Source organism: Nuphar pumila, chromosome 9 (assembly GCF_984573655.1).
Source record: "Nuphar pumila chromosome 9, dmNupPumi1.hap1.1, whole genome shotgun sequence".
Lineage (NCBI taxonomy): Eukaryota > Viridiplantae > Streptophyta > Magnoliopsida > Nymphaeales > Nymphaeaceae > Nuphar > Nuphar pumila.
In genome coordinates, this window is record NC_143257.1 from 53,966,033 (window position 1) to 54,254,390 (window position 288,358).

General features: G+C 39.2%; 1 protein-coding gene and 2 pseudogenes across 4 annotated transcripts; 1 reads left to right on the forward strand and 2 right to left on the reverse strand.

Moving 5' to 3' along the window:
- Nucleotides 1-50,490: 50,490 nt before the first annotated feature.
- LOC149828593 (myosin-17-like) lies at nt 50,491-171,134 on the reverse strand. Of its 3 annotated transcripts, none has more exons than XM_090017648.1 (39): nt 170,819-171,134; nt 158,161-158,289; nt 155,816-155,959; nt 155,530-155,675; nt 105,850-106,006; nt 105,703-105,761; nt 105,394-105,553; nt 105,155-105,304; nt 104,901-105,037; nt 104,668-104,814; nt 104,441-104,542; nt 104,287-104,344; nt 104,091-104,192; nt 101,842-101,879; nt 101,483-101,609; nt 101,226-101,396; nt 100,391-100,522; nt 100,176-100,285; nt 100,010-100,070; nt 99,593-99,770; nt 99,241-99,446; nt 98,991-99,110; nt 98,693-98,791; nt 98,296-98,517; nt 57,839-57,978; nt 57,406-57,523; nt 57,274-57,309; nt 56,312-56,392; nt 55,956-56,126; nt 55,701-55,853; nt 55,406-55,612; nt 55,142-55,282; nt 54,999-55,069; nt 54,341-54,440; nt 54,218-54,274; nt 54,082-54,138; nt 53,881-53,961; nt 53,282-53,364; nt 50,491-50,739 (listed from the first exon to the last, which is right to left on the reverse strand). In XM_090017648.1, exons 1-39 carry the CDS (start codon nt 170,819-170,821, stop codon nt 50,655-50,657), a joined length of 4,539 nt encoding a protein of 1,512 aa, XP_089873774.1. In that variant the 5' UTR covers nt 170,822-171,134; the 3' UTR covers nt 50,491-50,654. The 3 variants fall into 3 exon arrangements, 2 of the variants coding, with proteins under 2 accessions (XP_089873774.1, XP_089873773.1); XM_090017647.1 differs by lacking the exon at nt 50,491-50,739 and adding an exon at nt 52,479-53,209; XR_016434309.1 differs by lacking the exons at nt 50,491-50,739; nt 53,282-53,364; nt 53,881-53,961; nt 54,082-54,138 and having other exon boundaries at nt 54,216-54,274; nt 55,142-55,293.
- LOC149828594 (putative metal-nicotianamine transporter YSL14 pseudogene) lies at nt 133,151-135,041 on the forward strand (annotated as a pseudogene).
- A 17,186-nt stretch (nt 171,135-188,320) lies between the features above and the next one.
- On the reverse strand, nt 188,321-209,142 carry LOC149828595 (myosin-9-like; annotated as a pseudogene). The gene is made up of 22 exons (XR_016434128.1): nt 208,932-209,142; nt 208,174-208,213; nt 195,895-196,051; nt 195,748-195,806; nt 195,439-195,598; nt 195,200-195,349; nt 194,946-195,082; nt 194,714-194,860; nt 194,486-194,587; nt 194,332-194,389; nt 194,136-194,237; nt 191,932-191,969; nt 191,573-191,699; nt 191,317-191,486; nt 190,482-190,613; nt 190,267-190,376; nt 190,101-190,161; nt 189,684-189,861; nt 189,332-189,537; nt 189,082-189,201; nt 188,784-188,882; nt 188,321-188,608 (listed from the first exon to the last, which is right to left on the reverse strand). The product of XR_016434128.1 is annotated as a myosin-9-like (transcript).
- Nucleotides 209,143-288,358: the final 79,216 nt, after the last annotated feature.

Genomic DNA, 288,358 nt, shown 5'->3' on the forward strand with positions numbered 1-288,358 from the left:
TTTCTATTTTCTCAAGATTCTCATTCCTTCATGATTTTACCAAATCTTTATAAACTTTCTTGTGATTTCAAATCCTTTTATCAGAGTTTTCCTGAGAGATTGATTTTCATTTTTTTGCCTTAAAAACATTTTTCAACTCCAAAGCATTTTCTAAGCATACATCATGTTTTCCAACTTGCATTTTACAAAATTTCATAGCACATGCCTGAATTCTCTGTGCATTTAGGATAGAACATGATTTTGATAATTTAACTAAGTCAAGCACACATTTGATCATTGGTTTGATTACCCCTGTTAAAAGGCGGCAGGAACGGTCGAACCTCATACCGACAGGTCGAGTTCCATTCTACGGATTTTCCCGCTATTTTCAAAAATGAAGGCGAGTATTTCAAAACAATTTTCAAACTCTGGTCAAGATTGACTCGCAGGAAGGTTTCCCCTCTCTTCTGCAAGGAAGAGAAAAAATTTTGCGACGATAACAACTGCTGGTTATTTTGAGTTGTATTCTGCCTTGGTGGCGGCCTCACGACATGCTGAGTGGAGCTCTTGTTTCGAAACTCTCTCTTGTGAAATGGTGGTCATGATCCTTGCCCACTCGAGAACATTCTCTTATGGTTCCCATTATCTCCTATCGGCCTCTTTGCTATGATCACCTTGGATCAGTCTTAGTCAACTTGAATTTTCAAAACTACCGCCACAGGAACTTGAAAAGTCTGGGGCATGCTTGTTATTATCCGAGACCGCAACCCTTCCCGTAGCCCATTGATGTACTTGTCGGTCCTTTCCTGATCTGTCTCAAACAATCTGGAGCAATACCGTTCAAGATTTTAAAATTTGGTGGTATAGTCGATCAAACTCATTACACCTTGCTCCAATTCCAGAAACTCCATCTTTTTCTTGCTTCTGGAATACAATGGGAAGTAGTTATCCATAAAAGTTCTCTGAAAGTCATCCCACGGGATGACCTCAAGTTGTGAGAACTTGATGAACTTAATGGTATCCCACCACTTTCGTCCACTATCCTTCAGCCTATATATACCGAAGTTAATCTTTTTCTCTTATGGTACTCTTAATACCAAGAATGCACGCTCTGTTTCCTCGATTCAGATTTCTGCAAGCTCTGGATTGGCTCTACCGATGAAGACCGATGGATCAAGTTTGAGGAACTTCTCTTAAGTTATTCTCATAAGGTTCTCATTGCGAGGTGTGACTGGTTCTATCCTCGTTTCATGGATGGCTATTACCAGGTTATTGAGTGTCTCTAGCAGGAACTCCTACATATGGGACTTCTCGCTCGGCATGGTTCTCCTTGTCGTGGGAACCATTTATCTATTTACACATAAGCATGTGTTTTAGTTTTTCGATGTATATAGAGAAGTAAATCTTTATTTACTTATATACATTTCATTCACATACATCGTCATTATATGCAAACGTCACACTACACTGGCGGACATTGGCGGCGAGAAACCATACATATGAGTCCACTGACTCCAAACATAACAAGTTTCCTAAGAACTGGATTTCTTTTTTGACGTAAACAACCCAAAATAGATCCGTCAACATCGCCTTGGCTTAGGCATAGTTGAAGTTGGTTTGGGCGGCACTTCTGCACTCTTGAGCAAATCCTATGGATAGATTAGTGATGTCGGTCCACTTTCCCATACAGTAACATCATGATTCGGGGAGTCCAAGATCATAATGGGATAATAGGAGTTATATTTTTCACCCTGGCCATTCAGGCTCGACGTTTGTGATGTTGATTCATTCTCCCATAAAATAGCACTATGACTCGGGAAATCTGAAATCATAATAGGATTATAGGAGTTCTTGTATCCTTCATCCAGGTTGTGCAAGCTAGGCGTATGTGATGTCTGTTAATAGCCTTGCAAGCGATTGAATTCCGCAAGGAAGTTCAAGTCAAAATCCACCAGATGTGACAGTTCATCTGAAGTCGATGGGGTATGACTACTCCCAACACTTGAATGATGTGGCTCACTGATGTGCAAGGTCTCATCCTTAAGACCAAGCGATTCTCGTTGACCCATATCGGCAGTGTACCTTCTTTGGCATTCGTTGGCAGAATGCCCATCTTCACCACAATACTAGCAGTCTTGGACTTCCAATGGGCATACCCACTTATCAAGCATGATCTTGCAATGATAGCAGTATCCACGTGAGTCATGAGTTGCCATCTATACAAAGATGCACCCAAATCAGTAAGTTCAAAGAAAATATACTTACAGTGCGATACCGCAAACATGACAGATCTTGAACTAGGTTTCTCAGACACATGCTCTGATACCAACTCTATAACGCCCCAGATTTTCAAAACAAAGCTAAATTAAAATTTTCATGAATTTCATTTTTTTTTCTTTGCAGCGAAACTTAAAAAAGTTTTTAGCAGCAAAATCAGACGATAATGAGTCATCGGTTTTAGAAAACTTTGGGCACATCAAAAGTATGTGGCCAAGCACCCCTTGACCACCAAGGTATTCCATTTATCAAAACCACTTGTTTATTACAAACATCACTGCTTGAAAAAGCACTATTGGTTCAATAACATGAAGCAGTATAACTTTGTCTAGAGAAACCCTGGAACTCGATGCCGCCTTGTTCGCATATCGCAACGTAGGTTCAACACCTGAAATCCCTATAAAATGGGGTCAGACCACTTATGGTCTGGTAAGCAAGCAATCATGCATCTATTCAACTCAAGTAAATGCATTGACCACTCAAGGTCACAATTCGCAATAACGACGTTTAAGTCTTCACGACTTAGCGTATATCGCAAGAGTCTCCTCAATGCTATAAGTTTAACATTCGCTCAAGTATTCATGACTTAGCGCAAGCCTTTCTTAGGTTGTTATTTGATCATCCCGCTCAAGTCTGCATGACTTGGCACAAGCCTTTTTAGGGCTATGATTGAATAACCACTCAAGTCTTCACGACTTAGCATTGACCTCTTTCGGGTCTCAATTGGGATGTCAAAGCTCAAGTCTTCATACTTGGCACATTTATATCTTACGAGCCTAAGGCGCAAGCGCCTCGAACTTCGCTTAGTCATGTAGATACAACATGGGTCTTTGCCCAATCGGTCCAGTAGTATACTGACCATGACACCCTACTTAAGGTTATGCAGGATTTGACACAACAACGTTCATCCAATCATATATTTAATACATCGCTGAACTTAGATCTAATGCATTGTTTCGATATTTAACCTCTGTCACCCTTGGTACGCGGGTGAAGCATTGTCCGGGCATCAACGCGACATTCTGGGGGTTGATTATTCCATGTATTTTAGATACCCCAGAGGCTTGTTGACCTTATCCATAGTAGGGTGGTAGACTCGTACCGGGAGAACCCTTACTAGGCTTAATTCAGATGCATCCTCTATTTGTAGTAGTTGGGTTCAATCCTTAGATCTTAAGGATAACCACGACCTCAAACCATTTGAGTAACTGAGCTCCCATGAACTCTGTCGGGTTCATAATCAAATATATGTCACTCGGGTTGTACCATCATCGTCATGCCACGATGAGCATTATTTTGAAGGGGTCTGACGATCTTACCGTTACTTATCGGATATGCCCATGTCGCTCGGGCAGCCAGTGCCTCCCGCACTGAGGACATATGTACTTGACTCCATTCAGTAATCCCCCCTAAGATGGTTCTTTGACCACAAGGTTCATTCAAACCTTTAAGTCTTATTCATATACATGCTTAACTAAGCTCTTGGCACTACGATCATCACAAGCACCTCACCTCTTTTCGGTGGACAACGTACTCTGGCACAACGGCCCTTACGAGTCTAGTTGTATAACAGTATCCATGAGCATGCATATGACTCAATCTCAACGGATCAGCTACTTAGCGTGAATCACCTCAACGAGCAATTGTCCTATTCAAGGTGCAATAACTACTCTGGTGTTGCGGCCCTTACGAGCAGTGGCCTAGTTAAGGTGCAACAACCACTCTAGCTCAACGACCCTTACGAGTGAAGTGCCCTTACAAGAAAACATGGAAATGGGCCATTCTAGCAGCGTTCCAACAACAAGGCTTCATCGTGCCATTCAACTGGTTCTGGCAGCTCTTCTGCCAACCATTTCGACAGCACTTCCTCCGCTTTGACAGCAAGAGTGAGTCTAACTTTTCTACGTTGTAAAAATTACTGAGGGTATATGAGCAACACCTCATCTGCATGATAGAGTAACATGCTTCGCTCTTTCTGAGCTTGGTTGAGTTTCTTTAGAAAATTTTGCAGTACTCCCTCTCTTTAACTGAGGAAGCGTGAGTTTCTTTTAAGCTCGGTGAGCATCTTTTCAGAATTTTCAACAGCACTTTCCCTCTTTGACGGGGAAATCGCTACGCTTTAACTTAAGAATGGATGTGCATCGTTGTACGTACCTTGCATCCATCAAGGTTTATTGGAACCTTGGACCATAGTCAGGCCATACGCAAATGACTTAGTCTTTATGAAAAAATGGTTTTGCGCAAAAGCAAAGCCTTTCCAATAGGAGCTTCATTCGTCAAGCAAAATCTTGATTGAGGTGCGACAAGGGAGTCACATTGGCGATTTGGAGTTGATCTCTATTTGAACGCTCACTTACGCCTTATATGTAATATAAGCAGAAGCATATGCTTTATATGGCAGTGGCATAAAGGAATATATATATATATATATATATATTGTTCTGGGGTGAAACCGAACGAAATATTCTACATATATAATTACAGAAAGTAGGGAAGTCTTGGCATTATACGATGTACCGACAAGATAAAATATGTAATTTAAATGCATAATCAGAAATTGCAGAAAGTAGGGAGCCTTGGCATCATACAACACGACGATAAATTATAAATTACATTTAAGTAGGAGCCTTGGCAATATATAACGTGATGACAATCTTAAGACAATATATACGAGAATCAGCATCCAACGATAGTTACAAGGCAAGTACATGAACACCGAAGTATCCTAGAGGGCTTAACCAAGAACTAAGGCAATATACTATTTTTAAGAACGCATATACTGCACATTCAAACATATATATCTGTTGATAGTTACGAGGTGAGCATGTGAACATCAAAGTGTCCTAGAGGGCTCAACCAAAAACTAGGGTCAGATACTACTTCAAAAAGTATACGCCATATACAAACAAGCAAATACTTGAGAGAGATGGATCAACGAAACAAACTTACTTCAAATCGCGAAAGAAACGACTTCGACTGCTTCAAACAAGGTTTGATCCTTCCTTCGAGAGGTTAGACTAGGTCAGATGAGGTTGACCTAGTTGAGAAAGAGGAAGAGCTTGTTAAGCTGCTAAGCCTAGGTGGTTTGAACCAAACTGGGTTCGGTCCAAGTCAATTGGGTTAAGTAAGTTCAGACATAGCCCAAGTAGGTTGGGTCTGGGTCAAGCAAACTAAAGCAGGTTTCAGGACCAAAAGGGACTTTGACTTTGACTTTAAACCCAACTTGGTTCAAGTCAAGTCAACCAGGTTTGGACCAGGTCAAGTGGGTTCAGACCAGGTCAGGTGAGCTAGGACCAGGTCAGGCAGGCTAGGACCAGATCAGGCAGGCTCAGACTAGGTCAGGTGAGCTCAAACCTACTGGGTGAGGTTCTAGAGAGAAGGGAGGACGATTTTTCTAAAGAGGGAGGGCTCCTTTATTTATAACCAAGCTTGTTTAGCCCCTAAGCAACCTCTTTTTTCTAGATTTTTCTAGAAAAAGCTAGAAAAATCTAATGCTTTTTTCCCCTTCTTGCCCTTTCTTTCTGAAAATTTTCAAAAGGTTCCTTTTGGTGTGGGGCCTACATAAAATTTTCATTGGATATTTTGTGGGTCCCACCAGATATTTTCTGAGGAATATTTTCATGGGTCCCACCAACATTTCTGTGGGTCCCACAAAAATTTCGAGTTTTCAGTAACTTTTTTCTGAAAAATTTTGAGCACGTCATTCTATTTATATTGACGTAACTAAGAAAGTTAGATCATACAAATCTCTTGATTTTACTCAGGGAGGAAGTTATGACTCCCTAACGGTTTGAGCATATATTTGCGAAGATATGAATATCCTAAGTATAACTGGTTCGTAGAAATCAATGTGTTTTGTATTTCAAGTATAAATATTATTTTCACCTGGAAATGCCTCTTGAATTTTATTCGGAAGTTGTCTGAAAAATTGCGGGTCTTAGAGTGTCCGACTAGGTCTGGTACGACCTGCATGCCCAGACCTGGTCTAGTTTTGCAACAGCATGCAACCATAAAACTCGACTGCAACATGCTGCAGTCCAGCCTAGAAAGGCGCCTGCAGGGCATGCTTGGGTCGGGGCCACCTAGGTTGCGAACTGGGTTCAACCAGTCCAGGCGTGCCTGGGTTACTGCCATTGCAAGGCAGAACCCACACATGGCTGGCATAGGTCCTACTGGCTCTGGTTTGCCATAACCGCGGCTCATGAGAGAGAAGAAAAGGAGGATAAGAGGGCGGTTGCACTGCAACAGACCGACCCACGGTCAGGGCAGTTTCTACTGCAGGGCCTGGCAAGCAACAACGACGATGAGGGCATCCAAACCATGGTGGTTTAGTCCCCCACCAGCAGAAATGGAAGAAGGAAGGTAAAAAGAGGAGTGCAAACAGGAAAAAGATAGGGAAGATATTATGTGAGTTGGGGGTGCTAGAATCGGCGTCCCTTGCACTGATCATGCATATATTTCAGGGTTAATTAAACATTAAAATATGCATGATTTTATGAAAAAATGTTTTAAAAACCCAATTTTATGCTGGTTTCGAGTAAAAGTGCTAAAATGATTGAAAATTAGAAAATGCTTGAAAAAGTAGCTTTATTTTACATTTTAGTACATATTTTAATGTTTGTTATTTACGTAGTAGTTTTAGTTTTTAATAAAAATAAAAATATATAAAATAATAATAAGTAGAATTAGATTAGAGTAAACTAGTTTAGTTTAGTTCTGAGTTTTTTAGCAAATAAAATTTCATTAAAACAGTTTTTGTAATTTTTGAAAAAAAAATAGCAAACCGGTTTTTCAGTTTAGAATTAGGAATTTAATTCTGAGTTTGTAAATATCGCATTTTACGCCCTTTGCAAAGGGTATTCATTTGTTGTAATAGTTAGTTGTTTTTACTTTTCTCATACATTTTACATATTATACTTCGGCAATAAAGAAATAGTTAAGATTTGTGTGCTTGAATACGAAATATTCTCGTTCCCTGAGTTCGACCCGGTCTCATCCACTAGTGAGAATCAGTTTTTATTATTTGATGTCTGGTTTCACATGTTTTACATATAAAAATCTTTTCAAAATTACAATGATTTCAAAGTAGGCATCAAATTTTTGGCGCCGTTGCCGGGGAACGGCGTAATACTAGTATTCACTTTATTGCTTAGTGTTTGTTTTGCATTTAGGTTTAGAACCACGTGTGTGCATATCGTAGAGACGGGCTTACTTTTCTGCACAACCCACCTACTAGGATTCCCTTAGAGGTGATTGTGTACGATTGGTACCGTACACATAGATTTCATACTTTCTTTGCATAGTCTTTGATGTGTGCAAGTGCGTGGTATTTGTTTAGTTTTTGTTGTTTTTAGTTTACTCGCTTTGTGGTCTGTGTGGTTTGACCGCTTAGTGCGTTAGTTAGGTAGAAAACCCAAAGTTAGGACGTGTGCTACACCGGTCTACTCCAAGGTGTATGCAATGGCTGACGATCATCATTTGATCCATCCTTTGAGGGAGTATTTCATGCCAAATACGTATACTCCCGCCTCCTGCATCACGAGACCTGATGTAGGAGCGAGCCATTTTGATATTAAGGCCAGTGTGATTCAAATGCTACCCTCTTTTTATGGCTTTAGCAATGAAGACCCATATTGTCATCTCGACGAATTCCTTGAGATTTGCTCGACAGTGCGAATCAATAACTTTGGAGATGATGCTATGAGGTTAACTTTGTTTCCATTCTCTCTCAACAATAAAGCCAAGCACTGGCTAAAAGCCCGTGAGACTGTTCAGATTACCACTTGGGAAGGAATGCAGCGCGAATTTCTTAAAAAGTACTTCCCAATTGGTAAAACGAATCAGTTTCATAAATCTATAACCAGTTTTTCTCAAATTGAGGGAGAACAGTTTCACGAGTCTTGGGAGAGATTGAAAAATCTTCTCCACAAGTGTCCCCATCACCAGGTGCCTCGTTGGCAGTTGGTGCAGTATTTCTATGACAGACTTACTGAGAAGCACTGTCAAATAGTTGATTTGTCTTGTAGGGGCACTTTTATGCTCAAGAGTGAGGATGAGGCGTGGTCTCTATTTGAGACCTTGAGTGAAAACACGTTGCATCATGCTTTGTCTTCACGACTCGATAGGACTACATCTGTGTCTAGTGGTCCTAGGAAAGTTGGGATTTCCGAAGTAGGGTCTGAGTTAGAATTGCGTACCAAGGTTGACTAGTTGACTAGGAAGTTAGATCAACTCCTAGCCAATTCTTTGCGAAGTCCAGTAGGAAGAGTGTGTGAGCTTTGTGCTATCCCTGCACACTGTGTTTTAGAGTGTCCGACAACACTGCTATATCCTGAATTCGTTCAGGAGCAGGTGAATGCTGTCGAAGGTTTTGCTAGGACCGAGTATGATTCATTTTCACCTTCATATAACTCAAGATGGCAAAACCACCTCATCAGTCCAGCCCCTAACCCTTCCCAGAGCCAACCCAGGCACGGTTATGCGCCTAGATTTCAGCAATCAAGTTATCCCCCAACCCAACCTGCTTATTCTCAACCCCATTCTCAGGAGCCTTTGCCTAGTCAATCCTTTCAGGACAAGATATTACAAGTTTTGAGCTCCCATACGCAGTCAATAGCTAAGCTAGAGACTCAAATGGGACAGTTGGTTGAGACCTTCAGTAGGCAAAGCGAGGGAAACCATCTAGTAGGCCTGTTGTCATCTCAAGGGGAGACGATTCTGTGTCATTTAACCTGCATCCCAACGATTCACATCATGTGCAGGTTAAATCTGTTACATCCCTTCAGAGTGGGAAGGCGTATCATCCCATTCAGGAATCGACTCATGAGCCCCATATCATTTCCACTAACGAGTCGATCTCCATGATACCTCAGCAGAAGGGGCCAGGCCCACAGCATGCATTATCATCATATATTCATAAAGCCCCATTTTCTCAGCCTTTAGGATCATCGATTCCTTTCAGTAAGCAAGAGGTACAGATGCAGAAGACTAAGCAAGAGGTACAGATGCAGAAGGTGCTTGACCAAGACAAGCCAGATCATATTCACCATTTGTCTGAAGTTGCATTCAATGATAGTCGGTCGGTCCTAGACTCTCATTTCTTGACCAGACTCTCAGATGAGACTAATCTTCGTTCTTGTCGAGGGAGTCATGATATCACATTTAGAGGTAGATGGGATGGAAACACGGTGCGTAGTGTCACATATGACACTCTTTTCTTCATAGAGCCCAATTGAGCTTTATTTCATGTCTATTGATCTCATGGACGATGAAGGGTTTTCCAGAGATCCATCTGGCTGGGGACGTGAAACTTAATGCTTTATGGGAGGCAACCCATATTTTGTACAGTATTACATTCGTTGTTAGGATTTGTAGATTTTCTTTGGTTTTATTTTTCGTTTTCTATCTCTTTCTATGAGTTTCATGTTTTGTCATGTATACATTGCATTCATTACATTCATAGAATGTGCATGTTTTTTAATTCATGTCAGGTCATTCTACTCTTTTCCCTCATTTATTTTCTCTCATGTGCAGTCACTTAGTTTCATATAAGTATGGGGGAGTGCCACTGGGACAGTGTCATTCAAGCATGGGGGAGGGTGTAGTTTGCACACCTTGATATTTCTGTTCACGTTCTTGCACATGTTTATACATCTCTCATGAAAAGTAGGTTTTTAAAGAAAGAGTTTGAACTTATATGAATGTTATTTCAAATCTGATGTGTTTAGAGGATTTTTAAGCCCTACGAAAAAAAAAATCTTACATGGATCTAGAAATTATGGTTGTTTATGCGGATTTCGAAGAAATGATGATAGATACATGTTAGAATTTATTTTGAATCACAAATATGAATATGCATAGTTCTTGTTTTTGAAAAACTAAGCAAATGAACAAAAGTGTAAAAAAAAATGATGAGCTCAAAAAGTGAAAAAAGAGCATGCGTTAGGTTGTTTAGATAATTCCATAATCCTTAGTAGATGGGACTTAGATGTAAGTTGAAACTTTTGGATTCCATTTCGAAAAGGAAAGTGAAAAACTTCGTGATCCTTAGTAGCTGAGAACAGATATAAGTTGAAGTGTTTGAATCTCACGTTGCAAAGGTGAATGAAGGAAGTCACTTTTATGTCTTAGTTGATATCTTTTGGTATGCATTGAAAAAGTATAGAAGATATTGACATTGCACAAGGCATAAAAGCAGACCATACACAAGCTATAAGAGAAGAATGAATACGTAAAAAGAAAAAGAAAAAAAAAAAGAAAAAAGAGAAAAGAGCTTAAAAAGAAAAAAAAAGTTCAATGCTTAGAAGTGTAATTGAGAAAACCTGTGCAGAAAACATATGAGTGAGAATAAATAAATAATAACTTGTTTTTATTGGATTTTCTAAGAATAAAACATAAGTAATTGTGATATTTAGAAAAGTGAAAGATTTTTTTTTTGTGGTGGTATATAAAAGACTCTAATTATATTATGATTTTGAAATAACAGGAAATATTGGTGAAAACAAAGTCTTTGATTACCTACTACTTATGAAGATGTGTAATATTATGCATACATGACAGAGATGTTTGTGGGTAGCATCACTGCAAACCCTCACGAGACCTTACTCGTCCACTGGGGTGACTCAAGGGTTGAAAGGGCTTGTTGCATGAGCTAAATGCAACCGTGATTCCTACAAAAGTGAGTTAGGTGATAGTTTGATTTCTTGTATTTTTCTAGTTTGCCCGAGGACTAGCAAAACATAAGCATGGGGGTATTTGATCATGCATATATTTCAGGGTTAATTAAACATTAAAATATGCATGATTTTATGAAAAAATGTTTTAAAAACCCAAATTTATGCTGGTTTCGAGTAAAAGTACTAAAATGGTTGAAAAATAGAAAATGCTTGAAAAGTAGCTTTGTTTTGCATTTTAGTACATATTTTAATGTTTGTTATTTACGTAGTAGTTTTAGTTTTTAATAAAAATAAAAATATATAAAATAATAATAAGTAGAATTAGATTAGAGTAAACTAGTTTAGTTTAGTTCTGAGTTTTTTAGCAAATAAAATTTCATTAAAACAGTTTTTGTAATTTTTGAAAAAAAATAACAAACCGGTTCAAACCGGTTTGTTGCTTTTAAAAACCGAAAAGGAAAAAAATCAAAATTGTCTCCCCATTTTTGCCAGAGCCTTTCCCCTTTCCCCTCTTTTCCCTCTCTTCCCTCTCTTCCCCTTCTCCACCACCGGTTGTTCCTTACCTCTTTCTTCCCCTTCACCCTATTTCTATGTTTCTTCACGCTGGTGGTGCCTCTTCAGTCTGGCGATGGCGTGAGCGGTGGAGACCGCCCTCTCTTCTAATCCCTCTGGTTCACAGTGAGTCTTCTTCATCCTCTTCATCTTCTCCCTCTTCTTCTTTCTCCCCTCCTTCCTGCTGTAGGATTGGTTTAATTGAAAGAAAAGAAAAGAAACAACGAAAAAAAATATGCATCTGATTTTTTTTTTCATCGATTTCCTGTGTTTGTTGTTTTGTTTCATTATTTGTTTTTCTGTTTTTTTTTTCTCTATTACTTATTTTTCATTCATTGATTCGATCTTCTTTCTGATTTGTTTTGTTTATCCCTTGATTTTCCTGTTATGCATCTATGTTCTTGTTTTGTTGTTTTTGCATTTTTTGTTCACCGTTTGATTTTAATTCATTACAGCATCGCATTTCATTCATTCATTGTTTTACATTATGTTTTCATTCATTGCATTAAATTCATTTCTTGCTTTAGTTCAGTTCTGCAATTTCCTGTTTGTTAAGTGATTTCCTGTTTTTTCAGTAAATTCTTGTTTTGTTCTTTCATTTTCATGTTTCTGCCTATAACATTCGATCGGTTGATTTCCTGTTTTTTTAAGTTTTCCTGTTTTTATTTCAGCAATATCTTGTTTGTTTTCATTTCAAGCATCAATTCATGTTTGTTAATTCATGGTTTGTTTTTCATTCATTGATTTCCCTCTTTTGCATTAGTTGATGTCGTGTTTACTTTTATTGAATCTTTGAATTTTTTTTTCAGCTTCGCACATTCTGTTCTGCATTTTCTTGTGTGTTGTATGCTTGCTTTTCGTGTTTCTGCATTCCGATTGATTCATCACATTGAATTAGCATTTCCTGTTTTAATTTTATCACATTTATTGTTTCATTTCCTTATTTTCTGTTTTTCTTTCAGTCATTTTCCAGTTTTTTTTTTTTAGTTCAATTCCTGTTTTCGTTTTAGTTCAGTAATTTCGGTTTTGATTATGCAGTAAATTTCATTTTTTTAAAAAACTCTGAATTCCTGTTTTGCTGAATCGTTTCTAATTTTTTGTTTGCTTTCTTTTTCCGCATTGCATTCCCTATTTTTTTATTTCTTGCGATTTCATGTTTTCTTCATTTTGCATTTTCTGTTTTTTTTTTTTCTGAATTCCTGTTTTTCATATCATTTTCTATTTTTTATGCATTTCCTGTGTTTCTTTACATTCTGATTTCTAGTTTTATTATACATTCATTTCCTATATTTTTTTAATTCACTTCCTGTTATTCATTTAGCTTAGTTGTTATATTCATTTTCCAGTTTATACAATTCATTTCTTATTTGTCTTCTGAATTGTTTTTAGTTTTAAAATCATTCAATTTCATGTGTTTTTTTTTATAGCTCATTTTCTGTTTCGTTAATTAGGTTAGTTGTTAATTGAATTTACTTAGTTGATCAGTTAAATAACTAGTTAATTGATTAGTTAGTCATTGGTAGTGATTAGTTAAGTAAGTCATTAATCATTTGTTAAGTGATTAGCTAGCATATTTCTTTCAAGTTTTCTAGCACTTAATTAGTATTTTTTTTAGTATAGTTTTACTTCTATCTCGTGTACTGCTTGTGTTTATTTGATTTGTGCAGGATAGCACAGAATTGGAGCGGAAGCGATTGAGTGACACGAAAGAGCAAGAGTAGAAGATTTTTGACTTTTCAGTTTAGAATTAGGAATTTAATTCTGGGTTTGTAAATATTGCATTTTACGCCCTCTGCGAAGGGTATTCATTTGTTGTAATAGTTAATTGTTTTTACTTTTCTCATACATTTTACATTTTATACTTCGGCAATAAAGAAATAGTTTAGATTTGTGTGCTTGAATACGAAATATTCATGTTCCCTGGGTTCGACCCGGTCTCATCCACTAGTGAAAACCGGTTTTTATTATTTGATGTCTGGTTTTCACATGTTTTACATACAAAAATCTTTTCAAAATTACAATGATTTCAAAATAGACATTATGCACCCAAATGCGACAAGAGGCCAAAAACATCCAACCAATACCCCCACACTGCTGGTCCTCCATAGGCAAGGCTATTATGCCAAAATGCCATGCTTGAATAAGAATGAAAAACAACAAGATTTATAAAAAAACTAAAATATTGTGCATGTATGAGCATGTATTGTGGACAAGAGAAAACCCAAAGAACGAAAAAAAAGAAAAACCAAAACCCATTAGGGGTTCTAATCCGCCAGCCCCCATGCATGCATAAAACGCAATGGGGAGCATGGCTTCATTCTAGAAACTCGAATTTTTGCAAAAATGGAAGCTACGAAAAAGAAAACCTCACCTTGACTGTGCATTTTTCGGAATGGTGGAGAAGATGAGCTCCCTTGCTTGGTCGTGTAGAAGGGAGTCCCAATGGTACCCAACCCTACACGTTAGCAAATGGAGAGGAGGTCGGCGCCAAGGGGAGAGAGGGAGAGAGAGAGAGAAGGATACAGAACCCCAATCCCAAAAGTGAGCTTGGTAGACCTGTCAGTCAACTGCAAGACAGTAGTCGCGGGCTTCAAATCCCTAATCCCAAAAGTGTCATACCCGGCAATATGTTCATATTTGCCCCAAGATCGAGCAATGCATGCTCGATAGTCATGTTCCTTATAACACACGAGATGATCGGTGCCCCAAGATCCTTGAGCTTGGGTGGGTCTTCGTGCTGAAACATGGAGCTCATCTGCTTAGTCAAGAAGATCATCTTGGGCAACGACCTCAATTTTCTTTTTTGCGTGCAAAGTTCTTTAAGGAACTTTGCATAAATAGGCACTTGCTGGATGGCGTCGAGCAAGGGGATGTTTATATGAACCTGCTTGAACATGTCAAGTATCTCGTGCATGCGTGCCCTCTGCTTGCCGAAATCTATCAGTTTGGCCAAGGCCTGAGGAAAAGAGGCTCTGGGAATATACGAAGAAGGCATAGGTTGTGGGCTCTGCCCGTTCTCCTTGGGCTTGGTGGAGGAGATCGACTGGTCAGTAGGTGTGGCAGTGAGCTCATCAGTCGACTCCTGAGTAAGGTGGAATGTCTTTCCACTCTGAAGGGTCATAACAGAGTTGGCCTACTCTTGGTGGGACTCTGTGAGATGCAGGTCATGATACATGGGTTCCTTACCCTTCGGGTTGATGACAGACTGACTCCGAAGGCTTCCCTCACTTCGCCTACTCAAGGCCTCAGCCAACTGTCTCATCTGAGTCTTTAGCTTCGCATCAACTGCGTGTGGGAACTGAGGTTGACCTTAATGTAAGAAAAGGCCTTGAGCAGCTTCTCCTGAAAAGATGGGCTCGATGTGGGCTCCTTAGGAGAAGGCAAGCTAAGCTGGGGATGGGCCTGTGGAAATGTGGGATGTAGGTAACCTTGTGGAAGGTTACCCTGTCTATGCTATGTCTAGGGAGGCATGTGGGGTGGCTCTTATGGATTTCTCCACACAAAGTTGGGATGATTTCATCATCCCGAGTTATAGGTAAGTGCATAAGGGTCGTGCACCGGTCTGGCGAAACCTTGGGCAGCATTCACTTGCTCTTGAACGAATTCAAGATAGAGCGGTGCTGCCGGACACTCAGAAACAAAGTATGCAGGGCTAGCGCATAGCTCACACACTTTTTCTACTAGATTTAGCGAAGTTGGGTTCGCCAATAATTGATCTACTTTCCTAGTCAACTGGTCCACTTTGATTTGCAAATCATGTCTGGAGCCAACTTCGAAAATCCCTCCCTTCTTAAGACCACTAGGAACAGGTGTGGTCCTATCAAGTTGTGAGGACAGGGCATGGTACATGGCATTTTCGCTCAATGTATCAAATAATGTTCATGCCTCATCCTCGCTCTTGAGCATGAATGTGCTCCCACACAAAGAGTCAACAATTTGCATGTCCTTCTCGGTCAGGCCATCGTAAAAGTATTACACCAGTTGCCAACGGAGCACCTGGTGGTAAGGGTACTTCCGGAGAAGATCTTTCATCCTCTCCCAAGTTTCATGGAATTGTTCTCCCTCAATCTGAGAGAAACCGGTAATGGCTTTACGAAACTGGTTTGTCTTACCAATTGGAAAATACTTCTTGAAAAACTCACGCTGCATGCATTCCCAAGTAGTAATTTGATTTGTATCTAAGGCCTTCAGCCAGTGCTTGGCTTTATCCTTAAGGGAGAACAGAAACATCAACCTCAACACGTCATCTTCAAAATTGTTGATCCACAAAGTGGAGTAGATCTTGAAGAACTCATCGAGATGATGGTAGGGGTCTTCGTTGCTCAGACCATAAAAAGATGAAAGCATTTGAATTATGCTGGCCTTTATCTCAAATTGATTGACACCTATATTAGGTCTCATGATGTAGGAGGTGGAAGTGTAAGCATTGGGAGTGAAGTACTCCATCAGAGGACGGGTCAACTATTGATCCTCAGCCATGGGGTCGGATCTGCGGGCTCTCCTAATAAAGGACTCAGGGTCCTCAACTATCTCAGCAAGCTTGGGGTCAAGCGAGTGTCACATTTGCATGCACCTGAGGGTAGACCGGTGCAACAACCGTCCTAAGTAAAAGGCTTTCTACCTACCTAACGTGCAATGCGGCCAAACCACAACAAATCACAAAGCAGGTAAAAGTAAAATAACTAGAAAGCAGGAAATAAACAAGCACCACACACTTGCACACACATATATTTTACGAAAAGTAAGCTATGAGCACAGTATCAATCGTGCGTAGTCACCTCTAAGAATACCTTAATAGGTGGGCCGTGCAAGAAAGGTAAGCTGGTATCTAGGGTGTGCAAACATGTGGTTCTAAACCTAAATATTGAAAAGAAACTAAACAATCTTAAATAATGAGCAAAGAAAGAAAATTAAATAGTCCCTAAGTAAAGAACAGAAAAAAAATAGCAACCTAACAAAACGCAAACAAACAATGGCAATAAAGTGAATACTCATATTAATCGATGTTCTCCGACAACGGTCCCAAAAATTTGATGCAACTTTTTCAATAGAGTATTTTAAAAAGATATGTTCAATAAAAATGTTTGTGTAAACCGTGCATCAAATAATAAAAATTGATTCACACTAGCGGTGAAGTTTGGGTCGATCTTAGGGAATGAGAAATACTTTGTATTCAAGCACACAATTAACTACTCTTTATTGCTAAAAATAAAAATCAATTAATTGAGTAAATAAGGGAGAGAGTGCAGCCATCTGCGAAGGAATTTAAACAATAAAATAGCGGCCTTATTACAAACCTAATTAAATAAAATAAAATAAAACCTAAGCTAGAATAAAAGAAAAAGTCTTCAGTGCTTTGAGATTTCTGGTCCTCTTGATAGCTAATGCATGTTTTCTTGAACTTTTGCTTTTTCCAAAGGGTTCTTGAGGGGGGCTCTGAAGGGCTTAAAGGGCCGTTTGAGGGGACCTTTTAGGGACCTCATAGGGCTCTTCAAGGGTATGAAAATGGGCTCACCGCACATCTGATCGCTTCTTTGCAAGAATAAAAAAAAATACAAACGCAGCAAAAATGAAGCAAACTAAACAAGATCTAATACTAAAAAAATCAGTAAAACAAAGATTTAAACCAACTAACTAACTACCTGCACTAGAAGACAAAATAGCATAACAAACTACTAACCTAAATCATGGAAGAAACTAACTAATCATGAAATCACTAAAAACACTAACTTCAAACAAGAACAACGTGACGCAATAGTGAGAAGAATACTAAACTGAAAATTAATCAGACTACTATTTTAGATTATACGAATTAAAAATAACAGAAAATAACATACTTTATTGCTGGAACACTAACATATATTAACCATGATTAATCTAAATCACATACCATGACTACTGAAATAAATTACTAAAACAATTAACTAATGCAATCAAACTATTCAAAGCTGATACACTAGTTAAAACATAACAAAGAAAATACGTTAGCCACATTAACGTCAATCACGCTGGCTGCGTGTTTGACGTTAATTGCACAAACCGTGAACGCATGTAAACAAATCAACTAATGAATCAGAACCATGTATGTACTATTAATGAAGTAAAATAATTATTGAAATAACCTAGTCTATTGGAAATAAACAACTAATAAAATAAAGTTAACAATACAACATGGACTCTACGATCTAAGCAATGAAATAAATACTGTGAACTGCAGCAAAACATAGACTCAATGATTAATTGGTATAAGCTTAAGGGCTCACTACAAAACAAATAAACAACGTATCCTAACCTAGCTAAGTCAACATAACACCAAGCATATATTTCATACTTACTAAAAAATTTGCAAATAACTTATATGCACTCTTTTCAATCACGCACTATGTGGTTAACTCACCAGCATTTTCAATCTGGTTCTTTGATAGCGTTGTGTGTTTGACGTTGTGTATTCAAGAGAAGCTCTTCACAGCGTGAAATGCTGTGTTGGGTGTTAAAAAAAAATCAAAACCAACTATACCAATATGCAATATGCATGCTGCACGTAAACTAAAAAATATAATATCTAATGTACTATATGCTATGACGATGCGGATTTTTACGTATGCAATGAAACACAATGAACCTAAACTATGGGGATTGGGGAGAAGAAGCAAACCTGACGGCTTACTGATCATGCATATAATTCAGGGTTAATTAACATTTAAATATGCATGATTTTATGAAATAATGTTTCAAAAACCCAATTTTATGTTAGTTTTCGAGTAAATGTGCTAAAATGATTTAAAAATAGAAAATGCATGAAAATAGTTTTATTTTACATTTTTATACATATTTTAGTTTTTGTTATATTCATAGTAGTTTAGTTTTAGTTTTCAATTAAAAATAAAATAAAAAAATAAAAAATAGAGAAAATAGTTTTTAAAATCATTTTAAATGTTTGTTTTTTAGAAAAGAAAAAAATTAAATATAAATATAAATAGTTAGAATAGTTTTTTAGTTTCTTTATAAATAAGTTTTGATTTTAATTTTTGAAAACTTTCTAATAAACTAGTTTACATAGTTTTTGTTTTTTTAAAAAACTGAAAAAAAAATATAATAAACCAAACCGGTTCAAACCGGTTTGCATTTTTTTTAAAAACTGAAAAAAAATAATAAACAAAACCGGCTTGAACCAGTTTGCATTTTTTTCAAACTGAAAAAGTCTGTTTCAAACCGGTTCCATCCGGTTTTGTGTTTTTAAAAACCCCAAAAAACGTAAAGTTCAGGCGCCTCCCCCATTCACGCCTGAACTTTCCCTATTTCCCCTCTTTCCCTCTCTTCTCACCTTCCTCCATTATAGCCGGTGGCTATTCCCTTTCCTACCTTCCCCTTCTTCCTCTTTCTCTGTCAATATCTGGCAACCGGTGGTGGTGGAGCTTCAGTCCGGCGACGGCAATGGTGGTGGAGGTCGCCACTTCTTCCCCTAATCCTTCTGGCTACGGTAAGTTCTTCAGCTTCTTCTTCTTCTTCTTCTTCTTCTTCTTCTTCTTCCTCTGATTCCTCATTTGCATCATCTTCTTCTTCCATTAATTCTATGTAAAACAGAATAAATAAATAAAAAAAAAACAAGAGAAATAAAAAGAAAAAGAAAAATATAAATCAAATTAGGTATTAAGCATTTGTTTTCCTGTTTATTGTATTAAGCATCTGCAAATCTGTTCAACCGATTTTGTCCTTCTGCATTTGTTTCAAAAATAAAAACTCTCGATCATTGTTGTTTCTAAAATTTTTTTAGTTGTTTATTCGATTGATTCCTTCATAATTCTGTTTACTTTAATCTTTTTTGTTTGATAGTTCGTTATTTCCCTGTTTTGATTTTCTGATTTATTGATTTTTCTTTAGTTTTTTGTGTGTGTCTGAATTCCCGATTCATTAGTTTTCTTTCATCTTGTAATTTTGATTTTCTGTGTGTAGTTAGTAATTCTGAATGTTTTGATCTTTGATTTTCTGATTTTTATGTTTACTTTGATTCATTAGTTGTTTTGATTTGATTTCTTGTTTTTTTTAAATCTTGTTCTCATCTTTAGCATAAATCTGTTTTTCATTTTATTTCTTGTTTGCTGTCATTTTTTTAATTTCTGTTTTCAATTATGAGTGTTCATGTTTTCAGTTCAGCAATGTCCTGTTGCTTTCATTCCACGCATGAATTCTTATTTTGTTTCCATTTCTTTTACTTACTTGTTCATTTATTTTGTGTTTGCTTAATTTCGTAGTTTTTTTTAATTTCTGGTTTGTTCAGTTAAATTTTTCTTGTGTTAACATTCATGTCATGTTTTTCATTTCCTGTTTTTAAACAATTCAATTCTTGTTTTTCTGTTTTGTTATCTTCCTGTTTTTCAATACATTCATATAGCTTAGTTTTCATATTCAAGTTCTTGTTCTTTTTACATTCTGATGTTTTGATTTTTCTTCATTTCCTGTTTACAACTCAAATCCTGTTTTCATCATTTCAATTCTAGATAATATTTTTTTTCTCATTTTCCAGCTATCAACATTCATTTTAACTCCTTGATTTCTTGTAATCCTGTGTTGCTTTACATTACAATTTCAAATTTTCTTTATTTTACAAGTCCATTTCCTGCTTTTAATTTTTCCTTCATTTTCCTATTTTTGTTAAGTAAACTGTTAGTTAAGTGCTTGTAATCAGTTAGTTAGATTTCTTTCATATTTCTAGCATGTAATTAGTATTTTTTAGTATAGTTTTACTTCTATCTCTGGTACTGCTCGTGTTCATTTGATTTGTGCAGGATAGCACAGGACTGGAGCGGAAGCGATTATGTGACACGAAGTACGAAGAATAAAGCTTCTTTTTGCTTTTATTTTTAGAATTAGGAATTTGATTGGGTTTATAAATATTGCACTTTACACCCTCTGCGAAGGGTATACATTTGTTGTAATAGTTAGTTGTTTTTACCTTTCTTGAACATTTTACATTTCAATAATTTGGCAATAAAGAATAGTTTAGATTTGTGTACTTGAATACGAAATATTCCCGTTCTCTGAGTTCGACCCGGTATCATCCACTAGTGAGAACCGGTTTTTATTATTTGATGTCTGGTTTTCACATGTTTTTCATATAAAAATCTTTTCAAAATTACAACGATTTAAAAGAAGACATCAATTTTTTGGCGACGTTGCTGGGGAACGGCGTAATATTAGTATTCACTTTATTGCCTACTGTTTGTGTGCATTTAGGTTTAGAACCACGTATGTGCATATCTTAGAGACGAGCTTACTTTTCTGCACAGCCCACCTACTAGGACCCCCTTAGAGGTGACTGTGTACGATTGGTACCGTACACATAGATTTCATATTTCTTTGCATAATCTCTGTTATGTGTAACTGCATGGTGTTTGTTTAGTTTTTGTTGTTTTTAGTTCACTCGCTTTGTGGTTTGCGTGGTTTGGCCGCTTAGTGTGTTAGTTAGGTAGAAAACCCAAAGTTAGGACGTGTGCTACACCGGTCTACTCAAAGGTGTACGCAATGGCTGACGATCATCAATTGATCCGTCCTTTGAGGGAGTACTTCATGCCAAATACGTATACTCCCACCTCCTGCATCACGAGACCTGATGTAAGAGCGAGCCATTTTGAGATTAAGGCCAGTGTGATTCAAATGTTACCTTCGTTTTATGGCCTTAGCAATGAGGACCCATATCGTCATCTCGACGAATTCCTTGAGATTTGCTCGACTGTGCGAATCAATAACTTTGGAGATGATGCTATGCGGTTGACTTTGTTTTCGTTCTCTCTCAAAGATAAAGCAAAGCACTGGCTAAAATCTCTTGAGACGGTTCGTATTACTACTTGGGAAGGAATGCAAAGAGAATTTTTAAAAAAATATTTCCCAATTGGTAAGGCGAACCAGTTTCGTAAAGCTATAACCAGTTTTTCTCAAATTGAGGGAGAACAATTTCACGAGTCTTGGGAGAGATTGAAAGATCTTCTCCGCAAGTGTCCCCATCACCAGGTGCCTCGTTGGCAGTTGGTGCAGTATTTTTATGACGGGCTTACTGAGAAGCATCGTCAAATGGTTGATTCGTCTTGTGGGGGCACTTTTATGCTCAAGAGTGAGGACGAGGCATGGTCTCTATTCGAGACCTTGAGTGAAAACACGATGCATCATGCTTTGTCTTCACGGCTCGATAGGACTACATCTTTGTCTAGTGGTCCTAGGAAAATAGGGATTTCTGAAGTAGGGTCTGAATTAGAATTGCGTACCAAGGTTGACCAGTTGACTAGGAAGTTAGATCAATTCCTAGCCAATTCTTCGAGAAGTCCAGTAGAAAGAGTGTGTGAGCTATGTGCTAGCCCTGCACATTGTGTTTCAGATTGTCCGGCAGCACCATTATATCCTGAATTCGTTCAGGAGCAGGTGAATGCTGCCCAAGGTTTCGCTAGACCCATGCCTGATTCATTTACACCATCATATACCCCAGGTTGGCGAAACCAATCCATTCCCCTATCCCATCAGCCCTCCCAGACACAGTATAGACCCAGTAACCCTTCACAAGGTTACTCGCATCCTATATTTCCACAGATTCATCCCCAGTATTGTCTACCTTCTCCTCAGGAGCCCATTCCAAGTTCATCATTTCAAGAGAAGATGTTAGAAGCCTTTTCTGATATCAAGGCCACTCTTTGTTCCCATACGCAGTCAATAGCCAAGCTAGAGACTCAAATGGGACAGTTAGCTCAGACATTGAGTAGACAAAGTCAGGGGAACCTTCATAGTCAGTCTGTTGTCTCAAAGGGAGAGAATTCCATGTCATTTGACTTGCAACACACCGATTCACATCATGAGCAAGTCAAATCTGTTACATCCCTTCAGTATGGGAAGGCGTGTCACTCCACTCGAGAATCGACTCATGAGCCCCATATCATTTCTACTGACGAGTCGATCTCCATGATACCTCAGAAAAAGGGGCCTGACATACAGCATGCATTATCATCATATAGAGCCCCATTTTCTCAACCTTTAGGATCACCAATTTTTACTAAGCAAGAGGTGCAGATGCAGAAGGTGCTTGACCAAGTCAAGCTTGATCATATTCACCACTTGTCTGAAGTTGCATTCATTGATAGTCGGTCGGTCCTAGACTCTCGATTCTTGACCAGTCTCTCAGATGAGACTAATCTCTGCTCTTCATGTCGAGAGAGATTTGATACTTCATTTAGAGGTAGACGGGATGGAAACACAATGCGTAGTGTCACAGATGACACTCTTTTCTTTATAGAGCCTCATTGAGCGATACTTCATGTCCATTGATCTCATGGGCGATGAAGGGTTTTTCCAGGGATCCGTCTGGCTGGGGACGTGAAACTTAGCGCTTTATGGGAGGCAACCCATATTCTGTACAGTATTACATTTGTTGTTAGGATTTGTAGATTTTATTTGGTTTTATTTTTCGTTTTCTATCTTTTTCTATGAGTTTCATGTTTTATCATGTATACAGTGCATTCATTATATTCATAGAACATGTATTTTTAATTCATGTCAGGTCATTCTACTCTTTTCCCTCATTTATTTCCTCTCATGTGCATTCACGTAGTTTCATAAGCATGGGGGAGTGCCACTGGGACAGTGTCATTCAAGCATGGGGGAGGGTGTAGTTTGCACACCTTGATATTTCTGTTTACGTTCTTGCACATGTTTACACATCTCTCATGAAAAGTAGATTTTTAAAGAAATAGTTTGAATTTATATGAATGTTATTTCAAATATGATGTTTTTAGAGGATTTTTAAGCCCCACGAAAAATTTTTCTGACATAGATCTAAAAATTATGGTTGTTTATGTGGATTTCAAAGAAATGATGATAGATACATGTTAGAATTTATTTTGAATCATAAATATGAATATGCACAGTTCTATTTTTTTTGAAAAACTAAGCAAATGAACAAAAGCGTAAAAATGAGCTCAAAAGAAAAAAAAATATGGCATGTGTTAGGTTGTTTGAATAATTCCACAATCCTTAGTAGATGGAACTTAGATGTAAGTTGAAACTTTTAATTCCATTTTCGAAAAGGAGAGTGGAAAACTTCGTGATCCTAAGTAACTAAGAACAGATACAAGTTGAAATGTTTGACTCTCACGTTATAAAGGTGAATGAATGAAGTCACTTTTATATCTTAGTTGATATCTTTTGGTACGCATTGAAAAAGTATAGAAGATATTGACATTGCACAAGGCATAAAAGCAGACCACACGCAAGCTATAAGAAAAGAATAAGTGCGCAAAAAGAAAAAGCGTGAAAAAAATGAAAAAAATCGAGAAAAGAGCTGAAAAAGAAAGAAAAGTTTAATGCTTAGAAGTGTGATTAAAAAAACCTGTGTAGAAAACATATGAGTGAGGATAAGTAAATAATAATATGTTTTTATTGGATTTTCTAAGAATAAAACATAAATAATTATGATATTTAGAAAAGTGAAAGAAATTCTTTTTCTGTGGTGGTATATAAAAGACTCTAATTATGTTTTGATTTTGAAATAACAGGAAATATTTGTGAAAACAAAGTCTTTAATTACCTACTGATTATGAGGATGTGTAATATTATGCATACATGACAGAGATGTTTGTGGGTAGCATCACTGCAAACCCTCACGAGACCTTACTCGTCCACTGGGGTAACCCAGGGGTTGAAAGGGCTTGTTGCATGAGCTAAATGCAACCGTGATTCCTACGAAAGTGAGTTAGGTGATAGTTTTCATTTCACGCATTTTTCTAGTTTGCTCGAGGACTAGCAAAACATAAGCATGGGGGTATTTGATCATGCATATAATTCAGGGTTAATTAACATTTAAATATGCATGATTTTATGAAATAATGTTTCAAAAACCCAATTTTATGTTAGTTTTCGAGTAAATGTGCTAAAATGATTTAAAAATAGAAAATGCATGAAAAATAGTTTTATTTTACATTTTTATACATATTTTAGTTTTTGTTATATTCATAGTAGTTTAGTTTTAGTTTTTAATTAAAAATAAAATAAAAAAATAAAAAATAGAGAAAATAGTTTTTAAAATCATTTTAAATGTTTGTTTTTTAGAAAAGAAAAAAAATTAAATATAAATATAAATAGTTAGAATAGTTTTTTAGTTTCTTTATAAATAAGTTTTGATTTTAATTTTTGAAAACTTTCTAATAAACTAGTTTACATAGTTTTTGTTTTTTTTAAAAACTGAAAAAAAAATATAATAAACCAAACCGGTTTGCATTTTTTTTAAAAACTGAAAAAAAATAATAAACAAAACCGGCTTGAACCGGTTTGCATTTTTTTCAAACTGAAAAAGTTTGTTTCAAACCGGTTCCAGCCGGTTTTGTGTTTTTAAAAACCCCCAAAAATGTAAAGTTCAGGCGCCTCCCCCATTCACGCCTGAACTTTCCCTATTTCCCCTCTTTCCCTCTCTTCCTTCTCTTCTCACCTTCCTCCATTATCGCCGGTGGCTATTCCCTTTCCTACCTTCTCCTTCTTCCTCTTTCTCTGTCAATATCTGGCAACCGGTGGTGGTGGAGCTTCAGTCCGGCGACGGCAGTGGTGGTGGAGGTCGCCACTTCTTCCCCTAATCCTTCTGGCTACGGTAAGTTCTTCAGCTTCTTCTTCTTCTTCTTCTTCTTCTTCTTCTTCTTCTTCTTCTTCTTCCTCTGATTCCTCATCTGCATCATCTTCTTCTTCCATTAATTCTATGTAAAACAGAATAAATAAAAAAAAAAACAAGAGAAATAAAAAGAAAAAGAAAAAGAAAAATCAAATTAGGTATTAAGCATTTGTTTTCCTGTTTATTGTATTAAGCATCTGAAAATCTGTTCAACCGATTCTGTCCTTCTGCATTTGTTTCAAAAATAAAAACTCTCGATCATTGTTGTTTCTAAAATTTTTTTAGTTGTTTATTCGATTGATTCCTTCATAATTTTGTTTACTATAATCTTTTCTGTTTGATAGCTCGTTATTTCCCTGTTTTGATTTTCTGATTTATTGCTTTTTCTTTAGTTTTTTTTGTGTGTTTGAATTCCCGATTCATTAGTTTTCTTTCATCTTGTAATTTTGATTTTCTGTGTGTAGTTAGTAATTCTGAATGTTTTGATCTTTGATTTTCTGATTTTTATGTTTACTTTGATTCATTAGTTGTTTTGATTTGATTTCTTGTTTTTTTTAAATCTTGTTCTCATCTTTAGCATAAATCTGTTTTTCATTTTATTTCTTGTTTGCTGTCATTTTTTTAATTTCTGTTTTCAATTACGAGTGTTCATGTTTTCAGTTCAGCAATGTCTTGTTGCTTTCATTCCACGCATGAATTCTTATTTTGTTTCCATTTCTTTTACTTACTTGTTCATTTATTTTGTGTTTGCTTAATTTCGTAGTTTTTTTTAATTTCTGGTTTGTTCAGTTAAATTTTTCCTGTGTTAACATTCATGTCATGTTTTTCATTTCCTGTTTTTAAACAATTCAATTCCTGTTTTTCTGTTTTGTCATCTTCCTGTTTTTCAATACATTCATATAGCTTAGTTTTCATATTCAAGTTCTTGTTCTTTTTACATTCTGATGTTTTGATTTTTCCTCATTTCCTGTTTACAACTCAAATCCTGTTTTCATCATTTCAATTCTAGATAATATTTTTTTTCTCATTTTCCAGCTATCAACATTCATTTTAACTCCTTGATTTCTTGTAATCCTGTGTTGCTTTACATTACAATTTCAAATTTTCTTTATTTTACAAGTCCATTTCCTGCTTCAAATTTTTCCTTCATTTTCCTATTTTTGTTAAGTAAACTGTTAGTTAAGTGCTTGTAATCAGTTAGTTAGATTTCTTTCATATTTCTAGCATGTAATTAGTATTTTTTAGTATAGTTTTACTTCTATCTCTGGTACTGCTCGTGTTCATTTGATTTGTGCAGGATAGCACAGGACTGGAGCGGAAGCGATTACGTGACACGAAGTATGAAGAATAAAGCTTCTTTTTGCTTTTATTTTTAGAATTAGGAATTTGATTGGCTTTGTAAATATTGCACTTTACGCCCTCTACGAAGGGTATTCATTTGTTGTAATAGTTAGTTGTTTTTACCTTTCTTGAACATTTTATATTTCAATAATTCAGCAATAAAGAATAGTTTAGATTTGTGTACTTGAATACGAAATATTCTCGTTCCCTGAGTTCGACCCGGTCTCATCCACTAGTGATAACCGGTTTTTATTATTTGATGTTTGGTTTTCACATATTTTTCATATAAAAATCTTTTCAAAATTACAACGATTTAAAAGAAGACATCACTTACCTGATGGAGGGGTTGAGAAAAAGAGTGGTTTTTACCTTCGATCGGTGTGTACCTCCGTTGAGTTAGGAAGAAGAACCAGCGACAGAGATACGTTAGAAGCAAGACGAATCTGAAGGAGAAAAAAAGAGAACGGGGGACAACCGGTTGAGATTGAGAAGGAAGTGAAGAGAGGGGAGAAGAGGCTGCATTTTTCTCAAGAGGCAAAAACAGCCTCCATGGCTGAAAAAGTTCTATTTATAATAAAAAATGATGTTAAAACATATTTTCTATGAAAGTCTGACATATTTTCAAAAATTCTAAAACAGGTCTTCCTCAAAAATATATTTTTCAAAAGGAGTTTTTCCTAAACTAATTAAAATTAGTTAATCAAGTCCTAATCTAATTAAACTACAATTAAGAAAAATTATAAACTAATAAAAACACTAAAAAATGCAGGGCCGAACCAGAAAATACGATTTTTCTTGAAAATTCAATTTAAAACAATTTCTCGAAAGCAATGATAAAAATAGGTTTTTAATGTGATTTTATCATGGATCATGCATAAATAGATATGAATAAAATGCAAATAGTATGCATGATCAACGGTCTTCCGGTCACTCAGAGGTTAGGAGGTTGGGTTCTCTCTAAGATCTAGGGACTTACCCTGCTACTGCAGTAGAAGAATGCATCAGTAACGGACAGGGTCATCAGGCCTCTAGAATATACCAAAATACCTAGCATAATAAACCCCTTGATGTGGAAGTCAAGCTTCATCTATGTACCGCGGGCTGAATGGTTAATATTAAAACAATGCATTAGCTATAGGTACAACAATGAATGAATGAATGTGTGTTAGTGTTATTCATGCATCACCTTGTGCAAGCTATTGATCTTGGTACACTGTTTGAACGATTAGGCAAGGGACCCAAATTGTATCTGCATGGCTAAGCTTAGCTCGAGGAGTTTTTGCTTTGATTTGTGGAATACTGATACGCAAAGTCGTGGAGACTTAAGCTACGTTGTTTCCAACTATGACCCAGAAGTGGCTTATCATGTTTTTAAGTATTATACTTGTTAGAATTAGAATGTTTTTTTATCAGACCAACGATGGTTTTGATCCCATTTTATGGAGGATATAGGCACTGAACCTGCGGTGTGATATGCAAAGCAGGGTGGCATCGAGATCGAGGGTTTCTCCAGACTGTGTTGGATATTTTATTTACAAACCCAATTTTATTTAATATTGATTTATCAAGCAGTACTATGTTACGACAATGAAGCCATACATGATACTTCAAGTACAAGGTTTTGATGATGAGCAAGTAGAATCAACTGCATTTCAGCTAAGGCTATGAAGAAATTGAAGAATTCGATGAAGAATCCTTGAAGACTAGTGTGCAAATGTTTAATTCATTAAAAGTCTTAGATTCTTGTAAGAGCCTTACTTAGAGTGCATATTTAGGTTGCATTTCACCTTAAAAGTCTTTAGAAAAACTTTTCTAAAAGAAACTCTTTTGAAAATCTTTTTAGAAAACTCTTTTCTTAAATTTTCATGTTTATTAGTCGACCAATAGACTTATCAGTCGACTAATCCTTTCGCGCCATATTTTCTAAAAAGTCATTTTTGTCAAATTAGTCGACCGAAGGTTTTATCAGTCGACTGGACAGAATGTATGTTTTCTGGAAAATTAGCAGCAGTCGACTAATGATTTTTCAGTCGACTGAACAGAACATGTGTTTTCTGTAAAATTTAGCAGCAGTCGACTAATGCTTTTTATCAGTCGACCGAACAGAATGTTTGTTTTTCAGAAGTTTTTAGCAGCAGTCGACTAAAAGATTTTTCAGTCTACTGATGATATTATCAGTCAACTAACTTTTCTCAAGTCGACTAAGTTTCAAAAGTTCAGATTTTCAAACGGCTCGATTAACAGATCAGTCGACCGACGATAACTGTCAGTCTACTAATAACTAACTATTAGTCGACTAACTGATGTTTCAGTCGACTAATTTTGTCGTTTTCCTGAAACTTCAAAAAGGCGTGTCTTTTCATTTTTCAAACATTTTGATCGTTCAAAATGGACAGTTTTGACACCCTTTCATACTCTTAACGTATGGAATCTTTTAACTATAAATATGAGTGCATTCTACACTCAAAAACATGAAATTCAATAGAATTATATTGAATTACTTCTTGCTTTTCACTCCTATCCATTCAAGTATTTGTTTTCTCACTCACGTGATACTTTCACTTCAGTTTTTCACTCAAATCACTTTGAGAGATAGTGAATTCGTGAGTAGAGTATTTCAACAACCTCAAAAGCCAATTGCATTTCATTTGCATTCAAAAGGAAGGCTCATAGGTTGTATTGTAAGTTGTTATTTCTTTTGTGTAAAAAGGACTCCTTGGTGTAAAGGAGTTGTTTGCTTTCAGTGGGATTGTTACTGAAAGTGGGACCGGTTATGGTTTGTGTGATCTTGTAGTTTACAAGGTTGATAGTGGAAAATCTCAAGCGGGTTTTGCTTGGGGACTGAATGTAGGTCGAGTTTGACCGAACCAAGATAAAATCTTGTGTTCTTTGTGTGTTTGCTTTGAGATTTGCAAAATCATTCAATATTCCGCAGAAAGTTATAAAAGCACTATTCACCCCCCCTCTAGTGCTCGTTGCCTCGATCCTAGTGCACTTTCATTTGGTATCAGAGCACAGGTTTGCTATTACTTTGATTTGACCATCATCTAGCATGGCAACTACAACATCTCAGCACAAAGAAGGAAGCTCCTCTGTTCGTCCTCCTCTCTTCGACGGAACAAACTATGGATACTGGAAAGTAAGAATGACAATATTCCTGCAATCCATGGATCTCGATATCTGGAGAGTTGTTTCAGAAAAGTACCAAACTCCATCAACTGATTTCAGCCGATGGACCGATGATGAAAAGAAGACTGCTTCACTTAATGCCAAGGCAATGAATGCCTTATATTGTGGCGTTGACAAGGTAGAGTTCAATCGCATCTCTCAATGCTCTACAGCTAATGAAATCTGGCATACTCTTCTCGTAACTCACGAAGGTACGTCAAAGGTAAAGGAATCTAAAATTGCTTATTTAGTTCATAAATTTGAATTGTTCAAAATGAAGCAAAATGAATCTATATCGGACATGGTAACTAGAATGACCGATATAACTAACACTTTGAAATCCCTTGGAAAAGAATATTCACAAGTGAATTTAGTCAGAAAAATTCTAAGGTGTTTAACTCCTGAATGGGAGAGAAAAACCACTGCTATTGAAGAAGCAAATGATCTCAATACTCTCACTCTTGAAGACTTAGTTGGTAACTTAATGGCATATGAGGTCCAACTTCAAGACAGACAAGAAGAAGAGCCTAAAAAGAAGTCTCTTGCTTTTAAGGCTACTTCTGACTCAGAAAATTCTGAAGAAGATGAAGATGAAGATATTGCCCTCATCATAAGGCAATTCAGAAGATTCATCAAAAAGGGAAGATTTCAAAGAAAGGCAAAGAAAGCAGATTCTTCAATTCCCAATGAAGTAAAGTGCTTTAACTGCAAAAAGGCAGGATATATCAAGAAAGATTGTCCTCTTCTCAAATTCAAGCCCAAGGACCAATTCAAGAAGAAAAAGGCATTTCAAGCTTGTTGGGATGATAGTGACTCCTCTTCTGATGAAGAATCAAATGAAGAAGTCGCCAACATGTGTTTTGTAGCACAAGAAGATTCGGTAAGTCAATTTGACTATGATGAGTTATTTGAAGCATTTAATGATTTATATGCTAAATTTAAGAGTCTTAGTTCTAAAAATAAAGAGTTAAAAACTGAAAATTTAACTCTTGACTCTCAAAATAAAGTGTTACTTCAAGAAATAGAAGATCTCAAGAAGGAAAATTCTTGCCAAGCACTTGAGATAAAAGAAATTGGAGTTAGAACCAATCTCTTACAAAAAGAAATATCTAGTCTTAAAGAAAAGTCAAATGATCTTCTTTCTATAGTGACCAAATTCACAAATGGTCAAGAGAATCTAGAAAAACTTCTTGGTTCTCAAAGATGCTCGGTTAATAAAACCGGATTGGGATATAGCTTCTTTGATACTCAAAATAGACCAAACTATGTGGTGAAAAATCAAAGACATTATTCTCAACCTTTCGTTCATAAAACTAAATTTTCTAGTAGAAATGCATCTAGAAATGTTTATTCTAAATCCTTTTATAGAAAGAATACTTATTATCAAAGGAAACCAAAATCCAAATGAATATGGGTTCCTAAGACTAACTCTCATGGACCCGAAAATAGAAAGGGGTTAAATGCTTTGTTTTCTGATTTTGTTGTAGGTACACAACATAAGGAGCAAATGGATATTGGACAGCGGTTGTTCCAAACATATGACTGGAAGGCCGGAGTTATTTTCCACCCTCCAAAATAAGGATGGAGGAACCGTCACCTTTGGTGACAATAACAAGGGAAAAGTGATAGGTATTGGTAATATTGGTAATCCAAAATTTTCCTTGATAGAAATGTTCTTTTAGTAGATGGTTTAATGCATAATTTAATATCTATTAGTCAATTATGTGATAAAGGTTTTCATGTTTCTTTTGAAAATGATTTATGCTTAATTTCTGATTTTCAATCTAAAAAGATCATTTTTAAAGGTAAAAGAAGAAACAATGTGTATGAACTGTATCTAGATGAATTACCCTCTTTTAATGAAAAATGTCTTATTGTGTCAAATGAAATTCAATGGTTATGGCACAAGAGACTTGGACATGTTAATTTTAAAATTATTTCAAAATTATCCAAGAATGATCTTGTAAGAGGCCTACCTAGAATACCATATAAAAAGGATCACTTATGTGATGCTTGTCAAAGGGGTAAACAAATCAAGAGTTCTTTTAAAGCTAAAGATATAGTTTCAACAAAACGTCCTCTTGAACTTTTACATTTAGATCTATTTGGACCATCTAGAATTCAAAGTTTGAATGGTAGCAAGTATGCTTTTGTTATAGTAGATGATTATTCTCGGTTTACATGGGTGATTTTTCTAAAAAGCAAAAATGATGCTTTTTTAGAATTTTCTAAACTTTGTAGAAGAATTACAAATGAAAAATCTACATCTATTATTAAAATTCGTAGTGATCATGGTGGTGAATTTGAAAATGAATCTTTTCTAAAGTTTTGTGATTTACATGGTATATCTCACAACTTTGCTTTTCCTAGAGCGGCTCCACAAAATGGAGTTGTTGAAAGAAAGAATAGAACTTTGCAAGAATATGCTAGAACCATGCTTCAAGATAAAAATTTACCAAAATATTTTTGGGCTGAAGCAATTAATACAGCATGTTATGTCTTAAATCGTGTTCTTATTCGACCAATTTTACATAAAATATGTTTTGAATTGTATTATGATCGTATACCAAAGATCTCATATTTCAAAATTTTTGGTAGTAAATGTTTCTTGTTAAATACCAAAGATAATCTTGATAAGTTTGATTCAAAATCAGATGAATCAATATTTCTTGGATATTCTTCTAGAAGTAAAGCATATCGTATTTTCAATAAAAGAACATCTTGTATTGAAGAATCCCTACATGTTGCATTTGATGAGAATTGTGAGCAGGTTATACATCTAAGCGAAGAAGAAGAAGTAATACTTCAAGAAGAACCCTTGATAGAGAGTACTTCTCAAGAAAATATTCCTCTTCAACCGGTTTGGAAAGAAGTTCCTAATCATCCACATGAACAAGTTATTGGTGAAATAAAGAGTGGTGTCCAAACTAGAAGGCATTTAGAAAAATATATTGCAAATGTTGCTTTCATATCTAAATTAGAACCAAAGAATATCAATGAGGCATGTGATGATGAATTTTGGCTTTTGGCTATGTCTGAAGAACTTAACCAATTTACTAGGAATGATGTTTGGGATCTAGTTGATAGACCAAAGGATCATCCAGTAATTGGAACAAGATGGGTCTTCCGAAATAACATGGATGAAAATGGTGAAGTCATTCGTAACAAAGCAAGGCTGGTGGCACAAGGCTATAATCAAGAAGAAGGCATAGATTTTGATGAAACCTATGCACCAGTGGCTCGATTAGAGTCAATTCGTATGATGCTTGCTTTTGCTAGTTACATGAACTTCAAGTTATATCAAATTGATGTTAAGAGTGCATTTTTAAATGGACACATCAATGAAAAAGTTTATGTAGAGCAACCCCCAGGCTTTGAAAATGAGAAATATCCAGAAAAGGTCTACAAATTGAAAAGAGCTTTGTATGGACTCAAACAAGCACCAAGAGCATGGTATGAAAGACTATGAAATTTTCTAGAACAATCTGGTTTTTCCATTGGTCGGGTAGACTCCACTTTATTTATTAAAAATCTTAATTCAGATATTCTTATTGTGCAAATTTATGTTGATGACATAATATTTGGTTCTACTAATGATTCTCTTTGTAAAGAATTTGCTAAGGCTATGCAGGAAGAGTTTGAAATGAGCTTGATGGGCGAATTAAACTACTTGGACTTCAAATAAAGCAAACTGAAGAAGGAATCTTCATCAATCAGGGTAAGTATACAAAAGAACTTCTCAAGAGATTTGGGATGGACTCATCGAAATCAAGAAGGAATCCTATGAGTACAACTACTTCTCTTGATAAAGATGAAAATGGTAAAAGTGTAGATACTAAGCTCTACAGAGGTATGATCGGATCTCTATTATACTTAACTGCTAGTCGACCTGATATTATGTTTAGTGTTTGTGTGTGTGCAAGATTTCAAGCTAATCCAAAGGAATCTCATTTAACTGCAGTAAAACAAATTCTTCGTTATTTGAAAGATACTTCAGATTTCGGTTTGTTTTACCCAAAATCATCTTCCTTTGATTTAGTTTCATATAGTGATGCAGATTTTGCAGGAAGTAAATCTGATCGCAAGAGTACTAGTGGAACTTGTCATTTCTTGAGAAATTCCTTAGTCTCTTGGTTTAGTAAAAAGCAAAATTCAGTATCACTCTCAACAACTGAAGCTGAATATATAGCAGCTAGTTTAGCATGTTCACAAGTACTTTGGATGAAACAGACCTTAAAAGATTTTGGTTTGAATTACTCCACAACAACTATTTATTGTGATAACACTAGTGCTATAAATCTTTCGAAAAATCCTATTCAGCACTCAAGAACTAAGCATATTGAAGTCAGACATCATTTTTTAAGAAATCATGTGTTAAAAGGAGATATTTCGTTAAATTTTATTTCCACTAAAGAACAACATGCCGATATCTTCACTAAACCTCTTAAAAATGAAGATTTTATGAGAATTAGGAGAGAACTAGGTATTTGCTCATTTTTTGATTTATAAAAATGCTGATTTTTGAACAAAATCTCAAAATCGCACTATATTAGTCGACCGATAAAATTCTAGTTGAATGGTGTTTTTATATTTTGGAATGTATCGCATCATATTAGTCGACCGATATAGTTCTAGTCGACTGATGATATTTTTAGAATATGTTGCACTTTTTTAGTCGACCGATAAAGTTTTAGTCGACTAAATTTTTTTTTAAATTTAAGTGAAGGGACCCGACACCCCTTGGATTTGTTTTTTAAAACCCGTTTTTAAAGAGACATTGTTTCACTTCGTACCTTTTCGTTTTTTTTTTTTTTTTAAAAACGAAACCCTTAAACCAAAAACCCCTCTTTCTCTTTTGCCTCTCTTTCTCTTCCGAAAAACCCTCGGAGTGCCGTTCGACTCCATCATCGCCGGGATTTTCTTACCGTAACAGGGAGACGCCAGAATCTTCTGGCCGTGATCTTGAAACGCCGGAATCCTCTTGCAGTGACTGGCGCATCTTCAAAACACGCCGAAACTCTCTTGCCGTGTTTTAAAATAGAGATACGAGTTAAAAGTCTATTTTGCTTATGCTATTTTTGCCCTTACTCTTTTTTATTCTGACAAAGGGGGAGAAAAAGATAAAGATAGCATTACATTGAAATTGCAGGAGATCTTGAGAAAAAGATGATAGCGATTACATTACAGGAGATCTTGCATGATAAATGCAAAATTAAGAGAAAAAGAAAGCTTTGAATGAATGTATTTCTAAATACATAAAGAAATGATGAATGGAAATGCAAACCAATCAATATGTGATATATGTGCTTTAAATGTGCTAACTTTTAATGTTTTGCAGCATATTGATAGGGGGAGTAAAATCTCCATCTATGCATCTAAATGCTTCATCTTTGATTAAGTTTGTCATCATCAAAAAGGGGGAGATTGTTACAACAATGAAGCCATACATGATACTTCAAGTACAAGGTTTTGATGATGAGCAAGTAGAATCAACTACATTTCAGCTAAGGCTATGAAAAAATTGAAGAATTCGGTGAAGAATCCTTGAAGACTAGTGTGCAAATGTTTAATTCATTAAAAGTCTTAGATTCTTGTAAGAGCCTTACTTAGAGTGCATATTTAGGTTGCATTTCACCTTAAAAGTCTTTAGAAAAACTTTTCTAAAAGAAACTCTTTTGCAAATCTTTTTAGAAAACTTTTTTCTTAAATTTTCATGTTTATTAGTCGACCAATAGACTTATCAGTCGACTAATCCTTTCGCGTCATATTTTCTAAAAAGTCATTTTTGTCAAATTAGTCGACCGAAGGTTTTATCAGTCGACTGGACAGAATGTATGTTTTCTGGAAAATTAGCAGCAGTCGACTAATGATTTTTCAATCGACTGAACAGAACATGTGTTTTCTGTAAAATTTAGCAGCAGTCGACTAATGCTTTTTATCAGTCGACCGAACAGAATGTTTGTTTTTCAGAAGTTTTTAGCAGCAGTCGACTAAAAGATTTTTCAGTCTACTGATGATATTATCAGTCAACTAACTTTTCTCAAGTCGACTAAGTTTCAAAAGTTCAGATTTTCAAACGGCTCGATTAACAGATCAGTCGACCGACGATAACTGTCAGTCTACTAATAACTAACTATTAGTCGACTAACTGATGTTTCAGTCGACTAATTTTGTCGTTTTCCTGAAACTTCAAAAAGGCGTGTCTTTTCATTTTTCAAACATTTTGATCGTTCAAAATGGACAGTTTTGACACCCTTTCATACTCTTAACGTATGGAATCTTTTAACTATAAATATGAGTGCATTCTACACTCAAAAACATGAAATTCAATAGAATTATATTGAATTACTTCTTGCTTTTCACTCCTATCCATTCAAGTATTTGTTTTCTCACTCACGTGATACTTTCACTTCAGTTTTTCACTCAAATCACTTTGAGAGATAGTGAATTCGTGAGTAGAGTATTTCAACAACCTCAAAAGCCAATTGCATTTCATTTGCATTCAAAAGGAAGGCTCATAGGTTGTATTGTAAGTTGTCATTTCTTTTGTGTAAAAAGGACTCCTTGGTGTAAAGGAGTTGTTTGCTTTCAGTGAGATTGTTACTGAAAGTGGGACCGGTTATGGTTTGTGTGATCTTGTAGTTTACAAGGTTGATAGTGGAAAATCTCAAGCGGGTTTTGCTTGGGGACTGGATGTAGGTCGAGTTTGACCGAACCAGGATAAAATCTTGTGTTCTTTGTGTGTTTGCTTTGAGATTTGCAAAATCATTCAATATTCCGTAGAAAGTTATAAAAGCACTATTCACCCCCCCTCTAGTGCTCGTTGCCTCGATCCTAGTGCACTTTCATTTGGTATCAGAGCACAGGTTTGCTATTACTTTGATTTGACCATCATCTAGCATGGCAACTACAACATCTCAGCACAAAGAAGGAAGCTCCTCTGTTCGTCCTCCTCTCTTCGACGGAACAAACTATGGATACTGGAAAGTAAGAATGACAATATTCCTGCAATCCATGGATCTCGATATCTGGAGAGTTGTTTCAGAAAAGTACCAAACTCCATCAACTGATTTCAGCCGATGAACCGATGATGAAAAGAAGACTGTTTCACTTAATGCCAAGGCAATGAATGCCTTATATTGTGGCGTTGACAAGGTAGAGTTCAATCGCATCTCTCAATGCTCTACAGCTAATGAAATCTGGCATACTCTTCTCGTAACTCATGAAGGTACGTCAAAGGTAAAGGAATCTAAAATTGCTTCTTTAGTTCATAAATTTGAATTGTTCAAAATGAAGCAAAATGAATCTATATCGGACATGGTAACTAGAATGACCGATATAACTAACACTTTGAAATCCCTTGGAAAAGAATATTCACAAGTGAATTTAGTCAGAAAAATTCTAAGGTGTTTAACTCCTGAATGGGAGAGAAAAACCACTGCTATTGAAGAAGCAAATGATCTCAATACTCTCACTCTTGAAGACTTAGTTGGTAACTTAATGGCATATGAGGTCCAACTTCAAGACAGACAAGAAGAAGAGCCTAAAAAGAAGTCTCTTGCTTTTAAGGCTACTTCTGACTCAGAAAATTCTAAAGAAGATGAAGATGAAGATATTGCCCTCATCATAAGGCAATTCAGAAGATTCATCAAAAAGGGAAGATTTCAAAGAAAGGCAAAGAAAGCAGATTCTTCCATTCCCAATGAAGTAAAGTGCTTTAACTGCAAAAAGGCAGGACATATCAAGAAAGATTGTCCTCTTCTCAAATTCAAGCCCAAGGACCAATTCAAGAAGAAAAAGGCATTTCAAGCTTGTTGGGATGATAGTGACTCCTCTTCTGATGAAGAATCAAATGAAGAAGTCGCCAACATGTGTTTTGTAGCACAAGAAGATTCGGTAAGTCAATTTGACTATGATGAGTTATTTGAAGCATTTAATGATTTATATGCTAAATTTAAGAGTCTTAGTTCTAAAAATAAAGAGTTAAAAACTGAAAATTTAACTCTTGACTCTCAAAATAAAGTGTTACTTCAAGAAATAGAAGATCTCAAGAAGGAAAATTCTTGCCAAGCACTTGAGATAAAAGAAATTGGAGTTAGAACCAATCTCTTACAAAAAGAAATATCTAGTCTTAAAGAAAAGTCAAATGATCTTCTTTCTATAGTGACCAAATTCACAAATGGTCAAGAGAATCTAGAAAAACTTCTTGGTTCTCAAAGATGCTCGGTTAATAAAACCGGATTGGGATATAGCTTCTTTGATACTCAAAATAGACCAAACTATGTGGTGAAAAATCAAAGACATTATTCTCAACCTTTCGTTCATAAAACTAAATTTTCTAGTAGAAATGCATCTAGAAATGTTTATTCTAAATCCTTTTATAGAAAGAATACTTATTATCAAAGGAAACCAAAATCCAAATGGATATGGGTTCCTAAGACTAACTCTCATGGACCCGAAAATAGAAAGGGGTCAAATGCTTTGTTTTCTGATTTTGTTGTAGGTACACAACATAAGGAGCAAATGGATATTGGACAGCGGTTGTTCCAAACATATGACTGGAAGGCCGGAGTTATTTTCCACCCTCCAAAATAAGGATGGAGGAACCGTCACCTTTGGTGACAATAACAAGGGAAAAGTGATAGGTATTGGTAATATTGGTAATCCAAAATTTTCCTTGATAGAAATGTTCTTTTAGTAGATGGTTTAATGCATAATTTAATATCTATTAGTCAATTATGTGATAAAGGTTTTCATGTTTCTTTTGAAAATGATTTATGCTTAATTTCTGATTTTCAATCTAAAAAGATCATTTTTAAAGGTAAAAGAAGAAACAATGTGTATGAACTGTATCTAGATGAATTACCCTCTTTTAATGAAAAATGTCTTATTGTGTCAAATGAAATTCAATGGTTATGGCACAAGAGACTTGGACATGTTAATTTTAAAATTATTTCAAAATTATCCAAGAATGATCTTGTAAGAGGCCTACCTAGAATACCATATAAAAAGGATCACTTATGTGATGCTTGTCAAAGGGGTAAACAAATCAAGAGTTCTTTTAAAGCTAAAGATATAGTTTCAACAAAACGTCCTCTTGAACTTTTACATTTAGATCTATTTGGACCATCTAGAATTCAAAGTTTGAATGGTAGCAAGTATGCTTTTGTTATAGTAGATGATTATTCTCGGTTTACATGGGTGATTTTTCTAAAAAGCAAAAATGATGTTTTTTTAGAATTTTCTAAACTTTTTAGAAGAATTACAAATGAAAAATCTACATCTATTATTAAAATTCGTAGCGATCATGGTGGTGAATTTGAAAATGAATCTTTTCTAAAGTTTTGTGATTTACATGGTATATCTCACAACTTTGCTTTTCCTAGAGCGGCTCCACAAAATGGAGTTGTTGAAAGAAAGAATAGAACTTTGCAAGAATATGCTAGAACCATGCTTCAAGATAAAAATTTACCAAAATATTTTTGGGCTGAAGCAATTAATACAGCATGTTATGTCTTAAATCGTGTTCTTATTCGACCAATTTTACATAAAATATGTTTTGAATTGTATTATGATCGTATACCAAAGATCTCATATTTCAAAATTTTTGGTAGTAAATGTTTCTTGTTAAATACCAAAGATAATCTTGATAAGTTTGATTCAAAATCAGATGAATCAATATTTCTTGGATATTCTTCTAGAAGTAAAGCATATCGTATTTTCAATAAAAGAACATCTTGTATTGAAGAATCCCTACATGTTGCATTTGATGAGAATTGTGAGCAGGTTATACATCTAAGCGAAGAAGAAGAAGTAATACTTCAAGAAGAACCCTTGATAGAGAGTACTTCTCAAGAAAATATTCCTCTTCAACCGGTTTGGAAAGAAGTTCCTAATCATCCACATGAACAAGTTATTGGTGAAATAAAGAGTGGTGTCCAAACTAGAAGGCATTTAGAAAAATATATTGCAAATGTTGCTTTCATATCTAAATTAGAACCAAAGAATATCAATGAGGCATGTGATGATGAATTTTGGCTTTTGGCCATGTCTGAAGAACTTAACCAATTTACTAGGAATGATGTTTGGGATCTAGTTGATAGACCAAAGGATCATCCAGTAATTGGAACAAGATGGGTCTTCCGAAATAACATGGATGAAAATGGTGAAGTCATTCGTAACAAAGCAAGGCTGGTGGCACAAGGCTATAATCAAGAAGAAGGCATAGATTTTGATGAAACCTATGCACCAGTGGCTCGATTAGAGTCAATTCGTATGATGCTTGCTTTTGCTAGTTACATGAACTTCAAGTTATATCAAATTGATGTTAAGAGTGCATTTTTAAATGGACACATCAATGAAAAAGTTTATGTAGAGCAACCCCCAGGCTTTGAAAATGAGAAATATCCAGAAAAGGTCTACAAATTGAAAAGAGCTTTGTATGGACTCAAACAAGCACCAAGAGCATGGTATGAAAGACTATGAAATTTTCTAGAACAATCTGGTTTTTCCATTGGTCGGGTAGACTCCACTTTATTTATTAAAAATCTTAATTCAGATATTCTTATTGTGCAAATTTATGTTGATGACATAATATTTGGTTCTACTAATGATTCTCTTTGTAAAGAATTTGCTAAGGCTATGCAGGAAGAGTTTGAAATGAGCTTGATGGGCGAATTAAACTACTTGGACTTCAAATAAAGCAAACTGAAGAAGGAATCTTCATCAATCAGGGTAAGTATACAAAAGAACTTCTCAAGAGATTTGGGATGGACTCATCGAAATCAAGAAGGAATCCTATGAGTACAACTACTTCTCTTGATAAAGATGAAAATGGTAAAAGTGTAGATACTAAGCTCTACAGAGGTATGATCGGATCTCTATTATACTTAACTGCTAGTCGACCTGATATTATGTTTAGTGTTTGTGTGTGTGCAAGATTTCAAGCTAATCCAAAGGAATCTCATTTAACTGCAGTAAAACAAATTCTTCGTTATTTGAAAGATACTTCAGATTTCGGTTTGTTTTACCCAAAATCATCTTCCTTTGATTTAGTTTCATATAGTGATGCAGATTTTGCAGGAAGTAAATCTGATCGCAAGAGTACTAGTGGAACTTGTCATTTCTTGAGAAATTCCTTAGTCTCTTGGTTTAGTAAAAAGCAAAATTCAGTATCACTCTCAACAACTGAAGCTGAATATATAGCAGCTAGTTTAGCATGTTCACAAGTACTTTGGATGAAACAGACCTTAAAAGATTTTGGTTTGAATTACTCCACAACAACTATTTATTGTGATAACACTAGTGCTATAAATCTTTCGAAAAATCCTATTCAGCACTCAAGAACTAAGCATATTGAAGTCAGACATCATTTTTTAAGAAATCATGTGTTAAAAGGAGATATTTCGTTAAATTTTATTTCCACTAAAGAACAACATGCCGATATCTTCACTAAACCTCTTAAAAATGAAGATTTTATGAGAATTAGGAGAGAACTAGGTATTTGCTCATTTTTTGATTTATAAAAATGCTGATTTTTGAACAAAATCTCAAAATCGCACTATATTAGTCGACCGATAAAATTCTAGTTGAATGGTGTTTTTATATTTTGGAATGTATCGCATCATATTAGTCGACCGATATAGTTCTAGTCGACTGATGATATTTTTAGAATATGTCGCACTTTTTTAGTCGACCGATAAAGTTTTAGTCGACTAAATTTTTTTTTAAATTTAAGTGAAGGGACCCGACACCCCTTGGATTTGTTTTTTAAAACCCGTTTTTAAAGAGACATTGTTTCACTTCGTACCTTTTCGTTTTTTTTTTTTTTTAAAAACGAAACCCTTAAACCAAAAACCCCTCTTTCTCTTTTGCCTCTCTTTCTCTTCCGAAAAACCCTCGGAGTGCCGTTCGACTCCATCATCGCCGGGATTTTCTTACCGTAACAGGGAGACGCCAGAATCTTCTGGCTGTGATCTTGAAACGCCGGAATCTTCTTGCAGTGACTGGCGCATCTTCAAAACACGCCGGAACTCTCTTGCCGTGTTTTAAAATAGAGATACGAGTTAAAAGTCTATTTTGCTTATGCTATTTTTGCCCTTACTCTTTTTTATTCTGACAAAGGGGGAGAAAAAGATAAAGATAGCATTACATTGAAATTGCAGGAGATCTTGAGAAAAAGATGATAGCAATTACATTACAGGAGATCTTGCATGATAAATGCAAAATTAAGAGAAAAAGAAAGCTTTGAATGAATGTATTTCTAAATACATGAAGAAATGATGAATGGAAATGCAAACCAATCAATATGTGATATATGTGCTTTAAATGTGCTAACTTTTAATGTTTTGCAGCATATTGATAGGGGGAGTAAAATCTCCATCTATGCATCTAAATGCTTCATCTTTGATTAAGTTTGTCATCATCAAAAAGGGGGAGATTGTTACAACAATGAAGCCATACATGATACTTCAAGTACAAGGTTTTGATGATGAGCAAGTAGAATCAACTGCATTTCAGCTAAGGCTATGAAAAAATTGAAGAATTCGGTGAAGAATCCTTGAAGACTAGTGTGCAAATGTTTAATTCATTAAAAGTCTTAGATTCTTGTAAGAGCCTTACTTAGAGTGCATATTTAGGTTGCATTTCACCTTAAAAGTCTTTAGAAAAACTTTTCTAAAAGAAACTCTTTTGCAAATCTTTTTAGAAAACTTTTTTCTTAAATTTTCATGTTTATTAGTCGACCAATAGACTTATCAGTCGACTAATCCTTTCGCGTCATATTTTCTAAAAAGTCATTTTTGTCAAAATAGTCGACCGAAGGTTTTATCAGTCGACTGGACAGAATGTATGTTTTCTGGAAAATTAGCAGTAGTCGACTATTGATTTTTCAATCGACTGAACAAAACATGTGTTTTCTGTAAAATTTAACAGCAGTCGAATAATGCTTTTTATCAGTCGACCGAACAGAATGTTTGTTTTTCAGAAGTTTTTAGCAGCAGTCGACTAAAAGGTTTTTCAGTCTACTGATGATATTATCAGTCGACTAACTTTTCTCAAGTCGACTAAGTTTCAAAAGTTCAGATTTTCAAACGGCTCGATTAACAGATCAGTCGACCGACGATAACTGTCAGTCTACTAATAACTAACTATTAGTCGACTAACTGATGTTTCAGTCGACTAATTTTGCCGTTTTTCTGAAACTTCAAAAAGGCGTGTCTTTTCATTTTTCAAACATTTTGATCGTTCAAAATGGACAGTTTTGACACCCTTTCATACTCTTAACGTATGTAATCTTTTAACTATAAATATGAGTGCATTCTACAATCAAAAACATGAAATTCAATAGAATTATATTGAATTACTTCTTGCTTTTCACTCCTATCTATTCAAGTATTTGTTTTCTGACTCACGTGATACTTTCACTTCAGTTTTTCACTCAAATCACTTTGAGAGATAGTGAATTCGTGAGTAGAGTATTTCAACAACCTCAAAAGCCAATTGCATTTCATTTGCATTCAAAAGGAAGGCTCATAGGTTGTATTGTAAGTTGTTATTTCTTTTGTGTAAAAAGAAGGACTCCTTGGTGTAAAGGAGTTGTTTGCTTTCAGTGGGATTGTTACTGAAAGTGGGACCGGTTATGGTCTGTGTGATCTTGTAGTTTACAAGGTTGATAGTGGAAAATCTCAAGCGGGTTTTGCTTGGGGACTCGATGTAGGTCGAGTTTGACCGAACCAGAATAAAATCTTGTGTTCTTTGTGTGTTTGCTTTGAGATTTGCAAAATCATTCAATATTTCACAGAAAGTTATAAAAGCACTATTCACCCCCCCTCTAGTGCTCGTTGCCTCGATCCTAGTGCACTTTCATACTATTTGTAATAAGTAACTCATTTTGGTTTGCTTAAATGAAATACTTTGGTGGACAATGAGTGTAAAACCCTCAAATTTTCTGAGAAACTTATTCAATGTATGACGAAATTCAAGAATATATATATATATATAAGAAAAACCCTAGAACAAAAGTATATATATATATATATATATATATATTCATTTGATTCGAATTTTTGAAAGGTTTTAGGATTTTTATTAAAAGAGTTTTTCTTTTTTCTTTTATGTTTAAGAATGATAGAGAATTAGGAATTGTATTCAAACCCTAAGTTCAAATTCAAAAAAAAAAAGGAAGAAGTGATTTTTGGAAATGAATTAAAATAAGAATTTAACAAGTTAAAGAAGAAGTTTTTGAAAAATGAACTAAAATGGAATTTAACAATTCTAAAAGATTGTTTTTAAATTCTTGAAAAGGTTAGCACACAGCCAACGTATTCCTAAGGCTTGGGCGCAGGGTGCAGCCCATGCCAATTTAAAAGTTTCAAAAAAAAAGATTAAAAAAAAAAGACAATGAAAAGTCAAAGCCCAAAAGTTAGCCCAAAATTAAAGAGGAAAAAGGGAAGAGTGGGTAGCATTTATTGAAGGGTCTTTCAAAGGTCTAGAGGGGGGGGGGGGGTGAGCATGGAGAACCATCTATCTCACCCCCTCGTAATCCCAGTCCTCCATTTCCTCTTTAAGCTTTATGAAGCTTTTGAGAAGGAGATGAGAGAGAAATCCCAACCGATTTGGCTTCTCTCTCTTCTCTTCTCTACTCTCTTTCTCTTCTCTCCCTCTACCGAAATTTGTTGTGTGTGTGTGTGTGGTGGACCTCCATTCCAATAAGAAGCAAACCATCTTCTTCTCCTTCCTTCATCCAATCACGGTGAGATTTCCACTTTTATAGCTTCTTCTTTTTTTAGAAAGAGATTCAAATGCAAGCTTGAAGCCATGCTCACCGATGCATTTTATGAATGCATGGGAACTGGGCAGATTAGAGCTCTACCTAGCTCCATTCTCTTTTTTTTGGTTTTGTATTTCCATGAATAGCAATAGCATGCCCTTGCACACAAGCACCATGTGTTTCTTGCATGCACCGATTTTTCCCAACATTCTGAGTTGTCAGAGACAACTCTGAAGAATCAACCGTATCTCCCTAGATACAAGTCAATTTTTGGTGTTCTTGGATATTTTGAAAAGCTAAGACCCAGTCCTCCAACTTTGTAGCTGAGGACTTGGCCTGATTCGGTTTGCAGAGTCCTTCAAAATCCTTATCAAAAATGTATTTTTTTGAATGCACTGGTTTTCCTGACTTTCCGAGTTGTCAAAGACAACTCTGAAGAATCGACCGTATCTCCCTAGATACAGGTCAATTTTTGGTGTTCTTAGACTTTCTAAAAGGTTAAGACGCAGTCCTCTAACTTTGTAATTGAGGACTTGGCCTGATTCGGTTATTAGGGTCCTTCAAAATCCTTATCAAAATAGTGGAAATTCAGACTGTTATCAATCATTGTTCAGTCCAGAACATCCTGACAGTGTCTAGTATTTTCAGAATATATCCCGGCTCCCTTCATAAAAATTTGAGTTTTTTGTTTCTGTGGAAAGCTAAAAGATAGATCCACAACTTTCATGTTTAGCATCGTGGCTGAATCTGCTTGTAAGCATTTCCAAATCATCGATCTTTCGGTTGCTAAGCGCACCAGCCCCTTGAGCCAGACAGACCCCTTTTTGCGAGCCCGAGACTATTGTAACCCTTTGGTCTTCGACCTGACTAGATTGAACCACCCTGGTTCAGGTTGGTTAGGGTCACTCTGAGCAGAGCAGAGGCTCAGACAAGGGCTCCCTGCCCTGCAGCCACTGAGTGGCTAGTGACCGGGTGTAGGCTGCACCCGGGTCGCTGGTCGCAGGCCTCCCAGCACAGGCATGCACTGCATTGCTTCTCCTTGTTCGATTGTGGCAGCTCCAAGGCAGGTCTGGACACCCCGGTCCAGACCTTTCTCAGGGCCCGAGCATTTCCAGCAAAGGTCTGAACAAGTTGGTTCAGACCGAGGTTGCCCGTGTGTCGCGGCCTACACCTAGTTTGGGTTAGGTCGGGGCTATAGTGTGTGGCAGTGCCACACCGGGTCTGGACACCCTGGTCCAGACCTTGCTCAAGGTCTGAGCATTCTAGCATAGATCTGGACCAGTCAGTCCAGACCTGAGCTATCCATTTTGTTGCAACCTACACCCAGTTCGAGTTAGGTAGTGGCTGTCGTGGGTTGGGCCCCAAAGTGGCAGCGTGCTGGACATTCCGCTGGATCTTGTGAAACTCTCGGTTGCTGTGTTGTGGCAGCAAGGTGGTGTGGACAACAAGTAGCAGCTTGTTGCCCACTCAAATCGCCTTAGTTGCAGCAAGACCGCGGTTCTTGCTTGGCCGTAGTCGGCTATTGCAGCATTTCCCGTCACTGCCTTCTTCGCGCGTGTGCAGGTCTGCAGACCTTCCTTGTTGCAGCCTAAGCATTGTTGTGTGTTATAGTCCCGCGGATGTCGCTTAGGATGGCTCAAGGCAGTGTGTTGCGAACTGCCTTGGCACCCTTGTCTCTCGCTTGATCGTGCTTATGATTGAGTACCGGATCATGGTGCCTTTGGCGTTCTTCGTGGTATGTGATGTTGCGGGCAAAGTCTTAACCGTGGAAGTGCTAATGTAATTCCCATATGGACGTAGTAGTCCCACTTGCACATTATGACACTTATGGGTGATGCTTGTCGTGACACTACATGTGAATGGTATCGCTATACATGGCGTTTGACAGAGGTCCTTATCACTTGGTACTTGCACATATCTACACATGGTGATGTGATACTTTTTGCTATGTGTTTGGCTGATGTGCGAAGAAACATAAAATGATATTGCATGTAGCACACTCGCACTTGGCACCATGACACTTAATTGGTCCATCATATTTCCTACACTGAGAGTCACATTGGGGATTTGTGCGCCACTACAGATTGTTGCACTTTGGCATTGCACGATGCATGTCGCACACTATGCACTCTTCTTATCCCGACAATGGGTTGTGACTTACTCACCGTAGGGTATTGGCTCAATTACCTTTTAAGGTTTTGCGACTCTACTTGAGTCTTTGGGCGATGGTCCCATGTTCGTGAGTGAGTGAGCTCACGTATTGAGATACTCTAGAAATGAAAATGAAAAATGGTATTGAATCGCCTTCATCGGCGATGCACTCTTTCGTTGGCTGTGTGAGGCTTGAGCACTTGAATGGGCAAGCTAAGACCTCGTTTGTGTACCGTGCGGGGACCACGAGGCATGTGTGTCTAAACACCTCGAAAGGAGGTGTTGTCAAACCAACTTAAGAAAGATAAACCGCCATCGCCCCATTCACAAAATGGTTCACCTTAGAGAGGGTGGATAATACAGCCCTGAGTGATAGGTCGTTACTACAACACATTTATAGGAGTTGAGGCATCCTTTGACCTCCAGTCACTCAGAGTTAGGGAGGTCGAGGTTAGTTGTTGAGGTATCTCCACTACTGCAGTAGTGTGGATTGCAATCCATTACCTATGTGTGGTTTCTCTCGACTGTGAGCTGTATGCATGAGGTTTACTCGGTCTGTAGCGTCCCCAGTTACCACATTAGAAATTGAATAACAAACGCCAGGTGCACGTCTCATAGAATACGAGGTTTCTTCACACACCCGAAGGAGTAAGGAAGAAGAACATAATTACTAACCAATCACATGTTGACTTACCTTGATTAGTTATTTAGTTATATCAGAACTATGTAATGTGGTGCCTTGCTTTCTTCGTTGTACGTACCGTAGTTGCTTTACTTTGGTTGTATGTTTCTTACTGTCTCATCCTGTTGCACTTAGCTTTATACTGCTATCCTTTCTAGTTCTCGTACTTGTTGCACGTTACACATATGTATGCTCACATCCACATGTACTTTGGTTAAATATCTCTAACAGTGTCATCATGTTAGCTATAGTCTGATATTCGTAGTTTCTGAGCTATGTTAAGCCTGCTTTTTGGTTTCATGTTTTATGCCTCTTGTTTTTCCTTTAAAATGGTATTATATAAATGATTTATCTCACTAACTCGCAAGAGTACTGACCCCATTTTATGGAGATACAGGTGATGACTGCTAGGGTGTGATTGTGATAACTGTGCTACAAAGACTTGGGACCCACACTTTGGATTTACGCGATCTTGGCAGTTGTTTTGAGAAATCCCCCTTTTTGGTTTTTGAGAGACCCTTCCGTAATTGAATTGATGTATATCCTCGGTCTCATTTTGTAAAGCAAGTGTGGAATGAAATGTTTCTTTTTGTTGTTTATCTTGTAACCTGCTCAAAATTTTCAACTGATTTCCTTTATGGGTTTTTTTTCCGCTTGTATAATGTTTTAAAAAAAAAATCCTTTTAAAAATTTAAGGATTCTACAAGTTGGGATTTTGAGGCATTACAATGAGTGCTTGGCCATATACATGTGACTTACCTGTCATCTTCTAAAATCGATGACTAACTATCGTCTATTTTCGTTACTAAAAACCTTTTCTAAATTCTGCTGGAAAAAAAAATCCATGAATTTTTGACCAAGTTTTGTTTTGAAAATCCAGGGTGTTACTTTTATAAACGGAAGGAACTAAGCAGGATCTACCCCAACATGTGTACTGAAGCTAGGAACATTCTTTTCAATCCAACTTAAGTCTTGTGAGAAGCCTCCAAAGTGGAATGGGTCAAACGGATCTAGAGCGGCTGGTTGAGATAAATTATAGATCTATTTTGAAGAAACTTGATTTAGTCCAAATAAGTTAAAGGTATGAAGAACATTTGGGTTGGATAATATGAGTTTGGAAAGGGTTTGAATTTGGTTAGGAAATTAGACATGAGAAGGTTTTGAGATTGGATTTAACAAACTCAAGTTTTGGTCTATTTTAAGGTTTTCAAGGATGAGGATATAAGGGTTTATGGTGGGTTTAGGAGAGCCCAATATAGGAGACTTGGATTCAAGACATGAGTTTTGACCCAAATCTTCTTGAATTGGATTTGGATCTTAAGAAAAATCTTATTGCTCAGTATAGGCAATAATCGGCAAGGTCAAATCAACGCACATTTTGCCTATAAATTAATCAAGCTCTTGTGTTTTGGTACACCTGCAGCGGTCATTGGGGCATTTTGCTTTAGCAATGCCTTCGAAGAATGAAGCAAGATTCGCATCATGGAAAACTAGATCTATTTTCTGACAATCTTTGTATGATCCCATGAAGAACGATAAAAGATCTGCAAAATAAATGATTCAGTCTAGATCCATTCTTTTCCTTCTCTCAACGGATTTGCACAGCCACTTCGCCAAATCTCGCAAGGCATCATCTATCTTGCACCGCAATAAATCCATCTTGACTGCACCCTCCAAGTTAAGTGATGAATACCTACAGGATAAGATTATGTTGATCCAAAGTTTGGGTGATGCAGAGGGGTACGCTAGGGTTTAAGGGGGCTCTGAGTTTGGTTGTCAGGTCTAGGGTATCACGTATGTAAAAGTAATTTTTTTGAATTTTTTTAGGGTTTTCTAAGGCTAGGATTTATTTATTTCTGGGTTAGGTTAGGATAGGTAAGACTAATTACAGTGATTATTCAAGGATTTTTAGGGTTTTCAAACCACCGGAATGAAATTTCAAAAATTGAACTTAGATGTAGGTCTGTATCGATCCTTCCCAAATTACATGCAAAATGAAACCTAGCTTTCAGAGGTCAAATCAGGGTCACTATAGGTCGAATTCAAACGATTCCAAGTTTGATTTAGAAGAGCGAAAAACGTAGAATCTGATCTCAAAGTTGCAAACGATGACTAGATCATTGTTGACTGTAATGGATCAAACATTATGTTCAGATCAAAATCAGATTCAAGAAGGGCTTGAGCCCTCACTAGAGAGACACGAAACTAACGGGGTAGAGATTGATAAACGGTATCAGTAATACTACATGCGCATACAGCAGGGTAGGTGTGGGGCTCCTGCACACAAGGCAGATACGTCCATGGACAACTGTCGAGCACTTGGGTTGGTCAGACCCACTCAAAAGTGTCTAGGTTGCACCAAAATACGAATCCAAACTTGGTGCGGGCTGAAAAAAATTCAACCACACGACTACTAAGCCACTAGGACTGTCTTTCGACTCCATAAGACAAAAAATGTCTTAGGAGACGTGAACCAAATTGAATCATTGAGATTCAATGTAGATCAACATTGCGACTAATCTAAACAACACTTACGATAAAAATCGGACAACAGAATAAAGTATGATTCAGGAAATAAATATAATTGTCAAATCAAACTCGTACAAAAACTGTGAAGGATGTGGGCCCTTGTGGAGTTGTCCAATGCAATTGGTTGATCGACGTGGTTCTCGAGAATGGTGCTTTGATGCCACTGTTAGGACCCGAACTCAAAGAAGGACAATCCTACGAATTCCGACGAGTTGGTATGAGGCACAATTCTAGAAAGAAGCGTGTACCATGAGCACGAGGATCATAACAACTGAGAAAGAGAAATTTGTTCTTGATATGGCTAGGCTCTGCATCAGACAAGGTCAGCAACAAAGCATAGGGAGAATATCGATCTCTTTGGGTGAATTGTTGTTGAGAAAAATATGAAAGAGTAAAGAGAGAAAGGGTTTTCCATCTGAACAACAAGAATTCTGAAATAGGGTGAATAAAGAACACCCGACCTTAAGGAGGGACGGTTTCTGCAAATCTGACATCAAGAAGGCTATGACGAAGAGAAAAGTCGAGAAAGAGAGAAATCCATTGTCGGTCTGGTTAAGCTATGCATCAAATAGGACCAGCAATAAGACAAAGAATATTGATCCCTCTGGGTGGGTTGCTGGTAGGAGAAAATATGAAAGAGTAGAGAGAACAAAGGCTTCACCTCTAAGAAACAAGAATTCAGAAATAGGTTGAATGAAGAATAATTCATATTCCAAAAGTATTTTATTAAAAATTATCTAAGCTAGGTACACATATTTATAGATTTACAAGATAACAAAAGAGTAAAAATACACAGTTTTCACCCTAGAGAGGATTATAGGGAGAAAATGGAATGGCTTTACTTAATTGAAGTTATGATATAACAAGAAAATATTCCTACCCTCGATCGTTTCTCTAATTGCAAATGCCATGTAAGTTCCTCCACACGCTTCTCAAGTTTGTCCTTAGCTTCTTTGAGCGCCTCAGTTTCCCTTGCAGCCTAAAAAGTTTATATTCACAACCATCAATAGTTTGTGCAATATAATACAATAGAGAATTCATTAGTGAACTTGCAAATCCCAAATGAAGACATTCATGCAAACACACTATCACATATTGAACCAAGCTAAAGTAATCAAAGTATTTGATGTTATGCATCATTGCTTGACTAAAGAATCATACTTATGTATCATATCTAATCATTTTGAATTTCCGAAGTTCTCTCCTGATAACCCATGATCTCCAGCCACATTGAGTAACAATAGCGGCCATTTTCAAACTCTTATAATATGAATATTCTCTATAGCAATGCCAATGAGCCTGCAAGCAATCATGAACAACTACAAAGCCGTCGGGACTATCCTTAAACTCCATAAGACAAAAAATACCTTGAGAGACGTGAACCAAATCAAATCATTGAGATTCTATGCAGATCAACATTGCGACTAATCTATACAACACTTATGATAAAAATCTGACAACGAAATAAAGTATGATTCAAGAAATAAATATGACCGTCTACGAAAACTGTGAAGGGTGTGGGCCCTTATGGAGTTGTCCAATGCAATTGGCTAATCGACGTGGTTCTCGAGAACGATGCTCTAATACCACTGTTAGAACCCGAACTCAGGGAAGGACGATCCTACGAATTCCGACGAGTTGGATATGAGGCACAACTCTAGAGAGAAGCATGCACCATGAGCACAAGGGTCGAAACAACCGGGAAAGAGAAATTTGTTCTTGATATGGCTAAGCCCTGCATCTGGATCACCAATGAGCATAGGGAGAATATTGATCTCTTTGGGTGGATTGTTGTTGAGAAAAATATGAAAGAGTAAAGGGAGAAAGGGTTTTTCATCTGAACAACAAGAATTCTGAAATACGGTGAATAAAGAACACCCGACCCTAAGGAGGGATGGTTTCTGCAAATATGACATCGAGAAGGCTATGACGAAGAGAAAAAGCCGAGAAAAAGAGAAATTCATTGTCGATCTGGTTAAGCTATGCGTCAAATAGGATCAGCAATAAGACAAAGCATATTGATCCCTCTGAGTGGGTTGGTGCTAGAAAAAAATATGAAAGAGCAGAGAGAACAAAGGCTTCACCTCTAAGAAACAAGAATTCAGAAATAGGTTGAATGAAGAATAATTCATGGTCCAAAAGTATTTTATTAAAAATTATCTAAGGTAGGTACACATATTTATAAATTTACAAAAGAACAAAAGAGCAAAAATACACAGTTTTCACCCTAAAGAAGATTACAGGGAGCATCTCACTAGAGTCTCAACCTGGGTCGGACTTCAGGCTGGGCAATTTCTCTAAGAGTCCTGTGAGATAAAAAAATATTTCTCTGCACAGTCCCAATTGGGCAAGAATCCAACTGAACAGGTCCTGACTAAGACGGATATGATTGATCGGACTCAAAACAGGAAAGGGTGGGATGGATACTCGGTTTCAATGTGTTGCCAAAATATTGTGCTGTCAATGTGTGATGTAAAGAGAGTGTGGCCAAAAACATCCGCTCTTGAAAGGTGTTGTGCATTGTTTTAGCAACGCAACTGCTCCCAAACAGCAAGAGTATGAGAGCATGGTGGAAACCACCACACAACCTCCAATTCAAGGCACCCAAACACAGCTTTAATCATCTGGCTATAAATTAGGTGGAGCTCTGTTACAAAATTTGTAGAAAATACTCATTATCATCTATGGGAAAGCAAAAGGAAGAAAGAGACGCCACAGTACAGCACAACATATTAACATTACATTACAAAGGCTGGAAGCCCCCCTTCCAACCTAATGAATAAATACAAATTACAATGTTTATGGCCAAAAACATGTGGCTGCTGATGTAGATACTGTCATTGGACCCACAACTTACAATAATCAACCACTTCTTAATTTCAATACTAAAAAATACAATACAATACACCAAACTACATGAAAGACCATCTTGATGAATGGGTAAGCTGAACTTGCATAACCAGCAAAAGAAATTCGCCGAGGAAAAGCTGTATATGGTGCAGTCTTTCGACAAGGATCAAGACCTTTTAAATATTAATTTTCACATGCGCACACAATATATCTATGGGAGGATTACTTGAGACAAAAGATTCCAAGCACCCAAAGAACTGACATCTAAGAAAAACCAAACCAATTTTACGGGAAATAAAAAATAGATGGGAAGATATGTCATTGGCCCTTTGGACTAGAACGAGGGATTCCGAAAATGTGGAAAGACAAAGGTGATGAATTGTATTCACAGGTGTTGCTAAGTAGAATTGGACCATGAAAATTTGAGATTCTGAGAGAAAGGATGAAAAGGCCATTAAGAAAGCCTTCTTCGGGCTCATTCTGTACGTTGCAATAAGAAGACAAATCCTGAATTCTCACGGATCGAGGGTGGCAGGTCAACATCTGCTATATCGATCTGCTGCATTGACTTGGAGATTTCATCAACAGAAAATGGTATGCTGCATAAAGTTGATATTGTAAGAAAACATTACCCAGATAAGGTTCAGACAGATTTATAGGAAAGCACTTACCTGGAGTCATCATCCAGTAGAAAGGAGCTGCTGACAGCATTATTAGAGTCTTCAGTCATCAGTATTCGCATATTTGAGATAACCTACCACAACAGAGGACCTTTTTATGAATCCCCAAAAATATCGATATCATCATAGGCGAGGACACATATGATGATTGAGATTGATCAAAACTCAAAAATTGATAGTTTGAGATGTAAGGGAAGACTCGGAACAACTAGATATTTCATAATCAAAGGAATGAAGTCACTCTAGATGCATGAGTATCAATTAGAATGATTTGAAAATTTTATAATATTTATAACATAGGGCAGTACTGGAAAATCTCCAACAAACAAACAGTATAAATTTGCAAAATAGGGATAAGCCAACACACGAGCCAAGATGCAAATCTTGACTCAGAGACGAGGTTCAGGTCATTGGTTGCCAGGTGCCCGAAGACATGGTAGACAAAGGTAGACCTCTGAATTCTAGGTTTCTTTGAGCCCATGAGTCACATTGTGACTTAAAAGAGATGAACGGTTGACTAAAGGTGCATGTCAGCTGATCATGGATAAGAGATGGGCAGCAACAATTAGATCGCAGGTTCTAGAACTTACATCTGACGACACACTATGTGTGCCATACTTGTCGTCCCAGTACATTGTACTAATTCTGTACAACTGTTGTATGCTCAGTACCTGATGTTGGCATGAGAAACAATGAAAATGAGATATGAGAGAAGGAAAAAGAAACCGAAGAAAAAGAGCTTTATGTTTATATATTAAATTAAAAAAAAAAAGAATATAACATTTACTCACTGGACAAAGATCATTAGTGATTTCTTTCAATGTCTTCTTCGGCTTTTGATGTATAACCTAAAATAGTTCACGAATTTAGCAAGTGATGACCCAAAGCAAGGCATCCTTGCACAGAGCAATACAAGAAGAAACTCACAAGGAATCCAACTGCTTGTCTTATATGTTTGAGTTCATCCCAGGCTGAGCCTGCATACTGTATTCATTTCATTGTTACAAGTGACCTCTTAAAAATTGAAAAAAACAAACAAACAATGGCAACCTCTTCTGTGGCATCATGACACCACTGTTCTAATTCAGCAAGTCCTGCCTTCACATATTCCCCATTGCTAAATGAGCAACACTCACGCCGCAAAAGGAGACTGCTACAATGAAATAGAAGTTAAATACGAGAGTTTATATGTGCAAATTATTTAGGTTTATCTTATTGGTGAAATGAAATAGGGATCTTCGAAACACGAGCTTAGATTCTCAAGGAAAAGTGTCAAGAATGACACTAAAGCATAACCCTTAAAAAGGGTATAACTGGAAATAAAATAAAAATAAAAAGGTATTCGTTATTGATATGAAAAACCAATTGCTTAGGAAGCATTGGAATTAAAATACAAGAGGCACTGCACCCCTTTATATACACAGATGAAAGAGGACTTAATAGAGCTGTTGGACACAGTCCAACAGCTCTAAATAGAGCCGTTGGACTGTGTCCAACAGCTCTATTACTAGTCAAGTCTGGACAGGACTTGACTAGCAACTGTCATTCTAGTTCAAACTGAACTAGATGACATAAAGACAAAATAAAAATAAAGAAAAAAAGTTACAGAAAATAAAATATATATATATATATATATATTTTTATATATATAATAATATAATATAATATTATATATATATGTACAGTTTTACATTTTAACAATTGGTACCTGTTGAAAAGCTGAACGTTGATAAACGAAAATGTCTGGGTGAAAACCTTCCGTACTAGGAATGGAGGTACCTGTAAGGTCCAGGGTGAGAGGTTGATGAAAGAGTTTATCAAGATCACTCTGAAAAATAATAAGCTACTCACATAATTAGCCCTCAATATTTTCAAGAAATTGTTCAGGCTTTTTACTATGCTTTGCCAGTGAGCAATCAAAGCCTGTTGAGCAACAGCATTAGCTTGAAAACGAGAACCTTTCACTAGACTTGCTCTAGATGTCCTTGGTGCCTGTAATCAATCTGAAACATATAAGCAATGGAATGAAGACCATCCCTACAAACTAGAAGAATAGAAAGTAATAGAAAGTTCGCAAAGATCTTGAAGCACAAAGGCTTAGATGCAATGAATCACCTGTATGCACAGACCAAGGAAGGGAGAGATTTCCTTCTTCAGATTGTCACGAATCATCCCATAGATTTTCTCCAGATAAGCTGTAAGTTGTTGTTTGAAGAGCAAAGCTGGATACTTGGCTTCAACCTGGCGTAACTCATTCAGGCCACCGATCATCCGACTGCTTAGATATGATATCCCAGCACTCTGAGGAGAAGCACGAATACCCTGAGACATTTTCAAATAAATGAAACATTACATGTATGAAGTACTTTAAAATACAGTTTATACTCAATGAAATTAAAAGGCTTCTTACTTGAGACATTCTACCAAACAAGGAAGCAGATGATCTCCTTCTCTGTGGAGTCATGCTAGCTGCTCCACTTGCTTTGAGTGTGTGTTGAAGGAGTAACAATAAAGTGGATGAATTGGAGAACCAATATGCTAATGTATCATTTTTATCCTGTGCCTTAAGTACACAAATAACAAATAACAACAGATGAAATATTGAGATTGGAACTACCAATAACGTAACATACTGTATCATACAGAATACAGAAACCTATAATACCTCAATAGCTGAGCCTATTGTCTGAATAATGCGATCAAAAACACTAGTTCTCTCAACTTCAAAGGACCTCCAGTGTAGAAGGCATTTGTATATAACACAAGCAGCAATTGGTCTGCCCCCCGTGAATCCCAAGTCTTGTGAGATGCATTTCATCAACAAATCCTGGTTTTCCTGCACAATAACACAGATAATCAAGAATAGGTCAAAGTGGTAGACAAGAAACGACTACTCATAAGTTCTCATGTACTAAAACATGTCGTTGCATAGAAATTCTGTATTCACAATGACAACTAATGCACCAACTTGCAGCCATGTGAAAGATAAATGATTTTATATCCTTTACCAAAGGCACCAACCTGCTGTTTCTCATTAAGAGACTTTTGTGGCTTCTCTTCAACTTCAAGATCCTTTATGTTTGGCACAGCATGGTTTGAATCCTGAAAAAAATCTTAAGATTGTTCATAAGAGGCTATAATTTATCATATAACAGCCAATTTATTATTCATATAGCTAACTACATATATATATAGACCACACACATACAAAATATTATATATATATATATATATACTAGACACCATTTTCTGGCACTCTGGCCATGCGGATGTGTCCAAAATGTTCCATTTGTTACGAAGTGACCCTTGGTTCCTGTTTTTTGATCCAAAAACACAATTTTTGATAACTTTTGAAATTTTAAAAACTGTGGGCCGTTGATTTCTTAAAAAACCTGCTTGTGTCGAAATTGGATGATCCAAAAGGTGGTTCCCACTAATTCAACTATGTAGAAGACATCTATAGGGTCAGAATTTTGAAAATTTATTAAAAAATGGTAGCAATTGGAGTGCACACCGTGCTCATGGAATAATCCATGGTACACCTGTCCCCTTACTCTGTGTGTGTTTCTAACTTTGAACTAGTTTGCCTATCTAAAAAAAACTTTGAACTAGTTATGTAAACAGTAACAACATTAAACTGACTGAATGACCAAAACACACTCTCAAAAGCAATGCCATTTTTTAAAATACAAAGTTACCCGTTGGGGTAAAAAAAGTCACACACTTTTCAAATTCAAATTAATGAAGTACATCTTGTTACTTTGAAAAGTGTGCTCGACCATTTTAAAACAAATGAATCATTCTATCTCTAATTATATATTTTCAAAATGCCATTGCTTTTAAGATATTTTGATAATTTGAATCAGTTGAATGTTGCCATAAATCCATACATACAGATTGAGAATAGGTCTTTATCATTAACTAATTGTATGTCCAAATATCAGCATAACTGAAATAAATATATGGAAATTAGATCAACTTACTGCTACAATCTTCATTTCACCATTCGCTGGTGTCCTCTGTCATGTGGCAGAAAAAAATAGCGTTCAGTGCCATCAATGGAAAGCAAGATATTCTACATGGTATCAACAACTGCCACATCACACTTCAAATACCTGAATAATAGTTGTTTTTGGTCGGGCTGATGAAGCTTTTCCAGTAGGTGAAATGGCTAGTGCCTGCTGACGAAGCACTTGATTCTCTGATTCTAGGTTTGAAAGCTTATCTTCAAGCCTATATTTTGCAAGGATGGAAATATTTGATGAATGGGATAGAAAGAACTAAAAGGCATGATCAATCCGACACTTGTAACAACTTAAAATGACTAACACAGAATAGGATCAGAAATCATGAAGCATAAAATTGAAAAAAGTCAAAGGTTATAAGGGCATAGGAGCTTCATTGTACAGTGTGTCCCACTGTATCCAATTTTCTTGTGTCATTCAATGGAGTCATTTGCTTACAAAAGAACACTACCATAATAAACATGGCTAGAATATAAATGAGGGAAACCATTAACTGAAGATATAGTATAGGAACATATCATACCTTTGTAGTGAATCTTGAAGTTGATCAAGTTTTCCTTCAGCATCCACAAGCTTTTTAATTAAGTCCTCATTTCTCTGCTGAGCTTCAACACAAGCCTTTTGGGCCTCGTCTGTTTTCTGCTTCTCTGACACTAGAGCAGCCTGTAACACCAATAATATAAAGGTCAACATGGTGCAATAGCTGATATCTCCGGTTAGCCAAAACAGAAGTGACTGAACTCTAGAACTTAATATTACTAATAGTTGCATTATTATTAACCAATATAGAGCTACATTTGTTCAGCCCCAAAAATGGCAGTTTCTTGAACAGATAATGCTTAGGGGAAATAAGAAAAAAAATTGCATTTCTATCTATCAATTGAATATTTTGCAATTATCTGGCTCATACATTAGTCTCGTTAGCCTCTTGTCGTGTATCAAAATAGAAACTGGACAGGTTTTCAATATAAACATTGAAAGAAAACTCTATCCATTATCCAGTTAATTAAACCCAATGGCCGTATTGCCACTATAATAGATATAACATATGTGAAAGGCTAGGATGTTGCCTTTCACAAATAAGAAACAAACCACCAAGCTAGACAGCCTTGAAAAATCACGGATGGATATTTCATTGCATGATTGCATCATGAAAATATTGCCCGACAGATGACCATTTTGCAGACCATTTCATATTTCATACAATACATAAAAGCCAGTTGGGGAAGTCATTGTGAAAATCTCTACAAAAAGAGATTGTGTGTAACACCACAATACAAGAAATACAAAGAGTGCACAAAGGCACAAAGGAGAACACTCACAAGTGCACGAAGGCACGGATACACATGCACAAAAGCATGGAAACAAAATGAACTTCAATTCATAAGTTCCCAAGAAGGGCTTTACAAAAGCATTGTTATTGCATATGCTCTCACAAAAAAGGATATGTTTACAAGGGCCACTAAGGCCTATTTACAATGCAAAAAGAAGCCACAGGGTGCAGCTCAACATGACTGATGGAGCTGCACCCAACGGTCACATTTGTGACTGTTGGGGCAACTCCAACAGCTATATGGAGTTGTCCCTTTCACAACCGTCAAAAAGAAAAAAAAGTGTAAAAAGAAAAAGGTGTAAAAGGCAAAAGTAAATAAAAAAAGAAAAAGTAAAAATGTGCCCATTAGGGTGGCTGACACCTATTGAGTAAAAGGACTGAAATACTCTTGATGGGTATTTCAGTTTATAGTTAAAAAAGACATAATATTTTAACACTCCCCCTCAAACTTAGGGTGTCACAACCGAAAGTTTGCCAAGAAGAAAGTTAAATCTTGGAAAACACAGCGCCTTGGTGAAGAAGTCTGTCAGTTGATATTCTGATGTAACATAAGGAATGTCAATGGTTTTTCTTAAATATTATTCACGAACATAGTGGCAGTCCATCTCGATATGCTTCGTGCGCTCATGAAATGTGTGATTTTTGGCAATGTATATTGCACTTTTATTATCACAACATAATTTTGTGGGCCCTTGAATTTGAATATTCATATCTTCCAACAAGTTGTGAATCCAAACAATCTCCATGATAGTAAATGTCATGGCTCTATACTCAGCTTCGGTGGATGAAAGCGATACTTTTTGTTGCTTCTTGCATCTCCAAGAGATTAATGATTCACCTAAAAAAATACATAAACCAGTGGTGGAGTGATAGTTATTTGTGTCACCTCCCCAATCAGAGTCAGTATAAGCAATTAAACTTAATTCAGACATAGAAGATAGAAATACTCCATTGTTTATTGTACCCTTTATGTATCTGATGATGCGAAGGATGGCGTTCATATGGACTGTAGTATGTGCATATTGAAATTGACTAGAAACATGTACTGCATGAGAAATATCAGGCCTGGTAATGCTGGGATACGTTAGGGATCCAACCAGTTGCCGGTAAGGTGTGGGATCTTTTAGGAGAATCTCATCATCAATCTTCATCTTTGAACCTACTATTTCAGGAGTTTCGCAGACCTTGTCATCTGTGATTCTTGATCTATCAAGAATCTCACAAGCAAGTTTAGTTTGAGACAAAAAATAGCCTCTCTGAGAATAGGCAACCTCAATTCCCAAAAAATATGTCAGAAATCCTAAGTCTGACATTTCAAATCTTGAAGTCAAAATAGATTTAATGCTCTTGATTCCTTTGATATCATCACCTGTTATTAACATATCATCAACATATAACAATAATATAACAATCCCTGCATCAGATTTCTTAACAAACAATGCAGTGTCAGTATAGCATGAAGTGAAACCATTTTCAGTCATTACATTGTTAAACCTATCGTGCCAAGCCTTGGGTGCTTGTTTCAGTCCATAAAGAGCTTTACGAAGACGAAGAACTTTATTTTTAGGGATTTTCATACCAGGTGGAGCATCCATGTAAACTTCTTCATTAAGATCTCTATTTAAAAAGGCATTTTTAACATCCATTTGGTAAATATTCCATTTTTGAATTGAAGCAATGGTGATAAGACATCTGATAGTAACCATACGAGCTACTGGAGCAAATGTCTCTTCATAGTCAATCCCATATTCTTGATTGTACCCTTTAGCTACAAGAAGAGCCTTATACCTTTCAAGAGAACCATCACTCTTAGTCTTGACCTTGAACACCCATCGACATCCTATAGTTTTCTTGCCATTGGGAAGGGATTGAAATTCCCAAGTGTTAGCGTTCTTAAGAGCTTTGAGTTCACTCTTCATGGCTTCTCTCCATTCAGTACATTGTTTGGCTTCTCCAAAAATTTTTGGTTCAAAATAAGAGTGAATGACACTCAAACAAGCTCGATATTTAGGAGAAAAAGAATCAAAAGATACGAATCTAGAGGGAGTCCTTCTAGTTCTTTCAGTTCTCCTAGGATGAGAATCATGAGTGAAAATAGTCTCACTAGGTTCACTATATAGTTCAATAGCACTCCTAAAGGTGCTTCTATCTCTATGAGAATAAGTGATGGGTTCTCTAGATACATTTTCTTCTTGAGGGGTAGAAGGATTAGAGTTATTGTTGATCACAGACATTTCATTTTCACTATTATATGTTGATTCATCATCACTATAGATATCATCATCCTTAGATAAAAGGTCAAAAAGAAAGGAGTAATCGGCATTTTCTAAATGAGATTCATTTTTTTCAAAACCACTATCATTTTCCAAAAAAGTTACATTCTTTGAAACATATAATTTGTCATTCTTAGAGTCATAACATCGAAATCCTTTTTGAGTTTCCGAATAGCCAAGAAAAGCACAAGGAATGGCTTTTGGTGAGAGTTTATCATTTTTATCGGTAAGAACAAAACACTTACAACCAAAAACTCTCAACCTATTATAATCGGGTTCTTTTTTATATAGAATCTCAAAGGGAGAAATTTTATCTAAATTTTTTGATGGAAGTCGGTTGATAAGATAGACGAAAGCAAGAGCCGCTTCGGCCCAAAAATTTTTAGGAATATTTTGAGAAATGAGAAGGGTTCTAGTGGTTTCAATGATACGTCTATGCTTTCTTTCGGCCAAACCATTTTGTTGTGGGGTCTTAGGACACGATCTTTGATGGACAATGCCACAATCCTCAAGATATTTCTTAAACTCATTAGAGAGATATTCACCTCCGGAATCGGTCCTAAATATCTTTAAATTACTATTAAATTGATTTTTGATCATCATATGATATGTTTTAAAACATGAAAAAACTTCATGCTTATGTTTGAAAAAATATATCCAACAATATCGTGAGAAATCATCCACAAAAATCACATAGTAAGCAAAACCACCTTTGGATATGACAGGTGTCGGTCCCCAAACATCCGAGTGAATAATTTCAAAAGGTTTAGTACTAAACATAGTTCTTGGTTTAAAAGGTATACTTCTCATTTTTCCAAGAATACAATCATTACAAGAGAAAGTATTTTTACAAAGATCTTTAACAAAATGTAGATAGGATAACTTGGTAATGCTGGGATGACCAAGTCTCTTATGCCAAACATTTATGTCTTTATGTTGGGCCACATTATAAAAGGTGTTTTTAGGAATTTGAAGAAAGTCCACATAGTACAAGTCTTCTTTCTTAGAGCCTTCCTCAATCAATCTCCCGGACCGGTGATCCTGTATTAAACATTTATTAGATGATAATTGAATGTTACACCCAAGGTCTGTGAGTTGAGAAACGGAAAGCAAGTTTAAATTTAATTTTGGTATAAGTCTAATTTTTGGAATAAAGAAGTTTTGGGTTTTAAAATTTCCAATTCCCTTAATTTCGAGAGAAGTACAATCCGCGGTCGAAACAAAAGAAGGTGACACATTTTTAGAATACTCGAAAAGAGATGAAATGTTTGGGGTCATATGAAAGGATGCACCCGAATCTAAGAGCCAAGAAGTTTTACCTGGAGGAGAAGAGATGGATACGGCGGCACCGGAAATAGCTCCCTTTAAAAGAGGTTGAAGAGCCTCCACAATTTGATTGAGATAGAGCTTCTTTTGAAGATTCCTCTTTAGATGGTTGAGATATAGTTGTTATTGCTAGAAGTTTCTTCCATTTTGAGCAAACCGGTTTGATATGACCCGGTTCTTTGCAAAAGTGACACGAGATTTTGCTATAATCTCTTCTTCCTCCTTAATTACCTTGATTTTGATTCTTAAAATGAGGAGGTTTATATGTTCTTAAATTGTTACCGGGTCTAGAAACGGTATTAACACCATCACATTCTTCTTGATTTGTGGACATTGCAAGCACACTAGGATTTTGCTTGCTAATGCTCATACGGGTTTCCTCTCCACTTAATTTAGTTAAGACATCTTCAAGAGAGGGAGAGGTAAAAGAGGATAGGAGAGAAGATCTTATTTGCTCAAACTCGGGCCTTAGCCCATTCAAAAAATTGAAGAATCGGTCTTCTTCTAATTGCTTATGATGAAGCTCTATGGCTTCTCCACTCCACTTGGGTTCAAGCATGGCAAGCTCATCCCAAATTAAAGAGAGTTCCGCAAAATACTCTCTTATAGACATATCATCTTGAATAAGAGTTAACGCTCTATTTTGAAGATAATACTTATGGGACAAGTCCCTAGAAGTGAAAAGAAGTGTTTTCCCTTGTTACGGGTCATGGATCTGGAGATCCAGACCCGTGACATTAACTTCTCATTAATGGCATTGTGTAATTTACTTTATTGTAATGAGGGTACTTTAGTACCCTAATCTTTGTAATAGTATGTTAATATAAATGGGTTTACACAGCAGCCGACCCTAAGATAATAGGGTATCGGTTTTTCTCCAGCTTCTCTCTCCCTTTCTCTCTCTCTATCTGTTTCTCCACTCTCACGCGTGGAACGACATGAATATTGAAAAACTAACATGGTATCAGAGCCACGCTTCAGCTGAAACTGGAATCGATCTCAAAGGTACGTCTGAAAGATCTATCTCTTCTCGATTTTCTCTTCTAAGTCAAGAAAAACTTTTTCTGTCTCCCCAATCTCGTCTGTTTTCTTTTTCTTTTTCCCTGTTTACGTCTGACCCAATATCTTCTTTTCTTCTCGATATTATTCAGATCTGATCGAGAATCAGATCTATCTATTTTTTTTTGTCCCTTGAACTCGATCAGATCTGACGTTAATCAGATCTGATCAAACTATCCTCCCTACCTAATCTGAGTTAACTCAGAGAGGACTGAGTGACTCAGCCCAGATTTTCGACCCCAAACACTTGTTAAATATACCTTTTTCTTTCATTCTTCATTTTGTCATCAATATACCTTGTTTATCATTTTGACCACAGCGTGATCTAATCACGCAATCGGGGCCCTATTTTTTATTCAGTTGCACCCTTGATCAGATCTGATCAAGCCGATCCAGCTACACCCATTTCTACCATTTCATCTCCTTTAGCTTGAAAGCATTACGTCAATACCGAGTGGAAATTCATATTCACAATTTTTTTTTGTGATTTTCATATCCAATATTCAATTTCTTATACAAATCAGAAATCTGATAGATATTCAATCTCTGTTTCAAATCAGAAATTTGATAGCCATTGATCTAAATTAGTTTCTGCAAAAAAAAAAAGGGTTACAGAAACAAATTGTGTTGAACACACTCTTAATAATGTGAAACATGGATTCACTTCCTAACCAGTCGGTTCTTTCTTCAAGTTTCCTCAGTCAACTCGTGTCTGAAAAATTAAACAATGGTAACTTCTTGACTTGAAAGAGGCAAATCATACCTTTCATTAGGAGTCAGGATCTTTCTGGACATCTGGATGGATCTATTTCAGTTCCTTTTGAGTTCATATCACGAGAAGAAAGGGACAACAAAGGGGAATCTACTATAGTATATGTTAGAAATCCTGAATTTGTGGCTTGGATGAAAAGAGACCAAGCGTTAGTTGCTTATATTACATCTACACTGTCACAAGAGGTACTTGTAGTCATTCCAGATGACTGCAGTGCCATGCAACTTTGGAACAGACTTGTTCAGACATACTCACAGGTTTCTCAGGCCAGAATTATGTTTCTTAAAAGAGAATTTCAAATGTTAAGAAATGATTCCATGACCATCATGGAATACTTGAACAAAATGAAGGTTATCACAGATCAGCTAGCAGTTGTTGGAAGTACAGTAACTGATAAAGATTTGGTACAACAAACCCTCAGTGGATTGGGACACGACTATCATATGATTGTTACTTCCCTGTTATGTTTACCTGAGCTACCCAACTTTGAAGATCTGCGTGCAAAATTGTTACAATATGAGATGAACCTAAAGGGATTTTCTGAAGAACCATCTATGCATACTGGGGCACAAGAAGTTCTTGCTACAGGGGTTACTTATGCACGAGGACGAGGAAGCTATGATATCAAGGGAAAAGGAGCACAAGGGAGAAGTGGTCAAGGAGGTCGTGGATTATTGCCTACACCCAACACATATACCAATCCACAAAGACAGAGGCCAATTCCTACATGCTTTCTGTGTAATAAAAAGGGGCATATCAAAGCTAATTGTTGGTTCAATCCCCTAAATAAAGGAAAATCAACACAAACTGAAGCAAAAAGAGGCACAGACAGTACAAGGACCAACGGAGAAATAAAGGAGTTATTGTTGTCAGCTTTAGCAGAATTGAATCTGAAACAAAATGAGCAAGGTACTTGGTATGTGGACTCTGGCGCAGCGACTCACATTACTGGTGATGCAGGTAAGCTCCTAAAACTTGTTCCTTACATTGGTAGAAGTAGCATAGTTACTGGAGATGGATCACACCACTCTGTCTCTCATATTGGAAACTCCATTATACCCTTGCCTGAATCTTCCATCAACCTTTCAAAAGTTCTTTATGCTCCTAATATCAAAAAAAACATTGTTTCAGTTTATAAACTTGTTGATGATATCAAAGCCTCGGTTGAATTTACTCCCTCTTCTGTTCTTGTCAAGGATCTTTGCACGAAGGAGACGTTCGCTAGAGGAAAACGGCAAGGCAATATGTATGTCTTTCAAGAAGATCCTGTTAAAATGTAAAACTGTACATATATGTATATATAATAATATTATATTATTATATATATATAAATACATTTTTCATTTCTTTCTTTTTTGTAATTTTTTTCCTTTATTTTTATTTTTTGTCTTTATGTCATCTAGTTCAGTTTGAACTAGAATGACTGTTGCTAGTCAAGTCCTGTCCAGACTTGACTAGCAATAGAGTTGTTGGACTGACACATTCCAACAGCTCTAAATAGAGCTGTTGGACTGTGCCCAACAGCTCTATTGAGTCCTCTTTCAGCTGTGTATATAAAGGGGTGCAGCCCCTCTTGTTTTTTACTCCAATGCTTCTTAAGCAATTGGTTTTTCATATCAATAAAGAATACATTTTTATTTTTATTTTGTTTCCAGTTATACCCTTTTTAAGGGTTATGCTTTAGTGTCATTCTTGACACTTGCTCTTGTTAATCTAAGCTCGTGTTTCGAAGATCCCCATTTCATTTCATGGTATCAGAGCCGCGGAAGTACTAAATCTTGAGGAAAAGCTGCCTCGGTTTCCGTGCCCGTTTGCAAAAGTGTTCGCCACTTGAAGAGAAGTGTTTTATCACTTCATTGGAGAAGATTTCACATCTTGTATTTTTTTTTTTCTTTTTCATTTTCCTTCTTGTTTCTCTTCTATCCCTATTCTTTCTTTCCTTGTAATCGATGGATGACAATGATAAAGTCACCATCATGCCTATGAAACTAAGTGATACGAACTATGTAACATGGGCTTCAATCATGAAGCACCATATATGGGGAAAAGGCTTATGGGGGATTGTGGATGGTTTCGATTCGGAACCTAAGCTATCTCTTACTAAAAAAGAGGGAGATAAAGAGGCCCCTCTATCGGAAGAAGAGAAAATCAAGGCTATTGCCTCATACGAGAAGAAATGGAAAGAATGGAGAATATCTCATGCGAAGATAATGTCATGGCTTATCAATAGTGTTGACATTAAAAAATGCTCAAGTCTTGCCAAATTTGATCATGCCGATAAGGCATGGGAATACCTTAAGAATATGTATTCCCTTAAAGATATTGCACACGTGTGCAACCTCCAAGAAAAAGTTCGAATGATGACACAAGGAGACAAAACTATTCGTGAATATTACAATGGGTTGTCCGAACTTTGGGAAGAACTTTCCCTTTTAGAACCAAAGTGGCATTGTGCCGAAGACATCGAGCTTCGTCAGAAACAACTCGATGCTGAACATTTTTACCAGTTTATCATTGGATTAAGGCCGGAATTTGAAACCACTAAATCGGCCCTACTTCACCGGGGAAAAATTCCTTCTATTGTTGAAACTATTGAAGAGTTAACAATGGAAGAAAATCGTCTCCGGAAAGGTTCTTTAAAAATTGAAGATGATTCCGTTTTAGCCGTGTCTAGACCAGGGAATCATGTTCGATCATATAGGCCTCCTCACTTTAACCGACAAAATGGTGACTATGATAAAAAGAAAGTTATTTGTCATCACTGTCATGAACCGGGACACTACAGGCCACAATGTCCTAAACTTAAGGAGCTGAGAGAAAAAAGAGTTGCAATTGCAGGATCAGAGCCTAAAGATCAGGATGCACCAGTTTCCCTGGCCCAACTAATGGAGATTCTTCAGCCTCTCATCAAAGGTGCCTCTTCCTCATCTGAAGCTTCAACCGGCGCAGCAGCCTCATCTTTTTCTGATCTAGGTAAAATTTCTTGGCTTCTTGACTCTGGTGCATCTTTTCATATGACCCCAAATAATCAAAGTCTATCCAAATGTGTTAAAAATAAAACAAGTGTGTCAAAGGTCTTTATTGCTGATGGGACTTCTCTTGAAATAGAAGGAATAGGAAATTTTGAAAAAATTTATAAAACAAAAAATTTTTTTATTCCAGAAATTAGACATGTTCCCAAATTAAATTTAAATATTTTATCTGTATCTCAAATTTCTGATTATGGGTGTAATATTTCTTTTTCTTCTCATGGTTGTTGAGTACAGGATCGCCAGTCAGGCAAGCTAATTGGGGAAGGCCATAGAGAAGGAGGACTCTATTACATGGATTTTTTGGAAATGCCGAAGAAAGCTTTTTGTTATAATATTCAAAAAATAGAGTTGGAACTGTGGCATAAGAGACTTGGTCACCCACATATAGCCAAAATCCAACATTTTCCAAATCTAGGAAAATTTTGTAACTCTGAATCATTTGATTATAAAGATTGTATTCTCGGCAAAATGAAAAGATTACCATTTCAGAAGAGAACCTTTTTCTCTTCAAGACCACTTGAATTAATACACTCGGATGTTTGGGGTCCTGCACCAGTAATTTCTAAAGGAGGATTTGTTTACTATGTTATTTTTGTCGATGATTTCTCCCGACATACGTGGATGTACTTTCTCAAACATAAGTCTGAAGTATTTTCATACTTTCAAACTTTTCATAATATGGTTAAAAACAAGTTTCAAAATGATATTACTATTTTTCGCACAGATTCAGGGGGAGAGTTTTTATCCACAGATTTTCAAAATTATCTTAAATTGCATGGCATCACACATCAAACATCTTGTCCTTATACACCTCAACAAAATGGACTGGCAGAACGAAAACATCGCCATATTATAAAAACCACTAGGACTTTATTAATAGCAAATCAAGTCCCGAAAGACTTTTGGGCAGAAGCTGCCTTAACTGCCACCTATCTCATTAATAGGATGTCATCTTCTTCGTTACAAAATATCACTCCCATTGAAAAACTTATGAACATTTCTCTAGACTACTCTAGACTAAGAATATTTGGGTGCAAATGTTTCATATTTACTGACAAAAATGATAAACTTTCCCCTCGTGCGATTCCCTGTGCCTTTTTAGGATATGCTGAAAACCAGAAAGGTTATAGATGTTTTGACTTCAAAAATAATAAACTATATGTGTCTAGAAATGTTTCCTTTCTTGAAAAGGAGAGCTTTTTTTATTTTAGAAAATTAAAAGACGTCACTGAGTACTCCTTTTTGCTAGATCTAACATCAACATCTGATGAATATGACCTTGACTGTAACTTTGATGATGATCAAAGAATTATTGATCTTAATGTTGAAAATGAAGTTCATAGAGATACTAGTATTCAATATTCCAGGCGACAAGAGTCTAATCCTCCATGTGCACTTGAGAAATATTCTAACATTCCAACTAGACAATCAACCCGAATCTCGAGGCCTCCAGGAAAGTTTGTATCATACGAGTCTTTCTCACCCACATATAGGGCAGTTATTGCATTAATTCACTCATATGAAGAACCATCCACATATTTTCAAGCAAAAAATGATATCAAATGGATAGAAGCCATGAAAGCTGAATTAGATGCACTTGAAAAAGCTTCTACATGGAATATTCAAGATCTTCCTCCAGGGAAGAAAACTATAGGATGTCGATGGGTTTATAAAATTAAAACCAAGAGTGATGGTACTCTTGAAAGATATAAAGCCCGTTTAGTAGCCAAAGGTTATGCCCAAGAATATGGGATTGATTATGAAGAAACCTTTGCTCCGGTGGCTCGTATGACTACTGTCCGAACCTTAATTGCCTTAGCTTCTATCAAAAAATGGTCTATTTTTCAAATGGATGTCAAAAATGCTTTTTTAAATGAAAAGCTAGTTGAAGAAGTATATATGGAACCCCCTCCTAGTCTAAGTATTCCTAAGGGTAAAGTCCTTCGCTTAGAAAAAACTCTTTATGGACTTAAACAAGCACCAAAAGCTTGGTATGATAGGTTTAGTCGTATTATGATTGATATTGGTTTTCAATTCTGTTTAACTGACACTGCTTTGTTTATTAAGAATTCTGGTGCAGGGATCATTGTGCTTCTTTTCTATGTGGATGATATGATCATCACCGGAAGCGATAAACAGGGAGTTGAAACAATCAAAACACTTCTTAAATCTCATTTTGAAATGACTGATTTGGGCTTGTTGAGATATTTTTTAGGCATTGAAGTTGCTTATTCTCCTAGAGGATATTTATTATCTCAGACTAAATTTGCTTTTGATATTGTTTTCAGGTCTGGTATTACTGATGATAAGAAAGTCGACACTCCAGAAGTTGTTAATGTTAAAATGAAGATTGATGATGAAGAACTTCTTGCAGACCCTACTCCTTACAGACAGCTTGTCGGGGCACTTTCCTATCTATCCATTACCAGACCAGATATAGCACATGTTCATACAGCAAGTCAATTTCAACATGCTCCTACTTCTGTTCATATGGGAGCAGTCATGCGTATTATCAGATACATCAAGTCCTCTCTTTCACGAGGACTTTTCTTATCTTCCACCTCTTCTCTTGATTTAATTGTATATACTGATGCTGATTGGGGAGGTGATCCCAATAACAGACACTCAACCACTGGCTTTTGTGTCTTTTTAGGGGAATCATTAATCTCGTGGAGGTGTAAAAAGCAGCAGAAGGTATCTCTCTCATCCACCGAAGCTGAATACAGAGCCATGGCAACCACGACCATGGAAATAGTTTGGCTCCGACGACTGCTTGCTGACATGGGAGTTGAAGCAACAAAGGCTTCACAAATGTGTTGTGACAACAAAAGTGCGATCTACATTGCCAGTAACAGAACATTCCACGAACGCACCAAACACATCGAAATGGATTGTCACTACGTCAGAGAGGAATATCTACACGGGATAATTGATCTGCCATATGTCACTTCAGAATATCAGTTAGCAGACTTCTTTACAAAGCCTCTCGCTGCTCCCCGATTTCACTTTCTCTTAGACAAACTTTCGCTCATTGTACCGTAAGTTTGAGGGGGAGTGTTAAAATGTAAAATTGTACATATATGTATATATAATAATATTATATTATTATATATATATATATATAAATACATTTTTTATTTCTTTCTTTTCTGTAATTTTTTTCCTTTATTTTTATTTTTTTGTCTTTATGTCATCTAGTTCAGTTTGAACTAGAATGACTGTTGCTAGTCAAGTCCTGTCCAGACTTGACTAGCAATAGAGCTGTTGGACTGACACAGTCCAACAACTCTTAATAGAGCTGTTGGACTGACACATTCCAACAGCTCTAAATAGAGCTGTTGGACTGTGCCCAACAGCTCTATTGAGTCCTCTTTCAGCTGTGTATATAAAGGGGTGCAGCCCCTCTTGTTTTTTACTCCAATGCTTCTTAAGCAATTGGTTTTTCATATCAATAAAGAATACATTTTTATTTTTATTTTGTTTCCAGTTATACCCTTTTTAAGGGTTATGCTTTAGTGTCATTCTTGACACTTGCTCTTGTTAATCTAAGCTCGTGTTTCGAAGATCCCCATTTCATTTCAGATCCTTCAGCACATATTCGCTCTACAGACCCAAACTTGAAGCTCCAATCATCGTTGCCTTCTGAAAATCGTGTTTGTGTTTTCAGTGTCTCTGAAATCAATAAGCCAAATCTTTGGCATGGTCGTCTAGGTCACTGCAGTAGTAGTTTCATTGAAAAGCTTGTTTCAAATAACCTCATTCCCAAGTCAAGTATAGGAATAAATGTCAATGACAACAAATGTTCTAGTTGTCTCTTATGTAAGAGTCATGTCTTACCATTTCATTCTATCAATAAAAGAGCTTCAAGACCTTTTGAGACTATCTGTTCTGATGTTTGGGGGCCTGCTCCAGTTGCTTCCATATCTGGAACTAGATATTATCTTTTATTTGTTGACAGTTATTCTCGCTATTCTTGGATATTTTTTATGAAACACAAATCTGAGACTTTCAAGTTGTTCCGAAACTTCCATTCCTTTGTCAAAAACCAATTTTTTGAAAACATCCTAAGTTTCCAATGTGACGGAGGAGGTGAATTCGCTTCCATTGACTTTACCAACTTTCTTCAAAGTAACGGGATAAGGAAAAAGGTGTCTTGCCCACACACACCTCAGCAGAATGAGATTGCTGAAAGGAAGCATCGCCATATTGTTGAGAGTGCGATGAGCATGATGCATGACAGTAGTCTTCTGATCACTTTATGAACAAAGGCTTTTCATTCTGCAGTTCATGTGATAAATCGATTGCCCATGACTATTTTGGAAAACAAGTCTCCTTACTTGTCTCTTTTTGGTGTACATCTCAACTACTATGATTTTCATGTGTTTGGTTGTTTATGCTATGTTCATGTTGACAGTTTAATGAGACATAAGTTTTAGGACAAGGACCTGAACTGCAGTTTTGTGGGTTCTGCTGATGACTATAAAGGGTACAGGTGCTATGATCCGGTGAGCAAGCGCATCAAAATATCAAGAAATGTCATCTTCGATGAATTGAATTTTGATAGTCGATGTACTAATTCTTCAGAATCAAAACCTAAAGTTGAGGCTTATTATCCTTGGTTGAATTATGAACTTCTCTCAGGAGCTAGTGATGTTTGCTTAAATTGCACTCAAAAGGATAAGAAACCTATGTCTGTTAGTTTTGGATCATGGATCCGACCCGCACCACATTCCAAGGATCCATCTTGGGATGCGTGGGCGGTGGCATGTTTGTAATTTGTTTTTACTTCTTGTGTAATGTCATACTATGTACAACACTTATAAATAATAAGTAAAAGAGGGAAACCCTATTGCCGCTGACCCCTCTCTTCTCTCTCTTCTCTCTTTACCTCATCTCTAACCCTTGCAGGTGAATATTTCTGACATGGTATCAGAGCACAGGCGCGGAAATCAATCATCTAGAAGGCCTCTAAAGACCAACACGTGCTGCTAAAGGACGTAGGTTTATTTTTGTCCCTTCTTCCTTAATCAGTTTGCTTCTTTCCTCCTTTTTTCTTAATCCTCGTTCACGTCATTCCAGTTTTTCTTTTTGGTTCTTCTCATTCTCAATATTTCTGGTACGCACGTCTTAACATCCTGTTTCAGTCTGCCGAGTTTTTGTTTTTCTCCCCAAAATATTTCTGATTCTTTCCCTTTTTCTGGTTCGCACGTTACTATTCTCTGTGTAACGTGTGTGCTGATATCTTTTTCAGCACACAGCAGCATTGCTGCTTCCTTTTCTCTATGTAACGTGTGTGCTGATATCATTTTCAGCACACAGCAGCATTGTTGTTCCTTTTTCTCTGAATAACGTGTGTGCTGATATTATTTTCAGCACACAGCATTGTTGTCTCCTCTTCAATACACTATTAGAACAGTTTTGGCTTCTCATTCTTCATATAATCCATGGATTCCAAGTTGAACCCTAGTTTTCTTACTCACCTCATGACCCACAAGTTATCTCATGATAACTACTTACTTTGGAAACGTCAGATTGTGCCTTTTATTCGCAGTCATGGTCTTTATGGGCATCTAGATGGGCGATCACCCGCCCCACCTACACATATCATGCAAGAAATAACAGGTGAAGATGGGAAGGTGAGTCAACTTCGAACCACCAATCCTACTTATGACATATGGGTACAACGGGATCAGACATTAGTTGCTTACATAACTTCCACACTTTCTGATCATGTTTTACAAACTATTTCTGATGATCAATCTGCTGCCGAGTTGTGGAATGGACTAGCTCATTCCTTTTCTCAGGTTTCTGAATCTCGGGCTTTACAACTCAAGTGGCAATTCCAATCCATGCGAAAAGGAAACAAATCTATTACAGAGTTCATGGGGGATGTGAGGGTTATTACAGATCAGTTAGCTGCCATTGGAAGTCCTGTATCAGATAAAGACATGGTACAACAGGTATTAGGTAGCCTTGGACCTGAATATCGCATGTTTTGCACAGCACTCCAGGTTGTTTCAGTTCTTCCATGTTTTGATGATCTTCAATCTAAGCTTTTGCAATATGAGGTCAGTTTAAATCAGGAACACGCGTCAGATGATACTCATCCTGTGATGATGGCACATACGCCTATTCAAACAGGAGCCTTATTTACTCCTCCTCTTCCAAATGGAACAACTATAAACAAAGGAAGATTACTACCTACACCAGCTGGAGGAGGCCTTGGCTCAGGCAGTGTACCACGAGGGGGACGTGTTCCTACTTGTTTTCTATGCAACAAGCGGGGACATGTTAAAGCAAATTGTTGGTACAATCCTCAGAACCGGAACAAAACAGGGAGGCCAGGGCAGAGGGCAACTCAGACGTTTGCATGCACTCCTCAGGGACAGGTTCTTCCACAGGACGTACAAAATATCCTTATGACTACTTTCAATCAGATGAACTTGCGTCAAAATGATGATGGTATATGGTATATTGATTCAGGGGCAGCAGCACATGTTACTTCTGATGCAGGTAAATTTTCTCACTTGACTCCTTACACTGGAAATGGCACTATAGTCATAGGAGATGGATCTCAAAAGTCATGTACTTCCTTTTCATAGTATCAATAAAAGAGCAACAAAGCCTTTTGAGATTATATGCTCAGATGTTTGGGTGTAAGAACTCAAAAAAAATGTTTGGATCTGGGCCGGATCCGGACCCGGATCCGACCCGGGTAAATTAGTCGGCTGCGTGCTTTTAAAAGCACGTAGCGACTGAGGGAGGAGGTTCTCAAAACCACCTTCCCCCTCTCATCTCTCGGTCTCTCTCCCACGACCGACTCGCTCGTCTGCTGCCGCCACCTGCAACCCCCCCTCCGACGCCGACGCTGCTGCCGTCGGCGACCTTCAGGTACGCTCTCCCTTTTCTTCTCTTCTTAGTTTCCCCCCCCCTTTTGTGCTCTCGTCTCTTCCTCGATTCCCTCTCGTTCTCCCTCATTTCTTCTGTTGCGCAGGGAGGGGTTTCGAGTTGCCTCCCTGCTGCCCTAAATCACAGGGGAGGGGCAAAGCCCCCTCCCTGCGACTCGTTTCAGCGAGGGAGGGGCCGAGCCCCTCCCTGCGCAGTGTTTGGTAAGGGAGGGGCTGAGCTCCCCTCCCTGTGCCACTATTAGGAAGGGAGGGGTCGAGCCCCCCTCCCTACTCCTTACTCCCCGTGGGGTCACGAGAGGGGTCGAACCCCCTCCCTGTGCCCACTCTTAGCAGGGGAGGGGCCGAGCCCCTCCCTACTCCCTATATCGGCAGAGGAGGGGCTCGCCCCCCCCCCCCCCTCCTCTTTGTTCCCTCTGTTACGGCAGGGGAGGGGCCGAGCCCCTCCTCCCTGCCTCCTGCTACGGCAGAGGAGGGGCTCGCCCCCTCCTCTCTGTTCTTTTGTTTCGGCAGGGGAGGGGCTGAGCTCCCCTCCCTGCTCCCTTTTAGGCAGGGGAGGGGCTGAGCCCCCTCCTTGCCTCCTGTTATGGCAGGGGAGGGGTCAAGCCCCTCCTCCCTGCTCCTTGCATCCCCTTATGGCAGGGGAGGGGCTAAGCCCCCTCCCTGCTTCGTGTTTTGACAGGGGAGGGGCTGAGCCCCCTCCCTGCTCTTTGTTTTGACAGGAGAGGGGCTGAGCCCCCTCCCTGCTCTTTGTTTTGACAGGAGAGGGGCTCGGCCCCCTCCCTGCTCCTTATTGCGGCAGGGGAGGAGGCCGAGCCCTCCCTGTGCCTCTTTTCTCGTTAGGCAGGGGCACTTCGCTGTTTTTCGGCAGGCCGGGGCAAGCCCCCTGGCCTCGCTTTTCCCTGACATCAGGTGGGCCTCCATTCGTTGTTGAAAGGCAAGGTGCGACCTCCTGCTTCCCCCTTAGTGGCTTGCAGGGAAGGGCCTCGCTTTGTTGCTCTTCTGGCAAGCAGGGCGATGCCTCGGCATTCCTCGTGCCTTCATAAGGCATGGGCACAACCCTGTCTCCCCGTTGTTTGCTGACAGCATGTCAGCAGGAGCTCGTGGTCGTGCCCTTGCTCTTTGCGCTTATAGCAAGTGCGCATGTGCACGATGCCCCTGCCTCTGCTTCCCTTACGTCAGGACGACGTCAGTGCCCTGACTTCCTATTTTGGTATTTCTTGCTAAGATCGTTACTTTTGCAGCTCGTATGACGGATTCCGCTCGCGCTCCTCGACCCAAGCCGCCAATCGCGTACATCCGCGGACAACAACAAGCTTGCAACTCTCAAAGGTAGGGAAAGATTGCACAGAAGACTTGGACGATTGAATTAAGTTCAATTAACTAAAAAGAGACCATTAAATAAATATATACATATAGAAATATATATATATATTTATACGAGTACGCATTTAACTCAAGGACGCGGTTTCGCGATCCTTGTCCTTTACTTTGCCGTTGCGCATCGCGCACAGGTTTGTGTTGCACTTCTGCTTACCGCCTTTATTTTGCCGTCGCGCTTTGCGCCTAGGCTCTTGCCTTTGCATATGTATTGGTATTGCCTTGCTATTGCAGATGACGTGCAGGTTTTTGCTCTTTGCGTATGCCTTAAAGGCATCCTCGTGAAGGATGCAAGGGGCATTTACCACTCTCCCTCTTGCGACAAGAGTTCAGTCGGGAGCGAGCGACACATCCTCGTCTAAGGAGAAGAATACCTCGCAAGGATCCTGGCTCTTCGTGTGTGCAGTCCTGCAGAGTCGACTTGAGGTTTCAGGGAGTTGCGCAAAAGCATCAAAGACTGCTCCAAATCGAAGCATTTGAAAGGATGTGACTCGTTGCATCTGCTCGGCTTTTTGGCATATCTTGGGCGATCCCGATTTGGGGGTTCGAGTGAACTTCTTAGCGGGTGTCTTATTGAGAAACCTGTAACCCGTCTATCGAGGCCGGTGTTGAGTCATGCGAGGCATGTAGATACCCCGATAGCGGATGAGATTCTAGAAAATCGCAGGCATAATGTTGGCACAAGGTACTGCTGTTTCAAAGGATATAGTAAAGTTGATAAACTTACATCTTTGTGAAACACTCTTGTTGAGGCTTCTTTTGAGGAGCTATACCCCCTTCATCCTAGAGTACTTGTAGTCGTGCACGACACGTCTAGTACTGCGATGATCGAATGAGACGGTCGTGCGACCTCGAATAGTGCGAAATGCACAATGCTGGAATCACATAAATGGCCTCACATTCGCCTTCACAGGCAAGATGCTCGAGTGGTTTAAAGACCACAGCATAGAATGGGTCGTTAGTTAAGCAACCCCTAACGTACCTATTCGTTTCTAGTGGTCTGTCAAGGGAGAGGACAGAGCGGTACAAACTCCAATGGACAGGTTGTTAACAACCACCCTACGGGCAACGATCTGGCCTCCCCAATCATTGGAGTTAGGGGAAAGGGGCTACATTAGTTAGCTCAACACTTCTGCAGAAGTTAGATGCGTCCGTGGCACAACCTCCTTTGGGGAATCCTCTCTCGGCTAAAGTCGTCCCTTTGGAAGCGAACTCAACTAGCTATTCGGGTTATTGAAAATACATAGAATAACAGACACCCGAACTAGTTTCAGTTGGTTCTACGTTTTGCCTGCGCGTACCCGCAGGTTCGTAATTATCGAAACATAAGGTATGTTCACACTGGTCGTTGGGTCGTGAGATTCGCTTGCACTACTGCTTCGCTTGCACTACTGCTACTCTTGCACTACTGATTCGCTTGCACTACTGCTTCGCTTGTACTACTAATTCGCTTGTTTGCTCGATAGTTCAGTATGTTACTCGTTGAGCTATGCACGCCTGTCAAGGCGTTACTCTAGTTGGTTAAACTGCTTACGCAGTTCTTTGCGGAGTAATAAGGAGCTTCTCATACTGGTTAAATACTTATAATAATAGCATTATGCCAGTTGCTACATATTAGCATGTGACTTGCTTTATCCCTTGGTCGAACTGTTTGGTGCTTATTGTAGCGTAGCACTTGTTGGCTTGCATCTCTTATGATTGATGTGATTGCATACAGCTCGTAATCTACGAACTGGTGGCAACTAGGATTGATGTGGCCGCTTGTCTTATAAGCTGCTTACATATTGTGATATAACTGTTGTCGTATGATTGCTTATGAATGACTTGTGATGCAATGGTTTATGCCTTACAATTTATTTAATTACTTGTTGATGGACTGAGCCATTTTATGGTAATTATATGTTTTACGAGCATTATTATGAGTGTTTGTCTTATTCAGCTGTTTTGTTTGGCTGACGGGTAAAGTTAGTTACCCTTCGCCTATAGAATCAACTGGATTGTCATATCTGCGCGTTCTCATGTGTCGTTTACACATGCTTTGAGGGCCCATTTGAGGATTGCAATATTCCTTGTGGCCATAACAGGATGCGTAGGATATTATGCTTCTATGTGAAGTGATACGATGCATATTGTTGATATGCATGCTTGTGCCTATATTATGGCTACAGACCCCGAGGCGGTCAATGGTTTAGAGCAGTCGATTATTGATGCATGCATCACTGAGTGGGGTATCTGTCGAGCACCTGATCTCCAAAGGATTATCTGCGAGGGCGTGTATGATCAAGACCAGGTACCCGGCTAGAGTGATAGATTCTCTGTGAGGATGTACATTGTCCACGAACGGGTAGCCACAAAGACGGTGAACTCCTGTGAGGAAGTATATGGTCCAAGACCAGGTATACCAACTAGGGCGGAATTCCTTGTGAGGTTATACATTTCCCAGACCAGGTGATCCGGCGTTGATCTTGTCGTTTGTATTAGTGGCTATTGACCTCGAGAGCGGTCATTTGTGTTGATGCGTGTATCACAATGATTTTCATTGGATATGGCATTTGTTGGGGACCAGCTTCCCAAAGGTTTCGCTGTGGGGGTATGTATGATCAAGATCAGGTGACCCGGCTAGAGCGGTAAAATCTTTGTAAGGATGTACACTATCCACGAACTGGTAGCCGCAAAGACGGTGAACTCCTGTGAGGAAGTGTATGGTCCAAGACCAAGTATACCCTCTAGGGCGGTAATTCCTTGTCAGGTCGTATATCTCCTGGACCGAGTGATCCGATGTGGATCTTGTGTTTTTGCTTACCATAGAAAGTTATGGTGAGCTATGACGATCTTCTGAGATTGTTTGTGATAGCCAACTATGAATTGATAGTTTCGGCTTTCTGTTTTAGCATAATTACATGCTTGACTCAGGTGTGAGAATCAGATCGTTAGCGATTTGAGTTAGTGATCATGTTTTGGAGCTTCTACGGAAGGGTGAGCTTTTCTGAGAAGGTATGACGCCTTAGTGCGTCATAACCGGTGACGGTTAGCCGCGTAAGACTTTGAGAGATGATGATAGATTAAGGTCGTTCAGGACAAAGCGTTGGTTAGAAGTAGTGAGTAACAAACTATGTCTTGGTGGTGATTAGATGCAGAGACCTCGTTCTAGGAACGAGGACAAACTTGTTGCGTAGTAGTTCACAGCTTATGATCAAATGGATCGTATGTTGCGTTGGTCAGTTGCACTGCTTACTTGCTTTGAACTGCTTACCGTTTGCACTATTCGCCTGCTTGCATTGCTTACCTGTTTAACTGCATATCTGCTTTAAACTGCGTAACATACTGAATTAAATGTACTTAATTCAGTTCCTTGTAGTCTCTCTTGTGCACCTACTAGTTTTTCGTGAAACTAACCCATTCTATAGGTACAGGTGATGATTAGGTACTCTACAGGCGATGGCGCGATTGCAAGATGGCTTCAAGACTTCTTCTTCCTGCTCTTAGCTCTCGTCCTGGACGCTTGGGTTTGTATCGAATTTCCCTTAGGATATCCGAATCTTGTGCGTTTTGGTTCTTTTAGCTAACGTGCCCAAAGTTGTGAGCTTGCCTTCTGATTTATCAAAGAAAAATCTTTCACTGATTTCATAAACAAACTCTGAAGGAAAGAGATATTTCTAGTCTCTTGCTTATTTTTCTGAAAAGGTTCGCAAGTTTGAAATTTGGGGCGTTACATTAGGGTCTTGCGCCCACTGCCTCTCTTTCTGGATCTCGATACTATGTACTCTTTCTTGATTCTTACACTCGATTTAGTTGGATTTACTTCATGAAAAACAAACATGAAGTTTTCAAGTTGTTCAAACAGTTTCATGCACTAGTCCAAAACCAATTCAATACCAATGTTGTATATTTCCAGTGTGACGGGGAGAGAATACATATCCCATGATTTTAGTGAATATTTGAAGGAGCATGGCATTACACATAACATTTCTTGCCCTCATACCCCTCAACAAAATGGAGTAGCTGAGAGAAAACACAGGCATATTGTTGAGACAGCCTTGAGCATGATGCACACTGTGGGTATTCCCTTCTCTCTTTGGACCGAGGCTTTCCATACAGCTGTTTACGTTATCAACAGGTTGCCCATGACCATCCTTGAAGATAATTCTCTATACTTTGTTCTTTAGAATTGTCATCCATCATATGAAGAACTACATCCTTTTGGTTGTGTATGTTATGTTCACATTGATCATTCATTGAGAAATAAGTTTCAAGACAGAGTTGTACAGTGCAAGTTTCTGTAAGTTTCTTGGGTATGCAGATGACTATAAGGGATACAGGTGTTATGATCCTCATACAGGCAAAATTCGGGTATCTAGAAATGTTTTTTATGATGAGAATTTTGACACTCTGGGTTCGTCTTCCACAGATACACTGGACAATTATGATCCTTGGCTCAGTGACTCACTTTTATATGACTCGTTGCCTTATGAGGATTCATCTTTATTGACAGACAATGAACCCTATACTTTCGATGTGGAACCGCATATGGAAGACATTCCTCCTACAACAACATCCTCACGTTTTTTTGGTCTTGTTTATTCTCGTAGAGTTCATCCAGTCAATGATGAGACTCCTCTACGACGTTCCACTCGGATTAGACATCCTATAGATCGCTGGGTAAGTTATAACAATTTCTCTTTGGATTTTCAAACATTTCTAACAAGAGTGTCCAAAGAAACAGAACCTTCCTCCTTTCATGATGTTGTACATTCCCGTGCCTGGGTAGAGGCGATGAATGAGGAAATGGAAGCATTGCATGAATGCAATACATGGGAAATTGTACCAAGGCCAGATAACAAGAATGTTGTAGGGTCCAAATGGGTGTACAAGATCAAGCACAAACCGGATGGCAGTGTTGAGCGCTATAAAGCTCGTCTGGTCGCACGAGGTTTCACACAGCAGTATGGGCAGGACTACGATGAAACGTTCAGCCCAGTAGTAAAATTGGGCACCGTCAGGATTATCATTGCATTGGCATTACAACATGGATGGTCACTCAGTCAACTTGATGTTAAAAATGCCTTTTTGCATGGTGAACTAAAAGAAGAAGTTTACATGGAGCAGCCACCTGGTTATAGTATGCATGATTCATCGAATTGGGTATGTAAACTTCGACGCTGTCTTTATGGCTTGAAACAAGCTTCTCGATCTTGGTTTGAGAGTTTTTCCACGAAGATCCAGGATCATGGGTTCACTAAAAGTGTTTTAGATCATTCATTGTTCATATTCAAAAGTGATTCAGCTATTGTTTGGGTGCTTATATATGTTGATGACATCATTATTACAGGGAGTGATGAGGTTCACATACTGATGGCTAAATTCAAGATGAAAGACTTGGGTCCCTTGCGATATTTTTTGGGTGTGAAAGTTGATAGTCGACATGAGACTATTACATTGAGCCAACATAAGTACACCATTGATATTTTACTTTTGCTACAGGGATGGAGAATTGTAAACCAATTAGCACAACTTGCCTTCTAAATCATAAGCTAAGTGCTAAAGAAGGCACTACTTATCATGATCCTACTTTGTATCGTCGAGTTGTAGGGATGTTACAATACTTAACATTCACTAGGCCAGACATAGCATACTCTGTCAATCAGGCTTCACAGTTTATGCATGCTCCTACAGATGTACATATGGAAGGAGTAAAAAGGATCCTTCGGTATTTAAAGGGTACAATTGGAGATGGCTTGATGTACACCAAGGACACAACTTATATGTCAGGGCATCGACTATTCACCTACACAGACGCTGACTGGGCGGGTGATCCTGACGAGCGCAGATCAGTTTCGGGGTATTGCATTCTTATCGGCAATAATATTGTAACATGGAGTAGCAAGAAGCAAAAGGCAGTGGCGCGATCTAGTACTGAAGCAGAATATCGTGCAATGGCAGCAGGAACAGCCGATGTTACATGGGTGAGACATCTACTGCAAGAATTACAAGAACCGATCTCGTCCTCTATGCTTCTTTGCGATAATCAGAGTGCTATTAATATTGCCTTCAATCCCATCCTTCATTGTCGCACGAAGCATATCGAGATCGATCAACATTTTGTTAGGCAAAAGGTGGAAGAAAAAGAAATTGAACCTGTATATGTTCGGTCAGATATGCAAGTTGCTGACATCTTTACCAAGGGATTATCCACTCATCGGTTTTGGGCACTCAAAGGCAAGTTGAGCATGATCAAAGACCATACTCAACTTGAGGGAGGCTGTTAGTTTTGGATCATGGATCCGACCTGCACCACATTCCAAGGATCCATCTTGGGATGCGTGGGCGGTGGCATGTTTGTAATTTGTTTTTACTTCTTGTGTAATGTCATACTATGTACAACACTTATAAATAATAAGTAAAAGAGGGAAACCCTATTGCCGCTGACCCGTCTCTTCTCTCTCTTCTTTCTTTACCTCATCTCTAACCCTTGCAGGTGAATATTTCTGACAGTGTCTACTGATGAAATGATTACCCATGGAAATACATACCCAACTTTGAATCCAGAAAGATATAAAGGCCTTGTCTACACTCGACGAGAAAGAGAGCCGCCCACCATAGTTAATTCAGACATGGACACATCCTCTACATCCAACATCGATGATACTAGAAGATCCACACGTTCTCGCCATCCAATTGAAAGGTGGGTCAGTTATGAAAATTTCTTATTAGATTTTCAACTCTTTCTAACAGCCTTGAATAAAGAAGATGAACCCACAACGTTCTCTCAAGCATCAAATTCCAGAAGATGGATTGAAGCAATGAATGAGTAGATGGAAGCTCTACATGAATGTGGTACGTGGGATGTCGTATCAAGACCACCTGACAGAAACGTTGTTGGTTCGAAATGGTGTACAAAATAAAGTATAAACCAGATGGGACTATAGAGTGATACAAGGCGAGACTTGTAGCCAAAGGTTTTACACAAGAGCAAGGACAGGATTATGATGAAACCTTTAGTCCAGTGGTGAGGATGGGGACAATCAGAGTCATACTTTCTTTAGCTATTGAACATCAATGGATTATTAGCCAACTTGATGTGAAGAATGCTTTTCTTTATGGAGATTTGAGAGAAGAAGTATACATGGAACAACCCACTGGTTACGCAGAAGGCAATCCTACAAAATATGTCTGCAGACTAAAAAGGGCGATATATGGATTGAAGAAAGCATCTCGATCTTGGTTCGACAGCTTTTCTCTTGAAATACAAAAATATGGTTTTAAGAAATCTCTTCTTGACCACTCCTTATTTATATTTAAGAACCAAGACACCATTACTCTACACCATTACTCTGTTGTTGATATATGTAGATGATATCATCATCACTGGTAATTCCAATGAGCACATTAAAGAAGTCAAACATCTCTTGAATCAGAGGTTCAAAATGAAGGACCTTGGCAAACTACGATACTTTCTTGGAGTTGAAGTCGATAGTACTTCTGAAGAGATAACTCTCACTCAACATAAGTATACCATTGATGTTCTCAATAAAGCGGGTATGAAAGACTGCAAGCCCTTGAGCACTCCTAGCGTTCTTCATCAAAAGCTTAGCTCTCAAGATGGAGATCCATTTGATAATCCCACACAGTACCGTAGCATAGTGGGTATGTTACAATACCTCACCTTTACTCGCCCTGATATAGTCTACTCGGTGAATCAAGTTTCTCAGTTTATGCATGCCCCATGTGAAGGGCATATGGAAGCAGTTAAACGGATACTTCGATATCTGAAGGGAACGGTTGGGGATGGCCTCATATATAAGCGAAAGACAAATGGGCAAAATGCATATGAGATCACTGTTTATGCTGATGCGGACTGGGCAGGAGACCCAGATGAACGCAGATCAGTATCCGGCTATTGTGTGTTTGTTGGGATGAATTTAGTTTCTTGGAGTAGTAAGAAACAAAAGGTTGTCGCCAGATCCAGTACAGAGGCTGAATACAGGTCAATGGCAGCCGCCACTGCTGAGGCTACTTGGATTAGACACTTACTGACAGAAGTAGGAGAATCGATCTCTCGATCACTTCTTTTGTGTGACAACCAGAGTGCCATTAGTATGTCCTTTAATCCAATCAATCACAGTCGTGTCAAACATATTGAAATTGTAACGCCCCAAATTTCAAACTTGCGAACCTTTTCAGAAAAACAGGCAAGAGACTAGAAATATCTCTTTCCTTCAGAGTTTGTTTATGAAATCAGTGAAAGATTTTTCTTTGATAAATCATAAGGCAAGCAGACAACTTTGGGCACGTTAGCTAAAAGAACCAAAACTGACAAGATTCGGATATCCTAAGGGAAAATCCGATACAAACCCAAGCGTCCAGGACGCGAGCTAAGAGCAGGAAGAAGAAGTCTTGAAGCCATCTTGCAATCCCGCCATCGCCCGTAGTGTACCTAATCATCACCTGTACCCATAGAATGGGTTAGTTTCGCGAAAAACTAGTAGGTGCACAAGAAAGACTACAAGGAACTGAATTAAGTACATTTAATTCAATAGGTTACGCAATTTAAAGCAGATATGCAGTTAAACAGACAAGCAATGCAAGCAGGTGAATAGTGCAAACACGTAAGCAGTACAAGCGAATAAGGTGTGCGAGCGAGTAAGTAGTGCAAGAGAGTAAGCAGTGCAAATGCGTAAGTAGTGTAAACAGTAAGCAGTTAAACGCAAGTAAGCAGTTCAAAGCAAATAAGCAGTGCAACTAACAAACGCAGCATACGATTCAATTGATCGTAGGCTGTGAACCACCACGCAACAAGCTTGTTCTCGTTCCTAGAACGAGGTCACAGCATCTAATCACCATCAGGACATCGTTTGTCGCTCACTACTTCTAACAAACGCGTTGTCCTGAACAACCTTAATCTATCATCATCTCTCAAAGTCTTACCCGGCTAACCGTCACCGGTTATGACGCACTAAGGCGTCATACCTTCTCAGAAAAGCTCACCCTTCCGTAGAAGGTCCAAAACATGATCACTAACTCAAACAGAGTCCTACATGTAATCATGCTAAAATAGAAAGCCGAAACTATGAATTCATAGTTAGCTATCACAAACAATCTCAGAAGATCGTCACAGCTCACCATAATTTTCTATGGTAAGCAAAAACACAAGATCCACGTCGAATCGTTCGGTCCGAGAGATATACGACCGGACAAGGAATTACCGCCCTAGAGGGTATACCTGATCTTGGACCCTACACTTCCTCACAGGAGTTCACCGTCTTTGCGGCTACCCGTTCGTGGATAGTGTACATCCTCACAGAGATCTCCCACTCTAGCCGGGTCACCTGATCTTGATCATACATAACCCCACAACGAAACCTTTGGGAAGCGAGTCCCCAACAAATGTCATATCGAATGAAAATCATTGAGATACACGCATCAACACAAATGATCGTTTTCAGGGTCGATAGCCACTAATACAAACAACAAGAGCAACGCCGGATCACCTGGTCTGGGAAATGTATAACCTCACAAGGAATTTCGCCCTAGATGGTATACCTAGTCTTGGACCATACACTTCCTCACAGGAGTTCACCGTCTTTGCGGCTACTCGTTCACGGACAGTGTACCTCCTCACAGAGATCTCCCACTCTAGCCGGGTACCTGGTCTTGATCATACACACCCTCGTAGATAATCCTTTGGAGATCAGGTGCTCGACAAACACCCTACTCGATGATACACGCATCTATACAATTGACTGCTCCGAACAGTTGACTGCTCTCGATGTCAGTAGCTACAATATGGGCACAAGCATGTACATCAGCAATATGCATCGTATCACTCCACGCAGAAGCATATAATCCTACGCATCGTATGATTGCCACAAGGAATATTGCAATCCTCAAATAGGCCCTCAAAGCATGTGTAAACGACACATGAGAACGCGCAGATATGGCAATTCAGTTGATTTTATGGGCGAAGGGTAACTAACTCTACCCGTCAGCCAAACAAAACAACTGAATAAGACAAGCACTCATAACAATGCTCGTAAAGCATATAATTACCATAAAATGGCTCAGTCCATCGACAAGTAATTAAATTAGTTGTAGGGCATAAACCATTACATCACAAGTCATTCATAAGCAATCATACGACGACAGTTATATCACAATATGTAAGCAGCTTATAAGACAAGCGGCCACATCAATCCTAGTTGCCACTAGTTCGTAGATTACGAGTTGTATGCAATCACATCAATCATAAGAAATGCAAGCCAACAAGTGCTACGCTACAATAAGCACCAAACAGTTCGACCAAGGGATAAAGCGAGTCACATGCTAATATGTAGCAACTGGTATAATGCTATTATTATAAGCATTTAACTAGTATGAGAAACTCCTTATTACTCCGCAAAGAACTGCGTAAGCAGTTTAACCAACTAGAGTAACGCCTTGACAGGCGTGCACAACTCAACAAGTAGCATATTGAACTATCGAGCAAGCAAGCGAATTAGTAGTGCATGCGAAGCAATAGTGTAAGTGAATCAGTAGTGCAAGAGAAGCAGTAGTGCAAGTGAAGCTCATGACTCAACGACCAGTGTGAACAGACCTTATGTTTCGATAATTACGAACCTGCGGGTACGCGCAGGCAAAACGTAGAACCAACTGAGACTAGTTCGGGCGTCTGTTATTCTATGTATTTTCAATAACCCGAATAGCTAGTTGAGTTCGCTCCAAAGGGACGGCTTTAGCCGAGAGAGGATTCCCCAAAGGAGGCTGTGCCACAGACGCATCCAACTTCTGCAGAAGTGTTGAGCTAACAAATGTAGCCCCTTTCCCCTAACTCCAATGACTGGGGAGGCCGGATCGTTGCCCGTAGGGTGGTTGTTAACAACCTGTCCATTGGAGTTTGTACCGCTCTGCCTTCTCCCTTGACAGACACAAAGAAGCGAATAGGTACGTTAGGGGTTGCTTAACTAACGACTCATTCTATGCTGTGGTATTTAAACCACTCGAGCATCTTGCCTGTGAAGGCGAATGTGAGGCCATTTATGTGATTACGGCATTTTGCATTTTGCGTTGTTCGAGGTCACACGACCGTCTCATCCGATCATCGCAGTACTAGACGTGTCGTGCACGACTACAAGTACTCTAGGATGAAGGGAGGTATAGCTCCTCAATAGAGGCCTCAACAGGAGTGTTTCACAAAGATGTAAAGTTTATCTACTTTACTTTATCTTTTGAAACAGCAGTACCTTATGTCAACATTATGCATGTGATTATCTCGAATCACATCCGCTATCGGGGTATCTACATGTCTCGCATGACTCGATACCGGCCTCGATAGACGGGATACGGGTTTCTCAACAGAACACCCGCTAAGAAGTTCGCTTGAACCCCCAATTCGGGATCACCCGAGATATGCCAAAAAGGCGAGCAGAAACAGTTAGTCACATCCTTCCAAATGCTTCGATTTGGAGCAGTCTTCGATGCTTTTGCGCAGCTCCCTGAAATCTCAAGTCGACTCTGCAGGACTGCACACACGAAGAGCCAGGATCCTTGCGAGGTATCCCTCTCCTTAGACGAAGGTGTATCGCGAGCTCCCAACTGACTCTTGTCGCAAGAGGGAGAGTGGTAAATTGTAACGCCCCAAAATCGTGGACTTGAAACCTTTTATGAAAAAGGTTGAAAGCTTTGAAATCAATCATTTATCAGAGTTTAAAATAGAAGTTCAGCGGAAGATCAGGTTCAAAACAACAAGTCCCTAGACCTTGGGCACATTACAACCAAAAGCAGATTCCCCCTTACAAACCGATTTGCAGTTCAAATATATATTTTATTGAAATGAAAAGAAGAACCACATTTTGGTAATACAGTTTTAGAAATGCAGAGTTATAATCAAAAGAGATGCTTTCAAAGAAACCTTGTACCATATCTATCAAAAGAGTCCCCAGGAGCGCAACGTCAGGAAAGGGCATTGCCTTGAATGCATTGCGTCATCATGCCATCGCAAGCTGTCACAACCTGTTCACCACCTGCCCATGAAATTGGTCAGTCTCACAACAGACTAGTAGGGGTGCAAAGGACAAGAAGGAACAAAGGCTGCAATAAACAAGATAAACGCTAGCTCAAACAGGAACAAGTAAGACTAGCAAAACTAATCAAACATGCTATACAGTAAGCAAGAGCTCTAGTAAGGCAAACAACTACGTACAAGAGCAGGAAGGATCAGAGTGCTAAACAGACAACTATAGCAATCTCACAGATATAATAGGTGAAGAGTAATTAACTCTATTCACCAGCCAAGCAAAGCAATTGCATAAGTCAGGTATTCATAACAACACTCGTAATACATATACAAGTACCATAGGATGGCTCAATCCATCGACAAGTGATTACATTAATCGCGAGGCACAAGCTATTGTATCACAAGCAATACATAAGCCACACAGGATAAGCAATCAACTAGTATGAGAAGCTAGTTATTACTAAGCAAGGAACTGCATAAGCAGTTTAACCAACAAAGGTAACGCCTCGACAAGCGTACCTAGCTCAACGAGTAGCATACCGAACTACCGAGCTAACAAGCAAGCAAGCAATGCACATCACAACACGCATATCTCATGATCATGTGTATAAGTTATATCTTGTCTCATTACTGAGCAGGCCATTGTGGGTACGCACAAGGCAAAACGTAGAAACAGTCGAGATCGATTCGAGGGTCCATTATGCTATGTATTTTATTATACCCCGAATGACTGACTGAGTCCGCTTCCTAAGGGGACGGTCTGTGACCAAGAGAGTAAATCCCCAAAGGCAAACAAAGGCCCAATGGATGCGCATCCGTACTTCTGCAGAAGTGGCCCAAAGGATTTCCCCTAACCTCCGATGACTGGGGAAGGTCGGATCTTTGCCCGAGATTGCCATATATGACTGTCCATCGGAGTTTTGTACCATCCATCATCTCTCTTGATGAACCGTCCCGAATGAGCACGACGGAGGGTTTCTTAACCGCCGTCCCATTCTCATGCTCTGGTCTTTCAACCCAATCGAGCATCTTGCCTGTGAAGGCGCATGATTATTATTTAGGTGAGTTATACGCGCCATTACGCGTTCAAGGCAAGCACACAATTCACATCTTACTCACCGCAGTACGCATCGTACCTATTCAAAATGTATAATCACGATGAAAGGGGGTCAATCCCCAGTGAGGGTAGAAAAATCACTCTTGTGATCTCAAACACATGCCATTGCATGTTCGAGGCAGACATAGACCTCTCATCCTACTCATCGTGGTACGCAACGTACCTGTTCAACAGTACAACCACGATGAGAGGGGTATGGATCTTTCGCAGGAAATCTCAATGCTTCTACTTTATAGAAGCCCACAGTGAACTCATTCCAGTTCCAACTGATTGTGCTCGGATCCTATAGACAATCGCGAGCAATCTGCCTATTAGGCAAAATCAACATAACAGGATTAGCTCAATGTGTCAATACATGTTTAGAGATTACTATAGACCTCTCGTTCTGCTGTCGTAGTCCAAACATATTGTACGTGACTAAGGTACAACTACAAGAGGAGGAACATGGATCCCTTGTAAGAGATCCAACAATACATTCACGAAGGAGGGAAGGCGCTACAATCTTGGTTGAACCAGAAATCCTAGAAACTAGGTCTCGCATCAGAGGTGAGGTAACGCCAATCTAGTGATGGCGCAAGTACCTCGCTAGGATCCCCGCCCTATTCGTGCACATGATCCTACACAAGGTAATCTAAGTCGTATCGAATAGGCAAACTAAGGTTGTACACATTTATCCCAAATACATCGATTTGGGAGGTCCGACCACTACCTCTGTTTTACAAGCTATACATCTTAAAAATAGGTTTGCACCTAAGACAATGTCTTTGGAGAACCGAAGTGCATAAGTGTGTGTCGTGACTTGTAAGACAAGTGAAACAATATACACTATACACTCGAAGTTGCACTCAGGGAGTGCAAGCTGACAAGAGGCAAACTCATGCACATACTAATACAAAGGCACAACGAGGGACAAGACTCGGTGGGCGAAGCCGCACCGCGAGGGTAGAACGCTAGGGGTACTCACGAGGTATGAGATCATACCTCGATCATCGTAACGCACAAGCAGGCAACTACGTAAGCAACTCGTGAGGTAGGAGATCCTATACTGACTACGCGAGTGTAAAGGATGAGTCACGAGGCATGGGGTTGCACCTCGATATATCGACAAGCGTAAGCAAGAAGGAAAGCATACGACAGAGACAAGAATACATGCATGCAGAGCAACGGCAAGGTAAGGACAAATACAAGCAAAAGGAAAGTGCAAGAGCAAGTACGACAACACAGGAAAGTAAAGTACGGAGAGTAAAGCAAAAGCAAAGCCATGGCGCATAAAGCGCGGGGCAACAAGTAATTGCAGGAAGTAAGGTGCAAAAACGTAAAGAAGGACCAGGCATCCTGGAGAACAAGGCAAACATAAGCAAGTAAATGCCAGGGCGCAAAGCGCGAGGCAGCAAGAAAGTAAAGTGCGGAAAAGTAAAGAGGACAAGGATCGCAAAACCGCGTCCTTGAGTTAAAAGACATGGAATGTAAAGACAGGAATAGAAAGCCTAGGCACATATAGCGCGGCGGCGACAGAAAGGAAAGTGCAGGAAAGTAAAGAGGACAAGGATCGCGAAACCGCGTCCTTGAAGGTAAAGACATACGTATATACATTATACGTATACATATATCGTCCTCTTTTAATTATCTTTCTTATTTTAGCATGTATCAGTTTATTGTCCTTTCACGCAAGAATCCCCTACCTTAAGGGGTTGCGGGTCCTCGTACGCATGCAGCGTAGTCAAGCAAGAGCTCGAGCCACAGAGGGCGAGCTGGATCCACCGTTCAACCTGGAGAGCTTAGAACGTTAGCATATGCCGAAAATACATAAGCAACCAGGCAGCCAGGCCTCCTTGCCTGCAGGAGGCAGATGCAGAAACTCTGCATCCTGCAGACAGGGGTGTCAGAGACAGGGGCCTCAGCCCTGCTTGACAACAGCAGCAGAGACAGGGAGCAGGAGCTCCCTGTCTCCCAGGCACAAAGAAAGGCAGGGGACGGAGCAGAAGCTCCCTACCACACCTGCCACAACAAGGCAGGGGGAAACACCCCCTGTCAGAACACGAGACAGGGGCGCAGCCCCCTGTCGGCAGCAAGAACAAGGCAAGGGGGCAAAGCCCCTTACCAGAGAACAGCAGAGATGCAGGGGTCAAGCCCCTGCTCGAAAACAAGAAAGCAGGGGGGCTTCGCCCCCTGCTGGCACAACGCAGGAGGCAGGGGGCCTCGCCCCCTGCCGGCTTAATGCAAGAGGCAGGGGGACAGAACCCCCTGCCGAGGAGCAACAGAAGAGCAGGGGGGGCTCCGCCCCCTGCCTGGAACAACAGAGGGTGCAGGGGGCTCCACCCCCTGCAGGGGAAACAACAGAAGGCACGGGGGCCTAGCCCCCTGCCGGCAAACAAAAGAAGGCAGAGGGGGCAAAGCCCCCTGCCGAGAAGCAACAGGCAAGCAGGGGGGCGAAGCCCCCTGCCGAAAAACAAAAGCAAAGACAGGGGGGCCTCGCCACCTGCCGAGCAAGCACAAGGACAGGGGGACAAAGCCCCCTGCCAAGACAGAAAAAGGCAGGGGGAAAAGCCCCCTGCCGACAGATCCTCAAACAAGAAGGCAGGGGGGTTTAACCCCCTGTCGACAAGGGGTGATGACAGGGGGCTCAGCCCCCTGTCGATCAACCCCAAAAAAGAAGGCAGGGGTGTTTAAACCCCTGCCGACAAAAGGTGACAGGGGGCTCGGCCCCCTGCCGACAGATCCTCAAACAAGAAGGCAGGGGGGTTTAACCCCCTGCCGACAAGGGGTGATGACAGGGGGCTCAGCCCCCTGTCGATCAACCCCAAAAAAGAAGGCAGGGGTGTTTAAACCCCTGCCGACAAAAGGTGACAGGGGGCTCAGCCCCCCTGTCGACCTACCCTGCACAAAGGAGGAGAGGGGAGGGTTATACCTCAGAGAACGGCAGCGACAGGGGAGTCGAGAGGGGTGACCGATAGCGAGGAACCCTCGCTCGAAGGGGGAGAGGCGAAGAGGAAGAGAGCTCGTGTCGTCGGGGCTGGAAGGACGAGGCCACTGTCGACTGAGGCCACCCGGATGGAGGGTGGTGGCGCTGCCGAAGCCGGAAGGCTGTCGAAGAGTCTGCCAAACGCAGGGAGGAGCAGCAGAGAGGGGAAGAGGTCGGCGGCGAGTTGTCGACGTCGGCGACACAGGAGACAGCGAAGGGTTGGCCGAGGCTGCCGGCTGGCGAAGGCCACCAAGAGGGGAGGATCGTTGGCGCTTGCGCCGTCGGGAAACCTGCTGGACTGAGGAAAGGTGGCCGATTGCGTCGATCGTCGGCAACCGAAGATCGCCGAAGGCTGAAGGGTTGCCGAGGACTTCGACCGCCGGCAGCAGCAAAGGTGGAGGGTCGGCTCAAAGGTCGCCGGACTGAGAGGGGAGGCGGCCGGACGGAATCGCTTGTCGGCGTCTCTGATCGCCGGCGGCAGCGTGAGGGGGGGGATCGGAGCAGAGGAGAGAGAGAAGTGTTGAGAAACTCTGTTTTGATGTCACATAATATGATACACTGTCGTATTTGATTTTATATGATATGATAATATGTCCTCTTGAAAAATGTTATATTATGACTTAATATGTTTTGCCATAAATCTAACGAGTATTTGATGCAAGGATATCTCACCCAAAAAGGATGGAGACTTCCTGTTCAAGTACAACTGGTGCAATCATACTCCTTGAAGAAAAAGCTTGATGAGCCATGCATTCCTAAAGTTCAACTGAAGAGATCGGCTTCCTCAAGATGAAGATTTTTTTTCTTCTTTAGAGTCATATGTAACAGAACCTTCAGGAACATGCATATTGCATATTACATACTCATTCATAAAAACTATATCATAAAAGTATACGATAGTTTCAAAAAGCTCCTTTTTGAAAACTAATAATTGTACCTTCTTACAACCATTTATGAAAAAGGTATTTTGACATGATTTCAAAATGTAATAATTGTACCTTACATCATATACAAGACAACATGAAAAGAAATGTAGGAAAAAGACAAAACATGAAATCGACTACATAAAGAAAAACAAATATAATATGTTTTTGAAAAGACTCTAGTTACCTTCTTTAAAGAAATGATTTTAAATATGGGTAAAAGACAAAACATGAAAATCGGTTACACAAAGAAAACAAATACAATAAAGGTTTTGATAAAGACTCTAGTTACCTTTTTACAAACCCATAAAATGTCGACTTACTTGAAGTCATCATTCTCTTTGTACAAGCATTAAATACCTCCTGTAAGAAATCCTTGTTAAATATCCTTCTCAAGAATGTCGACTTTCTTGTAGTCCTCATTCTCTCTGAAGACTTTGAAAACCACAATATAAAGAAAACACTTGACATGACTATGTACAAATAAATATCTCAAAGCACTCATTGTACTTACACTCATTTAAAGTAAAGAAGTACTTATGTACCTCAAATCATTAATTAGAATAAAGACAAAACTACAATCCAACGTTCAATGTACCATTGTAAGAAATAGACTTTTTACATAAAATATGCATTACCTAAAATATTATAACGACTAGTGTACCCTATATTTTACTTTTATGGAAAAAGGCATTCTCGAATTTCTCTAAAAGATGTTTTTGAAATGACATAACATTTCATATTTCAAAAAGCCTACAATTTCAAAATGTAACAACTACTTTTTTAAATGCTATATAAACACACTCAAATAAACTATTCAACATGGAATGGAATGGACGTGTGAGCTTACAACAAGAAAAATTCCTATTCATTATTTGAAAAAGAGAGCCTTGAAAAAGAAAGAGAAAAAGGAAAGAAAGAAAAGAGAAAAAGTCAAGTATAGCTCTTTGACAAAGAGTATCTTCTGAGTGACAAACAGAACATTCTGAGAATCCTTCATTCGTGCATTCATATCATTCTGAAGGTTCTATAGGAAGTATTGTAACTTTCTGTTATTCACTGTTTTCCTTCTTTGTTGAAAGAAGTAGACCTCTGAGAAAGAGGGTGTTGCCCTTCTCTGTTGAGAGAAGAAGACCTCTGTGGAAGAGGGTGTGCCCCTTCTCTGTTGAGAGAAGAAGACCTCTGAGGAAGAGGGTGTTGTACTATTTATCCGGTGACTCGGATGTTATAGTGGAAAGCTCAAGTGGTTTGCTTGATGACTGGATGTAGGTCTGGGTATTGACCGAACCAGTATAAATTCTATGTTTTTTGTGTTGTGCCTTATTGCTTTATTTTTTATTTTATCGATCTTAATCATATTTCACTATTCAACCCCCCTCTAGTGGAATTTCAAGAAGGGGCGAGGGTTTTGAACCCTCGCCCGAGACGCCTGCGTCTTTTAAAAAGATGCAGGTTCTCGAGAGTTCGAGAACCCAGGTTCGGGCTCGGGTCCAGCTCGGATCCGGGTCCGACAAGCCCAGACCTCCCCCCCCCCCCGACTCGTGCCCTGCACGTGTCTGACATGAGTCGGACATGATTTTTTTTTTCCACGGGCTTTACATAAATGCCCCTTGCATCCCCTTTAAGGCATACACAGAGAACAAGAACCTGCACGTCATCTGCAATATCAAGGCAGAAATAACACATGCAAAAGCAAGAGCCTAGTGCAAAGCGCGACGGCAAAGTAAAGGCGGCAAGCAGAAGTGCAACGCAACCCCCCGGCACAACGCGCAACGGCAAAGTAAAGACCGCAAGCGGGAGTGCAACGCAGAACCTTTGCGTGATGCACGACGGCAAAGTAAAGGACAAGGATCACGAAACCGCGTCCTTGAGTTAAATGTGTACTCATATAAATATATATGATATATATATGCATATATATTTATTTAATTGTCCTTTTTAATTAATTGAACTCAATTCAATTGTCCAAGTCTTCTGTGCAATCTTCCCCTACCTTAAGAGGTGACGGTCCTCGTATGTCAGCTGCGGAGGTAAGCACGAGCTCAAGCCATGAAGAGCGAGCAGGATCCACCATTCAACCTGTGATGCTAAAAAGGTTAGCATGCTAAAATACAAATGAGAAGTGGGTCCGGTAAGACCTGCAGTAGTACCGGACCCCGATATGAGGTTAGGCAGGGAGCTCAACTCCCTGCAGAATGCAGAAGAGCACCAAAGGCAGCAAGATCAAGGCAGAGGGGCGAAACCCCCTATCGGAAAACAAACAAGGTGCAGGGGGCAACGGTCCCCGCCAACTTTGAAGAAATGCGAGGCAGGGCCCAACGACACTTACTGCCGAAGAACAAATGCAGGCGACAGGGGACGTCACCCCTGTCGACGAAGGACAGGCAGGGCTCCAGCCCCTGCTGACCTCCCAGAAACGACAGGCAGGGGCTTTAGCCCCTGCCGATCCAAAAGTGTCAGGCGGCAGGGTCAATGCCCCTGTCGTCCTGTCAAAAGACGTTAGGTAGGGGCCACAGCCCCTACCAGCCAACGATAACAGAGAGAGAGTGAGGGGCAGGGGCTGCAAACCCCTGTCAGTCGATCAACAACAGGCGGCAGGGGGGGGCATCACCCCCTGCCAACCAGTCGAACACAGGCGACAGGAGGCGTCGCCCCTGCCGACTGAAAAGGAGAGGAGGACGATGGTGCAGGGAGGGGGGCTCGACCCCTCCCCTGACCAAAAGAGGCAGCAGGGAGGGCTCAACCCTCCCCTGCCGTTAAAGGTAGCAGGGAGGGTTCGACCCTCCCCTGCCGTCATGAGGCGTAGGGAGCAGGGAGGAGGGGCTCGACCCCTCCCCTGCCGTAACAGAAGCAGGGAGGGGTCGTGCCCCTCCCCTGCCGAACAGAGGGAACAGAGAGGAGGGGGTGAGCCCCTCCTCTGCCGGAAGAACCACGAAGAGGCAGGGCTCCGCCCTTGCCGAAAAATCCACAAAGAGGCAGGGGAAAAAGCCCCTGCCGAAAAGATGGGCCGACACAGGGAGCTCCGCTCCCTGCCGGCGAAACAAGAGGGACAGGGGGAGCGGAGCCCCCTGTCGACACGGCAAGTGACAGGGGGCTGAGCCCCCTGCTGAACCAACAAGTGACAGGGGGCAGAGCCCCCTGCCAAAACAGTAAGCGATAGGGGGCGGAGCCCCCTACCGGCGAATGGCGACGACAGAGGGCTCTGCCCCCTGTCAGTCGACCCAAAGAGAGAGAGGCTAGGGGGAGTCCCCCTGCCGACGACAGGGGCGCAGCCCCAATTCGGCCGATCTCTCCCGAAGAAGAAGAAGAGGAGGCGGGAGGAAATAGGGGAGACGAAGAAGAAAAACGGACGAGGAGCGTACCTAGAAATCATCGACGGCAGCAGCGGTAGCGACGGCGTCGGTGGCAGGTCGCAGGTGGCGGCAGCGTCGACGTGGTCGCAAAGGAGCGAGAGAGAGACCGAGAGGCGGTGAGGGAGAGAGACAGCGAGAGAGGAAGAAGGGGGGGCGGGGGTTATCTTTGAAACCCCTGCCTCCCTGTGTTAAAAACACGGGAGGCAGTGCCTCCATTCGGGTCCGGGTCCGGATCCGACCCGAATCCAAACTTTAAAAAAAAAAAATCGGTTATTACAGAAATAGACCAGCATTTTGTGAGACAAAAGGTAGAAGAGAAAGAGATTGAGCTGAATTTGTACGAACTACAGATCAAGTGGCGGATATATTTACAAAAGGATTGACAAAAGACAGATTTTGGATGTTAAAAGGCAAGATGTTCATGGTTCAAGATCATGCACAACTTGAGGGAGGGTGAAAAGAAGTGTTTAACCTTGTTACGGGTCATGGATCTGGAGATCTAGACCCGTGACATTAACTTCTCATTAATGGCATTGTGTAATTTACTTTATTGTAATGATGGTACTTTAGTACCCTAATCTTTGTAATAGCATGTTAATATAAATGGGTTTACACAGCAGCCGACCCTAAGATAATAGGGTATCGGTTTTTCTCCAGCTTCTCCTTTCTCTCTCTCTCTCTGTTTCTCCACTCTCATGCGTGGAACGACCTGAATATTGAAAAACTAACAAGAAGTATACAACTTCTCAAAATACTCCCACGCTTGAGAAGCCTTTTTAAACTTTATAATGTTGGCATTAATTCTTGTCTCAACGGAAGAGAAAATTCAAGACAAGATCTTGAAATTCTTCATTTCCCATTCCTCATGTTTCCTACTATATTCCTCAAGAGCATTAGTTCTTTCATCTCCCTCAGGATTTTGATTTCCCCTTCTTTAACCAAAGTAATTTTAGGCTCTGGTTCCGGAATCGAGCCTTGAATGTAACCCCAAAGCCCTTTCCCTTTGATGTGAGCGTCCATATTTTCGGCCTACACGTGATAATTTGAGCCATTTAGCTTGAAACCAAGAGAAAAATGGGAGTCTTTCTCACCCATTAGAGAGGAAAGAAGAAAGAAAAGAATACGTACCGCAATAAGATTTTAAATCTTTCTTGCTGTAGTAATCTTCTAAAATATTGAATGAAGAAGAGTCTCCACTCCAATCACCAAAAAGTTGAAGGCATGTTTTCCGAGGCACTTGATATTGAGAAGAATCACACCAATTTCTTTCTCCAAACAACCTTGCTCTGATACCATGTGAAAATCTCTACAAAAAGAGATTGTGTGTAACACCACAATACAAGAAATACAAAGAGTGCACAAAGGCACAAAGGAGAACACTCACAAGTGCACGAAGGCACGGATACACATGCACAAAAGCATGGAAACAAAATGAACTTCAATTCATAAGTTCCCAAGAGGGGCTTTACAAAAGCATTGTTATTGCATATGCTATCACAAAAAAGGATATGTTTACAAAGGCCACTAAGGCCTATTTATAATGCAAAAAGAAGCCACGGGGTGCAGCTCAATATGACTGTTGGAGCTGCACCCAACGGTCACATTTGTGACTGTTGGGGCAGCTCCAACAGCTATATGGAGCTGTCCCTTTCACAACAGTCAAAAAGAAAAAAGGTGTAAAAGGCAAAAGTAAATTAAAAAAGAAAAAGTAAAAATGTGCCCATTAGGGTGGCTGACACCTATTGAGTAAAAGGACTGAAATACCCCTGATGGGTATTTCAGTTTACAGTTAAAAGAGACATAATATTTTAACAGTCATGACAAAAAATAATCAACATCAAGAAAATGACATCAGACTTCAAGTGATTACTCATGGAGTTCAAAATTTTCTTTGTCCTTAACATTGTTTAAAGGAATTTTGCTATCCAAATCTGTGAAACATTAGCTAAATGATACTTAAATAAATTTTCATAAAATCCTTTTTACTTATTTTAACTGTAACTTTTTTAAAGATAGGTTTGAAAGATACATCATCTATTTACTTATTTAACTGTGATATTTTTTCAAAGATAGTTTTGAAAGACACACCCTATAATTGATCTTAAGTAACAGTTCTTCCATAAAATCTCTACATACACACATACAAGAGGACTCTACTGATTAATCTTTTCTACAGCTTTCTTCTTCAAGAAGGTATTTGCATTAATACTTTTCTTAGTATTGGTATGTTTTCATTTCAACGAATAACAACAAAAATATATAAAAAAATTTGTTTATGGTATATCAATTGATCTCAATATAATTCTAAGTATAAAACCTCTTTATCATCTATATAATTCCACCGGGCCTGGACAACATTGATGAGCTGTTAGACTAATTCTGTATAAAATGATGAATTCTGAAAATCTCTGGTATTTGATATTGAACCACTAAAACCTATTACGCAGATAAAGTTAGATTTTTCATGTACTAAATGGAACAATAAAGCTTTAAATAGCATAGATATCTGTCTTTAATTATGACATGTAGGACTACCTTCAAGGCCTCCATCTCTGCAGATAAAGCTTCAATCTTTTCTGTATCTTGAACAAGAACATGTGTTCCTTTGACGACAGGAGGAGCATCTTCTATAGCTTTCTGAGCTGCTTCACGTTCTTTGGCAATCATTGAGTTTGCTTCATCCAGCTGAATTTGCATGGCTTGTAAAGCATCATTTAACTTGGATATTTCTTGAGCTCTTGCCTCCTCAAGATCCACCTGCATGGTTGCATGACCCATAGGCCATTGTTACAGTTAACTTCATAAGCACTGACTAGAAAAATACTCGGCATCCACTAAGTTAAAAATTGAAGAAAATGGAGATACACTGAATATTACAAATGGAATGGCATTACTTAATTGAAGTTATAATATAACAAGAAAATATTCCTACCCTCGATCGTTTCTCTAATTGCAAACGCCATGTAAGTTCCTCCACACGCTTCTCAAGTTTGTCCTTAGCTTCTTTGAGCGCCCCAGTTTCCCTTGCAGCCTAAAAAGTTTATATTCACACCCATCAATAGTTTGTACAATATAATAAAACAGAGAATTCATTATTGAACTTGCAAATCCCAAATGAAGATATGCATGCAAACACACTATCACAGACTGAACCAAGCTAAGTAATCAAAGTATTTGATGTTATGTATCATTGCTTGACTAAAGAATCATACTTATGTATCATATCTAACCATTTTGAATTTCCGAAGTTCTCTCCTGGCAACCCGTGATCTCCAGCCACATTGAGTAACAATAGCGGCCCTTTTCAAACTCTTATAATATGAATATTCTCTATAGCAATGCCAATGAGCCTGCAAGCAGTCATGAACAACAAATGGATCAAGTTCTAAGAGGTAATATAAAATTAATATTCAAAATTTTATCTCTTACTAGCGGAAAATAATATTCAAATAAAAGCCATTCAACAGTAAGCAAGCTTACCTGCATAATAACAGCAGCTCTTGTTTGCTTTCTAAACCTGAACTCATTGCGAGCGGTCATTGTTCTTAAACCAGTCTGCAGTGTGATTGCAGATGCCCTCAGTGAATTATATGACTTCCTAGCCAGATATCTTCTTAAATTCTTCTGGATCTTCTTCGCAGCAGCCTCCCTTCTCATATAGTCGTACAATTTACAAGCCAATCTTCCTGAAGTTTATTTAATAAATCAGCTAGAATCATAAACATCGGCAAAATAATATCTAAATACAATCTTCATGAAATGAAAAAAGGCACAAACCACAACAAATACAAGAGATCACTTGATAAAGTTTCAAAATAACTTAAAACTTTACCTCTCCACCGTGATTGCAAATGAATAGCAGATTTACGTAGCAAAAGAAACTCCTTCCGAGCAATATGAGTTCTAATCTGTCTTTGAATAGTTCTTGCTGCATTTCCTAGTACCCTTGCTCTGCGTGCATCCAACTCAGCCATCTGACCAGCTCTCAGGAAGACCTTTGACTTTCCAATCTGCAGTTGGCAATCACATGCTGCTAAGGCAAACTAGTTTTCATAATGACAGATCAATTGCACAAAAGAAGAAAATCCTCACATAAAATAAATGAGATTTCTCAAACACCATTTCATCAACTTACAAATCAGCAATACAAGATCTCGAAGAAAAATTTATTACCTCTACAAAATTCTCAGGAATGGAAAAACTAGCATACAAAGAAGATTGCAGGTGGTATGTTTATGGGAAAGATTACCTGATAACCTTTGAGACCCATTTTATCTAGAATCTTTTGGCATGCAATTTTTTCATCAAAGCTGTAGGGAAACAACACAAAAAACAATCACTAAAACTGTAATACTAATTTGATATAACAAGAGTAATAAGAACTCTTTTGATAACATAAAATGCAGATTGCCTACTTTCCATCCAATACTTCTGGAGCAAGAAGACCAAATCGGTGAAGGAATTCATAGAAAGTCCGCCTGGTAGGATAACCAGCACAACTGATCCTTATGGCCTCAAGAACACCCTATATGTGTGAATAATGAAATTTTCTTGGTAGTTGAGCATCAGATGCTGAGAAGAAGGATCAGAAACACTAAAAAGGGTCATTAATTGTTCAGAGAGTCCTTACACCACAACGTAATTGCTGAATAGTGTTGAAGTTCTCAAAAACTGCTGGCTTTAGAAAATTGTTTGGTTTCACACATCGGATGTAGTGGGGCTGTGTCGAGCTCAATGTCTCCATCAGAGATTGAAGTTGCAGCTGGATATTGAATTAATTGAATTATGCATTAACAAAAGGGACTTCACATGGAATGCAAATTACTGTAGAGAATGCCAATCAAACGATAGAATGTTTGGGTGATGACTCACAGAGAAATATTATTTAGCAAGTGAACTGTAAACAAGAAATTTTGCGTATCTGATTAGGCTCTTCTGAAATGCTGAAGCTAATACATACTGATCTTCAAAACATCTATCCCAGTAAAAAAACATTGTTATCCATTTATCCTAGATTTCAAACAAATTGAATGTGAAATTGAGAGGCTTATCGGACAAGTTGTATTATTTTATTCAAATATAATATGGATTTTTAACCTCATAGCTAGCATTCAGTACTTGCAAAAAGGATTTAGAACCACCAACTAGCAACAAAAACAGGAGCAAGATACACGACACAGTCAACTTGCATTTATAAGCATCATTATTGCTCGTAATATCACAATTTTAAGAGAATATATCAGTAATTTATGAAAAAGGATGAATTCAAATAATATTAACATATATAAAATATGACCAATACAATGACACAAATAACATAGGTCCAATGATCCTCCAGCCAAACTTGAGTTATCACAGTGGTAGATTTTCAAGTATCAGTAGATTAAGCTTATAATTATGCTTTAACTAAATGCTCCATAATATAGAAGATTCTTGCACATTGAAATAAATGGAAGACAAAAAACCTTAAATCTTGAGCCAATGGAAGAAAACTTGGATGACTTTGATGTCTCTTCAGGAGATGGAGGAAACAAGGATGTTACAAAAGGGCATTTGGAAACACTCAACAGATCCTGATGTTCTGCCACCACATAGTCTTTGTTCTTGTCCAGAAACAGATCAGCTTGATATGCGACCTGCAGCATTTTTCAGGGAAACAAGTATCAAGCACTGAACTCATGATTACATCAAAGAAAACAAAATTGAAACATTATTCTTTTACCTCTCCAGCATAGTGAGAGATGGTAAAATTGGTACGAGAAAACTTTGGCTTGATAAACCGCTTATTGTTTTTGAATGTCTGGTAAAGCTTCTGGGCAAGTGTTTCATGTGTTGACTTTGGAAACATGCTAAAATGCAAACAATTATTCAATAAATAAGTTCCAAATGTTAAGATCATTATGAGTAACATCAGCTAACGCATGGTTCTGTTGAAATCCTATAAGAGGAATATATCCAGAGAAAGCACAAATTTTCTTTTGAACGGGCAAAAGTAAAAAAAAAAAAAATTAAAGGAAAAGGACAAAAAGTCAGGTAACCCAAGACAGTAAGAAAAGCAAAAATTTCAAGAGATAAGCGCACCATGCTTCATCAAGCAGCGCAATAATTCCTCCTGGTTTCTGTGTAAACAAGTAACACATGGCATTTTATAAATAGGCGAATCACAATTCAAAAGAAGAAAGGAAAAAAAAAATGCAGTCAATGTAAATTGACATTGACACGTTTCATGCTAGGAGCAGAAAAATGTTTCAGCATCATTGACATCAAACCTTATGCTGAATATGTAAATTTTTTATTTTCATTGTTCAGCTCTAAATTGTTTATGTAGAGCACAAAAGGCCAACTAAGTAGCTTGTGTTACAAATTTGTATTTTGAGGAGAATATTTTAGAAGAGACGAACATAATATTAAAAAAGAAAAGTAATTTAGCAACAGGCATCAGTTAACAACTGCAATTCATTCTCCCATTTATCATACATAAAAGTTTTCACCATGGTCAAAGTAAGCATCCTCTAATATCACATAACTACAATGCATAATTTCAGTTAACTTCAATTGTAAAGCAACATGCCCCATAAACAACAAAGAATGGCAGCGTGAATGCAAACATAATCTAGAAAAGATTTTTGATAATCCATTCTGAAGGTTCAATTATTACGAGATTGAAAGTAGTTAGCATAATGAAAATGTTGATCCACAGTTGGAATTTCTAAAACTAGATGAACACATTGACATCTCAGCTGACAAAATCAACAAAAATACCATAATTACATCTCAGCTGGAAAAATCAATAAAAACTCCCATAACCTTCCATAATTCCTAGCATGCCACTTTCCTGTATTAAGAAGAAACAGGCTTACTGTATCCAGTCTTTTTCTTCCTTTTGTTGCAAGCTTTCCAAGAATTGGTAATTTGTGTTAGTTATCCAAATTTTATCACTAATTTTCCGACATTCAATTATAAGATTGTATGAATATGTGTGTTTTCTGTTTTTAATATTTTTATTGTTTCACTTCAGCAGAAAAAAATAAGACCATGAAATTGTATTGAAAATTTCCCACAAAGGTGAGTTTTGGAACACTTCTTCCCAGGAGCAGTCCAAAGCAGAGTTACCAGTCGAGGAATCGGGAGCGGGAAGCGGGAAGTGAGGCACTTTCAAAAATTTAGGAAGCGGGGAAGCGTGGGACCACTTAGAAGAAAATTCCGAACCATCTCGGAAGCGACCTAGGAAGCGAACCGGAAGCGACCTAGGAAGCGAACCGGAAGCAAGGAGGAAGCGAAAAAAATGAAAAAAATGGGGAAGCGAGGGAGAAGCGTGCTTCCCATAAAAGGAGGATGCTTCCCCTCACGCTTCGGAAGCGCGACGTTTCGCGCTTCCCCTTTTACCTAGGCGCTTCCGGTAACTCTGCTCCAAAGGTAAAGGTAACACACATTTGGCATCTGGTAGTTGATACTCATATTCTGAATACTAGGAAGGTGAGTCACGAAGATGGAAGAGGGTAGTGTTCCAACTTCCAACGCACATGGAGGAGCTTGTTCCTAGAACCAAAACCAGTAAATGGCTAGTTGCAATCACTATCAGTGATATCGCCAATATTTTGAAAATATCGCTATATTATCGGCTATTTCAAGGTAGCTGATAATATCGGGAATATATCACGATATTTTCAAAATATCACCAAAAACAAAATATTGCGATATCTTTTGAGAAAAAATCTTTTTTTTTTTTAAGTTTGCATTTCCTATTTTTTTGTTTCTTTTATATTTTAAAACCTTTAAAACATGTTTCTTTATATTTTTGAAAGAAAAATAATGCAAAACTTATTATTTTCTTAGCTTTTTTTGTTGTTATTTATATTTTTAAAATTTTTTAAACTCCCAATATTTTCCCGAGATATTCTCGAGATTTATCAACTTTTGAAAATCTCTCCGAGAAATACCCTCGCCGAGAAATTACCTCTAACGATACAGGTGACTATGGTTGCAATCATATACTACCTAGAGTAAGAATCTTGAGGAATTCAAAGGATGAGCAAAAAAGCAGGCCCTAGGAAACAAACTAGTCTGCTAGCCTTCCCATGCATGGCAAAGTAATTTGGTCTAAGGCAGATGATCAAATAGTGAAAAATAATATTCTTTGCAAAATATTCTCTAACTTTTATCAGTGCAAAATTCAGTACCCATAAGTTTCTCCATGATTTATTTTATTACTTGAATGATGTAGGGCAAATACATCATGCAGACTACAGCACCATGAAAATCAACATTATTCATGTTAATAGAGAAAGCAGTTTAGTTTAATGAAACAAAAAAATAGAACAGCCTGGAACCTTCTCAATCAAATCCAACACATCTTGATTGTCAACAAATTCTATGTAGCTCCAGTTGATTTCCTCTTTTGTGTACTCTTCCTGCTCCATTTTGAACACATGCTGCCATGGTATATAGTAGCTTAAGGTTATGGATTGCTGAAATATCAAACTGCCAAATAAAGTCACTAGAAAGTACTCAGAAAGGAATATAAACCTGATTAAAATGTTGTTGCAACTTCTCATTAGTGTAGTTGATGCAGAATTGTTCGAAACTGACCAGATGTAATTCACCATTAAGTACCACAAAAGAGAATCATGGATCAAGACCATTTTTACAAGCTAGAAACAGATACAAAAGGACATCATACCTATTGTTCTTAAAACTTTCAAATCCATAAATATCAAGAACTCCAATTAAAGTCTTTGAGTTTGGGTCTTGGCCAATAGAAACATTAATTTTATCAACCAGCCTGTGTAAAAAGCAAATACATTCAATACATCCATAAACCAACATCTAGAACAAAAACTTAAATTTTTTATAGAGTAGCACAAACCATATAGACTTCAACAATGTTTCAAAAGTATAGGAACTTACCAATCAAATAGACGAGAGTATATCGTTTTGGCTAAAGCATCCCTGCTAAGCATAGCAGCAACAGGATCAAGGCTTCTGGTGATCACTTCTTCAGGTGTAACCATCACACGCTTACAAAGTGCATCTTCCAAGCTTTGTGCATCACACCTGAAAAAGCATCAAGTAGAGCAAGATTAAAGTGGAAAAACTGGAGATAGAATGCTCAATAGTTATTTTGAAGAAGATAAACTTACATAAGCAACTTTGCTGTCATTTGTAGGTGAAACCTAGACTGATCATTTTTCAATACAGAAGAATCTACTTCTTTGCCTTTGGCAAAATTAATATTGCCAAGGTGGAGAATTGCAGCAACAACCCTAAAAATTGATTCCTGAAGAAATAGATTAATGAACAAATAGAAAAGGCAATGTGAGTAAAAGCATAGTTAAGAAAATCTTCATAAAATGCATTTATATTGCAGTTGATCTTTTACAGACAAAGTGCCAACCTGCTCTTGTTCACTAATTCCAACAACATCCATAGCTCTTCTTGTTTCAAGGTACTCATGAGCATCATTGACACCATCCAGTTCATAGCAATTAGACTGATTGAGGTAATGAAAAGATTTTGGGTTGCCTAATTTATATTTCTCAATTTCCTGCAAGTTTGTGAATGCAAGGCCACTTTTAATAGGAGAATGGTTGTAAGCACAAATAAAAATATCCTATAAAGTGAAAACATAAAAACCTCAGTTGGTGCTGCACAAAGGAGGTAAAAGCAATGGTAGTTTCTCTCAGGATCTGAAATTTGACAAACACGAGATCTTTCAAGAAGGTAAGTCCTAACAGCTGCTCCTGATATTCTTCCATTTTTGTCAAATTGTATCTCAACAAATTTCCCAAAGCGACTATGAGAAAAAATGAGAAAATAAGTATGAGCACCACAAATACACTTGAACAAGATATAGATGTTTCACTAAATGAACAATTACTTCATCACCATCACCTAATTGAAATACAATTATCCATAGGAATGCAATCATAATGACAAACTCACCTAGAGTTATTGTTTCTAACAGTTTTTGCATTGCCAAATGCTTCTAGGACAGGATTTGACTGTAATTTCATAAATAAAATATCAAAATCGTCCCCACTAATTTAAAATATTTGGTGAATTAATTTGTAGAAAGGAGTGTAATCTTACTTCAAGGACTTGTTGTTCAACTGTCCGCCCTTCTGTTCCACTTCGACCACCAAGATAAGCAAGATAGCGCATAAGCATCTTTGTAGTCTCTGTTTTACCTGCCCCACTCTCTCCACTTACCAGAATAGAATTGCACTTCCCTTCATTTATCATGGCTCTGTTCCATCAAGAATAAGAAAAATAATTAACAATTTGAAAACAATATCCTATGTGCATTTACATAAGACTTTAGAAGTGTGTATGCACATCGTTTTCACATACATACATACATAATATGAGAACTAGAGTGTGAACCGAGATTTTCATGGGTTGTTTTGTTTTTTTCTTAAATCTGACCATATAGATGTGATTTAAGGTATTGGGTCTTGAAACATCCAATTTCTATGCATAAGCAGGATCTTTTTAAGGGTTGAAATTTGATGGCTTAGAATTTAAATTTTAAAGCATTAAAAAATGATCCAAAAGTCAATTCCTAGTGAATGATCTTAAGATTAATGTAATATATATATATATATATATATATATATATATATATATATATATATTGCTGTTGGGAGCTAGTCAAACTAGTTTGACTAGCTAGCTCTCTTATTCTTTAATGAGAGAGGACTTCCCCTCTCCATTCCACTTTTTCTCTTCTTCTCTCCTCTACATTTCTCTATAAATATGGGTGGGTGGGTGCCTTTGTAAGGTGAGAGAGTAATGGGTAGTTCTAGATATTTTTTAGTGTTCTTGAGTGCATTTTGTAGTGAGGTTTTCATGTATTTATTTTTTATGTATTTTATTGTTCATTATGAATGAAATATTTATTCACAAAACTTGTATTAGTTTGTATCTTGTTAGTATTCAAATGTATTTTGATTTGGCATTTGGATTACGATTTGGAATGTCTTGGGTTCCGTGCCATTTCGTGACATGGTATCAGAGCAAGGTAACTTGGTCTTAGTATGTGCTTCGAAAGAAAGATTTGAATTGATTAACGGCTTGGACTCGAAACTCTCATATTCTCATATGTATTTTCTTTGGATTCCCTACCTTAAATATTTATGGTATATATTTAAAAAAAATGTATTTGAAATATAGTAGATATTTATTAATATGTTAAAAATGAATATGTTTTCAAGTTAATTAAAATTAGAACTTGTGAAAAATTATTGACTTTTGATAGATGTTTTTGTGTAAGCATGTTTACATGAAATATAAGTTTTGATTATGAATATGTATATGTTTTGAAAAAAGTCGTCATGAAAATTATATTTTACAAGAGTACGTGGTTTTCTTTAAAATCTTAAATACTATGTTTATGTGTTTTTCATTTTGTTTGCAAAATACTAAGTTTTTGTTGTATGTATTTTGTTTTATCGTAATGATCATTGATGCCCTTAAGCATGTATCAAAGCATGATTATTAGGTATATTATGTGAATTTTATGTGAAAAATATGTTCCTTGAGAAATTTAGATTCTTGTATAATGTATATCTTGAGTCATTTAATTTTAATTCTTTGGTAATACCATGAATATCTTGTATACGCTCATATCGTAATGCTCATGTCTCATATGTTTATGTGGTTTGAATTATTGACTTTAAGATATTGCTGTCATTATGTGATGCAGTGAGGGTGCCGGATTCCCTGGGTACTTAGGGGGGTCGTTTCAGAGAAAACCACGATCTCAGTGTGTGCAGTGAACAGAAGTTGAGATAGAGAATAGTGATAAAGTGGTGTTTTGGGTCTGGATAACATACCAGACCCGTATCCACCTGTATAGCCTTTATGTACAACTTTATATTGTTTTATTTCATTCTGGGTCTGGATATTATACCAGACCCAGACCCATATTGTACACACAAAACATATTAATATACCCTCTTTAGGTCACGATTTCACATTAAGGAAATCGTGACAGTCGCAGCCCCTACTCTCATCTTCTTTTCTCTTTCTCACAAAACAGGTTCGGGTGAAGAATCTCACATGGTATCAGAGCAGTTAAGAAGAGCTGAAAGTCCAAAGAGAAATTGTTATAGCTGACCCACCTATCAATAGGATGTCGCATGCAATTGGATCTTCTGACCTCAAGAGTATGAGAGGGAGTAGGTGAAGCTGCTGAGGTGTGATTTGAAAGATTTGACGTTGTCGTTCTCTGTCTAGCATAGTAAATGCCCTTGTATCTGCCCGGTACAAATGATATTTCTTCCCAATGTTGTGATCCCGATGTGCTAATAGTCTCAGACATTTCTTTTTCCTGCTACCCACAATCTGGACGGCAAACTTCATTGGAACTAGCAAAAAGTTCTGAATTCAGCCAAGGATAATAAACTTCGGTCATGGTAGAGGACATATCCATTGTGCCAACTTTGTGATCAAAATTGTGTTCATCAAAGATGACATTTTTTGAGATTCTGATATGTCTGTTGATGGGATCGTAACACCTGTATCCTTTGTAGTCGTCGGCATATCCCACAAATCTACACTTCTGAACCTTGTCCTGAAACTTGTTTCTTTGGAACCGATCAATATGCACATAACAAACACATCCAAAAGCACGCAAATCATAATAACTAGGATGAGCTCCAAAAAGACATTAATAAGGAGACTTATTTTCTAGAACAACCATAGGCAATCTATTTATTACATGTACGGCGGAATGAAAGGCTTTTGTCCACAGATTAATAGGAAGATTACTATCATGGAGCATACTCATGGCACTTTCAATGATGTGCCTGTGTTTTCGCTCAACAATCCCATTTTGTTGAGGCGTGTGTGGGCAGAACACCCTTCTTCCTATCCCATTATTTTGAAGAAAATAAATAAAGTCACTAGATGAGAACTCCCCACCTCCATCACATTGAAAGAATTGGATAGACTCAGAGAATTGATTTTTTACTAAGGAAAGAAAATTTTGAAACAAAAGAAAAACTTCCGACTTATTTTTTATGAAATATATTCAGGTGTATCGAGAGTAGCTATCAACAAAGATTAGGTAGTATCTGCTCCCAAATCCAGAGACAACTGGAGCAGGTCCCCATACATCAGAACATATCATCTCAAAAGGCTTTGATGCTCTCTTATTAATAGAATGAAAAGGCAATACATGACTTTTGCATAAAGAACAACTGAAACATTTCTGGCTTTTCTCATCCACATTGAGACTTTCTTTTGGAATGAGATTATTAGAAACAAGTTTCTCAATAAAATGACTCCCACAATGTCCTAATCGACTATGTCATAAGAAAGGCTTATTACATTCAGAAATACTAAAAACATTTGTTGAAGGGAAGGAACACGACTCTAATGAAGACTTCGAATCCAGATGAATAGGGCGGACGGGATGACATGGAGCTTCTTCAAAGACATACATATTGCCTCATCTTTTTCCTTCAGCGAATGTTTCCCTCGTGCGAAGGTCCTTGACCTGCATAGAGAAGGGAATGAATTCGACTGAAGCATGATTATCATCAACAAGCTTGGAAACAGAGACAATATTTTTCTTGATATTTGGAGCATGAAGTACATCAGTAAGTTCAAGAGTAGAATGTGACATGGGAATAACAGATTTTCCAACATGGGAAACAGGATGATAGGATCCATCTCCAGTGACAATGTCACTTTTGCCAAAATAAGGGATAGGTTTAGAAAGTTTACCTGCATCACCAGTCACGTGAGTTGTTGCCCCTGAGTCGACGAACCATGTGCCTTGATCGTTATGTTTTAATTTCAATTCTGAGAGGACAGATATTAACAGATCTTTAATCTCTCCATTGTCTCTGATATTAGTGGGCTTTGCTTTCTATTGTCTGTGGAGCCTTTCCTTTATTTTCAGGGTTGTGCCAACAATTCGCCTTGATATGCCCCCTTTTGTTGCAGAGGAAGCAAGTGGGGATTGGCCTTTGTCCCTGAGTATGAGTCAAGATATTTGGAGTGGGAAGCAATCCACGTCCTCTATGTCCATTCACCCTTGTCCTCCTCGCCCTCGTCCTCGACCATAAGTCACTCGTGTGGCAAAGACTTCTTGGGAATTTATATGAGCATGTGTTTCTTGAGAAAATCCCTTCAGAGTCATTTCATACTGAATCAGTTTAGCTCTCAACTCATCAAAAGTAGGAAGGGCAGGCAGACATAATAGTGAAGTGACGATCATATTATAGTCGGGTCCCAATCCACTCAAAGTTTGTTGCACCATATCACTGTCACTCACGGCACATCCTATAACTGCAAGTTGGTCTGTGATAGTCTTCATCTTGTTGAGATATTCCATGATGGTCATGGAATCTTTTCTCAGTAGCTGAAATTCCCTCTTGAGAAAAACCATCCTCGCCTGTGAAACTTGTAAATACGTCTGAACCAATTTCTCCCAAAGTTGCAGGGTTGTACAATTGTCGGGGATCGCAACAAGAACCTCTTGAGACAAGGTAGGAGTAATGTATGCAGCTACTGATTGGTCTTTCCTTTCCCAGTTAAGATATGCTGCATTTTTGACATACACAATTGAAGTGGCCCCTTTATCATCTTTCTCTTCTCTCGTAACAAATTCTAGCGGGACTGGAGTGGTTCCATCCAAATGACCTAAGAGACCTTGGCTCCTTATAAAGGGAATGATTTGTCTCTTCCAAATCAAGAAGTTTGAGGTGGTTAACTTTTCAGAAACAAGCTGGTTGAGGAAACTCGAAGGAAGACTCGATTGAGAAGAATGAGAATCCATAAAAAATTTAACAAGGATATTCACGAAGTGTGAAATGCAAAAAATGGGTAGAAGCCATGAATGATGAAATACAAGCCTTATATGAATGTGGAACCTGGGAAATCGTTCCCAGACCACCTGACAAAAATGTTGTTGGATGCAAATGGGTCTACAAAATAAAGTATAAACCAGATGGAACCATTGAACGATACAAGGTGAGACTGGTTGCAAAAAGATTCACTCAAGAAGCAGGACAAGACTATGATGAGACATTCAGTCCAGTTGTGAGAATGGGAACGATTCGAATTATTCTTTCCTTGGTCGTTGAGCATGGATGGAAGCTGAGTCAGCTGGATGTAAAAAATGCATTTTTGCATGGGGATTTTAAGGAGGAAGTCTATATGGAACAACCCCCTGGATATCAAGAACAAAACTGTAAAACACATGTGTGCAAGCTAAAAAGAGCTATCTATGGCCTAAACAAGCATCTCGCTCTTGGTTTGACAACTTCTCCCTTGAGATTCAGAAACATGGATTCTCACGCTCCCTATTGGATCACTCATTATTCATTTTTAGAAGTCAGAATGTGATCACTCTATTGTTAATTTATGTTGATGATATAGTTATCACAGGAAACTCTGAAGATCACATCAAAGAAGTAAAAGATCTATTAGGTCAGAGATTCAAAATGAAAGATCTCGGAGCCTTGTGCTATTTTCTTGGCGTAGAATCGATAGTTGGGCTCATGGCTTGACTCTCACTCAACACAAGTATACAATAGATGTTATCGGCAAAGCAGGTATGAAAGACTGCAAACTTTTAGCCACTCCAAGTGTGCTCCACCAAAAATTAAGTGCTCATGATGGAGACCTGTATGAAGACCCCACCAAGTATCGCAGTCTAATAAGAATGTTACAGTATCTCAGTTTTACTCGACCTGATATTATTTATTCAGTCAATCAAGTGTCTCAATTCATTAATGCACCACGTACTGGGCATATGGAGGCGGTTAAGAGGATACTCAGATATTTGAAAGGGACCATTGGAGATGGGTTGATATATTCTTCACAATCGTCTGGCAAGAATGTGCGTGAACTTATCGTATATTGTGACGCAGACTGGGCAGGAGATCCTGATGAGCGAAGGTCTACATCAGGATATTGTGTTTTTATTGGGAGAAACTTAGTCTCTTGGAGTAGTAGAAAACAAAAGGTTGTTGCTAGATCAAGCACTGAAGCTGAGTATAGATCCATGGCTGCCGCTACTGCCGAAGTCACATGGGTCAGGCACTTATTGACTGAAGTGGGAGAAATGATCTCTCTGTCTACCTTTTTGTGTGACAATTAAAGTGCTCTCAATATGTCATTTAATCTAGTACACCACAGTCGCGCTAAGCATATTGAGATCGACCAACATTTTGTGAGACAAAAGGTTGAAGAAAAAGAGATTGAGCCTGAATTTGTTAACACTGAAAGACAAGTTGCAGACATTTTTACCAAGGGCTTGACAAAAGATCGTTTGTGGACGCTTAAAGGCAAGTAGTTCATGGTTCAGAACCATGATCAACTTGAGGGGGGGTGATAAAGTGGTGTTTTGGGTATGGATATCATACCAGACCCATATCCACCTGTATAGCCTTTATGTACAACTTTATATTGTTTTATTTCATTCTGGGTCTGGATATTATACCAGACCCGGACCCATATTGTACACTCAAAACATATTAATATACCCTCTTTAGGTCACGATTTCACATTAAGGAAATCGTGACAACCGCAGCCCCTACTCTCATCTTCTTTTCTCTTTCTCACAAAACAGGTTCTGGTGAAGAATCTCACAAATAGACCACCGATTCGGTGGTGTAAACGGAATGATTGCTTTTCTTTATTCCAATAAGAATCAACTTAATAAAAGAAACCAACTGAATGAACTGTAAACGAACCACTAATCCTAGCTTAACAATGGAAAACTATTGAAAGGGAATAACAGGGAAAAGAAAATAAGAACAAAAAAGAGAAAGTTGCGGTTTGTCTTCGTTATTCTCCCTGTGCATGAAACCCTAGAGGGGTTTTTAAAGACTTTGGATGGATCCGGTTATTGGGCATGCCGCTCCGATATGTTGCTGGATCTGGAGTTGTTTGACCCGTACTCTTTGCGCTTGCCTAGCAGTGGTACACAGCAGATCCTCCCCTCCATGTCTCGGAACCAATATCGGAATTGAATCCACTGCTTGGATTTGATTCCCAGAGTGCAAATCCAGTCCCCTACATGGGTCACGCTGTATGGATCCGGATCCATCCGACTCTGCATCATTCTCCCCTGGTTGGAAAAAAGTCGTCTTTGACGACTTGTTGTTCTCACAGTAAGCATTTAGATCATACACAGTAAATGTAGGAGAAAAGTGCCAATTTTCGGGGAGCTCAAGGAGGTAAGATCAATCTAATAGGTTCGCGAGTCGGGGAAGCCCGGGCTCCTTGGTGGGAAGAAGGACTATCTTGAGGCCTTGAAAGATAAATGTGTATGTGTTTCTACGGCTGTCATGGACGCCCCAAAAGCATGTGACACGCACTCATAGGGGCCACATCACACCACACCTCATCGTGGTAATGCTCCCCCATGGAGAATCGAACTAGGCAATGCAGGGTGATGGGTACCTCGTTCACTTTTTTGAACCATGTCATTTTATAGGGTTGTGACAATTTGTCTGTTTTTAAGTTCAAGGCGGACACCATATTCTCGCACGCCCCAGTATCAATGATAACATTACATGCGCACCCCTCACAGTTGCACCGGGTTCTAAAAATGTTATTCTGCAACCATTTTGTCGGGGTCGACTCTCGAGATGTGGTCAAAACATGACGGATGATTAACAAATTTTCAAGGTTGCCATCGAACTCTACGACTTTCATCTCGTCATTTTCCTCGACAGGTGACTCACTCTCACTATCGGATGCAGACTCGACAATGCCCTCTACTAAATGGGTATTCTTACTCACGGTGGGACACTTGGACGCAATATGACCTAACTCTTGGCACCTAAAGCAACGAATGGTAGACTCAGTGGGCTTACCTTTGAATCTGGTGTGGTATGCGGGTCCAGACTGATCGGGTTTACTAGAGTCGACTCCTCGGGTGGGCGTTGAGTCTTCTTTCCTAGGGGAGCTCGCTCCCCTGGTTGGAAAACTCGACTTGGGTTGACTGGACTAGTCACTACGGGATGTCCTATGTTCCTGCCTCCTTTTCAGTTTTTTCTCTACATTCATGGCATAACTACTAGCCTGGTCCAATGACTCAACTGTGATGCAACTAAAATCGTCAGAAATAGCAGGACGAAGACCAGAAATATACCTCGTGACCTGCTGGTGGGCGGTCTCCTCGATCTGCACTCGTAGGGAAAGACGATGGAACTCAGCAGTGTAATCCGCCATAGTATTGGTGCCTTGACGCAGGGTCAGGTACTCCTTGTAGGCTCTCTCGACGTGATCTGACGGCACGAACTTGGACTACATCAACTGTTGCATTTCTTCCCAAGTCTGTACGCGCACTAAGCCATGCCGCTCCCTCGACCTCTGCAACTCAACCCACCATGTTTGTGCTAGGCCTCTCAACCGAGTAGAGGCTAGGGAGACATGACGGTGCTCGGCGACATCGTGGTAGTCGAAGAAGAACTGGACGGCATATGACCAATCGAAGAACTGCTCTGCATCGAATAGACCTACGAACTCCGGAAGCTCCAACTTCACCCCATATGTGGAGGGGCGCTCTGGTGCTCTCTGTTGTCGGGCCTCCACCATTCCTACAGGATGCTCATGCCAGAAGGTGTCATCATCCCATAATGCTTCATCTCCGTGGTACTGTTCGCCTGGCTGCTGGGGTTGACGAATTCCGACGACCTGTTGTCGGCGCTCTGGTCGCACCGAGCCCTGCTGAACCTGCCTCGGTCTGGCGAGTCCGTGGGCGGGAGCCATCTGTGGCCGGCGTTGTGGCACCGGTACGACAGGAGGTCCAAAGTAAGGGGGATGGGGCTGTCGGGCCTCAAGCTCTAGGTGGGTAGGAATGGGATAGTATAGGTCTGAGTTATGGGTTGGATTAGGGTAGGGGTAGTGGATTGGGTTTGGTACTGGATTCTGGATCTAGGTTGGGTTAAAGGCTTGGGCCTGGTAAGGGTGCGGGTTTTGGGTAGTGTAATACTGAGATGAATGACCCGATTGGATCTTGATCGGGTCAAGTCCTAAATTACTCGTCGAACCCAGATTTGGATAGGTTGGATCGGGGATCGAGTTGTGGGGGTAGAAGGCTTGGTTTGAACTCAATCCATGATCCATATGATTATGGGCCTGATTGTGACCCGGCTCAAATTCAAACTGGAGCTTCGTCCGGGTCCGATATGGGTTTGGGTCGGCACTGGATCCATTTTGTGGGTCAAAACTAAAGGGTTGGGTCTGGCTCGGGGCGAACCGCAAACCAAAGTCAACTGGGTAGGTTGGGTAAGTAGGTTTAGAACTCGGACCCGCTCCCAGGGACCCAAAGGATGGTCTACAAGACCCGGGCCCGGGCCCCATGTTCACGAACTCGGGTATGGACCTTCTCGGGTCCAGACCTGTCCACACAGCCCCCATTGCTCCCACTCGTTGCCGCCATACGGCTCCCACGCGTGGGCTCAAGGGGGAAGGTCACAGCCTTCCCGGGTCGGACAGAGGAACCTCAGTCCCCTGCAGTGCCCAGGGGGATGCAGGGACCCTGCAGGTCTAACCCCCCTTGTGGTGCGGGCTCCCCAGTGTGAGGCCACGATCCCTGGCCTGGGGCAAGACCCAGCGTAACACTGTGGTCCTGCAGCTTGAGCCTAGCCTGCGATGTCGTGGCAGAAACTCGTTGCCACGACTGAGGTGTTGTCGCCCCTTGCCGATTCGGTGGGATAGAGATAGAGCCCGGAACTGGGCGATCCACAATTGTAGCAGGGTCCAATTGAAGAGGGTGTACGGGGGATGAACACTGCTGCCTCCTGCATCCTTGTGCAGAGTCCCTCTAACATCTTCCAGACGCGCCGCGAATTGGAGTGTTGACGAGGCTGGATCGACGGCGTCAACACCATCGGAGTTGTTCGCATGCGAGCCTAACTGGTTCAATCGCACCTCATGTGCGCCTACCTTGGACTCCAGTGCTCCTAACCGTGCCTCGATCCCATCCATCCGCTTTGACAAGCCGACAACGTCTCGACTCACACACAGCAGATTCCGGCCCATTCGGGTCATCATCTCCATCATCCGTGACATCTAACTGTCGTTGTCGGTGTCCTGCTCCTTTCCCTTCGCCAGATCGACCCACACAGTTGGTGGCACGCTGCCGGCGATGAAGGATGCCCGGTGCTGTGATACCATTTGATGCAGTGAGGGTGCCGGATTCCCTGGGGGGGCGGTTCGGAGAAAACCACGATCTCAGCGTGTGCAGTGAACAGAAGTCGAGATAGAGAATAGACCACCGATTCGGTGGTGTAAACTGAATGCTTGCTTTTCTTTATTCCAATAAGAATCAACTTAATAAAAGAAATCAAATGAATGAACTGTAAACGAACCACTAATCCTAACTTAACAATGGAAAACTATTGAAAGGGAATAACAGGGAAAAGAAAATAAGAACAGAAAAGAGAAAGTTGCGGTTTGTCTTCGTTATTCTCCCTACGCACGAAACCCTAGAGGGGTTTTTAAAGACTTTGGCTAGATCCGGTTATCGGGTCCGGCCCCGGACCCGATGCCGCTCCGGTATGTTGCTGGATCTAGAGTTGTCTGACCCGTACTCTCTGCGCTTGCCTGGCAGTGGTACACAGCGGAGCCTCCCCTCCATGTCTCGAAACCAATATCGGAATTGGATCCACTCTTGGATCTGATTCCCAGAGTGCAAATCCAATCCCCTACGTGGGTCACGCTGTATGGATTCGGGTCCATCCGGCTCTGCATCATTATGCTAAATTAATTATTTGAAAAACATATGTGATTGATTATGCTTGAGAATGATCTTGGATACTTTTATATGACTTGTGTTCATTTCTCTTTGTCATTCGTATTACAAATGACTCGTGCATTGCATGCTTTGTTCACATATAACTTGAATGCATTTTGTATGTCATAATATTGACTTGTTTTTCTTCTTATGGATTGTATTTTTTCCCTTAGAAGGTTTATATTTGATGCATTATGAATGATATTTAGTTTGTAGTATTAAAATTCATAGCTTTTGTATAGCCTATGTGGCTATAAGTTATTAGATTATCTTATTGCTTTGAGTATTCATGATTAGTGATAATAATGTATGCTTTTGGGTTTATAAATAGTTCATCGAGAATCTCTATTATTACATGTCATTGTTGTCTCATAGTAGACTTATGATTTAAATCTAAAAGTCTTCTTTTTAGATCATATATATCGTTTTTGTCTTCTCTTTGAGAGTTATTGGATCATTTGCATGTGATATGCCTTAGTGCACTTATTCCTTGATTGGTGGCTTTATGAATTCATTTTTGAAGAATTGCTTATATTAAGCATGATTCTCGTTTGCTTATTAAAGATTGTAAAAATTGTCATGGGACATATGATTGCACTACATTCATTCTAAAATTTCGTCTTCTTTATTGGATTTTTGATTTGAAACTGTCTTTTCAAATCGATTCCTTTTTATGAACTCATCTATTTGGAAAATGATTTTTGTGAGTATTTATTGCCTTGTATCCATCACAGAATTTCATATGATGTATCATTTTTCTTGGCCTTGTTATTTTTTATTCAGAGATGTTGGGGTGAGTTGTGTGCACCTCGTTTGATGTCAGTTTAGATTGTCAATTTATGGTCTGACTCTAACTGACAGTGGTTTGATCCAGAGTTACTGGAAGCGCCTAAGCAAAAGGGGAAGCGTGCTTCGGAAGCGTGAAACGCCGCGCTTCCGAAGCATGAGGGGAAGCGTCCCCCTTTTTTGGGAAGCGTGCTTCCCATTTATGGGAAGCGCGCTTCCCTCACGTTTCCCCCTCGCTTCCCCATTTTTTTCATTTTTTTTGCTTCCCCCTCGCTTCCGATTCGCTTCCTAGGTCGCTTCTGGTTCGCTTTCGAGACGGTTAGGAATTTTCTTCTAAGTGGTCCCACGCTTCCCCCGCTTCCTAAATTTTTGAAAGTGCCTCGCTTCCCACTCCCGCTTCCTGTATCGCTTCCCACTCCCGCTTCCTCGACTGGTAACTCTGGTTTGATCTATGAGTCTGAGTGTGTTGTATCACTCATTTGTTGTATGACCATTGTTATTATGGATAATTGAAACTCTGTTTATCTGTGATGGCTATCTATTTTTGAAGCCATGGTGTTTCGAAAGATGGTTCAAATTGATAATTTTACTTATAACATTAGTGTGTTTTCATTACAAGCACTCTTACCTTTTGTGTTTCCTTTACTGTACCTCTGTAAACACCCCAAATTTTCCAAGTTCCAAAAATTACCCTTTCTGACCTTGGGTCCCGCCTTCACAGTCATTCAGAAAGGCAATGGGGTCAATTTCTAATCATTTCTCGGATTCACTTGTTGAAGATCCGAAACCCAATTTCATTTTATATACTAGACCCAACCTCGGATCCAGATCAGACATCCAAATCCAATTCTGATCCCGATTCTTCTATTTTTTTTATCCAAATCTAAAAATCCAAAATCAATTTTTCTGTATGGCTCAAGTATTTTAATTTAGATCCAACCTCTATTCGGATCCATTCCTCTCATTTTTCCTCAGTTCGAGATCCAAACTCGATCTTTACTCAAAATCTCGGATCCAGATCCGTTTTTAAATTCAATTTTTTAAATTAATTCTTCTATTTTAAAAGCTCTCCTTTGCAAAATCCTCAAACTCCAAAATCCAATATTTTTGCAAAAAATTTTCAAAACTCCATCTGGATCTCATCTACTGAGTCACTCGCATTTTATTTTATATATTTTTTTTCTCTTCCAAAGAAAAATAAAAAGACAAAATTTTAAAAAGTGATTTTTTGAAATAAGAAAGGGTTTTGAAAATTTTCGCAACTAAAGCCTCCCTTTTAAAATTTTAAAAACCTAGAAGGGGCGTTTTTGAAAATTTTGTAACCACCCTCTCCTTTATAAACACACGTAAAGGAGAGGGAAGCAGGTCGAGCTTTTGGAAGAGGAGGAGGAAAACTGAATTCCTCTCCCTCTTTTCCTCTCCCTTCCGATCTCTCTTTTCCCTCTTTCCCTCCAATTTTTCCCTTCTTCCTCTTTTCTTCTCCTTTCTTCTTCATCACCAGAGATCCTGAACATTCTCAATGGATGTCGTCGATGCAAGGGAGCAACCCTCTCTAATCTACTCTAGCTAATCGGTAAGGTCCTTCTCTACTTCATTTCTTTTAGAATAATTATTTTGATTAGATTAAATTCTTGTCATTCTATATTTTAGATTTGTTTTTCTTGTTGTGTTTGATTCTCATTTTCTGCATCATCTGATTCATTAGATTTCGCATTCATCACACTTTATTCCCATTTTTATCTGCTCTTCAATCCCTGCATCTTTGTCTTTCATCTATTAATGTGCATCTCACTGCAGCGATTCCATCTCTGCAAATCTCTTTCCATCTATTTTTATTAAATCCATTGCATCTTTGCTTTCCAGTATCATTTGATTATCATCCCTACATTTGATTAGCATCTTCATCATTAGCCTCTGTTACCGTGAATCACATTTCACCTAAACATCATCACCATCTCCTATGCATTCATCGGTATTCTTTGTTCTTCTGCAGCATTTACATTCATAGCATCGGATCTCCTGTGCGTTCAGCACAGCATCATCCGTACACTGCATTCCCTCGTCATCTGCATAGGATATTGTATTTTATATCTGATTTACATATGCTAATGTCATTAGTCATTTCATTTGTTCATTTTCTTTGCTCATCATCTGCATCTTTTTTCTGTTGCATCTCATCATTAACATTGATCTAATGTTTGTAACGCATCTCATTGTTTACATTTCCTCTGCATTGTGTTCTTTATTGTCTGAGCATCTGTTTTATTTTTCTCAGCATAGCATTTCAGTTTGCATCGCATCCCTTCTTCGATCCATTTGTATCCACCATCCCTGCATCATCCTTGATGAGGCATGAAATGCGCATCAATCTAATCATTTATTCATGCATTGAAGCATCATCTATAGGCTTAGAACCCACACTTAGATGCATTTGAGCACGAATGAGATATGGTTCGAATTTTACTCGAATCGGAGTGAAATTGAGTAAGTTATTGCATTTTTAGTGCACGGGTTCGGACTTCGAGGTCAATCGGATCAAGATCCAACCCAAATAGCCATTTTGGATCTTGGATCAGTGCATAAACACCAATATCCAACCCATGTTTGATCCAAACCCACTTCATAAAATAATTGCAAAAACCCAACCTCAGAAATAGGCGCCTAGCTAATTTTATGTTTTTAATCCCCTTTTTCGAATTTTCAAAAAAGAGGATTTGGCTATTTAATGCTACACAAAACCCTAGGCAGACGTTTTTGCCTTGGGTTTTGTGCAGCCTAGCTCTGCCCTCTCTCCTCTCTATCGTCTTTTTCATCTTCTTCTACGTTTTTTTTTATTTCCTTCTCTCTTGTCGACCCTCTCTCTTCACCATTTCTTCTTCTTTTTCTTCTTGTTAGTTGCTGAGTATTATTTACTGTGTTTTGCAGGTGTAGAAGACCAAGGAGGGCGCTTCTTCCAGCCGGTGTGTCGTCTACATCGCTAGGAAAGCCGGTCCCTTCTTGCCAGGTTCTTCTCCACCCGAGCTAGGCTCGGTTTCACTCCACCGATCGGCGCACCTCCCGAATGCGAACCGCAGCAACTTGCAGCATCATGGCACGACAGTAGCAGCACCCTTAGCAGGCTGTTTGGCGCAGCTTCCTTGGCTTAAAGCGCTCCCCACAACCTCTCCATTCGTCGGACAGCCCACGCTTGCGGTTTGTTCTCTTTCCCCACTTCTTCTAGTTAAAACCGATATGCATGTTTCGTTTTATTTCGTTGCATGAGTAGTTCTTGCTTTTAGTTGCAGCCTTAGCGTAATTTGTGCTCAGACCAGCACCTTAGCTTGAGTTTAAATCGTATTTTCATTTGGCGTTTTGATGTTCTATTGCTAGTGATAATCGATTCCCCTCTTGCGTTAGAACCGGCTAGAGTTCTTCTAGTCGGTCCTTGTCGGTTTTCAAGAGGCACTCGTTTTGTTGTTTTCTTTCGTTTTATCAGCATAGAATGCTTTTAGCTAATTAGCATATGTTCTAGTGTTTAGTTAGGATTTGGTTTGGTTGAATTTTACTGCATTTGCCATTTAGTTTAGCCCTAAATGTCAAAACCGGCTAGATTCATTCTAGTCAATTTTGCCATTTTTTAAGGGGTATATTTGTAATAACCGAAAAAAAATTAAGTTTGGATTCGGGTCGGATCCGGACCCGACCCAGACCCGAATGGAGGCACCGCCTCCCGTGTTTTTAACACAGGGAGGCAGGGGTTTCAAAGATAACCCCCGCCCCCCTTCTTCCTCTCTCGTTCTCTCTGCAACCTCCTTCCCCCTCTCGTCTCTCGGTCTTCCCCCCGACTCGTCTCTACGCCCTCTCTCTCGCTGGAGACCCCGGTCGACCTGCCGCCACCTGCGACCTCCTTCCGACGCCGTCGATGACTTCCAGGTACGCCCCTTCTCTCTCTTTCTCCTGTTTTCTCTCCTCTCCCCCTTCTCCTTTTCAGTCGGCAGGCCGGCAAGGGGCGACACCCCCTACCGCCTGTGTTTCGACTGGTTGGCAGGGGCTTTTGCCCCTGCCTCTCACCTTTCAAAGAGTCGGCAAGGGGGGGGGGGGGGGGGGGGGCGACGCCCCCCTGTCACCTGTTTTTTGCCGGGTCGGCAGGGGTTTCCAACCCCTGCCCCTCTCTCCTCGTCTTCTTTTCCTCTCAGAAACGACAGGGGCCTTTGGCCCCTGTCTTCTTTCGTTGTTAGGCAAGCCGACAAGGGCCTTTGGCCCCTGCCTCCTCTTCCAAAAGCCGCAGGGGGGGGGGGGGCTCCTGTGTCTCTCTCCCTCTTTGCTAATTTTCCTAGCAGGGGCCATCGGCCCCTGCCCCTTTTATTGTTCCAGCAGGGGCTGAAGGCCCCTGCCCTTTTTTTTTCGGTTCCCCTATTTAGGTGCGCAGGGGAGGGTTCGACCCTCCCTGCCTCTGTCTATCGCAGGGAGGGGCTCGAACCCTCCCTGCCTTCGATCTTCGCAGGGGAGGGCTCGACCCTCTCTACCTTCGTACCATGCAGGAGGGGCCGAGCCCCTCCCTGCTCACTGTTGCGGTAGGGGAGGGGGGGGCGACCCTCTCCCTGCTACCTGTTGCGGCAGGGGAGGGGGCGAGCCCCTCCCTGCTCCCTCTTCTCGGGCGTCAAGTAGGGGCTTTGCCCCTGCTTGTTTGCGTGTTCGATCGGCAGGGGCCAAGCCCCTGCCTCTTTGTATATTCGGCAGGCAGGGGCAAAGCCTCCTGCCTCCTCCTTTGTGCTAATGGGTGGGGGCTTGACCCCCTGTCTGTTTGCTCTTCTGGCAAGCAGGGCGACGCTTCGGCCTCCCTCGTTGCCTTCGTAAGGCAGGGGCGCAACCCTGCCTACCTTTGCTTTCGGAAGGCAGGGGAGCACCCCCCTGCCTCCCCGTTGTTTGCTGACAGCATGTCAGCAGGGGCTCGTGGCCTTGCCCCTGCTCCTTGCGCTTATAGCAGGTGCGCATGTGCACGATGCCTCTGCTTTCCTAACGTCAGGACGACGATAGTGCCCCTGACTTTCCATTTTGGTATTAGCTTGCTAAGATTGTTACTTTTGCAGCTCATACGACGGACCCTACTCGCGCTCCGCGACCCGAGCCGCCAATCGCGTACATCCGCGGATGACAGCAAGCTTGCAATTCTCAAAGGTAGGGGAAGATTGTATAGAAGACTTGGACAATTGAATTGAGCTCAATTAACTAAAAAGGACAATTAAATAAATATATTTCATATATATATCATATATATTTATATGAGTACGCATTTAACTCAAGGACGCGGTTTTGTGATCCTTGTCCTTTACTTTGCCGCCGAGCATCACGCAAAGGTTCTGCGTTGCACTCCTGCTTACGGTCTTTACTTTGCCGTTACGCGTTGTGCCGGGGGTTTGCGTTACACTTCTGCTTACCGCCTTTACCTTGCCGTCGCGCTTTGCGCCTAGGCTCTTGCCTTTGCATAGGTGTTGGTATTGCCTTGCTATTGCAGATGACGTGCAGGTTCTTGATCTTTGCGTATGCCTTAAAGGCATCCTCGTGGAGGATGCAAGGGGCATTTACCCCTCTCCCTCTTGCGACAAGAGTTCAGTCGGGAGAGAGCGGCACATCCTCGTCTAAGGAGAGGGATACCTCGCAAGGATCCTGGCTCTTCGTGTGTGCAGTCCTGTAGAGTCGACTTGAGATTTCAGGGAGCTGCGCAAAAGCATCGAAGACTGCTCCAAATCGAAGCATTTGGAAGGATGTGACTGACTGTTTCTGCTCGCCTTTTTGGCATATCTCGGGTGATCCCGAATTGGGGGTTCAAGCGAACTTCTTAGCGGGTGTTCTGTTGAGAAACCCGTATCCCGTCTATCGAGGCCGGTATCGAGTCATGCGAGACATGTAGATACCCCGATAGCGGATGTGATTCGAGATAATCACATGCATAATGTTGGCACAAGGTACTACTGTTTCAAAAGATAAAGTAAAGGAGATAAACTTTACATCTTTGTGAAACACTCTTGTTGAGGCTTCTATTGAGGAGCTATACCCCCCTTCATCCTAGAGTACTTGTAGTCGTGCACGACACGTCTAGTACTGCGATGATCGGATGAGACGATCGTGCGACCTCGAACAACGCTAAATGCAAAATGTTGTAATCACATAAATGGCCTCACATTCGCCTTCACAGGCAAGATGCTCGAGTGGTTTAAATACCACAGCATAGAATGGGTCGTTAGTTAAGCAACCCCTAACACACTCGTTCGCTTCTGGTTGTCTGTCAAGGGAGAGGACAGATCGGTACAAAAACTCCAATGGACAGGTTGTTAACAACCACCCCACGGGCAAAGATCCGGCCTCCCCAGTCATTGGAGTTAAGGGATAGGGGCTACACAAGTTAGCTCAACACTTCTGCAGAAGTTGGATGCATCTGTGGCACTGCTTTTCAGCCTCTGGGGAATCCTCTCTCGGCTAATGCCGTCCCCTTTGGAGCGGACTCAACTAGCTATTCGGGTTATCGAAAATACATAGAATAACAGACGCCCGAACTAGTCTCAGTTGTTTCTATCAGTAATTATCAAAACATAAGGTCTGTTCACACTGGTCATGGGTCGTGACATTCACTTGCACTACGGATTCGCTTGGACTACTGATTCACTTGCACTACTGCTCCGCTTGCACTACTAATTCGCTTGCTTGCTCGATAGTTCAGTATGCTACTCGTTGAACTGTGCACGCCTGTCAAGGCGTTACTCTAGTTGGTTAAACTGCTTACGCAGTTCTTTGCGGAGTAATAAGGAGTTTCTCATACTAGTTAAATGCTTATAATAATAGCATTATACCAGTTGCTACATATTAGCATGTGACTTGCTTTATCCCTTGGTCGAACTGTTTGGTGCTTATTGTAGCGTAACACTTGTTGGCTTGCATCTCTTATGATTGATGTAATTGCATACAGCTTGTAATCTACGAACTGGTGGCAACTAGGATTGATGTGGCCGCTTGTCTTATAAGCTGCTTAAATATTGTGATATAATTGTTGCCGTATGATTGCTTATGAATGACTTGTGATGTAATGGTTTATGCCTTACAATTAATTTAATTACTTGTTCATGGACTGAGCCATTTTATAGTAATTATATGTTTTACGAGCATTGTTAGGAGTGCTTGTCTTATTCAGTTGTTTTGTTTGGCTGACGAGTAGAGTTAGTTACCCCTCGCCCATAGAATCAACTGAATTGCCATATCTGCGCGTTCTCATGTGTCGTTTACACATGCTTTGAGGGCCTATTTGAGGATTGCAATATTCCTCGTGGTAATCATACGATGCGTAGGATTATATGCTTCTGCGCGGAGTGATACAATGCATATTGTTGATATACATGCTTGTGCCCATATTGTGGCTACTGACCTCGAGAGCAGTCAACTGTTCGGAGCAGTCCATTGTATAGATGCGTGTATCACCGAGTAGGGTGTCTGACGAGCACCTGATCTCCAAAGGATTATCTGCGAGGGCGTGTATGATCAAGACCAGGTACCCGGCTAGATTGGGAGATCTCTGTGAGGATGTACACTGTCCACGAACGGGTAGCCACAAGGACGGTGAACTCTTGTGAGGAAGTGTATGGTCCAAGATCAGGTATACCATCTAGAGCGGAATTCCTTGTGAGGTTATACATTTCCCAGACCAGGTGATCCGACATTGATCTTGTTGTTGGTATTAGTAGCTATCGACCCCAAGAGCGGTCTTTTGTGTTGATGCGTGTATCGCAATGATTTTCATTGGATATGGCATATGTTGGGGATCGGTTTACCAAAGGTTTCGCTGTGAGGTTATACATTTCCCAGATCGGGTGACCCGGCTAGAGTGGGAGATCTCAGTGAGGATGTACACTGTCCACGAACGGACGGTGAACTCCTGTGAGGAAGTGTAGGGTCCAAGATCAGGTATACCCTCTAGGGCGGTAATTCCTTGTTCGGTCGTATATCTCTCGGACCGAACGATCCGACGTGGATCTTGTGTTTTCGCTTACCATAAAAAGTTATGTTGAGCTGTGACGATCTTCTGAGATTGTTTGTGATAGCCAACTATGAATTCATAGTTTCGGCTTTCTGTTTTAGCATGATTACGTGCATAACTCAGATGTGAGAATCAGATCGTTAGTGATTTGAGTTAGTGATCATGTTTTGGACCTTCTACGGAAGGGTGAGCTTCTCTGAGAAGGTATGACGCCTTAGTGCGTCATAACCGGTGACGGTTAGCCGCGTAAGACTTTGAGAGATGAGGATAGATTAAGGTTGTTCAGGACAACGCGTTTGTTAGAAGTAGTGAGCGACAAACGATGTCCTGATGGTGATTAGATGTTGTGACCTCGTTCTAGGAACGAGAACAAGCTAGTTGCGTAGTAGTTCACAACTTACGATCAAATGGATCGTATGCTGCGTTGGTCAGTTGCACTGCTTACTTGCGTTGAACTGCTTACTGTTTGCACTACTTACGCATTTGCACTGCTTACACGCTTGCACTACTTACTCGCTCGCACGCCTTATTCGCTTGTACTGCTTACGTGTTTGCATTATTCACCTGCTTGCATTGCTCACCTCTTTAACTGCATATCTGCTTTAAACTGCGTAGCCTACTGAATTAAATGTACTTAATTCAGTTCCTTGTAGTTTCTCTTGTGCACCTACTGGTTTTTCGCGAAACTAACCCATTCTATGGGTACAAGTGTTTATTAGGTACACTATGTGCGATGGCGCGAGTGCAAGATGGCTTCAAGACTTCTTCTTCCTGCTCTTAGCTCGCGTCCTGGACGCTTGGGTTCGTATCGGATTTCCCTTAGGATATCCGAATCTTGTCAGTTTTGGTTCTTTTAGCTAACGTGCCCAAAGTTGTCTGCTTGCCTTAGGATTTATCAAAGAAAAATCTTCCGCTGATTTCATAAACAAACTCTGAAGGAAAGAGATATTTCTAGTCTCTTGCCTGTTTTTCTGAAAAGGGTTCGCAAGTTTGAAATTTGGGGCGTTACAATATTTGTTGTTAGTTTTTCCTGTTTTACAATAGATTTTAGCTATAATTAGTAGTATATAGTTTGAGTTATAGTCAGTTAAGTAAAAGTAGTTTCATTGTGTGCATTTTCGCTTTATTGCATTCATTTTTGCCCTCACATGCCAAAATCGGCTAGAGGCATTCTAGCCGAGTTTGTCGATTTTGAAAGAAGAAACAAGTTGTGCTTTCTTTGCCATTTTAACATTGTAGCAGCTTATTTAGATATCATGCAACAGGGTAGGCACTTTTACTAATGTAATTAGCATTCTAGCATAAGTAGGATGTGCGTTTTATTCCTTGCAAATCATTTTTCTTTGATAGACCATTTACAAAAATTTGACTGAATTTGTGACACCTATATCCGAAGTTCCTGAAGTGATTTTTGCACTCCGAAAGTTCTGGTGGATTCCTGGACGAGTCAGGAATCCAACAAAACAAAAATCACTCTGTTTGGGCATTCTACTGTTCAGTTTTGGAAAGTCTGTCAGAAATTAGGGTTTAGTGTTGCGCAGGGGTAAAATGGTCATTTCCTTTTATAATTAGTTGATGTTATTTTTCTGAAGTTTTAAATAATTAGCTTAGTTACAGTAGTGTTTTATTCAGTTGATGGTGTTTAGTTAATGTGCTTAGTTCATGTCATTAGGAGTTTATTTAGCGTAAATAGTGTCTTAGCGTCAGAGTTAATTTTCAAGCATTAGCGTAAGTTTAGCATTCGTATTTGTTATTATAATCATTACTAGCTTTGGTTTTTGTTTTGTAGGTATAAGAAGCTGCAGGTTAGTGCAATTCGTCATGTGTGATAGCATGTTCCATCATCGAAATGACAAAAATGCCCCTACAATCTAGGGCTTGAGTCACTGCGTAGTTTTGTTTTCATACTTGTTCAATTTTGAGTTTGATGTATTATTGATTGTAATTGAACAAGTTAATTTTGTAATATCAATAAAGTGTGAAGTTTAGATTTAAATTGAGTATATCTCGTTCCCTGTGGATCGATCCGTACTCGCCACGAAAGTGGAAAGTCGGTTTTATTATTTGGTTGTCGATTTTCCAAAGTGTTTTGAATGAAAAATATGTTTTAAAATACCGATTACAAAAGAGCAACCAAATTTTTGGCGCCATTGTCGGAGAACGGCGATTATATTCTTTTAGGTCTAACATTTTGGTTTATTGATATATAGTTAGTTAATTGTGTTTTATTTGTTCTAGTTAGTAGGATTAGTAAGTAAATATAGGATTAACATAGTTAGTACATATAGGATTCATGTATTGCTTATTTAGAATTCACAATATTACATGCTTGAGGAGCGATTAGACAGGTGAGTTCTAGATAACATAGTGTGATTTCCTATTCATGTACTGAGTTTTGTGATCTAGCATGCTTAGATTTAGATTTGTTTTTGTTATTTGAATTCCGTTTAGCATGCTTAGAATAGTCTAATCGTACTTAGTTTAATTACTGCTTTCTATTTTTCTAATTATGTGAGTAGGTAGTTAGTTAGAGTAGGTTAAGGGGCACACATCTGGACTTAGTGGCCAATGTGATACAGATGTTACCATCATTTTATGGCCTTAGTCATGAGGATCCCTACTGACACTTGGATGAGTTCCTCAAAATTTGTTCCACTGTAAAAATCCAAAATTTCGAGAATGATACTTTGAAGTTGACTCTCTCTCCATTTTCACTGAAGGATAAAGTCAAGTATTGGCTTAAATCTTTAGATACGATATAAATAAGGTCATGGGATCAATTACTACAGGAGTTCTTGAAAAAGTACTTTCCCATAGGCAGAACGAACCAGTTCAGGTGAGCCATCACCAGTTTTTCTGAACTTGATGGCGAGCAATTTCATGAGACATGGGAGAGGATGAAGGATCTCCTCAGAAAATGTTCCCATCACCAAGTGTCGAAATGGCAATTGGTGCAGAGCTTTTACGATGGATTATCTGACAGGAATCGTCAGATGATCGATGCTTCATGCGGAGGGACTTTACCCTTTGGCAACTCAGTATCCTGAATTTGTGCAAGAGCAAGTTCAGGCTGCTCAGGGTTCTGCCAGACCCCCGAACATACAACCCGGGGTGGCGTAACCATCCTAACTTCACATGGAAGAACCCCCAAACTTCCACTCAGATCTTTCTCCCACAGCCCGCTCGGCCGCCACCATTCACTCAGGCATTTCAGAGACCAAGCTACCCTCCAGCTACTTCTTCCCCCCCCCCAGCCGTCGCAGGAGTCTGTTTCGCAGACGTCGTTCGAGGAGAGACTTCTCCAAGCATTTCAAGAAGTGAAAACCTCTAATCAAAATGCCTTCGAGAAGTGTAGCCAAATTTTGAGTTCTCATACGCAGTCCATTGTAAAATTAGAGTCACAGATGGGACAGTTAGCGGAAGCGCTAAACCGGAGGCCTGAGGGTAGCTTGTTGAGCCAGGCTGTCATGAACCCTAAGGGCAAGGAGGCAATGTGTAAAGTCCACTTTAAAAAAAAAATGAGTCTGACATGTGTCGAACACGCGCTAGGCACGTGTCGAACACGCGCTAGGCACGTGTCGGACACGCGCTAGGCACGTGTCGGACACGCGCTAGGCACGTGTCGGACACGCGCTAGGCACGTGTCGGACACGTGCCTCGGTCGGTCTGCGGTGTCGGATCCGAGCCCACCCCGGCTTGTGCCTTTTAAAAAGGCACAGGCGCCTCGAGCGAGGGGCAAAAGCCCTCACACATTCTCTCTCCTCTCTGCTCCTCCCGTCTTCTCCCATCGCCTCTCATCCCCCGTGACCACCGCTACCGGCGACCGAAGCCGCCGGCCATCTCACCCTCTGAGCGAGCGCCGGCGACCAAAGCTGTCGGCCACCTTCTTCCTTTGCTGCGTGGGCACCAGTGACCCACCGCCTCCGCCTTCCCTTTATCGACAAGGGGACTCCGCTCCTCCTGTTCCCTTTTTTCTTGTCGGCAGGGGGGCGGAGCCCCGTGCCGATTCACCGTGTCGACAGGGGGGCTCCATTCCCCTGTCCCTTTTTGGGTCGCCGGCAGGGGGCGGAGCCCCGTGCCACCTGTTGTTCGACAGGGGGGGCACCGTTCCCCCTCTTCGTTCTTTGTTTGCCGGCAGGGGGGCGGGGCCCCCTGCCATCTGCCATGTCGACAGGGGGACTCTATTCCCCTGTCACTTTTTGGTTGCCGGCAGGGGGGCGGAGCCCCCTGCCACCTGTTGTTCGATAGGGGGCTCTGTTCCCCTTGTTCGTTCTTCGTTTGCCGGGAGGGGGGCGGAGCCCCCTACCACCTGTTGTTCGACAGAGGGCTTTGTTCCCCCTGTTCATTCTTCGTTTGCCGACAGGGGGGGCGAAACCCCCTGCCACCTGTTGTTCGACAGGGGGCTTGATGCATCGGTGGCTGAACTCTTTATTAAACTCAACAAATGTTTCAAATGAACAATGAGAAAATGCAATAAGCAATAAAGAAGGTAAAGGAAAACAGTAGGCAGAAAGAAAACAGGAATAAACTGAAAGAAGGTAAAGACGGCTGGAGTTTCAATCTTCTCTGCCTTCACGCAACCCTAGGCAGGGCCTTTTAAAGGCTGTTTACTGGACCGGGTCGTGGATCCAGATTTGGATCCGACCCACAATCCGGGTCAGTCTCTCTTTGCAGCTGGTTCTGGGGCGTGCGAGCTCCACCACGCCTGACGTAGGTGCGCAGGGGTACCTCCCTGCGTCGTGGCTCCGTCCCTGCAAGTGAGTCATATGCGTGGGGTCCTTCATCTGGCCTTTGTGGCGGATCGGGTGGCACGATGGACCCAATCGGGTCCTGCCCTGCATCATTCTCCCCTGGTTGGGAAGAAGTCGGCTCTGTCGACTTGTTGTTGCCACAGTAAGCATATAGATCAGCCACGTTGAAAATAGGGGAAATATGCCAATCATCGGGCAGCTCAAGGAGGTAAGCATTCGAACCCAATCGTTGAAGGATCCGACAAGGGCCATACTTCTTAGGACTTAATTTGCTATAGGTGCCTACAGGAAAACGCTCTGGACGCAGATACACCCAGACAAATTGACCGACCTCGAAATGGACATCACGACGACCCTGATCTACGAAAGCTTTGTAGGTCTCATAGCTTTCAACAAGTTTGGCCCGGACTTGTCTGTGAACGTCACGCATATATTCAACGGCATCAAAGGCATCCGGAGTTGGAGCTGAGAGATCTGACACAGGGGCTAGGTCAACGACATGGGTGGGAGACCGACCATACACTACTTGGAACGGAGATTTACCAGTAGAACGGTTAATGGAGTTGTTATAGGCGAACTCGGCTTGGGGCAATACGAGATCCCAAGTTTTGACATTTTCGCCCACGAGGCTCCGTAACAAATTTCCTAAGGTGCGGTTCACAACTTCGGTTTGGCCATCAGTCTGGGGGTGATATGCACTACTGAACTGAAGCTTAGTTTTCAACAGGGCCCATAACGATTTCCAAAAGTGGCTCCTAAAACGCGTGTCGCGATCGGAAGTGATTGTGTGAGGTAGACCGTGGAAACGGGCAACATCCTTGAAATAATATGAGGCGACTAAAGAGGCATCCGTGGTGCGCTTGCACGGAACAAAGATAGCCATTTTGGAGAACCGGTCAACAACTACTAAAATTGAATCAAAACGACGTGGTGTGCGGGGAAGGCCCACGATAAAATCCATAGATACATGCTCCCACGGCCGTTCAGGAATGAGTAACGGGGTGTACAGACCACTGACGATGACCCTTGGACACTTGACACACATGACATCCTTGGATAAACTTGACAACATCTTTGCGCATTTTGGGCCAAAAGTATCGTTCATCTAAGAGAGCGAACGTCTTATCATGCCCGAAATGCCCTGCTAACCCTCCATGTAATTCAGAAATCAACTGAAGTCTAAGGGAGAAATTGGGCACACATAATTGGTTACCACGGAAGAGGTAACCATTATGAATACAAAAACGGGGGTCGAGGTTGCGATCTGAAGAAGTGCACCTTTCCCAGACTTTGTGAAAATCAGGGTCCGTAGGGTATAACTCTTTGCATTGCTCAAAACCAATGACCTGCACTGACATAGTCATCAGAAGGTTGTTCTTCCTACTTAGAGCGTCAGCCACCTTGTTCAGGGTACCCGATTGATGCCGAAGCGAAAAGGTGTACTCTTGCAAGAAGCTGACCCACTTGGCATGACGAGCACTCAACTTCTTTTGACTGTTCAGATACTTCAATGCCTCATGGTCCGTGTACAAGACAAATTCTTTATAAATGAGATAATGTCTCTAATAACGAAGGGCTTGTACAACGGCATAGAACTCAACATCGTAAGTGGAGTATTGGCACCTGGCCTGAGTCAGCTTCTCGCTAAAGAAGGCAGCGGGCCTACGATTCTGAACTCATCACTGGCTTTGCCACTAGGGCATAACAATAGCCATCTTCCTGACAGTGGTCCAGGAAGAGCCGGTACGAGAGGCCTGCGATTCGGGGAACTCGCTCAGGTTTGTCTACAGTGGGGAAACCAGTCTCCTTGATAGGTAGAAGGACTATTCTATGGCCATTAAAGACAAAGGAGTATGTGTTCTTGCGGCCATCGTGAGTTGTCTGGCGATCGAACTGTCAGGGACATCCCAAGAGAATGTGACACGCGTGGATAGGGGCTACATCACACCACACCTCATCGTGGTAGTGTTCCCCCATGTAAAACCGGACTAGGCATCGCTGAGTGATGGGAACCTCATTTCCTTTCTTGAACCAGGCCATCTTATAGGGTTGGGACAACTTTTCGGTGTTAAGTTTCAAGGTAGACACCACACTCTCAGACACCATGTTCTCACAAGCTCCGGTATCAATGATGACATCACAAGCGTGCCCCTCACAGTTGCACCGGGTCCTAAAAATGTTATTCCTTAGCCATTTCGATGGGGCCGATTCTCGGGGTGTGGTCAACACATGACGGATGGACAACAAACTTTCGACGTTGCCGTCGAACTCTATAACTCCCCTCTCATCCTCAACCTCAACTAATGAATTGTCATCACTATCACTCTCACTTGCGGACTCGACAATTCCTTCAACAAGATGGGTGTTCCTGCTCACGGTCGGACACTTGGATGCAACATGTCCTAACTCTTGACACCTAAAACAACGAAGGGTCGACTCACTAGGTTTGGCTTTGGACCGGGTGTGGAAAGCTGGGCCTGACTGGTCAGGTTTGCTAAGGTCTGTTCTAGGTTTTGAATCACTAGGGGAGATTGCTCCCCTGGTTGGGAAACTCGGCTTGGGTCGGCTGGTGGGCTCACTACGGGTCGTCCGATATTCCTGCCTCCGCTTCAGCTTGTCCTCGATGTTCATGGCATAACTGCTGGCTTGATCTAATGTCTCCACTGTGACACAACTAAAATCATCAGAGATAGCAGGGCGGAGACCCGAAATGTACCTCGTGACCTGCTGACGAGTTGTTTCCTCGATCTGCACACGCAGGGAAAGACGATGGAACTCCGCGGTGTACTCTGCTACAGTTCGGGAACCTTGGCGCAGGGTCAGGTATTCCTTGTAGGCTCGCTCGGCGTGATCCGAAGGCACGAACCTTGGCGCAGGGGTTTCTCGGGTGTTGACACGCGATCTTCAAACCCGTCCATCCTCTTTGACAGGCCGGCGATATCCCTACTCATTCGCATCATGTTTTCTTGGATTTTCGTCAGTACATCCATGACACGCAATAATGGGTCCTCGCTGCCGGCCTCTTCACGTTCCTCGCCTCGCACCGGATCGCTCCCTGCTTCAAGAGCCATCTCGCTGATGAAGATGGGTGCGGCTCTGATACCACTTTGATGCAGCCGCGTGGAGGAGTAAAGACAATGGCCACCGTGAATCGGTGGCTGAACTCTTTATTAAACTCAACAAATGTTTCAAATGAACAATGAGAAAATGCAATAAGCAATAAAGAAGGTAAAGGAAAACAGTAGGCAGAAAGAAAACAGGAATAAACTGAAAGAAGGTAAAGACGGCTGGAGTTTCAATCTTCTCTGCCTTCACGCAACCCTAGGCAAGGCCTTTTAAAGGCTGTTTACTGGACCGGGTCGTGGGTCCAGATTTGGATCCGACCCACGATCCGGGTCAGTCTCTCTTTGCAGCTGGTTCTGGGGCGTGCGAGCTCCACCACGCCTGACGTAGGTGCGCAGGGGTACCTCCCTGCGTCGTGGCTCCGTCCCTGCAAGTGAGTCATATGCGCGGGGTCCTTCATCTGGCCTTTGTGGCGGATCGGGTGGCACGATGGACCCAATCGGGTCCTGCCCTGTATCAGGGCTCTATTCCCCCTGTTCGTTCTTCGTTTGCCGGCAGGGGGGGCGGAGCCCCCTGCCACCTGCTGTTCGACAGGGGGCTCTGTTCCCCCTCTCTGTTCTTCGTTTTCTGGCAGGGGAGGGCGGAGCCCCCTGCCACCTATTGTTTGGCAAGAGGCTCCGTTCCTCCTGTCCCCTTTTGATTGTTGGCAGGGCAGGGGACTTCCCTTGCCATCTGCTGTGTCGACAGGGGGCTTTGTTCCTCCTGTCTCTCTCTCTGTCTTTTCTTATTGACAGAAGGCTCTGCTTCTCCTATCCCCCCTCGTCGTGCTCCCTCCATTGTCTTCTCGTAGGGAGCTTCTCTCTGGGTTGTCTGGTACCGTTGCAGGTGTTGTCAAACCCGCTTTCTGACTTTGGCTTTCACGTTAAACTTTTTTGCGCTTGCAGGTTGTACGACGAAGCGCACCCGTATCTCGTGGCCCAAGACCATTCGCACTTACGCCCACAGGCGTCCGGCTATGTCACAGGGATTCGGCTAGCAGGGTGCCGCACCCGCGTCGATGTGACTCGACGCGGATGCGGGTGAGGCACCGGGTGCGGTCAACCCGATCCTGGGTGCGTTGACCGCACCCAGGATCATTTTGGTCCATTTTTTTTTGAATTTTGTTTTTAAAAAAAAAATTGCCCTGTGAAATGGGCTGCGGAATTTTTTTAAAAAAAAATCTGCTAACAGCTGCTACTTTTAAAACCATCCATATCCATCTTTTTCGTAAAGGATTTTCTCTCTCCATAATAAATGATAATGATGGTGGTAGCCTTGCTAGCTATTAGTATTCACTGTTCTCCTGACGAGATGTAGCTTTCGGTCCATGTTCGTAAGCCAAGTGGTGGGGACGGCCATGGGCTGCGTGATCGGGCCGAGCGTGTTCTGGCTCTTCTACAAGGCCTTCAAATTGGGCAATCCCAATAGCGAGTACCAGGCGCCCTACGCGACGCTCTACAGGAACATCTCCATACTGGGGGTGGAGGGCTTCTCGGCGTTGCCCAATCACTGCTTCGAGCTCTGCTGCGGCTTCTTCGCCCTGGCCGTCGTCATCGACCTGCTCAAGTACAGGATCCTCCCCAAGAGGTGGGCCAAGTTCGTGCCGATTCCGATGGCGATGGCCATCCCGTTCTAAATCAGGGGTTACTTCACCATCGACATGTGCGTGGGGAGCTTGATATTGTACGTTTGGGAGAGGACGGCCAAGGCAGAGGTGTTCGGGCCGGCAGTGGCATCGGGATTGATATGCGAGGATGGGATATGGACGTTGCCCGCCTCCATACTCTCTCTTGCCAAGATCAACCCACCCATCTGCATGAAGTTCCTGTCCCGTGCCCTCAACAACCGGGTGGATTCTTGGTTGAGTGGTTGAGAAGGGTTGGTGATGGAAAGTTGCTCTCTCTCTCTCTCTCTGTTTTTATCTGTTGATATTTGCTTGGACGGTCCAGTTAATTGTGTGGTGCTACAGTGTGCTGCAACAACACTCAGCCTGCTTTTGATTTAAGTCTCTGGTTTTATTCGTATTTTATCAGCAGGCTCCATTCTTGAAATAGTAGTAGGGTATGAAAATACAAGATTAACTTAATTAGTTCTATCATTCACTGAGTCGAGTTGGTTGAGTCTTTATCTAAATGTTTGTCTTTTTCCAATTTATATGTCAACTTTGGTTGCTCTCATATTTGAGTTACGGATTTGCCAACCATTATTACCAATGATATGACCATGTAACCAGCATGGTTTCTTTTTCTTTTTATGGTTATGGTACAAAAGCTATATGATAATGATGGCGGTAGCCTTGCTGGCTATTAGTATTCACTGTTCTCCTGACAAGATGTAGCCTTGTGTAGAATAATAACTATTAGTATCTCGATGCTCCAGCTGTAGCCTTGTGTAGACCTCTCTTTTTCACATGTCAAATCCAATAAATTTCTTTTAGCTGTCATCTTTGTGCAGCTGTATATAAAATGAAATTTGAAAAATCCTATGGCATGGCAGTGGAGTGGTAGGCCTCATGAAGACTCTCTCTCCAACAAACCACATCAAACCTTGCGCTTATATTTTTTTTCGTGAAGACCAGGGAGTTTCAAACATGATTGAATCATGACATTCAGCAGAACGCAATAGGCTGGGATTGCCAATCCTTTCGTTTTATCAATTTTGTCATGTTGCCTCAAAGTACACAACAAGCAGAACGTGGGTAACGAGTCTTCAAACAAACTCCGAACCCGCGCCGGGGTATATATATATATATATATATATATATATATATATATATATATATATATATATATATATATATATATATATATATATATATATATATATATATATATATATATATATATATATATATATATATATATATATATATAGATAGATAGATAGATAGATATACATTTTTGCCCCTACCGCACCCCCGCACCCGGGATTTTTGGAAGTGCCGAATCCCCGCACTCGCACCCATGTGACATAGGCGTCCGGGAACTCGCAACCCCCCAAGGTAGGGGAAAGTTGCATAAAAGGACCTTGAATGAACAAAACTAAAACTAAATAAAAGATAATCGAACACAAAGACGATTATATACGTATACATATAAGTTATATATGTACGTTCTTTAACTCAAGGACGTGGTTTCGTGATCCTTGTCTTGTTTACCTTTCAGCACTTTACTTTTTGTTGCCTCCGCGCTTTATGTGCCTAGGCTTTACCTTTTGTCTTTTAACTCAAGGACGTGGTTTTGCGATCCTTGTCCTGTTTACCTTTCAGCACTTTACTTTCTGTTGTCGCCGCGCTTTATGTGCCTAGGCTTTACTTTTGTCTTTTAACTCAAGGACGCGGTTTCGCGATCCTTGTCCTGTTTACATTTCAGCACTTTACTTTTTGTCGCCCCACACTTTATGCGCCTTGGCTGTTTACTTTTCAGCACTTTACTTTCTGTCGCCCCGCGCTATATGCGCCTTGCCTGTTTACTTTTCAGTACTTTACTTTATGTTATGTTGCCCCGCGCTTTACGCGCCTTGGCCTTGTTCTTGACCTGCTTGTTTGTGCTCTTACTGCTTTATTTCTTGCCTGCTCCATGTAAATTGTGATTATGTTATTGTTTCTATTTCTCATGTTTCTTTCGAGAATGCTGACAGGTTTGAGCTTGTTTTGGGTGCCTCCTTGTAGCCCTTGGCTATCAGCGTAGTTACATCTCTTGGTGATAATATGGGATACTACGATGAGTAGCACGAGGTAGATCAACCTCATGGTATGTAATAAGGCATAATTGTGGACATTTCATTAAATGATAACCATGCGCCTTCACAGGCAAGATGCTCGAGTGGGTCGAATAGACCAGGACATATAGAACAAGGCGATAATGAAGAAAACCCTTCATCGTACTTGTTCGGGATGGTTCATCAAGAGAGAGGATGGATGGTACAAAAATTCTGATGGACAGGTCATTAATTGCTATTACGGGCAAAGGTCCGGCTTCCCCAGTCATCGGAGGTAGAGGAAATGGAGGCTACCATAAGTATCCTAGGTGGTAGTCACCCGACACTTCTGCAGAAGTTGGATGTATCCTTAGGCCCTGTTTGCCTTTGGGGACTTACTCTCTTGCCCACTGGTCGTCTCCTTAGGAGCGGACTCAGTCATTCATTTGGAGTATAATAAAATACATGGCATAATGGACCCTCTAATCGATCTCGGTCGTTTCTACCTTTCATACATTGTGCATACCCACAATGGTGAGATAAGTTAGAACAAAACATGACATGCTCACAGTATTATTAGATTGGCATGTTGGTGATGTCCCAACAGTTCTTTGCTCTTGAGCTTGATTACATGTTTTACCTTGCTACTGGTTTGCTATTTGAGATAGTTCAAAGGTATGCATGATTAGCCTTGTTGCAATTGCTTACAGTTAGATTTGTATCACTGTACGATTAGCCTGGTTGATATTTATGTTCGCTTTGCTACAATCTTGGCTAGTCACTTGCTTTTTTCCTGTTGCACCAGTCTATCTGCTTAGATATGAGCATGCTTTAGATTAGTTGTTGTTCCTCTTGTTCTTTTTGCGCACCTACCAGTTTTCACAGGACTGACCCCATTTTTATGGGTGTAGGTGACAGGTAGGCTCTCCTTACAGGCGACGGTGCAATGCTACATGATCAAAGCCTCACCTTTCTTGTCGGCATTCTGGCTACTTCGCTTCGGATTTTTGTTCTTTTGTTGTTAGGGCTGGATGACCCCACTGTTCTGTATAGACTAAACCTTTTTATGGATAAAATCTTTTCTATCTTTTTGTTCACTGTTTGGCTTAGTTAAGATATGGGTTTGTGTTGGGTCTTTTTGCTAACGTGCTCAGAAGAATCGACTTGTGCTTTTTATAAAAAACCTTTGGTATCACTAAAAATCTTTGCTGCAAACTCTGACTTTCGAAGGGAATTTCATTCAAATTTTTTTGTCTCAAGTCGAACTTTTGGGATGTTACAACTTTTGATATCAGAGCCAGAACGGGGAAGGTTGAGCTTCGACCATCGGGCATTCCATCGCATTGTAAGTAGACCTTTGTTATCATTTAATTTTGGACTTGATAAATTAAAGTATTGTTTTTGCTTTGATCAGTACTTTTGTCTAATTGATCCGTCAGCTGGTCTTAGTGGCTATCACGGTAGAAGTGCACGTAGAATGCATGCTCGTTCGGTAAGAGGTAGGGCCTCTTTGTAGAAAATGGAGGACATAGTGTGTCCTGGGAGGATTACTGGGCTAGCCGCCCACTCCCACCGACCTTTACGGACGAGATGGGTAGTTCGCTACCGTCAGACTTTCAGATATCGTTGGCAGCAACTTGGTCCTCAGTTTATGCACGGATGGGTGGATGTATACCTACGCAAGTTCAAGTGAATCGGCAGGCTACGCCAGAAGCATCAGAGAGCGATGGACCTCTTGACATCCCAGTTGAGTGTGTCTTCTATGGTAATTTGGGGCACACCCTAGGCTCTTGTCTCCTTAAAGAGGAGCACGATAAGGCTTTTGCGGCCCAGGATTCTGCTAAAGCTGCCATCCCAGACCTGAATATGTCAGATCTACCCTTGGCAGTCCTCGAGCAGTCATTGCCCTCAGTGATCCCGGAGGGTCTTGCACCCCCAATATATGTTGATTTTCCAATCAAAATTTCATATTCAACTACGAGCAGCTCAGGCTCACTCGATTATATGCCTTCAAGGCCGATGTACGAAGTAGAGATGCCCTACGATGAGCCACTCTCTTTCACCCCTCGTCGTAGGTTTAGACGCACTGATAATAAGAGGGAGTACATTCGACAATTCGACCGTTCCTAGAGGGAGGTAGTGCTTGCACAATTTTGTTCAGTTTTTGTAAGGGAGTGTGCGAACTCCAATGCGGATAAGTTCTTTTCTTTTTGCCTTGTACACTAGCATCGCTGGGATTTTGTATATGTAATGACTTAAGGATTTATAAAGCACTTTGTTTTTCTTATCAAGTTTTTGGTGCATTCTGACTTGTACCTTATGTTTACTATTAAAGATGGAGCGGTAGTCGAACGAGGATTTGACTAAAGATGGGCTTGAGCGCAGGGGATTCATTATGGATTCCCTCAATGCATTGGCAGAGGCAATCCGGAATCAGGGTGCTGCGCAGAGGGATCGAGCTCCTTCCTCTGAGCAGAGGGTCACTTTTGAAAATTTTCTAAAGTTGGACCCTCCGATTTTCTCCAGTGGAGTGGACCCAGACGCAGCAGAGTATTGGGTCAGCGAGATTGAACGAGTCTTCGAAGTCCTCTCAGTCCCCGACGAGAAAAAGACTTTGTTTGGGTCTTTTCGGCTGAAGGACGAGGTGCGTGTCTGGTGGGATACCACTCGGAAGATGCGATTCTTGAGCATGGGCGTGGTGCCTTGGGAGACCTTCAAGAAGGCATTCCTCGACAATTATTTCCCCCCTCATGTGAGGGAGAAAAAGAAGATTGAGTTCTTGGAATTGTGTCAGGGCCACCTATCATTGAGCGAGAACGTGGCAAAATTTCAACACTTGGAGCGTCACTGCCCCAACCTCTTTGAAGATGAACATGAGCGGGCAAGAATGTTTATTAGGGGCCTGAAAGAAAGGCTCAGACCTAAGGTCCTTACAAGTATGCCTGCAACTTTCTCTGCGGCTGTTGAAACAGCCGCCTTTCTCAATGAGGACTGGGAGTGTACGAAGAGCATTCAGGCCAGGAGGCCACCTACGGCAGGTGGCGATCGGAAGAAGGTTCAGCCCCGCGTCCAGGTTAAGCAACCGCTTTTGCCCGTCAAGATCGAGGAAGGAAAGCAACCAGGTCCTCCAGCTAAGAGGCAGCAGAACCAGTATCGTCTATCGCCACGACAGCCCCCCAGAGGCGCTTGTAGAGGGTGTGGAGGATCGCATGTTGGTCAGCCCTATCCCCGCAAGACAGGTAGCTACTTATATTGTGGCAAGATAGGCCACTACATTCGAGATTATCGCAAGAAGGCGGCAGACGACCTTAGGCAGGCCAGTGGTGCGCCCAAGCCTCCCCAACTGCAGCAGCAGGCACCGCAGTTGACGCAACAGGAACAACCGCAGACTAGCGGTGTGAAGAAAGCACCTGGGTCTATGCTGCCACAGTCGAGCAGCTGACGAAGGGTGATCTCGTGCAAGGTATGATCTTAGTTGCGGATCGCGCAGCTTTCCTTCTTTTTTATTGTGGTGGCACTCATATGTTTATTTCTACAAGTTTCGCTACACAATTACAATTATCGGTATCTCAGTTAGACTCTGCCTTAGACGTATACAACCCGATTGGGAAGAACACGGTTTGCACCACCTACTTTCCCGAATTGGACGTAATCGTGGAAGAGCGACACTTACCTGCTTGTACCATTCTACTCAAGATGTCTGAGTTTGACGTTGTCCTAGGCATGGATTGGTTGCACAAATACCATGCCAAGGTCTTGTGCCGCGACGGCATGATTGTTTTGTCTCCTCCAGGTTTTCCCAAGGTGGAATTTCAGATTCCGCGATCGGTGCGTGAGACCAAGATGATTTCAGCACTGAAGGTGCATAGTTTCTTACGTAAGGGATGTATTGCCTTTCTAGTAAGTGTTATTCAATCAGTTGCGGCTCCGACTCCCCTTGGCGAGTTGGACGTAGTGCGCAATTACCCAGATATTTTCCCCCAGGAGTTGTCAGGTCTTTCTCCACCTCAAGAGATGGAGTTTTGTATTGATTTGTTGCCTGGTACGCCACCCATCTCGAAGGCCTCATATCGTATGGCGCCCGCAGAACTCGAGAAAATCAAGAAGCAACTCCAGGAGCTTATGGTTCAGGGGTTCATTCGCCCTAGTGTGTCACCTTGGGGAGCTCCTGTCTTATTTGTTAAGAAGAAGGATGGGTCTTTGAGGTTGTGCATCGATTATCGGATGCTCAACCAGGTTATGATCAAGAATAAATATCTGTTACCACGTATTGAGGACCTATTCGATCAACTGCAGAAAGTCAAGGCCTTCTCAAAGATCGATCTTAGATCCGGATATCATCAGTTTTGAATCAAGGAGAGCGACATTTCGAAAACGACTTTTCGAACTCGTTACGGGCATTATGAGTTCACTGTTATGCCTTTTGGACTCACGAATGCCCCAGCAGCTTTTATGGACCTTATGAACAGGGTGTTCAGGCCTTTTTTGGACACTTTTGTGATCGTGTTCATTGACGACATCCCGGTGTACTCGGAAAGTTGGGAGCAGCATCGGGAACATTTGAGCATTGTCTTAGAGACCTTGCGAAGGGAGCGGTTGTTTGCCAAGTTTTCAAAGTGCGAGTTTTGGCTCGAAGAAGTGATGTTTCTAGGACACGTCATTTCGAAGGAAGGAGTGTTCGTAGATCCTGTAAAGGTTGAGGCTGTGTTGAACTGGCAGCAACCGAGTAATGTTCACGACATTCGAAGTTTTCTTGGATTAGTCGGGCACTACCGAAGGTTTATCCAGGACTTCTCTAAGATTGCTCAGCCAATGACCAAGTTATTGAAGAAGGAAATCAAGTTTGTTTGGGACGATAGTTGCGAGGTAAGTTTTCGGTCTTTGAAGGAGCGACTTACTACTGCCTCTATCCTGGTCTTGCCTTCTAGACAGGAAGGATTAGTGATTTACATTGATGCATCAAGTACGTGCCTCGGTGGTGTCCTTATGCAAAATGGTAGGGTGATAGCATATGCCTCTCGTCAGCTCAAGCCGCACTGAAGGAATTATCCGACACATGATTTGGAGTTAGCCGCCATAGTCTTCGCGTTGAAGATATGGTGACATTACTTGTACGGAGTGCAGTTCGAGGCTTTTACGGACCACCAGAGTCTCAAATACCTTTTCTCACAGAAGGAACTAAATATGTGTCAGCGACGATGGCTCGAGTTCCTTAAAGACTACGATTTCTCCTTCTCCTACCACCCGGGAAAGGCGAACATTGTGGCGGATGCCCTCAGCCGCAAATCTTCTGGGGCCTTGGTCAGCGCATTGGGTGTTGTATGGCAGATGATCGAGGTCTTTGTCTCATAGAAACCTTTTGTTTCCTCAGCAAGCTCATTACGTTTGTCAAATCTCGTGGTCCAACCGGTTTTGTCCGCCAGGATTATTATCGGACAGAGGGATGATCGACTCTACGAAGGGTTGAAGGCAAAAGCGACACAGGATGATACTCCTTTCCCTCTGAGAGAGGATGGTAATATATGGTTCAAAGATCGTCTTTGGGTCCCTGATGATCCTGTCTTGAAGAATGAAATCTTGACTGAAGCACACGGGTCTAGGTATACCATACATCCTGGGGGTACAAAGATGTTTAAAGATCTGCAGCGGAATTACTGGTGGAACGGCATAAAGCGTGAGGTAGCGGGGTTCGTTTCAAGATGTTTGACTTGCCAGCAGGTCAAGATCGAGCACCAACGATCGGGTGGAGTCATGCAACAGATGAAGATCCCACTATGAAAGTGGGAAGACATTACCATGGATTTCGCTGTCATATTGCCTAGGACGAGGAGAAAGCACGATGCGATTTGGGTGATTGTCGATCGACTCACCAAATCGGCACATTTTTTGCTTTTTCGTTTAGGTCAGTCGGTGGACAGCCTAGCAGATTTGTATATCCGCGAGATCGTGCGATTGCACAGTGTGTCGGCCTCTATCATTTTCGATCGTGATCCGAGGTTTACCTCGAGATTTTGAGGCCAGCTTCAGCTAGCATTGGGCAGCAAGCTAAAGTTTAGCACTGCCTTCCATCCTCAGACCGATGGACAGTCAGAGCGCACTATACAGACTCTAGAAGACATGTTGCGAGCTTGTATGATAGATTGGAAGGGGGAATTAGATTCCCATGTCAGTTTAGCAGAATTTGCGTACAACAATAGCTACCACGCTAGTATCGGCATGGCTCCTTACGAAGCCTTGTATGGAAGGCCGTGTCGAGCGTCAGTATACTGGGATGAGGTGGGTGAGCGAAGGCTTCATTCACCCATCGTGCTTCAGCACTACACACAACAGGTACATCGGATTCGAGAACAGCTTCGTACGGCGCAGAGTCGGCGGAAGAGTTATGTCGATCGTCGCCGTCGTGAACTTTCTTTCATTGTTGGAGATATGGTGTTTGTTAAAGTATCTTCGACGAACAGTGTTTTTCGATTCGGAAAGAAGGGAAAGTTAAGTCTCAGATATGTTGGGCCTTTTGAGATTTTAGGACGGGTTGGTAACGCAGCCTATTGTGTGGCGTTACCTCCTCAATACGCACAGATTCACAATGTCCTTCATGTATCCATGTTGAGGAAGTACATCCACGATCCATCCCACATTATTTGTTTTGACAACATTGATATTTGCGATGACTTGACATTCGAAGAGAAGCCGATAGAGATTGTTGATCATCGCGATCGAGTGACGAGATCAAGGATTATACCTTTTGTAAAGGTTCGATGGCAACACCATGGCATTGACGAATGTACTTGGGAACCCGAGGCTGATATCAGGGAGAAATACCCTGAATTGTATTGCTAACTTCGATTTTAATAAAATTTCGTGGACGAAATTCTTCTAAGGAGAGAAGGATGTAAAGTCCACTTAAAAAAAATCGAGTCTGACGCGTGTCGGACACGCGCTAGGCACGTGTCGGACACGTGCCTCGGTCGGTCTGCGATGTCGAATCCGAGCCGGACACGGATCCGAGCACAGCCCGGACCCGGCTTCTCAATTATTCGAGAAGCACGTGCCTTTCAAAAAGGCACAGGCACCTTGAGCGAGGGGCAAAAGCCCTCACTCGTTCTCTCTCCTCTATGCTCCTCCCGTCTTCTCCCATCGCCTCTTGTCCCCCGTGACCACCGCTACCGGCGACCGAAGCCGCCAGCCATCTCACCCTCTGAGCGAGCACCGGCGACTGAAGCCGCCAGCCACTTTCTTCCTTTGTTGTGTGGCGCCAGTGACCCACCACCTCCGCCTTCTGCTTCGACGACCTCGGCCGACGTCTCCGACGCCACCCCCCCTTGTTCCTCTGCGTCTGCCGGTGACACCGGAGTTGTCGTCGGTAGCCTCCAGGTAAACCCTCCATCTTTTCTCGTTTCGCCGTGTCGGCAGGGGGCTCCGCTCCCCCTGCCACTCGCGGTGTCGACAGGGGGACTCTGCTCCCCTTGTTTCCTCTTCCCTGGCCGGCAGGCGGGCGAAGCCCCCTACCACTTCCCTTTGTCGACAGGGGGACTCCGCTCCCCCTGTTCCCTTTTTTCTTGTCGGCAGGGGGGGCGGAGCCCCCTACCGATTCACCGTGTCAACAGAGGGGCTTCGTTCCCCCTGTCCCTTTTTGGGTCGTCGGCAGGGGAGCGGAGCCCCCTGCCACCTGCTCTTCGACAGGGGGCTCTGTTCCCCCTGTCTGTTCCTTGTTTGTCGGCAGGGGGGCGGAGCCCCCAGCCATCTGCCATTTGTGGTGTTCGACAGGAGGCTTTGTTCCCCTTGTCCCTTTTCGTTTGTCGGCAGGGGGGAGAAGCCACTTGTTGTTCGACTGGGCAGCTCCCTTCCCCCTGTTAGTTCTTTGTTTGCCGACAGGGGGGCGGGGCCCCCTGCCATCTGCCACGTCAACAGAGGGACTCTGTTCCCCTGTCCCTTTTTGGTTGCCGGCAGGGGGGCAGAGCCCCCTGCCACCTATTGTTCGACAGGGGGCTCCATTCCCCCTGTTCGTTCTTCGTTTGCCAGCAAGGGGGGCGGAGCCCCCTGCCACCTGTTGTTCGACAGGGAGCTCTGTTCACCCTGTTCGTTCTTCGTTTGCCGACAGGGGGGGCGAAGCCCCCTGCCACCTGTTGTTCGACGAGGGCTCTGTTCCCCTTGTTTATTCTTCGTTTGCCGGCAGGGGGGGCGGAGCCCCTGCCACCTGCTGTTCGACAGGGGGCTCTGTTCCCCCTGTTCGTTCTTCGTTTGCCGGCAAGGGGGGCGGAGCCCCCTGCCACCTGCTGTTCGACAAGGGGCTCTGTTCCCCCTGTTCGTTCTTAGTTTGCCGGCATAGGGGCGGAGCCCCCTGCCACCTGTTGTTCGACAGGAGGCTTCGTTCCTCCTGCCCCCTTTTGATTGCTGGCAGGGCAGGGGACTTCCCTTGCCATATGCTGTGTCGACAGAGGGCTTTGTTCCTCCTGTCTCTCTCTCTTTTCTTGTTGACAGGAGGCTCTGCTTCTCCTGTCCCCCCTCGTCGTGCTCCCTCCACTGTCTTCTCGTAGAGAGCTTCTGTCTGGGTGGTCCGATACTGTTGCATGTGCTGTCGGACCCGCTTTTTGACTTCGGCTTTCACGCTAACCTTTTTTATGCTTGCAGGTTGCACGACAGAGCGCACTCGTATCCCGTGGCCCGAGACCGTTCGCACTTACGCCCGTAGGCGTTCGAAAACTCGCAACCCCCCAAGGTAGGGGAAAGTTGCGCAAAAGGACCTTGAATGAACAAAACTAAAACTAAAGAAAAGATAATCGAACACGAGGACGATTATATACGTATATATATAAGTTATATATGTACGTTCTTTAACTCAAGGACGCGGTTTCGCGATCCTTGTCCTGTTTACCTTTCAGCACTTTACTTTCTGTTGTCGCCGCGCTTTATGTGCCTAAGCTTTACTTTTGTCTTTTAACTCAAGGACGCGGTTTCGCGATCCTTGTCATGTTTACATTTCAGCACTTTACTTTCTGTCGCCCCGCGCTTTATGCGCCTTGGCTGTTTACTTTTCAGCACTTTACTTTCTGTCGCCCGCACTTTATGCGCCTTAGTTGTTTACTTTTCAACACTTGACTTTATGTTGCCCCACTTTACGCGTCTTGGCCTTGTTCTTGACCTGCTTGTTTGTGCTCTACTGCTTCATTTTTTGCCTGCTCCATGTAAATTGCGATTATGCTATTGTTTCTATTTCTCAGGTTTCTTTCGAGAATGCTGACAGGTTTGAGCTTGTTTTGGGTGCCTCCTTGTGGCCCTTGGCTATCAGCGTAGTTACATCTCTTGGTGATGATATGGGATACTACAATGAGTAGCACGAGGTAGATCAACCTCATGGTATGCAATAAGGCATAATTGTGGACATTTCATTAAATGATAACCATGCGCCTTCACAGGCAAGATGCTCGAGTGGGTCGAATAGACCAGGACATATAGAACAAGGCGATGATGAAGAAAAAACCCTCATCGTACTTGTTCGGGATGGTTCATCAAGAGAGAGGATGGATGGTACAAAAACTCTGATGGGCAGGTCATTAATTGCTATTACGGGCAAAGGTCCGGCTTCCCCAGTCATCGGAGGTAGGGGAAATGGAGGCTATCATAAGTATCCTAGGTGGTAGTCACCCGGCACTTCTGCAGAAGTTGGATGTATCCTTAGGCCATGTTTGCCTTTGGAGACTTACTCTCTTGGCCATTGGTCGTCCCCTTAGGAGCGGACTTAGTCAGTCATTCGGGGTATAATAAAATACATGGCATAATGGACCCCCGAATCGATCTCGGTTGTTTCTACCTTTCATACATTGTGCATACCCACAATGATCAGATAAAAATTAGAACAAAACATGACATGCTCACAGTATTATTAGATTGGCACGTTGGTGATGTCCCAACAGTTCTTTGCTCTTGAGCTTGATTGTATGGTTTACCTTGCTACTGGTTTGCTATTTGAGATAGTTCAAAAGTATGCATGATTAGCCTTGTTGCAAATGCTTACAGTTAGATTTGTATCACTGTACGATTAGCCTGGTTATGCTCATGATGATATTTATGTTCGCTTTGCTACAATCTTGGCTAGTCACTTGCTTTTTGCCTATTGCACCAGTCTATCTCCTTAGATATGAGTATGCTTTAGATTAGTTGTTGTTCTTCTTGTTCTTTTTGCACACCTACAGTTTTCACAGGACTGACCCCATTTTTATGGGTGTAGGTGACAGGTAGACTCTCCTTACAGGCGGCGATGCAATGCTACATGATCAAAGTCTCACATTTCTTGTTGGTGTTCTGGCTACTTTGCTTCGGTTTTTTGTGCTTTTGTTGTTAGGGGTGGATGACCCCACCGTTACGTAGACTAAACTTTTTTAGGGATAAAATCTTTTCTATCTTTTTGTTCACTGCTTGGCTTAGTTAAGATATGGGTTTATGTTGCGTCTTTTTGCTAACGTGCTCAGAAGAATCGACTTGTGCTTTTTATTAAAAACCTTTGGTATCACTAAAAAACTTTGCTGCAAACTCTGACTTTCGAAGGAAATTTCATTCAAATTTTCTTGTCTCAAGTCGAACTTTTGGGGCGTTACATAATGTCAGGTGGCCTGTACATGACCGATGCACAACAACAGACCAAAGCTGTTATGGCCCTTAGGAGCGGATGTGAGTATCACGTCGAGAGTAGAGCGAGAACAGATGAGCCAGAGCTGATCATACCATCTTCCGCAGCTCAGTCCTCATCCCCTGTTGTGGCTCAGGATAGTGATGAGCCTTCTGATAAAGAGGACTCCCCGATGTATATTCCCAAACCACCATATCCCAAAGCCTTAGAGTCTCCTATAGGCAGAGGAAAGCAAGGCACGAAGATCCAGGATATGCTTGAGATTTTCAAGCATGTACAAATCAACCTGCCTTTGCTTGATGGCATACGCCAAATTCCTCAAGGAACTCTGCACTCAAAAGAGAAAATCTAAAGGAAGAGTTCCTACCAAAGTCCTGCTCACAGAGCAGGTGAGTTCGGTGCTTCAGCACCAGACGCCACCAAAGCTCAAGGACCCTACAGCCCCGATCATATCATGTATCATAGGAAACATCAGGATAGAATGCGCTCTGCTCGATCTTGGAGCAAGCGTGAACATTCTGCCCGAATATTTCTACGACTCATTTGGGATAGGAGAAATGAGACTGACCCCAATTACACTTCAGCTAGCAGATCATTCAGTCAAGGTGTCGAGAGGTAGCTTGAAAGATATGCTAGTGAAAGTGGAGGATTTCTACTTTCCGATCGATTTCATTAGGGAGTTGACAGCCCGCACCATACTCCGATCATTCTGGGCAGACCATTTTTGGCGACTGCCAATGCATGCATCAACTGAAGAACCGAAGCCATGGACTTATCATTCGGCAACCGAAAGGTCAGGCTGAACATTTTCAATATTGTGATGAGTCCAGTTGGAGATATAGAGTGCTTCCAGATTGATATAGCCCAAGATTTAGTGGATGCACATCCAGAGATGTACACGACAGAGGAGTCCCATGATTTGCATTATACTGTAGAGGATAGTTATAGCGATAGTGTAGATCTGTCGTCAGTGTCATCAGATTCCCGTCAGTGGAAAACGAGTGTTGAGCCTCTCCCAACACTTGCTGAGACCCAGCTAGATCGTCGATAGAGTCTCCCCCAAAACTTGAGTTGAAGCCCTTGCCGGATTCGCTCAAGTATGCATATTTGGGAGATGGTGAGAAATTTCCTGTGATCATCTCTTTGTGGCTCACTAAGGAGCAGGAGCATAGGCTGATTGATATTTTGCGAGAGCACAAGGCAGCTATCGGCTGGGGGGTAGCAGATTTGAGGGAGATAGATCCTTCATTTTGCATGCACCGGATTCATTGTGATGAGGAATCCAAACCGATGCGAAATATGCAGAGAAGATTGAACCCCAACATGAAGGAACTACTGCGTGGGTTAGTGTCAGGCAGGCGCACTCAAACTGCGATTGAGGAGCCCCGCTTCGGTCTGGTCCGGCATCACGTTCGGGCCACGCGTGTCGTGCCCAACCTGCAGCCCCTGCTGCATGAGTCGGTGCCAGGCAGGCACACCCAAACTGCCGATGGGACCCCCCTCTTCCCCCAGCCGAGTGGTCGTCTTGCCACCGGCCATCATCGGTACCTCGGGGTGGGGCGATACGAGGTTGGCGTTCCTGTGCAACTCCCTCCCTGCGTTTTCTGGTGGCGCAGCAGTATGAAGAGTTGGTTGGACTGGATCGTCAGCCACAGCTTCAACGAGGACGACAGCGTTGCCGACCCTAATCGGATCCATTTGCTGTGTAGAAGGTGTAGGTGTCGTTGCCGATGACTCGATCCTTGCAACCCGATTTTCGACCCCATCAAGTCGTCGTGATATGTCGGCCACGTCCCGGCTGATACGCAGCACGTTCTCTTGCATCTTCGTCATCATTTCCATCATCCGCAACATTGGATCTGCGTTGCCGGCATCCTCCTACTCGATTTCCGTCGCCGAATCGCCCCTCACCTCCGAAACCATCTTGCTGACGAGGGGAAAGGCGCTAGCTCAAATACCACTCTGATGCAGTGGGATGGTCAGCTGCAATGTATCTGCTGGTTGGATGAGGAGATATGACCCTCACGATCGTGCAATGGGCAGAAATAAGAGAAATAGTCACCCAAAATGATGGTGATTGTGCTAATCTTCCTTTTATTGCAATAGTGAACTTCAATGAACAAATAACAGTTGTTGAACGATAAATGAAATTGAACAAAACAATGTAAAAGGGAACGAGACAATAGGTAAAGAAAGGAAAAAATGCTGAAAACGACAAGGCTACTGCCAAGAAATCAATATTTTGTATCTCACGAAACCCTAGGAGAGAGTTTTTAAAGATTGTTGCTAGACCCGGGTCGCAGGTCCAGCCTTGGACCCAAATCGCGATCCAGGTTGGCTTCAGTCGGCGGCTGGCTCTGTGATGTTCGAACTGGACCACGCCTGGAGTAGGTGCGCAGGGGTACGTCCCTGCGTTGCGGCTCCGTACCTGCGATGGGATCGGACACGTGGGTCCGATTGTCTGCCCTTTGTGGTGGATCGGGTGGCACGATGGCTCCAATCAGGTCCTGCCCTGCATCACTTTCGGGCGTAGGATGGGAAATATGTATCCAAGAACTCTTCTTTGAAAGTCTCCCAAGAGATATCCTCCACACCAGCGTACTTCACCCGTCGAAGAGTGTCCCACCACTTTTTGGCAACGTCCTTCAGCCGGTACGTGCCAAAATCAGTCTGCTTGTCCTTGGGCACGGGCAAAACACTGAATGCTCGCTCTATCTCCTCGACTCAACTCTCAATTGCCTCTAGGTCGGCCTTTCCTGAGAAAGTTGAAGGATTCAACTTCAAGAACTTCTGGAATGTCACAGCACCAGGGTTCAGAGTAACCTCAGCGGGATGGACACATGTCGTCCATTGTGCCTAGACATGTGTGGTCACCGTCGCGGCCAACGTATTGAGGGCATTCGTAAAAAAATCACTCTGCTCCTGTCAGTAAGCTGGAGCGCTAGAAGACAAAGCGCGGGCACGAATATACATCTATAACATAAAGATTTATTAGTAAATTCGTACCCTAATCAAACTTACCCCCTTAGGATTGATCTACAACAACAAGCACAAAAATTTAATTCACACACATGGAATTAAATCCACTCATCCCTACAGTTATAACCATAAAAATTCATCAATTTCAAGACAGTAAGGAAAACTCACAAGATAGCTCTTACCAGTGATGTAGAGACTGCTTCTGGAGTACGAGTCTATGACTTTTTGGTAATGGTTCTGACATATCTAGCTCAACTCAGATACCAACTCTGTCTTATACAAACAAAGATTGGTTTCCCAAATAGTTCAATGCATATTTTTGCGGTTTGGCTCTAATACCAACTCTGTAACGACCTCAATTGACCCTCGAAAAAAAAATAAACAATTGCGGAAATAAACCTAAGGATCCGAGGTCTCGTAGATTTAATATACCAAACCACAAACTAAATTGTGCATTGAATCAACAAAGAATAAATCAAACTTTATTAATTAATAAATAAATGTCAAATAGACTCAAAACAAAAATCGTCTACCACATAAGAGCCACTCTCTCAGAGAACTAAAAAACCAGTCACAGGACTCGCAGTCTGTAGTCAACAAGTCAAGACATCACTGAGCATTCATACCTGTAAAACAGTTTTATGAAAACGAGTAAGAACCAGAGTCCTTTGTATGAACTCCTCTAAAAATTCAAACAGTAAGGAAATAACATAAACCAAATTCATGAATAAATTTAACAAGAGTATCATGATAACAATTTACCATAATCGACTTACCATTCAAGTATTGAAGAAAATATCATGCAACAACAAATATCATGCGAAACAAAATAAGCATGAATGCATGAACTAATGTTGAACAGTAAAATATGCATGATTTAATGCAGATGCATGAATAACTTATTAAGTTATTTATCAGAGATGCTTTTGCATGCATGTCCCTATTAAATACAAACAAATTTAATTTTCACATTTCCTTAAACCCATAGATACTCAAAACAGTCACAAATTCCCGAAGTCCAAGTTAAGTTCCTAGTTGTAGCTTAACACGATTTTTATTTTATTACTGGGTTTCACACTTGTTCCTCCACCGATATCAAGAATCAACATCATCCATCGAAACATTAGAAATCAACATCTAATGACGGAACATGAAGAAAATCAACATCCACTGACACCACTTTCTTGGTATACCAATACCTGCAACTGAGTCAATAACACCACCCCAGGCAAAGTGGCTGAATCTCCCTAAACCTTGGTCAGAAGGTGAACCACCATATCGGGTTCAGGGGCACAATTGCACACGAAGTTTTAGTATCCTCACGGTTCTCCAAAACCGTCATCCAAGATTCTCACACTATAGAAAGGACATCAAGAGATTAATTACACTGTTTGGTCTCTTTTACCTTTTCAAATAATTTCAAGTTCTTTATACAAGAACTGTTTTGCAAGTCAACATGTAAAACGAATTTCAAGCCCTGGCCCGTATAATTTAACAATGTAATTGATTTGGAAAATCATTTACTTTTCATAAATAAATTTTGCAATGCATAAATAAAATCAACAAGTAGAGCAACGCATGCTCCTGGCCTACACGACCAGCAGTGGTTCACATTTGACCGCCAAAGCATCTCAAAAGTGATTTATGCATCTTTTGCAAAATTTTAGTGAACATGCAACACATACCTTGTTTCAAAACATGTTCACATTGCACATTCAAACATACAACATAAATGCACATAAAACCCAATGCATACGCATGTGAACCGATGCTTACAACACACATTATCATGATCAATTCCATACATAAACACCCAAACATGCACGTGATCATATTTATGCAAACATCAAAATAAACTTTAGATTCATGTGTATGATATGTATAATTGCAACATGGTATTTGAATGCATAAGCATACATAACCAATCGAATCATATAATCGGATACATAACATGAATGTGAGCCTGAACAGAGCAAAACTGTTCAGACTTACATATCATGAAACTTAGCAAATCCAAACAACTTGACATGTTTATTGGACTTAGCAGATCTGATCAAATTCGCACACAAGTGAAACCTTGCAAGTCTAATCAGCTTGCATACACACAGCCCACTAGCAAATCTTATCAGATTGCAAGCACAACACGCATTGGCAATTCTGATCAGATTGCACACAACCATCAGCAAATCTGATCAGATTGCCAACCTAACACACTAGCAAATCTGATCAGATTGCAAGCACACAGCACATATGTCAATCTGATCAGATTGCTCACACACCATATATCGACAGTCTGATCAGATTGCATATGTACAGCATATCGGCAATCTGATTAGATTGCACATGCACAACACATTGGCAAATCTGATCAGATTGCACATACACACACATTGGCAGATCTGATCAGATTGCACACATGCAATCTATGTCATATGGGTGCGGGTGCGGGTGCGGGGATTCGGCACTTCCAAAAAAACCGAGTGCGGGGGTGCGGCAGGGGCAAAAATGTAAATATATATATATATATATATATATATATATATATATATATATATATATATATATATATATATATATATATATCATGTATAGTGTATATGTATGAATGTATGGTAGTTGTTAAGGTCCATGACATTTATGCCCAACTTATTTTTTACCATTTTTTTATCTTATATGGTTGTCCCCAAAGATGAAAGTGATGAGTTGTGGAGCCTGATTCATTGTTTTTGCCCTTGCAGGAAGGGGGGTCCGGGGGCTCCCCCCGGCGCGGGTCCCGTTCCGCGGTCAGCGGTTAGGGGTCCAGGGGGGCGCTGCCCCCCCTCCCCAAAGAATTTTTTTTTTAATTCCGCAGCCCATTTCATAGGGCAAAAAAATTTAAAAAAAAAAATCCAAAAAATGGACAAAAATGACCCTGGGTGCGGTCAACGCACCCAGGGTCGGGTTGACCGCACCCGCATCGACGCGGGTGCGGCACCCTGCTAGCCGAATCCCTGTGACATAGCATGCAATACATTGATAGATCTGATCAGATTGCACATACAAAACATATAGGCAAGTCTGATCGGACTGCTCGCACATAGCATATTCGCAGATCTGATCAGACTGCTCACAAATACATATCAGCAGATCTGATCAGACTGCACATAAAACATATAGGCAAGTCTAATCAAACTGCTCGCACATAGCATATTGGCATATCTAATCAGACTGCTCACAAATGCATATCAGCAGGTCTAATCAGACTACTCAAACACAGTATAATGACAGATCTGATAAGGTTTGCTCATATGTTGATATTAGAAAAGTTGATCAGGTTGCACATGAAAGAACATCGGCAAGCCTGATCATATTTGCTTATATTCATAAATTGGCAAATCTGATCCAATCAATATTTTTTTTTCAGAACATGAAAGAAATCATCAAATACCAAGGTCGACAAGGCTATATATATATACATATATATATATATACATATACATATATATATATATATATATATATATATATTCAGCATGAATGGTCAACACAAATGGAAATCGACAAGCATGTATATTTAGCTATATGAATGCCAAAAATCAATACTCTAAAATTTCATGCATATCTTAAATACATCAATAATAAACCAACTAAATCTATGGCATGAATACATTCTTGATGTATGAATCATGAACATAGTAATATGCATGTACACCGATCAATAAAATCAATGGTGTGAATATATATTTTCAAACACATGGAGTAGGAAAAATCGACATCTATGCAAATACATGCACACGCCTAAAAATCGACATTACATATATTTATATATATTATTTTGGAATCAGATTTCCCTTCTTCCCTCTGATACCTATACATGAATTAGATTTAAACATATTTCTTCCCCATAAGAACCTAGAAAAAACCCCGTACCTTAATCGTAGCATAGAAAAGATCAAAAAATCGACGAATGTATGGTGAAAATAGAATTTTTTTTCTCCTTCCTCTTTTCTTTTCTTTCTTTTTCCTTTTTTCTTCTCTCTCTCCCCACGCGAGTTTGGGGTTCTCTCTCTAACTCTCCCTCTCTCTAGAACACGATTTTCTAGAGAGAGAGGAGTCCAACTCTTTTTTATATTAGCTTCTTATTTTATTATTTTACTTTAGCTCTTTTTTTTAAATTAGATCTTATCTAGAAGGGGGTGACGTCCCCTCTAGATGGCTTAGCATGAGTAGAGTTCTACATCCTCTAATTTATCCTTTTTATTAATTATTTTATTAATTATTTTATTTATTATTTTATTTTGGAAATATTCCAAAGGGTGTTGCCCCCCTCTAGAAGTCTCCCTAGAGTAGAGTTCTACTCTAGGTAGAACTCTACCTACCCAATTTAAATTTTAAATTGATTTTAAAGTTTTAAATTGGCCATGGATGAATTTCGGATCCCGATCTGGATCCAAGATCCAAATTCATATCCAAATCCATATAGATCCTACCTGAACCAGATCCTAGTCAATATGGATCATGGAGTGCATCCTGATCCACATTAACTTGAATCAAAAGAAGCGGATCCAGTCTGATCCAATCCAGAAAAAGGCAAAAATAGAGGCGGGTCATTTTTGAAAAAATGTGATTTTCAAGCCAACCGTAACCCAATTTTAGAAAAACAGGACACCAACGTGCTCAGAATTATGAGGCGCATCTAACGGTATACATACCTGATTTTTGCCGATGAACTTCGCCTAAATTTAACCTGAATTTTGCTTGATTTTCGCTCGAATTTAAAAGTTAAAAATGAAAAAAAAAATTAATATTAATCGTCTTGTCTAGGTCTTGTCAGTGGGCTCTGGGACACGCCCAAACCCAGCTGGCGTCACCTATATTGAAATATATTTTCCACGATTTTTATTAATTTAATTAAAAATTCATATTTTTTGAAATTAAAAATCATGAAAAAATACCCAATATTACAACCAATCACATATATGTGTGTGCGCATGTGCATGTGCTCACAACATTTGCATGTATTTAGTGTGGATACTCAAACAAAATTAAATAATTCACAAATCTAGTGTGCAAATGTCACCTGTATGCAACATCAGCAACTGCGAAAACATGTGGGCTCAGCTCCCCGAATGATGCTCCCTTGTATTGCTCCATCATATGGACATCATAAAGGTGAGGCAGTCTTTGAAATGGATTTATTGCAATCAAAATATTTCCTGTATATGTCTGACAGAGTAATGGAGGCTTAGTGTCTTCTATTATAATTAGTATGGATTTATATTCATTTAATTGAAAAAGATGCAGTTCAAGCTTTCTAATAGCAGGATTGCACTTAAACAAAAGAGAAAGATAAAGATGTCACTTACGTAGATTTCATTAAGTTCATATCGTGCTGCCAAATTCTGAAGAACACCAGGTTCATGCAAGTAAGAAAGCTTTGTCATGTCATCCACTCCCCCAGGAGGTGCCTCAGTGTCCTTTGGTAGAACTTTTGACAAATGCAAAATAACCTGAATATGTGGAAACATAAGTGACTGACAATAAACATTGAATATAAGGCATTGTCAAGATTAATCTTGGAACTGTCTTACATGCAAAAGCCATCTGTTTGGATGATGTCATATCCCTATTGACATCAAAGTCAAGCATATAATTTAAAACAGGAAACTGCCTTACAAATTTCAAGCGATGAAACAAATGTGACTTGTAAGCAACTTAATTTTCCCAGTCAACAATTCTTAAACTTTGATAAATACTGTGAATAGTTAGACCTTTGAGGCGTTCTTGTTTGGTTACGCTAGATGGTCTATCCTGAATCAGTTTTCAAATATATTTTGTATATAATAACTTGAAGTCCATTTATAATTTCCTGACTGTTGTGAAAGCATATTCATTTGCCCAACGGAGATTAGGAATTTGAATAAAAAGTTTGATGTTGAAAGACTTGCTGAATAATGACACTAATTTTTGTTTTGGTCATTAAATGTGATTTAAGAGTTCCAGTTGCAACAGGATGTCATTCTTTGGCTATATTGCATATATAAGCCTGCAAGATGTAAGTATATGAAAATGCAGCAAGTTTGGTCTCACACTGTATACAGACAACATGATGAGTGACTCAGACATACTTTATAGATTAACGATATTGTGATGTTATCATGACTACAGTCTACATCAAGACCATCATTCATTTGACACCAATTGAATGAATTGTTCCATAGTCAATCTTCAAATGTTTGTTTTGATCTTGATTTCTTTTTGTGGAAAATACTGAAAGTTAATCAATGTACTTTATATATTTTTCTGAACCTGCAATGTTTTCCCCAAACCACCTCCTTAGCTGTTTCCTAACCTTTTGTATTTTCCAAACAATCTAAAAATTAAGCTATTATCATCTTTCTGCACAACCTACTCAATGTATAGCATATGCCTCCTTCACATACGGTCAAACCCCCTTTTGCTCTCCAGCTTAATCATGTTAGCAAGACACATTACACGGAGAGAAGAAACCAGTGGAGTCATGCAACCAGCTGTATCAAAGCCACAAGATAGTAGGATTTCTCATTCATGAAGCAAAATGATGCTAAGCAAAAGCAACTTGTGGGATGTGGTGCCTCTTTGTCCTTCATTCTGCACAGCCCTACTTTTTGGTTGATGAAATCACGTTGATCCCAATCCATTGTAAGTTTCCTCCACTCATAGTTCATTATGATGACTTTATTCAATCATTTTCTAGTTTGATCATCATTGTTTTAGTGCTTTTGTCCATTGATTGTGAAACTTTTGGATTAAAAAACTGGTTATGAAACTGGATAAAGAAATACTTATAGCTATGGACTCATACAAAAAACAGAAAAGCACCACAGCTTCAGGCTTATGATTGGTTACACGTTTTCACATGAGCAAAGACTGCCAAGGCCACTTGTTGCCCTATCAAGTGCAGATGTCAAAATTATTATGAAATGCCAGAAACAATATTTCTTAGTTAACAAATAAAAATCCCAAGAAGTGTGATTCTTAGTTAAAAAGCCAACTGTCAATATCAACTTAATAGGCTGGGATATTTTCATAGATGCATCTAAGTTATCTAACTCATGCACACACACAGCAATGTAACAATGAATACACATGAGCCATGCACACAGAGACAACAACACCTATCATCTACGTCACAGGGATTCGGCCAGACAGGTGCCGCACCCGCGTCGCGTCGACGCGGGTGCGGCACCCGGTGCGGTCAACCCGACCCTGGGTATGGTCAACGCACTCAGGGTCATTTTGGTCCATTTTTTGGATTTTTTTTTTAAATGCCCTATGAAATGGGCTGCGGAATTTAAAAAAAAAAAACTTGGGAGGGGCGCTGCCCCCCTATAACCCCCCGCCAGGGGCGGCCCCCCGCCGGGGGGAACCCCGGACCCCCTTCTATATATATATATATATATATATATATATATATATATATATATATATATATATATATATATATATATATATATATATATATATATCGCACCCAAGGTTTTTGAAAGTGCCGCACCCGCACACATGTGGCATAGCCTATCATACACATCCACATATAACGCACACATGAAGATATTCACAGAAAATAGAGGAGGTATAGAGATTAAAAACATATACAACATCCAACATGAGCAGAATTATGCCACTGATGAACTTGATTTGAGATATAAAGCAACAAGGAGACATAAACCTTCTTGCCATTCGTAGTCTGAATATGGACATCATGGCCAGAAATCGTTAGAACCTCTCCATCAACCCAGGCCAACACTGGGTCGTCAACCCATACCTGAGAACCTTCCACAATATTAACTGGAGCAGCCTGCAGTAATGAACAAATATTAAAACTGAGAAACTATCAGCTTCCTAGTTTGTAAGAAGCTGGAAGCTTTCAGTATGTTAAAAAAGGAGACCCGGATGGCAGCACATATAATTGCCAGTTGATTTGAAATCATGATGGAACTCACAGCAGATACTATGGTATTGTCATGTATGTCAGTACAAAACAGAAAAAGCTGAACAAAATAGCAACAAATTATACTTCTGAAACTGAAATCCTCAAGTTCATAGAACAAAAACAAAAGGACTAGGTTTACAGAGATCTTATATGTTCCAAGAGCATTTGAAATTTGAATATGTTGGATCGACAGCCTCATTGACCCTTCCTCCAGAGCTAGCTGCATTTTCAACCTTATCACAGTAAAAGTTGTACCCCCCTGTTTGCTGATGATAGTGTGCATGCTTATGATGTTAAATCTTTCGGCCTTCCACAGTGTTTTCTTTATAATGCACCTAAATATGTTCCCTGCTCCTTTGCTTCAAATGTTCTTCCCATTTCCTATTCTATCCTACTTTCCTAAACAGCTATTCACCCATTTCCCTATCATTATATCTTTTAAATTGGGTGCCTGTCCATCTTCTTCCATGGTCACTTCTGATGTATTTTTTGAAGGCTCAGCCTTGTTAGATTTAATGGATCTTTTTCCCTTCCTCTCTCCCCAGGCCAAGATCCTGCACTTGATGAGCACTCAAGCTTTCTCCATAACCACACCCTACAACCTGTGTGCCCTGTTAAAATGTAAAACTGTACATATATGTATATATAATAATATTATATTATTATATATATATAAATACATTTTTAATTTCTTTCTTTTCTGTATTTTTTTTCCTTTATTTTTATTTTTTGTCTTTATGTCATCTAGTTCAGTTTGAACTAGAATGACTGTTGCTAGTCAAGTCCTGTCCAGACTTGACTAGCAATAGAGTTGTTGGACTGACACAGTCCAACAGCTCTTAATAAAGCTGTTGGACTGACACATTCCAACAGCTCTAAATAGAGCTGTTGGACTGTGCCCAACAGCTCTATTGAGTCCTCTTTCAGCTGTGTATATAAAGGGGTGCAGCCCCTCTTGTATTTCACTCCAATGCTTCTTAAGCAATTGGTTTTTCATATCAATAAAGAATACATTTTTATTTTTATTTTGTTTCCAGTTATACCCTTTTTAAGGGTTATGCTTTAGTGTCATTCTTGACACTTGCTCTTGTTAATCAAAGCTCGTGTTTCGAAGATCCCCATTTCATTTCACCCAACCACCCTAACCTTCCATCTCTTTCATGTTTCCTATTTGCTCAATGGAGCCCTGGTTTTGTAGCAAGACAAGTGGTGTCCTGTCTACCCAGTGGTTCTACTGGAATGAAACCTCCTATCAGTGTCTTGACTGTGACTATCCGGGCAACTGGAGCAAAAGTTTCTTCGTAATTGATGTGATACTCTTGGGAATACCCCTTGGCCACTAATCTGGCTTTATATCTTTCAAGAGTTTCGTCACTCTTGGTTTTAACTTTATAAACCCGCCTACAGCTTATAGGTTTATTTCCTTGTAAAATATCTTAAATGGTTCAAGTGTTAGTCCTTTCTAATTATTCTAATTCTGCCTTCATGGCTTCTACCCACTCTATATGGTTTTTGGTTTGAGTATAATGCAATAAATGCCTTATATGTGAGTTGAAAAAAAATCGTAAGACAAATTTTCTGGGAGATTTAAAGACTCTAGATGACCTTCCGGTTTGTGCTTCGAAATATTTTTTCAATGCACATGGAAGTTTGGATGTAAACTGGTGTTCGTATGGGTTTGCTCTTCATTAGTAACATTATGTTCAGAATCAACAATACCTTGACCATCACATAATTGGTATCATTTAGTTTCACGGGCATGATGATGACTTTATTATTGTCATCCATTTTTACAAGGGTAAAGAAGTAAGAGAGATGAGAAGAGAAAAAAGAAAAAAGAAAAAAAAGAGAAAAGAGGGAAAGACAAGAGCACAATCACGATCTTTGTGTAGCCAATGATCCTCCAAACATCTTCTTTCTTCAACTATGTTGGCACAAAAGACACTTGAATCGTGGACAAGAAGATGAATCAACTTTCGTTAAAGAGGCACGAAAAATGAGGTGAAAACTCTCCAAGATCTAGAAGCTTTCAAGCTCCGATACCATGTAAGAAAATGAGGATCTTCCACGAAAGCACAAATGTTTGTAATAGGTGTCTATGCAATCATAACCCACGAAAGGGCATAAATGGAAGAACACAAAAGATAAAATAATAAACTTTATTTCATTCACATGAAATGCATAAAAGCATTATTACATTGGAGAGGGGGAACACCCTTTATTCATACACAAAGTGAGAGGGAGAGAATCATACAGTCGTTGGAGCTACTTCAACGGCTCTAATTGTAGTCGTTGGACTAGACCAATGGCTACATCAACTAGTCAAGATCTAGTTGGATCTTGACTAGTTTAAGGTCTAGTTCAAATTGAACTAGACAAAAATAAAAATACAAAAAAGAAGAAAGAAAAAGAAAAGAAATAAATAAATATAAAAGAAATAAATATATTATATATTATATTATATATAGTTACATGGATGAGTACACTTTTTAACATAAACCTCGATGAATTCAATTGAATTCAAATAGGTTAAATTTCAAAAGGGAATATGTGTATAAGTAGAGCATCCAGTTAAAAACTTGGGCAAGATATGGATTCCAAATTAGTAATGGAGACTCCTTTGCTCGAGTACTTACTGCTTATGGCACTACCACAAAACATTCAGAGGGTCTACACAAGGCTGGCAAATGAGCCAAACAACCTTTGTTCGGGATCATCTCATTTACATCTATACCCAGCTTGGGCTCATGGCAAACTGAGCAGAGCTCAAGCTCGAGCATGAACCTGAGCCAGGTGAGCTGAGCCCAAGCTGGTTCGTGCAGAAAGAATTGCAGTGTGTTATCAACATGAGAACAATGGGATTTGAACATCGAACCTCCTTCTTGCATGCCATGCACAGTAATTGATTTTTGTAACATATTCTGCACTTAAATGTTATATATGTCCTTTGCACGAGTTGAACGAAGCCAAACAAAGCACTCTCTGTTAGTGCTTTGACTTACTCAAGCTAAACAAGCAGTTCATGGTTTAGCTTGTTGAGGCCACTTGATGAGCATAAATGAGCTCCATGTGAACCAAACATAGCCCAGCAATAAGTCAGTATGTTTACCATCCCTAGGTCCACACCCTATGTAAAATCCGCAAATTTCTCATAAGTTTCAAAATTAATAAAATAGGAATTTTTGTGAGTTATTTAGTTAAATATCGTTTTTCTGACAAATTATCAGTCGATTGAATTAGAAAATTCAGTATCGGTAATAGTTCAGCATTTATTCAAGTTATTAGATGTTTAATTGGAGAATTTACGAGGTTTTTACAAGGTATTTGGATCTTCGTATGATTTAGATCAACCCAAATGGGTTTGGGTAGAGTTTAGACTCATATCCGGGTTTAAACTTTAAACCATACATAGAAGAGATTTGGATCCATTTGAGACCCAAATAGATCCCCTCTAATGTAGAAAGTGTTTTGGATCCATTTGGAGACCTGTAAACACCCCAAATTTTCACCCTTGTCCAGTGTTCATGCATTTCATGTGTTGTTGCATATCACTGCATGTATTCGACATATCATTTCATCACATTGCATAGCATTGAATGTCATCACATCTCATTATCGAGATCCAGCACTCCTGTTTTCAAGATATTTAATCTAGATTCGGGTTTTAAAACTTTTCTTTCAAAAACAATTTTAAAACCCGGGTTTTTAATCAACATTTTGTCGTTTGCCAACCCCCAGGACCTTATATTTTGAAGCATTTTCTCAAAAAACAATCTGGATTCATTTCAAACTCAATTTCAATTGATTTCAATTCTCAAATGAGGCCCATTTACATGGTGTCGCTTTTGGATTCCTTCATTTATCAAAAATCTCAAAATTTTTTTAGAGTCCTAGTTGGATCAGGACTCTGTATTTTCATCAGTTTGAATCTTTTTGAACCTTTTTAAAACATCATTCTGATTTTGAACCAGTTATGGTCCTATCCCTTGTCCGTTTTCTCCATTTTTGCCAAAATCTTAGAGTCCTAGTTGAATCAGGACTCTTTTTTCAGAGTCCTAGTCGGATCAAAACTCTAATTTTTACTACCTTTTTACCTGTTTTCAGAAAAAACCTTTCAAAATCTTCTGTTTTGGCCAAAATTTCAAAATCCTAGTTGAATCAGGACTCTTCTGCAAGAGTCCAGTTAATCCAGGACTCTATTTCAGAGTCCTGATTGAGTTAGGAGTCTAACCCTGACAGTATTTTCCATGGTTGCCAGTTGAGGAAGCGGGAGCGGGAAGCGATACGGGAAGCGGGAGCGGGAAGCGAGGCACTTTCAAAATTTTAGGAAGCGGGGAAGCGTGGGACCACTTAGGAGCGATTCGGGAAGTGTCTCGGAAGCGACCTAGGAAGCGTCTCGGAAGCGACCTAGGAAGCGTATCGGAAGCGAGGGGGAAGCGAAAAAAATAAAAATAAAAAATACAAAAAATACAAAAAAATTGAAAAAAACAGGGGAAGCGTGGGGGAAGCGAGGGGGAAGCGAGGGGGAAGCGTGGGGGAAGCGTGATGGGAAGCGCTCTTCCCATTAAAGGGAAGCGCGTCCCCCATTAAAGGGAAACGCGCTTCCCAAAAAAGGGGGACGCTTCCCCCCACGCTTCGGAAGCGCGACGTTTCGCGCTTCCGAAGCGCGCTTCCCCTTTTAGCTAGGCGCTTCCGGTAACTCTGGTATTTTCTGACTTATTTCACCATTTTTTATAAAATCTTTTCAAAAACTCCTTCATTTAGCTTTTAAAATCCAAAATCTCAGAGTCTTAAAATTTCAGGACTCTAGCCCGGAGTTTCAGTTCGCTTGAGACTCTATTTTCAAAAATTCTGAATTTCAACTATTGATTTTAACCCCTTTTAAAAGTCATTTTCAGTATTAATTTCAAATTTTCAAAACTCTGATGTGGGGTCCACTGAGTTAGCGCTATATCCAGAGGATTTTTGACTCAGTCAAGACTCTGTACAATTTCAAAACTTTCAATCTCAAAGTCTACTTTTGAATCTCTTTTGAAAAACCTCTCATTTTCAAGTTTTAAAATTGTTTTTGAAAATTCAAGAGGAGCCCACTCGAGGTGGAGCCACATTTGAAGAAGTCAAGGTTAGACTAGGGTTAGTCATTGTCCTAGTTAGGTTAGGGGTTTAAAGGAGTCAAAAGCAATTTTAAAAATCAATTTTATTTAACTTTTAAACCATTGGTTTTTAAAGGTTTTAAATTCGGGTTTTAAAAACCAAATGTGGGTCCATACTAGGTGGTGCCACATTTGGACTTTTTAGGGTTTAATTAGGGATTAATTAGAGTCCATTTAGGTTAGAATTCTCTAAAAAAAATCATCCTCCCCATGTGGTTTATCAAAAACAATTAAAAAGAGTCCAAAAAAATCAAAACTCTTCCTAAACAAATCAAAAAAAAAATCTATAAATAAGGGACCTAAAGGGGGTCAAAGGGAGCTCTTTTTCTCTCAAATTTTCGTGGCTTCTCTCTCCTTTCCAGCACCTCCACCTTCCTCCATTGCAGCTGCAGCCCCAAGATGAGTTATTTAATATTATTTTTTTATTAGTTTTTTTTATTTTTCAATAGATTTCACCATGGAAACTCTTGTGTTCATGGATTTAACCATCGATTTCATTCAAGAACCCAAAATCAATTCAAGAAGATGATCTAACTCTATTTCATGTTGTTTTTCATGATTCTAATCCATTAGAATCGTTTATTGCATTATTTTTTATATTATTAACCAATAAAACATGTGATTTACCCTTTTAATGGGTTAAATCCATGCTTTTAAAGGTAACATCAAATTTCAGTCATTGATTCCCTGTATTTTATTTATTTATTTGTTTATTCATGTTTATTACACATTTTCCAGCATAGAAATAATTTTTATTTTACTGTTTTAGTGTTTATTTTATTGTTTTTCATTAGTTAATGCATGATTTCCTAAGTTTCGTAGATTTCTGTGTGTTTTTAGTTTAGAACAGAAAAGAGCATGCTGTTTCGTAATGAAATATTCACTGTTAATTGTTGGGTTTTTTATATGTGATACATGGATGTGTAAATTAACTACTGTAAAAAAATCAGAGTTTTTGGGATTCGAGAACCCTGTCAGAAAAATCCAACATCAAATCGGGTTTTTAAAACTTTAAAATCATTGCTAAAATCCAAAGGATAACTTGTTGTTATGATATTTTTCTCATCTTATATCCGATTTGAGATTTGTAAAATGTCATGGATTCATAGTGATTAGATCTATCTACTGTGAAATTTTGAGATTTTTTTATATCTGTTTAGTATTTTTCCTCTCACAGAAAATGTGATTTTAAATTTAAAACTCGTTAGGGTTTACCAAAACCCTAATCAGACTTATGTTGTTTATATATCCTAAACCACAGATCCGATTCGTGATCTGTAAAAAGTGAGTATTGTTATCTTTTTGTTCACTGTTCACGGCTAAAATCTCACATATTTTTTATGAACATTGATATTTATTCATGTATTTTAAATCTGAAGTAGTTGTTTTAACCCCTGTTAGGTTTGTTAGATTTTAGTTCAGATTGCCAGAAGGGTTTCTCCCTAACCGGAGATGCTTTTTCCGATCTGTAAATTGGGAAATCTCTGTTTTTCTTCCTAATTTGTCTCTGTAAAATTTCAGAAGTTTTAATGGAGTATTGACCCTTGATTCGGGTCTAACTCTGAAACTGGTTTGTGATTTAGGCTAAAAATAGCTTATTTTAGGGTTTTAATGCAATTTTCGGATTAAAATAATGTCAAAAAATTATTTTTGCAATTCGAGACTGATTTTAGGGTTATAACAAGTGCAGGTACCAATTTTTATGAGTTTTGGAATCCGTTTGATGTCTGAATTAATAAAATTGCAAAACAGGATACCTGAAAGATCAAAAAACACTGCCAAAATCACAATTTTTGTGATATTTCTTGATTTTCGTGTATAAGTGCATGTTTTTAGGGTTTGTTCATGTTTATAATCATGTTAGGATGTTTCATGTTTGATTTTGTGTTTAGTTCCATCATAAATCTCAAGTTTTACCAAAATCTATTTCAGAAAACCCTAATTTCAAGGCCATAGTCTTGCTATCAGGGGCAATTTGGTCATTTGACCTCAATTTCGAAATTCTAAACCCTAATTTTCATATTTTTAATCATGTCATATCATACTTAGTTCAATTTATTCTTATTTGAATTTTAATACTTGCATTTTTATAAAATATCTTTCTAAAAACCTTGATTTCAAGGTCATAGTCTTGCTATCAGAGGTATTTTGGTCATTTTGACCCCAATTTCGAAATTTCAAATTCCACTTTCATATTTATTCAATTTTATTTCATATTTCATCATTTTGATTTAAGGGAATCATGGAAAATGCTTATATCTAGCAAAATCCAGTAATTTCTAGATATTACTGGATAAATCTAGAAAAGCCAACATATCATCTCTAACAAAGTTTTCTAGTTTTGCAGGGACATTGAAGACTTTATTTTCAGACATTTAAATTCAATAGTGATGTAAATTAAATTAAATTTGGAATAAGAATTTAAATTTCAGCTTAGACTAGGATTGCATTGCATATAGTTTAATTCTGCAAATATTAAATGTCTGATGAATGTATCATTCATGCACATTTTCATGAATTCACTATGGTCTACACGAATGGCACGTGCACTAGCTCTTATGGAGTTGACAAACTTGGTGGAATTTGTATTTATGGTCATAGTCAGAATACGAATGAGACCCAGATTTGTAATCTTCGTATTAGCCACATTCAGCCTACACTCTTAGGCTAACTTCAAAAATGCACTGCATTTCTCAAAAATACAAAAAGGATTTCCTCAATTCCTCAAAACCAAGTATTTCAAATCCATATTCATTCAATTCATGCATTTACGGATTTCAATTTCAATTCAGAAAAATCAATTTTCTCAAAATTTTTCTAAGTCTTATTCAAAAATCGATTTTCTCAAAATATGGATTTGCCAACGATATTTTAAGTATTTCCCAAGTTCCAAATTTGATTTTCTAAGTTATATTTTCAATTTCAAAGTTTGAATTCAAAGAAATCAAGTCTTCCAAAGCTATTTCACATTTCTCAAAATCGATTTTCACAAAATCCTTATATTTCTTCATAAATCGATTTTCACTTTCTCAAATACAGTATCTCAATCATGATTCACGATTTTCAAAGAGTTCATTTTCCAAATATTTTTCAATCTTTGAAGCAAACATCATGTTTTCAAATATGCATTTTCAGAAATCCATAGCACATGCCTGATTCTTTGTGCATTTAGGAAATAGAACATGATTTAGACAAGTTGAGAAAAGTTAAGCATACAATTGATCCTTGGTTCAATTACCCCTGGTAAAGGCGCCATGAACGGTTGAACCTCGTACCGACAGGTGAGTCCTATTCTTCGGAATTATCCCGCATTTTAAAACGGAGGCGAGTTATTTTCAAAATCTTTTTCAAATGTCAGTTTGACTCGCAAAAAGTAAAAATTTTGCGATGATAACAAGACCCAATAGGATCCCACTAAGCAAAGTGAGTTTCGGATCTATTTGGAGACCCAAATAGATCCCACTAAGTAAAAAGCGAGTTTTGGGCCGAAAAGGATCCCATTAAAAAAAAAGATATTGGATCCACTTGAATACCCAATTGGATCCCATTAAGAAAATAAGATTACAAAAATAAATGCATATAATAAGATTTTGGATCAACAAAAGGCCCAAATGAATTTAATTAAATATATATGTGTTAAGAGATATATATAGAGTAATGGGTAGGTGCTAAATGAAATATGCTAAATGATACGTGCTAAATGATTTTTTCATGTTTTTTCGTTTTATTTTTAAATTTTGACTGTACATATGTAATCTATATACTTGATTTTATAAGGATCAACTCTTGAAGTGTTTGATTCCGACACATGGGTGGATTTTTATAAGGTTCAAGAAATCAACAGTCTAAAATCTTTGTAAATCTTTTAGGCTCCAAATATCATTTTTTTTATCGAAAACACATGATCCAGGTGTGGATTCATAAATCGGCCATGCCCAACACATTTATGGGGTCGGAACTGCGAAAAAAAACACCAGAAGAGCAGAAAAACCCATCTAGCACCTCTCTCTCTCTCTCTCTCTCTCTATATATATATATATATATATATATATATAATATTAAAGATTGGATTTTGATTTAATGAGACCCAAGTGACTCTCACCAAATCCAAACCCAAATGCCCATCACTTCTACCTCCCATCAAGCGCCCTACCTACTCTGCTTTTTCCTTACCTACCCACTCTCTCTCTCTCTCTCTCTCTCTCTCTCTCTCTCTCTCTCTCTCTCTCTCTCTCTCATGGTGGCCAGCTTCCCTTCAGGTGAGCAGAAGTCACTGGCGTGCCCAGTCGGCACCCACTCCACCTCTTGTTTTTCTTGACACTTTCTCTCTCTCTCTTCACGCACTACGATGTAGGCCTACAATAACAACATATCCATATGTGAATATTTTGAATATGTTTTCAATAAAGACTAGTATATGTTCAAGCTTTAAGAGCATATTCGTGCATTTTGAAGTTTTACGAACATGCACCTCCGAGTGCATTTTAGAATTTACGATACATGTTAGCATGATTATTATGCTTATGAATGATGAAATGATATTGAATGATGTATGTATGTATCGCACAATGTCCATTATGAAAAATATGTTATGAAATTGTTATGGCTCGAGCTCGGATGAGTGGCTCCAACCTTGTGTACAGTCAACTGGAACGATATGTGATACTGCCCTAAATGGGTGGCCGAGAACCTTATGATAAGGTTAATTGAAACCATACGTGCTTATGCTAGTACAAGCTATTGAAGCGGTAAAAGATTAATTAATTGTTTAAAGCATTTACGTCAATAGAGTTAATCAAATGATAAAGAATGTGTATAATAATTCTCGTGTAGCTTACAATAAGAGAGTAAGCGGTATATAAGGCTCAGTGGGATATTGTTGATTATGGAAGGTTGCTTCCCCAGCCACGGAGATAGTGGACAGATACCACCAAGGGCGCGGGGTGACTGAAAGTAAATTATGGTACATCAGGTTGCGAGTGTTGAAATTTTTCTCTCGACTATATTGTCCCTCACTCTGAGACCGGAGAGGATGTGCAAGGCCAGGGTAACAAAATACAAGTTGATTAAATATACCCCGGGGCGGAGCCTCTAATCTGTATATTTGTGTTGTACTCACAAAGAGTTATTGTGCATGTAGTGAAGCATGACATGCACTATCTAAGAAAGAAAATGTAAATGAAAAGAATTATAAGTTATAACCATAATGATTTTTTCGCTTGCATTGGTAAGTCATGCATAAATTGAATAATCATGCATGGGTAAGACTATTGCATATGATATTGAATTGTTATTTATCTGCACCGATAATTGCTTATTTACATGAAAAGACTGTTATTTCATGTAAACCTATTTCTATACAAGTAGTATGTTTTGTTATTGTATTCCTATTGAGGGTTATTCTAACCACCTACTAAAACCATTTTAGGTATTGAGTAACTGAAACAGAGGGTTTGCGAGAAGCTGAGGCGGCATCATAGAGTTAGTCATTTTCCTTTCCCGGGAACTGAGTTTTTGAACAAACTTTACTAGTTTTGGAAAACATTATTGTTATTCAAAATTTTGTAAATTACTCTGTCTATGGAATGGAATCATTTTGGTAAATGTTAACTACCTTAAATTCAGTATTATTGTGATTGATCGTTCAGTAACCTGCCCGAGGTTTTGACCAAAAGTTAAGAAAGTTTTCGTTGATACTTCGAAAAGAAAAGTTTAAAATTTTTTGCATTTTTTCTGGTTTTCAAATCTTGGGGCATTACATTCTATGCTTTAGATTTTAGTGGAGAAGCAAGAAATTCCTTAGTGTTGAAGTCTTCCCTTATTAAGAGTAGCAATTCAAAAGGAACTTACAGATGAATAAAATGCTAAGCTGAAATTAGCATAGCCAAAGCCATACATGTGTGTATGTGTGCACATGTGTGTCTGTGTCTGTGTCTGTGTGTGCATGTGTGTGTGTGTGCAATTATGCATCATAAATAGGATTTTGATAGTATGGCATCTTTAAAAAACTAGTGCCTAAACATGGCTAATGATATATGTGCCCTAATGACTGACAGATTTCCTTTTTTTTTCTTTTAAAAGAAATCCTAAGGAATAACCATGGTTCAAACATGGCAACTTTGACGATCCAGCCGTCGCATTTGAGGTAAGATGTTGACAAGCTAACATGAGCCACTGGAATTTATCGAATAGCATTAGTAAGAAGATTTAGAGAGATTGCAACAGCTTGTCATAGAGAAAATATGCACAATTTAACACACGAGGATTTGACATTATGCATTTTCTAAAAAAGATATATATTATGTTAACATGATTAACTTATGGTACATAAAAAAGATAAAGCAATTTTTTTTTAATGATGGAAGTGAGAATTTTCATGCTAACCTAGTTTATAGAATATAGAAGATAGGTTGGCTACTAAAGATCAGTCTAAAGATTCAACATAATGCCTACTATTCGCTTCAAGAGTGCAGCCCCAAAGCAACATGACACTTCTCCGTTGATTTAGGTGACTTGCATGGTTTCCTCCACCAAGGATATGTTTCAGCAATTTGTCATGTGACTGATAAATATGGCACACGAATATGCATGTGCAAGGTGGCCAATATAAGCATCACAATCAAAATCAAGTGCATAGATTCACACATGCTTGCAACCAAAATGAACATTATAGTAGAAAGTTTACAAATTGAAACTGCGCATCATCAAGGATTGAAGCATGACACACATCAAAGCAGTCAATACTAATAACCAAAGAAACTCTAGAAATAAGCAATCAAGATCATCTCAATTGAACTCTAAACAAAATTCGCTGTTGAATCTTGTACTAAAAGACCAACTAAAAGTGGGAATGTCCTCTTTCCTTATCCATCCTCATTATCTGGATTTGTAATATGACAGATTTCTAATCTGATAGGGATCTGCCTAACCCCAGTAGCTAATAAAAAAAAGTTCCATCTCCAATTTCCCAGTGAAAATGATCAAATTCTTCTTATGATCAACAATCAAATACAAAGAACAGATGACGCAAACAGGACATAGCAAAAACCACCGATCCCTTTGACTATTCCCAAGCAAAATTCAACGTGATTCCCGACCGAATCGCGCATAGAAATTCCACTCTGGGAACCACGAAATCGTCGCGTTCCATCAATCCATCAAATTGACAGTACTGATTGGTGCAAAACACTTAAACAGCAAAAGGATCGATAAGAATTAGGGTTTCCAAATAAGGAACTCACCATCTTCGATTACGAAGACGGCGCTCCAGAGTCCCGATGAAGTAGAAGACAACAACGAGGACGAGGACGAACCAGTCGTGAGTGATGATCGGGGAGAAGCGGGTGGATCGTAGATCGGGTGAAAGGAATTGGGAAAACCGGGAGGGCGAAAAGAGAAAAAGGGACGGGGAAGAAAGGATTATATACAAAATCCTCCCCCCTCCCCCAAAAAGAAAGAAAAGAAAAGGGTGTCGTACTTTGAAGGAGAAACTAGTTTCTTAATCAGGAATCAGGATGATGATGACGACGGTGAATTTGAAGCTTTTGGAGAAATAAAAACAAGAAAAAGAGGAAAGAAGGAGGGGAACGAAAAAAGGTGTCGTTTTCGATATATATATATATATATATATATATATATATATATATATATATATATATATTTATCTTCTTCTTCTTCTTCTTCTTCTTCTGTGATCGTGTTCAGTCGTTGATGGTGTGGTTGTACATTTTCTCTTTTGCCTGAACACGCATTAGGGTTTATTAGCAATTAATTAATAATCAATGCAGCGCATGCATGTAATTAACCAGGTGATTGTGTCGTGGTGAGTTTTAAATTTTGCTTTTTTACTCTCTCTCTCTGTCTGTGGGACATTCATGACTGGCACAGCACCCAATCGGCTACAGTGTAACGACGCCGTCCTTTTTCCTGTTTTTTAATTAAAAAATGAAATATTTTGTTGAAAAGGCATCGGCTTGCGAAAATGTAGCGCACGGCACAGCTGCCACTGAACGTGTAACACGTGTGAGCATGTTGGCAAAAATGATTGTAATGCCTAACGGGTTGGGTTGTCCACAGCCCGCAGCCCGCTGCCCACAGCCGGGTCTATAGGTTCATGTTCAGGTCCTATCTGGCGGTCTATGCTCCAACCCAAATGGGATTTTATCCAATTCCAAGGCATAGAAGACCAATTGGCGAGGAGTGGACGATTAGGTGATCCAACGATGAAGATCAGAAAAATTGCCAAATCATTTTTTGATTGTCAACAAACAACGATATATATATCAAAATATGGGATAATATATGGTAATGCCACCATTACATACAAACGCTTTTTTCGTTTTTTTGTTGTTTTTCATAAAACCAACCTTATAATGTGATCTACATGTTTCACTTAGTGGAAATCTGCTCTTGAATTGTCCGATTATGACAGATGAGCATGATTTTGTAAGGCTTTCCGAAATCCACAGCCTACTGTGTGTGATACTTTCACAAGTCATAAAATCGTGTTGTTGTTTTTTAAGAAACATGATCCAAAAACTAGTTCCACTATTTTGAATATGCTGAATCCATCCATCAGCCCGGTTTGGATCAAAACAACCTACTCGCACATGGGAGACGCAGAGGCATTTGTCAGTAATGGTGTCATTATCAAATGCTATCCCTATATATATTTGTAAGCACTAGTCTTTTTTACATGCAATCCAGTAGTAAACATTATTTTCTCACTTTTCTTTTAGATCTAACCTATTAAAAGTGATCAATATGGTTTCCTTAGTGCAAAACAGATTTTCGTTCATACTTTTGCAACATGAAAATTGGTTTTTCAAGGGCTTAAAAAGTCAGCAACCCACAATTTGTTTCATCACTCAAAAAATCACATTTTTACATAAAAATTGATGATCCAAAGTGCAATCTCCAGCAAACAACATGGTTTGGTTAATAGGAAATGACTCTTAAGTTGTCGTGTATGTGCAATTTTATGTGTAAGACCCATAAAATTTTTGGAAATTTTTAATTTGCATAATACAATTTTTCTTCTTTGAATGTATTTATGTAGCCCTATTAATCGAAGCTTGAAATATTTATTTAAACGCATGAAACCATGGCATTTCAAACACTTGTTCTTAGAATTGAGATTTTAAGAAAATTTCTTGAGTCTTTGCATAAATTTAAGAAACTTCTTTTAAAAAAAATGATAGAATTTTAGAAATGCTTATATATATATATATATATATATACAAAACCCTAGAATGAATACATATATTCATATGAGTCAAAAATTATTTTTAAAAGCTTAAACCCATTTGATTTTAGATATTCTGGACAAGAGAAGTGGTTTTTAAAAAAATGTTTGATTTTTTCGAGAATTTAGAAAGATGATTTCAAAACCTAAGTATAATTTCACAAAAAAATGATGAAATGAATAAAATAATGAAGCATAGTGGGGGCCTTCATGAATAGTGCGTGAATAGTGCCCTAAAGAGGTACTATTGAAAAGTTTTTCAAGAAGATTTAAAAAAAAAAAACTCATAGGGGTGTTTTTGAGCTGGAGAGGTTATTTACAAAAGTGTCACTGCCTAGAAGGGTGTGACACTTAAGTGAATGAACCACAACCATCCATTTCTTAGATTAAGTCTCATCTGTTGGATTTAAAACCCTAAACCTATAAAACCCTAAGAAAGATAGAGAGCTCATTCTCTCCTCTCTCTTTCTCTCTCCCTTCTCTCTCGCTCTCTCCCCAACCGTGGGCTCCCTCTCACCCTAGCCGACCATACATCCCTCTTTCTCCTCTCTTTCTTGCTAGTATGTAGGGTCGGGTACCACGTGGGACTCCTCTCTACACCCCCAAGTAAGAGGAGATCCTTTATTCTCCACCATTCTAGAAGAATCGTAAGGTGAGATTTGCTTCCAACTTTCATTTTTACAAAGACTTAAACTTAGAGCATGAAGCCATGCTCTCCCACATGCATTTTCTGAAATGCATGGGAGATAGGCTGAGTAGAACCCTCAATGGGTTTCTTCCTTATTTGTTCACAACGCACACACGCACTCCTTCGGATGCCATGTATTTTTCTTTTCCATTGCAAGTTGTTGTATTTTCTTTCCCTTCCTGACTTTTTATACAACACGTATGAGCATGGTTGGCCTCACGCATGAGGGGACTGCGAGCATGGGTGCGGCTTGAACGCTTTTGGTGACCCCCTTGCTGCAATGAGTGCAAGGAGCACCATTTTTGGCACCCACGACTGCGGTGTATTTCCCCATTGCTTGTGTGGCGTTTATCTTTTGGCCATTGGGCCACTGAACCTCACAGTTCGTGAGCCTTGCTACTTCAGCAGCATGCCATGCTGCAACAAAGAATCTCATGATGGTGGGTCGGTCTACTGCAGCTAGCTGCCCACTTTCATTTTCTTCCTTTCCTTCCTCTATAGTTTTGGGCGAGCATTGGCGTGCGTGACGAAACAATGCAACCCGCCCTTGCCGCACATTGCTGCTGATGTCCTCTGCAGAACCGTGGCTTGTTGCGGCATGTATGGTGTAGTTGCATGCAACTACAACTCTAGACCAAGTCTATAACTGCAGGTCAAGCTCTACCATGGCCATTTTTCCCTTCTTCGCTTTGGTGCCCTGCAGTTCGAATGGACCAGACCAATCGATTCCCTTTCCATCTGGTGTGCTATGCGTTGGGAGGGCCAGATCAGGTCGTGCAGCCATGGGTGTTGCTGTCATAGCACGTCTAGTGTTGTGACTAGCTCTTGGTAGCCCTGTCCTATAGGGGAAGCGGTCCGGTAATACCCAAATTTTTTAATGATTTATAAATTCTGAAGAAAATTCAAGTTTTAATTTTGATTTATTCTGAATGTAAATTATAGTGTTAAAACCCTGATTTTTATGGTTAATATTGTTCAAAGTAAAGATTTGAATCTATATTTGAAATCCTGATAAAATTTTGTTGAGGCTTGTTCGAAAACCGGAATTCAGGGACATTCTAGTCATTAGTCAAATTGTCAAGGGTAGCTTAGTAATTTGCCAATTCAGTGGCATTTTCGGTAAAATACCCAACTATATAAGGTCAAAATGGTAATTTTTCTTTTAGGGAAATTTTCAGGGAATTAATAAAATTGTCAGGGACAAAAACAGTAATTTACCTTTTTCAATGGCAGGCTATGTAATGTATTGAACTGCAGAATGACAATCAAGTAATTCTAAATCTCCTTATGGCAATTCTGAAAGATGGGATTGAGCCAAGGTTAATTTGGGTATTAAAAAGTAGCAAATTGAATAAAATATATTAATTTATAATATTTTAATCTAAGACAATGGTTTTAGAAAAACCACTGGCCCAAAACCATGGACAGGCCATGGTTTCCCAAAACCATGGGAGGACAAGTGTCACTCCTCAGTAAGGAGGTGACACTAATCCTCTCTCTCCATTTGACACTTGTCAGAACAATGACAAGTGTCATTTTAAAAAATTATATTTTATTTACTTTGGTGACAAATGTCACCAAAGTGGGTCCCATAGGGAGGGGTGACACCTCCTCTCTCTCCTATAAATACCCCCTCTCTCTCTACCCAAGTTCTGAAGTCCTATCTCTCTTTAAGTTCTCTCTCTCTCTCCAAATTTAGCTCTCTAACCTTGAGTTTCTCTCTCTAACTTTTAAGCCTAAACCTCCTTAGAATCTCAATTTTTTTCTGAGAATCCCTTTCTAGCCTCTTTTCTCTCTCTCTAGACAAGATTTGTTCCTTCATTGAAGTTTCGACAAGCTAAATCCAGCCCCAGGAGCGTTGCCTGCAGAAGTTCTGCTAAATTTAGCAGAAAAATCAAATTTGAATAGCGGAAGTGCTGCACAAATCAACTAAACAAGGTTAGTATTCAGAAACTCTCTATTAAATTCGAATTCATACTTTCTGAGCTTCCCTATTCTCTTTCTGAACCCTAACTCTATTTCTTTTGGATTTAAATTTTGACAATTTTGCCAAAATTTTATCCAAGCCTGCCTCTACGCAGGGGAAGCTCTGTTCAAATTTTTCTAAATGTTTTTAAGTATTCAGAACTACTTTAATAGTAGTTTTGGCAAAATTTGAAAGTGCACTAGGATCGAGGCAACGAGCACTAAAGGGGGGGTGAATAGTGCTTTATAAATTGTCTACGGAATATTGAAGGATTTTGCAATTTGAAAAGCAAACACACAACGACCACAATATTTTATTCTGGTTCGGTCTATCCCGACCTACATCCAGTCCCCAAGCAAAACCCGCTTGAGATTTTCACTATCAACCTTGTTAACTACAAGATCACACAAACCAAAATCGGTCCCACTTTCAGTAACAACCCTACTGAAAGCAAACAACTCCTTTAAACCAATGAGTCCTTTTTATAGAAAATAAGTAACAACTTACAATACAACCTATGAGCCTTTCTTTTGAATGCAAATGAGATGCAATTGGCTTTTGAGGTTGTTGAAATACTCTACTCACGAATTCACTATCTCTCAAAGTGATTTGAGTGAAAAACTGAAGTGAAATTATCAAGTGAGTGAGAAAACAAATACTTGAATGAATAGGAGTGAAAAGCAAGAAGTAAATGATTCAAATCGATTGAATTCAAGTTATTTTTTAGTGTAAAATGCACTCATATTTATAGTTGAAAGATTTCATACGTTGAGAGTATGAAAGAGTGTCAAAACCGTCCATTTTGAACGATCAAAACGTTTGAAAAATGAAAAGACACGCCTTTTTGAAGTTTCAGGAAAACGACAAAATTAGTCAACTGTAACATCAGTTAGTCGACTAATAGTTAGTTATTAGTAAACTGACAGTTATCGTCGGTCGACTGATCTGTTAAGCGAGCCGTTTGAAAATCAGAACTTTTGAAACTTAGTCGACTATAGAAAAATTAGTCGACTGATAATAACATCAGTAGACTGAAAAACTTTTCAGTCGACTGCTGCTAAAATCTTCTGAAAAACAAACATTCTGTTCGGTCGACTGATAAAAGCATTAGTCGACTGCTGCTAAATTTTCAGAAAACACATGTTCTGTTCAATCGACTGATAAAATCATTAGTCGAGTGCTGCTAATTTTCCAGAAAACAGACATTTTGTCGAGTCCACTGATAAAACCTTTGGTCGTCTAATTTGACAAAAATGACTTTTTAGAAAATATGGCGTGAAAGGATTAATCGACTAGTAAGTCTATTGGTCGACAAATAAACATGAAAATGCATCGTATCACTCCACGCAGAAGCATATAACCCTACGCATTGTATGATTGCCACAAGGAATATTGCAATCCTCAAATAGGCCCTCAAAGCATGTGTAAACGACACATGAGAACGCACAGATATGGCAATTCAGTTAATTCTATAGTGAAGGGTAACTAACTCTACCCGTCAGCCAAACAAAACAACTGAATAAGACAAGCACTCATAACAATGCTCGTAAAGCATATAATTACCATAAAATGGCTCAGTCCATCGACAAGTAATTAAATTAGTTGTAGGGCATAAACCATTACATCACAAGTCATTCATAAGCAATCATACGGCGACAGTTATATCACAATATGTAAGCAGCTTATAAGACAAGCGGCCACATCAATCCTAGTTGCCACCATTTCGTAGATTACGAGTTGTATGCAATCACATCAATCATAAGAGATGCAAGCCAACAAGTGCTATGCTACAATAAGCACCAAACAGTTCGACCAAGGGATAAAGCGAGTCACATGCTAATATGTAGCAACTGGTATAATGCTATTATTATAAGCATTTAACTAGTATGAGAAACTTCTTATTACTCCGCAAAGAACTGCGTAAGCAGTTTAACCAACTAGAGTAACGCCTTGACAGGCGTGCACAACTCAACGAGTAGCATATTGAACTATCGAGCAAGCAAGCAAATTAGTAGTGCAGGTGAAGCAGTAGTCCAAGAGAAACAGTAGTGCAAGCAAAGCTCATGACTCAACGACCAGTGTGAACAGACCTTATGTTTCGATAATTACGAACCTGCGGATACGCGCAGGCAAAACGTAGAACCAACTGAGACTAGTTCGGGCGTCTATTATTCTATGTATTTTCAATAACCCGAATAGCTAGTTGAGTTCGCTCCAAAGGGACGGCTTTAGCCGAGAGAGGATTCCCCAAAGGAGGCTGTGCCACGGACGCATCCAACTTCTGCAGAAGTGTTGAGCTAACAAATGTAGCCCCTTTCCCCTAACTCCAATGACTGGGGAGGCCGGATCGTTGCCCGTAGGGTGGTTGTTAACAACCTGTCCATTGGAGTTTGTACCGCTCTGTCCTCTCCCTTGACAGACACAAAGAAGCGAATAGGTACGTTAGAGGTTGCTTAACTAACGACTCATTCTATGTTGTGGTATTTAAACCACTCGAGCATATTGCCAGTGAAGGCGAATGTGAGGCCATTTATGTGATTACAGCATTGTGCATTTAGCACTATCTGAGGTCGCACGACCGTCTCATCCGATCATCGCAGTACTAGACGTGTTGTGCACAACTACAAGTACTCTAGGATGAAGGGGGTATAGCTCCTTAATAGAAGCCTTAATAGGAGTGTTTCACAAAGATGTAAAGTTTATCAACTTTACTTTATCTTTTGAAACAGCAGTACCTTGTGCCAACATGATGCATGTGATTATCTCGAATCACATCCGCTATCGGGGTATCTACATGTCTCGCATGACTCGATACCGGCCTCGATAGACTGAATACGGGTTTTTCAACAGAACACCCGCTAAGAAGTTCACTTGAAATCCCAATTCGGGATCACCCGAGATATGCCAAGAGGGCGAGCAGAACCAGCCAATCACATCCTTCCAAATGCTTCGATTGGGAGCAATCTTTGATGCTTTTGCGCAGCTCTCTGAAATCTCAAGTCGACTTTGCAGGACTGCACACACGAAGAGCCAGGATCCTTGCGAGGTATCCCTCTCCTTAGACGAAGGTGTATCGCGAGCTCCCAACTGAACTCTTGTCGCAAGAGGGAGAGTGGTAAATGCCCCTTGCATCCTCCACGAGGATGCCTTCAAGGCATAAGCAAAGAACAAGAACCTGCACGTCATCTGCAATATCAAGGCAAAAACAACACATGCAAAAGCAAGAGCCTAGCGCAAAGCGCGACAAAAAAGTAAAGGCGGCAAGCAGAAGTGCAACGCAACCCCCTGGCACAACGCGCAATGGCAAAGTAAAGACCGCAAGCGAGAGTGCAACGTAGAACCTTTGCGTGATGCACGACGGCAAAGTAAAGGACAAGGATCGCGAAACCGCGTCCTTGAGTTAAATGCGTACTCATATAAATATATATATGATATATATATACATATATATTTATTTAATTGTCCTTTTTAATTAATTGAACTCAATTCAATTGTCCAAGTCTTCTGTGCAATCTTTCCCTACCTTAAGAGGTGACAGTCCTCGTATGTCAGCTGCGGAGGTAAGCACGAGCTCAAGCCATGAAGAGCAAGCAAGATCCACCATTCAACCTGTGATGCTAAAAAGGTTAGCATGCTAAAATACAAATGAGAAGTGGGTCCGGTAAGACCTGCAGTAGTACCGGACCCCGATACGAGGTTAGGCAGAGAGCTCAACTCCCTGCAGAATGCAGAAGAGCACCAAAGGCAGCAAGATCAAGGCAGAGGAACGAAACCCCCTACCAGAAAACAAACAAGGTGCAGGGGGCAACGGTCCCCGCCAACTTTGAAGAAATGCGAGGCAGGGCCCAACGACCCTTACTGCCGAAGAACAAATGCAGGCGATAGGGGACGTCGCCCCTATCGACGAAGGACAGGCAGGGCTCCAGCCCCTGCCGACCTCCCAGAAACGACAGGCAGGGGGCCCTGCCGATCCAAAAGTGTCAGGCGGCAGGGTCAATGCCCCTGTCGTCCTGTCAAAAGACGTTAGGTAGGGGCCACAACCCCTACCAGCCAACGATAACAGAGAGAGTGAGGGACAGGGGCTGCAAACCCCTGCCAGTCGATCAACAATAGGCGGCAGGGGGGGGCATCACCCCCTGCCAACCAGTCGGACATAGATGACAGGAGGCGTCGCCCCTGTCGACTGAAAAGGAGAGAAGAGGACGATGGTGCAGGGAGGGGGGCTCGACCCCTCCCCTAACCAAAAGAGGCAGCAGGGAGGGCTCAACCCTCCCCTGCCGTCAAAGGTAGCAGGGAGGGTTCGAACCTCCCCTGCCGTCATGAGGCGTAGGGAGCAGGGAGGAGGGGCTCGACCCCTCCCCTGCCGTAATAGAAGCAGGGAGGGGTCGTGCCCCTCCCTTGCCGAATAGAGGGAACAGAGAGGAGGGGGCAAGCCCCTCCTCTGCCGGAAGAACCACGAAGAGGCAGGGCTCCGCCCCTGCCGAAAAATCCGAAAAAAGGTAGGGGGCAAAAGCCCCTGCCGAAAAGATGGGCCGACACAGGGAGCTTCGCTCCCTGCCGGCGAAACAAGAGGGACAGGGGGAGCGGAGCCCTCTGTCGACACGGCAAGTGACAGGGGGCTGAGCCCCCTGCTGAACCAACAAGTGACAGGGGGCAGAGCCCCCTGCCAAAACAGTAAGCGATAGGGGGCGGAGCCCCCTGCCGACATAGTAAGTGACAGGGGGCGGAGCCCCTTGCCGACGAATGGCGACGACAGGGGGCTCTTCCCCCTGTCAGTCGACCCAAAGAGAGAGAGGCTGGGGGGAGTCCCCTTGCCGACGACAGGGGCGCATCCCCCTGTCGGCCGATCTCTCCCGGAGAAGAAGAAGAGGAGGCAGGAGGAAATAGGGGAGACGAAGAAGAAAAACGGACGAGGAGCGTACCTGGAAATCATCGACGGCAGTAGTGGCAGCGGTGACGTCGGTGGCAGGTCGCAGGTGGCGGGTACGTCGGCGTGGTTGCAGAGGAGCGAGAGAGAGACCGAGAGGCGGTGAGGGAGAGAGACAACGAGAGAGGAAGAAGGAGGGGGTTATCTTTGAAACCCCTGCCTCCCTGTGTTAAAAACACGTGAGGCGGTGCCTCCATTCGGGTCTAGGTCCGGATCCGACCCGAATCCAAACTTAAATTTTTTTTTCGGTTATTACATCCTACCCCCCTTAAAAGAATTTCGTCCGCAAAATTACCTTGACCTACATTAGTAAAAATACAAGTCAGGGTAATTTTCCCCAATGTTTGACCATTCTTAACCCGAATCTTTGTTCGAGTGCTTTACCATCCTTGATGTAAACAAGGGATACCAAAGATCAAAATCTGAGGAAACTCGAAAAAGAAGCCAAAAACATCTTTACTATTCATGCGTAATATGAGTAGTTCACAAAAACCCAGCAATGCTAGTACATAAGCAAAACGTGTCAAGCCATTTAGCTTAACAATGCTAAAAACATCTATAAAATAAGAAAAATTGTATACTTACAGCGCGATGCGGATGCTCAATGGTCAAGAATCCTTACTTCCCTTAGCTCTGATAGCATGTTGTAACTCCCCAAATTTCAAACTTGCGAACCTTTTCAGAAAAGCAGGCAAGAGGCTAGAAATATCTCTTTCCTTCAGAGTTTGTTTATGAAATCAGCGGAAGATTTTTCTTTGACAAATCAAAAGGCAAGCTGACAACTTTGGGCACGTTAGCTAAAAGAACCAAAACTGACAAGATTCAGATATCCTAAGGGAAAATCCGATACAAACTCAAGCGTCCAGGACGCGAGCTAAGAGCAGGAAGAAGAAGTATTAAAGTCATCTTGCAATCGCGCCATCGCCCGTAGTGTACCTAATCATCACCTGTACCCATAGAATGAGTTAGTTTCACAAAAAACTAGTAGGTGCACAAGAGAGACTACAAGGAACTGAATTAAGTACATTTAATTCAGTAGGTTACGCAGTTTAAAGCAGATATGCCGTTAAACAGGCAAGCAATGCAAGCAAGTGAATAGTGCAAACACGTAAGCAGTACAAGCGAATAAGGTGTGCGAGCGAGTAAGTAGTGCAAGAGAGTAAGCAGTGCAAATGCATAAGTAGTGTAAACAGTAAGCAATTAAACGCAAGTAAGCAGTTCAAAGCAAATAAGCAGTGCAACTAACAAACGCAGCATACGATTCAATTGATCGTAGGCTGTGAACCACCACACAACTAGCTTGTTCTCGTTCCTAGAACGAGGTCACAACATCTAATCACCATCAGGACATCGTTTGTCGCTCACTACTTCTAACAAACGCGTTGTCCTGAACAACCTTAATCTATCCTTATCTCTCAAAGTCTTACGCGGCTAACCGTCACCGGTTATGACACACTAAGGCGTCATACCTTCTCAGAAAAGCTCACCCTTTCATAGAAGGTCCAAAACATGATCACTAACTCAAATCGCTAACGATCTGATTCTCACACCTGAGTTCTGCATGTAATCATGCTAAAACAGAAAGCCGAAACTATGAATTCATAGTTAGCTATCACAAACAATCTCAGAAGATCGTCACAGCTCACCATAACTTTCTATGGTAAGCAAAAACACAAGATCCACATCGGATCGTTCAGTCTGAGAGATATACGACCGGACAAGGAATTACCGCCCTAGAGAGTATACCTGATCTTGGACCCTACACTTCCTCACAGGAGTTCACCGTCTTTGCGGCTACTCGTTCGTGGACAGTGTACATCCTCACAGAGATCTTCCACTCTAGGTGGGTCACCTGATCTTGATCATACATACCCCCACAACGAAACCTTTGGGAAGCGAGTCTCCAACAAATGCCTTATCCAATGAAAATCATTGAGATACACGCATCAACACAAATGATCGTTTTTAGGGTCGATAGCCACTAATACAAACAACAAGATCAACGCCGGATCACCTGGTCTGAGAAATGTATAACCTCACAAGGAATTCCGCCCTAGATGGTATACCTGGTCTTGAACCATACACTTCCTCACAGGAGTTCACCGTCTTTGCGGCTACCCGTTCGTGGACAGTGTAGCTCCTCACAGAGATCTCCCACTCTAGTCGGGTACCTGGTCTTGATCATACACGCCCTCGCAGATAATCCTTTGGAGATCAGCTGCTCGACAAACACCCTACTCGGTGATACACGCATCTATACAATCGACTGCTCCGAACAGTTGACTGCTCTCGATGTCAGTAGCCATAATATGGTCACAAGCATGTACACAAGAAATATGCATCATATCACTCCACGCAGAAGCATATAATCCTACGCATCGTATGATTGCCACAAGGAATATTGCAATCCTCAAATAGGCCCTCAAAGCATGTATAAACGACACATGAGAATGTGCAGATACGGCAATTCAGTTGATTCTATGGGCGAAGGGTAACTAACTCTACCCGTCAGCCAAACAAAACAACTGAATAAGACAAGCACTCATAACAATGCTCGTAAAGCATATAATTACCATAAAATGACTCAGTCCATCGACAAGTAATTAAATTAGTTGTAGGGCATAAACCATTACATCACAAGTCATTCATAAGCAATCATACGGCGACAGTTATATCACAATATGTAAGCAACTTATAAGACAAGCGACCACATCAATCCTAGTTGCCACCAGTTCGTAGATTACGAGCTGTATGCAATCACATCAATCATAAGAGATGCAAGCCAACAAGTGCTACGCTATAATAAGCACCAAACAGTTCGACCAAGGGATAAAGCGAGTCACATGCTAATATATAGCAACTGGTATAATGCTATTATCATAATCATTTTACTAGTATGAGAAACTCCTTATTACTCCGCAAAGAACTGCGTAAGCAGTTTAACCAACTAGAGTAACGCCTTGACAGGCGTGCACAACTCAACGAGTAGCATATTGAACTATCGAGCAAGCAAGCGAATTAGTAGTGCAGGCGAAGCAGTAGTGCAAGCGAATCAGTAGTGCAAGAGAAGCAGTAGTGCAAGCAAAGCTCATGACTCAACCACCAGTGTGAACAGACCTTATGTTTCGATAATTACGAACCTGCGGGTACGCACAGGCAAAACGTAGAACCAACTGAGACTAGTTCGGGCGTCTGTTATTCTATGTATTTTCAATAACCCGAATAGCTAGTTGAGTTCGCTCCAAAGGGACGACTTTAGCCGAGAGAGGATTTCCCAAAGGAGGCTGTGCCACGGACGCATCCAACTTCTACAAAAGTGTTGAGCTAACAAATGTAGCCCCTTTCTCCTAACTCCAATGACTGGGGAGGCCGGATCGTTGCCCGTAGGGTGGTTGTTAACAACCTGTCCATTGGAGTTTGTACCGCTCTGCCCTCTCCCTTGACAGACACAAAGAAGCGAATAGGTACGTTAAGGGTTGCTTAACTAACTACCCATTCTATGTTGTGGTATTTAAACCACTCGAGCATCTTGCCAGTGAAGGCGAATGTGAGGTCATTTATGTGATTACAGCATTGTGCATTTAGCACTATCCGAGGTCGCACGACCTTCTCATCCGATCATTGCAGTACTAGACGTGTCGTGCACAACTACAAGTACTCTAGGATGAAGGGGGTATAGCTCCTTAATAGAAGCCTCAACAGGAGTGTTTCACAAAGATGTAAAGTTTATCAACTTTACTCTATCTTTTGAAACAACAGTACCTTGTGCCAACATGATGCATGTGATTATCTCGAATCACATCCGCTATCGGGGTATCTACATGTCTCGCATGACTCGATACCGGCCTCGATAGACGGGATACGGGTTTCTCAACAGAACACCCGCTAAGAAGTTCGCTTGAACCCCCAATTCGGGATCACCCGAGATATGCCAAGAAGGCGAGCAGAACCAGCCAGTCACATCCTTCCAAATGCTTCGATTGGGAGCAATCTTTGATGCTTTTGCGCAGCTCCCTGAAATCTCAAGTCGACTCTGCAGGACTGCACACACGAAGAGCCAAGATCCTTGCGAGGTATCCCTCTCCTTAGACGAAGGTGTATCGCGAGCTCCCAACTGAACTCTTGTCGTAAGAGGGAGAGTGGTAAATGCCCCTTGCATCCTCCACGAGGATGCCTTTAAGGCATACACAAAGAACAAGAACCTGCACGTCATCTGCAATATCAAGGCAGAAACAACACATGCAAAAGCAAGAGCCTAGCGCAAAGCGCGACGGCAAAGTAAAGGCGGCAAGCAGAAGTGCAACACAACCCTTCGGCACAACGCGCAATGGTAAAGTAAAGACCGCAAGCGGGAGTGCAACGCAGAACCTTTGTGTGATGCACGACGGCAAAGTAAAAGACAAGGATCGCGAAACCGCGTCCTTGAGTTAAATGCGTACTCATATAAATATATATGATATATATATGTATATATATTTATTTAATTGTCCTTTTTAATTAATTGAACTCAATTCAATTGTCCAAGTCTTCTGTGCAATCTTCCCCTACCTTAAGAGGTGACGGTCCTCGTATGTCAGCTGCGGAGGTAAGCATGAGCTCAAGCCATGAAGAGCGAGCAGGATCCACCATTCAACCTGTGATGCTAAAAAGGTTAGCATGCTAAAATACAAATGAGAAGTGGGTCCGGTAAGACCTGCAGTAGTACCGGACCCCGATATGAGGTTAGGCAGGGAGCTCAACTCCCTGTAGAATGCAGAAGAGCACCAAAGGCAACAAGATCAAGGCAGAGGGGCGAAACCCCCTACCGGAAAACAAACAAGGTGCAGGGGGCAACGGTCCCCGCCAACTTTGAAGAAATGCGAGGCAGGGCCCAACGACCCTTACTGCCGAAGAACAAATGCAAGCGACAGGGGACGTCGCCCCTGTCGACGAAGGACAGACAGGGCTCCAGCCCCTACCGACCTCCCAGAAACAACATGCAGGAGCTTTAGCCCCTGCCGATCCAAAAGTGTCAGGCGGTAGGGTCAATGCCCTTGTCGTCCTGTCAAAAGACGTTAGGTAGGGGCCACAGCCCCTACCAGCCAACGATAACAGAGAGAGAGTGAGGGGCAAGGGCTGCAAACCCCTGCCAGTCGATCAACAACAGGCGGCAGGGGGGGGGGGCATCACCCCCTGCCAACCAGTCGGACACAGGCGACAGGAGGCGTCGCCTCTGCCGACTAAAAAGGAGAGAAGAAGACGATGGTGCAGGGAGGGGGGCTCGACCCCTCCCCTGACCAAAAAAGACAGTAGGGAGGGCTCTGCCCCCTGTCAGTCGACCCAAAAAGAGAGAGGCTGGGGGGAGTCCCCCTGCCGATGACAGGGGCACAGCCCCCTGTCGGCCGATCTCTCCCGAAGAAGAAGAAGAGGAGGCGGGAGGAAATAGGGGAGACGAAGAAGAAAAACAAACGAGGAGCGTAACTGGAAATCATCGACGGCAGCAACGGCAGCGGCGGCGTCGGTGGCAGGTCGCAGGTGGCGGCAGCATCGGCGTGGTCGCAGAAGAGCGAGAGAGAGAGACCGAGAGGCGGTGAGGGAGAGAGACAGCGAGAGAGGAAGAAGGGGGGGGGGTTATCTTTGAAACCCCTGCCTCCCTGTGTTAAAAACACGGGAGGCGGTGCCTCCATTCGAGTCTGGGTCTGGATCCGACCCGAATCCAAACTTAATTTTTTTCCGGTTATTACAGAAATAGACCAGCATTTTGTGAGACAAAAGGTAGAAGAGAAAGGGATTGAGCCCGAATTTGTACGAACTACAGATCAAGTGGCAGATATATTTACAAAAGGATTGACAAAAGACAGATTTTGGATGTTAAAAGGCAAGTTGTTCATGGTTTAAGATCATGCACAACTTGAGGGAGGGTGAAAAGAAGTGTTTTCCCTTGTTACGGGACATGGATCTGGAGATCCAGACCCGTGACATTAACTTCTCATTAATGGCATTGTGTAATTTACTTTATTGTAATGATGGTACTTTAGTACCCTAATCTTTGTAATAGCATGTTAATATAAATGGGTTTACACAGCAGACAACCCTAAGATAATAGGGTATCGGTTTTTCTCCAGCTTCTCTCTCCCTTTCTCTCTCTCTCTCTCTGTTTCTCCACTCTCATGCATGGAACGACCTGAATATTGAAAAACTAACAAGAAGTATACAACTTCTCAAAATACTCCTACGCTTGAGAAGCCTTTTTAAACTTTATAATGTTGGCATTAATTCTTGTCTCAACGGAAGAGAAAATTCAAGACAAGATCTTGAAATTCTTCATTTCCCATTCCTCATGTTTCCTACTATATTCCTCAAGAGCATTAGTTCTTTCATCTCCCTCAAGGATTTTGATTTCCCCTTCTTTAACCAAAGTAATTTTAGGCTTTGGTTCCGGAATCGAGCCTTGAATGTAACCCCAAAGCCCTTTCTCTTTGATGTGAGCTTCCATATTTTCGACCTACACGTGATAATTTGAGCCATTTAGCCTGAAACCAAGAGAAAAATGGGAGTCTTTCTCACCCATTAGAGAGGAAAGAAGAAAGAAAAGAATACGTACCACAATAAGATTTTAAATCTTTTTTGCTGTAGTAATCTTCTAAAATATTGAATGAAGAAGAGTCTCCACTCCAATCACCAAAAAGTTGAAGGCATGTTTTCCGAGGCACTTGATATTGAGAAGAATCACACCAATTTCTTTCTCCAAACAACCTTGCTCTGATACCAAGTGAAAATCTCTACAAAAAGAGATTTTGTGTAACACCACAATACAAGAAATACAAAGAGTGCACAAAGACACAAAGGAGAACACTCACAAGTGCATGAAGGCACGTATACACATGCACAAAAGCATGAAACAAAATGAACTTCAATTCATAAGTTCCCAAGAGGGGCTTTACAAAAGCATTGTTATTGCATATGCTATCACAAAAAAGGATATGTTTACAAAGGCCACTAAGGCCTATTTATAATGCAAAAAGAAGCCACAGGGTGCAACTCAATATGACTGTTGGAGCTGCACCCAACGGTCACATTTGTGACTGTTGGGGCAGCTCCAACAGCTATATGGAGCTGTCCCTTTCACAACAGTCAAAAAGAAAAAAGGTGTAAAAGGCAAAAGTAAATTAAAAAAGAAAAAGTAAAAATGTGCCCATTAGGGTGGCTGACACCTATTGAGTAAAAGGACTGAAATACCCCTGATGGGTATTTCAGTTTACAGTTAAAAGAGACATAATATTTTAACAGTCATGACAAAAAATAATCAACATCAAGAAAATGACATCAGACTTCAAGTGATTACTCATGGAGTTCAAAATTTTCTTTGTCCTTAACATTGTTTAAAGGAATTTTGCTATCCAAATCTGTGAAACATTAGCTAAATGATACTTAAATAAATTTTCATAAAATCCTTTTTACTTATTTTAACTGTAACTTTTTTAAAGATAGGTTTGAAAGATACATCATCTATTTACTTATTTAACTGTGATATTTTTTCAAAGATAGTTTTGAAACACACCCTATAATTGATCTTAAGTAACAGTTCTTCCATAAAATCTCTACATACACACATACAAGAGGACTCTACTGATTAATCTTTTCTACAGCTTTCTTCTTCAAGAAGGTATTTGCATTAATACTTTTCTTAGTATTGGTATGTTTTCATTTCAACGAATAACAAAAATATATAAAAAAAATTGTTTATGGTATATCAATTGATCTCAATATAATTCTAAGTATAAAATCTCTTTATCATCTATATAATTCCACAGGGCCTGGACAACATTGATGAGCTGTTAGACTAATTCTGTATAAAATGATGAATTCTGAAAATCTCTGGTATTTGATATTGAACCACTAAAACCTATTACGCAGATAAAGTTAGATTTTTCATGTACTAAATGGAACAATAAAGCTTTAAATAGCATAGATATCTGTCTTTAATTATGACATGTAGGACTACCTTCAAGGCCTCCATCTCTGCAGATAAAGCTTCAATCTTTTCTGTATCTTGAACAAGAACATGTGTTCCTTTGACGACAGGAGGAGCATCTTCTATAGCTTTCTGAGCTGCTTCACGTTCTTTGGCAATCATTGAGTTTGCTTCATCCAGCTGAATTTGCATGGCTTGTAAAGCATCATTTAACTTGGATATTTCTTGAGCTCTTGCCTCCTCAAGATCCACCTGCATGGTTGCATGACCCATAGGCCATTGTTACAGTTAACTTCATAAGCACTGACTAGAAAAATACTCGGCATCCACTAAGTTAAAAATTGAAGAAAATGGAGATACACTGAATATTACAAATGGAATGGCATTACTTAATTGAAGTTATAATATAACAAGAAAATATTCCTACCCTCGATCGTTTCTCTAATTGCAAACGCCATGTAAGTTCCTCCACACGCTTCTCAAGTTTGTCCTTAGCTTCTTTGAGCGCCCCAGTTTCCCTTGCAGCCTAAAAAGTTTATATTCACACCCATCAATAGTTTGTACAATATAATAAAACAGAGAATTCATTATTGAACTTGCAAATCCCAAATGAAGATATGCATGCAAACACACTATCACAGACTGAACCAAGCTAAGTAATCAAAGTATTTGATGTTATGTATCATTGCTTGACTAAAGAATCATACTTATGTATCATATCTAACCATTTTGAATTTCCGAAGTTCTCTCCTGGCAACCCGTGATCTCCAGCCACATTGAGTAACAATAGCGGCCCTTTTCAAACTCTTATAATATGAATATTCTCTATAGCAATGCCAATGAGCCTGCAAGCAGTCATGAACAACAAATGGATCAAGTTCTAAGAGGTAATATAAAATTAATATTCAAAATTTTATCTCTTACTAGCGGAAAATAATATTCAAATAAAAGCCATTCAACAGTAAGCAAGCTTACCTGCATAATAACAGCAGCTCTTGTTTGCTTTCTAAACCTGAACTCATTGCGAGCGGTCATTGTTCTTAAACCAGTCTGCAGTGTGATTGCAGATGCCCTCAGTGAATTATATGACTTCCTAGCCAGATATCTTCTTAAATTCTTCTGGATCTTCTTCGCAGCAGCCTCCCTTCTCATATAGTCGTACAATTTACAAGCCAATCTTCCTGAAGTTTATTTAATAAATCAGCTAGAATCATAAACATCGGAAAAATAATATCTAAATACAATCTTCATGAAATGAAAAAAGGCACAAACCACAACAAATACAAGAGATCACTTGATAAAGTTTCAAAATAACTTAAAACTTTACCTCTCCACCGTGATTGCAAATGAATAGCAGATTTACGTAGCAAAAGAAACTCCTTCCGAGCAATATGAGTTCGAATCTGTCTTTGAATAGTTCTTGCTGCATTTCCTAGTACCCTTGCTCTGCGTGCATCCAACTCAGCCATCTGACCAGCTCTCAGGAAGACCTTTGACTTTCCAATCTGCAGTTGGCAATCACATGCTGCTAAGGCAAACTAGTTTTCATAATGACAGATCAATTGCACAAAAGAAGAAAATCCTCACATAAAATAAATGAGATTTCTCAAACACCATTTCATCAACTTACAAATCAGCAATACAAGATCTCGAAGAAAAATTTATTACCTCTACAAAATTCTCAGGAATGGAAAAACTAGCATGCAAAGAAGATTGCAGGTGGTATGTTTATGGGAAAGATTACCTGATAACCTTTGAGACCCATTTTATCTAGAATCTTTTGGCATGCAATTTTTTCATCAAAGCTGTAGGGAAACAACACAAAAAACAATCACTAAAACTGTAATACTAATTTGATATAACAAGAGTAATAAGAACTCTTTTGATAACATAAAATGCAGATTGCCTACTTTCCATCCAATACTTCTGGAGCAAGAAGACCAAATCGGTGAAGGAATTCATAGAAAGTCCGCCTGGTAGGATAACCAGCACAACTGATCCTTATGGCCTCAAGAACACCCTATATGTGTGAATAATGAAATTTTATTGGTAGTTGAGCATCAGATGCTGAGAAGAAGGATCAGAAACACTAAAAAGGGTCATTAATTGTTCAGAGAGTCCTTACACCACAACGTAATTGCTGAATAGTGTTGAAGTTCTCAAAAACTGCTGGCTTTAGAAAATTGTTTGGTTTCACACATCGGATGTAGTGGGGCTGTGTCGAGCTCAATGTCTCCATCAGAGATTGAAGTTGCAGCTGGATATTGAATTAATTGAATTATGCATTAACAAAAGGGACTTCACATGGAATGCAAATTACTGTAGAGAATGCCAATCAAAGGATAGAATGTTTGGGTGATGACTCACAGAGAAATATTATTTAACAAGTGAACTGTAAACAAGAAATTTTGCGTATCTGATTAGGCTCTTCTGAAATGCTGAAGCTAATACATACTGATCTTCAAAACATCTATCCCAGTAAAAAAACATTGTTATCCATTTATCCTAGATTTCAAACAAATTGAATGTGAAATTGAGAGGCTTATCGGACAAGTTGTATTATTTTATTCAAATATAATATGGATTTTTAACCTCATAGCTAGCATTCAATACTTGCAAAAAGGATTTAGAACCACCAACTAGCAACAAAAACAGGAGCAAGATACACGACACAGTCAACTTGCATTTATAAGCATCATTATTGCTCGTAATATCACAATTTTAAGAGAACATATCAGTAATTTATGAAAAAGGATGAATTCAAATAATATTAACATATATAAAATATGACCAATACAATGACACAAATAACATAGGTCCAATGATCCTCCAGCCAAACTTGAGTTATCACAGTGGTAGATTTTCAAGGATCAGTAGATTAAGCTTATAATTATGCTTTAACTAAATGCTCCATAATATAGAAGATTCTTGCACATTGAAATAAATGGAAGACAAAAAACCTTAAATCTTGAGCCAATGGAAGAAAACTTGGATGACTTTGATGTCTCTTCAGGAGATGGAGGAAACAAGGATGTTACAAAAGGCCATTTGGAAACACTCAACAGATCCTGATGTTCTGCCACCACATAGTTTTGTTCTTGTCCAGAAACAGATCAGCTTGATATGCGACCTGCAGCATTTTTCAGGGAAACAAGTATCAAGCACTGAACTCATGATTACATCAAAGAAAACAAAATTGAAACATTATTCTTTTACCTCTCCAGCATAGTGAGAGATGGTAAAATTGGTACGAGAAAACTTTGGCTTGATAAACCGCTTATTGTTTTTGAATGTCTGGTAAAGCTTCTGGGCAAGTGTTTCATGTGTTGACTTTGGAAACATGCTAAAATGCAAACAATTATTCAATAAATAAGTTCCAAATGTTAAGATCATTATGAGTAACATCAGCTAACGCATGGTTCTGTTGAAATCCTATAAGAGGAATATATCCAGAGAAAGCACAAATTTTCTTTTGAACGGGCAAAAGTAAAAAAAAATTAAATTAAAGGAAAAGGACAAAAAGTCAGGTAACCCAAGACAGTAAGAAAAGCAAAAATTTCAAGAGATAAGCGTACCATGCTTCATCAAGCAGCGCAATAATTCCTCCTGGTTTCTGTGTAAACAAGTAACACATGGCATTTTATAAACAGGCGAATCACAATTCAAAAGAAGAAAGGAAAAAAAAAATGCAGTCAATGTAAATTGACATTGACACGTTTCATGCTAGGAGCAGAAAAATGTTTCAGCATCATTGACATCAAACCTTATGCTGAATATGTAAATTTTTTATTTTCATTGTTCAGCTCTAAATTGTTTATGTAGAGCACAAAAGGCCAACTAAGTAGATTGTGTTACAAATTTGTATTTTGAGGAGAATATTTTAGAAGAGACGAACATAATATTAAAAAAGAAAAGTAATTTAGCAACAGGCATCAGTTAACAACTGCAATTCATTCTCCCATTTATCATACATAAAAGTTTTCACCATGGTCAAAGTAAGCATCCTCTAATATCACATAACTACAATGCATAATTTCAGTTAACTTTAATTGTAAAGCAACATGCCCCATAAACAACAAAGAATGACAGCGTGAATGCAAACATAATCTAGAAAAGATTTTTGATAATCCATTCTGAAGGTTCAATTATTACGAGATTGAAAGTAGTTAGCATAATGAAAATGTTGATCCACAGTTGGAATTTCTAAAACTAGATGAACACATTGACATCTCAGCTGACAAAATCAACAAAAATACCATAATGACATCTCAGCTGGAAAAATCAATAAAAACTCCCATAACCTTCCATAATTCCTAGCATGCCACTTTCCTGTATTAAGAAGAAAAAGGCTTACTGTATCCAGTCTTTTTCTTCCTTTTGTTGCAAGCTTTCCAAGAATTGGTAATTTGTGTTAGTTATCAAAATTTTATCACTAATTTTCCGACATTCAATTATAAGATTGTATGAATATGTGTGTTTTCTGTTTTTAATATTTTTATTGTTTCACTTCAGCAGAAAAAAATAAGACCATGAAATTGTATTGAAAATTTCCCACAAAGGTGAGTTTTGGAACACTTCTTCCCAGGAGCAGTCCAAAGCAGAGTTACCAATCGAGGAAGCGGGAGCGGGAAGCGAGGCACTTTCAAAAATTTAGGAAGCGGGGAAGCGTGGGACCACTTAGAAGAAAATTCCGAACCGTCTCGGAAGCGACCTAGGAAGCGAACCGGAAGCGAGGAGGAAGCGAAAAAAATGAAAAAATGGGGAAGCGAGGGGGAAGCGTGCTTCCCATAAAAGGGGGATGCTTCCCCTCACGCTTCGGAAGCGCGACGTTTCGCGCTTCCCCTTTTACCTAGGCGCTTCCGGTAACTCTGCTCCAAAGGTAAAGGTAACACACATTTGGCATATGGTAGTTGATACTCATATTCTGAATACTAGGAAGGTGAGTCACGAAGATGGAAGAGGGTAGTGTTCCAACTTCCAACGCACATGGAGGAGCTTGTTCCTAGAACCAAAACCAGTAAATGGCTAGTTGCAATCACTATCAGTGATATCGCCAATATTTTTAAAATATCGCTATATTATCTGCTATTTCAAGGTAGCTGATAATATCGGGAATATATCACGATATTTTCAAAATATCACCAAAAACAAAATATTGCGATTTAAATCTTTTTTTTTTAAGTTTGCATTTCCTATTTTTTTGTTTCTTTTATATTTTAAAACCTTTAAAACATGTTTCTTTATATTTTTGAAAGAAAAATAATGCAAAACTTATTATTTTCTTAGCTTTTTTGTTGTTATTTATATTTTTAAAATTTTTTAAACTCCCAATATTTTCCCGAGATATTCTCGAGATTTATCAACTTTTGAAAATCTCTCCAAGAAATACCCTCGCCGAGAAATTACCTCTAACGATACAGGTGACTATGGTTGCAATCATATACTACCTAGAGTAAGAATCTTGAGGAATTCAAAGGATGAGCAAAAAAGCAGGCCATAGGAAACAAACTAGTCTGCTAGCCTTCCCATGCATGGCAAAGTAATTTGGTCTAAGGCAGATGATCAAATAGTGAAAAATAATATTCTTTGCAAAATATTCTCTAACTTTTATCAGTGCAAAATTCAGTACCCATAAGTTTCTCCATGATTTATTTTATTAATTGAATGATGTAGGGCAAATACATCATTCAGACTACAACACCATGAAAATCAACATTATTCATGTTAATAGAGAAAGCAATTTAGTTTAATGAAACAAAAAAATAGAACAGCCTGGAACCTTCTCAATCAAATCCAACACATCTTGATTGTCAACAAATTCTATGTAGCTCCAGTTGATTTCCTCTTTTGTGTACTCTTCCTGCTCCATTTTGAACACATGCTGCCGTGGTATATAGTAGCTTAAGGTTATGGATTGCTGAAATATCAAACTGCCAAATAAAGTCACTAGAAAGTACTCAGAAAGGAATATAAACCTGATTAAAATGTTGTTGCAACTTCTCATTAGTGTAGTTGATGCAAAATTGTTCGAAAATGACCAGATGTAATTCACCATTAAGTACCACAAAAGAGAATCATGGATCAAGACCATTTTTACAAGCTAGAAACAGATACAAAAGGACATCATACCTATTGTTCTTAAAACTTTCAAATTCATAAATATCAAGAACTCCAATTAAAGTCTTTGAGTTTGGGTCTTGGCCAATAGAAACATTAATTGTATCAACCAGCCTGTGTAAAAAAGCAAATACATTCAATACATCCATAAACCAACATCTAGAACAAAAACTTAAATTTTTTACAGAGTAGCAAATACCATATAGACTTCAACAATGTTTCAAAAGTATAGGAACTTACCAATCAAATAGACGAGAGTATATCGTTTTGGCTAAAGCATCCCTGCTAAGCATAGCAGCAACAGGATCAAGGCTTCTGGTGATCACTTCTTCAGGTGTAACCATCACACGCTTACAAAGTGCATCTTCCAAGCTTTGTGCATCACACCTGAAAAAACATCAAGTAGAGCAAGATTAAAGTGGAAAACTGGAGATAGAATGCTCAATAGTTATTTTGAAGAAGATAAACTTACATAAGCAACTTTGCTGTCATTTGTAGGTGAAACCTAGACTGATCATTTTTCAATACAGAAGAATCTACTTCTTTGCCTTTGGCAAAATTAATATTGCCAAGGTGGAGAATTGCAGCAACAACCCTAAAAATTGATTCCTGAAGAAATAGATTAATGAACAAATAGAAAAGGCAATGTGAGTAAAAGCATAGTTAAGAAAATCTTCATAAAATGCATTTATATTGCAGTTGATCTTTTACAGACAAAGTGCCAACCTGCTCTTGTTCACTAATTCCAACAACATCCATAGCTCTTCTTGTTTCAAGGTACTCATGAGCATCATTGACACCATCCAGTTCATAGCAATTAGACTGATTGAGGTAATGAAAAGATTTTGGGTTGCCTAATTTATATTTCTCAATTTCCTGCAAGTTTGTGAATGCAAGGCCACTTTTAATAGGAGAATGGTTGTAAGCACAAATAAAAATATCCTATAAAGTGAAAACATAAAAACCTCAGTTGGTGCTGCACAAAGGAGGTAAAAGCAATGGTAGTTTCTCTCAGGATCTGAAATTTGACAAACACGAGATCTTTCAAGAAGGTAAGTCCTAACAGCTGCTCCTGATATTCTTCCATTTTTGTCAAATTGTATCTCAACAAATTTCCCAAAGCGACTATGAGAAAAAATGAGAAAATAAGTATGAGCACCACAAATACACTTGAACAAGATATAGATGTTTCACTAAATGAACAATTACTTCATCACCATCACCTAATTGAAATACAATTATCCATAGGAATGCAATCATAATGAAAAACTCACCTAGAGTTATTGTTTCTAACAGTTTTTGCATTGCCAAATGCTTCTAGGACAGGATTTGACTGTAATTTCATAAATAAAATATCAAAATCGTCCCCACTAATTTAAAATATTTGGTGAATTAATTTGTAGAAAGGAGTGTAATCTTACTTCAAGGACTTGTTGTTCAACTGTTCGCCCTTCTGTTCCACTTCGACCACCAAGATAAGCAAGATGGCACATAAGCATCTTTGTAGTCTCTGTTTTACCTGCCCCACTCTCTCCACTTACCAGAATAGAATTGCACTTCCCTTCATTTATCATGGCTCTGTTCCATCAAGAATAAGAAAAATAATTAACAATTTGAAAACAATATCCTATGTGCATTTACATAAGACTTTAGAAGTGTGTATGCACATCGTTTTCACATAATACATACATACATACATAATATGAGAACTAGAGTGTGAACCGAGATTTTCATGGGTTGTTTTGTTTTTTTCTTAAATCTGACCATATAGATGTGATTTAAGGTATTGGGTCTTGAAACATCTAATTTCTATGCATAAGCAAGATCTTTTTAAGGGTTGAAAATTGATGGCTTAGAATTTAAATTTTAAAGCATTAAAAAATGATCCAAAAGTCAATTCCTAGTGAATGATCTTAAGATTAATGTAATATATATATATATATATATATATATATTGCTGTTGCGAGCTAGTCAAACTAGTTTGACTAGCTAGCTCTCTCATTCTTTAATGAGAGAGGACTTCCCCTCTCCATTCCACTTTTTCTCTTCTTCTCTCCTCTACATTTCTCTATAAATATGGGTGGGTGGGTGACTTTGTAAGGTGAGAGAGTAATGGGTAGTTCTAGATATTTTTTAGTGTTCTTGAGTGCATTTTGTAGTGAGGTTTTCATGTATTTATTTTTTATGTATTTTATTGTTCATTATGAATGAAATATTTATTCACAAAACTTGTATTAGTTTGTATCTTGTTAGTATTCAAATGTATTTTGATTTGGCATTTGGATTACGATTTGGAATGTCTTGGGTTCCGTGCCATTTCGTGACATGGTATCAGAGAAAGGTAACTTGGTCTTAGTATGTGCTTCGAAAGAAAGATATTTCATCAAAAAGTTCATTATACAAAGCAGTATCTCTAAAACATTTACAATGGCACTTCACATATTCACAAGCGAGGCGAAACAGTAACGAGTGCGTACTGAATAATTAAGTGTCAGCAAACATCATACTTCAATGCAATAGTATGAACTAAGCGAGAAAATCACAAGTCTGAGTAGTCATGCATGTGCAGTATACGACAAGTACACGAACAAACTAATTTAACATTACAAAGCAACTTGCCTCACGATGAGACAGTTAGAAACATATGGCCACAGTAAAACCGCTCTCGAACAAATCAAGTCGTGTGCACAAGCATTCTAAACATGTATCTTTAATATAAGTGAGTTCATCTCGCAAAGTGGGTCTACAACCCGAAAGCTCATCAAGGAGTTCTACAACATGGATAAACAAGGTATTGTCGTACATACACTTAAATTTCGTGAATCCCATAATTATACAACGAGGGACATATACATCGAAAAGGGTGAAAAAGCCAAGTGTCATGAACACTTAGGTGGAGACAAAGTGTTCGAAACATCGAACCAATGCATTTGGGTAATTTAACCCTGTGCAGGCCAATAAGCACATGGTTTTATTGAAACATACCATTTCAAGCTTTACTTCGCCTCACATATTTGTGAATTCTCAAGGTGCATAGAGTGCTAAACTCCAATGCATTTAACATGTCATTGCACGTATGATCAAAACATATTTCTCCAACAGATTTAATTATATACTTTCATTATCATGACAACGACAAGGATATATGATTGCGAAAAGTGGCAACCATGTTATGCAATTGGAATGTGCGACTTAGTCAACTCGTTATTTAGGTATATTGATCTCGTGCAATTGGAGTGTGCGGCTAGCCCACTAGCTAACGACGCGAAGAGGCTGCGAAACCACAAAGGCGGGGCTTGCACGCTTGCTGCCCCAAAACCACAGCAGCAACCCAATCTGGTTGCAACAAAGGCTAAGCTTCGACCCAAAACTCGCAGCACCACCCAACAAAAATGCAGCCAAAGTGCTGCAACCGCACAACTCGGGAACAAAGTTTCCAAACCACCATAAAGGTGTTGCTGCTGCCACGCGAGTCCACCTGGCCCGCTGGTCTGGACAACGGTACAGACCTAGGCAGCCGAAACATTGGGACCCATGCCGTAGGTACTAATGCAGTCCCATAGGCTGCAGTCCGGAACTCTGTAACGAAGTGGAAGGCAAGACGAAAGGGAGGAATATCCAACAGCTGTGTTGGAACAGTTCCCAAAAAGGCTGACAACCTTACCCACCACACTGGTGGAAATGTCACCAAGCGCACACATGCAAGCCCGGTTTGGGCTGTGCTGCCGAACTGCGGCAGCACCCACGACAAGGTGACAACAACCCATAAGGATCCAACTGAAGAAAAAGACGGAGATGGACAACAAGCTGTACTGTCCCACAACCCACATACTGCTGGGATCAAAACCCCTGGACCAAGTGGGTTTGGCCTCGGAAGAACCACCAATGATGGTTACGGCAACAAGAAGAGGTATGCAACACAAAACATAAAATTATTGATGTAACAATGTGAACCGTGAACAGATACAAGTGGACATGTATGTGCATCGTGTCATTCGTGCGAGAACTAGTCAAGTGACAATACAAACATTGCATGCTATGATGAGACAATTAGAAGCATTTGTCACGATAAAGCGTGACTCGCAAGCTGCGCCAAGGTTCATAAACCATATATTACAACCATAAGCGAGCTCGTCTCGCTAAGTGTGGCCATTGCCCGCAACAGGACTCGCCAAGGAGTTCCAAATGTCGCATAAGTCTCATAAGACTGCGACTCCATGAGGGTGCCTCAAACTCCCTCGTACTAAGGGAAAAATACATGTAATTTGCCATTGTGATTGTACATTCGAATATCACCAAGGTGAACTTACAGTAGCATTCATTAGAGCAAAAACTTGTGTGCTCAAGTGTGTACAACTACGTTACGTAACATCATCAAGATACATTTAAATCATTGAGTTATGAAGTGCCAAGGTGTCAAATACATATGACAAGAGTGGTGCCATCCTTGAAATAATTCGTTCAACAAGTGTCATACATTCAATTCCGCAAACACCTCATTTATAAAGAGGCATAAAACAAGACATTTGATCAAATGTAATCATATTGCGTACTATGCAAGAGCGTACACATGCATAATTATCCATTATCCGTATTGATGGGTTTAACTTATTATTATTACGTGCTTTGTTACCAAAATCTTGCAACACATAGCTCATGGTGATTTGTTTAAATAAACACGAAATTTGTACCGTAGCTACGTGTTAATGTGTGTGGCCGGATATGATAAGTGAAGTGCCGTAATCTGCTAGACGAGCCTCCTCAATATGGAAAACCTTATTTTTGTGCACATACTAAACATTTTTATGCAAATAGCATTGGACAACGTGTACTCGTAGCGTAGTTCGTGGCTAACCAACCACTTATGGGTTCATTGGGATATTGGATCCTGCATAAAATGCTTACACGCAGCCCCAAAGACAGCAGTTCAGAGACTTGCTAAACAATCTGCAAAGCGTGGTAAAAAGGGGAGAAAACCCAGCCGATGGCTGGAGTTTGACCAAAACAGACTCACCACGAAATCTCACCACACGATGCCATGTGGCAAACCTGTGCACACAACAGTCCCAAAGGTGAGCTGCCCTGCAGAAAAACTCGAGGCAGCTACCATCGCGATGACAACAACTACTTGCTACTGGAGCTGCACCACCGGGACCAAAACGGTTGGTCAAGGAAAGATTACACCACACGGGCTGCAGCCATAGCGAAGACTCAGGTCTGGACTGGTTGGTCTAGACCCCCAAACGACTGCACTCAGACCTGACAAGGTCTGGACCACGTGTCCAGACCCCACGTGGTTCGATCATCAGCAAGTGAAGGGGTGCAGGCCTTTCAGCCCGCACACGGAGGCAACCCACCTGCTGCAACTTGGTTGCAGCAGGCTCTCCTAACAAGGTCCAGGTCTGGACCGACTGGTCCAGACCTAAGTTTGCTCCAGCCAACAACCAAGGAAAAGGGTGCAGGCCCTGCAGCCTGCACCCGGTTGCAGCCCATACGCTGCAACTGACACAGCAATCCAAGCCCAGCTGGAGGGTGAGAAGGGATTACGCCCAAATCGAACAGAAAATGTATGGCGTGCAAGGCAAGACGCTCAACTGAATATGATGGGACAGTCCCTTGACTGGTCTGGACCATAGTCGATCCAGACCCAGTCCGACCAAAGGGAAAACGGCCCACACTCACCCGAGTTGGTGGGGTTCGGTCAGGGTCTATGACAGGTCTGGACCGAGTTCGGTCCAGACCATGTCAGGTCAAACAGGGTGTCCGAAACCCCAAAGCCACCGAATGGGCTTGGCTGAAAAGTTTCACCAGGTCACCCGGGAAGGAAAAAGGGTGCCCCAGACTGACCCATTGGTGGTCGGCCTGGGGTCACCCAAAGACAAGAAGGCATCCAAAAAATTTTTGGGCGCCCAAACAAGAATCTTGAGAGTGGCAACAAGGTGAATGGGGCTCAGCCTGACCACCCCGAGCCAGCATTGCCCGAACCCTAGAGGGTCGACCTAGCTGGGCATGGCTGCTGGACAAGGGAGTCGGTCTAAGGCTTCCTAGCCAGTCGAAACCCTGCTGCTATAAATGCGAAGAAGGTGCGTTGAATCAAAGGAAAAACACAGGAACAATGTTGACGGCTTCCAAACATTTCAGCTATGTTAGAAAATAGGAGAAGTGAAGCAAATGCATGAAGTGGAAAACAAGAGAGATGGAATATGAAACCCATGGCGTTCCACCTCTACTGTGCTCAATGAAGTGCATCAAACGAAAAGCAAGGGCAACGGGAAAGGACCAAAAATGATTTTTGCATGCTAGTACTCAATAAAACACACGAATGGAATGCATGCAAGCAAACTAACCGAAAATGGCATTCATGGTTCTGTATAAAGGAAAGCTCACAAAAATGCAAGGGCACATCAACTCGCCCAATCGAAATCCACCAATGGAAATAGAGAGAACGGTGTCTCACCTTCGAGGCTTTACAATGGAGGAAATGGAGATGGTGGTGTCCACGGTTTCGAGTCTCCACACCACACACACACACACACATTTTTAGAGATAGAGGAGAGAGAGGAGAGCAAGAGAGGAGAGAGAGAAGAGCTCTAAGAAACTCGCCCAAGGGGAAGACCCTTTTCTCTCTCTTCAAGACCTAAATAGGTAGGTTTATCAAAAAGGGATGGTTAGGATCTAAAGAGGAGTGATGGGCGACTGGGGTGCTCCACGCTCCCTCATAGCCAGCCCACACCCAATGCATGTTGAGCTCTTGAACTTTTTATTTTTTCTTTCAAAAACGCCATTCAGAAATGCCTTTATAGTTTTCAAAATTTACAATGAGATGCCCTAAGGTGCCGCCCAAGCCAGCCATACGAGTTTTTTCATTTGAATTAGCTCAAAAAGCTTGCAAAAATGCCATGGGGAGCCAGCCCCATGCCCCCTTTTTGGAAAACTCGCCCCTCATAATGCTTTATTATGAATCTTTTTGAAAAGACCAAGGGCCAATCATGGCCTTCTTTTCAAAAGCCATGCAAAAACTTTCAAAATCGCCACCCAGCTGGTCAAACCTTGACCAGCTGGTCAAACCTTGATCAGCTGGTCAACCATGATTAAAAACGTCCTCTAGAGAGGACACTCAATGGATTTGGGTCCTCTCCTAGTTGGTCCGGTCCAAAACCAAAATCACTAATGTACATGTTTCAAAACCACACTTAATTAATGCATTAAAATACTCAATAAATTCCAATAAGTCATTTAGTACTCTTTATAATCTCAATTAACATGGAATGCACAATGCCTTTCAATAAAATTGCCTTTTGTTTGCAAGAATTAAGCGTATTAAGATTCGGGTCCAATCGTAGATCAAAACTCGTAATTCACATACACTGACAAGGTTTTTACGTCGTATAGGTCCCAAATTCGGGGACAAACTATAAAAATATATTATAATTTAACCCTTAAAATTTCAAAGATCAATTCATCCAGAATTAGGCACATCTTACTTACACAGTATATTTTACGCGATTTTCAGGTCGCACGCACAAAGCTAAATCACAAGGCACATTCAAAATATACTTAATTATGAAATTTAACCTCGTAAATATACGAAAGCACACATATCAACATTAAGTAAGCAGTAAATTCCTCAAAAAATTCATGGGTTTTATATCCTACCCTCCTTAAAAAGGATTTCGTCCGCAAAATCACAAAACAACAATCAACAACAAAATGGTCAGATCTCGTCTGACAGCGCCTAATTGGCCATGACTAAGTCTTCTGTAGACTTCTTAGGACAAAACTTGGCAATATGCCTGGGTTGTTCACACTTGAAACACTTGCCATCGAAGAGAGGACAAGTTCCAGAAGCATGATCTTCATCGCATCGTCGACACTTCCGCGGGATAATCGATCGCTGGGATCGCTTACGCTGGCGGTTCTGAGATATCTTCTGACGCTTCCGCTCTCTCTCATGTATCAACGATTCGGTAGTCTCAGGGTCTGTCTTATCCTTAAAAGCATTTTAGGCATGATTTCTAGACATTTTCCTATCCATTCCTGATAAAAAAAATGTATTATATTTTCACATTTCTACTATAATTCATGTCAAATCACCTGTGTCTTGTCATCAACATAGGACTTTCAACCTCCCCTCTGCATATTGTATTTCTTGTCTCAAGTCTCACTTGCAGGAAAACCTGGAGGATGCTGACTCTTTTAAGCTCTGTATTTTTCATTTATTTTGCTTTATGTCAGAGATATAATAATCAAATTTGGAATAATATTTACTTTTACTGCTTAGATTAGGATGCATATCATGTAGTTTGATTTCTGCAATATTCTGACTATGTGGTTCATGCATTGCATTTCAAAATCACCATGGATGTACATGAATGACACGTGCACCAACTCTTAGGGAGTTGATGAACTCGGTGGAGTCCATATTTATGGCCCTAGTCGGAATATGGACGAGACCCAGATTCAGCATCTTTCTACTAGTCACACAGAGCCTACACTCTTAGCTATCTTCAAAATAGCACATCATATTTCCAATTTTGTAAAATATTATGAATTAAATCAATTAAACCCTGAACATGTTCATGGCAATAGTCAGAATATGTGAAGAATTTACTTTGGCTTAATGCACATTTTTCCAACAAATTTCTCAGAAAGTTTTTCCAGATATCCTTTTCAAAGTGCATCCATCCATTCAAATCATTTGCATCATGAAATCACTTGCATTTCTCAACCCTTTTCTTAAGAAAATTTTCATTCCATGGAAATCAATTCCTCAAGAAATTCTGAAAATTTTCAAAGTCGGATTTTCCCAAGTCAAGTTTTCCACGATTTTCCCTGGAAAATATTATTTTCTTAAGATTCTTTTTTCAAAAGGGGTTTCTCATCTTTCTCAAGAATTAAAATCGATTTTCAAGTATTTCAAGGCTAAAATTCTAAAAATCTCAATTTTCTGATTTGATTTTCTTTCTCCAAAGAGTTTTTCAATGGATTTCGATCATTTTTCTGAGAAACTTTTCAAAGCTAGAGTTCTCCTGACCAACATTTTCTCTTCAAGTGTTCACCTTTTTTCAAGAAGTACTTCTACTTTTTCAGGATTTTCAACCATTCATGATTTTCCCAAATCTTTACAAACTTTCTTGAGATTTCAAATCCTTTTATCAAAGTTTCCTAAGAAATTTATTTCCAATTTTTCTTAGAAACATTTTCCAACTCCAAAAGCATTTTCCAAGCATGCATCATGTTTTCCAACTTGCATTTTACAAAATTTCATAGCACATGCCTGAATTCTCTGTGCATTTAGGATAGAACACAATTTCGATGATTTAACTAAGTCAAGCACACATTTGGTCCTTGGTTCGATTACCCCTGTTAAAGGCGGTAGGAACGGTCGAACCTCGTACCGACAGGTCGAGCCCCATCCTATGGATTTTCCTGCTATTTTTAAAAATGGAGGCAAGTATTTCAAAATAATTTTCAAACTCTGGTCAAGTTTGACTCGCGAAAGAATGTTTTCCTCTCTCTCTCCCGCAGAGAAGGAAAGACGAAAAATTTTCGCGACGATAACAGGTTTGGCGACCGAGATGGGACCTGTGCTCGTCTGATCAAAAGTGTGCTTGACTAAGTTCAATTCTCGAAACTGTGTACTCAAAATGTCAGCTCTTTTTGCTTTCTGATATCATGCTAACCTAGGATCCTAGATTCTGACCTAGCTGACATTGATTGCATATAGACTAGGCATGGTTTGGTAGGACTATATTGAGGAGATATTTTCATGCTCACATAGACTTAGGTCTAAACACAACTCTCTTCAATTTAGGATCTGAATGCAAACAATGTATGCTTCTGTGATCATCTCAAAATTTTTCCTCTCTTGTGGTTTCTCTCTCTTCCTTCTCTTTTCCTTTTCTAACCTCGATTTTCCTCTTTTTTGAAGGGAGGAAAATAAAAAAAAGAAAAGAAAGAGAGAAGAGAAAAGAAAGAAAGAAAGAGAGAGAAGAGAAACTCTTTTGCACGGTCTCACTTGACCTTGATTTGAAAAGTATTTAGAAATTTAACTCGCCTCCATTTTGAAAATTTGTGGGAAAAATGGAGAGATGGGATTCGCTCGTCTATACGAGGTTCGACCGTTCCTGGCGCCTTTACCAGAGGTAATCGAACCAAGGATCGAATCTATGCCTTTTGCTTTGCCTAAATATCATCTAAGAATTTATCCTAAAGATCTAAATGCACAAAGAATCATGCTTGTGCAATGCAAGAATGTATGCTCTTTTTGAAAGATGTTTTGAAGATTTCCAAGTATTCTGAGATGAACTTGGTAATGGAGTGAAGAAATGTTTGAATCTTAACTTTAGAACTTAAGATAGATCAGAGAAGTTCTAAGTTTTTGAAATAAATCAGAATTGGAAGAATAAATCTTGATTTTGAGAAAGAATGACTTGAAGCTTTTTGAAAATGAAAGATAAATGAAGTTTCAAAGTCGGAAATGGACTTTGAATTCTGAACTTGAATTTAGGAAAGGAAATAAATACTTGAGACGGAATTGAATTTAGATTTTGAAGTTTGAATTTGGAATGGACTGAGAAAATCAAATGGTATTTATGAATAGAAATGGATTTAGGGAGTTCAAAATGAGATCTGGGAATGGACTTGGATTTGAAATCTAGATTTTGAAATGGAATTGAATCTTAAAATGGATTGAAGATCTGGGATCTGAGATCCAATGTAAAATTGGGTTCTGGATCCTAAGATGGATTTGGATATGAAGTCTGAGATCCAAAGTGGAATTGGATTCTAGATCCTAAGTGGATTTGGATCTGAAGTCTAAGATCCAACGTAGAATTGGATTCTAGATCCTAAAGTGGAATCGGATCTGAAGTCTGAGATCCAAGGTGAAATTGGTTTCTGGATCCTAAAGGAAATTTTGGATCTGAAGTTTGAGATCCAAGGTGAAATTGGATTCTGGATCCTAAAGGAAATTTTGGATTTGAAGTCTGAGATCCAAGGTGAAATTTGGATTCTGGATCCTAGAATGGATTTTGGGTTTTTGAAAGTCCAAATGAGACTTTTGAAAATGGTTCTGGGTTTTGAAAACCCAGATTGAATTTAAAATTTAAGAAGGGTCAAGCTTTGAAATTCATAATCAATCTCAAACTTTGATTTTGAAGATAAAAAATAAACTTGGTTTTGAATTTTGAAGATGAATCAGAAATTTCAAAGTTAATTTGAACTTTGAATTTGATTGGAATTTTGAATATAAGATGAATTTTGGAATTTCAAAGTCAAATTTGAACTTTGAAATCTGATTTGAATTTGAATATAAAATGTATTTTTGAAATCTCAAAGTTAAATTGAACTTTTGAGATTGAAAATGAAATAGAATTTGAAAAATAAAAGGATGAATTGGATTTTATAAGAATTGAGGATTGATTGAAGAAGATATTTACATTACTTGGAGTTTTTGAAAAAGGGGATTTTGAAAATATGATGCGGTTCTATCCTAAATGATGAATGAATTTAAAGAATTTTGAAATTGGATTTTGAAAATCATATTTCATTCTTTACATGAATTGAAATAAGATTAAAAATATAATACATCCTTGACTATGGTCATTGAATGTATTATATAATAATCTATATTTAAATTCAAGAGAAGAATAAAATACATTTGGTGCTTTTATAGAATTTAAAATGAAATTAGTTCTCAATATACGCTGACTATGGCCATTGGTATATATTTTGAGTTAATTTTAAGTTAAATTCTGATAAAAGAAAAATATTTAAGGAAAATATGATGAATTTTGAGAACGGATCTAGTGTGGATCCAGTGTTATTTTATAAAAGATAAAAACACTAAGTCTTGTTCACATCCTGACTATGGCCATTGATGTAAATCATCAACTTAGGATTTATTACCTCTTATGAAATGGTGCACGTGCCATTCGTGTTCCCATTTGTGAGATTTTGAAAAATAAAGGTAAAAGCATGAAAAACAAGCAATTTATGATATTTACAATGCTCATATATACTAATCTAAAGTTGGAAATGGAAAGATTCTTATTAATGCCCAGCTATTACAATTTTTGAATTGCAATTGAAAGGATAAATCTCTAATTTTAGGAAGGAAACCAATATTTTCTCACTCATTCCCTGCAAAACAGAGTTAGCATAGGCAAGAGATGTATATCATAAGAGATGTCATAGTTGAAACTTCAGACAGAATGATGGGATGCTTACATCTAAGTCATATACATACAGGATGTTACTGCAATACTGCTATATATGTGTTGGACCAACCTGTAGGTGGTACTCTAATTCTGCAGAAGGATAGTTGGAGGAGCTAGGAGCTGTAAAAGGCAGTGAGGAAGAGATGCAGCAGTGGGGCTGAAGGCTGCTGGTTTGCTGGAAAAATGTCAACAACCACTATGCTGTATAGTGGTGGCATGTGCTTGTGAAGGAAGCTGTGCTTACAGTAGGTGTTATGAAAGTGTTGGAGGTGAGTGTGTGTGCTGAAGTGTAGTAATTGTAACAATAGTGAATGTGATAGGAGGGGATGAAGGTGTAGCCGACTGGACCTATAGTAAGATGCTGCTATAGTTATTGGAAGTGATATGCTGCAATGGAAGGAAAGTGTGAAAAATGAATGTTGGGAGGTTATGTGCAGCAAGGTGCTGCTAAGATGATGTAAAAATGTGTGCTGGGAAGTAAAAGATGAAGTGGTTAGTGTTGTAGCAGGAAGATGGGTGAGGTAGATAATACAAGGACAGGGAGTAGATATTTATGCTGTAAAACAGGAAACATAGGAACAAAATGGGTTGTGAAGCAGGGAATGAACAATGGTGTTTGCAACTAATGAAGATGCAACAATGGTGACAGTAAGTGTGACTTTCAGGGTATAATTTGTGATGTTCAGAATGTAAATGTGCGGAGGCATAAGTGATGCTGCAGGGTGTAATGAAGTGGATGTTATGACATATATATTATTGTAAATAGTCATGGAAAGCAGTGGTGATATGTGGAGCTGTGGTGAATATAAATCGGCAAACAAGGTAGGATGATGATATCGGTGCGATGGTAAGCTGGTCTTCTTTGCTATAAGGATGGAAAGAGAGAAAAATAAAGAGGGAGAAAGAAGAAATGAGATATTCACTGTCACCATTTATATGTGAGAGATGTGCTCCTGATGAACTAACCTTTGTACTCTCCTCATTCTGAGCCAATGAATGTACCAACATGTAGCAGTAGGAATTGGGTCTTTGGTGCTGAATAGTGAACGAATCTATCTCTGCCAGACTTTAAACAGATGCAATTTATAGTAATGACATTATTTATGTCTGGATTCCAAAATATAATGCTAATCTCTCCATAAAAGAGCTTACTGCCATGGAACGAGTGTGATTTCAGCATCACCACGTGGTTTGTAAATGATAGTAGATGAGGTATATTCTTTATTTCTAGCTCCACGTTCCCAAAATTTGAGGCAGATAAGACCACCAATTTCCTCTTCTGGAAGTCTAACTATCATCGTGCCTATCACAGATGCATTTGAGGAAAATGCGAGTAGAGGAAGAACTACCATGATTTCATTAATAGATTGATAATTCCTTTCACAAATCTGGACCTCTGTCATCTCGCGATTGTAGAATGGATGGTAGAACTGTATATGATAATTTTCAGTTAGCAGAACAAAGATATCAATAACAGACCTGGCAGCAGATTTACTTCCCCATAAACCTTCGTAAGCCTCTGAAATGGGATAAGAGAACTTAATACCCATGATGAGCTTTAAAGTTTCCATAGAGGGTATTTTGAGAAGGTGGATTCGATTATCGGCACATGAGACAGACGAAAGACCAGGGTCTAGGATTTCCACAAATTAGAGAAATTAAGATCCAATACGTAGAAGAGAATGCTTCTTCTCTGTATTCAACTGTCAACAAACAAGAACTCCTTCCTTACTGTCTGAGAATGGATACGCCCCATTAGAGAAAAATGAAAGACATTTTACTTTAGTTGGACGCCAATGCCATGTTGAACAAGAATCGGCATCATCTTTGTCTTTCACAATAGGCCCTTGATCCTCAACATTTGTCATACTCTCATTCAGAGAGTATCTATTCTGAGAAAAAGTTCTATTTCCAAACCTTCTTCAAATCAAAAGTCTTCCGCCGACAACAATCCTCTCACTTGGGTGAAGTTCAAGAACTGCTATCTTTGTATTTTTTTTTTGAACTAGTGTAACTCACAGAAACATTTCATACAAGAAGTTTCTTCATGCTGTACCTATCACCAGAGCTGCTAACAACCAAGGACGTCCTAGTTAAGAGTCTTCCAAGTAGAACTGATTTTGCCAAGTTAACCAGATGAACGTTCCTGCTTGTGACTTTCTGCTGCCCACTACCATTGCTTTAAAAGATCGTCTTAATCAATTTTGCCGACGCAAAGTCCCAACATCTCACAATACCATCCAGAGACGATGTCCAGCAGTTGCGTGGAAGCTTACTTGCAAGACCAGAAACTCGTACAACAATTACAAAAGTAACTGGCACTGTATGACCTTCCAACTCTGATATCAGCAGGCTTGTGGAGGTACCAAAGATTGAAACAGTATCCCCGTGCACAGGTAGTTTCTTTCCATCATCAGAGAAAATCAGAGGCCGAGACACCAAATTCATGCTTAAACTTGGACCGAGAGGAAGGAGATCTTCCTTTTATACTTTTGCAGGCTTGATCGAATTATCTCAAAGAGAGAAAAGAGAAAAAAACGGGATAGATGGGAAAAATGAGAAGCGAAGTTTTAAGGAGGGATAGATGAACCTTATAGAGCAACATGGAGTGACATTAAGAATGTGATGAATCAAAGAAATAGGGAAGATAATAGCAATCTAAACAGGTTGCATACAGATTTCCCCAAAATTTCAAGCAATTCCATTGAGCATAAGATCGTAACACTGATAATTGGTGAAGAATCTGTAACACATTTTCTTTCAGGAGGATGCATCAGATGTTTCTGGAGAGAAACTTCAATGGAAGTTTTAGGAAGATGATATTAAAGTATAAGAGGCTTGAGATCGGTACAAGCGTATGTCAAGTGCTACTACATGCAGAGACTGAATTAATGCAGAAAAGAAGAGGAATAAGGCATGATAAGGGGTATATGAATGAGCACTCAAAGAATAATTGATGTTATGAACGAAAATAACAATGAGATACAGATGCAGTATATATATATAAAAAAATGTAGGACCATATTCGTCCCTGTGATTTTGCAACATGCGGGTCGATTCTGCTATATGCAGATCGACCCTGCAATTTATGCATTTAACGAATAGAAAACAAAGCAATAAGTTATGCAAAAATTGAAGTAAAAGAGTGTTTCAGATGAAAAAATTCATATAAAATCAAAGGGGGAACTGGAAATTAAACTAAAAGAGCGTTTAAACATAGAAGCAAGGGAGGGGAAACACTCGTTTACACTATGGCAGAGCATAAACGTATGTTGTAATGAAATTAGGAGGCTACCAACTTGCGTTTATGTTACGGCAAAACATAAACGCATGTTTGCCACAAAAATCAAGAAGCAGTAGCATATGTTCATACTACAGTCGAGGCCTGCTAAAAAGAAAAGAAAACGAAAGTCATAAAAAAGAAAAGAAACAAAGAATATCACAGAGATGCTACTACCCCGATGAAATCCCATGGAACAGGTGATAAATCGAAAGGAATGTATTAGAAAGAAAAAAAAAATTTAGAGATCATGAAATGAGATAGGGATGAGAGAGAGGGGGGATAAGCAATCAGAAGAGAAAATTGTACCTGAACCGAATCGCCTTGAAGGGAGAAGGTATCTCTTTCTCCTGCTTCCCCACTCGATGGATTGACTTCCTTTACAATGGAGAGGAATCAGAGTTCAATTGCTTGAAGAGGAGATTTTGATGCGCCAAAAGACGGAGGGATGAAGCTGGATGTCTTGATCGGGGTGAATGATGCCTGAGCCAGGAGGGGTGAAGACGGGTGGATTGTGAAGGAGAAGAAGATGGAGAGGCAGAAGATGGATCTCCCCTCCTCTTGCGTGCTCCCCTTTTTAAAGAAGAAGATGAGCATTCGAGAGAGGGGCTGTTGGTTGAAGATGAGAGGTTGAGGGAGAAGAAGTTGTTTAAAGATGGAGGGTAGGCAAGCGAGAGGGAGGATGTGCGGGAGATGGCCGTTAAGAAAATTTTCAAATTTCTCAATAGAGGTTCTCCTTTTCAGGTTTTTTCTAGAAAATGATTTTTATTTTCAAAAAGAGGTTTTAAGAGAGGTTTTTAGCAAAGTTCAACTCTTTCAAGCTTAAAAACCATTTGCTTTCTTTTATTTTTTCCATTTTTTTTGATTTTTGTGTTATTTTTATTTTTTGTATTTTTTGGAGTAGAAATCTAAGATTTTACGAGAAAACAAAGACTAAACATTAATTTTTTTGTATTTTTCTGAGAAATATTTACATAAGTGTTTTTCCGAGAATTTTAGACCATTTCAGAGAAATTTCTTCAAAAAAATAGGTTTGGACCCAGATTTTTGAGACAATGTTCGAGTTTTGACACCCGAATCGAGAAATATAACGTGATGGATCCAAACGGATGTCGGAGGGACTGTCTGAGCTATTTAAAAATTAGTTTTGGTATTTTCTATAATTTTAATTTTAAAATTTGGACAATGAGACTCAAATTTGGATCTGGATAATGGATCCAGATCCGAAATCAATTTAAACATATAAAACGAATTTAATTTCAGTAAAACTTGAGAAGTGAACTGGAATTTAGGCTCAATTGCTCAAAAAATGATATCAGAGGCAAAAAGAGAATATTTACAAGATTTTGAAAAATTTGGGGTGTTCAGAGCTTCTTTAAAGATTTTCAAAATCTATCTCTTTAGGTTTTAGAGCCCTCTATTTCTTACATGTGATCATTTTTTTCAAACCCCCTTACCTATCTTTACCTGGTCTTCACGTTGCTGAGCTCTCTTCCAGAACCCTAGTTCGGGACAGTGCCTCACAACTGAGCCACTTATTTGGGTCAACGCCCCCCTAAAACGTACCGCGGGCCACAGACCGAAGTATATTGGTAGGCGCTCAAGGATGTTGGAAAACCTTACCTTAGAACCGGAGTTGAGATTATATGCCACGTACCTCGAATTTCGGTTCGGGTATATCGGCATAACTGGATTGGACAAAGATGATCTGAACCTAGAGTTAGGATTAAGGTCCTACAACTGCTTTCCAAAATGTTGCATCTAGAGTCAGCCTTCTCGAGAGTGTTGTATGTACTTCGCCTTTCTCAGTTCCTCATATTTCCCATTTTTCCCAAACTATTAGACCATTTTCCAAATATCCTCATTTTTTCATTTTCACAAAATATTTTTTTTTATTTTCTCAAACCCTGGATGATTTTCCCAACCATCTAATTTTTTTTCAAAACTCCAGGTGATTTTTCATTCTTCCGTTCTACTGGATCTTAAATTTTCAGCTGCACTTTTTTATCCTGCCTGCAATTTTCTAAAATCATATGTTTTCTTGGATTTTCAATCCTTTTGTCTATTTGCAAAATTCTTCACATTTTCCTCATGGTTGACGACCTCGCCTAGGTAACAAGACACATTTTTTGTTGTTTACTTCTCTTGCAAAGAATGACAACACAATTGTCGTGATTTCAGTGGCGACTCCATCCCTAGTAATGGGATATTCTTTCAATTGTCTACCATATCATCAATAATCATTTTCATCCCAATCCAAAAATTTCCTCAGAGTCTAATCAAGACCTTATCATGCAGCGAACCTTCACAGCATTTGATGGTTCAGACAAGGTCAGAAAAGAAGACCGCACGAGCTCAAAATATTATCTACTCCTCAACTTCAGAAGAAGAGATGGACTCGCCAAGATCGGTCGGGAGTCAGGGTCAACAAGAAGATGATGGCATAGATCCTCAGATGTACGCCATGTTCCAGAAGATGATCAAGAAAATGATGAGCGAGCAAGCTGACACCAGTTCAGAGAAGAATCCTTTTAGCCTCAAAGATCATGCAACTAAGAAGTCCACCAAGTCTTCTATGAAACATGTTCAACAAGAAGACACTTCAGAAGAATCAGCAGATGATACAGATGAAGAATGCGAGATCATCCCAGAAATCACTCGCAAGCCAAAAGTTCAAGCAGTGACAGATCCTTTTCAAGCGCAGTTCAAAGAAATGGCTAGAGTAATGAAAGATGTGCAGACCCGCGAATGGGTAAGAAAGTTTTCACAAGTGAGATTTCTATGATGGCTTAGAAGGAGACGATAATATGGAAAATCTTCCCCGTAAGTTCATCAAATTCGATGGTTCTGGTGATACCAAAGCCCACCTCGCCATCTTCTTCACCTAGTGCTCCAAATTCAAGAAAGACAATAAGGCCTTATTTCTCTGTTTTCCTCGCAGCCTGAAAGGCACTACCGCCAAGTGGTATTCCGAGCATATCAATCCAATTGAACTACGAGAGTTCGATATGGTGGTCAACCTATTCATTGAGTGATTCTTGTTCAATACTGAAGCGCTACCAACGTTAAATCACCTCTGTAAACTGAAGCAGGGAGACAATGAAAAAGCCAAGGACTTCATTCGCAGATGGAGAGAGACCTGCAACAAAATGAGGGATCCTATATCAGAAAGGCATGCTTTATCGTCGATCCTCAATAATTTTTTGCAACCTCTGAGAGGATTAATCTCTACCTCACCCTCCAGGTCTTTCATTGAACTCATTGAATGAGCTGAATGACTTGAGGTGGGAATGGAGAATGGTGTCTATGAAGGCATTACTACTGCAAGAAGCAATCAAGATACCAAGAAGAAGGCTTATTTCACTCTTTCGACAAAAAATAGCAAAGGCAACAAGAAAAATCATGGTAGCAGTTTGGAGAGTTTCGAAAGGCAAAAAGGGAAGGACATCAACAGTAATAAACCTCTCCAATCCAGCCCTCAGCATAAGAAGAAAGATCAGGAAAAACCAAAGTGCAAGGATTGGAGAACTGATCGAGAATTCACTCCTCTGGATCAGACACTTGAGAGTATCATGGAGTATATGCTTGCAAAAGACATTGTCCGGTTGCCTAAAGTCACTGATCCCCCAGCAATTATGGGAAAATTCAAAGAACAATTTTGCAAGTTTCATCGAGCAGTAGGGCACGATACAGAAAACTGCTTCGTCCTTAAGAACATTGTTCAAGACTGCATTGACAAGAAGCTCCTCGTTGAAGATGAAAAGGAGGACTAGTCATCCTGACTAAGCTTTTTCCACAATCATTCCAGAAGCTGACAATGCCGACACTTTCCCATTTCTCATCTTGCTTTTCAAAATAATAATGTATTCCCATTCTCTTTCCTTGATTTTAAAACATCAATAAAATCATCAAACTTTCCAATAGCTTGGCACCATCCTATTTGTTTTTCCTTCCTTTTCACAATGTCTCTCTTATGAGGAATGATCTTGAGGACGTCTATCAATCAAGGAGCTTGTCGCCTTATTCATCAATTATGCTTCTTTTATTCAAAATTTTCCTCCCTAGTTACACTGGGGGCATTTTTTTGAAATTTATCTTTATCTCAAAACATCGTGTATGCAGGCAGGATAAACCAATCTATCATTTTGCATGTATATGCATCCATTTGCATTAATTTTGCATTAATTTGCATCAATTGGCAATCATTCTTATTCATTTGCATTCAATTTGCATAAGCATTCCCCTTTAGGTTAAGGGATAAACCTGAATCATTCTCCATCATTTTCCACAATTCTTCAATTTCTATTCACTTCCCATTCAGGATAAGGGATAAATCCTGAGACTATGAATGATTTCCCACCTTAATCATCAATCCCTAACTTCAGTTTACAATCTCTATTGATTTTTCCTCAAAATTCTTCAGATAGAATCCTCTTTCCAAAAACCAGTGCTCGAACTGGTACATTTCAAAATCCAACTTTCAAGTTGGTCTACATTTTCCTTTGAAGATCCGAGTTCCGACTTGGGTTTTCCTTTAAATTATTTTTCCTTTGAAGATCCGAGTTCCGACTTGGGTTTTTCCTTTAAATTATTCTTCTTTTGAAGATCCGAGTTCCGACTCAGGTTTTCCTCAAAATTATTTTTCCTTTAAAGAACCGAGTTCCGACTCTGGTTTTTCCTTTAAATTATTATTTTCCTTTGAAAAACTGAGTTCGGACTCAGGTTTTCCTTTAAATTATTTTTCCTTTAAAGATTCGAGTTCCGACTCGGGTTTTCCTTCAAATTATATATTTTTTCCTTTGAAGATCTGAGTTCTGACTTAGGTTTTCCTTTAAATCATTTTCCTTTGAAGATCCGAGTTTCGACTCGGGTTTTCCTTCAAATTATTTTCCTTTGAAGATCCGAGTTCCGACTCGGGTTTTCCCTCAAATTATTGTTCTTTTGAAGATCCAAGTTCCGACTCGGGTTTTTCTTTAAATTATTTTTCCTTTGAAGATCCGATTTCCGACTAGGGTTTTCCTTTAAATTATTTTTCCTTTGAAGATCAGAGTTCCGACTCGGGTTCTTCGTCAAAATTATTTTCCTTTGAAAAACCGAGTTCCAATTCGGGTTTTCCTTCAATTTATTTTTCCTTTGAAGATCCGAGTTCTGACTCGGGTTTTCCCTTAAAATTATCTTTCTTTTGAAGATCCGAGTTCTGACTCAGGTTTTCCTTCAAATTATTTTTCCTTTGTTGATCCGAGTTCCGACTCGTGATTTCTTTACCCTATTCGAGCTCTTCATTTTCCTTTGTTGATTCGAGTTCCGACTCGTGATCCTATTACCATATTCAAGCTCCTCATTTTCCTTTATTGATCCGGGTTGCGACTCGTGATCTCTTTACCTTATTTGAGCTCTAATTCGAGCTCTTCATTTTTCTTTGTTGATCCGAGTTCCGACTCGTGATCTCTTTACCTTATTCGAGCTCTGATTCTTGATCTTCATTTTCCTTTGTTGATCCGAGTTCTGACTCGTGATCTCTTTACCTTATTCAACCTCTTATTCAAGGTCTTCATTTTCCTTTGTTGATCTGAGTTCCGACTCGTGATCTCTTTACTTTGTTCGAGCTCTGATTTGAGTTCTTCATCTTCTTTTGTTGATCCGGGTTCCGACTCTTTGATCTCTTTACTTTGTTCGAACTATGATCCAAGCTCTTCATTCTCTTTTGTAGATCCGGGTTCCGACTCATGATCTCTTTACCTTATTCGAGCTTTGACTCGAGCCAATTATTCTCCTATGTTGATCCAAGTCATTTTGATCCTCAGGGTCAGTCAATTTCTCAAATTTGGCCTTCGAGTCCACCAATTTCCAATTTAAATCTTCGGATCATTCAATTCTTTAATTTCGACCGTCGGGTCACCCAATTTTCAACAATCAATTTCCCAATTTCCAATTTTGACCTCCAGGTCATTCAATTTCCAATTTCGATCTTCGGGTCACTCAATTCTCAATTTCGACCTTTTGGTCGCTCAATTTTTATACTCTCAATTTTCAATTTCCAATTTTGACATTCAGGTCACATAATTTTGACCTTTTAGTCAACCAATTCTCAATTTCGACCATTAGGTCACCCAATTTCAAACCTTCGGGTTACCAATTCTATCTCAATTATTTTTGACCTGCGGGTCACCTTTGCCAATCATGGTCGTGCTCATTCCGCCTATTGGCTCAATATCCAATTTCAATCATTTTCTCTTGCGAGAGACCTTGTTTTTACGGAGAGTTCGAGGGAGCTCATTCTTTTCGCATGCTATCCAATTCGTTCACTTAGCCCCTTTTCAGGGAGAGTTTGAAGGGACTTGCGTCTTTGTGAACCGTTTGCAAAACAATTTCCAATTTCACACATAGAACCCTTTTAAAAGAAGAGACTCGACGGAGACTCGCTTTTCTTGTGGCCCTCCAATTTTCCTACTAGGCCATTTTCGTCATGGAGTACCCTTTTTTTAGGGAGAGTGTGATGAACTCGTTCCTTCATGACCCAATTTTTCGACCTCACTATTACCGGCCCCCTTTCCGTGAGAGAAGCCTAATATTAGAGAGCTCTGACGAAAGCTTAATTTCTCTTCGAAAGTTTGTTTTACAAACACCTCCTCTTCAGGAAAGAGAGGAGTATTTTCCATTTCCCATTCAGGTAAGGGCTAAGCCTGAGTCTCTCTTTTTGGGGAAAAAGAGAGGAAAATTTTCGTCACGGATGTATTGAGCCGGACTTTAAATGATCTCTTTCATCAAGGATTTTAAGAAAATTTTTTCAATTTGTCAATCAAATTACTTGTTGATTTCAGAATCTATATTGCATAATTCTTTACCTCAGTTTACCTTCAGCATTACTTCCAAAAGAGCAAAGCTTTTGCTAAGAAAGATACAAAATTCAAATTATTTTTATTGGCCAACCAAAAGGATGAAGGATAAATCCTTGATATGGCCAGAAAAGAAGATTCAATGTTATTGCAAAGCCACAAACGATTGATATTGATCGCAGTTATGGCACATCTTTAAAGACCATTCTTATGAAGATGAGACAGTGAAAATATCCTGAGCGCTAGAAAAAGATAGCATTCACCCAAGCCCTGTCTCCTCAAAATCACCCAAGCTGCAATTAAATATCCGCAAAAGGGATCTCTTGATTGTCGTCAAGATGAAGGCGAATTAAGCGAGTAGACCCTTGGGGCCAAAGAAGATTTAAAACATCTCCGAGATGAAGGAGTTTGTGACAGATCCTTCCAGGGAAAGTCCAAAGCACTGTCGAGATGAAGGCAGATGCGATGAACATCCAGAGATCGAAACATCTCCAAGTTGAAGGAGTTTGTGACGTACCCTTCCAAAAAAGATTGAGAGGAAAAAGAAAGAAAAAAAAGTCTCGACATCCATTCAAAATAAAGGATGATGTAATAAACTCTCTCGAAGCTCAAAAAGAGCTCAAAAGAGTGCAAAAAGATTATCATGAAAGAACCTTCCAAGATATCAAACTACCACATCTATCAAGAATCTTATTTAAATTTGTGAAATTCTATTATCAATATTCTTTCATCAATTGCTTTCATAATATCAAATTCTCTTTCTTGTTCATATCAAGGAAATTGATAGCTTCCTTGAAGAAGGTCAATCGTAAGCGATTTAAAGTCCGAATCTTGATTCTACGAAGTCAATCTCGTTTGGAGATAATACTTCAGGTAGAAAAGGAGAAATATCTTTGCAACAATGTGCACCATTTTTAAATACTTTGAATCAACAACAAAATTCTCAATATTTTGACAATATCTTTTAGCTATCATGACGTGAAGTGAGAGCTTGATGTTCGTTCTTAATACATTCAAACACCATTTTCAATCCCTCTTAAGGACTTGATTCCTTCCCTTCTTTTATAATTTGAAAGCGTGAGCTCTCAGATTCGCACACTTCCCTCTGTCCCCACTGTCCCACCATAGACAATCCCATTTCGGTTCGAGGTCGAACCACCAATCATTTTCTCGCAAAAGGCAATTTCAAAAGCTATTTAGTCTCAACAATGAGACTCCCAAGATCAACCCCTTTTCAAGCTTTAGGGACCCCATTTTCCTTCATTTTTGCAAAACCCCTATCGGATTTATTGTGCAAAATCCGAAGGTTCCATCATGGTCTCCTCCTTCGAGGATTCCATTCATTTTCCGCGCGATTAGGATAAGGGTATAAACTTGAGCCTCATTCAAAGAGGTATTTCATTTTCTGCCCAATCAGGATAAGGGTATAAACCTGAGCCTCCTTTGATGAGGTATTTCATTTTTCTGCCTAATCAGGATAAGGGTACAAACCTGAGCCTCATTCGATGAGGTATTTCATTTTTTATCCCATCTAGGATAAGGGCAAAACCTGAACCTCACTCTCACAAAGTGAATCTTTCTTCTTCATTCTCCATTTCATATCTACCATCTTCACTGAACCAATATCTCTACTCCCAGTTAGATCCTTCTAACTGGGGCATTTTTTTTATATAACCCAAATTTGGTGTGTTTTCTTTGCCACTAAGCTCAGCCACAAGCCGTCTTAGTAGCAAAGACGGGCATCTGTAAATACCCTAAATTTTCACTCACTTCCCTGACATCTCCACCAATCATCACATTTCGGTTCTCCGAAATCAATAAAGGGCAAAATGGTCATTTTCTGAGAGAAGACCTTGCAAAAAGTTGAAAATTTCATTCCTGAGTCTCAAAATTTCTATATTTAGGCTCAAAAACATCTCCAAGCTGCAAATTTTCAAAATCCTATTCTTGACAAGAAGCTAGAATTTCCAATTCTAAATTCAGAGTGGCATTTCATGGGACATGTCTTTGCATATCATCGCAACAGCATTTCATATCATTTCACAGCACAACATGTCATTTCGAGGTCCAGAACTCTCGATTTCAAAATCCTCAATCCAGATTCGATTTTAACCCTTTTCAAAATTGATTTCAAAACCCTGGGTCTTCAAAATTACCGATTCTTCCCATTTTACCCCCAAGACTTCGAATTACAAAAGTTTTCTCAGGAAAATAATCTAGATAGTTTTGATATTGATTTTCAAATCTCGTTAGTTGGAAAGAGGGGGACACAATTTTAAATTTAGAAGACTTTATTTCAAACTTTTGCAAAAGGGCTCTGAATTTCTCTGCATCTTGTTATTTTGCTCTGAAGAACCATTTTTTTTAGTTTTTGAAATCAAGCCAAATTTTACTTCATGTTTTCTAAACTAGCCTACTATTATAAAAATTCCAAAAAAAAGAATTTACTTTGCTTTTATTTTAAATAAAATGACGTGGGACCCACCCCGAGGTGGCGTAACACTCAGCTTCTCAAAGTGTTTCTCTTATTCACAGGCAGTGCCCACCCGGAGGTGGCACCAATTTACAAAACCCTTTTTCTTTTTTTTTTCAAACCTATTTATTTTTAATAAAATAATCAGTGGGCCCACACATAGGTGGTGCCTCACTGAAGCTCCTTGCCCAGAAAAACATAAAGTTTTCTTTTACTTTCAAAAGGTTTTCAAATCCGGTTGAGGCGGTGCCACCTTAAAAAAAAAAAGAAAGAAAAAGGGAAAACAAATTCCATTTTTACTCATTTTTTTATTACTTTTCAGCCCCCAAAAAGGAGCCACCGTGAAACCCTACCCAAAACTTTATTTTTACCTAAGTTTTCAAAATTCCTCTTAAGAAACGAAGTTATCCCCTTCCAAAACGGCGAACATTTCAAAAAATTTCAAAATTTTGTTTTAAAAGATTATCAAAACTGGTTGAAAAAGAAAGAAAAAGATTGGATTTTGTGGATATAGGGGAGGTCGTTCATTAAAAGGCCCTGATTTGCGATTTTTTTAGAAGAGGTCAGTCTGCGATTTCTCTTGAAACTAGTTCTCAATCATCTTTATCGTTTTTTTCCCTCTTCTAGCAGGATCGGCAACTCCACCAGCCATTGCCTCTTAATCGCCTCTCAGCTAGTAGAAGGTCGACCCCTGACTGCCTCTCCCCCCTCTTATCGCTGGAACCCTTGTTAACTCTCTTCTTCAACAAGGATTGAAGGAGCCCTCCATTTTCCTGATTGGGGATAATCGTCTTCTTCCATCAATTAGTAAAAGGAAGAACCAAAGGGCAATCAGATAGTGTGTGGTCCTCTTTTCCCCTTTTGCGGCTTGACTCATCCCCGAAGGAGACACCAGCGTCGACCTCCATTCAGCCAAGGTAAAGGCTCCTCTTTTTATTTTACTCTGCATCTACAGGAAGCCGATATCAGGTTCATGCGTGGTAAACCCATCTCAAACGGCTGATGTGGTTTACGTTTTGGTTTAGTCTATATGTCAAGAAATGATAATGCCTCTCAATGGCATTCTCAATTCAATTGGAAGAGCATGGTTTTACCAAATCTTTATGCTCCTTCAAGACTCTCATATGATTCATTATAGCATCATGACTATTTCAAATTAATTTTTTTTTACCTCAATTCTTGATTTTCATGTGCATGTCCAACTCATCGTGTCGCACACCCATGATATACTCATTTAAGAAGTTTTTTTTTTTATGAACTTTAATTTTTCGATTTTTTGTAAGTGTAGCAACTCAGGTTGTAGGAATTAGCAGTGATATCATTCTCATTCCCTTCTGACATTCTTGCTTAAAGATAGTTTTAAAACTTCCAGCATGTCATTATTTTTTACAGATGTATATGGTTTTTCATTGACTTGCTTGCCTATAATGGAGTAAAGTGATAACCATTAAGGTTTATCATACAGTGAATGGTGCTTTAACCGGGGCACTACACATTGATTCAATGTTAAGCTCAAAGATCATATCAATGTTGATGTCTGATTTCTTTTTTTTTTCTTTTTTGCCAATTCAAAATAGCAATTAGATAGTTATATGAATTTTCAAAGTCGGATTTTCCCAAGTCAAGTTTTCCATGATTTTCCCTGGAAAATGTTATTTTCTTAAGATTCTTTTTCAAAAGGGGTTTCTCATATTTCTCAAGAACTAAAATCGATTTTCAAGTATTTCAAGGCTAAAATTCTCAGAATCTCAATTTCCTGATTTGATTTTTCTTCTCCTAAGAGTTTTTTAATGAATTTCATCATTTTCCTGAGAAACTTTTCAAAGCTACAGTTCTCCTGACCAACATTTTCTCTTCAAATGTTCACCTTTTTTCAAGAAGTACTTCTACTTTCACAGGATTTTCAACCATTCATGATTTTCCCAAATCTTTACAAACTTTCTTGAGATTTCAAATCCTGTTATCAAAGTTTCCTGAGAAATCGATTTCTAATTTTCCTTAGAAACATTTTCCAACTCCAAAAGCATTTTCCAAGCATGCATCATGTTTTCCAACTTACATTTTTCAAAATTTCATAGCACACGCCTGAATTCTCTGTGGATTTAGGATAAAACACAATTTCGATGATTTAACTAAGTCAAGAACACATTTGGTCCTTGGTTCGATTACCCCTGTTAAAGGCGGCAGAAACGATCGAACCTCGTACCGACAGGTCGAGCCCCATCCAATAGATTTTCCTGCTATTTTCAAAAACAGAAGCAAGTATTTCAAAATAATTTTCAAACTCTGGTTAAGTTTGACACACGAAAGCATGTTTTCCTCTCTCTCTCCTGCAGGGAAGGGAAGACGGAAAATTTTCGCGACGATAACAGGTTTGGCGACCGAGATGGGACTTGTCCTCGTCTGATCAAAAGTGTGCTTGACTAAGTTCAATTATCAAAACTGTGTTCTCAAAATGTCAGCTCTTTTTGCTTTCTGATATCATGCGAACCTAGGAGCCTAGATTTTGACCTTGCTGACATTGATTGCATATAGACTAGGCATGGTTTGGTAGGACTATATTGAGGAGACATTTTCATGCTCACATAGACTTAGGTCTAAACACAACTCTCCTCAATTTAGGATTTGAATGCAAATAATGTATGCTTCTTCAAAGATTTTCAAAATCTATCTCTTTAGGTTTTAGAGCCCTCTATTTCTTGCATGTGATCATTTTTTTCAAACCCCCTTACCTATCTTTACCTGGTCTTCACGTTGCTGGTTTCTCTTCCAGAACCCTAGTTCGGGACAACGCCTCACAACTAGGCCACTTATTTGGGTTAACGCCCCCCTACCACGTACCACGGGCTACAGTTCGAAGTATATTGGTAGGCGCTCAAGGATGTTGGAAAACCTTACCTTAGAACTAGAGTTGAGCTTATATGCCACGTACCTCGAATTTTGGTTCGGGTATATTGGCATAACTGGATTGGACAAAGATGATCTGAACCTAGAGTTAGGATTAAGGTCCTACAACTGCTTTCCAAAATGATGCATCTGGAGTCAGCCTTCTCGGGAGTGTTGTATGTGCAGGATGTGATTGTATGTACTTCGCCTTTCTCAGTTCCTCATATTTCCCATTTTCCCAAACTATTAGACCATTTTCCAAATATCTTCATTTTTTGATTTTCACAAAATAAATTTTTTTATTTTCTCAAACCCTGGATGATTTTCCCAACCATCTAATTTTTCTTCAAAACTCCAGGTGATTTTCCATTCTTCCGTTCTACTGGATCTTGAATTTCCAGTTGCATTTTTTATCCTGCCTGCAATTTTCTAAAATCATATGTTTTCTTGGATTTTTAATCCTTTTGTCTATTTACAAAATTCTTCACATTTTCCTTATGGTTGACGACCTCGCCTAGGTAACAAGACACATTTTTTGTTGTTTACTTCTCTTGCAAAGAATGACAACACAATTGTCGTGATTTCAGTGGCGACTCCATCCCTAGTAATGGGATATTCTTTCAATTGTCTACCATATCATCAATAATCATTAGCATCCCAATCCAAAAATTTCCTTAGAGTCTAATCAAGACCTTATTTTGCAGAGAACCTTCACAACATTTGATGGTTCAGACAAGGTCAGGAAAGAAGACCGCACGAGATCAAAATATTATCTACTCCTCAACTTCAGAAGAAGAGATGGACTCGCCAAGATCGGTCGGGAGTCAGGGTCAACAAGAAGATGATGGCATAGATCCTCAAATGTACGCCATGTTCCAGAAGATGATCAAGAAAATGATGAGCGAGCAAGCTGGCACCAGTTCAGAGAAATATCCCTTTAGCCTCAAAGATCATGCAACTAAGAAGTCCACCAAGTCTTCTAAGAAACATGTTCAACAAGAAGACACTTCAGAAGAATCAACAGATGATACAGATGAAGAATGCGAGATCATCCCAGAAATCACTCGCAAGCCAAAAGTTCAAACAGTGACAGATCCTTTTCAAGCGTAGTTCAAAGAAATGGCTAGAGTAATAAAAGATCTGTAGACCCGCAACAAGGGTAATAAAATCTTCACAAGTGAAGATTTCTATGATGGCTTAGAAGGAGACGATAATCTGGAGAATCTTCCCCGTAAGTTCATCAAATTCGATGGTTCTGGTGATCCCAAAGCCCACCTCGTCATGTTCTTCACCGAGTGCTCCAAATTCAAGAAAGACAATACAACCTTATTTCTCTGTTTTCCTCGCAGCGTGGAAGGCACTGCCGCCAAGTGGTATTCCGAGCATATCAATCCAATTGAACTACGAGAGTTTGATATGGTGGTCAACCTATTCATTGAGCGATTCTTGTTCAATACTGAAGCGCTACCAACGCTAAATCACCTCTGTAATCTGAAGCAGGGAGACAATGAAAAAGCCAAGGACTTCATTCGCAGATGGAGAGAGATCTGCAACAAAATGAGGGATCCTATATCAGAAAGGCATGCTTTATCACTGATCCTCAATAATTTTTTGCAACCTCTGAGAGGATTAATCTCTACCTCACCCTCCAGGTCTTTCATTGAACGAGCTGAATGACTCGAGATGGGAATAGAGAATGGGGTCTATGAAGGCATTACTATTGCAAGAAGCAATCAAGATACCAAGAAGAAGGCTCATTTCACTCTTTTGACAAAAATTAGCAAAGGCAACAAGAATAATCATGGTAGCAGTTTGGAGAGATTTGAAAGGAAAAAAGGGAAGGACATCAACAGTAATAAACCTCTCCAATCTAGCCCTCAACATAAGGAGAAAGATCAGAAAAAACCAAAGCGCAAGTACTGGAGAACTGATCGAGAATCAACTCCTCTGAATCAGACACTCGAGAGTATCCCAGAGTATATGCTTGCGAAAGACATTGTCCGGTTGCCTAAAGTCGCTGATCCCCCAACAATTATGGGCAGATTCAAAGAACAGTTTTGCAAGTTTCATCGAGCAGTAGGGTACGATACAGAAAACTGCTTCATCCTTAAGAACATTGGTCAAGACTGCATTGACAAGAAGCTCCTCGTTGAAGATGAAAAGGAGGACTAGTCATCTTGACTAAGCTTTTTCCACAATCATTCCATAAGCTGACAATGCCGACACTTTCCCATTTCTCATCTTGCTTTTCAAAAGAATAATGTAATCCCATTCTCTTTCCTTGATTTTAAAGCATCAATAAAATCATCAAACTTTCCGATAGCTTCGCACCATCCTATTTGTTTTTCCTTCCTTTTCACAATGTCTCTCTTGTGAGGAATGATCTTGAGGACGTCTATCAGTCAAGGAGCTTGTCGCCTTATTCATCAATTATCCTTCTTTTATTCAAAATTTTCGTCCCTAGTTACACTGAGGGCATTTTTTTGAAAATTTATCTTTATCTCAAAACATCCTGTATGCAGGCAGGATAAACCAATCTCTCATTTTGCATGTATATGCACCCATTTGCATTAATTTTGCATTCATTTGCATCAATTTGCACTCATTCTTATTCATTTGCATTCAATTTGCATCAACATTCTCCTTCAGGTTAAGGGATAAACCTTAATCATTCTCCATCATTTTCCACAATTCTTCAATTTCTTTTCACTTCCCATTCAAAATAAGGGATAAATCCTGAGACTATGAATGATTTCTTACCTTAATCATCAATCCCTAACTTCAGTTTACAATCTCTATTGATTTTTCCTCAAAATTCTTTAGATAGAATCCTCTTTCCAAAAAGTAGTGCTCAAACTGGTACATTTCAAAATCTAACTTTCAAGTTGGTCTACATTTTTCTTTGAAGATCCGAGTTTCGACTCGGGTTTTCCTTTAAATTATTTTTCCTTTGAAGATCTGAGTTCCGACTCGGGTTTTTCCTTTAAATTATTCTTCCTTTGAAGATCCGAGTTCTGACTCGGGTTTTCCTCAAAATTATTTTTCCTTTGAAAAACCAAGTTCCGACTCTGTTTTTTCCTTTAAATTATTATTTTCCTTTGAAAAACTGAGTTCCGACTCAGGTTTTCCTTTAAATTATTTTTCCTTTGAAGATCTGAGTTCCGACTCGGGTTTTCCTTCAAATTATATTTGTTTTCCTTTGAAGATCTGAGTTCGGACTCAGGTTTTCCTTTAAATCATTTTCCTTTGAAAAACCGAGTTCCGACTCGGGTTTTCCTTCAAATTATTTTCCTTTGAAGATCTGAGTTCCGACTCGGGTTTTTCCTCAAATTATTGTTCCTTTGAAGATCCGAGTTCCGACTCGGGTTTTTCTTTAAATTATTTTTCCTTTAAAGATCTGAGTTCCGACTCAGGTTTTTCTTTAAATTATTTTTCCTTTGAAGATCCGAGTTCCGACTCGGGTTCTTAGTCAAAATTATTTTCCTTTGAAAAATCGAGTTCCGACTCGAGTTTTCCTTCAAATTATTTTTCCTTTGAAGATCCGAGTTCTGACTCGGGTTTTCCCTTAAAATTATCTTTCCTTTGAAGATCCGAGTTCCGACTTGGGTTTTCATTCAAATTATTTTTTTTTTGTTGATCCGAGTTCAGACTTGTGATCTCTTTACCCAATTCGAGCTCTGATTCAAGCTCTTCATTTTCCTTTGTTGATCCGAGTTTCGACTCATGATCTCTTTACCTTATTCGAGCTCTTCATTTTCCTTTGTTGATTCGGGTTCCGACTCGTGATCTCTTTACCTTATTTGAGCTCTGATTCGAGCTCTTCATTTTCCTTTGTTGATCCGAGTTCCGACTCATAATCTCTTTACCTTATTTGAGCACTGATTCGAGCTCTTCATTTTCCTTTGTTGATCCGAGTTTCGACTCGTGATCTCTTTACCTTATTCAAGCTCTTCATTTTCCTTTGTTGATCTGAGTTCCGATTTGTGATCTCTTTACTTTGTTTGAGCTCTGATTCGAGCTCTTTATCTTCTTTTGTTGATCCGGGTTCCGACTCATGATCTCTTTACTTTGTTCGAACTCTGATCCAAGCTCTTCATTCTCTTTTGTTGATCCGGGTTCTGACTCATGATCTCTTTACCTTATTCAAGCTTTGACTCGAGCCAATTATTCTCCTATGTTGATCCAAGTCATTTCGATCCTCAGAGTCAGTCAATTTCTCAAATTTGGCCTTCGAGTCCACCAATTTCCAAATTAAATCTTCGGATCATTCAATTCTTTAATTTCGACCGTTGGGTCACCCAATTTTCAACAATCAATTTCTCAATTTCCAATTTTGACCTCCAGGTCATTCAATTTCCAATTTCGACCTTCGGGTCACTCAATTCTCAATTTCGACCTTTTGGTCGCACAATTTTTATACTCTCAATTTTCAATTTCCAATTTTGACTTTCAGGTCACATAATTTTGACCTTTTAGTCAACCAATTCTCAATTTCGACCATTAGGTTGAAAGTGCACTAGGATCTAGGCAACGAGCACTAGAGGGGGGGTGAATAGTGCTTTTAAAAATTTGTCTGCGGAATATTTAATGATTTTGCAAATCTCAAAGCAAACAGACAAAGAACACAAGATTTTATCCTGGTTCGGTCTAACCCGACCTACATCCAGTCCCCAAGCAAAACCCGCTTGCGATTTTCACTATCAACCTTGTAAACTACAAGATCACACAGACCATAACTGGTCCCACTTTCAGTAACATTCCTACTGAAAGCAAACAACTCCTTTACACCAAGGAGTCCTTCTTTTTACAAAAAATAAGTAACAACTTACAAAACAACCTATGAGCCTTCCTTTTGAATGCAAATGAGATGCTATTGGCTTTTGAGGTTGTTGAAATACTCTTACTCACGAATTCATTATCTCTCAAAGTGATTTGAGTGAAAATATCACGTGAGTGAGAAAACAAATACTTGAATGAATAGGAGTGAAAAGCAATAAGTAAATGATTCAAATCGATTGAATTCTTGTTCTTTTTGAGTGTACAATGCACTCATATTTATAGTTAAAGTTTTCCATACGTTGAGGGTATGAAAGGGTATCAAAACTGTCCATTTCAAACGATCAAAACGTTTGAAAAATGAAAAGACACGCCTTTTTGAAGTTTCATGAAAATGACAAAATTAGTCGACTGAAACATCAGTTAGTCGACTAATAGTTAGTTATTAGTAGACTGACAATTATGGTTGGTCGACTGATCTGTTAATCGAGCCGTTTGAAAATCTGAACTTTTGAAACTTAGTCGACTGGAGAAAAGTTAGTCGACTGATAATATCATCAGTAGACTGAAAAACCTTTTAGTCGACTGCTGCTAAAATCTTCTGAAAAACAAACATTCTGTTCGGTCGACTGATAAAAAGCATTAGTCGACTGCTGCTAAATTTTCAGAAAACACATGTTCTGTTCAGTCGACTGATAAAACCATTAGTCGACTGCTGCTAATTTTCCAGAAAACATACATTCTGTCCAGTCGACTGATAAAACCTTCGGTCGACTAATTTGACAAAAATGACTTTTTAGAAAATATGGCGCGAAAGGATTAGTCGACTGGTAAGTCTATTGGTCGACTAATAAACATGAAAATTTAAGAAAAGAGTTTTCTAAAAAGATTTTCATGAGGGTTCTTTTTAGAAAAGTTTTTCTAAAGACTTTTAAAGTGAAATGCAACCTAAATATGCACTCTAAGTAAGGCTCTTACAAGAATCTAAGACTTTTAATGAATTAAACATTTGCACACTAGTCTTCAAAGATTCTTTACTGAATTCTTCAATTTCTTCATAGCCTTAGCTGAAATGCAGTTGATTCCACTTGCTCATCATCAAAACCTTGTACTTGAAGTATCATGTATGGCTTCATTGTCGTAACATAGGTCACCCAATTTCAAACCTTCGGGTTACCAATTCTATCTCAATTATTTTTGACTTGCGGGTCACCTTTGCCAATCATGGTCGTGCTCATTCCGCCTATTGGCTCAATATCCAATTTCAATCATTTTCTCTTGCGAGAGACCTTTTTTTTAGGGAGAGTTCGAGGGAACTCGTTCTTTTCGCATGCTATCCAATTCGTTCACTTAGCCCCTTTTCAGGGAGAGTTTGAAGAGACTTGCGTCTTTGTGAACCGTTTGCAAAACAATTTTCAATTTCACACAAGGAACCCTTTTAAAGGGAGAGACTCGACGAAGACATGCTTTTCTTGTGGCCCCCAATTTTCCTACGAGGCCATTTTCGTTATGGAGGACTCTCTTTTTAGGGAGAGTGTGATGGACTCGTTCCTTCATGACCCAATTTTTCGACCTCACTATTACCGGCCCCCTTTCCATGAGAGAAGCCTAATATTAGGGAGCTCTGACGAAAGCTTAATTTCTCTTCGAAAGTTTGTTTTGCAAACACATCCTCTTCAGGGAAGAGAAGAGTATTTTCCATTTCCCATTCAGGTAAGGGCTAAGCCTGAGTCTCTCTTTTTGGGGAAAAAGAGAGGAAAATTTTCATCACGGATGTATTGAGCCGGACTTTAAATGCTCTCTTTCATCAAGGATTTCAAGAAAATTTTGTCAATTTGTCAATCAAATTACTTGTTGATTTCAGAATGTATATTGCATAATTCTTTACCTCAGTTTACCTTCAGCATTACTTCCAAAAGAGCAAACATTTTGCGAAGAGAGATTCAAAATTCAATTTCTTTTTATTGGCCAACCAAAAGGATGAAGGATAAATCCTCGATATGGCCAGAAAAGAAGATTCAATGTTATTGCAAAGCCACAAATGATTGATATTGATCGCAGTTATGACACATCTTTAAAGACCATTCTTATGAAGATAAGGCAGTGGAAATATCCTGAGCGCTAGAAAAAGAGAGCATTCACCCAAGCCCTGTCTCCTCAAAATCACCCAAGCTGCAATTAAATATCCGCAAAAGGGATCTCTTAATTGTCGTCAAGATAAAGGCGAATTAAGCGAGTAGACCCTCGGGGCCAAAGAAGATTTAAAACATCTTCGAGATGGAGTTTGTGACATATCTTACCAGGGAAAGCCCAAAGCACTGTCGAGATGAAGGCAGATGCGATGAACCTCCCGACAATCCCTAAAAGATATTTAATTTTTGCTATCATCCAGAGATCTCTAAACTCATGAGCCAATATTGTCAAAGAAGGATCAAAACATCTCCAAGTTGAAGGAGTTTGTGACGTACCCTTCCAAAAAACAGAGAGAGGAAAAACAAAGAAAAAAAGATGAAGAGGCAGAAGATGGATCTCCCCTCCTCTCGCGTGCTCCCCTTTTTAAAGAAGAAGATGAGTATTCGAGAGAGGGGCTGTTGGTTGAAGATGAGAGGTTGAGGGAGAAGAAGTTGTTTAAAGATGGAGGGTAGGCAAGCGAGAGGGAGGATGCGCGGGAGATGGCCGTTAAGAAAATTTTCAAATTTCTCAATAGAGGTTCTCCTTTTCAGGTTTTTTCTAGAAAATGATTTTTATTTTCAAAAAGAGGTTTTAAGAGAGTTTTTTAGCAAAGTTCAACTCTTTCAAGCTTAAAAACCATTTGCTTTCTTTTATTTTTTCCAATTTTTTTGATTTTTGTGTTATTTTTATTTTTTGTATTTTTTGGAGTAGAAATCTAAGATTTTACGAGAAAACAAAGACTAAACATTAATTTTTTTGTATTTTTCTGAGAAATATTTACATAAGTGTTTTTCCGAGAATTTTAGACCATTTCAGAGAAATTTCTTCAAAAAAATGGGTTTGGACCCAGATTTTTGAGACAATGTTCGAGTTTTGACACCCGAATCGAGAAATATAACGTGATGGATCCAAACGGATGTCGGAGGGACTGTCTGAGCTATTTAAACATTAGTTTTGGTATTTTCTATAATTTTAATTTTAAAATTTGGACAATGAGACTCAAATTTGGATCTGGATAATGGATCCAGATCCGAAATCAATTTAAACATATAAAACGAATTTAATTTCAGTAAAACTTGAGAAGTGAACTGGAATTTAGGCTCAATTGCTCAGAAAATGATATCAGAGGCAAAAAGAGAATATTTACAAGATTTTAAAAAATTTGGGGTGTTAAGAGCTTCTTTAAAGATTTTCAAAATCTATCTCTTTAGGTTTTAGAGCCCTCTATTTCTTGCATATGATCATTTTTTTCAAACCCCCTTACCTATCTTTACCTGGTCTTCACGTTGCTGGGCTCTCTTCCAGAACCCTAGTTCGGGACAGTGCCTCACAACTGAGCCACTTATTTGGGTCAACGCCCCCCTAAAACGTACCGCGGGCCACAGACCGAAGTATATCGGTAGGCGCTCAAGGATGTTGGAAAACCTTACCTTAGAACCGGAGTTGAGATTATATGCCACGTACCTCGAATTTCGGTTCGGGTATATCGGCATAACTAGATTGGACAAAGATGATCTGAACCTAGAGTTAGGATTAAGGTCCTACAACTGCTTTCCAAAATGTTGCATCTAGAGTCAGCCTTCTCGAGAGTGTTGTATGTACTTCGCCTTTCTCAGTTCCTCATATTTCTCATTTTTCCCAAACTATTAGACCATTTTCCAAATATCCTCATTTTTTGATTTTCACAAAATAAATTTTTTTATTTTCTCAAACCCTGGATGATTTTCCCAACCATCTAATTTTTCTTCAAAACTCCAGGTGATTTTCCATTCTTCCGTTCTATTGGATCTTGAATTTCCAGTTGCATTTTTTATCCTGCCTGCAATTTTCTAAAATCATATGTTTTCTTGGATTTTTAATCCTTTTGTCTATTTGCAAAATTCTTCACATTTTCCTTATGGTTGACGACCTCGCCTAGGTAACAAGACACATTTTTTGTTGTTTACTTCTCTTGCAAAGAATGACAACACAATTGTCGTGATTTCAGTGGCGACTCCATCCCTAGTAATGGGATATTCTTTCAATTGTCTACCATATCATCAATAATCATTTTCATCCCAATCCAAAAATTTCCTTAGAGTCTAATCAAGACCTTATCTTGTAGAGAACCTTCACAACATTTGATGGTTCAGACAAGGTCAGGAAAGAAGACCGCACGAGATCAAAATATTATCTACTCCTCAACTTCAGAAGAAGAGATGGACTCGCCAAGATCGGTCGGGAGTCAGGGTCAACAAGAAGATGATGGCATAGATCCTCAGATGTACGCCATGTTCCAGAAGATGATCAAGAAAATGATGAGCGAGCAAGCTGGCACCAGTTCAGAGAAATATCCCTTTAGCCTCAAAGATCATGCAACTAAGAAGTCCACCAAGTCTTCTAAGAAACATGTTCAACAAGAAGACACTTCAGAAGAATCAGCAGATGATACAGATGAAGAATGCGAGATCATCCCAGAAATCACTCGCAAGTCAAAAGTTCAAGCAGTGACAGATCCTTTTCAAGCGTAGTTCAAAGAAATGGCTAGAGTAATAAAAGATCTGTAGACCCGCAACAAGGGTAATAAAATCTTCACAAGTGAAGATTTCTATGATGGCTTAGAAGGAGACGATAATCTGGAGAATCTTCCCCGTAAGTTCATCAAATTCGATGGTTCTGGTGATCCCAAAGCCCACCTCGCCATGTTCTTCACCGAGTGCTCCAAATTCAAGAAAGACAATACAACCTTATTTCTCTGTTTTCCTCGCAGCCTGGAAGGCACTACCGCCAAGTGGTATTCCGAGCATATCAATCCAATTGAACTACGAGAGTTCGATATGGTGGTCAACCTATTCATTGAGCGATTCTTGTTCAATACTGAAGCGCTACCAACCTTAAATCACCTCTGTAAACTGAAGCAGGGAGGCAATGAAAAAGCCAAGGACTTTATTCGCAGATGGAGAGAGACCTGCAACAAAATGAGGGATCCTATATCAGAAAGGCATGCTTTATCGTGGATCCTCAATAATTTTTCGCAACCTCTGAGAGGATTAATCTCTACCTCACCCTCCAGGTCTTTCATTGAACTCATTGAATGAGCTGAATGACTTGAGGTGGGAATGGAGAATGGTGTCTATGAAGGCATTACTATTGCAAGAAGCAATCAAGATACCAAGAAGAAGGCTTATTTCACTCTTTCGACAAAAAATAGCAAAGGCAACAAGAAAAATCATGGTAGCAGTTTGGAGAGTTTCGAAAGGCAAAAAGGGAAGGACATCAACAGTAATAAACCTCTCCAATCCAGCCCTCAGCATAAGAAGAAAGATCATGAAAAACCAAAGCGCAAGGATTGGAGAACTGATCGAGAATTCACTCCTCTGGATCAGACACTTGAGAGTATCATGGAGTATATGCTTGCGAAAGACATTGTCCGGTTGCCTAAAGTCACTGATCCCCCAGCAATTATGGGAAGATTCAAAGAACAATTTTGCAAGTTTCATCGAGCAGTAGGGCACGATACAGAAAACTGCTTCGTCCTTAAGAACATTGTTCAAGACTACATTGACAAGAAGCTCCTCGTTGAAGATGAAAAGGAGGACTAGTCATCCTGACTAAGCTTTTTCCACAATCATTCCAGAAGCTGACAATGCCGACACTTTCCCATTTCTCATCTTGCTTTTCAAAATAATAATGTATTCCCATTCTCTTTCCTTGATTTTAAAGCATCAATAAAATCATCAAACTTTCCAATAGCTTGGCACCATCCTATTTGTTTTTCCTTCCTTTTCACAATGTCTCTCTTATGAGGAATGATCTTGAGGACGTCTATCAATCAAGGAGCTTGTCTCCTTATTCATCAATTATGCTTCTTTTATTCAAAATTTTCCTCCCTAGTTACACTGGGGGCATTTTTTTGAAATTTACCTTTATCTCAAAACATCGTGTATGCAGGCAGGATAAACCAATCTATCATTTTGCATGTATATGCATCCATTTGCATTAATTTTGCATTCATTTGGCAATCATTCTTATTCATTTGCATTCAATTTGCATAAGCATTCCCCTTAAGGTTAAGGGATAAACCTGAATCATTCTCCATCATTTTCCACAATTCTTCAATTTCTATTCACTTCCCATTCAGGATAAGGGATAAATCCTGAGACTATGAATGATTTCCCACCTTAATCATCAATCCCTAACTTCAGTTTACAATCTCTATTGATTTTTCCTCAAAATTCTTCAGATAGAATCCTCTTTCCAAAAACCAGTGCTCGAACTGGTACATTTCAAAATCCAACTTTCAAGTTGGTCTACATTTTCCTTTGAAGATCCGAGTTCCGACTTGGGTTTTCCTTTAAATTATTTTTCCTTTGAAGATCCGAGTTCCAACTTGGGTTTTTCCTTTAAATTATTCTTCTTTTGAAGATCCGAGTTCCGACTCAGGTTTTCCTCAAAATTATTTTTCCTTTAAAGAACCGAGTTCCGACTCTGGTTTTTCCTTTAAATTATTATTTTCTTTTGAAAAACTGAGTTCGGACTCAGGTTTTCCTTTAAATTATTTTTCCTTTAAAGATTCGAGTTCCGACTCGGGTTTTCCTTCAAATTATATTTTTTTTCCTTTGAAGATCTGAGTTCTGACTTAGGTTTTCCTTTAAATCATTTTCCTTTGAAGATCCGAGTTTCAACTCGGGTTTTCCTTCAAATTATTTTCCTTTGAATATCCGAGTTCCGACTCGGTTTTTCCCTCAAATTATTGTTCTTTTGAAGATCCAAGTTCCGACTCGGGTTTTTCTTTAAATTATTTTTCCTTTGAAGATTCGATTTCCGACTAGTGTTTTCCTTTAAATTATTTTTCCTTTGAAGATCAGAGTTCCGACTCGGGTTCTTCGTCAAAATTATTTTCTTTTGAAAAACCGAGTTCCAATTCGGGTTTTCCTTCAATTTATTTTTCCTTTGAAGATCCGAGTTCTGACTCGGGTTTTCCCTTAAAATTATCTTTCCTTTGAAGATCCGAGTTCTGACTCAGGTTTTCCTTCAAATTATTTTTCCTTTGTTGATCCGAGTTCCGACTCGTGATTTCTTTACCCTATTCGAGCTCTTCATTTTCCTTTGTTGATTTGAGTTCCGACTCGTGATCCTATTACCATATTCAAGCTCCTCATTTTCCTTTATTGATCCGGGTTGCGACTCGTGATCTCTTTACCTTATTTGAGCTCTAATTCGAGCTCTTCATTTTTCTTTGTTGATCCGAGTTCCGACTCGTGATCTCTTTACCTTATTCGAGCTCTGATTCTTGCTCTTCATTTTCCTTTGTTGATCCGAGTTCTGACTCGTGATCTCTTTACCTTATTCAACCTCTTATTCAAGGTCTTCATTTTCCTTTGTTGATCTGAGTTCCGACTCGTGATCTCTTTACTTTGTTCGAGCTCTGATTCGAGTTCTTCATCTTCTTTTGTTGATCCGGGTTCCGACTCGTGATCTCTTTACTTTGTTCGAACTATGATCCAAGCTCTTCATTCTCTTTTGTTGATCCGGGTTCCGACTCATGATCTCTTTACCTTATTCAAGCTTTGACTCGAGCCAATTATTCTCCTATGTTGATCCAAGTCATTTTGATCCTCAGGGTCAGTCAATTTCTCAAATTTGGCCTTCGAGTCCACCAATTTCCAATTTAAATCTTCGGATCATTCAATTCTTTAATTTCGACCGTCGGGTCACCCAATTTTCAACAATCAATTTCCCAATTTCCAATTTTGACCTCCAGGTCATTCAATTTCCAATTTCGACCTTCGGGTCACTCAATTCTCAATTTCGACCTTTTGGTCGCTCAATTTTTATACTCTCAATTTTCAATTTCCAATTTTGACATTCAGGTCACATAATTTTGACCTTTTAGTCAACCAATTCTCAATTTCGACCATTAGGTCACCCAATTTCAAACCTTCGGGTTACCAATTCTATCGCAATTATTTTTGACCTGCGGGTCACCTTTGCCAATTATGGTCGTGCTCATTCCGCATATTGGCTCAATATCCAATTTCAATCATTTTCTCTTGCGAGAGACCTTGTTTTTACGGAGAGTTCGAGGGAGCTCATTCTTTTCGCATGCTATCCAATTCGTTCACTTAGCCCCTTTTCAGGGAGAGTTTGAAGGGACTTGCATCTTTGTGAACCGTTTGCAAAACAATTTCCAATTTCACACATAGAACCCTTTTAAAAGAAGAGACTCGACGGAGACTCGCTTTTCTTGTGGCCCCCCAATTTTCCTACTAGGCCATTTTCGTCATGGAGTACCCTTTTTTTAGGGAGAGTGTGATGAACTCGTTCCTTCATGACCCAATTTTTCGACCTCACTATTACCGGCCCCCTTTCCGTGAGAGAAGCCTAATATTAGGGAGCTCTGACGAAAGCTTAATTTCTCTTCGAAAGTTTGTTTTACAAACACCTCCTCTTCAGGGAAGAGAGAGTATTTTCCATTTCCCATTCAGGTAAGGGCTAAGCCTGAGTCTCTCTTTTTGGGGAAAAAGAGAGGAAAATTTTCGTCACGGATGTATTCAGCCAGACTTTAAATGCTCTCTTTCATCAAGAATTTTAAGAATTTTTTTCAATTTGTCAATCAAATTACTTGTTGATTTCAGAATCTATATTGCATAATTCTTTACCTCAGTTTACCTTCAGCATTACTTCCAAAAGAGCAAAGCTTTTGCGAAGAAAGATTCAAAATTCAAATTATTTTTATTGGCCAACCAAAAGGATGAAGGATAAATCCTCGATATGGCCAGAAAAGAAGATTCAATGTTGTTGCAAAGCCACAAACGATTGATATTGATCGCAGTTATGGCACATCTTTAAAGACCATTCTTATGAAGATGAGACAGTGGAAATATCCTGAGCGCTAGAAAAAGATAGCATTCACCCAAGCCCTGTCTCCTCAAAATCACCCAAGCTGCAATTAAATATCCGCAAAAGGGATCTCTTGATTGTCGTCAAGATGAAGGCGAATTAAGCGAGTAGACCCTTGGGGCCAAAGAAGATTTAAAACATCTCCGAGATAAAGGAGTTTGTGACAGATCCTTCCAGGGAAAGTCCAAAGCACTGTCGAGATGAAGGCAGATGAGATGAACATCCAGAGATCGAAACATGTCCAAGTTGAAGGAGTTTGTGACGTACCCTTTCAAAAAAGAGTGAGAGGAAAAAGAAAGAAAAAAAAAGTCTCGACATCCATTCAAAATAAAGGATGATGTAATAAACTCTCTCGAAGCTCAAAAAGAGCCCAAAAGAGTGCAAAAAGATTATCATGAAAGAAGCTTCCAAGATATCAAACTACCACATCTATCAAGAATCTTATTTAAATTTGTGAAATTCTATTATCAATATTCTTTCATCAATTGCTTTCATAATATCAAATTCTCTTTCTTGTTCATATCAAGGAAATTGATAGCTTCCTTGAAGAAGGTCAATCGTAAGCGATTTAAAGTCCGAATCTTGATTCTACGAAGTCAATCTCGTTTGGAGATAATACTTCAGGTAGAAAAGGAGAAATATCTTTGCAACGATGTGCACCATTTTTAAATACTTTGAATCAACAACAAAATTCTCAATATTTTGACAATATCTTTTAGCTATCATGACATGAAGTGAGAGCTTGATGTTCGTTCTTAATACATTCAAACACCATTTTCAATCCCTCTTAAGGACTTGATTCCTTCCCTTCTTTTATAATTTGAAAGCGTGAGCTCTCAGATTCGCACACTTCCCTCTGTCCCCACTGTCCCACCATAGACAATCCCATTTCGGTTCGAGGTCGAACCACCAATCATTTTCTCGCAAAAGGCAATTTCAAAAGCTATTTAGTCTCAACAATGAGACTCCCAAGATCAACCCCTTTTCAAGCTTTAGGGACCCCATTTTCCTTCATTTTGCAAAACCCCTATCAGATTTATTGTGCAAAATCCGAAGGTTCCATCATGGTCTCCTCCTTCGAGGATTCCATTCATTTTTCGCGCGATTAGGATAAGGGTATAAACTTGAGCCTCATTCAAAGAGGTATTTCATTTTCTGCCCAATCAGGATAAGGGTATAAACCTGAGCCTCCTTTGATGAGGTATTTCATTTTTCCGCCCAATCAGGATAAGGGTACAAACCTGAGCCTCATTCGATGAAGTATTTCATTTTTTATCCCATCTAGGATAAGGGCAAAACCTGAACCTCACTCTCAAAAAGTGAATATTTCTTCTTCATTCTCCATTTCATATCTACCATCTTCACCAAACCAATATCTCTACTCCCAGTTAGATCCTTCTAACTGGGGCATTTTTTTTATATAACCCAAATTTGGTGTGTTTTCTTTGCCACTAAGCTCGGCCACAAGCCGTCTTAGTAGCAAAGAGGGGCATCTGTAAATACCCTAAATTTTCACTCACTTCCCTGACATCTCCACCAATCATCACATTTCGGTTTTCCGAAATCAATAAAGGGCAAAATGGTCATTTTCTGAGAGAAGACCTTGCAGAAAGTTGAAAATTTCATTCCTGAGTCTCAAAATTTCTATATTTAGGCTCAAAAACATCTCCAAGCTGCAAATTTTCAAAATCCTATTCTTGACAAGAAGCTAGAATTTCCAATTCTAAATTCAGAGTGGCATTTCATGGGACATGTCTTTGCATATCATCGCAACAGCATTTCATATCATTTCACAGCACATGTCATTTCGAGGTCCAGAACTCTCGATTTCAAAATCCTTAATCCAGATTCGATTTTAACCCTTTTCAAAATTGATTTCAAAACCCTGGGTCTTCAAAATTACCGATTCTTCCCATTTTACCCCCAAGACTTCGAATTACAAAAGTTTTCTCAGGAAAATAATCTAGATAGTTTTGATATTGATTTTCAAATCTCGTTAGTTGGAAAGAGGCGGACACAATTTTAAATTTAGAAGACTTTATTTCAAACTTTTGCAAAAGGGCTCTCAATTTCTCTGCATCTTGTTATTTTGCCCTGAAGAACCATTTTTTTTTAGTTTTTGAAATCAAGCCAAATTTTACTTCATGTTTTCTAAACTAGCCTACTATTATAAAAATTCCAAAAAAAAGAATTTACTTTGCTTTTATTTTAAATAAAATGACGTGGGACCCACCCCGAGGTGGCGTAACACTCAGCTTCTCAAAGTGTTTCTCTTATTCTCAGGCAGTGCCCACCCGGAGGTGGCACCAATTTAGAAAACCCTTTTTCTTTTTTTTTTCAAACCTATTTATTTTTAATAAAATAATCAGTGGGCCCACACATAGGTGGTGCCTCACTGAAGCTCCTTGCCAAGAAAAACATAAAATTTTCTTTTACTTTCAAAAGGTTTTCAAATCCGGTTGAGGCGGTGCCACCTTAAAAAAAAAAAGAAAGAAAAAGGGAAAACAAAATCCATTTTTACTCATTTTTTTTATTACTTTTCAGCCCCCAAAAAGGAGCACCCGTGAAACCCTACCCAAAACTTTATTTTTACCTAAGTTTTCAAAATTCCTCTTAAGAAACGAAGTTGTCCCCTTCCAAAACGGCGAACATTTCAAAAAATTTCAAAATTTTGTTTTAAAAGATTATCAAAACCGATTGAAAAAGAAAGAAAAAGATTGGATTTTGTGGATATAGGGGAGGTCGTTCATTAAAAGGCCCTGATTTGCGATTTTTTTAGAGGAGGTCAGTCTGCGATTTCTCTTGAAACTAGTTCTCAATCATCTTTATCGTTTTTTTTCCTCTTCTAGCAGGATCGACAACTCCATCAGCCATTGCCTCTTAATCGCCTCTCAGCTAGTAGAAGGTCGACCCCTGACTGCCTCTCCCCCCTCTTATCGCTGGAACCCTTGTTAACTCTCTTCTTCAGCAAGGATTGAAGGAGCCCTCCATTTTCCTGATTGGGGATAATCGTCTTCTTCCATCAATTAGTAAAAGGAAGAACCAAAGGGCAATCAGATAGTGTGTGGTCCTCTTTTCCCCTTTTGCGGCTTGACTCATCCCCGAAGGAGACACCAGCGTCGACCTCCATTCAGCCAAGGTAAAGGCTCCTCTTTTTATTTTACTCTGCATCTACAGGAAGCCGATATCAGGTTCATGCCATAGGCGTGGTAAACCCATCTCAAACGGCTGATGTGGTTTACGTTTTGGTTTAGTCTATATGTCAAGAAATGATAATGCCTCTCAATGGCATTCTCAATTCAATTGGAAGAGCATGGTTTTACCAAATCTTTATGCTCCTTCAAGACTCTCATGATTCATTATAGCATCATGACTATTTCAAATTAAATTTTTTTTACCTCAATTCTTGATTTTCATGTGCATGTCCAACTCATCGTGTCGCACACCCATGATATACTCATTTAAGAAGTTTTTTTTTATGAACTTTAATTTTTCGATTTTTTGTAAGTGCAGCAACTCAGGTTGTAGGAATTAGCAGTGATATCATTCTCATTGCCTTCTGACATTCTTGCTTAAAGATAGTTTTAAAACTTCCAGCATGTCATTATTTTTTACAGATGTATATGGTTTTTCATTGAGTTGCTTGCCTATAATGGAGTAAAGTGATAACCATTAAGGTTTATCATACAGTGAATGGTGCTTTAACCGGGGCACTACACATTGATTCAATGTTAAGCTCAAAGATCATATCAATGTTGATGTCTGATTTCTTTTTTTTTTCTTTTTTGCCAATTCAAAATAGCAATTAGATAGTTATATGAATTTTCAAAGTCGGATTTTCCCAAGTCAAGTTTTCCACGATTTTCCCTGGAAAATGTTATTTTCTTAAGATTCTTTTTCAAAAGGGGTTTCTCATATTTCTCAAGAACTAAAATCGATTTTCAAGTATTTCAAGGCTAAAATTCTCAGAATCTCAATTTCCTGATTTGATTTTTCTTCTCCTAAGAGTTTTTTAATGAATTTCATCATTTTCCTGAGAAACTTTTCAAAGCTACAGTTCTCCTGACCAACATTTTCTCTTCAAATGTTCACCTTTTTTCAAGAAGTACTTCTACTTTCACAGGATTTTCAACCATTCATGATTTTCCCAAATCTTTACAAACTTTCTTGAGATTTCAAATCCTTTTATCAAAGTTTCCTGAGAAATCGATTTCTAATTTTCCTTAGAAACATTTTCCAACTCCAAAAGCATTTTCCAAGCATGCATCATGTTTTCCAACTTACAATTTTCAAAATTTCATAGCACACGCCTGAATTCTCTGTGTATTTAGGATAAAACACAATTTCGACGATTTAACTAAGTCAAGAACACATTTGGTCCTTGGTTCGATTACCCCTGTTAAAGGCGGCAGAAACGATCGAACCTCGTACCGACAGGTCGAGCCCCATCCAATAGATTTTCCTGCTATTTTCAAAAACAGAAGCAAGTATTTCAAAATAATTTTCAAACTCTGGTTAAGTTTGACACGCGAAAGCATGTTTTCCTCTCTCTCTCCTGCAGGGAAGGGAAGACGGAAAATTTTCGCGACGATAACAGGTTTGGCGACCGAGATGGGACTTGTCCTCGTCTGATCAAAAGTGTGCTTGACTAAGTTCAATTATCAAAACTGTGTTCTCAAAATGTCAGCTCTTTTTGCTTTCAGATATCATGCGAACCTAGGAGCCTAGATTTTGACCTTGCTGACATTGATTGCATATAGACTAGGCATGGTTTGGTAGGACTATATTGAGGAGATATTTTCATGCTCACATAGACTTAGGTCTAAACACAACTCTCCTCAATTTAGGATCTGAATGCAAATAATGTATGCTTCTTCAAAGATTTTCAAAATCTATCTCTTTAGGTTTTAGAGCCCTCTATTTCTTGCATGTGATCATTTTTTTCAAACCCCCTTACCTATCTTTACCTGGTCTTCACGTTGCTGGTTTCTCTTCCAAAACCCTAGTTCGGGACAACGCCTCACAACTAGGCCACTTATTTGGGTTAACGCCCCCCTACCACGTACCACGGGCTACAGTTCGAAGTATATCGGTAGGCGCTCAAGGATGTTGGAAAACCTTACCTTAGAACCAGAGTTGAGCTTATATGCCACGTACCTCGAATTTTGGTTTGGGTATATTGGCATAACTGGATTGGACAAAGATGATCTGAACCTAGAGTTAGGATTAAGGTCCTACAATTGCTTTCCAAAATGATGCATCTGGAGTCAGCCTTCTCGGGAGTGTTGTATGTGCAGGATGTGATTGTATGTACTTCGCCTTTCTCAGTTCCTCATATTTCCCATTTTCCCAAACTATTAGACCATTTTCCAAATATCCTCATTTTTTGATTTTCACAAAATAAAATTTTTTATTTTCTCAAACCCTGGATGATTTTCCCAACCATCTAATTTTTCTTCAAAACTCCAGGTGATTTTCCATTCTTCCGTTCTACAGGATCTTGAATTTCCAGTTGCATTTTTTATCCTGCCTGCAATTTTCTAAAATCATATGTTTTCTTGGATTTTTAATCCTTTTGTCTATTTGCAAAATTCTTCACATTTTCCTTATGGTTGACGACCTCGCCTAGGTAACAAGACACATTTTTTGTTGTTTACTTCTCTTGCAAAGAATGACAACACAATTGTCGTGATTTCAGTGGCGACTCCATCCCTAGTAATGGGATATTCTTTCAATTGTCTACCATATCATCAATAATCATTTTCATCCCAATCCAAAAATTTCCTTAGAGTCTAATCAAGACCTTATCTTGCAGAGAACCTTCACAACATTTGATGGTTCAGACAAGGTCAGGAAAGAAGACCGCACGAGATCAAAATATTATCTACTCCTCAACTTCAGAAGAAGAGATGGACTCGCCAAGATCGGTCGGGAGTCAGGGTCAACAAGAAGATGATGGCATAGATCCTCAGATGTACGCCATGTTCCAGAAGATGATCAAGAAAATGATGAGCGAGCAAGCTGGCACCAGTTCAGAGAAATATCCCTTTAGCCTCAAAGATCATGCAACTAAGAAGTCCACCAAGTCTTCTAAGAAACATGTTCAACAAGAAGACACTTCAGAAGAATCAGCAGATGATACAGATGAAGAATGCGAGATCATCCCAGAAATCACTCGCAAGCCAAAAGTTCAAGCAGTGACAGATCCTTTTCAAGCGTAGTTCAAAGAATCGGCTAGAGTAATAAAAGATCTGTAGACCCGGAACAAGGGTAATAAAATCTTCACAAGTGAAGATTTCTATGATGGCTTAGAAGGAGACGATAATCTGGAGAATCTTCCCCGTAAGTTCATCAAATTCGATGGTTCTGGTGATCCCAAAGCCCACCTCGCCATGTTCTTCACCGAGTGCTCCAAATTCAAGAAAGACAATACAACCTTATTTCTCTGTTTTCCTCGCAGCCAGAAAGGCACTGCCGCCAAGTGGTATTCCGAGCATATCAATCCAATTGAACTACGAGAGTTTGATATGGTGGTCAACCTATTCATTGAGCGATTCTTGTTCAATACTGAAGCGCTACTAACGCTAAATCACCTCTGTAATCTGAAGCAGGGAGACAATAAAAAAGCCAAGAACTTCATTCGCAGATGGAGAGAGATCTGCAACAAAATGAGGGATCCTATATCAGAAAGGCATGCTTTATCGCTGATCCTCAATAATTTTTTGCAACCTCTGAGAGGATTAATCTCTACCTCACCCTCCAGGTCTTTCATTGAACGAGCTGAATGACTCGAGATGGGAATAGAGAATGGGGTCTATGAAGGCATTACTATTGCAAGAAGCAATCAAGATACCAAGAAGAAGGCTCATTTCACTCTTTCGACAAAAATTAGCAAAGGCAACAAGAATAATCATGGTAGCAGTTTGGAGAGATTTGAAAGGAAAAAAGGGAAGGACATCAACAGTAATAAACCTCTCCAATCTAGCCCTCAACATAAGGAGAAAGATCAGGAAAAACCAAAGCGCAAGTACTGGAGAACTGATCGAGAATCAACTCCTCTGAATCAGACACTCGAGAGTATCCCGGAGTATATGCTTGCGAAAGACATTGTCCGGTTGCCTAAAGTCGCTGATCCCCCAACAATTATGGGCAGATTCAAAGAACAGTTTTGAAAGTTTCATCGAGCAGTAGGGCACGATACAAAAAACTGCTTCATCCTAAAGAACATTGGTCAAGACTGCATTGACAAGAAGCTCCTCGTTGAAGATGAAAAGGAGGACTAATCATCTTGACTAAGCTTTTTCAACAATCATTCCATAAGCTGACAATGCCGACACTTTCCCATTTCTCATCTTGCTTTTCAAAAGAATAATGTAATCCCATTCTCTTTCCTTGATTTTAAAGCATCAATAAAATCATCAAACTTTCCGATAGCTTCGCACCATCCTATTTGTTTTTCCTTCCTTTTCACAATGTCTCTCTTGTGAGGAATGATCTTGAGGACGTCTATCAGTCAAGGAGCTTGTCGCCTTATTCATCAATTATCCTTCTTTTATTCAAAATTTTCGTCCCTAGTTACACTGAGGGCATTTTTTTGAAAATTTATCTTTATCTCAAAACATCCTGTATGCAGGCAGGATAAACCAATCTCTCATTTTGCATGTATATGCACCCATTTGCATTAATTTTGCATTCATTTGCATCAATTTGCACTCATTCTTATTCATTTGCATTCAATTTGCATCAACATTCTCCTTCAGGTTAAGGGATAAACCTTAATCATTCTCCATCATTTTCCACAATTCTTCAATTTCTTTTCACTTCCCATTCAAAATAAGGGATAAATCCTGAGACTATGAATGATTTCTTACCTTAATCATCAATCCCTAACTTCAGTTTACAATCTCTATTGATTTTTCCTCAAAATTCTTTAGATAGAATCCTCTTTCCAAAAAGTACTGCTCAAACTGGTACATTTCAAAATCTAACTTTCAAGTTGGTCTACATTTTTCTTTGAAGATCCGAGTTTCGACTCGGGTTTTCCTTTAAATTATTTTTCCTTTGAAGATCTGAGTTCCGACTCGGGTTTTTCCTTTAAATTATTCTTCCTTTGAAGATCCGAGTTCTGACTCGAGTTTTCCTCAAAATTATTTTTCCTTTGAAGAACCAAGTTCCGACTCTGGTTTTTCCTTTAAATTATTATTTTCCTTTGAAAAACTGAGTTCCGACTCAGGTTTTCCTTTAAATTATTTTTCCTTTGAAGATCTGAGTTCCGACTCGGGTTTTCCTTCAAATTATATTTTTTTTCCTTTGAAGATCTGAGTTCGGACTCAGGTTTTCCTTTAAATCATTTTCCTTTGAAAAACCGAGTTCCGACTCGGGTTTTTCTTCAAATTATTTTCCTTTGAAGATCTGAGTTCCGGCTCGGGTTTTTCCTCAAATTATTGTTCCTTTGAAGATCCGAGTTCCGACTCAGGTTTTTCTTTAAATTATTTTTCCTTTGAAGATTTGAGTTCCGACTCGGGTTCTTAGTCAAAATTATTTTCCTTTGAAAAATCGAGTTCCGACTCGAGTTTTCCTTCAAATTATTTTTCCTTTGAAGATCCGAGTTCTGACTCAGGTTTTCCCTTAAAATTATCTTTCCTTTGAAGATCCGAGTTCCGACTTGGGTTTTCCTTCAAATTCTTTTTTCTTTGTTGATCTGAGTTCAGACTTGTGATCTCTTTACCCAATTCGAGCTCTGATTCAAGCTCTTCATTTTCCTTTGTTGATTCGAGTTTCGACTCGTGATCTCTTTACCTTATTCGAGCTCTTCATTTTCCTTTGTTGATTCGGGTTCCGACTCGTGATCTCTTTACCTTATTTGAGCTCTGATTCGAGCTCTTCATTTAAATTTGTTGATCCGAGTTCCGACTCATAATCTCTTTACCTTATTTGAGCTCTGATTCGAGCTCTTCATTTTCCTTTGTTGATCCGAGTTTCGACTCGTGATCTCTTTACCTTATTCAAGCTCTTCATTTTCCTTTGTTGATCTGAGTTTCGATTTGTGATCTCTTTACTTTGTTCGAGCTCTGATTCGAGCTCTTTATCTTCTTTTGTTGATCCGGGTTCCGACTCATGATCTCTTTACTTTGTTCGAACTCTGATCCAAGCTCTTCATTCTCTTTTGTTGATCCGGGTTCTGACTCATGATCTCTTTACCTTATTCAAGCTTTGACTCGAGCCAATTATTCTCCTATGTTGATACAAGTCATTTCGATCCTCAGAGTCAGTCAATTTCTCAAATTTGGCCTTCGAGTCTACCAATTTCCAAATTAAATCTTTGGATCATTCAATTCTTTAATTTCGACCGTTGGGTCACCCAATTTTCAACAATCAATTTCTCAATTTCCAATTTTGACCTCCAGGTCATTCAATTTCCAATTTCGACCTTCGGGTCACTCAATTCTCAATTTCGACCTTTTGGTCGCACAATTTTTATACTCTCAATTTTCAATTTCCAATTTTGACTTTCAGGTCACATAATTTTGACCTTTTAGTCAACCAATTCTCAATTTCGACCATTAGGTTGAAAGTGCACTAGGATCTAGGCAACGAGCACTAGAGAGGGGGGTGAATAGTGCTTTTAAAAATTTGTCTGCGGAATATTTAATGATTTTGCAAATCTCAAAGCAAACACACAAAGAACACAAGATTTTATCCTGGTTCGGTCTAACCCGACCTACATCCAGTCCCCAAGCAAAACCCGCTTGAGATTTTCACTATCAACCTTGTAAACTACAAGATCACACAGACCATAACTGGTCCCACTTTCAGTAACATTCCTACTGAAAGCAAACAACTCCTTTACACCAAGGAGTCCTTCTTTTTACAAAAAATAAGTAACAACTTACAAAACAACCTATGAGCCTTCCTTTTGAATGCAAATGAGATGCTATTGGCTTTTGAGGTTGTTGAAATACTCTTACTCACGAATTCATTATCTCTCAAAGTGATTTGAGTGAAAAAATGAAGTGAAAATATCACGTGAGTGAGAAAACAAATACTTGAATGAATAGGAGTGAAAAGCAATAAGTAAATGATTCAAATCGATTGAATTCTTGTTCTTTTTTAGTGTACAATGCACTCATATTTATAGTTAAAGTTTTCCATACGTTGAGGGTATGAAAGGGTATCAAAACTGTCCATTTCAAACGATCAAAACGTTTGAAAAATGAAAAGACACGCCTTTTTGAAGTTTCAGGAAAATGACAAAATTAGTCGACTGAAACATCAGTTAGTCGACTAATAGTTAGTTATTAGTAGACTGACAATTATCGTCGGTCGACTGATCTGTTAATCGAGCCGTTTGAAAATGTGAACTTTTGAAACTTAATCGACTTGAGAAAAGTTAGTCGACTGATAATATCATCAGTAGACTGAAAAACCTTTTAGTCGACTGCTGCTAAAATCTTCTGAAAAACAAACATTCTGTTCGGTCGACTGATAAAAAGCATTAGTCGACTGCTGCTAAATTTTCAGAAAACACATGTTCTGTTCAGTCGACTGATAAAACCATTAGTCGACTGCTGCTAATTTTTCAGAAAATAGACATTCTGTCCAGTCGACTGATAAAACCTTCGGTCGACTAATTTGACAAAAATGACTTTTTAGAAAATATGGCGCGAAAGGATTAGTCGACTGGTAAGTCTATTGGTCGACTAATAAATATGAAAATTTAAGAAAAGAGTTTTCTAAAAAGATTTTCATGAGGGTTCTTTTTAGAAAAGATTTTCTAAAGACTTTTAAGGTGAAATGCAACCTAAATATGCACTCTAAGTAAGGCTCTTACAAGAATCTAAGACTTTTAATGAATTAAACATTTGCACACTAGTCTTCAAAGATTCTTCACTGAATTCTTCAATTTCTTCATAGCCTTAGCTGAAATGCAGTTGATTCCACTTGCTCATCATCAAAACCTTGTACTTGAAGTATCATGTATGGATTCATTGTCGTAACAATCTCCTCCTTTTTGATGATGACAAACTTAATCAAAGATGAAGCATTTAGATGCATAGATGGAGATTTTACTCCCCCTATCAATATGCTGCAAAACATTAAAAGTTAGCACATTTAAAGCACATATATCACATATTGATTGGTTTGCATTTCCATTCATCATTTTTTCATGCATTTAGAAATATATTCATTCAAAGCTTTCTTTTTCTCTTAATTTTGCATTTCTCATGCAAGATCTCCTGCAATTTCAATGTAATTGCTATCATCTTTTTCTCCCCCTTTGTCAGAATCAAAAAGAGTATGGGCATAAATAGCATAAGCAAAATAGAGATACAAGTTTAAAATATTACAACCCATAAAGTATGAAAGTTCAGACAACAAAGATTAGAAAAGTGAGTTGAGCAAATCCTTGATTGAAGTAATCTCTTTCTGAATTGAAGATAGTTGTTGAGTCACATCTTCACGAAAAGTATGTTGATGCAGCTCTAAAGCTTTCAGTCTTTGCATAACTTCATCATGGTCTTGACTTGTCGAAAATTTCTTTCTTTTTGCATGAGATGAAGGTGTCGCAGAAGGTGATGGTTCAGAAATTGATGGTTCATTAGGATTAGATGGTTCAGTTTGATCAACATTTAAAGGATGCAGATATTTAATTTTCATTCTTTTAAAAATTGTTTGATCAAATAACTCTTTTTGCTCAATGTATTTTTCATTTGTTAAAGGAACTTTGAAATGTCTAAAAATACGGGTTAAAAGACAACCATAAGGAAGAAATGGTTTTTGTTTCCACAAGTTTGTAAAATACACATTGGCCCAGTTGACAGAAATATTTCCAAATAAAACATAAAGAGCCGTAGATAGATCTGTGGAATAATAATCAAAAGAACCAGTTTTGGGTAGAACATTATGGGCAAGGATTCGTCCAGCAATGCGTGCACGAGTTTGAAGATTAGTATTTTTGAAAGGAGGGCAGTGAGGTGCTCCTGGAAGAAGAATTTGTTCAAAAACTCTTTCATCATTCAATTCAATAGTGTTGAAAAGAGTGTCTGAAGGTGGAATTTCAAGAATTTCTCCAAGTAATTTCGAATCAAACTCGATTTCAACATCACGAACAAGAGAGGACAAAACTCCAGTTTCATGATCCATTTGTAAATTCGTGTAAAACAAGTGAATAAGAAACAGATAGTGAAGGGTATCTGCACAAGCATAAAAAAGATGTGAAATTCCAGGAAATAATTCTCTTATATTGTAACGAGAAAATAAGTGAAATAGAACATTTCGGCCTGGTAAAATAGGTAGTGCAGAAATTGATCCAAAAGTATCATAGAGAAGAGGATTGCGAAGTAATCTTAGTGAAAAAACATGTCTTGAAGAAGGTGTAGGAGGAGGAGAACCTAAACCTTTTGCAGGTGCAGACTTCGTACGAGGCATGGTTAAAAAAAAATAGAGTTACCAAAAACAATGACGGCTTCCAAATGATTTTCGGCAGAAGTAGAACGCTGTCCGGCGATGTGAAACAGAACCAGAGGAGGATACAATGGCTGACGGCGAGTGAGAAGTCGGCCACAAGGGGATTCTGGCAATGCACTGTCACACAAGAGGGTTCCGGCGTGTTTTGAAGAAGCGCCAGTCACTGCAGGAGGATTCCGGCGTTTCAAGATCACTACCAGAAGACTCTGGCGTCTCCTTGTTACGGTAAGAAAATCCCAGCGAAAATGGGATCGAACGACACTCCGAGGGTTTTTCGGAAGAAAGAGAGGCAAAAGAGAAAGAGAGTTTTCGTTTTTTAAGGTTTTCGTTTTTAAGAAAAATGAAAAGATACGAAAACGAAGTGAAACGATGCTTATTTTAAAAAGAAAATGGTGAAGTCCAAGGAAGTAGTTTAATTCACCCATCAAGCTCATTTCAAACTCTTCCTGCATAACTTTAGCAAATTCTTTACAGAGAGAATCATTAGTAGAACCAAATATTATGTCATCAACATAAATTTGCACAATAAGAATATCTGAATTAAGATTTTTAATAAATAAAGTGGAGTCTACCCGACCAATGGAAAAACCAGATTGTTCTAGAAAATTTCGTAGTCTTTCATACCACGCTCTTGGTGCTTGTTTGAGTCCATACAAAGTTTGTAGACTTTTTCTGGATATTTCTCATTTTCAAAGCCTAGAGGTTGCTCTACATAAACTTCTTCATTGATGTGTCCATTTAAGAATGCACTCTTAACATCAATTTGATATAACTTGAAGTTCATGTAACTAGCAAAAGCAAGCATCATTCGAATTGACTCTAATCGAGCCACTGGTGCATAGGTTTCATCAAAATCTATGCCTTCTTCTTGATTATAGCCTTGTGCCACTAGCCTTGCTTTGTTACGAATAACTTCACCATTTTCATCCAGCTTATTTCGGAAGACCCATCGTGTTCCAATTACCGGATGATCCTTTGGTCTATCAACTAGATCTCAAACATCATTCCTAGTAAATTGGTTAAGTTTTTCAGACATGGCCAAAAGCCAAAATTCATCAACACAAGCCTCATTGATATTCTTTGGTTCTAATTTAGATATGAAAACAACATTTGCAATATATTTTTCTAACTGCCTTCTAGTTTGGACACCACTCTTTATTTTACCAATAACTTGTTCATGTGGATGATTAGGAACTTCTTTCCAAACCGGTTGAAGAGGAATATTTTTTTGAGAAGTACTCTCTATCAAGAGTTCTTCTTGAAGTATTACTTCTTCTCCTTCGCTTAGAGGTATAACCTGCTCACAATTCTCATCAAATGCAACATGTAAAGATTCTTCAATACAAGATGTTCTTTTATTAAAAATACGATATGCTTTACTTCTAGAAGAATATCTAAGAAATATTGATTCATCTGATTTTGAATCAAACTTATCAAGATTATCTTTGGTATTTAACAAGAAACATTTACTACCAAAATTTTTGAAATATGAGGTCTTTGGTACACGATCATAATACAATTCAAAACATATTTTATGTAAAATTGGTCGAATAAGAACACGATTTAAGACATAACATGCTATATTAATTGCTTCAGCCCAAAAGTATTTTGGTAAATTTTTATCTTGAAGCATGGTTATAGCACATTCTTGCAAAGTTCTATTCTTTCTTTCAACAACTCCATTTTGTGGAGCCGCTCTAGGAAAAGCAAAGTTGTGAGATATACCATGTAAATGACAAAACTTTAGAAAAGATTCATTTTCAAATTCACCACCATGATCACTACGAATTTTAATAATAGATGTAGATTTTTCCTTTGTAATTCTTCTACAAAGTTTAGAAAATTCTGAAAAAGCATCATTTTTGCTTTTTAGAAAAATCACCCATGTAAACCGAGAATAATCATCTACTATAACAAAAACATACTTGCTACCATTCAAACTTTGAATTCTAGATGGTCCAAATAGATCTAAATGTAAAAGTTCAAGAGGACGTTTTGTTGAAACTATATCTTTTGCTTTAAAAGAACTCTTGATTTGTTTACCCCTTTGACAAGCATCACATAAGTGATCCTTTTTATATGGTATTCTAGGTAGGCCTCTTACAAGATCATTTTTGGATAACTTTGAAATAATTTTAAAGTTAACATGTCCAAGTCTCTTGTGCCATAACCATTGAATTTTATTTGAAACAATAAGACATTTCTCATTAAAAAAAGGGTAATTCATCTAGATATAGTTCATACACATTGTTTCTTCTTTTACCTTTAAAAATGATCTTTTTAGATTGAAAATCAGAAATTAAGCATAAATCATTTTCAAAAGAAACATGAAAACCTTTATCACATAATTGACTGATAGATATTAAATTATGCATTAAACCATCTACTAAAAGAACATTTTCTATCAAGGGAAATTTTGGATTACCAATATTACCAATACCTATCACTTTTCCCTTGTTATTGTCACCAAAGGTGACGGTTCCTCCATCCTTATTTTGGAGGGTGGAAAATAACTCCGGCCTTCCAGTCATATGTTTGGAACAGCCGCTGTCCAATATCAATTTGCTCCTTATGTTGTGTACCTACAACAAAATCAGAAAACAGAGCATTTGACCCCTTTCTATTTTCGGGTCCATGAGAGTTAGTCTTAGGAACCCATATCCATTTGGATTTTTGTTTCCTTTGATAATAAATATTCTTTCTATAAAATGATTTAGAATAAACATGTCTAGAATAATCATATCTAGATGCATTTATATTAGAACTAGAAAGTTTAGTTCTATGAACAAAAGGTTGAGAATAATGTCTTTGATTTTTCACCACATAGTTTGGTCTATTTTGAGTATCAAAGAAGCTATATCCCAATCCGGTTTTATTAACCGAGCATCTTTGAGAACCAAGAAGTTTTTCTAGATTCTCTTGACCATTTGTGAATTTGGTCACTATAGAAAGAAGATCATTTGACTTTTCTTTAAGACTAGATATTTCTTTTTGTAAGAGATTGGTTCTAACTCCATTTTCTTTTATCTCAAGTGCTTGGCAAGAATTTTCCTTCTTGAGATCTTCTATTTCTTGAAGTAACACTTTATTTTGAGAGTCAAGAGTTAAATTTTCAATTTTTAACTCTTTATTTTTAGAACTAAGACTCTTAAATTTAGCATATAAATCATTAAATGCTTCAAATAACTCATCATAGTCAAATTGACTTACCGAATCTTTTTGTGCTACAAAACACATGTTGGCGACTTCTTCATTTGATTCTTCATCGGAAGAGGAGTCACTATCATCCCAACATGCTTGAAATGCCTTTTTCTTCTTGAATTGGTCATTGGGCTTGAATTTGAGAAGAGAACAATCTTTCTTGATATGTCCTGCCTTTTTGCAGTTAAAGCACTTTACTTCATTGGGAATAGAAGAATCTGCTTTCTTTGCCTTTCTTTGAAATCTTCCCTTTTTGATGAATCTTCTGAATTGCCTTGTGATGAGGGCAATATTTTCATCTTCATCTTCTTCTGAATTTTCTGAGTCAGAAGTAGCCTTAAAAGCAAGAGATTTCTTCTTAGGCTCTTCTTCTTGTCTGTCTTGAAGTTGGACCTCATATGCCATTAGGTTACCAACTAAGTCTTCAAGAGTGAGAGTATTGAGATCATTTGCTTCTTCAATAGCAATGGTTTTTCTCTCCCATTCAGGAGTTAAACACCTTAGAATCTTTCTGACTAAATCCACTTGTGAATATTCTTTTCCAAGGGATTTCAAAGTGTTAGTTATATCTGTCATTCTAGTTACCATGTCCGATATAGATTCATTTTGCTTCATTTTGAACAATTCAAATTTATGAACTAAAGAAGCAATTTTAGATTCCTTTACCTTTGACGTACCTTCGTGAGTTACTAGAAGAGTATGCCAAATTTTATTTGCTGTAGAGCATTGAGAGATGCGATTGAATTCTACCTTGTCAACGCCACAATATAATGCATTCATAGCTTTGGCATTTAGTGAAGCAGTCTTCTTTTCATCATCGGTCCATCGGCTGAAATCAGTTGATGGAGTTTGATACTTTTCTGAAACAACTCTCTAGATATCAAGATCTATGGATTGCAAGAATATTGTCATTCTTACTTTCCAGTATCCATAGTTTGTTCCGTCGAAGAGAGGAGGATGAACAGAGGAGATTCCTTCTTTGTGCTGAGATATTGTAGTTGCCATGCTAGATGATGGTCAAATCAAAGTAATAGCAAACCTGTGCTCTGATACCAAATGAAAGTGCACTAGGATCTAGGCAACGAGCACTAGACGGGGGGGGGGGGGGGGGGTGAATAGTACTTTTAAAAATTTGTCTGCGGAATATTTAATGATTTTGCAAATCTCAAAGCAAACACACAAAGAACACAAGATTTTATCCTGGTTCGGTCTAACCCGACCTACATCCAGTCCCCAAGCAAAACCCGCTTGAAATTTTCACTATCAACCTTGTAAACTACAAGATCACACAGACCATAACTGGTCCCACTTTCAGTAACAATCCTACTGAAAGCAAACAACTCCTTTACACCAAGGAGTCCTTTTTATAGAAAATAAGTAACAACTTACAAAACAATCTATGAGCCTTCCTTTTGAATGCAAATGAGATGCTATTGGCTTTTGAGGTTGTTGAAATACTCTTACTCACGAATTCACTATCTCTCAAAGTGATTTGAGTGAAAAACTGAAGTGAAATTATCAAGTGAGTGAGAAAACAAATACTTGAATGAATAGGAGTGAAAAGCAAGAAGTAAATGATTCAAATCGATTGAATTCAAGTTATTTTTTAGTGTAAAATGCACTCATATTTATAGTTGAAAGATTCCATAAGTTGAGAGTATGAAAGAGTGTCAAAACCGTCCATTTTGAACAATCAAAACGTTTGAAAAATGAAAAGACACGCCTTTTTGAAGTTTCAGGAAAACGACAAAATTAGTCGACTGTAACATCAGTTAGTCGACTAATAGTTAGTTATTAGTAAACTGACAGTTATCGTCGGTCGACTGATCTGTTAATCGAGCCGTTTGAAAATCAGAACTTTTGAAACTTAGTCGACTAGAGAAAAATTAGTCGACTAATAATAACATCAGTAGACTGAAAAACTTTTCAGTCGACTACTGCTAAAATCTTCTGAAAAACAAACATTCTGTTCGGTCGACTGATAAAAAGCATTGGTCGACTGCTGCTAAATTTTCAGAAAACACATGTTCTGTTCAGTCGACTGATAAAACCATTAGTCGACTGCTGCTAATTTTCCAGAAAACAGACATTCTGTCCAGTCGACTGATAAAACCTTCGGTCGACTAATTTGACAAAAATGACTTTTTAGAAAATATGGCGCGAAAGGATTAGTCGACTGGTAAGTCTATTGGTCGACTAATAAACATGAAAATTTAAGAAAAGAGTTTTCTAAAAAGATTTTCATGAGGGTTCTTTTTAGAAAAGTTTTTCTAAAGACTTTTAAAGTGAAATGCAACCTAAATATGCACTCTAAGTAAGGCTCTTACAAGAATCTAAGACTTTTAATGAATTAAACATTTGCACACTAGTCTTCAAAGATTCTTTACTGAATTCTTCAATTTCTTCATAGCCTTAGCTGAAATGCAGTTGATTCCACTTGCTCATCATCAAAACCTTGTACTTGAAGTATCATGTATGGCTTCATTGTCGTAACATAGGTCACCCAATTTCAAACCTTCGGGTTACCAATTCTATCTCAATTATTTTTGACCTGCGGGTCACCTTTGCCAATCATGGTCGTGCTCATTCCGCCTATTGGCTCAATATCCAATTTCAATCATTTTCTCTTGCGAGAGACCTTTTTTTTAGGGAGAGTTCGAGGGAGCTCGTTCTTTTCGCATGCTATCCAATTCGTTCACTTAGCCCTTTTTCAGGGAGAGTTTGAAGAGACTTGTGTCTTTGTGAACCGTTTGCAAAACAATTTTCAATTTCACACAAGGAACCCTTTTAAAGGGAGAGACTCGACGAAGACATGCTTTTCTTGTGGCCCCCCAATTTTCCTACGAGGCCATTTTCGTTATGGAGGACTCTCTTTTTAGGGAGAGTGTGATGGACTCGTTCCTTCATGACCCAATTTTTCGACCTCACTATTACCGGCCCCCTTTCCATGAGAGAAGCCTAATATTAGGGAGCTCTGACGAAAGCTTAATTTCTCTTCGAAAGTTTGTTTTGCAAACACATCCTCTTCAGGGAAGAGAGGAGTATTTTCCATTTCCCATTCAGGTAAGGGCTAAACCTGAGTCTCTCTTTTTGCGGAAAAAGAGAGGAAAATTTTCATCACGGATGTATTGAGCCGGACTTTAAATGCTCTCTTTCATCAAGGATTTCAAGAAAATTTTGTCAATTTGTCAATCAAATTACTTGTTGATTTCAGAATCTATATTGCATAATTCTTTACCTCAGTTTACCTTCAGCATTACTTCCAAAAGAGCAAAGCTTTTGCGAAGAAAGATTCAAAATTCAAATTCTTTTTATTGGCCAACCAAAAGGATGAAGGATAAATCCTCGATATGGCCAGAAAAGAAGATTCAATGTTATTGCAAAGCCACAAATGATTGATATTGATCGCAGTTATGACACATCTTTAAAGACCATTCTTATAAAGATAAGGCAGTGGAAATATCCTGAGCGCTAGAAAAAGAGAGCATTCACCCAAGCCCTGTCTCCTCAAAATCACCCAAGCTGCAATTAAATATCCGCAAAAGGGATCTCTTAATTGTCGTCAAGATAAAGGCGAATTAAGCGAGTAGACCCTCGGAGCCAAAGAAGATTTAAAACATCTTCGAGATGGAGTTTGTGACATATCTTACCAGGGAAAGTCCAAAGCACTGTCGAGATGAAGGCAGATGCGATGAACCTCCCGACAATCCCTAAAAGATATTTAATTTTCGCTATCATCCAGAGATCTCTAAACCCATGAGCCAATATTGTCAAAGAAGGATCAAAACATCTCCAAGTTGAAGGAGTTTGTGACGTACCCTTCCAAAAAAGAGAGAGAGGAAAAAGAAAGAAAAAAAAGATGGAGAGGCAGAAGATGGATCTCCCCTCCTCTCGCATGCTCCCCTTTTTAAAGAAGAAGATGAGCATTCGAGAGAGGGGCTGTTGGTTGAAGATGAGAGGTTGAGGGAGAAGAAGTTGTTTAAAGATGGAGGGTAGGCAAGCGAGAGGGAGGATGCGCGGGAGATGGCCGTTAAGAAAATTTTCAAATTTCTCAATAGAGGTTCTCCTTTTCAGGTTTTTTCTAGAAAATGATTTTTATTTTCAAAAAGAGGTTTTAAGAGAGTTTTTTAGCAAAGTTCAACTCTTTCAAGCTTAAAAACCATTTGCTTTCTTTTATTTTTTCCAATTTTTTTGATTTTTGTGTTATTTTTATTTTTTGTATTTTTTGGAGTAGAAATCTAAGATTTTACGAGAAAACAAAGACTAAACATTAATTTTTTTGTATTTTTCTGAGAAATATTTACATAAGTCTTTTTCCGAGAATTTTAGACCATTTCAGAGAAATTTCTTCAAAAAAATGGGTTTGGACCCAGATTTTTGAGACAATGTTCGAGTTTTGACACCCGAATCGAGAAATATAACGTGATGGATCCAAACGGATGTCGGAGGGACTGTCTGAGCTATTTAAAAATTAGTTTTGGTATTTTCTATAATTTTAATTTTAAAATTTGGACAATGAGACTCAAATTTGGATCTGGATAATGGATCCAGATCCGAAATCAATTTAAACATATAAAACAAATTTAATTTCAGTAAAACTTGAGAAGTGAACTGGAATTTAGGCTCAATTGCTCAGAAAATGATATCAGAGGCAAAAAGAGAATATTTACAAGATTTTGAAAAATTTGGGGTGTTCACAGCTTCTTCAAAGATTTTCAAAATCTATCTCTTTAGGTTTTAGAGCCCTCTATTTCTTGCATGTGATCATTTTTTTCAAACCCCCTTACCTATCTTTACCTGGTCTTCACGTTGCTGGGCTCTCTTCCAGAACCCTAGTTCGGGACAGTGCCTCACAACTGAGCCACTTATTTGGGTCAACGCCCCCCTAAAACGTACCGCGAGCCACAGACCGAAGTATATCGGTAGGCGCTCAAGGATGTTGGAAAACCTTACCTTAGAACCGGAGTTGAGATTATATGCCACGTACCTCGAATTTCGGTTCGGGTATATCAGCATAACTGGATTGGACAAAGATGATCTGAACCTAGAGTTAGGATTAAGGTCCTACAACTGCTTTCCAAAATGTTGCATCTAGAGTCAGCCTTCTCGAGAGTGTTGTATGTACTTCGCCTTTCTCAGTTCCTCATATTTCCCATTTTTCCCAAACTATTAGACCATTTTCCAAATATCCTCATTTTTTCATTTTCACAAAATATTTTTTTTTTATTTTCTCAAACCCTGGATGATTTTCCCAACCATCTAATTTTTTTTTCAAAACTCCAGGTGATTTTTCATTCTTCCGTTATACTGGATCTTAAATTTTCAGCTGCACTTTTTTATCCTGCCTGCAATTTTCTAAAATCATATGTTTTCTTGGATTTTCAATCCTTTTGTCTATTTGCAAAATTCTTCACATTTTCCTCATGGTTGACGACCTCGCCTAGGTAACAAGACACATTTTTTGTTGTTTACTTCTCTTGCAAAGAATGACAACACAATTGTCGTGATTTCAGTGGCGACTCCATCCCTAGTAATTGGATATTCTTTCAATTGTCTACCATATCATCAATAATCATTTTCATCTCAATCCAAAAATTTCCTCAGAGTCTAATCAAGACCTTATCATGCAGCGAACCTTCACAACATTTGATGGTTCAGACAAGGTCAGAAAAGAAGACCGCACGAGCTCAAAATATTATCTACTCCTCAACTTCAGAAGAAGAGATGGACTCGCCAAGATCGGTTGGGAGTCAGAGTCAACAAGAAGATGATGGCATAGATCATCAGATGTACGCCATGTTCCAGAAGATGATCAAGAAAATGATGAGCGAGCAAGCTGACACCAGTTCAGAGAAGAATCCTTTTAGCCTCAAAGATCATGCAACTAAGAAGTCCACCAAGTCTTCTATGAAACATGTTCAACAAGATGACACTTCAGAAGAATCAGCAGATGATACAGATGAAGAATGCGAGATCATCCCAGAAATCACTCGCAAGCCAAAAGTTCAAGCAGTGACAGATCCTTTTCAAGCGCAGTTCAAAGAAATGGCTAGAGTAATGAAAGATGTGCAGACCCGCGACAAGGGTAAGAAAGTTTTCACAAGTGAGATTTCTATGATGGCTTAGAAGGAGACGATAATATGGAAAATCTTCCCCGTAAGTTCATCAAATTCGATGGTTCTGGTGATACCAAAGCCCACCTCGCCATCTTCTTCACCTAGTGCTCCAAATTCAAGAAAGACAATAGGGCCTTATTTCTCTGTTTTCCTCGCAGCCTGGAAGGCCCTACCGCCAAGTGGTATTCCGAGCATATCAATCCAATTGAACTACGAGAGTTCGATATGGTGGTCAACCTATTCATTGAGCGATTCTTGTTCAATACTGAAGCGCTACCAACCTTAAATCACCTCTGTAAACTGAAGCAGGGAGGCAATGAAAAAGCCAAGGACTTCATTCGCAGATGGAGAGAGACCTGCAACAAAATGAGGGATCCTATATCAGAAAGGCATGCTTTATCGTCGATCCTCAATAATTTTTCGCAACCTCTGAGAGGATTAATCTCTACCTCACCCTCCAGGTCTTTCATTGAACTCATTGAATGAGCTGAATGACTTGAGGTGGGAATGGAGAATGGTGTCTATGAAGGCATCACTATTGCAAGAAGCAATCAAGATACCAAGAAGAAGGCTTATTTCACTCTTTCGACAAAAAATAGCAAAGGCAACAAGAAAAATCATGGTAGCAGTTTGGAGAGTTTCGAAAGGCAAAAAGGGAAGGACATCAACAGTAATAAACCTCTCCAATCCAGCCCTCAGCATAAGAAGAAAGATCAGGAAAAACCAAAGCGCAAGGATTGGAGAACTGATCGAGAATTCACTCCTCTGGATCAGACACTTGAGAGTATCATGGAGTATATGCTTGCGAAAGACATTGTCCGGTTGCCTAAAGTCACTGATCCCCCAGCAATTATGGGAAGATTCAAAGAACAATTTTGCAAGTTTCATCGAGCAGTAGGGCACGATACAGAAAACTGCTTCGTCCTTAAGAACATTGTTCAAGACTGCATTGACAAGAAGCTCCTCGTTGAAGATGAAAAGGAGGACTAGTCATCCTGACTAAGCTTTTTCCACAATCATTCCAGAAGCTGACAATGCCGACACTTTCCCATTTCTCATCTTGCTTTTCAAAATAATAATGTATTCCCATTCTCTTTCCTTGATTTTAAAGCATCAATAAAATCATCAAACTTTCCAATAGCTTGGCACCATCCTATTTGTTTTTCCTTCCTTTTCACAATGTCTCTCTTATGAGGAATGATCTTGAGGACGTCTATCAATCAAGGAGCTTGTCGCCTTATTCATCAATTATGCTTCTTTTATTCAAAATTTTCCTCCCTAGTTACACTGGGGGCATTTTTTTGAAATTTATCTTTATCTCAAAACATCGTGTATGCAAACAGGATAAACCAATCTATCATTTTGCATGTATATGCATCCATTTGCATTAATTTTGCATTCATTTGCATCAATTGGCAATCATTCTTATTCATTTGCATTCAATTTGCATAAGCATTCCCCTTTAGGTTAAGGGATAAACCTGAATCATTCTCCATCATTTTCCACAATTCTTCTATTTCTATTCACTTCCCATTCAAGATCAGGGATAAATCCTGAGACTATGAATGATTTCCCACCTTAATCATCAATCCCTAACTTCAGTTTACAATCTCTATTGATTTTTCCTCAAAATTCTTCAGATAGAATCCTCTTTCCAAAAACCAGTGCTCGAACTGGTACATTTCAAAATCCAACTTTCAAGTTGGTCTACATTTTCCTTTGAAGATCCGAGTTCCGACTTGGGTTTTCCTTTAAATTATTTTTCCTTTGAAGATCCGAGTTCCGACTTGGGTTTTTCCTTTAAATTATTCTTCTTTTGAAGATCAGAGTTCCGACTCAGGTTTTCCTCAAAATTATTTTTCCTTTAAAGAACCGAGTTCCGACTCTGGTTTTTCCTTTAAATTAATATTTTCCTTTGAAAAACTGAGTTCGGACTCAGGTTTTCCTTTAAATTATTTTTTCTTTAAAGATTCGAGTTCCGACTCAGGTTTTCCTTCAAATTATATTTTTTTTCCTTTGAAGATCTGAGTTCTGACTTAGGTTTTCCTTTAAATCATTTTCCTTTGAAGATCTGAGTTTCGACTCGGGTTTTCCTTCAAATTATTTTCCTTTGAAGATCCGAGTTCCGACTCGAGTTTTCCCTCAAATTATTGTTCTTTTGAAGATCCAAGTTCCGACTCGGGTTTTTCTTTAAATTATTTTTCCTTTTAAGATCCGATTTTTGACTAGGGTTTTCCTTTAAATTATTTTTTCTTTGAAGATCAGAGTTCCGACTCGGGTTCTTCGTCAAAATGATTTTCCTTTGAAAAACCGAGTTCCAATTCGGGTTTTCCTTCAATTTATTTTTCCTTTAAAGATCCGAGTTCTGACTCGGGTTTTCCCTTAAAATTATCTTTCCTTTGAAGATCCAAGTTCTGACTCAGGTTTTCCTTCAAATTATTTTTCCTTTGTTGATCCGAGTTCCGACTCGTGATTTCTTTACCCTATTCGAGCTCTTCATTTTCCTTTGTTGATTCGAGTTCCGACTCGTGATCTCTTTACCATATTCAAGCTCCTCATTTTCCTTTATTGATCCGGGTTGCGACTCGTGATCTCTTTACCTTATTTGAGCTCTAATTCGAGCTCTTCATTTTTCTTTGTTGATCCGAGTTCCGACTCGTGATCTCTTTACCTTATTAGAGCTCTGATTCTTGCTCTTCATTTTCCTTTGTTGATCCGAGTTCTGACTCGTGATCTCTTTACCTTATTCAACCTCTTATTCAAGGTCTTCATTTTCCTTTGTTGATCTGAGTTCCGACTCGTGATCTCTTTACTTTGTTCGAGCTCTGATTCGAGTTCTTCATCTTCTTTTGTTGATCCGGGTTCCGACTCGTGATCTCTTTACTTTGTTCGAACTATGATCCAAGCTCTTCATTCTCTTTTGTTGATCCGGGTTCCGACTCATGATCTCTTTACCTTATTCGAGCTTTGACTCGAGCCAATTATTCTCCTATGTTGATCCAAGTCATTTTGATCCTCAGGGTCAGTCAATTTGTCAAATTTGGCCTTCGAGTCCACCAATTTCCAATTTAAATCTTTGGATCATTCAATTCTTTAATTTCGACCGTCGGGTCACCCAATTTTCAACAATCAATTTCCCAATTTCCAATTTTGACCTCCAGGTCATTCAATTTCCAATTTCGACCTTCGGGTCACTCAATTCTCAATTTCGACCTTTTGGTCGCTCAATTTTTATACTCTCAATTTTCAATTTCCAATTTTGACATTCAGGTCACATAATTTTTACCTTTTAGTCAACCAATTCTCAATTTCGACCATTAGGTCACCCAATTTCAAACCTTCGGGTTACCAATTCTATCTCAATTATTTTTGACCTGCGGGTCACCTTTGCCAATCATGGTCGTGCTCATTCCGCCTATTGGCTCAATATCCAATTTCAATAATTTTCTCTTGCGAGAGACCTTGTTTTTACGGAGAGTTCGAGGGAGCTCATTCTTTTCGCATGCTATCCAATTCGTTCACTTAGCCCCTTTTCAGGGAGAGTTTGAAGGGACTTGCGTCTTTGTGAACCGTTTGCAAAACAATTTCCAATTTCACACATAGAACCCTTTTAAAAGAAGAGACTCGACGGAGACTCGCTTTTCTTGTGGCCCCCCAATTTTCCTACTAGGCCATTTTCGTCATGGAGTACCCTCTTTTTAGGGAGAGTGTGATGAACTCGTTCCTTCATGACCCAATTTTTCGACCTCACTATTACCGGCCCCCTTTCTGTGAGAGAAGCCTAATATTAGGGAGCTCTGACGAAAGCTTAATTTCTCTTCGAAAGTTTGTTTTACAAACACCTCCTCTTCAGGGAAGAGAGGAGTATTTTCCATTTCCCATTCAGGTAAGGGCTAAGCCTGAGTCTCTCTTTTTGGGGAAAAAGAGAGGAAAATTTTCGTCACGGATGTATTGAGCCGAACTTTAAATGCTCTCTTTCATCAAGGATTTTAAGAAAAATTTTTCAATTTGTCAATCAAATTACTTGTTGATTTCAGAATCTATATTGCATAATTCTTTACCTCAGTTTACCTTCAGCATTACTTCCAAAAGAGCAAAGCTTTTGCGAAGAAAGATTCAAAATTCAAATTATTTTTATTGGCCAACCAAAAGGATGAAGGATAAATCCTCGATATGGCCAGAAAAGAAGATTCAATGTTATTGCAAAGCCACAAACGATTGATATTGATCGCAGTTATGGCACATCTTTAAAGACCATTCTTATGAAGATGTGACAGTGGAAATATCCTGAGCGCTAGAAAAAGATAGCATTCACCCAAGCCCTGTCTCCTCAAAATCACCCAAGCTGCAATTAAATATCCGCAAAAGGGATCTCTTGATTGTCGTCAAGATGAAGGCGAATTAAGCGAGTAGACCCTTGGGGCCAAAGAAGATTTAAAACATCTCCGAGATGAAGGAGTTTGTGACAGATCCTTCCAGGGAAAGTCCAAAGCACTGTCGAGATGAAGGCAGATGCGATGAACATCCAGAGATTGAAACATCTCCAAGTTGAAGGAGTTTGTGACGTACCCTTCCAAAAAAGAGTGAGAGGAAAAAGAAAGAAAAAAAAAGTCTCGACATCCATTCAAAATAAAGGATGATGTAATAAACTCTCTCGAAGCTCAAAAAGAGCCCAAAAGAGTGCAAAAAGATTATCATGAAAGAAGCTTCCAAGATATCAAACTACCACATCTATCAAGAATCTTATTTAAATTTGTGAAATTCTATTATCAATATTCTTTCATCAATTGCTTTCATAATATCAAATTCTCTTTCTTGTTCATATCAAGGAAATTGATAGCTTCCTTGAAGAAGGTCAATCGTAAGCGATTTAAAGTCCGAATCTTGATTCTACGAAGTCAATCTCGTTTGGAGATAATACTTCAGGTAGAAAAGGAGAAATATCTTTGCAACAATGTGCACCATTTTTAAATACTTTGAATCAACAACAAAATTCTCAATATTTTGACTATCTTTTAGCTATCATGACATGAAGTGAGAGCTTGATGTTCGTTCTTAATACATTCAAACACCATTTTCAATCCCTCTTAAGGACTTGATTCCTTCCCTTCTTTTATAATTTGAAAGCGTGAGCTCTCAGATTCGCACACTTCCCTCTGTCCCCACTGTCCCACCATAGACAATCCCATTTCGGTTCGAGGTCGAACCACCAATCATTTTCTCGCAAAAGGCAATTTCAAAAGCTATTTAGTCTCAACAATGAGACTCCCAAGATCAACCCCTTTTCAAGCTTTAGGGACCCCATTTTCCTTCATTTTGCAAAACCCCTATCAGATTTATTGTGCAAAATCCGAAGGTTCCATCATGGTCTCCTCCTTCGAGGATTCCATTCATTTTTCGCGCGATTAGGATAAGGGTATAAACTTGAGCCTCATTCAAAGAGGTATTTCATTTTCTGCCCAATCAGGATAAGGGTATAAACCTGAGCCTCCTTTGATGAGGTATTTCATTTTTCCGCCCAATCAGGATAAGGGTACAAACCTGAGCCTCATTCGATGAGGTATTTCATTTTTTATCCCATCTAGGATAAGGGCAAAACCTGAACCTCACTCTCAAAAAGTGAATCTTTCTTCTTCATTCTCCATTTCATATCTACCATCTTCACCAAACCAATATCTCTACTCCCAGTTAGATCCTTCTAACTGGGGCATTTTTTTTATATAACCCAAATTTGGTGTGTTTTCTTTGCCACTAAGCTCGGCCACAAGCCGTCTTAGTAGCAAAGAGGGGCATCTGTAAATACCCTAAATTTTCACTCACTTCCCTGACATCTCCACCAATCATCACATTTCGGTTTTCCGAAATCAATAAAGGGCAAAATGGTCATTTTCTGAGAGAAGACCTTGCAGAAAGTTGAAAATTTCATTCCTGAGTCTCAAAATTTCTATATTTAGGCTCAAAAACATCTCCAAGCTGCAAATTTTCAAAATCCTATTCTTGACAAGAAGCTAGAATTTCCAATTCTAAATTCAGAGTGGCATTTCATGGGACATGTCTTTGCATATCATCGCAACAGCATTTCATATCATTTCACAGCACAACATGTCATTTCGAGGTCCAGAACTCTCGATTTCAAAATCCTTAATCCAGATTCGATTTTAACCCTTTTCAAAATTGATTTCAAAACCCTGGGTCTTCAAAATTACCGATTCTTCCCATTTTACCCCCAAGACTTTGAATTACAAAAGTTTTCTCAGGAAAATAATCTAGATAGTTTTGATATTGATTTTCAAATCTCGTTAGTTGGAAAGAGGCGGGCACAATTTTAAATTTAGAAGACTTTATTTCAAACTTTTGCAAAAGGGCTCTGAATTTCTCTGCATCTTGTTATTTTGCCCTGAAGAACCATTTTTTTTTAGTTTTTGAAATCAAGCCAAATTTTACTTCATGTTTTCTAAACTAGCCTACTATTATAAAAATTCCAAAAAAAAGAATTTACTTTGCTTTTATTTTAAATAAAATGACGTGGGACCCACCCCGAGGTGGCGTAACACTCAGCTTCTCAAAGTGTTTCTCTTATTCTCAGGCAGTGCCCACCCGGAGGTGGCACCAATTTAGAAAACCCTTTTTCTTTTTTTTTTCAAACCTATTTATTTTTAATAAAATAATCAGTGGGCCCACACATAGGTGGTGCCTCACTGAAGCTCCTTGCCAAGAAAAACATAAAATTTTCTTTTACTTTCAAAAGGTTTTCAAATCCGGTTGAGGCGGTGCCACCTTAAAAAAAAAAAGAAAGAAAAAGGGAAAACAAAATCCATTTTTACTCATTTTTTTTATTACTTTTCAGCCCCCAAAAAGGAGCACCCGTGAAACCCTACCCAAAACTTTATTTTTACCTAAGTTTTCAAAATTCCTCTTAAGAAACGAAGTTGTCCCCTTCCAAAACGGCGAACATTTCAAAAAATTTCAAAATTTTGTTTTAAAAGATTATCAAAACCGATTGAAAAAGAAAGAAAAAGATTGGATTTTGTGGATATAGGGGAGGTCGTTCATTAAAAGGCCCTGATTTGCGATTTTTTTAGAGGAGGTCAGTCTGCGATTTCTCTTGAAACTAGTTCTCAATCATCTTTATCGTTTTTTTTCCTCTTCTAGCAGGATCGACAACTCCATCAGCCATTGCCTCTTAATCGCCTCTCAGCTAGTAGAAGGTCGACCCCTGACTGCCTCTCCCCCCTCTTATCGCTGGAACCCTTGTTAACTCTCTTCTTCAGCAAGGATTGAAGGAGCCCTCCATTTTCCTGATTGGGGATAATCGTCTTCTTCCATCAATTAGTAAAAGGAAGAACCAAAGGGCAATCAGATAGTGTGTGGTCCTCTTTTCCCCTTTTGCGGCTTGACTCATCCCCGAAGGAGACACCAGCGTCGACCTCCATTCAGCCAAGGTAAAGGCTCCTCTTTTTATTTTACTCTGCATCTACAGGAAGCCGATATCAGGTTCATGCCATAGGCGTGGTAAACCCATCTCAAACGGCTGATGTGGTTTACGTTTTGGTTTAGTCTATATGTCAAGAAATGATAATGCCTCTCAATGGCATTCTCAATTCAATTGGAAGAGCATGGTTTTACCAAATCTTTATGCTCCTTCAAGACTCTCATGATTCATTATAGCATCATGACTATTTCAAATTAATTTTTTTTTACCTCAATTCTTGATTTTCATGTGCATGTCCAACTCATCGTGTCGCACACCCATGATATACTCATTTAAGAAGTTTTTTTTTATGAACTTTAATTTTTCGATTTTTTGTAAGTGCAGCAACTCAGGTTGTAGGAATTAGCAGTGATATCATTCTCATTGCCTTCTGACATTCTTGCTTAAAGATAGTTTTAAAACTTCCAGCATGTCATTATTTTTTACAGATGTATATGGTTTTTCATTGAGTTGCTTGCCTATAATGGAGTAAAGTGATAACCATTAAGGTTTATCATACAGTGAATGGTGCTTTAACCGGGGCACTACACATTGATTCAATGTTAAGCTCAAAGATCATATCAATGTTGATGTCTGATTTCTTTTTTTTTTCTTTTTTGCCAATTCAAAATAGCAATTAGATAGTTATATGAATTTTCAAAGTCGGATTTTCCCAAGTCAAGTTTTCCACGATTTTCCCTGGAAAATGTTATTTTCTTAAGATTCTTTTTCAAAAGGGGTTTCTCATATTTCTCAAGAACTAAAATCGATTTTCAAGTATTTCAAGGCTAAAATTCTCAGAATCTCAATTTCCTGATTTGATTTTTCTTCTCCTAAGAGTTTTTTAATGAATTTCATCATTTTCCTGAGAAACTTTTCAAAGCTACAGTTCTCCTGACCAACATTTTCTCTTCAAATGTTCACCTTTTTTCAAGAAGTACTTCTACTTTCACAGGATTTTCAACCATTCATGATTTTCCCAAATCTTTACAAACTTTCTTGAGATTTCAAATCCTTTTATCAAAGTTTCCTGAGAAATCGATTTCTAATTTTCCTTAGAAACATTTTCCAACTCCAAAAGCATTTTCCAAGCATGCATCATGTTTTCCAACTTACAATTTTCAAAATTTCATAGCACACGCCTGAATTCTCTGTGCATTTAGGATAAAACACAATTTCGATGATTTAACTAAGTCAAGAACACATTTGGTCCTTGGTTCGATTACCCCTGTTAAAGGCGGCAGAAACGATCGAACCTCGTACCGACAGGTCGAGCCCCATCCAATAGATTTTCCTGCTATTTTCAAAAACAGAAGCAAGTATTTCAAAATAATTTTCAAACTCTGGTTAAGTTTGACACGCGAAAGCATGTTTTCCTCTCTCTCTCCTGCAGGGAAGGGAAGACGGAAAATTTTCGCGACGATAACAGGTTTGGCGACCGAGATGGGACTTGTCCTCGTCTGATCAAAAGTGTGCTTGACTAAGTTCAATTATCAAAACTGTGTTCTCAAAATGTCAGCTCTTTTTGCTTTCAGATATCATGCGAACCTAGGAGCCTAGATTTTGACCTTGCTGACATTGATTGCATATAGACTAGGCATGGTTTGGTAGGACTATATTGAGGAGATATTTTCATGCTCACATAGACTTAGGTCTAAACACAACTCTCCTCAATTTAGGATCTGAATGCAAATAATGTATGCTTCTTCAAAGATTTTCAAAATCTATCTCTTTAGGTTTTAGAGCCCTCTATTTCTTGCATGTGATCATTTTTTTCAAACCCCCTTACCTATCTTTACCTGGTCTTCACGTTGCTGGTTTCTCTTCCAGAACCCTAGTTCGGGACAACGCCTCACAACTAGGCCACTTATTTGGGTTAACGCCCCCCTACCACGTACCACGGGCTACAGTTCGAAGTATATCGGTAGGCGCTCAAGGATGTTGGAAAACCTTACCTTAGAACCAGAGTTGAGCTTATATGCCACGTACCTCGAATTTTGGTTTGGGTATATTGGCATAACTGGATTGGACAAAGATGATCTGAACCTAGAGTTAGGATTAAGGTCCTACAATTGCTTTCCAAAATGATGCATCTGGAGTCAGCCTTCTCGGGAGTGTTGTATGTGAAGGATGTGATTGTATGTACTTCGCCTTTCTCAGTTCCTCATATTTCCCATTTTCCCAAACTATTAGACCATTTTCCAAATATCCTCATTTTTTGATTTTCACAAAATAAAATTTTTTATTTTCTCAAACCCTGGATGATTTTCCCAACCATCTAATTTTTCTTCAAAACTCCAGGTGATTTTCCATTCTTCCGTTCTACAGGATCTTGAATTTCCAGTTGCATTTTTTATCCTGCCTGCAATTTTCTAAAATCATATGTTTTCTTGGATTTTTAATCCTTTTGTCTATTTGCAAAATTCTTCACATTTTCCTTATGGTTGACGACCTCGCCTAGGTAACAAGACACATTTTTTGTTGTTTACTTCTCTTGCAAAGAATGACAACACAATTGTCGTGATTTCAGTGGCGACTCCATCCCTAGTAATGGGATATTCTTTCAATTGTCTACCATATCATCAATAATCATTTTCATCCCAATCCAAAAATTTCCTTAGAGTCTAATCAAGACCTTATCTTGCAGAGAACCTTCACAACATTTGATGGTTCAGACAAGGTCAGGAAAGAAGACCGCACGAGATCAAAATATTATCTACTCCTCAACTTCAGAAGAAGAGATGGACTCGCCAAGATCGGTCGGGAGTCAGGGTCAACAAGAAGATGATGGCATAGATCCTCAGATGTACGCCATGTTCCAGAAGATGATCAAGAAAATGATGAGCGAGCAAGCTGGCACCAGTTCAGAGAAATATCCCTTTAGCCTCAAAGATCATGCAACTAAGAAGTCCACCAAGTCATCTAAGAAACATGTTCAACAAGAAGACACTTCAGAAGAATCAGCAGATGATACAGATGAAGAATGCGAGATCATCCCAGAAATCACTCGCAAGCCAAAAGTTCAAGCAGTGACAGATCCTTTTCAAGCGTAGTTCAAAGAATCGGCTAGAGTAATAAAAGATCTGTAGACCCGCAACAAGGGTAATAAAATCTTCACAAGTGAAGATTTCTATGATGGCTTAGAAGGAGACGATAATCTGGAGAATCTTCCCCGTAAGTTCATCAAATTCGATGGTTCTGGTGATCCCAAAGCCCACCTCGCCATGTTCTTCACCGAGTGCTCCAAATTCAAGAAAGACAATACAACCTTATTTCTCTGTTTTCCTCGCAGCCAGAAAGGCACTGCCGCCAAGTGGTATTCCGAGCATATCAATCCAATTGAACTACGAGAGTTTGATATGGTGGTCAACCTATTCATTGAGCGATTCTTGTTCAATACTGAAGCGCTACCAACACTAAATCACCTCTGTAATCTGAAGCAGGGAGACAATGAAAAAGCCAAGGACTTCATTCGCAGATGGAGAGAGATCTGCAACAAAATGAGGGATCCTATATCAGAAAGGCATGCTTTATCGCTGATCCTCAATAATTTTTTGCAACCTCTGAGAGGATTAATCTCTACCTCACCCTCCAGGTCTTTCATTGAACGAGCTGAATGACTCGAGATGGGAATAGAGAATGGGGTCTATGAAGGCATTACTATTGCAAGAAGCAATCAAGATACCAAGAAGAAGGCTCATTTCACTCTTTCGACAAAAATTAGCAAAGGCAACAAGAATAATCATGGTAGCAGTTTGGAGAGATTTGAAAGGAAAAAAGGGAAGGACATCAACAGTAATAAACCTCTCCAATCTAGCCCTCAACATAAGGAGAAAGATCAGGAAAAACCAAAGCGCAAGTACTGGAGAACTGATCGAGAATCAACTCCTCTGAATCAGACACTCGAGAGTATCCCAGAGTATATGCTTGCGAAAGACATTGTCCGGTTGCCTAAAGTCGCTGATCCCCCAACAATTATGGGCAGATTCAAAGAACAGTTTTGAAAGTTTCATCGAGCAGTAGGGCACGATACAGAAAACTGCTTCATCCTAAAGAACATTGGTCAAGACTGCATTGACAAGAAGCTCCTCGTTGAAGATGAAAAGGAGGGCTAGTCATCTTGACTAAGCTTTTTCAACAATCATTCCATAAGCTGACAATGCCGACACTTTCCCATTTCTCATCTTGCTTTTCAAAAGAATAATGTAATCCCATTGTCTTTCCTTGATTTTAAAGCATCAATAAAATCATCAAACTTTCCGATAGCTTCGCACCATCCTATTTGTTTTTCCTTCCTTTTCACAATGTCTCTCTTGTGAGGAATGATCTTGAGGACGTCTATCAGTCAAGGAGCTTGTCGCCTTATTCATCAATTATCCTTCTTTTATTCAAAATTTTCGTCCCTAGTTACACTGAGGGCATTTTTTTGAAAATTTATCTTTATCTCAAAACATCCTGTATGCAGGCAGGATAAACCAATCTCTCATTTTGCATGTATATGCACCCATTTGCATTAATTTTGCATTCATTTGCATCAATTTGCACTCATTCTTATTCATTTGCATTCAATTTGCATCAACATTCTCCTTCAGGTTAAGGGATAAACCTTAATCATTCTCCATCATTTTCCACAATTCTTCAATTTCTTTTCACTTCCCATTCAAAATAAGGGATAAATCCTGAGACTATGAATGATTTCTTACCTTAATCATCAATCCCTAACTTCAGTTTACAATCTCTATTGATTTTTCCTCAAAATTCGTTAGATAGAATCCTCTTTCCAAAAAGTAGTGCTCAAACTGGTACATTTCAAAATCTAACTTTCAAGTTGGTCTACATTTTTCTTTGAAGATCCGAGTTTCGACTCGGGTTTTCCTTTAAATTATTTTTTCTTTGAAGATCTGAGTTCCGACTCGGGTTTTTCCTTTAAATTATTCTTCCTTTGAAGATCCGAGTTCTGACTCGATTTTTCCTCAAAAATATTTTTCCTTTGAAGAACCAAGTTCCGACTCTGGTTTTTCCTTTAAATTATTATTTTCCTTTGAAAAACTGAGTTCCGACTCAGGTTTTCCTTTAAATTATTTTTCCTTTGAAGATCTGAGTTCCGACTCGGGTTTTCCTTCAAATTATATTTTTTTCCTTTGAAGATCTGAGTTCGGACTCAGGTTTTCCTTTAAATCATTTTCCTTTGAAAAACCGAGTTCCGACTCGGGTTTTTCTTCAAATTATTTTCCTTTGAAGATCTGAGTTCCGACTCGGGTTTTTCCTCAAATTATTGTTCCTTTGAAGATCCGAGTTCCGACTCGGGTTTTTCTTTAAATTATTTTTCCTTTAAAGATCTGAGTTCCGACTCAGGTTTTTCTTTAAATTATTTTTCCTTTGAAGATCTGAGTTCCGACTCGGGTTCTTAGTCAAAATTATTTTCCTTTGAAAAATCGAGTTCCGACTCGAGTTTTCCTTCAAATTATTTTTCCTTTGAAGATCCGAGTTCTGACTCAGGTTTTCCCTTAAAATTATCTTTCCTTTGAAGATCCGAGTTCCGACTTGGGTTTTCCTTCAAATTCTTTTTTCTTTGTTGATCTGAGTTCAGACTTGTGATCTCTTTACCCAATTCGAGCTCTGATTCAAGCTCTTCATTTTCCTTTGTTGATCCGAGTTTCGACTCATGATCTCTTTACCTTATTCGAGCTCTTCATTTTCCTTTGTTGATTCGGGTTCCGACTCGTGATCTCTTTACCTTATTTGAGCTCTGATTCGAGCTCTTCATTTTCCTTTGTTGATCCGAGTTCCGACTCATAATCTCTTTACCTTATTTGAGCTCTGATTCGAGCTCTTCATTTTCCTTTGTTGATCCGAGTTTCGACTCGTGATCTCTTTACCTTATTCAAGCTCTTCATTTTCCTTTGTTGATCTGAGTTCCGATTTGTGATCTCTTTACTTTGTTCGAGCTCTGATTTGAGCTCTTTATCTTCTTTTGTTGATCCGGGTTCCGACTCATGATCTCTTTACTTTGTTCGAACTCTGATCCAAGCTCTTCATTCTCTTTTGTTGATCCGGGTTCTGACTCATGATCTCTTTACCTTATTCAAGCTTTGACTCGAGCCAATTATTCTCCTATGTTGATCCAAGTCATTTCGATCCTCAGAGTCAGTCAATTTCTCAAATTTGGCCTTCGAGTCCACCAATTTCCAAATTAAATCTTTGGATCATTCAATTCTTTAATTTCGACCGTTGGGTCACCCAATTTTCAACAATCAATTTCTCAATTTCCAATTTTGACCTCCAGGTCATTCAATTTCCAATTTCGACCTTCGGGTCACTCAATTCTCAATTTCGACCTTTTGGTCGCACAATTTTTATACTCTCAATTTTCAATTTCCAATTTTGACTTTCAGGTCACATAATTTTGACCTTTTAGTCAACCAATTCTCAATTTCGACCATTAGGTTGAAAGTGCACTAGGATCTAGGAAACGAGCACTAGAGAGGGGGTGAATAGTGCTTTTAAAAATTTGTCTGCGGAATATTTAATGATTTTGCAAATCTCAAAGCAAACACACAAAGAACACAAGATTTTATCCTGGTTCGGTCTAACCCGACCTACATCCAGTCCCCAAGCAAAACCCGCTTGAGATTTTCACTATCAACCTTGTAAACTACAAGATCACACAGACCATAACTGGTCCCACTTTCAGTAACATTCCTACTGAAAGCAAACAACTCCTTTACACCAAGGAGTCCTTCTTTTTACAAAAAATAAGTAACAACTTACAAAACAACCTATGAGCCTTCCTTTTAAATGCAAATGAGATGCTATTGGCTTTTGAGGTTGTTGAAATACTCTTACTCACGAATTCATTATCTCTCAAAGTGATTTGAGTGAAAAACTGAAGTGAAAATATCACGTGAGTGAGAAAACAAATACTTGAATGAATAGGAGTGAAAAGCAATAAGTAAATGATTCAAATCGATTGAATTCTTGTTCTTTTTGAGTGTACAATGCACTCGTATTTATAGTTAAAGTTTTCCATACGTTGAGGGTATGAAAGGGTATCAAAACTGTCCATTTCAAACGATCAAAACGTTTGAAAAATGAAAAGACACACCTTTTTGAAGTTTCAGGAAAATGACAAAATTAGTCGACTGAAACATCAGTTAGTCGACTAATAGTTAGTTATTAGTAGACTGACAATTATCGTCGGTCGACTGATCTGTTAATCGAGCCGTTTGAAAATCTGAACTTTTGAAACTTAATCGACTTGAGAAAAGTTAGTCGACTGATAATATCATCAGTAGACTGAAAAACCTTTTAGTCGACTGCTGCTAAAATCTTCTGAAAAACAAACATTCTGTTCGGTCGACTGATAAAAAGCATTAGTCGACTGCTGCTAAATTTTCAGAAAACACATGTTCTGTTCAGTCGACTGATAAAACCATTAGTCGACTGCTTCTAATTTTCCAGAAAACAGACATTCTGTCCAGTCGACTGATAAAACCTTCGGTCGACTAATTTGACAAAAATGACTTTTTAGAAAATATGGCGCGAAAGGATTAGTCGACTGGTAAGTCTATTGGTCGACTAATAAATATGAAAATTTAAGAAAAGAGTTTTCTAAAAAGATTTTCATGAGGGTTCTTTTTAGAAAAGATTTTCTAAAGACTTTTAAGGTGAAATGCAACCTAAATATGCACTCTAAGTAAGGCTCTTACAAAAATCTAAGACTTTTAATGAATTAAACATTTGCACACTAGTCTTCAAAGATTCTTCACTGAATTCTTCAATTTCTTCATAGCCTTAGCTGAAATGCAGTTGATTCCACTTGCTCATCATCAAAACCTTGTACTTGAAGTATCATGTGTGGATTCATTGTCGTAACAATCTCCTCCTTTTTGATGATGACAAACTTAATCAAAGATGAAGCATTTAGATGCATAGATGGAGATTTTACTCCCCCTATCAATATGCTGCAAAACATTAAAAGTTAGCACATTTAAAGCACATATATCACATATTGATTGGTTTGCATTTCCATTCATCATTTCTTCATGCATTTAGAAATATATTCATTCAAAGCTTTCTTTTTCTCTTAATTTTGTATTTCTCATGCAAGATCTTCTGCAATTTCAATGTAATTGCTATCATCTTTTTCTCCCCCTTTGTCAGAATCAAAAAGAGTATGGGCATAAATAGCATAAGCAAAATAGAGATACAAGTTTAAAATATTACAACCCATAAAGTATGAAAGTTCAGACAACAAAGATTAGAAAAGTGAGTTGAGCAAATCCTTGATTGAAGTAATCTCTTTCTGAATTGAAGATAGTTGTTGAGTCACATCTTCACGAAAAGTATGTTGATGCAGCTCTAAAGCTTTCAGTCTTTGCATAACTTCATCATGGTCTTGACTTGTCGAAAATTTCTTTCTTTTTGCATGAGATGAAGGTGTCGCAGAAGGTGATGGTTCAGAAATTGATGGTTCATTAGGATTAGATGGTTCAGTTTGATCAACATTTAAAGGATGCAGATATTTAATTTTCATTCTTTTAAAAATTGTTTGATCAAATAACACTTTTTGCTCAATGTATTTTTCATTTGTTAAAGAAACTTTGAAATGTCTAAAAATACGGGTTAAAAGACAACCATAAGGAAGAAATGGTTTTTGTTTCCACAAGTTTGTAAAATACACATTGGACCAGTTGACAGAAATATTTCCAAATAAAACATAAAGAGCCGTAGATAGATCTGTGGAATAATAATCAAAAGAACCAGTTTTGGGTAGAACATTATGGGCAAGGACTCGTCCAGCAATGCGTGCACGAGTTTGAAGATTAGTATTTTTGAAAGGAGGGCAGTGAGGTGCTCCTGGAAGAAGAATTTGTTCAAAAACTCTTTCATCATTCAATTCAATAGTGTTGAAAAGAGTGTCTGAAGGTGGAATTTCAAGAATTTCTCCAAGTAATTTCGAATCAAACTCGATTTCAACATCACGAACAAGAGAGGACAAAACTCCAGTTTCATGATCCATTTGTAAATTCGTGTAAAACAAGTGAATAAGAAACAGATAGTGAAGGGTATTTGCACAAGCATCAAAAAGATGTGAAATTCCAGGAAATAATTCTCTTATATTGTAACGAGAAAATAAGTGAAATAGAACATTTCGGCCTGGTAAAATAGGTAGTGCAGAAATTGATCCAAAAGTATCATAGAGAAGAGGATTGCGAAGTAATCTTAGTGAAAAACCATGTCTTGAAGAAGGTGTAGGAGGAGGAGAACCTAAACCTTTTGCAGGTGCAGACTTCGTACGAGGCATGGTTAAAAAAAAATAGAGTTACCAAAAACAATGACGGCTTCCAAATGATTTCCGGCAGAAGTAGAACGCTGTCCGGCGATGTGAAACAGAACCAGAGGAGGATACAATGGCTGACGGCGAGTGAGAAGTCGGCCACAAGGGGATTCTGGCAATGCACTGTCACACAAGAGGGTTCCGGCATGTTTTGAAGATGCGCCAGTTACTGCAGGAGGATTCCGACGTTTCAAGATCACTACCAGAAGACTCCGGCGTCTCCTTGTTACGGTAAGAAAATCCCAGCAAAAATGGGATCGAACGGCACTCCGAGGGTTTTTCGGAAGAAAGAGAGGCAAAAGAGAAAGAGAGTTTTCGTTTTTTAAGGTTTTCGTTTTTAAGAAAAACGAAAAGATACGAAAACGAAGTGAAACGATGCTTATTTTAAAAAGAAAATGGTGAAGTCCAAGAAAGTAGTTTAATTCACCCATCAAGCTCATTTCAAACTCTTCCTGCATAACTTTAGCAAATTCTTTACAGAGAGAATCATTAGTAGAACCAAATATTATGTCATCAACATAAATTTGCACAATAAGAATATCTGAATTAAGATTTTTAATAAATAAAGTGGAGTCTACCCGACCAATGGAAAAACCAGATTGTTCTAGAAAATTTCGTAGTCTTTCATACCACGCTCTTGGTGCTTGTTTGAGTCCATACAAAGTTTGTAGACTTTTTCTGGATATTTCTCATTTTCAAAGCCTAGAGGTTGCTCTACATAAACTTCTTCATTGATGTGTCCATTTAAGAATGCACTCTTAACATCAATTTGATATAACTTGAAGTTCATGTAACTAGCAAAAGCAAGCATCATTCGAATTGACTCTAATCGAGCCACTGGTGCATAGGTTTCATCAAAATCTATGCCTTCTTCTTGATTATAGCCTTGTGCCACTAGCCTTGCTTTGTTACGAATGACTTCACCATTTTCATCCAGCTTATTTCGGAAGACCCATCTTGTTCCAATTACCGGATGATCCTTTGGTCTATCAACTAGATCCCAAACATCATTCCTAGTAAATTGGTTAAGTTTTTCAGACATGGCCAAAAGCCAAAATTCATCAACACAAGCCTCATTGATATTCTTTGGTTCTAATTTAGATATGAAAGCAACATTTGCAATATATTTTTCTAACTGCCTTCTAGTTTGGACACCACTCATTATTTCACCAATAACTTGTTCATGTGGATGATTAGGAACTTCTTTCCAAACCGGTTGAAGAGGAATATTTTCTTGAGAAGTACTCTCTATCAAGAGTTCTTCTTGAAGTATTACTTCTTCTCCTTCGCTTAGAGGTATAACCTGCTCACAATTCTCATCAAATGCAACATGTAAAGATTCTTCAATACAAGATGTTCTTTTATTGAAAATACGATATGCTTTACTTCTAGAAGAATATCTAAGAAATATTGATTCATCTGATTTTGAATCAAACTTATCAAGATTATCTTTGGTATTTAACAAGAAACATTTACTACCAAAATTTTTGAAATATGAGGTCTTTGGTATACGATCATAATACAATTCAAAACATGTTTTATGTAAAATTGGTCGAATAAGAACACGATTTAAGACATAACATGCTATATTAATTGCTTCAGCCCAAAAGTATTTTGGTAAATTTTTATCTTGAAGCATGGTTATAGCACATTCTTGCAAAGTTCTATTCTTTCTTTCAACAACTCCATTTTGTGGAGCCGCTCTAGGAAAAGCAAAGTTGTGAGATATAGCATGTAAATCACAAAACTTTAGAAAAGATTCATTTTCAAATTCACCACCATGATCACTACAAATTTTAATAATAGATGTAGATTTTTCATTTGTAATTCTTCTACAAAGTTTAGAAAATTCTGAAAAAGCATCATTTTTGCTTTTTAGAAAAATCACCTATGTAAACCGAGAATAATCATCTACTATAACAAAAACATACTTGCTACCATTCAAACTTTGAATTCTAGATGGTCCAAATAGATCTAAATGTAAAAGTTCAAGAGGACGTTTTGTTGAAACTATATCTTTTGCTTTAAAAGAACTCTTGATTTGTTTACCCCTTTGACAAGCATCACATAAGTGATCCTTTTTATATGGTATTCTAGGTAGGCCTCTTACAAGATCATTTTTGGATAACTTTGAAATAATTTTAAAGTTAACATGTCCAAGTCTCTTGTGCCATAACCATTGAATTTTATTTGAAACAATAAGACATTTCTCATTAAAAAAAGGGTAATTCATCTAGATATAGTTCATACACATTGTTTCTTCTTTTACCTTTAAAAATGATCTTTTTAGATTGAAAATCAGAAATTAAGCATAAATCATTTTCAAAAGAAACATGAAAACCTTTATCACATAATTGACTGATAGATATTAAATTATGCATTAAACCATCTACTAAAAGAACATTTTCTATCAAGGGAAATTTTGGATTACCAATATTACCAATACCTATCACTTTTCCCTTGTTATTGTCACCAAAGGTGACGATTCCTCCATCCTTATTTTGGAGGGTGGAAAATAACTCCGGCCTTCCAGTCATATGTTTGGAACAGCCGCTGTCCAATATCAATTTGCTCCTTATGTTGTGTACCTACAACAAAATCAGAAAACAGAGCATTTGACCCCTTTCTATTTTCGGGTCCATGAGAGTTAGTCTTAGGAACCCATATCCATTTGGATTTTTGTTTCCTTTGATAATAAATATTCTTTCTATAAAATGATTTAGAATAAACATGTCTAGAATAATCATATCTAGATGCATTTCTATTAGAACTAGAAAGTTTAGTTCTATGAACAAAAGGTTGAGAATAATGTCTTTGATTTTTCACCACATAGTTTGGTCTATTTTGAGTATCAAAGAAGCTATATCCCAATCCAGTTTTATTAACCGAGCATCTTTGAGAACCAAGAAGTTTTTCTAGATTCTCTTGACCATTTGTGAATTTGGTCACTATAGAAAGAAGATCATTTGACTTTTCTTTAAGACTAGATATTTCTTTTTGTAAGAGATTGGTTCTAACTCCATTTTCTTTTATCTCAAGTGCTTGGCAAGAATTTTCCTTCTTGAGATCTTCTATTTCTTGAAGTAACACTTTATTTTGAGAGTCAAGAGTTAAATTTTCAATTTTTAACTCTTTATTTTTAGAACTAAGACTCTTAAATTTAGCATATAAATCATTAAATGCTTCAAATAACTCATCATAGTCAAATTGACTTACCGAATCTTTTTGGGCTACAAAACACATGTTGGCGACTTCTTCATTTGATTCTTCATCGGAAGAGGAGTCACTATCATCCCAACATGCTTGAAATGCCTTTTTCTTCTTGAATTGGTCATTGGGCTTGAATTTGAGAAGAGGACAATCTTTCTTGATATGTCCTGCCTTTTTGCAGTTAAAGCACTTTACTTCATTGGGAATAGAAGAATCTGCTTTCTTTGCCTTTCTTTGAAATCTTCCCTTTTTGATGAATCTTCTGAAGTGCCTTGTGATGAGGGCAATATCTTCATCTTCATCTTCTTCTGAATTTTCTGAGTCAGAAGTAGCCTTAAAAGCAAGAGATTTCTTCTTAGGCTCTTCTTCTTGTCTGTCTTGAAGTTGGACCTCATATGCCATTAGGTTACCAACTAAGTCTTCAAGAGTGAGAGTATTGAGATCATTTGCTTCTTCAATAGCAATGGTTTTTCTCTCCCATTCAGGAGTTAAACACCTTAGAATCTTTCTGACTAAATCCACTTGTGAATATTCTTTTCCAAGGGATTTCAAAGTGTTAGTTATATCTGTCATTCTAGTTACCATGTCCGATATAGATTCATTTTGCTTCATTTTGAACAATTCAAATTTATGAACTAAAGAAGCAATTTTAGATTCCTTTACCTTTGACGTACCTTCGTGAGTTACTAGAAGAGTATGCCAAATTTCATTTGCTGTAGAGCATTGAGAGATGCAATTGAATTCTACCTTGTCAACGCCACAATATAATGCATTCATAGCTTTGGCATTTAGTGAAACAGTCTTCTTTTCATCATCGGTCCATCGGCTGAAATCAGTTGATGGAGTTTGGTACTTTTCTGAAACAACTCTCTAGATATCAAGATCTATGGATTGCAAGAATATTGTCATTCTTACTTTCCAGTATCCATAGTTTGTTCCGTCGAAGAGAGGAGGATGAACAGAGGAGCTTCCTTCTTTGTGCTGAGATATTGTAGTTGCCATGCTAGATGATGGTCAAATCAAAGTAATAGCAAACCTGTGCTCTGATACCAAATGAAAGTGCACTAGGATCTAGGCAACGAGCACTAAACGGGGGGGGGGGGGGGGTGAATAGTACTTTTAAAAATTTGTCTGCGGAATATTTAATGATTTTGCAAATCTCAAAGCAAACACACAAAGAACACAAGATTTTATCCTGGTTCGGTCTAACCCGACCTATATCCAGTCCCCAAGCAAAACCCGCTTGAAATTTTCACTATCAACCTTGTAAACTACAAGATCACACAGACCATAACTGGTCCCACTTTCAGTAACAATCCTACTGAAAGCAAACAACTCCTTTACACCAAGGAGTCCTTTTTATAGAAAATAAGTAACAACTTACAAAACAATCTATGAGCCTTCCTTTTGAATGCAAATGAGATGCTATTGGCTTTTGAGGTTGTTGAAATACTCTTACTCACGAATTCACTATCTCTCAAAGTGATTTGAGTGAAAAACTGAAGTGAAATTATCAAGTGAGTGAGAAAACAAATACTTGAATGAATAGGAGTGAAAAGCAAGAAGTAAATGATTCAAATCGATTGAATTCAAGTTATTTTTTAGTGTAAAATGCACTCATATTTATAGTTGAAAGATTCCATACGTTGAGAGTATGAAAGAGTGTCAAAACCGTCCATTTTGAACAATCAAAACGTTTGAAAAATGAAAAGACACGCCTTTTTGAAGTTTCAGGAAAACGACAAAATTAGTCGACTGTAACATCAGTTAGTCGACTAATAGTTAGTTATTAGTAAACTGACAGTTATCGTCGGTCGACTGATCTGTTAATCGAGCCGTTTGAAAATCAGAACTTTTGAAACTTAGTCGACTAGAGAAAAATTAGTCGTCTGATAATAACATCAGTAGACTGAAAAACTTTTCAGTCGACTGCTGCTAAAATCTTCTGAAAAACAAACATTCTGTTCGGTCGACTGATAAAAAGCATTGGTCGACTGCTGCTAAATTTTCAGAAAACACATGTTCTGTTCAGTCGACTGATAAAACCATTAGTCGACTGCTGCTAATTTTCCAGAAAACAGACATTCTGTCCAGTCGACTGATAAAACCTTCAGTCGACTAATTTGACAAAAATGACTTTTTAGAAAATATGGCGCGAAAGGATTAGTCGACTGGTAAGTCTATTGGTCGACTAATAAACATGAAAATTTAAGAAAAGAGTTTTCTAAAAAGATTTTCATGAGGGTTCTTTTTAGAAAAGTTTTTCTAAAGACTTTTAAAGTGAAATGCAACCTAAATATGCACTCTAAGTAAGGCTCTTACAAGAATCTAAGACTTTTAATGAATTAAACATTTGCACACTAGTCTTCAAAGATTCTTTACTGAATTCTTCAATTTCTTCATAGCCTTAGCTGAAATGCAGTTGATTCCACTTGCTCATCATCAAAACCTTGTACTTGAAGTATCATGTATGGCTTCATTGTCGTAACATAGGTCACCCAATTTCAAACCTTCGGGTTACCAATTCTATCTCAATTATTTTTGACCTGCGGGTCACCTTTGCCAATCATGGTCGTGCTCATTCCGCCTATTGGCTCAATATCCAATTTCAATCATTTTCTCTTGCGAGAGACCTTTTTTTAGGGAGAGTTCGAGGGAGCTCATTCTTTTCGCATGCTATCCAATTCGTTCACTTAGCCCCTTTTCAGGGAGAGTTTGAAGAGACTTGCGTCTTTGTGAACCGTTTGCAAAACAATTTTCAATTTCACACAAGGAACCCTTTTAAAGGGAGAGACTCGACGAAGACATGCTTTTCTTGTGGCCCCCCAATTTTCCTACGAGGCCATTTTCGTTATGGAGGACTCTCTTTTTAGGGAGAGTGTGATGGACTCGTTCCTTCATGACCCAATTTTTCGACCTCACTATTACCGCCCCCCTTTCCATGAGAGAAGCCTAATATTAGGGAGCTCTGACGAAAGCTTAATTTCTCTTCGAAAGTTTGTTTTGCAAACACATCCTCTTCAGGGAAGAGAGGAGTATTTTCCATTTCCCATTCAGGTAAGGGCTAAACCTGAGTCTCTCTTTTTGCGGAAAAAGAGAGGAAAATTTTCATCACGGATGTATTGAGCCGGACTTTAAATGCTCTCTTTCATCAAGGATTTCAAGAAAATTTTGTCAATTTGTCAATCAAATTACTTGTTGATTTCAGAATCTATATTGCATAATTCTTTACCTCGGTTTACCTTCAGCATTACTTCCAAAAGAGCAAAGCTTTTGCGAAGAAAGATTCAAAATTCAAATTCTTTTTATTGGCCAACCAAAAGGATGAAGGATAAATCCTCGATATGGCCAGAAAAGAAGATTCAATGTTATTGCAAAGCCACAAATGATTGATATTGATCGCAGTTATGACACATCTTTAAAGACCATTCTTATGAAGATAAGGCAGTGGAAATATCCTGAGCGCTAGAAAAAGAGAGCATTCACCCAAGCCCTGTCTCCTCAAAATCACCCAAGCTGCAATTAAATATCCGCAAAAGGGATCTCTTAATTGTCGTCAAGATAAAGGCGAATTAAGCGAGTAGACCCTCGGAGCCAAAGAAGATTTAAAACATCTTCGAGATGGAGTTTGTGACATATCTTACCAGGGAAAGTCCAAAGCACTGTCGAGATGAAGGCAGATGCGATGAACCTCCCGACAATCCCTAAAAGATATTTAATTTTCGCTATCATCCAGAGATCTCTAAACCCATGAGCCAATATTGTCAAAGAAGGATCAAAACATCTCCAAGTTGAAGGAGTTTGTGACGTACCCTTCCAAAAAAGAGAGAGAGGAAAAAGAAAGAAAAAAAAGATGGAGAGGCAGAAGATGGATCTCCCCTCCTCTCGCATGCTCCCCTTTTTAAAGAAGAAGATGAGCATTCGAGAGAGGGGCTGTTGGTTGAAGATGAGAGGTTGAGGGAGAAGAAGTTGTTTAAAGATGGAGGGTAGGCAAGCGAGAGGGAGGATGCGCGGGAGATGGCCGTTAAGAAAATTTTCAAATTTCTCAATAGAGGTTCTCCTTTTCAGGTTTTTTCTAGAAAATGATTTTTATTTTCAAAAAGAGGTTTTAAGAGAGTTTTTTAGCAAAGTTCAACTCTTTCAAGCTTAAAAACCATTTGCTTTCTTTTATTTTTTCCAATTTTTTTGATTTTTGTGTTATTTTTATTTTTTGTATTTTTTGGAGTAGAAATCTAAGATTTTACGAGAAAACAAAGACTAAACATTAATTTTTTTGTATTTTTCTGAGAAATATTTACATAAGTCTTTTTCCGAGAATTTTAGACCATTTCAGAGAAATTTCTTCAAAAAAATGGGTTTGGACCCAGATTTTTGAGACAATGTTCGAGTTTTGACACCCGAATCGAGAAATATAACGTGATGGATCCAAACGGATGTCGGAGGGACTGTCTGAGCTATTTAAAAATTAGTTTTGGTATTTTCTATAATTTTAATTTTAAAATTTGGACAATGAGACTCAAATTTGGATCTGGATAATGGATCCAGATCCGAAATCAATTTAAACATATAAAACGAATTTAATTTCAGTAAAACTTGAGAAGTGAACTGGAATTTAGGCTCAATTGCTCAGAAAATGATATCAGAGGCAAAAAGAGAATATTTACAAGATTTTGAAAAATTTGGGGTGTTCACAACTTCTTTAAAGATTTTCAAAATTTATCTCTTTAGGTTTTAGAGCCCTCTATTTCTTGCATGTGATCATTTTTTTCAAACCCCCTTACCTATCTTTACCTGGTCTTCACGTTGCTGGGCTCTCTTCCAGAACCCTAGTTCGGGACAGTGCCTCACAACTGAGCCACTTATTTGGGTCAACGCCCCCCTAAAACGTACCGCGGGCCACAGACCGAAGTATATCGGTAGGCGCTCAAGGATGTTGGAAAACCTTACCTTAGAACCGGAGTTGAGATTATATGCCACGTACCTCGAATTTCGGTTCGGGTATATCGGCATAACTGGATTGGACAAAGATGATCTGAACCTAGAGTTAGGATTAAGGTCCTACAACTGCTTTCCAAAATGTTGCATCTAGAGTCAGCCTTCTCGAGAGTGTTGTATGTACTTCGCCTTTCTCAGTTCCTCATATTTCCCATTTTTCCCAAACTATTAGACCATTTTCCAAATATCCTCATTTTTTCATTTTCACAAAATATTTTTTTTTATTTTCTCAAACCCTGGATGATTTTCCCAACCATCTAATTTTTCTTCAAAACTCCAGGTGATTTTTCATTCTTCCGTTCTACTGGATCTTAAATTTTCAGCTGCACTTTTTTATCCTGCCTGCAATTTTCTAAAATCATATGTTTTCTTGGATTTTCAATCCTTTTGTCTATTTGCAAAATTCTTCACATTTTCCTCATGGTTGACGACCTCGCCTAGGTAACAAGACACATTTTTTGTTGTTTACTTCTCTTGCAAAGAATGACAACACAATTGTCGTGATTTCAGTGGCGACTCCATCCCTAGTAATGGGATATTCTTTCAATTGTCTACCATATCATCAATAATCATTTTCATCCCAATCCAAAAATTTCCTCAGAGTCTAATCAAGACCTTATCATGCAGCGAACCTTCACAGCATTTGATGGTTCAGACAAGGTCAGAAAAAAAGACCGCACGAGCTCAAAATATTATCTACTCCTCAACTTCAGAAGAAGAGATGGACTCGCCAAGATCGGTCGGGAGTCAGAGTCAACAAGAAGATGATGACATAGATCCTCAGATGTACGCCATGTTCTAGAAGATGATCAAGAAAATGATGAGCGAGCAAGCTGACACCAGTTCAGAGAAGAATCCTTTTAGCCTTAAAGATCATGCAACTAAGAAGTCCACCAAGTCTTCTATGAAACATGTTCAACAAGAAGACACTTCAGAAGAATCAGCAGATGATACAGATGAAGAATGCGAGATCATCCCAGAAATCACTCGCAAGCCAAAAGTTCAAGCAGTGACAGATCCTTTTCAAGCGCAGTTCAAAAAAATGGCTAGAGTAATGAAAGATGTGCAGACCCGCGACAAGGGTAAGAAAGTTTTCACAAGTGAGATTTCTATGATGGCTTAGAAGGAGACGATAATATGGAAAATCTTCCTCGTAAGTTCATCAAATTCGATGGTTCTGGTGATACCAAAGCCCACCTCGCCATCTTCTTCACCTAGTGCTCCAAATTCAAGAAAGACAATAGGGCCTTATTTCTCTGTTTTCCTCGCAGCCAGGAAGGCACTACCGCCAAGTGGTATTCCGAGCATATCAATCCAATTGAACTACGAGAGTTCGATATGGTGGTCAACCTATTCATTGAGCGATTCTTGTTCAATACTGAAGCGCTACCAACCTTAAATCACCTCTGTAAACTGAAGCAGGGAGGCAATGAAAAATCCAAGGACTTCATTCGCAGATGGAGAGAGACCTGCAACAAAATGAGGGATCCTATATCAGAAAGGCATGCTTTATCGTCGATCCTCAATAATTTTTCGCAACCTCTGAGAGGATTAATCTCTACCTCACCCTCCAGGTCTTTCATTGAACTCATTGAATGAGCTGAATGACTTGAGGTGGGAATGGAGAATGGTGTCTATGAAGGCATCACTATTGCAAGAAGCAATCAAGATACCAAGAAGAAGGCTTATTTCACTCTTTCGACAAAAAATAGCAAAGGCAACAAGAAAAATCATGGTAGCAGTTTGGAGAGTTTCGAAAGGCAAAAAGGGAAGGACATCAACAGTAATAAACCTCTCCAATCCAGCCCTCAGCATAAGAAGAAAGATCAGGAAAAACCAAAGCGCAAGGATTGGAGAACTGATCGAGAATTCACTCCTCTGGATCAGACACTTGAGAGTATCATGGAGTATATGCTTGCGAAAGACATTGTCCGGTTGCCTAAAGTCACTGATCCCCCAGCAATTATGGGAAGATTCAAAGAACAATTTTGCAAGTTTCATCGAGCAGTAGGGCACGATACAAAAAACTGCTTCGTCCTTAAGAACATTGTTCAAGACTGCATTGACAAGAAGCTCCTCGTTGAAGATGAAAAGGAGGACTAGTCATCCTGACTAAGCTTTTTCCACAATCATTCCAGAAGCTGACAATGCCGACACTTTCCCATTTCTCATCTTGCTTTTCAAAATAATAATGTATTCCCATTCTCTTTCCTTGATTTTAAAGCATCAATAAAATCATCAAACTTTCCAATAGCTTGGCACCATCCTATTTGTTTTTCCTTCCTTTTCACAATGTTTCTCTTATGAGGAATGATCTTGAGGACGTTTATCAATCAAGGAGCTTGTCGCCTTATTCATCAATTATGCTTCTTTTATTCAAAATTTTCCTCCCTAGTTACACTGGGGGCATTTTTTTGAAATTTATCTTTATCTCAAAACATCGTGTATGCAGGCAGGATAAACCAATCTATCATTTTGCATGTATATGCATCCATTTGCATTAATTTTGCATTCATTTGCATAAATTGGCAATCATTCTTATTCATTTGCATTCAATTTGCATAAGCATTCCCCTTTAGGTTAAGGGATAAACCTGAATCATTCTCCATCATTTTCCACAATTCTTCTATTTCTATTCACTTCCCATTCAGGATCAGGGATAAATCCTGAGACTATGAATGATTTCCCACCTTAATCATCAATCCCTAACTTCAGTTTACAATCTCTATTGATTTTTCCTCAAAATTCTTCAGATAGAATCCTCTTTCCAAAAACCAGTGCTCGAACTGGTACATTTCAAAATCCAACTTTCAAGTTGGTCTACATTTTCCTTTGAAGATCCGAGTTCCGACTTGGGTTTTCCTTTAAATTATTTTTCCTTTGAAGATCCGAGTTCTGACTTGGGTTTTTCCTTTAAATTATTCTTCTTTTGAAGATCCGAGTTCCGACTCAGGTTTTCCTCAAAATTATTTTTCCTTTAAAGAATCGAGTTCCGACTCTGGTTTTTCCTTTAAATTATTATTTTCCTTTGAAAAACTGAGTTCGGACTCAGGTTTTCCTTTAAATTGTTTTTCCTTTAAAGATTCGAGTTCCGACTCGGGTTTTCCTTCAAATTATATTTTTTTTCCTTTGAAGATCTGAGTTCTGACTTAGGTTTTCCTTTAAATCATTTTCCTTTGAAGATCTGAGTTTCGACTCGGGTTTTCCTTCAAATTATTTTCCTTTGAAGATCCGAGTTCCGACTCGGGTTTTCCCTCAAATTATTGTTCTTTTGAAGATCCAAGTTCCGACTCGGGTTTTTCTTTAAATTATTTTTCCTTTGAAGATCCGATTTCCGACTAGGGTTTTCCTTTAAATTATTTTTTCTTTGAAGATCAGAGTTCCGACTCGGGTTCTTCGTCAAAATTATTTTCCTTTGAAAAACCGAGTTCCAATTCGGGTTTTCCTTCAATTTATTTTTCCTTTGAAGATCCGAGTTCTGACTCGGGTTTTCCCTTAAAATTATCTTTCCTTTGAAGATCCGAGTTCTGACTCAGGTTTTCCTTCAAATTATTTTTCCTTTGTTGATCCGAGTTCCGACTCGTGATTTCTTTACCCTATTCGAGCTCTTCATTTTCCTTTGTTGATTCGAGTTCCGACTCGTGATCTCTTTACCATATTCAAGCTCCTCATTTTCCTTTATTGATCCGGGTTGCGACTCGTGATCTCTTTACCTTATTTGAGCTCTTCATTTTTCTTTGTTGATCCGAGTTCCGACTCGTGATCTCTTTACCTTATTCGAGCTCTGATTCTTGCTCTTCATTTTCCTTTGTTGATCCGAGTTCTGACTCGTGATCTCTTTACCTTATTCAACCTCTTATTCAAGGTCTTCATTTTCCTTTGTTGATTTGAGTTCCGACTCGTGATCTCTTTACTTTGTTCGAGCTTTGATTCGAGTTCTTCATCTTCTTTTGTTGATCCAGGTTCCGACTCGTGATCTCTTTACTTTGTTCGAACTATGATCCAAGCTCTTCATTCTCTTTTGTTGATCCGGGTTCTGACTCATGATCTCTTTACCTTATTCGAGCTTTGACTCGAGCCAATTATTCTCCTATGTTGATCCAAGTCATTTTGATCCTCAGGGTCAGTCAATTTCTCAAATTTGGCCTTCGAGTCCACCAATTTCCAATTTTAATCTTTGGATCATTCAATTCTTTAATTTCGACCGTCGGGTCACCCAATTTTCAACAATCAATTTCCCAATTTCCAATTTTGACCTCCAGGTCATTCAATTTCCAATTTCGACCTTCGGGTCACTCAATTCTCAATTTCGACCTTTTGGTCGCTCAATTTTTATACTCTCAATTTTCAATTTCCAATTTTGACATTCAGGTCACATAATTTTGACCTTTTAGTCAACCAATTCTCAATTTCGACCATTAGGTCACCCAATTTCAAACCTTCGGGTTACCAATTCTATCTCAATTATTTTTGACCTGCGGGTCACCTTTGTCAATCATGGTCGTGCTCATTCCGCCTATTGGCTCAATATCCAATTTCAATCATTTTCTCTTGCGAGAGACCTTGTTTTTACGGAGAGTTCGAGGGAGCTCATTCTTTTCGCATGCTATCCAATTCGTTCACTTAGCCCCTTTTCAGGGAGAGTTTGAAGGGACTTGCGTCTTTGTGAACCGTTTGCAAAACAATTTCCAATTTCACACATAGAACCCTTTAAAAGAAGAGACTCGACGGAGACTCGCTTTTCTTGTGGCCCCCCAATTTTCCTACTAGGCCATTTTCGTCATGGAGTACCCTCTTTTTAGGGAGAGTGTGATGAACTCGTTCCTTCATGACCCAATTTTTCGACCTCACTATTACCGGCCCCCTTTCTGTGAGAGAAGCCTAATATTTGGGAGCTCTGACGAAAGCTTAATTTCTCTTCGAAAGTTTGTTTTACAAACACCTCCTCTTCAGGGAAGAGAGGAGTATTTTCCATTTCCCATTCAGGTAAGGGCTAAGCCTGAGTCTCTCTTTTTGGGAAAAAAAGAGGAAAATTTTCGTCACGGATGTATTGAGCCGGACTTTAAATGCTCTCTTTCATCAAGGATTTTAAGAAAAATTTTTCAATTTGTCAATCAAATTACTTGTTGATTTCAGAATCTATATTGCATAATTCTTTACCTCAGTTTACCTTCAGCATTACTTCCAAAAGAGCAAAGCTTTTGCGAAGAAAGATTCAAAATTCAAATTATTTTTATTGGCCAACCAAAAGGATGAAGGATAAATCCTCGATATGGCCAGAAAAGAAGATTCAATGTTATTGCAAAGCCACAAACGATTGATATTGATCGCAGTTATGGCACATCTTTAAAGACCATTCTTATGAAGATGAGACAGTGGAAATATCCTGAGCGCTAGAAAAAGATAGCATTCACCCAAGCCCTGTCTCCTCAAAATCACCCAAGCTGCAATTAAATATCCGCAAAAGGGATCTCTTGATTGTCGTCAAGATGAAGGCGAATTAAGCGAGTAGACCCTTGGGGCCAAAGAAGATTTAAAACATCTCCGAGATGAAGGAG

What these genes read in the sequence shown, in the direction of transcription:
- LOC149828593 (XM_090017647.1), bottom strand. An exon ending in GAAAGTTTTAAGAACAATAG is followed by an intron (nt 104,345 to 104,440) that starts GTATGATGTCCT and finishes ACATCTGGTCAG; the next exon opens with TTTCGAACAATTCTGCATCA. An exon ending in TGTTGGATTTGATTGAGAAG is followed by an intron (nt 101,880 to 104,090) that starts GTTCCAGGCTGT and finishes TTGTTTACACAG; the next exon opens with AAACCAGGAGGAATTATTGC.